We start from the raw sequence: 215,318 nt of genomic DNA on the forward strand, positions 1-215,318 counted from the left end.
AGGTATTTGGAAAGGTATCCAAACTGCAGTCTCTGTTATCACAACTGCGCTTAAAGTTATTTCTTGGTTCGCCGATGATGAAGATGGTTCTATTTATATAAATGGATACAAAGTTACCGATGTTACTGCTGGTGAAGATGGACGACCAAAGGAAATTACACTTAATAATGGTGTTAATAAGATTGTTATTCAAGCTGATATTAAAGAATTAGCCCATAAATTCTCATGGGGTAAATTCTGGGAAGGAATCAAAGAGCATATCAATTACATTTCTAAAATATTCCAAGCAAATGAACTCTCCCTTGATGGTCAAAAGATTTCATTTGGAGACTACACTATCACTGATGTTACAAATGATGATGGTTATGCTGAAGACATCACACTTGTTTCCCCAGAAGGAAACAAGTTCAAATTCCATCTTGATATTGAATTCTAACTCTGACATCAGAGTGGGTCAAAAGGTTCAATAAAAAGGAGCCTAATCGAATCGTTTTTTTCTTAAATGTTGAGAAGTCTTGTTATTTCATTTCATTTAAGTAATGTTATAATATTAATCAACCTCCCATTGCAAACATTTGAATAACTCGAGAGAACCTTTGAGAATAACTATCAATTCCATTTATTAGTTAGGAAAAATTGTGGTGAAAGAATTATTAAAATTGTAGGTAGTGACACTCACAAATAAATTGAAATATCTTGTCAAACATTAACATATAATAAATTATCGAAGGGATTTATCAATAAATTAAAGTTTGCAGGCATAAAAAAAAATTCAAATGTCCGATAATTTTTTCGATTTTCGAAAATCGACCAAATGACGATTGAATTTCAAATTTTAAGTAAATCAAAAATATCGAAAAATCGAGTTAATATAGATAAACACTCCATATATACTTTTCAATCAAAAGATGTATCAGATATTTTTTTTATATATTGAATCTATTCATTAAAAAAATAATGAGCCTAATAACTCTGCGTCATTATGTTTTTCTAAACAATTCAATTCGAGCAGGTAATATCATTCAAATTTTCTTAAGAAAATTTCTGTTAAAAAAAAAGAGTTTGATTTAGGACATTTGTAAATGCTTTTTCTCCTTATATTGATTACGAAGGGATCTACTCATAGGAACCCCGAAGGTACATGGATTAATGTTAAGCCACAACGTTTTGGAAATAAAAAAAATATTAATTCAATTAAAAAAAATATTGATTTTAATTCCGATGATACCATTAAACCATTATTTTCTGCAGGAACAAGGAAGCCCATAACTAGGGAATCAAGATTAATACCAACTTTTAATAATGAAAAACAATCTTTATTCAAAACAAAAAATCTTTTGGTGCACGAATCAATCCCTAAAATAGAAACAATAAAAGGAGGTGCTGACTCAAGCACCGTCTCAACTGATAACCCATGGGTAGTCCCAACTGGAGTTGATATCAAAGAAGAATTTGTGGAGGATAAATCTTTTGGGATATATAGAATTAATCCTTCAAAAAAAATGTTTTGAATTCGGAGGCGAAAAATACCGTCAATGCATATGGGATGAATTCACCTACTTCCCATGGATATTTACTTCAGAAACAAAAAAGCTTTGATGAGATAATGGAAGAGTTGAGTTCTCAGACAAAATGATTCAAACACTAAACTTTCATTTTAATTTAATTTCTATAACTTTTAATAATTTTGTTTTCTTCCAAATTTAGCTGAAGTAATTAATCATTACACAAAATGTTGGAAACTTTTTACTATATATATGTGTATAATTTTCAAATGATACGAATTGTTCTCATGAAATGTTGGAACATTTTTCATGAAAATTTCCCATTTGTGTATAAATTAATTTATTGGTGTTACTTTATCTTTATTCAGAAGTTATATTGAAAGTTAAACAATATATCATTTTATAAAACATCCAGGATGGCCCTTAGAGTTTACATGATGATTACTGAAATATAAAAGTGTCAAGTACCACGGATGTCAAACAAAGTTATTCAAATTTTTGGGGATGGACAAAAAAAAGAAGGATGTAATTGTTTTAAATAAAATTCTTGAATCTAATATATTAGCACAAGATGAACAGCATATGGTGCAAACATTGAAGCAACATTATTTAGAAAATCAAGAAATTTCACAGCAACTCGACAAAAATATCCAAGCTGTAACTAGAAACATTAAAAATGTTCAGTCTCTATGCAATGGCGATTCAACTTATGAACAACAACTTACTACAGAACTTACCCAAGCCACTGCAATTTTATCAGAAATTCGCTCTCGAGTTGCTCCTCTCGATGAGCTCAAATCCAAATATTCCAATCTCAACAAGGAATTTGACAAACTCACTCATAAAGATCAAGACGAAGAAATGGAACTACGCAAAATCATCAATCAAAATGATTCATTAAAAGAAGCCCTTCAAGAGCAGCATCAATCCATATACAAACTCAACGACACCACCAAGTTCAAAGGAACTCTTCGCAAGCATCTCAAACGGAATCTTGTTCTTCGCGAAGAAATGATTCAAAATCTTGAAACATCCTCATCTGACTTAAGTAAAAAGTTTACTTCCATAAATGAGAGCTTCAAAAAAGAACAACATCTTCGCGGCCAACATCTTAATGATTTACGTCGGACTGCATCTAATGTTGAGCAACAATATAACGCAGCTGTTCAACGTTATGACTCCGAAAAGTTTGTTTTCGATGGCCAACTTCAACATTGGCGTGAGCAAGCACGACTTACGATCCAGCATCTAAACGATATTCGCGAAACTCTTCAAAAAGGCGAATTAAAGTCGAAGCTTCTTCAAAGTCAACTTGAGCGCCATATTGGAAAACATAAACTTCTTCGGAAACGTTTCGAAGAAGCGCGTGACGAACTCGACAAGACGAACTCCGAGATTGAAGACACGCGAAACAAGATTGATGAGTTTGCGCTGATTCCGCAGTCGCATCTAAACATCGTCAACTCGCTGAAGGAAGAAAATTCGGAACTTGAAAAAGAAATCGAAAACTTGACAAAGTTAGAAGAAGAGTCACGTGAACAAGCGGCAAAGTTAACATTAGAAATAAAGGAATTGGAATGCGTGGATGAGCAAACAAGAAGAAAAAACATCGATAAAAGATTGGCTGCGTTAAGAACTGCGTTGATAACAATCGATTCCGCTGTGAAAGCATCGGAATCGTCGTATACTTGTTTCGAATGCTTAAAATGTGTGAGGCAACCAATGACTTTTGTTCCTTGCGGTCATTCGGTGTGTAGGAAACACGGGAAACACGCAACAGATGTGTTGGTGTGCCCCGAATGTAAGGCAAGTTGCGATATTGTGTTCGCTAACACAATAATACCAGAAATGTTGTCCAAGCTACAGTACTTACATTCAATTATTGCCGCGGCGCTTGAAAATTAAGTGTTTAATAGATAAAACATAAAAATCGCGAAATCACAATTAACGCAATAAATTTTTATAAAATAGAGTTTAGTAATTCGTTCATGGTGATCGATCACATAGACGATGAATAGAGAATGCTGTAAGATTTTTTACTTATGATGGTGTAATGATATCAGCAATTATTAAAATAACATAAATTGGAACCAAGCAGCAAATTTATTAATGTCAGAAATTTTACAAAATCTTGCGAACGTTAAAAAAACGTCGGATAAATGTAAAATGTAAAATATTCATTTTTGGCGGCGAAACCATTTGGATCGTTAATTTCCAAAAGAAATAATATGTCTTTCGAGGGTTATACTTTTACTCCAGAACAGCCACCAAAGGAACTAACACCAGAGGAAAAAAAGGAAAGAGCAGTGTCACGACTTGATCAGGATTTAGATGAAATAATTAGAGAGACAAGAGAAGAAGAAAAAAGGATAAGACAACAAAAAGGTGAAAAAGATGATCACTATAAAAGACGTAACCGCAGAGACCGTGGCAGAAAACCTAATGAACATGCAAAAATTATCAACTTGGATTTAACAGATCGCGAAATCCAACGTTATTTGCGTTTTTCAAATATCGACACAACAAGGTATAATGTGAAGCTAAGGCTTGTATTGAAGAAAAAGTAGTTTTTTTAATTAAAATATTAATGACTATGAATTTATTAAAAAATTAAAATAGATAAAGATTATGGGTGTTTCAATAAGCCATGCATTAATGTATGTACTGGTGATGGTATATTTGGAGGAATTCATCTTTTTTGGTTTTACAAAACACAAAAAGAACAGGTTTTAGTTTTAAAAATGATTTAGATATGATCTAATATTAGATAAATTTTATTGTAACCTATAAGATTAAAGAGACACCCATGAGAAAATAAATTATTTTTGTGAAACTTAGGTATCGCGATACCTAAATAACCTTCATAAAGTGCTTCTAAGAATTACTGGCTACGTACTGAAGGGCTGAGCACGAACGCCTGAGCTCACTAACGTTAGCCTTTTGCTTACACATGCAATATCAATTTACTTAATAAGAAAATGATATCATTTTACATTTCTAAAATTTGAATGACATATGAATGACACTTTTCGGTTTTATTAAAATGCAGGAGCTCATAGGGGAAAACCCACCAACACTTGAATCATTTTCTAAAATACGTGAAAGTTGGGATTCAACATCAGAATTAGAATATTCATGGAAAAATGTATGGGAACGACAAAACTACAACGAATTAACACCATCCTTCGAAATAATATCAGGAGGAGTAAATGGGAATTTAATTGCATACCACAGACCAGACTTTGTAAGGGAATCCAACAGAAAACGAGTAACAGTCCATGACTATAAAATGAATGAAATATATACGTATATAATTGCTTCCAAATGCGATGATATCTTCTTTTATATGTCACAAAGCGATCATCTTATAGTATTAACAAATCGCGGAGTGCTCTTGAAATTTTTCGGCGGAAGATTAATAAATCAATACCCATTAACATCAAGTATAATTCTAAAAGCCGACATCTGGGAGAACGGGCTTGTTTTTCTCACAGACCAAAAAGAATTATATTATGCACCATTTTATGATAATCCAACATTATTAAATTCCTTTACAGAAGAAGATGGGGTTAATGTCTTTAAAGTCATTCCAGCAGAGTACACAAGTGATGGTTTACCAATTGTTCTTTTAAATTTTTTTGAATCAACATACATTCTTGCAATCACATCTACAGTATGTTCTCCAATTGAAGTTAATGAAAAGGTTAAATCATTTGCTTTTAGTTCCGACTATTCGCTTGTCTCCATTCTTACTGAAGAAGGCACATTAATTATTGCTCCATCTTCATTTGAGAATGTTATTCTTCGAACATGTGTAGTTATTGGAGAATTTAATCAAATTGCTTGGCTCGGCAAACATGTTCCTGTTATTTCATATGATAATCGTGTTGGAATGGTTACAGCCACTGGTGATTTTATTGAGCTAGAGAAAGGAAATTATACTGGCACTCCAGTTTTACTTCCATCCGAGGAATATATGTTGGTTCTATCTAACGAATCCTTGTTCAAACTGAACATTGTTAGTTCACAGCTCCATGACACGGCGGTTCCGACGGTTGACACTCCATCGTCGCGGTTAATTGATGCGTTTGATAAACGGTCGACCGCTCTTGTGATGAAACTTAAAGATGAAAATTTACTTGAAGGCGCAGTCGAAGAATGCATTAATGCAGCATTAGAAGTAGACGAAGTTCAACATCAAACAATGTTAATGTTATCTGCTATATTCGGTCGATCATTTTTACATGAAATCGATACTTCAAAATTCCCAAACATATCCAAAACATTACGAATTTGTAATTCCTTTAAAGAAGAGCTTAACACATTTATAACACCCTTAGACATAACACAACATGTAAGTCAAAATGATTTACTAATGCGCATTTGTGGTCGTAATCGATTTACATTGGCAGTCAACATTGCTGATTACTTAGGCCTCGATAAGCAACCAATCCTTACACAATGGGCATGTGCGGTCGCCAACAAATTTGATGATGACGAAGCGTTTAACATAATCCAAAAGAAAATGGACGCGTCATTCGATTTTACGTCCATAGCCATTGGCTTACGGCTTGAAGGGCGCAAAGAATTGTCATTGAGAATTAGCAAACTCGAAAAGAACCACGCGCGTATAGTTCCGTTCTTGATTTCGTCCGGCCAATGGCAGAACGCAATCAACGCCGCAGTTCTCTCGTCTGATTCTTCGTTGTTCATCGATGTGATTAATCAAGCGATTAAGAATAACCAAGATGACAACTTAATTGGCTCGGCTATAGCATCAGACTTCGTTTCGTTTTCGACAATTGCGAAATTGGTTGGAAATCGTCGCGATACAAAAATATCTGAAATTTTAGTATCGACCCCATTGTCATCACAATCAGTCGAAACTGTTGTTTGTGGGCTTATAAAGAAGAAGCTATGTAAGAACCCATCATTGGGCTCGATCAATGAATTCATTGGTAATTTAGATGACATATCATACCAATTTAAGGATACAAAATGGATCGAAAATCAAAAGAACATCGCAAGTTATCAAAAGAATTTCATATTAAAACTGAATGAACAACGTCCAGAAGATTTGAAAATTTCATTAAATAGTCACCTAAGGAATTTAATACTGAAAAAAGACTTCCAAAAGGCCGAAGCGTTGGTGGATAAAACGAAAATGAAGAAAGAAAGATTCTATGTAATGATAGCTCAAACATTTGCATCTAATGATAGATGGGATGACTTCGTAGCTCTTAGTGACGAAAAGTTTAAGTCATGTTACCAATACTTTATTGCAATTTGTTCGGTGAAATGGGGCCAGGATAAGGCTATGGAGTTCGCAAGGAATTTGAGGGATCAAAAAGCCGCTAACGAATACACTCAAAAAGTGGAAAAGGACCCGCGGTTTTTGGCAAACGTTTTCGAAAGCGGCTCGATGCAACTTTTTAAGAGTAAACTTTTTTAAGTGAAAAATTTCTTGATCGAATTTAAAGATATGTATCTAAGATGTTTTTATCATCATAAAATTTATTGTTTTTTTATAGACATTGGAAATGAGGCTATTTCATGTTTTTAAGTTTATCATTTTTTCAATAAACATAACATAAGAAGTTCTTCATCTACTAATGCTTTTCAATGCATCTTGGAGCTAAATAAAAATAAGAATTGAAATCATTAAAAAATTTTGAATTCTTCGCTTTGCGCGTGCTAATAACATCAATTTCAAAATTCATTTTTCTCTTCAATAATAATGCTTGCTCTGCTTGTTCACATTTCTTCTTTAATGTTGTAATATTACGTAATACTTCTAATTGACGTTCGCTTTCTTACCTTGGTCAGACGTGCTCACGCTTCACCTAACATTTCTTTTTCATATTGATCTAATTCAATCGGAACTGAATCTGCTTTATGTGTTTCATATTTGGGAAGCATTACATGTGAAACTGCTGTGTCATTATCTTCATAATTTGGTGTAGAATTGGCTTTATCACTAATTCATGATACGCCTGGTCTTTAACATTAGTTTAAACCTCCTAGATTAAATATTTTCATCTTATTGTTTATACAAATATTTAATTTGATTTTTTTTTTTTTTGAAAATGTTTCATGTCACATGTCTATAAATAAAACATGTGAAGTAATTTAACGTCTTTGTAAAAAAAAATTCAAATTACAATGTTTAGGTTTTATGCTTCTTAACACTCATTTCTAAAATAGTTTTACAATAAATAAACATTTTTAAATTTATTTTCATTTTTATTTTGTAGTATTAATTTTTTGTTTATATTGAACTCATTAATTTTCTTCTTCATTTATGAATTGATTTGCATCTTGATTTATTACTTTCGCTTTACTTTTTAAATTTGAATATGTTATTTTACCATTGGCACTTAATTTTTTTATTGTTTAATAATTAGTTTCATGTTAATTAAGTGTAAGTGTGAAAGTTATAGTCTGTGATGTAAATAAGCCATATGTGCTTTGATATTTATACCTCATTATTCATCGTATTGAATGTATTAAAGATATTTGATCATATCCATTTAATATCATTATAAAAGTTTTAAAGTTATTTTTAAGACGATGTAATCCATTAATGTTATGTATCATCGAAATATTTTATTTCATAAGATTCATATAATATTTATAATTATCATTACAAAATTTACAAATATCTAATATTGAAAATTATATTTGTTCTATAAATTTTTCTTCTTGAAAATCTTCAGCAAATGGATCTTCTTCAATATTTATGTTACTTATTCCTGTTGTAAATGTATTCGTCGTTTCGTTTTCATTTTCTTCTGATTTATCATTTTCATAAATTTCTTCTTTTTTATTTCGAATATGTTTTAATAATATAATTAATAATATGATAATGACTATTACTATAACAATTACACAAACAGAAATGATGATAATCGTTGTTTTATTATCGTTATTTTGATTATCATTATTATTAGTGTAAAACATTGTAAAGAAATTGGAATAATAATTACAATAAGTCGAATAAATAACAATCGTATAATTGTAATAAATAAATTCTGTTTCAATATATGAAAATGTCCAATTATTTATATATAATGAATATGTTTTCGTTTTTGTTTCATAAATAGTTAATGAATGTGTAATTGATAATGTAATTGTTAATGTATATGAAAATGATAATGAAAATGAAATATCACTTTGAAGTGATGCAGTAAATGTTTTCGAATTAGAAAATGTATTCGATTGACTAAATGAATATAATGCTGATAATGATATTGAATCTGACCGTGCATATGTATTTGATTGACCAAATGAATGTGTTGAAAGTGGTTCGCATGTTCCTTCTGTGTTGTCTTTGGCAACATCTAAACTTCCAAATTTACTTCCTTTATATGTTGCATATGTGATAACACTTGTAAAAACATTATAAAATGCATTTTCACCAATATTTGGTTCTGAATCTCCATAATAATAAATGCATTGAAGATTATAACAATTACCAAATGCTGAACTTCCAATTTCTCTTATTCCATAGCCAAGTATTAATAAAGTTAAATTAGAACATGATGAAAATGCTGAATTTCCAATTGTTGTGACTGAATTTGGAATTGTAATGTTTTTGATTGATGAACACAATGAAAATGCTCCACCACCAATTTCTGTAACATTTTCTCCAATTATAATCGTAACTAATTTAGAACATGACAAAAACACATAACTTCCAATATTTGTGACTGAATTACCAAAATTAACTGAAACAACTGAAGGCCATCCTGAAAATGAATTACCTGGAATTGAATAAATATTTTCACTGATAATTATAAATTTCGTTATATTTTTGATATTGATCAACATCAATAAAATCATTTGAATTTGTGATTGTAAGTGTTAAATTATCATCATTATATATTTGATAAGAATTCATAAAGAATATAACGAAAACAAAAATAGAAACAAAAATATTTTCAATTTTTTTCTTATCTTTTACTTTCAATGTATATTTGGTCGTCAATATTTTCTGAACTGAAATTGTGTTTTTCTGACAAAATTTGATATAAATAACCGGAAATGTAATTGAAAAAATGATGGTTAAATGATGTAAAACATTCAAAATGTTTGGTCCTTCTTCGTTGTAGTTTCGCATCATAAAAAAATGTGAAAATTCACGTTTTATAGGATATACATCTTCATAAGATTTGTTATATGTTTTATCAAATTTACCATTTTTGACAAATATATCAATTTCAAAGTATTTTTCCAAAATGTTTGAAAAATATGTTCTTTGAATTTTTCGTTTGTGATTAAAATTCTGATGTACAACTATTGTAGATTCATTATATGGTATCAAATTTAAAAATAATTTGTTTATCAAAACTTTATAATTATTGTTAAATCTTTTAAATTTTTTGTTCACAATTTCATTAATTGATACATCCCCATCACATTTGTAAGTCATACTTTTCTTGTTTTCATGGGTTTGTATTTTTAATATTTCTTTTTGAATGATATAAGGTGTAATAAGCTTTGTATCGGTTATAAATCGTTTCATCATGATGAAAATGCTGAATAAAAGAAAGATTCTCATATTTCAGCTTGTAATATATCTATAGACCTTCACCAATTATACATCGGCTATCTCAAAAGTTTAAAATCTCACGGTTAAACTTTTAAAAACCTGTTGTTTTATTGTCGTTTTTCAAACCAATTTTGAAAGATTTCTATCGATCTTTTTAAAACGACAATCAAAGAAACAGCTTTATAACATTATAAATTCACTTTTAAATAACATAATGAATATATGTTGTAGAACGGAATTTATGCTTTAATTTGGTGTGCCGTTCATTTATCTAAGATGTTTCCATCATCATAAAATTAACACTTTTTTAAAGCATTGGCAATTCAGCTATTTCTTGTTTGCATATATATGATTTTATATAAAATAAATAAAATATAAGCAGCTCTTTATGTACAAAATCAATTACATTGTATCTTTAATTTATAAAATATTTTTTATTTTTGAGAATAATGAATTCAAGTGAAGTTTATCCCGTTCCATTCAAAAGCTTTTGAACATTTAATGTAAACACAATCAGAATTCAAAATTATTGATCGTTGTGCAACAATATTTACCTTATTATATTTAAAGTCAGTGATACTATTTAAACATCATAAAATTCAAAATTTCATATTTAAATAAACTAATTCAAAACATTTTAAAGTCAAAATGATATTTCGTTAACATGATTTCATTTTATTTTATATGACAACACATAATTTTTGTATATACATTAAATTAATAAATGTTTTTTATTACACATTTTATTCATAGCCAATTGACTTCATCTTCTTTCACAATATCTTCAACTAAACTATTTACTTCTTCAATTTGCTTTGTACTTGACGTTGTCGTGTCCTTAAATTGTAACTTTGAATTCGATTTTTCTTTCTTGTTATTACTTTTCACTAAAAATATAACAATTCCAACAATGATCAAAACAAATGCAAATGATCCGCAAATAATACCAATCAAAGCATTCGTCGTAATTCCATTTGGCGAATTTTCATTGGAAGTGTAAAACATTGTAAAGAAATTAGAATAATAATTACAATAAGTCGAATAAATAACAATCGTATAATTGTAATAAATAAATTCTGTTTCAATATATGAAAATGTCCAATTATTTATATATAATGAATATGTTTTCGTTTTTGTTTCATAAATAGTTAATGAATGTGTAATTGATAATGTAATTGTTAATGTATATGAAAATGATAATGAAAATGAAATATCACTTTGAAGTGATCTTGTAAATGTATTCGATTGACCAAATGAATGTGTTGAAAGTGGTTCGCATGTTCCTTCTGTGTTTTCTTTATCAACATCTAAATTTCCAAATTTACTTCCAATGTATGTTGGATATGCGATAACACTTGTAAAAACATTATAAAATGCATTTACTCCAATATTTGGTTCTGAATCTCCATAATAATAAATGCATTGAAGATTATAACAATTACCAAATGCTGAACTTCCAATTTCTCTTATTCCATATCCAAGTATTAATATGCTTAAATTAGAACATAATGAAAATGCATAATTTCCAATTGTTGTAACTGAATTTGGAATTATAATGTTTTTGATTGATGAACACAATGAAAATGTATGATAAATGATAAATATATAAATAAAGCTTTTTCTTTCAAAATACCACATGTGATCTACTGATTTGTTCAATTTATTTATAAAAGTAATGCTGCTAGAGCAGATGCATCTGTTACCGGTAATAGTTCCAGGCACTGTGAAGTTTAATTCTTTCTTTTTGTTCTTCTTCAAGTTCGATTCTTCTCCTTATGTCTTTTGATCTATTTTCCAATCATCATTTGATTAATGATCAAATAAAATCTTTTAAGTATCTTCATTTTTTCAAAACTTAATATTTCCTACACAGAATAAAATCAAATATTTGATTAGTACAAAGTATACTTCTATCATTCCTGAAAATTCTCTATTTCATTTTGATCAATTTACAAAAGTATTTTTTGTATAAAGTATACAATATAAACTTAATGTCAATATATGTAAACTATATAAAAAATTGTATGCAAAAATATCACACAAGTAAGGGGTAGCGTCAATAAATAATGGAACAAAACATGCTTAAAGGAAAACAAGATATTTCTCAATCAATATCTGATATAATATCTTCGTTAAATGATAAAAATATTGAAAAATGTATAGTTTCAACACTCAAGTTTTTTGATGAAAATTTTCCTTATTCATTTCATTTTCTTATTTATTCGCTCATATATTCTTATTGTATTCGACAGAACGGAGATTTGCGTTTATATTTCATATATTTAAAAAATCTAGAAATTAAAGAAGAAGAAATTTTCAAAAGAAATTATGAAATTATAAATGGATTTAAAAATTTTCTTCTTTCACTTTATTCGAATGATTCACATTATATATTATATAAGATGTATGAAGAAAAATTAATTGATTCAAACTTTCCGAAAAATACATTATACTTTGCACATATGATGACACCAGAAGAAATCAAAGAAAATCAATATTCAGACTTTGATTTCCCTCATGATAAATTTGATGAACTCAAAAAAGATGAATGGAAACTACATAAACAATTAATTGAAGAAGGACATAATCCAAATGAAATAGCAAAAGTAATTCGAAATGATGAAATTGAAAAACTTCAAAAAATATCATCACAAACAGATTTCAATTTTAATAAAGCAATTAGACCATCAATTTATGAAAGATATACATTTATTAATAATGAACATGATATTGTTTCTTTAATTGATTATGCAGCATTTTTCGGATCAATAAAATGTTTTAAATATTTACTTATGAATGATGCAAATGTAATTAACACAGGTAAATATGCAATTGCAGGTGGAAACATTGAAATCATTCTTTTATGTGAACAAAATCATTCAACATTTGAAAATGCATATGAAGCAGCAATTCAATTCCATCGAAATAATGTTTTCCTTTATTTGTATGAAAATAAAATTAATGAAATCAATAATTTAGAAGAATTAGGAAAGAAATGTGTTGAGTTTTTTGAATATGAAATTTTTTCATTTTTATTAAAAGAAGGAATGAAAATTAATGATGATATCATTAATGAAGCAGCAAAAGGCGGTAATTTGTTTCTTGTTAAGAATTTTGGAGAAAATAATCAAATTCCAAAAAATATTTTGGCTTATGCTTCGAGTTCAAATAATGTAGAACTTGTGGATTTTATTACTAAGCAAAATGGATTCGATATTAATGCAAAAGATGTACATTAAATTGTTTTGATGAATGTTTAAAATATTTGAGTCATAGTTTAAAATTTTGATATTATTTTTTAATAAGTTGGACAGCACTTATGTGTGCATCTTTCAATGGTCACACAGAAATAGTTAAATTACTTCTTGAACAAAAAGGAATTAACATTAATGCTCAAAACGTTTATTTGTTTAATTTAAAATTTGTTATAATAATTTTATATTTTAAAACAATATTTGGAAATTATTTAAATTATTTTGGACAACACTTATTGATGCATCTTACAATGGTAATACAGAAATAGTTGAATTACTTCTTGAACAAGAAGGAATTGATGTTAATGCTAAAGATATTTATTTATTTTGTTTAATATTTATTTTAATAATTTGAAATTTTAAAATAATATTTGGAAATTATTTAAGTTATTTTGGACAGCACTTATGAATGCATCTTACAATGGTAATACAGAAATAGTTGAATTACTTCTTGAACAAGAAGGAATTGATGTTAATGCTCAAGATTTTAATTTGTTTTATATGAAATTTATATAAATAATTTGAAATTTCAAAATAATATTTGGAAATTATTTAAATCATTTAATACAGCACTTATTAAAGTAATTGAAAATAATCACTTAGATATAGTTAAATTACTTCTTGAACAAGAAGGAATTGATGTTAATATTAAAAATTTTTAGTAATATTTTTTGATGTTTTTACTTAAAAATTAAAATTTCTTAAAAATTAATGGATTTTATATATAAAATTTGAAGCATCACTTTTAATTGGATGTGAAAAAGGTTATACAAATATTGTCCAAGCACTTCTTGTAAAAAGTAATATTGAACTTAATTTTACTAATATTTTATTTGAATAATTAGTATTTGTTTTTCTTATTTAATATATCAAAATAATTTTTGGAGTTTTCCTAATTTATTTGAAACAGCTCTTACAATTTCTTGCATAAACCATAATTATGATATCATAAAAATGCTACTACAAAAAGAAGGCATTGATATAAATAAAAAAAATATTAATTTAATATATTTAAAATTGTTTTCAATCGTATAAACTTTCAAATTTTTATTAGGAGTATATTTAATTTTCTTGAAACAGCACTTACAATTGCATGTTCAGATAATAGTTATGATATTGTAAAATCTTTACTTGGATATCTGAATATTGATGTAAATGTCAAAAATATTTTTATGTTTATTTCGATATAGATATCATTTTTTTTCATGTTTTTAAAAATAATATTTGATATTTAAATACATTTATTAAAAACACCACTAATGATTTCTTCTCAAAAAGGTTTTATTGATATTGTTGAATATCTTCTTAAAGATGAAAACATTGATATTAATATTCAAAATGTTTCAAACTTTTTCATAATTTTTATTTGAATATTTTTATGATCAAGTAAAATACTTGGTAAATATTTAAAATATTTTGGACAGCTTTAATGCTTGCTTCTCATCATAATCATATTAATATAGTAAAATTATTACTTGAACAAAAAGGAATCGACATCGATTTACAAACTGTTTTTTTAACATGTTTAAAGTTTATTTCAAATATATTCAGTATGTTATTCTCGTTTGGAATTTCTTACGAAAATTTAAAACAGCAATTATGCTTGCTTCTTCAAGAGGATATCAAGAAATTTATAATTTACTTGATGAACATGAAAAAAATAGGTTACCAAATGAAAAATTCTAGTAAAAGGAATTGTTAAAATTACATTATAATGGAAATGCAAAATAGTTATATAAAAATCATGTTTCACTAATAAAAATCATCATTAAAATTATATTTATAATCGAGATCATTAAAGCAGTATAACATTTGAAATTGTAATACTATAGTATACTGTTATAACAGATATGATATCCTAAATAAATTTTAACAGAGTTTATGATACATATGTAGGAGCTTTCTAAAAAGAGAAAATAAAGTGTTTCACTTGAGCAAACAATGATAATTTTATCATATCAAACCAATATAATCCATTGTTTAATTAATGTTATCATACTAATTCACAATTAATATGTAAAACTGAAAGTAAATAAACACAAACATTTACTGTTCATCACATATTTTCCACATTTTCCCTTGCTTTCCGTTTAGAGTAATTACAGAATTATTTCTTTCGACTTCGCGCGTCACTTTTTGCCAATAATTCTTTGATGCGTTTTTGTTATTCGCAAAATTTGATTCATAAACAAAGCTACCATCGTTTTCTGCAGCAAGCTGATTGATTATTCGATTTGCTTGGGTACGGATCATATTCTGAATTCGTTTTTTATGTTGAATTGAAATGATGAAAATTGTGATTAGTAATAAACAAATACACATCAATACAACAGACAATCTATTTGCTTCTGCAACACTCATGACCTTACATTTTAATGATTGTATCGGTTTATATGAGATGTAATATTTACCATTAAAATTAATGTCATATTTGCTTTGGGTTACAAATTGTAACGCGCTTTCAAAAAATTCTGATTTCCCAAATTCTTCATAAAGAGTCGGCGTATCAATTGGAATGGATTCTTGACAAGAATCACTTATCTGTGAAGCAATAAAATGTGATATTTTTTCTGTTAAATCTAATATTTTTTGTTGGCGGACACTGTCAGGTACACATTCATTATTTTTTACTTTATAACCAACTTTACATTTTAATTTTCCATCAGTACAAATTCCATTGAAAGGACATGGAATGCATTCTTTTTGAAAATTGTTTTCACAAAATTTTAGAGTATGGTTTTTTGAGAAAAAAACAAACCAAATTGAAACCATTAATAAAATTGATAATGATAAAGGTATAATTGTCCAAATATCAAAATATGATCTGCCATGTTTAACATGATCATGGGTTGAGTGCTTTCTGTCTTTTCTAGATGTATCTTGTCGATTTGTTTTTCTGTTTTGGTTTTGCATCGAGATGGATTAAAGAGCATTCAATTTTTGACGGGGCGCCCCATGAAAAAATAAACGGCCAGATTTTGAACGTTTAATATGTCACTTTTGATTCAATTCAACTCAAATTTTGAGTAATTTGATTATTAAGCGTACTTAAAGAAACTTAATTTACTTATTTAATGTTCTTATCATTGATCAATGTATTTTAGCTATATGCTTTGCTTGTGATGGTTTTACTATGTATGCAAAATTAATTTTGTATGTTGTGCGAAAAATTATTTATGTGTATAGAAGAAATCAGAGAAATGATTTGCGTGTTTGGTTTTCGAAATAAATTTATCTTTTACTATAATATGTTAATAAGGTTCTATTTTGAACATGTACTCATGAAATTTGTTATATCAAAGAAGCAAAACAATGTATAAAGATGAATAATCAATTTTGAAGCACTAATATTTTTGTTGAATACCTTTTCTCACTAATTTTAGAAATCTTGATAAATTATCTATAAAATTTGTATAAATATTTTATTATTGATGTTATATTAAAATAGTTTCTGAAAAATAATTTTAATGAGTAGAAAATTTAATGAGATATATAAAATTATTTTAAATTAATAACTTCTTTTTCTATATATTCCTTTTCATTTTCTTCATGCCGATACAAAAGTTTTAATGTAGATTCAAGAAACGTTAAATCTAATGACCTCTAGATTCACAACCTTTTTCAATTGAGTTCGTAGCTACTCAAAAATTACAAAAAAATATTCCGAATAAAACTTAATCCGTGGATGGCTATGAGAAATCTAAATGTCTTATGTTAAACAAATATAGTTTTTCGGAAGAGTTCAACCCAACTTCGAGAAGAAAAAATTCATGCATTCAATTTATAAATTGAGATAGCTTTTCTTCACTCCGTAAGCCAAACCTCCAAAACGATCTTTTAGTATAGAATTTTTGAATATGGGTCTATGAATTAAAAACACAACACCCTTTCAAAATAAATAAAGTGAAGCAAAGCTACTCTGTTTTTTAAAAGATGTTCCATATTTACATTGTCCGTGGTTCAAATTTACCTGCTGGTGATATCAATGGTAAGTCTGATCCATATTGTATCATCGAAGCTCGTTGTGGTGGAAAAGACATCAGAATTGCAAAAACAAAAATTATAAAGAAAACATTAAATCCTGTATGGGATCAAGAACTCAAAATTCCATATGCAGTCAACACAACATTTCTTAAATATATTAATATCAAAGTTTATGATTATGATATGATTGGATCTGATGATTATCTTGGAAATGTTAAACTTGATTTTTCAACAAACGAAATAGTTTTTGATCGTACCGTTAAGTATAAACTTGATACCAAACTTAAAACCAAAGGTGAACCCACGATTGAAGTTCAAATAAGGCGTATTCATATTACTAATCAACACGATCCATCATTATATGGCGACCGACTTGTTTTCTATCTTGAATTTAATCCACCATTAAATCCAGGTCGACGTAATACAAACATTTCATTTTTGACTTTAGATTTACGTAATGGGGGGTTGTTGTCGAGTTCAACCAGCACCGCTTGATGACAATGGAATCAAAGTTTACCATCACGCTACACAATTTTTCCCTACTGGTTGGACTCCATTAGCCTCAATCAACCGCTGGAAGATTAAAAAAGGTCCTACGCCTGATTTCTTAATATATGTTCCACTTATTGAAGTCACTGATAACTACCAAGGGGTTGTAATTTTGAATTGTATTGGGACATCACAAGATTTATCACTTGAACCAATTGTATATTTCCAAGATGCCATTTCTTTCCAAGGAAAAGACACAATAAGCGGGTCATATTTATTACACATTAGTGATAAAACGGAGCATCCACTTAACAAAGCACCTCCAGGCTGCTTAAACTATGTTAAACTCACCAATTCATATGCGTTATCACAATTCCAACTTCCGCAACAATTTTATTATGCGATTAAAGGAGACATTGTCACTCCACAGTCATGCATCAAAGCAACTCCTTTCGTACGATATTATTTAGAACAAGGAAAGCCAAGGACATTTCGTTATCTTTGCAATTTCTTTCAAATGCAACAAATGCCAAAGTCATTATTAGTTTATGGATATTATGACTTGCCTCCATTATCTATAAAAGATCTCGATATCGGAATTGGCGCTATCGATAGTAAATTTAACGTAATCGGATATGTTAACCATCAGAAGCCATCGGTATTTAATAATGCACTGCATTGGAATTTTAGAAATCAAACAAAGCATTGGGACTTCAGCCTCGGCACTATTATATCAAGAATTGATTTAAGTTCGTTGCCAAACGAAGTTAAATTTTTGAACATTTACGTGTCAGTAGCAGAAAGTGGTTACTTTGACTTCTCAAGAGGAGGATTCTTACAGATACATTGCGAAGAGGCAAAAAGAGAACTGTTTAGAATAGAAGCAAGACAAAAGGGATCAGGATCAGCTGTTAACTACTGTGTGCTGATGAGATTAGATGATGGAAATTGGGCTGCGTTGCCAATGGTGAAGGGTTACAAGGTACCTGGAAGCCAGCCAATGTACGCATCAATTTCAGCTGTGGCAAGAGATTTGCAAGATCAAAATTTCCTGAACCAACAGCTTAAAGGTTTGGAATAAATAATCCACTTTTTCATGCTAATAACCGTAAAAGTATGTTTTTTCAGTTCGTTTTAATCTTCAATAGCGGTTATATATTTTTCTTTGCTTTCTTTTGATATTTTTATGTTTGATAAAAAAAAACGAAGAACTTTCGAGTCTGTAGGAACCAGAGAATGTCTTAATGTGCCTTTGTTTTCATTTTGAAAAATTGAACAATTTATAAAATTATTGATAAGTTTATGTGAAAAGTGTCATTCTGAATTTGATATCAAATGAAACATTTTCGAAACAGAAGAAAAATTAAAGACAATAGTGTGAAAACCTAGATGTGTTACAGTCTATTGAACAAATTGTATTTGATTTAAATGAAAAAAATATTGATGAATCAGTATGTTCTTTCATGACTTATTTTTCCAAAGAATATTCATATAATTTAGCTTTATGCAGATTTATATATTCATATTTTGTATCAAATGACAATTACAAATTATGTTTTGAATATTTAAAAATGGTTCAAACAAAAGAAAGAGAAATTATGAATGATTCAAATAACAAATCAATGATTGATATCTTTATAGATCTTCTTCTTATTATAAAAACTCAAGGGTCAAGTTATCTTCTAGAAAAAATGCCTGAAAACGAAATGATTAGTTCGGACAAACTCAAATTCAAGAAATTACCATATTTTGTATATCTGATTGATGAAAATGATTTGTGTGATTCAGATTATTCTCTGATATCAGAAAATTATGAAGAACTATCAAAGAATGATTGGGAACTTCATAAGAAACTTATTTCAGAAGGAGTAAATCCAAATGAAATTGCAAAAATAATTCGAAATGATGAAATAGAAAAACTTCAAGAAATATCATCACAAAATGAATTCGATTTTAATCAATTCATTGAACCATCACTTTATGAGAGATGTGATTTTATTAATAAAGAAGATGTTTCATTACTGGATTATGCAGCATTTTTTGGATCAATTAAATGTTTTAGATATTTATTATTAAATTGTTATTGTAATCATGCAAAAACAGGTAAATATGCAGCTGCTGGTGGTAACTTAGAAATGATACATTTATGTGAACAAAATCATTTAAGTTTTGACGATTCATGTGATTTATTAATAATGCTTCATCGGAATGATGTATTTATTTATCTTTATGAAAATAAACTCATTTATATAAAAAATTTAACATTATTAGGTGATTTATGTATATCGCATAATAATTTTGAGATTTTCTCATTTTTAGAAAGTGAAGGAATGGAAATCAATAAATCAATGATTATCACGGCAATTCAAACAGGTAATTTATTACTTTTAAAACACTTACTTCAAAAGATGCCTGTTAAAACTTATGTTTACGAAATTTTAAAATTTTCAGGTAAAGAAGAACTTTTTAATTACCTTAGAATCAATAAATATATTAAGTTTAAGTATAAAGAAGGTTTATAACTTTTATTTATGATTGTGTATTTTCTTTGGAATTTCTTATTAATGCTAAAGATAAAATTTATTTTAATAATTTTTTATTTCAAAATAATATCAAAAATACAGTTTTGAAAAGTTTACTCATGAAACATTTATTACCTAAACTTATGATCATATTTATTTTAATAATATTTTATTTCAAAATAATGTTTGGAAATGATTTAAATTATTTAAAACAGCACTTATGTATGCATCTGAAAATGGTCATACAGAAACAGTAAAATTACTTCTTGAACAAGAAGGAATTGATATTAATGCTAAAGATATTTATTTGTTTAATTTGTGCTTTATTTTGATAATTTGATATTTTAAAATAATATTTGGAAATTATTTAAATTATTTACTACAGCACTTATATTTGCATCTTCAAATAATCACACAGAAATAGTTAAATTACTTCTTGAACAAAAAGATATTGATATTAATGCTAAAGATATGTATTTGTTTTATTTGAAATTCATTTTGATAGATTCAGATTCCAAAATAATATTTGGAAATTGCTTAGATCATTTAAAACAGCACTTATATATGCATCTAAATAAGGTTATACAGAAATAGTTAAATTACTTAAAACTATTTAAAATGATATTATTTAATTTACTAAACTAAAAAGTTCAAAATCTTTAAATGAGAATAATTCGAATTTTTCTAATAAACATTTTAGTTTTTGTGAAAATTTTATTCATATTCAGATAATCATTATACAATATTAGTTATTGTTTCTTCAAGCATTTACTCAATACTTAAATACGGCGCATTCTTAGAAACGAAACAATGCAATAACATTCAAATGTTTTATTTATACATTTTCTAAAAAAATATTCTCATTTGGCTCATCCAAAATCGCCTACCACAGCCGAAGTAAGTAAAATGTGTTCATCAATTTCTGCTCTAAGTAATCTGTTCTTTTGGTTCTTCTTATACAACAACACAGACACAACGACAATGATAACAATCAAAGCAACGCCGCCAATTGTAACGCCAACTATTATTCCTGTTAGATCTGTTTTTACGTCTTTTGTATATGTGCACACATTGTAATAGTCATCAGGCTCATCGGCGAGAATTTGGTTCCATTCTTTTGTCCCATTGACGTCGTAATCATCGTAATTCTTAACATATGGCAAACATAAAGTAATGTCATATACAAAATGTCCTTTCTTTTGGATTTTATTACGATTTGTGTTTGCAAATACTTGAGAATTGAAATCAGGTGGTTGATCAGGAAATGAGATAATTGATAATGATGAACAACCTTCAAAAATTTTCTTAGAATTTGGTGGTACTACACGTAACAAAGGCATGTGTATGAATGAAAGTGAAGAACACCCTTTAAAAATTTGATCTCCTTCGATGTATATTAAGTTTCCAAAAATCACTGTTTTGAGTGATTTACAATTTTCAAATGAATTGCTTTTGATCGTTTCCAAACTGCTCATTTCAATTGCTTCAAGTGAAACACAATTTGAAAATGTAAACATTTCAATTGTCAAAACATTTTCGAGTGAAACATTTCTTAAGTTAGAACAATTAGAAAAAGATTTAGAACCAATTTCATTTACCTTAGTTAAGTTTAATGTTAATAAATTTTGGCAATTTTCAAATGCAGAAACGCCAATTTTTACAACATTTGGAAATGAAATTTTTGTTAACGATATGCAATTTCTAAATGAACTTTCGTTAATTGCTTCCAAATTTGGAAAATTAACGTTTTGAAGGACATTACAATTTTCGAATGCCGAAACACCAATTTTTATTACATTTGGAAATGAAATATCATATAAAGATATACAATTTCTAAATGAATTTCCATTAATTATTTCCAAATTTGGAAAATTAATTTCATTTAATAAATTACAATTACAAAATGCACTTTCGCCAATTATTTGTAACTTTGGCAAGTTAACATTTTGTAAATTTATACATTTATCAAAAGTTTCTTTCTTTATTTCGTTTAAATTTGGCAATGAAATTGACGTAAGATTTACACATGACTGAAACACATTATCATTAACTGACTCCAAAATTTCGTTATTAAAATATTTTATGTTATTACAATATGCAAAACAATTTGATCCAATTATTTTTAACTTTGTAAAATTAATATCTTGAATTGCTGAATTCATAAAACATTCATTTCCAAGTTTTACAATGTTTGGAATATTTATCTCAGTTAAATTCGTTTGACCCTTAAAACATCCTTCACCAATTTCAAGTAAATTAATTGCACTAAAACATTGTAAATTAGTTCCGACGAAAACTTCTTTTCCGATGTATTTAAGTTTTGGCATATTCACATTCACAGTATTAAATTTTGAGTTTTTAAATGCATAATCACTACAATTAATTACGGAAGATAAATTAATACTAAAAATATCACTATACGAAAATGAATAAGTTCCAATGAATTCTAAACATAAGAAATCGGCATGTAAACCTTTTGTATTATAAAAACATTTTTCGCCAATTTTAACAGCGTTAAATTTATGAATATATCCGCCAAAGTATGAAATGAACCTTGCATTTTTGAAACATTCATTGCCGAATTCTTTACAGTTCGGTATCTCTATTTTATCGATATACTGATTAGCAAATAAGTAATCAGGCGCAATTTCTAAACTCGGCATATTGAAGTTATGTATTGAGCTTTGTCCTTGAAATAGATATTTATTACAATGTGATAACTTCATCGCTTGAAATGAAACAATTGATTCACATAAAGAAAATATATATTCACCAGCTTCAATAAGATTAGGAAATGTACAATTTTCCAAATAAATACATTTCTCAAATACGTAATTTCCGATCTTTTCGACGTTCTCGAAATAAATCGAAGAAAATGATAAACAATTCGAAAATGAATAATCATTTATTGTTATAACATTTGGGAAATTAACTTCTTTTAAATTAGTGCAAAATGAAAATGAATAATTTCCAATTGTTTTAATACTAATTAAATCAACTTCTTCTAAATATATACATTCGAAAAAACATTTGTTCGGACAATTTTCGATTTTTGGTAAAGAAGCATATTTAAGGTTTTTACAATGATAAAAACAATTTTCACCAATCGAAGTCAAACTTGGAAAAGAAATATTTTCCAATTTCAAACATGACGCAAAAGCGTTTTTACCAATTTCTTTTATATTTTCACCCAATAAAACTAAAGCCAAATTCGAACACAAATTAAATGCATATCCACCTAATGAAATAACCGAGTTAGAAATTGTAATATTTCGTAATGAATGACACATTTCAAATGCATTATCATCAAATGTTTTAACGCTTTCACCCATAATAACTAATTCTAAACTCGAACATAAACGAAACGATTGTATCCCAATAGAAGTAACCGAATTTGGAATTGTTATATTAATTAAAGATGTACAACCATAGAATAATAAATCACTAATTTTACTTAGCTGATTCGGAAGTATTATATTTTCTAATGATGCACAACTTTCAAAAGCTGAAACATCAATAGTTACAACAGAGTTTGGAATTGTTATACTTTTTAATGATTTACAATGCATAAATGAAAAGTTACAAATTGTTACAACTGAATTTGGTATTATAATGTTTACCAAAGATGAACACCCATCAAATGAATATTGTTTTATTGTTGTTATTGAATTTGGTATTGTAATATTTGTTAATGAATCACACTCACAAAACATATAACTTTCAATTGCATTTATAGTGTTTGGAATTGTGATATTATCTAATGAAAAACATATATAAAATAAATAATCGCCAATTGTCTCAATGTTTTCACTAAAAATAAATGTCCGTAAACCAGCGCATCTATAAAACGCAGCTTTACCAATTGTTGTGACTGTGTTCGGAAGTATAATATTTAATATTGTTGGACATTCCGAAAATGAATATTCTTCAATTGTCTTTAAATTTTCGCTAAATATAATGGTAGTTAATGAATCACATTTGCTGAATGAATGATTGCTTAGTAAAACAATTGAATTTGGGAGAGTGACATCAATTAACGATACACATTCAGAAAATACATAATTGTTAATTGACGTGATTGAGTTGGAAATGGTAACATCGGAGAGTAGGGCGCATTGATAAAATGCATATTCTGAAATTGATGTGACTGAATCTGGAATTTTAATGCTCCTTAATGAAATGCATAGGTGAAATGCATGGGATTGAATGGATTCTAAGCCTTCACTAAGTGTAACTGTTTTAAGCTTGGAACATGCACAAAAAACATAATGTTCAATCGTTTTAACAGAATTCCCAATATGTGCTGAAATAAGATTTTTCCATGAAATAAACTCATCCCTAGGAATTGCGCTAATTTCTCCACCAATGAAAACATGTTTTGTCAAGTTTTTATATTTTTGAGTGAAATCGTTTTTTGTATAAATAATTAATGTATTATTACTTTCAATAAAAGACATTTTACCATGAACTGCAAGTAAAGTACATATGAAACAGATCGAGTAAATCATGGGTTGTGTTATTTTTTTAAATTTTGGTGACTTGGGAAATAACTTTTTAAATACTTTACACGGAAAAGTTTTAACGTCAAAACAATTTTTTTTCGATGAGTTTTCGACAAAAACCATAAAAACAAAGAAACATCAGTTGCTGCTTTAAGCAGTTTTTGGATATTAAGATTATGAAAAATATTTTTTTTTTAAATTTGAATAAATAATATATATATAAAATATTTATAATATATATTTCAGCGTCAAGCTAAGGGAGAAGATACCTTCTTTGAAACCCTTCTCTTCTTTGGAAGTATAAGCTGAGGATTTAAATTTTCTTTTGAACTTTCATTTTCATTACTCTGTCTTTCATTTCTTTCAAGACGTCTTTCAAGATCCCTTATTGTTTGTTCATGCTTATTCACAAGAGAAAGGAGATATGGAACTTTATCGTCATTCATCATATCAGTATATCTTTCGTTTATCTCTTGCAGTTGATCCTCAAGGTCTTCCCTAATCTTTTTCTGTTCTTCAAGTTGTCTATGGAGTTCTTCTAATTTTGCTTCAGCACTTTCGTCAGTTCTTGTTTCCCAAAACGGTTGTGACGCGGCGGTTTGGACGGTTTCCAGCACTTTTGTGAGAGCATTCAAAATTTCGGTTTTGTTTGATTTGATGTTTGATGCGTTGAAGAGCAAATCAGAAAGATGACCGAAAACGGGATAAAGTGGTGACGAGCGACTGATAGAGATAAAATTGGGGTCAATGCGCTTTGACAATAGCGAAATAATGTTGAGACGAGTTCGAGATTCTTCTTTTGGTTGATTAATGCGAATTTCTTTGAGCTCATTGAAGAGCCTTTGATTAACTTCGTTTGTGCATTTGGTCTCTTGTTGTGCTTGCTTAAGTTCGATGTTGACCCGAGATAATTTTGATTCAAGTTGTTCCTTTTGCTCAAGAAGAGCTTCATATTTTGACTTCCATGAAAGGACTTCTTCATCTTGTTTGGAAATGTGGGATATTGCATCTGAGAGTCTTATTTTGAGAGATTCGAATTCATTTAAATTTGGTATATTTTCATCAGATCGGATCATCTCTTTACTTAACTGTACTGATGTTTCAAGAAATGACTTTTGAAGTGCTTGAATTTGATTTTCATAAGAAATCAATTTTTCTGAACATTTAAAAATTTCATCAAGTGATGTGCACTTAAAATTTTGGAAAAGCTGATGAATGAGATGCTGATATTTATGTTCGGCATCTGATTGTTGACGTTTTGCGATTAATGCAGATTCTTTCAACTTAGATTTTTCTTCTTCAATACTTTCTACATATTTGTTACGCTCTTCGAGTTCCTTCTGTATAGTTATAGCCTGGTTTTCCATTTCCATGAGTTTTCCTTCATATTCAGCTTTGAGTATTTCTTCTTTTTGTGAGTATATCAAACTTTGTTGGTTAATGTATTGCTTGAAAGCCTCAATCGAATCAATTGACACTTCATTGTCACTTTGAAGCTCAATAGAACTTCGGAAGTTGGGGTCTTCAAGCATGTAAAAAAATAAACGGCTTGGAATTGATAAACTATTCAAAAATTACATGTTTCCCCGCCATTGACCTAAAATAGAATTTGCTGAGTTTTTCTCCTATCTTTGAATTTTTTGTTGTTACTCAACTCGTTGTATATATTTAATTAGAGTTTAATAGTAGTTTAAACAAATTAAAATTCTTTAACTCAATAAATAAATAAAATTATTTTGTTAGAGGTCATAAAATCAATCATAACTTGATATCTAAGTCGTTTTGATATAGATAAGTTTCTTTTTGGGTAGTCTATTAAATGGATGTGCTTGATTGAAAAAAAATTTCATGCACATGTAATTTGAAAATTTAAAGAAAAATTAAGTTAAACATATCCATTACTATATGGCTATTCATAAGAAAGTTCAACAACATGTGATCCATGTGGCTTAGGGAAGTATACATTGAAGCAGGTCGTAAAAACAGATGCGAAAAGTGTCCAGTTCCATTATCATTAACAGGTGCAACCAAATGTATAATATGTCCAAAAGGAACAAATGCATATTCATTTGCACTGGAACAAATTCGAAAAGTGTTCTTCCAATTCTTATGCAGATCAAGAAAGATTAGGTGCATGTAAGGAATGTCCACTCGGCACTGATACACGGGCATTTACATCATGTAAGAAATATACAGGAACAGAAAGTCAATATGAATACGCACAAAGGTTACGACTCATCAAGAGAAGCTACATTCAAATGCCAAGAGTGTCCAAAAGGTTTATATTCACAAGAGGGTGCAACTAAATGCACATTATGTCCAAAGGGAACATATTCATCATCAACACGTGCGAAAGAAAACACAAAGTGCTCCGCTGGTTACTACTCAGATGAAGAAGGTGCTAAGACATGTAAGAAGTGTCCAGTATGTACATGTGGTATTCCAATACGTAGCTACGGCACTTAACCTTTGCTATAATTGCCCATGCGGAACAACATTGCTAGCAAATGTACTGAATGTTCACCTGGATACTTTCCGAACAGAGAGCTAGAGAATAAATCAGAGAGCTCTTCTTCTTGTGTGATATTTTTCCAATTTTTCATCATCGATGATTGTGCCGTCACTTTTTTCATTATCAACCTCAACCGTTATTTAACAATGGATTCCAGTGGGAATAACATATTATCAGACCATTTTTGAAAAAAACTCAATATTTTTTTTGTTTTTAGAGATATGAAGCCTAAATAAAAAATCTGTCCTGTGAGATTTTAGATAATCTTCGAAAACCTTTATGAAAACAAATCATAAAAACAGCTGTTTTTGAATGATTTACTCAAGTTGTTTGTTGATTTAGGGCACCCCATATTAATTCGTTGTCGAGATTTGATAACATTGCACTTTTTAATATCACCCAAATTCGACTCTTCCTTATTTCCTCCCTTCCTCGAATACAGTTATATTACAGTAGAAATCTGTTAGTCCGACTCTATGAGAATTTTAGAAACTTTCCGTTCAAATTTGTAAAATTTCGGAATTAATTTCTTAATTTATCATATTATAATATATTTAATAATATATATATTTTAAAGTAAACGCATTTTATCAATTTGCATATTTACATATACATTTCCATTTAGAAAGTAGAATTACAGTACAAGAGCGACGGTTGGCTCATCGGGTTAATTTATTGAATTGAAAACATCGACCAATAAACAAGATTTAAATTGAGAGCATAACCGTGCTCTTTGAACGTTGCGGTTAAGGATTGAATATGAACATTTAGCAAAATGTTGTCTTGCCTGTTTGCGCTTGGGCTTTCGACATCATTCTATGTCATGGCACCCCTTGATTTCCTCGACAACAACCAGAACTTCAAATACCAAAGCAAACTTGAAGGTTGGCTTGATAAGATGAAAGAAGCTAACGTCGATGGTATGATGGTTGATGTTTGGTGGGGCCTTGTCGAAACAAGCAAAAAGAGTTACAAATGGACAGGTTATGAAACATTCTTCAACATGTGCAAATCCAGGAATTTAAAGATCATCCCAGTTATGTCATTCCACAAGTGTGGTGGTAATGTTGGTGATACCTGCAATATCCCACTCCCAAGCTTTGTTGTCAATGCTAAACCATTCTTCAAAGATCAAAACGGATTTGTTGATGAAGAATACATCTCATTCGGTTACGATAACACAGTTATTGACGGCAGCAGAACACCAATTCAAATGTACAGCGACTTCATGAGCGCTTTCAAGAACAAATTCCAAAGCTATCTTAACGATGGAACAATTGTTGAAATCGAAGTCGGTGTTGGTCCATGCGGTGAAATGAGATACCCATCTTACCTTGCTGCTTCTGGCTGGAGCTATCCAGGCTGTGGTTTATTCCAAACATATGATGATAAAATGAAGGCACTTCTTGTTGCCGATGCTGCCGCTGCTGGCGTTCCAAGCTTTGGCCGTAACCCAACTAACACAGGTGGTACAAACACAAGACCAGGCGGTTCACAATTCTGGACAGATGGCCAAACCGACAGCTGGAACTCCGAATACGGACAATGGTTCATCAAATGGTACGCACAAAAGCTTATTGACCACGGATCTCTTGTTCTTAATGAAGCTCGTACCGTATTCCCATCAACCAAACTCTCATGCAAGATTGCTGGTATCCACTGGTGGTACATGTACTCATGCCACTGTGCTGAAGTTACCGCAGGATTCAATAACTTCCTCTTCTATGATGGCTATCGCGATATCTTATCAGCATTCAAGAGATACAATGTTGATTGCTGCTTCACATGCCTTGAAATGAGTGAAAATAGCCAATACGGATCAAATCCACCATATCTTGTCCAACAACTTCTTAATGATTCTGAATGGGCAGGAATCGATTTCGAAGGTGAAAACGCTCTCGAAGTTTATGACTGGGGATCATACGGAAGAATCACTGAATGGGCAAAGAAGGGACTTAAGGCATTCACTTTCCTCAGATTAAATGATAATTTGATCAACAACTACAATACCTTCAAGTCATTCGTCAACAACATGCACAACGCATGAAATGGTTAGTAAAACCCCTTTTAGAACATGAATTTATTTGCTGATAATAATGGAAATTTTGACATCAAATTTGATGCAGCAGTTATTTGAACGTGATTTACAATAAAATGATTTATTATACCGAATCTCAAACAGCCTTAAAACGGCTATTTCTGTTTGGAGATATTCGGATCAGAGCATAAAATGCAATTTTAAATGTTTTATAACGTTTCATAAGATTTCAGTCCAGGACAAAAAAAATACTCATTGGACATTTTAATTTGTTGCTAATTTTGTAGAACATTAAAATAATAATATAAAAAAATTGTAAAACTTCAAGTTTTTTTGGACAATTTCATTTGGTATTTGTTGAAATATTTCCGCTTTGAGAGAAGAATTGTTTGAGACATTTGTATGCATACAAGTATTGATTGTGCAGATTTGGTTGAACTTGCTGAATGTCACAATTAGTAAATAAGTTAAGAACGAATGTAATATCACAAACAGAAAATATTTTAATTTGAATTATTTTTGATTTTTTATTTATTTTTGTAAGCAATTGGCGTAAAGTCTAATTGCTACACAGGGCCATCTCAGGCTGCGCAAGCGTCCTTAATTTTCTGTTGGAGATCATTGAAATACGGATGGCTGAGCGCATCTTTCGCGGTGATTCTTTTCGATGGATCAATTTGCAGCATTTTTGATATCAGATCTAATATTTGCGCGTCTGCTCCATGTAAAATGTTTGCCAAATCTTGCGGCTTGTCCTTATATCTTGGCAATTGCTTGAACATGAGCATTGTTTCCTCATTAGGAGTTCCGATGATATCAAATATTTTGTGGAGTATTTCAGTGTCGTTATCTCCAATGAACAAAGGTTTTCTCAGGATCATTTCGGCAAGAACACAACCTGCGCTCCAAATGTCAACAGAGTTTGCGTACGATGTTGAGCCAAGAAATATTTCTGGTGGACGATAATATGCTGTCACTAAATCAGGCGTAGAAGCTTGTGGAGGAGAAAATTTGGCCAACGAGAAGCCGCCGATCTTAAGAAACCCATTTTCATCAAGAAGAACATTCGAGGGATTTATGTCACGATGAATTACTCCTTTGGAATGAAGATAATTAAGACCTGACAAGAGCTGATACGCATAAGACTTGAGTAGGTTGGGCTGGATTTGATGAGTCTTTATATAGCTTGCCAAGTCGATGGGGAAAAAGTCAAGAACTAACGCAAACTTTGTATCATCTTGTTCAACATCGTGAAGTTTTACAACATTTGGGTGATTCAGCTCCTTTAATATTGATACCTCGCGATTAATTGTTTCTAACTCATTTGGTAAAGTGTACTTTCGTATCTTCAAGGAAACAATAGAATCATCACGTAAATCCTTTGCCTTGTAGACAGAGCAATATGTGCCTTGACCAATCAAACAAATTTTTTCATATTTACTTTGTCCAATCATTTGGAAAAATGATCTTGTTGATCATTTTCGATAACTTTTCTCAATTTTTAAACGTCATTATCAGCTCATAGAAAATCATTTTAAAATTGAGGGACGATTTTGGTTCCAAGGTTGGGGTGGACCAAAAAACCTTTGAATTGTTTCACAAGTCCCTCAAAGAAAATAATATAAATTTACAATTTAATTAATGTATAAGTAAAAAAAAAAAATTAGACAATTTACAAGATTTTCAAATCACTTTTAGGTGAAGATCAAATTAATTCTTCACATTCAATTGAGCAAAAAAAAAAGATTTGAAGATCAGATCCAAATAAATTTAATGACGAAACTAAAACAATTGAAAATGAATTCATTCGTTCTTCAAATGTTAATGAATATATAAATTCTAATGAATAAATTTGAATATAAATGATTTAAACATTGATATAATGTTACCAAAGATGTGAATACTGAAAGCGATTTTAGTGAAGAAACAAAAAATTTAAACAATAAATTTAAGTCTTTTTCATGAAGAAGGAATTTTGAGCATTGACATTTTTATTTTATCACAAAAATAATGACAATTGCACTTAATTCACTTACTTTGTTTAATCTTACCAGATGAACCAAAGAGAAGTTGCACTCTTTTTACTTGATACGAATCCTATTGCATGGAAGAAACTTGAAGCTCAAGGAGAATTATCTTTTTCCATGTGTTTAGACCAATTATTTGCATATTTTAATCAAATGATTTTAACAGACATTTTTCAAATAGCTCCAGTTCTTGCATATAATCAAGCTGGCACAGAATGGGTAGCACCAGGTCCAGAAAGAACAGAAGCACTCATCAGAGGGGAACTTCAAGCCACAAATTCAGATGAAATTTTTCTTTATTGCAAAGAAATTGTCTCAAACATTTCAGGGTTTGCTAGGCAATGTGCGTTAAATCCACCAGAAGAGAATCATGGTGTCAGATTAGACATTGCATTATCACGAGCACTTTGTCTCCTCAATAAATTCCCTTCTGAGGTAAAAAAAAGAATCATAGTCATAACCCCATCGTGTGATTCTCAGTCACATTTTGAGTCCACAATCAATGCAATTTTCGCCGCGCATCGAATCGGCGTTGTGATCGATTCGTTAATCATCAAATCAAAAGAGTCACTATTTCTCAATCAAGCAGCGCTCATCACAAACGGCTTCTCGCTTGCGATTGAGTTCCGCACAAAACTTTTAACCCAATATCTTCTATCAATTCCACCTCTTCCTGTAAGAAATCTGATAATGCTAAAGAAAGTCCAAAATATAAATTATAAAACACCTGCTGAAAATACTGGCAATATGATCGACGTGGGTTTAATGTGCCCTGTTTGCCTCTCTGTTTTCGAAAAAACTGAAAATAAGCTGAGAACATGTCCTGTGTGTAAGTCAAGAAGTCTTGTATAAACATTTTGAAAATTAATATTTTCAATAAATTATGTGAAATAATGTTTTTGATTTTACTTTTTTCCACATATACAAAAGATCTGTACTTAAATATGGTAACAAATATAACAGTACAGAATAGGAATGTATATTGAAAGCAAAAGGAGTGATTAACTGGTTAATCAATGATTACGAATTTTTTCCAATTTCTTTGTATCTCCAAAGACAAAATCACAGCTTCAAGTAAAGTTGATTAAAAAGTGAAGTACTACTGTTTTGTATTTCAAAATTAACTATATCAAGTTAAAAACTCATAATTTTCATCATTATAATATTTTTTGGGAAGAATTTTATCTTTTTTATATGATCATTTATAGGCCTTGCTTTGAACATTTTAAGTAATTATTAAATTTATTTTTTGGGGTTTTTTAGTTTATCTTCTTGGTCTTAACGGTCACATTCAGATCTGAATAAACCATTCAATTCAGACAATGTCGACCGACAAACCTCTCCATATTCTCAGGCAATGGATCAAAGATGGAAGGCAAATTGACGAAAGTCAACCAGGTTTCCTCAAAGTTGACAATGTTAGTCTTGATCTTAATCTCCCCACAGAATACATTTCCAAAAGAGGTAAAGGTGAACCATATACACTTCTACAAGTCTGGTTTTTACTTCAAAATGAAAATATGAAGTATGCAGATTTTGTTACTGCCTCCAAACAGCAAGGAATCCAAAACGTTCTCTATCAAGATAAAACATACATTCTTGATTGGCTCAGAGGCAAGTTTGCCAAAGTCGATGGTATTATAGACGAAGAACCAGAACCAGAATCTCAGTCTAAACCACCCACCACCCAAGAAGAAACAGCTGCTATTCCTGCTGTTCAAGCACAAGAAACACAACATGAAGAGCAACCAGAGCCTGAGCAAAGTCAGATCGAAGTTGCAGTTGAGCAAGAAGTCGACATTATTGACAAAGGGCCAACTGTTGAATTTGATCGACTTCGACCAATTGATTCCTGCATTCTTTGTAACAAAGACTTTTCCTCCATGATTGAACAGACCAACATTTTTGATCGTGAAGACAAGATAAAGCCACAACAACAAATCTCAAATCCGATTTTTAATCCCAGGGACGATTCATGGATTAACCAACAGGGCGCCGTACCTGAAGGAAAGTTTAAGAACTACATAATCCTCGTAACTCGTAGTACTAAGTCAACCATCAACAACACAAACATTGTCACTTTTCTGACAAAGAACGTTTGGGAACCGCCAAAACTTAATGAGAATCTAACGCATCAGCGTTTATCGCATATGCACTCAGTCACGATGCAAAGGTATCAGTACGATATCGTTGCGGATGAAAGCTTGATGAAAGATGACGACTGGAACCGAGTTGTAGCCGTTTTCTTGTTGGGCAAAAAGTGGCAAATCAAAAACTTTAAGCCAAATGACCAACGACAATTGTTCGAGAAAGTGCTCGGAATTTATGTGGGATTCGACGACGCGCCGCTGCCAGAGGATATACAGAAGTGGGTGGTGAAGGACTTTAGGATTAACAAAACAAGAAGAACAAACGACGCACAAGTGGTGCAGAATATATGGCACGAAATAGAAGAAGCGACAGAAGCATTGAAGAAAAGAAGGAAAGAAAAATAAAAATAATTTTTTAATATATAAATTGGTAAATCATTTTTTGTTTATTTGTTTATGTGTAATTTCTAATCAAATTATATAAAACTTATGCACATTTTGTTGTTTAATAAATTTATTCAATGAACAAAAAATATTAATATAAATATTCTAGAATTATTAATAAGTTTTAACATAGTTGAATTCATGAACTACTTATGTCTCATTATGCTATTTATTTTATTATTTTTTCACAGACATAAAAATGACATAAACTGGTTGTAAAAAATAAGATGATCGGTCTCAATAGAATCACCTTCAAAAAGTGAAACCGATACTACCGATTTTTCACCAGTTTACACCATTACCACGAAAGAAATTTTTTTTTTTAAAATGTAGTAAATAAATAGAATTCATTTCAATTTTTGCTCAATGGTGTCGAAATAAAAAAATGAATAACAATACAATTTTTCATATTTGAAAACAAATTTTGTATACAGCATTTGTTACATCTGAAAAATTTCGTTCATAATTTGGAATTCGAAAGAAGTCTCACACATATACAAATAAAATATTTTATTTATTACAATTCATTTCTTGGAAATCGACTTACTTCGCTTCCTTCCGTTCATGTTAATCAGCTCCAGCAACTTTTCGCCTTCGCATTTATCGGGCAGCTTGAACGACAGTTTGTACATCGCCTTCGAGCAGCCATTCTCGTTGTTCCCGAACAGAATGATGACTCTGCTGCCGTACGACGACATCGTGAAGTCCCAAAGCGTCGAAAGTTGCCCCTTTTCTACCATTGGCGTTTCCCATGAAAAGTCGCGTAATGACAATAGAAATGGCGTCGGCTCTTCTTTGCCGCCGAAAACAAATAAGTAATCGTCGTTAATAAGTGACGTGTTATAGATACAAAGTGGCGATAAAAATGTGGTATCAATCGGTTCAAGAATTTCGTTGGAATATAACATAATGTCATTATTGTTGTGGTTTTCGAGATCAACTCCGCCAAGTATTAAAAAGGAGTCATCGTTTTTGGGGATAAATGAATGATGTCGAAGTGCTTTATATTTGGTTTGTAATGGCATCTTCGTCCATTCGTTTGCCGAAATAACATATTTGTATACTTCAAATTCAGTTTTGCCTCCACTTAAGAGAAAATAATCATTAACAAATGTAAGTTGAAGACCTGAACCAGAACCTGGGATGTTGCCTTCTTCGTTGTCAAGATTGATCCACTTTTTTTTGCGGACATCATAGCACCAAAAATCAGATAAATCTTGAGTTCCATCATTTCCGCCATAAACATAGACTTTATTTTTTGCAAACCCCATCGCAGAATCTCTTCTTGGACATGGCCATACTTCACCATTCTCAGTTTGTTGTAGGATTTTACATTTGTGATTTGAGATTTTAAGAATCGTTAAGTTGTTGACTAAACGGCCTCTCTCGTCAAAACCTCCAAATAGCCACAAAAAGTCGTCGCTGATCACCATTGAATGGTTTGACATGGCAAATTTGGAAAGTGTCATTTGAACGGTTATTTTGATGTCGCTTTTTGCTGAGTTCGAATAAATTGCTGTCTCACGGAATTGTTGTATAAACCCATCACGTGTTTTAATGTCTTGAAATGTAAATGTTTGGCTATAAGATTCAAACATACTAATAACAACTGATAAATCAGATGTTATTTGAATATTTGCTTCAGACCATTGTATTACTCTTTTTCTTTCAAGCTTATTTTCAGGAAGCTTTTTAGCAACCCAAAACTCATCTGAAAAAATGATTAATGTATATTCACAATTAGTTCCATTTGCTTGATAACATCCAATTAAACTACGTTGAGGCTTAATGATATTCAATGGCTCGAATCGTATGTTTAATTGTAGCATTTCTTGAGATTTCTTCACATTATTTGTTGCCCTGTCCACATCAAGCAGTATCGTCTTCAGTTTTTCAATAGCCTCAATCAAAAATTTGTGATCGGGGTGCACTTTTGGTGTTTTCTTTAAAACCGCTTCGAGTAACATTCGATATCGCATTGTCCTTTGGAATGGTATTGATAGTACGCTATCCAAACTTCTTCCACCAGCATAAATAGTCTTAGAAAACTCATCCAAAACGTTTTTATTTTTTGGGTTATTTTGAGATTTTGCAAGTTTTAATTGTAATGAATCATAAACCGAAATGTAATTTTTGTAAATTTTAAGATATGGAATAAACGCAGAGAAATGCTTCCCTATCATCGTCATGTAATCAAGTCTCATTTTTTCTAAATCAGAATATATTTCTTCTGTAATTTTGACGACTGGTCGCATTGCAGATAAAAGTGAACTTGACTCAGACTCTGATAAGAGACCAGACTTTAAAACTTTGCCGACGTTGAAGTCAAAGCCTTTGATGTCGTTTAGATATGTTTTTTCAGTAAGTTTAAATTCTTTGATTGGATTGACTCGATCATTAATAGATTTCATTTGGGCAGTGGAATCAAAGCATACGTAAAGACGCTGATAAAAAAGATCTCGAAGAAGCGATTTGTCAGATTGATATTCTTCATCATATAATGTCATGACTTTGAAAGAGGTGGGTGGTAAAGAATGGAGCTTATGTAAATGATCAAGAAGAGAATTAAGTTTGATAGTTTGAGGTGCACGAAAACGTAATGAATATAATAAATTACCACTATTAGATATTATTGGAATTTTAAAACAACAAGAAGTGAATCTATATATATCTACTACAAGATAGTATGTGATTTTTGATTTGATTTCTGAGATTGCTAGACCTTCAAAATCTTCTTGAATTCTAAAAAAGAATAAATATGGACAGAATGAAAAAGGATGTTGAAACTTTTCCAGGCAAACCTTGTTGCCAGTATTTGACTTAATAGAAACCATTAAATTGTCAGAAATAAAAAATGTTTTACGAAAATATTCGAGAAATTCACCAGCAGTCATATTTTTAACTTGAAACGCTGGTATAAAACGAAGTTCTTTATTTGGTTTGTAATAAACTAAAAGAGTTCCATTGAATATCTCCATTGGAACTCCCCAAAATTCAGCGCGTTGGATTTGAATTTAAAGGCACCCCAAATAACGGTAAGAAAACATGTGATGTGACGACGCGCAATTTGCATTCAAAAAGTTTCAAGTACGTTATTGTTGTAAACTGTGTGAAAAGGAATTTGTCGGACAACGAAGTTATTCCGTATAATATTTGTTATCTGCTCAATGATATGTGTTCAACATGTTCATGTAACATTACATTGAGAGCATTTGTTCAATTGCGCGTTCCATTGTTTCTGATGAGATTGAGATATTTCTTGCTGATTGAAGATGTTCATATATTTTCTCTTCGTGCGCAGATGCTTTCGTAATATCATTCAAAAGATTTTGCATTTGTCTTATCGCTTTTTTCTCTGCATCAATTTGCCTTTGAATTTCGTTTTTGCTGTTTGTTATTTGTGTTGCTTTTGATTCGACTGTTTGTAATTTGTTTAATTGTGATTGCAAATTATCTTCTTTCACTTTTTGTCTCTTGAGTTTAGCCTCAAGAATTGCTACCTGTTGCTTATTGTCTATTTGCTTTTGCGATTTCTCGATTCTTGTAAGTCTAGCTGAATTTATTTCGGATTTAATTTTTGTGATTTGCTGCCTTATTTCTTCAATTTGCTGTGTTATCTGACGAGATTCTTGTTGAGCCTTCTCATTGCTACTTTGGAGTCGCTTGGATTCATTTTGTAATTTTGAAATCACAACTTCACATCTAGATTTATTTGCTTCAATTTCAGATATCTGCTCATTAACTGATTTTATCTCTGTTGCAATTTTGTGAAATGCCTCGCGAAGATCTGGAAGCTGGTCAACTTTAGTTGGTATTGATGGAATGTTTGGAGGTATATCAACTTCAAAAAAATTATCATAAATGGAGTTTTGTTGTTCATTTTGCGATGTGTCGAATTTTGTTTTTAGTTGTTCTTCACTATCAAGAGTTGAATTCAATAAAGCTTTAACTCGATTTTCGAGTTTTTTATTTCTTTCCATTAATTGCCTTTCACGCTCGAGAAGCTCTGGAGGAAGAGAAATATCATCATCTGAAAGATCATCTGAAACATTCAAAGAATAAGACATTTTTAGGTAATTCGTTAATGGAAAGCGTACGTTTATTATTATTGTATCAGCAAAAATTAATAAACACAATAAGTAAATAATTAAGCTTATTAAATAAATTTACACACGAAAATAGAATTTAAATTTAGGAATACTTCAATATTTATTAATTAATATATAATTTCTACAAAAATGCTATATTTCGAGAAAAAGAAGAATGCTGCACTCTTCATACAACATCCTACACACAAAGTTTTAACAATTCTAAATTTAGAAAAAATTAAAATAAAGTTTATTAAAAATCATCATCATACGAATGTTTTGTAGAACAGTCAATGATCATAAGCTCTGAAGCAAATGGCTCAATGGCCTCCCAAAAAGTATCAACCCATTGGTATATTCCTTGAAATGTTTTAAATTGAATTGGATCAAAAGATGTGTTACTCAAATTTGCTAAAGCTTTTACTATTTCAGCAAGCTTGCTTATTTGCGGAAAGTTATCTGGTAGCAATTTAACTAAATAATCAAGTGCTTTTTGATTATTCATATATGTCTGCATTTCTTGAATTGCTTGCTCTCTTGGAGAAATAACATTTGTAGGTTGAATTTCAATGTGCGTTGGTGCAATTGCCTCTTTTTGATTTTTGAATGTTAATAAAAAATCACGAACTGCTTTAAGTTCGTCATTAATTTGTTTGCTATCTTCTTTGTTTGTTGAAATTATTTCCAATACTCGTGTTATGATCGGGAAAAATTGGTGGTTTTGGGGGTCCATTTTTTTTACTTACCGCCAAATTTAAAAGTCACTTTTTTCAATAAAATATTTTGAAGCAAACAATATTTCGAAATAGCTAATTTGTCACTGTACGACACCTAGAATTAATTTTAAAATAAATGAAATAAAAAAATTCTTGTCAAAAAATGATTCGAATAGATTAATCCATTTCAAAAAGGGAAATATTCCTAACTCAGCCATAAGAACTTCAACATTGTGATGCTTTAAAAAAAAAAAAATTTAATTTCATTGATGTTTAAGTTTTAATGCATTGCAATGCATTCAATTTCAACCTTATAGGCCTTTGGAAGTCTTCCTGCTTGGATGCAAGTCCTGCAGGGCTTGTGTTCGCCAAAGAATTCGGAATAAACTTGGTTAACACGATCAAAATCATTCATATCAAGAAGATAGACTGTTGTCTTGATAACGTCTTCCTTCTTGAATCCTGCAGCTTCAATAATTGCGTTCATATTTTGGAGGCATTGGCGAGCTTGATCAACAACATCATCAATAACCCTATCCTTATCATGTGGATCAATTGCAATGCATCCGGATGTGTAGAGAGTGTTTCCGAATACACGTCCTTGAACATATGGGCCAATTGCTCCTGGTGCGTCTGGTGTGTTGATGATTGTGCTCATCAAAAAATGGTCAAATTCATTCAAATCTTCATTTCACTTCACTTTAAGGTGTTTGTGTGAAACCCCGCCAATTTTTCACAAATCATTCAACTTTTTGAGTCAATCCAGCTCAAAAATTGACATTTTATCGTTTTACACTTCACTTATTCATCGTTTAATAAACTTTTCAAAAACCATTCAAATCCCCATGAAACCTTTGCCACATAAAAACAGGAATTTTATGCACTTCTTTATCAAGACATAAAAATTTATATGTATCAATCCAAAGTTTTTTGAATTAAATGGATTAACATAAGCAACTTTTGATTTAATATTAAATATTTTGCATAATATTTGATAAAATAAAACTTTTTTTAAAGATAGAGAGTTATTTAGTATGATAGCAATGGGTGGATGAAAGTGATGATGAAAACTTTTTTGAAATCAGATGTTCAGAAGAACATAATTCTGTTCTGCAAGATTAAGAACCGCTTTTGTCGATTAAAAATTATTGAAATGAATTTTTTAGCACACAAGAAATGGAAACAAACGTTTCTAATGAAATATATGACCCTTTATCTGATAAATGGCGCTTTGATGACGAAGGCGTAGTAACAATAACATCTGAAAAAGAAATTGAAACAGAAAATGCAATAATTGAATTTAAGCTAAAAGATCTCAAATTACTTCGGAAAAAACATATATTTTGGATAAGAACTATTTATAAAAATAAAGACCACACTGGGAGAAAACAGGAAACATTCGGTATATGGAATCCTACATATTTCATTTTTGTTCTTCGCTGTCTCAATCTTAGTAATAAAAACTTATTAGAGCACTACCTTCATCAGTGCCGAGATTATCTCAAGCGAAGGATTGCAAACGATGGTGGTTTTGCAGGATTCAAGTATGATAATTCACATCTTGTCACAAACTATGCAGCACTTACAGCAATTGCTCTTATTGGAAGAAAAGATGCATATCAGCTTGTCAACAGGCAAAAACTCTATAATCTTTTACTTAGTCTCAAATTGCCAAATGGTGCATTTCGTGTTTCTAAAGGTATGGAACACGATATTCGATCCACTTATTCTGCCATACTTATTGCATACATGTACAATATCCTTACGCCTGAACTCACACACAATGTTGAACAATTTGTTCTCAGTTGTCAGAATTATGATGGCGCATTTTCGCCTCTTCCAGGTTGTGAATCGCATGGTGGATATGTTAGTTGTGCTGTTGGCATTATGTCTATTCTTGGGAAGCTAGACTTAATCAATATGGCTGCGTTGATTCGATGGATCAGTGATCGTCAAATGGCATTCAGCGGCGGTTTTCAGGGGCGCCCCAATAAATTGGTCGATAGCTGCTATTCATGGTGGATTGGAAGCTCATGTAGAATCATCACAGAGCATTTAGGAATTAACCCTTTTTGGAATGAAACCGCAATGACAGATTATATTATTAAATCTGCACAATATCTAAAAGGCGGATTCCTTGACCATAGGCCAAGTTTACCAGACCCATATCATACAATGCTCGCCCTGGGAGGGTTATGTTTATGTGGCTTGAAGAAAATTCCTGAAGAAGATGAAAACGATCCTTTCGAATTTCCAGAATTAAGTCCACTCATATGCTGCCCGAAGTATCTTGTTAATAGGTTGTTCAATTATTTTCATGCACAGCCACCAATACAGTCAAACCTTTAAGTTAGTAAAATTGTATAAATGTTTCTCATTCATTTTTTTATCTTATTTTGTTAGCATTAATATCAATTGATATTTCCTTTTTGGTCAAGAAGTAATTTAGTTATTTCTACGTAATCTATTACAGATTCAGAAATAAGCACAGTATAAAATTCTTATTTCCAAGTATTTTAAAACATTAAATTGTAATAAACAATTGGGTGATATCACCTTTGCATTAACATCAATTCCTTCTTGCTTAACACTTATACTTTAATATCAATAATATCTGGATCTTTGAAAGAATTTATAATCATATGCTTTTTGGTGGGATAAGTATGTTTTATAGTTAATGTTTATTGAATGTATTTTGTAATGTATACAAAATTTTTAAAAATGTTTCTATTGTGTACAGAAGCGGAGTCAACATGCTTTGAAAGAACATAGTTTAAAATACTATTCAAAGCTAAATACTTTTCTTCCTTTTTAATCACTTTAATTATAATATTCATAAAATTTATATAATTTTGATGATGCAAGATATAACAATAGTAAATTGGTTATCATTCGAATAACATCGTGACATTGGCTGACTTCAATTATGATATTAATATATCGAAACACTTTTGAAAAAATTATTAAGTCAGTCCTTATGAAAAACCAGTAAATAATGTAGCAAATTAGGAAAAAGTTACAAATTTTATCCCCTATTCTAAATAAATATCAAATACAACAAATAAATATCTTTAGCATTAATATCAATTCCTTCTTGTTTAAGAAGTAATTTAACTATTTCTGTATGACCATTTTCAGATGCATACATAAGTGCTGTTTTAAATAATTTAAATAATTTTTAAATATTATTTTGAAATATAAAATCATTTAAATAAATCCAAAATAAAACATATAAATATCTTTAGCATTAATATCAATTCCTTCTTGTTCAAGAAGTAATTTAACTATTTCTGTATGACCTCTTCTCGATGCTAAAATAAGTGCTGTCCAAAATAATTTAAATAATTTCCAAATATTATTTTGAAATATAAAATCATTTAAATAAATCCAAAATAAAACAAAATAATACTTTTAATATTAATATCAATTCCTTCTTGTTCAAGAAGTAATTTAACTATTTCTGTATAACCATTATTGGATGCTCTAATAAGTGCTGTCCAAAATAATTTAAATAATTTCCAATTATTATTTTGAAATATTATATTATTAAAATAAATATTACCTTTAGCATTAATATCAATTTCTTTTTGTTCAAGAAGCAATTTAACTATTTCTGTATGACCATTTTCAGATGCATAAATAAGTGCTGTTTTAAATAATTTAAATAATTTTCAAATATTATTTTGAAATATTAAATTGTTAAAATAAATATTAAATAAAACATATAAATTTTCTCTTTAGCATTAACATCAACTTCTTCTTGTTCAAGAAGTAATTTAACTATTTCTGTATGACCATTTTCAGATGCATACATAAGTGCTGTTTTAAATAATTTAAATAATTTTCAAATATTATTTTGAAATTTTAAATTTTTAAAATAAATATTAAATAAAACAAATATATATTTTTAGCATTAATATCAATTCCTTCTTGTTTAAGAAGTAATTTAACTATTTCTGTATGACCATTTGAAGATGCAAACATAAGTGCTGTATTAAATAATTTAAATAATTTCCAAATATTATTTTGAAATATAAAATCATTTAAATAAATCCAAAATAAAACAAATAAATATTTTTAACATTAATATCAATTCCTTTTTGCTTTAAAATGTATGTAACAAGTTCAATATTTCCTGAAAATGAAGCAAAAACTAAAGTATTTTCTGGAAGTTGATTACTTTTAAGGAAATATTTTACAAGAAAAATGTTTCCAATTTTTGCCGCTTCATTAATGATATTTTCATTAATTTTCATTCCTTCTTTTTCTAAATATGTAAAAATTTCATAATTAAAATATGAAACGCATTTTTCTCCTAATTCTTTTAATTTGTTAATATCTTTAATTTTATTTTCATAAAGATATATAAAAATTTCATTTCGATGAAACTTAATTGCTGTTTCATCTGCTTTATCAAATGATGAATGATTTTGTTCACATAAATGAATAATTTCTTCATTTCCACCTGCAACTGCGTATTTACCTGTATCTTCAACGTTTGCACCATTCATAAGTAAATATTTAAAACATTTAACAGATGAAAAAAATGCTGCATAATCAATTAATGAAACATTTTCTTCATTTATAAATGAACATCTTTCATAAAGTGATTTTGGAATTATTTGATTAAAATCGAATTCATTTCGTGATGATATTTCTTGAAGTTTTTCGATTTCATCATTTCGAATTATTTTTGCAATTTCATTTGGATTAATTCCTTCTTCAATATATTGCTTATGAAGTGCAAAATCATTCTTTGAAAGTTCTTCATAAGAAATATTTTCTTGATCAAATAAATATTTATATTCATCTGATTTATCTTGATTAATATGAACAAAAAATGGTTCACATATATTTTGAATTATTTTTGATTCAAGTAAATTATACTTAATCATGTAATTAAGTAAATATAATGATTCATGTGTGTTTTTTTTAAGTAGAAATTGAGAAAATAAATTTATTATTTTTGAGTTGATTTTATTGTTTTCTCATATTTTTCAATTTCTTGTAATAATCTCAAATATATATCAAAATTATTACTATTAATCAGAAGAGATGTATATATCATTTGGCATATAATGATATCATAAGATATTGGATATTCTTTACAAAACTTGCTGATAATAAAATTTGATGATTGAGCAAAATTATCTATACTCAAACCAAAGATTATGTTTTTGAGCGTTGAAAATGTTTCCCATTTGTTTTGAGATTTCTGATTTGCTGTTTGATTTTGATTCATTTTAAAATAAACTGGTCAACTTGAAACAATCAATTATATGACCCACTTTTTGATAATTTTCCGAATTCGACTTTTGACCAGGAGATCAAAATCATTTCAAAAAGTAAATATTTGATTGGGTTTTACTCAAATTTCCTATCGTTCAAAAACCGCAAAATGGAGGGCGTTTTGCATCAGAGACGAAATTCAATTAATAAAAAAAATATTTTATGGTTTATTTCTCGATCTTGTAACACGTTCTGTTTGAATATCTTTATCAACTCTAAATGTTTCCGTTTGAGTCCATTGGAATCTTCTTGGTCGACTCATTATTAGATCAGTTTGATCAATAATTATTTTATGTCCATTTACCATTTCTTTCATCATATTTTTTATTGCACATTCCGAATTTTCTTTAATATCATTAATAAACTTCTTTATTAATGAAAGAATTTGATTATATTCAATAGGTTTTAAATTTCCGGCAATTACATCAATTGCTGACATTGCAATTACATTTGTAAGCGGAAATTTATCTAAAGATTTTTTACACATCTTTTTATCAATTTTATTTGTTTTAAGTTTTCGCCATTTTCTTTGGATAACACATGCAGCTGCATCATATTTCTTATAATTCTCGATAAATAAATTACAAATATTATCAATAGATTGAATATTATAACCAACAAGTGTTTGTTCAATTATAATTCTTGATAAACATCTTAATGATCGAATGTTATGATTGGCTTTCATTAACTTGTCACTTTTTTGTTGAATGTCACTTTTTAGTTGTGTCACTTTTGCTTCAAGAAGAATTTTTTGGTTTTGAAGAATTTGATTTTGTTGTTGATATTGATTCATTATTGACGTTTGCATTTCAATTGTTTTTTGCATATCTTCAATATTGTTATGATATTTGGATAAACGTCTATTAGCTTCACTAAGTTGAATTTTAAGTTTTTCGGAAATTTTTGGAATTTTTTCATCTGTTAAATTGTTTTGAAGAATTATTTGTTCTTGTGCAAACTCATAATCTTTCTTAAGTTCTAAAAGTTCTTGTTGTAATTTCATATATGAAGCTTCTAATTCATTATAATCAAATCTGTTTTCAATGGTGTCGTCACTTTCGAGATTTGAAATGTTTATATTTCCTGATGATTTGACCGTTAAAAGAGCTTTTCTGAGGTTTACACGAGTACCAATCAATTCGTTTTGAAGAGCAACAATTAAAAGATAAAGATACTGCCTATCACATGTTGAAAGTGGTCTTCGTTTTATAAGCTCATCTTCTGATATTTCTAATTCCCGAGTTTTGAGTCTTTTAATTTGATCAAGAGCATTATTGTATTTATCAATTAAATTTCGAATTGAACCAAATTCACGACAAACCCAAGGAAGAGCAGATAAAGCTTCTTGTTCTCGAACGAGCTGATTACGAAGCCCAAAGATTGTGTCTTCAAGACGACGGAATTTCAGATTGATTAGAGATTCAAGTTTATCATCACCTCCGTGATTAATAATTTCATCAAGAAGCCATGGCTCGCTAATGTTTATGTACTTTCTGGCATCTGTTTCGATTTCTTTGATTTCCTTTATTAGTTTTTGATCATCATGAAAACTTTTGAGATATTGAAGCTTTTTCATTCTTTGATGAATTTCACTTGTTTTTTCAAATTTGTCATGCTGAGATTGAACTTGTTTTTGAAGTTCTTCATATTGTTTGGTGATTTGAGAAAGATCACTTTTGTGCAAATTTGTCTGATCAATTTGTTGAATTAACATTTCTCCAAGGTGTGAAATGGCTTTATTTTTTTTTGCTGTATCTGTTGAATGAATTGCTTCAACCATATAATCACGAACTTGTTGAGTTGTTTCAAATATTAAATGAGAACTTTTTTGCCTTTTTTGTTGTCCAAAGTTGACAGTAATTGGTCTGGTTTTTCTTTGTGATAGTAAATTTGAATTATTACTTGGTTTAATTCTTGGTGTCCTTGCTGATAAAGGTTGTTTTTCTAGCTCCCTTTGACTTATAGTTACTAATTTACCATTGTTATCAATATACCTAAATTTATTTGAGGGAAATGGAGACAATTTTTGTTCCATTTAGAAAAACGTATTTCCACAACTGAACAAACATAGTCAATATAGTAAACGGTCATTATAATTGGAATTAAAATGGAAGAAAAAGATGTAGAAAAGAAAAAATTCAGATTTGATATAACAAAAAAAATATCACCAACAAGGCTCGATTGGATAAGGTCTTTAAAAATTCCAGATTTAAATTTAGAATCATCAAAAGAAAATTTCTCAATATTTCTTCTTATATTATGTAATTCTCTTTTCCCAGAATATGGTAAATATGTACCACATAGTATACCTGATGAAATTAAAACAACACAAAAAGAAATATATGAAAATTTTTATCGACTAAAATTTGTTTTTTCTTTACTTTATCACTATAATGTAATACAAGAATCCAATCAAAAAATAAAAAAAAGCTTAAATGTATTAGCTAAATTCGGATATGAAAATACAAATATTGACCCACTTCTTGCATTTTCAATATTTGACAAGCTACTCCAAGACATTTATGTTTATTTGAGTGTCGACCAAAACTTTTTACATTCTTTAACAACAAATCTTGAAGAAAGGTATCAAATGTGTGATGATCTTTCACATGAAATCGAAGATGTCGCAATCGAAAATCGATTTTATCAGCAGAAGCTGAAGAGAATCCGTGACCTTTTGGTAAACTCAAAAAGTGGTCTTGATCACAATGTGATAACAAAAATCATCGAAGATACCGAACGCACATTTTCTGTTAAGTTGTAAATAAACATTGTTACGAATTTAAAACACTATTTTGAATAAAAACTTGTAATATATTCTTAATACAAAAGTATACATTGAATGTTTATATTCCAAAAAATATAAGGAACAGAATATTAAATATTAAATTTTTTATATTTTTCTTTTAATAATTTCGAATTAGATCAACAAGGAAATTGAGTGAAAATTGAATTACTATTCCATTCATCTTTTAATTTAATACAGCATGAGGTTATACTAACTAAATTTGAGGTGAATAAATTTTTTATTGAAAACCTAAATTTAGGTTTTGTTTCATTAATGGATAAGAAGATTATTATTATGTTATTCATTATTAGATTTAAAAAATATTGTTAATGATTGCATAAGTAAATGATAATTCTCACTTGGAAAAATCAATCTTCCATAATCTCATGATATATCCCATAATTTAATCAAAATGATTTTAATTATATATGTTATTCAAACAAGAAATGAAATAAAAAATAAGACTTTATGAATGCTGTATTTACTTTATTGCATTACTGTTATTACTTCGAGCAATGAAATTACGTATAAGTAAAAATCCTTTGATTTATTTCGATATATCAAATCTATTTTTAATAAGAATAGAAAAATGATAAAATCTTCAAAATTCACTCATACAATCCAATCCACAGAAGTCCACATCAAAAAAGTTGTCTTCAAACGTATCAACAAACGATTCATCTTCAAATTTTGTTTTTTCATCTTTTTGATTTGTGTTTTCTGGTGTACTTTCTTGTGCTTTATATGAAATATTCATGGGATTTGGTGGCGATATCATTTGTATCTGTTTGGGATATGTTTGATAATAATTAACACTATAAAAAGGAAATTGATATGGAATATTCATAATATTATTAATTGTATAATAATTATTATATCTGCTTAAACAATTAAACCTGTTTCTGATGCTAATTGCTGTTCTTCCAGGGAAAAATTGTTCCATCATCTTCCATTTTGGACCAATTTGTTGATATTTGATCTTTAATAAGTTATCTTCTTCAAAAGTCCACTTCTCTTTTTTAACAGTATCTTTTAAATGATTTAGCCATCTTTCACGACATTGACGAATCGATCTGTTTGGCATTTCTGATGCAATAGACTCCCAATCATTTTCTCCATACTTTTGAATAAGATCTTTAAGTTTTTCATCCTCTCCTTGGCTGAAATGATATTTCTTGATATGGTATTTATTTGTAGATGTCATTTTGATAAAAATGAGATGAATTACTAAGAAAATATTTTGATAGAAATTCATAACATATTGAAATCCTCACAATAGAATAGCTGGACGACTTTTTGTATGCTATTCAACTTGGATTCACAGGCGTTTCTGGTGAAAACGAATAATTTTGGATCAGTTTTATCATCCTTATAAGATCATTAAATAATGAATTTCACTATAACTCAAAAATTTTTATTAAATATTATCAAATGGTAATTTTACCATTTTTTTTGTGTTCTTTTATAACGGGGAAAAACCTTTTTTATTCAATTTTGAGATAATACAAAAAGTCAACCAGCTATTCTTTTGTGAGGATTTCACTATGTTCTGAATTACTCTCAAAATATTGAAAGGGGAAGTTATGGATCACCTCATCAGATGAAAATGAATTGCAAAAATGAAAGACAAAGAGAACTTTTTACTTAAGAACATGAAATACTTAAACCATATGTAGAAAAATTTGGAAAATGTTGATGTAGAGTAATTGCCTCAAAAATGGAAAATAGATATGTTAGTTAATGTCGTGAAAGGTATCAAAATTTTACGAAAACAACTGGGAGCAAAAGAAGATGATATACTGAAGATAATAACTTATTGAAATATGTATATCAGAAGTATGAAAACAATTAGAATAATTTTTCGAACTTCTTCAAATATTCGCAATCGATTCAATTGTTTGGGTAGATGCGATGATCTATATGTTATATAAGCGATACTTGGCAATATTTATAATAATTTAAATCGAGCTCAATATAATTTAGTGTTTGCTGATAGTTTCGATAAAAACAATAATATAGAAATGTATTAATATGAATTATGCTTGAATTTTAAGAAGAAATAATATTTATTCAAAAATTATTTTAGATTAGATGTGTTATATATGTTATATACAAATATTCTCAAAATCATTATTATTAATTATATATTAAATTTTCCTGTTTCTACTTTTATCCGTTATATATTTATAGGTGATGTGTAATCACATATAAAGTTCTGCAGAATGCATTACATATTTCCATTCTTCAACACTCATTATTCACATGTTTTTTCTAGATATCTTCCAAAAGATGTTTACATATAAACTGTAATTCCCTGTTTTAGTATATCAACTTCTTGGAGGCTAAGCTTCATTTTCCCCTGTTTATACATTACCAGAGATTGATCCAGTCAATGAGAAATCAGTTGTGTACACAATCATTCAACATTGTTCAAGAAGCTTTAATATAAATAGACTTTTTCAACATCATCACGTCTTTTGACTTCAGCATATAATATTGAATCCAATGATTCACTTGGTTCAGTAATTTCCAAATTTGATAAAAAATTCACTTGCATCAAAAAGTTTGTAATCATATTAAATCATAACAAAATTCAATCTAACTTAAAATTATCTCTTAAGAATTAAATAGATGAATCATTTGACATCATAAAGTCAATAAAAATAACTTCAGTTTATGTTGATACAGTCTGCGGTGTTATAAAAAATTCACCAAAACAAATGAAATTGCTGAATTCTTCAGAGCATTATATCATTTGTTTATTTAGTCTTTTTTTTATATTTATCTGTGATATTATATATTTCTTCTTTTCTAAATCACTTCAACTTGATGAAAATTAATTTACTTTTAGTAAATCATATAAAGAAAAAATTTAAATTATATAAAGAAATAAATTTATTTTATTAAAGTTAACAATCATATAAAAATTCCAAACCAAAGTCCATATTTAAAAAGCCATCATCAAATTGCTCCGAAAACTCTGGTTGTTCTTCTATGCCATTATAATTTGTATAATTTTGTTTAAGAGCAGAGGAAACATCATCTCTTTGATTTTCCATAAAATTAAATGTATTCTGCGGGGAGGAAATCGGCGAGAGATTTACGGGAATTGGACTTTGGTTAATTTCTTTGTGTGCTTGATTATGTGTATAATTATTATTATTTTGGTTATATATTTCACTAAATCTTTTGAGGCAACTAAACCTGTTGCGGATGTTAATTGATGTTCGCCCAGGGAAAAATGGTTCCATTAATTTCCATTTTGGTCCAAGCTCAGAATATTTATATTTTAAGAGTTCATCTTCTTCATAAGTCCATTTTCTCTTTTGAACTGAAACACTTAAATGGTTTTGCCATCTTTCACGACATTGACGAACTGATCTATTCGGCATTTGAGATGATATCATTCCCCATTCAGATTCACCGTATTTTTGGACTAGCATTCGAAGTTTTTCGTCTTCTTCGAGTGTAAAGTGTACTCTTTTGATCTGTAACTTTGTTGAGTTGGCCATTTATTATGCAAAATGAGGTGAATTTTCAAACCGACACTATTTTTGTATGTGTTTCTGAACGCATTGAATTCCTCACAAATGATTAGCAGGGAAACTTTTTGTGCGCTATTCAAAAGTCGGATTCAATAGATGGGTAAAATTTACCCCAAAAAACAAAGATCTCGAAAAATCTAAAATTTCAACCTATATCAAGGAAAACATATCATTAATACCATCACTGACTATATTATATGAGCTGTCTCTATTTTCTTACATTGTCGCATCTAAAATGGATCATTTCTAGAAACAAAATCTCTGTAAAAAATAAAGTAAACAAAGTCCAGAATTTACGGTTATAAAAATTCATTTAAACTAACGTGTTAATGCATAGAATTATTGTTAATACATTCAAATTTCAAGGGATTGAATACTTATCGTAATTTCGTCACAACATTTGGATAATTCTGAGGGGAATGTTGGTCCAAGTACTCAAAAAGCTGCTCTGGCGTAAATAGGAAATCCAAGTAGATTTTACAAGAACTTTCTTCCAAAGTGTGTATGTTGGTTTCTTGTATGAAAAATAGTATAAATTTGGTGTGAGATCTTCAGACTTTAAAAATAATAATCAAGAAATTGAAACAGATTCATCAACATAAAAATCCGAACCAATGACAAAGTTACAATGTAATAAAACAGATAATAAGAGCAAACATGCAATGTCATCAAAGTTGGCGCATTCACCTGTATCTAAGCCAACTGTCACACCAATTTGGTTGAAGAAATCCAATGAATAAAGATAGAAACAGTTGTTTTAGATTTTTTGAAGAAATTTCCAAATATTTTCATTGACAATTGATCAATTGAATTGGAAACTATTTTGTTTCTAAAACAGATAATCTTCAGTTTAAATGAAGTAAATTTTACACCATCAGCGAATTCTATATTTAACATATTCGATGAAAATTATCCAATTTCTTTTAATTTAATTATAAACCAAATGATATACACACAGTTTGTACTGAAAAATAACAACCTAATATATATTTGAACTTTTTGAAAGAAATCAAAGCATTAGAAGAGAAAAATGGGAGCAAAATAAATATAATTGATGAATTTATAAATTACCTTTTGCCCAAACAAATACAAGAAGCAAATTATCTTCTTTATTATATGAACAAAAAAAAAACTTTTTGAACCAAATCTTGAAGAAAACAAATCGAATCCATAGTTTGCACATTACATATCAAAAAAAAGAAATTAAAGCATTAAAATTTAATAAATTTATGAAACAAATACTTAAAAATTATGATGAACTATCAAAGAATGATTTTGAGCTTCATAAACAATTAATTGAAGAAGGAGTTAATCCATAAAAAATTTCAAAAATAATTCGAAATGATGAAAACGAAAAACTACAAGAAATATCATCACAATCAAATTTTGATTTTAATCAACACATTAAACTATCTCCTTATGAAAGATGTTCTTTTGTTTGTTGGTATATAAAAGTTTCGTTAATTGATTATGCAGCATTTTTTGGATCAGTTAAATGTTTTAAATATTTACTTATGAATAATGCAAATGTAAATAACACAGGTAAATATGCAGTTGCAGGTGGAAATTTAGAAATTATTCATTTATGTGAGCAGAATCAATCATCATTTGAAGATGCATATGAAGCAGCAATAAAATTCCATCGAAATGATATCTTTAAATATCTTTATGAAAATAAATTCGAAAAAATCAAAAAATTAGAAAAACTAAGTGGAGTATGTATTTGTTATCATAATTATGAAAATTTTAATTTTCTACTTGAAGAAGGAATGAAAATAAACAACAAAATTATTAATAACGCAGCAAGATATGGCAACTTATATCTTGTTAAATATTTTCTTAAAGAAAATCAAATCCCTATAAATATTTTGGCTTTTTCTGCAAATTCAAATAATATTGAGCTTATTAAATATGTTTTAGAACATGAAGGAATTGATGTTAATGCTGAAGATATTTATTTATTTTATTTGATATTTATTTTAATAATTTAATATTTAGAAATAATATTTGGAAATTATTTAAATTATTTGAAACAGCACTTATAAGAGCATCTTGGAATGGTTATACAGAAATCGTTAAATTACTTCTTGAACAAAAAGGAATTGATGTAAATGCTAAAAATATTTATTTGTTTTATTTGATATTTATTTTCATAATTTTCGATTTCAAAATAATATTTGTAAATTATTTATATTATTTGATACAGCACTTGAAATGGCATCTCTAAATGAACATACAGAAATAGTTAATTTGCTTCTTGAGTAGAAAGGAAATTGAACATCTGGATAAACAATTTTTAAACATTGTTTGTAAATTTTTAAATCAACTTATAAGACAAAACTTTCATATCAGCTCAACTTATTGCATATGGTAAAACAGAAATTGTAAAATATGTAATGTCACTTCAAATACCGACACAACATATATTTTTTCAACAATTTTAGAAATTCCTGTTCATTAAGATTGAACATTATTCGTGAATATTTATTTTCCAAATAAATTGATTGAATCCTAACTAAATACAAATTTATCAATTCAATTGATTTTTTCTGATTTAAAGAAAAATGAGTTACTTTAATGTTCTTAACAGCAGATTTTATTATAACATTTCTGATTCATACTCATATTCAGATTGATTTTCAACTTCTTTTTTCTTCCTTTCTTTTGCAGCTCTTTTCCTTTCCCTAATTTTTCCCGCCGTCAAATCCTCCACAAACATTTTTCTAAGTATTTTCTTTTTCCTTTTTTCCTCCTTTAACGGTTTTTTCATTTCCACTTTTTCTGTTTCCTTTCTCAATTTTCTATCGATATCGATCACTTTCTTCACAATTTCCTTTTGAATAGCGTTTTCTGTCTCTTTTGCATAAAGTACTGAACTGAGTTCAGATGCAAGCCAAGGAAGAAACACTTGTTCCACTTCTTGCTCAACCTCATCCACAAAGTAACCGCGTTGCTCTAAAAGGTTAAACGCGTTTTGCATAACATCAGTTGCAAATTCTGATGAAAAGCCGCGTAATGAAAATTTTTTGTTCATTTCTTTGATTTCGCGTTGAACATTTTGACGTTGATCAATACGACGCTTTTGTTCATCGAGTTTTCGCTGTGATTTAGCTTCCAAACGTTGTAGCTCAGCTAAGATTGTGTTTCGTTCTACTTCAAACCTATCTCTGTGACTTGATATATTTTCGATTTCTGATTCTTCATGGACTTCTGCTAAAGCGCGAAGTAATGTGTTTTGTACAATAACTTTAACAATGGGACGGACCTCAGCATCAAAATTAAAGACATATTTTTCTTCAACTTGTGTTCCTACATCAACTCCTGGTTCGGATTCAATAAATTGTGGAGTTGGTGGCCGTTCAATATATGTTTCTTGAGCAGTAGCAAGATCATCTTCAATTGGACGATCGCTAATTTCAACTAATTCAGGAAGAATTTCTGATGAAAGAGATTCATTATCATCTGTGATTTCGTGTGTTTCCTTTGGCCGAGGAATAGGTTTTGGTTTATAACGAATTGGCTTTACAGCAGAAGTAGGTGGTTTATGATGAGAATAAACTGAACCTCTGGCAACTCTTGGATCTACTGATATGTGAACAGCTGTTCTTTCTTCTTCATTTTCTTCTTTATATTTATTCTGTGAAAATACTGGACGAGCACTTGCACGAAAAGCGTAAGTGTTCGTCATTGGATATAACGGATTTTATTTCAATACTTTACTCGGAAGACGTTTTTTTTTCACATCAAACTTTGATGTTTTAATTAAAAAATGCATAAGTTTACAAAAGAAAGTTTATTAGCTCTGAGTAATGAGACCTTTAAGCCGAATAGAGAAAATATTCAAGCTAAAAGAATGGTTATTATGGAAAGAGCTCAAATACGTGAAGATAATCAAACAACATTAACTTGGAATATTGAACAATCTTATGATATTATTGATCAAATATTTGATATATTACAACAAATTAAACATAGTAAAATTAAATATTCATTAATTAAAAATTTATTTCCATTACTTGATTCGATCACAGATTTTTTCGAAATTAGGTCAAATGGATTCATTAAAACTATTACATCCATTAATTATAATGAAGATGATCCACAAACCCTTTTAGAGTTTTCTAAAATATATTATCTTTTATCAAAAGAAAAAGAAAATATTCATCAATTCGATCCAAATTATATTATGATGTTACACAAAATGTTAGAAATCACTGATTATCAAACGAATGAATATGGAATCAAATTTCTTCTTCAATTAATTCATTATAAAATTGTTCCATTTCAAGAATTATCAACAAATGAGTTACAAAACATTGAACAATATTCGGATCAATTTTCTGATTGGAACACATTTATAATAATTTTAAAAGAATTTCCATCAAATATTCCAATGATATCAAGAAATAGTTTAATCGAAATCATTAAGAACGAAAACGATTTTACTTTTATACTTGACTCGATACATATTAACAATCATTTAGCATTTGACGAAGAATTATTACATTTAATAATAAGTTCAATTTCATTTGATCTTAACAGAGAACAAAAGAATTTACTTTTTGCTACAATTTGTAATGTCATAAAAATTAATTCCAATTTCATAAATGAGATTACTCAAAACTATGAATTTATGAATTGTATCAAAATGGAATTAAATGGAAATTCTTCAAATTACGTATCAATGATTTGGGCATTTATATTCATTAATGACAACAATAACTCATTAGTCGACAAGAAAATCATTATCGAAAATCTTCAAAATTGGCTTCCGAAAGTTAAAAACAACAGAGAACTAAAGAATTGCATAAGCAAATTAATTCACAAGCTAAACAACAAATTATAATACACAAATTTTATTTAACATCTGCCCTAAAAACACAATTTTACGTGGAAATCAACAAAATCACCGTGGAACAATAGGTTTAGTTCGTGAGGCTCATAACCTCAAGGTTGGAAGTTCGAGTCTTCCCGGTGGTCTTTTTTTGATTTTACCGAAATTTACTGTTTTTTTGGTTTTACCGAAATTTACTGTTTTTTTGCATACATACCATTGATATCAAAAAAGATATTTCGCATTCACAAAAAACATTAGAAACGAAATTGACAAAGAAAAAGGTCACTTTTGCATAAAGTATAGTTCCCACTCATCGTTGTATGCAATTAATTTCATTTCGCTGACGTTTGCACATAATTTGTTGTTTTTCATTTCCAATAAGAAATTTATTTGTAATTTCTTCATTATGTCAACGCAGTCGCCATTTGATTCTACTTTGTTTAGAATCGTCATTGCAGTTCTTACGTTTGCATTTCTTTTCCATGCACTTGTAAAGTTACTTAATATGATCTGTCTGCCAGCAAACAACGAAATTGGCGAAAGCACTTTTTGTTTAGCTAAGAAAACAGACTTTTGATGTGAAACCTTTTGAATTACGTCTGCAATTTCAATGTCACTTTTCCTGACTAATGTAATTGAATTGTTAAAAGTATTTAACATAACTAATGAACCACCGAATACATAAGTTATGTATATAAACAATGCAAAACATCGTAAGGCGCCAACAAGTGTTTTGTCATTAGATTTATAAGTGATGAATCTTCCAATGATTATAGTAAATATTAACAAAAGTTGTGGTAAGAAAACAGAAGAAATCGCAACGATGTTGTTGAAGTGGTCATTTCCATTTCTGATGAAGCACAAAAACAAAAAAGACGCAATGTTTGGTACGAAAAGCTTCAGCAGTGACTTGAACTTGTTTAACATTAATAGTATCACCAAAACAACAAATGGAATTCCAAAGAATATAACACATACAATGAATTGCGAACAATAGACACCGTTCATTTGCAGCTCTTTCCATAACGGATTTACACTTAAGTTGTTATCACTGATAAAGAATTTAAGTAAAATCATTGGAATGAACTTGATGTACAATTTCAATGACTTACTGTAACACGATGAAATCAAATATAAACATAAAGAACACATAAAATTCGGAGTAATAATACTTAAGAAAACAGTTAAATGTAGGTCACTTTTGCTTACATCCTTATTCTGAAGAAATGATAACGTGATAATACAAAACGGTATTGCAAATGAAGAAGTCTTAGAAAACGTTAAAAGATGTGCTGTCGTTTGATACCATTTGAATGAATCGAAGACATTCGTTACGTCACAATTACAAAGTTCTGAAAAAAATTGAATTCCGCCGTTAAATACAAAACAAATAACAAATAGAAAACGGTTTTGTGGCTTAGTGAATTGTGAAGAATAAAAAAACAAAAAAGAAGAAGTTGAAAGTAAATTCATAATGCATACAAAAAGTGACGATACGTTATAGGGACACCCCAAAACGGAGCACCCCGAAATGAAAAGTAATGGAAATGCTTCATCGGGATAAAATGAGCCAATACAATTTGGATCTTGAAAATGTAAGAAGTTATCCCTTAAAGAGTTGGCTCCGTGAAGGATTGATGAAACAAAAGATTGTTCGGATTCATAAATTGATATAAAAAATCCGGGAATTCGATATGGAAGATTCTGATACACATTGATTAGATATGGCAAGCAAAGAAGTAATGGAGTTATAAGAGAGAGATAAAACAAATAGGACTTTTCGAATTGAAGAACTTGCGTTATTTTGACTTTGTAAGAAATTTTAAATAGGATAATAACCGAAGTAATAACTTCGAATGCCGAAACGAGTAGCAAATGTGTGACTGTAATTCTGTGAAAGTATGTTGTGATAAAGAGAATAACACCTGAAATCTGTGGCCCGCATATCCACGCGAGAAAAAAGCGGTTGAAAAACTGTATCTGATCCGGCTTTAGGGCGGTGACCGCTGCGAATCCTATCGCAATCGATGAGAGAACAAAGAGAACGCACAAAAGCATTTCGGCGCACTGACCATATAAATACTGAAACAAAACGATGTAACGCACTTAAAAGGTGGTAATAAACGTTATTTACATAAACGGTTTTTGGGGCGGTCCAAAAGTTATCGTTCACGAACTCTTTTACAGTTTCGTTCGCAATTTATCATTTTTGAATTCAGCGCTGCTCATTCTTTTGCATTACCAAATTTAAGCTGTCTAATTAGACTTGATGACATTATTTCCCGAATGTTCGAAGTGTAAGTAATCAAAGATTGTTAACATTTTACTTATACATTTATACACTTCATTTATCTGTACTTTTCCTTCAGCTTCTTAGTCTGTTTCTTCTGGTATTCCTTGAAATCGATTACAGCCGATTTTCGCGCTTGTTCAACATCATATTTATATGCCTCCATTTCGCCTGGATCAATGTCCTTCTTTTGTAACTTCTTCTTTAAGAACTTCTCCAGCATCGCAAAATGTGGTAAATCGTTTATCGTGATCATTGTTATTGCAAATCCACATCTCGCAGCTCTACCAGCTCTACCCACTCTGTGCACGTACTCCTCGTCTTTGTCTGGTAGTTCATAATTTATTACTGTGTCAACTTGTGGAATATCCAAACCACGAGATGCAACATTTGTTGCCACTAGTACAGAATATTTCCCTTGTTTAAATTGTTGTAATGCCGCTTGCCTTTGTTTTTGTTGTAATTTCCCATGATATAACGCTGTACTAATATGTAATATGTTTAACATTTTCCATAATATATGCGCTGTTTTACAAGAGCCCGTGAAAACAATACACGGCTTCTTTTGAAGGTCTTTAATCAGTAGATATAACACAACCTCCTTCTGATTGTTCGGACAGACCGCAACGTACTCCTCTAAAGTCGAAGCCGTTTCATTGCGGAGGTTTAATTCAAAATTGACTGGATTAGTTAACGTGCTCTTCACTAAGTTTTCAATCTCTTCGGGCATCGTAGCGGAGAAGAGAAGAGACTGGTGATTGGGCCCAATGCGTTTAAGGATCTTTGCAACTTCATCTAGAAATGATGGACTAAGCATCTGATCTGCTTCATCAAATACAAGGATTTTGATCGTCTTGAAATTGATGTTTGGCTTTTCACGCATGATTTGATTAAGTCGACCTGTGGTGGCTACAATAATATGCGGCTGACGCTCAAGAATTTGTATTTGGGTTTTTTCTTCAACACCTCCAGTGATGGAACATACTTTAGCATTGAGTGGTTTCCCAAGACTACGAAAAACATCAGCAACTTGTAAAACAAGTTCTCGTGTAGGTTCAAGAATTAATGCAAACATGGGTGACTGATTTTCAAGAAGTTGATGATAGATAGGAAGTGCAAAAGCACCTGTTTTACCGGAACCTGTTTGGGCCATACCACAAACATCTTTTCCGCTTAATATTGAAGGTATTGTTTTCGCTTGAATTGCTGTTGGAATAGTCCACCCTTCAGCTTTGGCAGCGTCGATCATTTCTTGGCATAAACCAAGGTCATAAAATGTGATTGAATCGTCTGCTTCCATTTTCGATTTAGCATGTCACTTTTTTCTAAGGTCGAACGTTTTAAACGGTCGATACGGGGCACCCCGAACCTCAGTAAACAAAAATTCTTTCATGTTGTTTTACTTCAGTTGCTTTAACATTTCTTTTTGTGCACAATAAAATTGCTCTGTTTCTGTTTCTAAAAAAAATGATTCATCCAATGTATCAAATTTGAAAAAAATTATTCATTGACAAATTTACTATTTTGAAAATTGTATTATACCTTGATATCCCTAACTATTAGGAAATCAGTGTTTCCTGGGGATGCAATTGTGTTTTGTTTTTACGTTTATCATGACTATTGAAATTCTGTACAATTCAGAATATTTTGAATATTGATATTGTCGTTTTTGTCGTTTCCTATCAAAAATATGTTGTAAACTTTTCAAATGATTTTATATCTGGTATCAAAAAGTTTGCGAGAATCCGTTTTACGATGATTGAAAAATGCTTACGGTTTATGTTTGAAAAGTTTACAGATGTTCTGCACTGGCAAAAATCCCTTCACATTAAATTTGTATGATACTTTTTTTATATACGACTTTATCTTATGTTAAAAAATATCAAACGTCAGGAATCTCTGGTATATTCGATTTAACCTGGATGTTTCTTAACAATAGTCATCTCAAAGCGTCACAATTTGACTCAATGTTACTGAACTCAAATGTTTCAACAATACTTTCTTCATATAGTAATGATGAAAAACTTCTTATGTACAATAATGAATGGGAAACTTCAGACATATTAAAAGGAGCCATTATTGGTCCTGGTATATCGATTACTGGTTTTAATTATCAAATTGATCCATCAAATGGAATATTTTATCAAGATTTTATTCAAGGACAAATACAAATAATTACATCCTATTATAACCTTATGCTTTATTCTCCAATTCAATTAATTACAGATACAAGTAAACAAAATGGAACCATTACATCCAAAGAATTGGATTTTATTTATGTAAAATCAGATAACATTGAAACTAATTATGAAACAATAACATTAACACTTTCCCACAAAATGTCACTTTTATCATTAACAATTTACCTAGCGAATTTTACTGAGAATTTACTTTCTGAATGTTCTTTATATCTTAGTGGCATAAAGCATAATGGCACATATTATGATGATGGTAGTGCAGTCATTAATTCTGATTCAGTTCCAATTGACAATTGGGAAATTACAAATATTTGTAGTGTAAATATTAATTCCAAATCAATTGAATGTGAAATTAATTTATTTCCACAAACACTTGAAAAAGGAATTGAATTCACATTAATTCGAAATGAAGAACAATTAAATGAAACACTACAAATAGATACATTAGAATCAGGTTATACATATTCCTGTGACCTTCATTTTGAGCCAAGTACGCAAACATTTACAGCTTCTGTAAGAGATAATGAGCAATATACGCAATCTGTTGTTATAACATATTCTATAGCTATTGAAGAAACGTATACTTTAAGTAATATAATATATTCAAATACATATTTGTTATCATATTTTGATTCATCTTATATTAATACATATACGAATTATATTTTTTATCAATATACAGTTATCAGATATACGACATATTATTCGTTTTATTCCAATTTTTTTTATCTTGTAACAGTGGATTTTCCTTTGCAAAATGATAATACTAAAACTATTATTACGATTGTAGTTCCATGCGTAATTGTCGTTTTAGTAATAATTACGTTGGTCATTATATTTGTTATTCGTCATCAAAGAAATATAAAAAGTTATTCCGATTATTCAAAGACTGAAAGTTTCGATAAAAAGGATAATGTAGAAGTACAACATTCATATTTATCTATGAATACTGTGGATATTGAAGATGACCCATTTGCAAATGACTTTAAAGAAACAAATAATGCCTTTTAAAACGAAACAAAATCATTCAAGTTATTTGATTTTGTTCGGACGGATTTTTGCTGATATTTCACAAATCCTGAGACATCTGTATCGTGTGTAAAAGATTTCCAAGAATATCAGTACTTATAAATAAATGTTTAAATAAAAAATATTTTTTACTTTTAGTTAAATAAATTGTTTTTTCATATGAATTTTCACCTAAAAATTCATTGTTTTATCGAAAAATATAAAAATATAAATAGTTAAAAAACTTTTTAATTCATGATAAAATAAAACAATAGAAATAATAAATGTATCAAAAGCTTTGTTCGTTGTATATGATGAAATATTACTTTGATAAATTAAATATGATTATCTAAATTTATTGAAAAGCAAATTTACAAAAATTTGTACTATTCTTGTTTTATACATGTTACACTATAGACGTGTCAAGAGAATTACAAATCAGAATTTTGGAAAAATAAAAATTGAATAAACCCAATAATTCATTAGTTTGATTGGGTTGAATCTTACAATAGTTGTTGCAACAGTAGATTTACTTAAGATAATTTACTTTGTTTTATTTTTTGTATTTTTTGCTTCATATCCGTCAGAACAATATATCATAGTGTTTTAGTTAATTCGCCAAAAATTTCAAAATATTATGTTCAAGTGTTCACAGTGGCTTAAAGAGAATAGCGAATTGAAACATTTATTGGTTTTCACAAATTAAATCTATTTTATGTTTACTAACACTAAAAAGGCATTGCGTATAGTTGAAACATTGTTGACGATACCGATGCAACGTACAAATCAAATGACCGAACAATACCAATATCAAGTATTGGCGATGGATGTGCAAAGCTAACGAAGCTATTTTCGAGGTTTTGTGCCAAATTTGTTCCCAAATTCTTCGAATTATAGATTTCAAACGTGTGATCTTCCTCATTAGGAATTGCCAAAAATTGCGAATTTTGGTCATCGTATACAGTTGGCCTTGCTCTAGAGATGCTTTTCTTTATAGGAAATATTCTTTTATACGTTAATTTTTTGTTATCTGTCAATTTTCCAAATCGGCAATGAAACATATTTTCGGCGTTTCTCCCAATCTGGACGAAATGGTTCGACTTACAACATGAAGTAGCCTGTGACCCTTCGTAAATTTCGGGTAAATAATTCATCATACGAATATCAAATAATTTCGTACAGATTGGAGAAGAAACGAGAAGAAGATCAGACAAGGCGCATACAGAGAATACAGGGGGGCCTTTGGCGAGAACTGACTCGGAAATAATCTGACCTCGACCATCGACCAGAAAAAATTGGCCTTGTGTCCCTCCAACTGCTAGAGAATTAGAGTTTATCCATGCACATGACCATAGTGGAGCAGGGAGACTTGCTTGGAAGATTTTTTGTTCGCTTCTGATTGCAGTCATAATCAAATTTTTATCAGCTGAAACACTAGAAATCGTCTGTGGATCGTATGGCGAAACCTCAATGGCTTGGACTTGAGAATTATGAAGTGGGATATATGAAAATTTTGATAAATTAGACAATTCGAAATAAATTATCCCATGACTTTCTTTGTTACGAGCTGTTAGGAATAAATGTTTGGAAGTAACAGATAAGCGAAACCCGTTGTCGATTTTCTTTTCAAGAATTAATGATGGATGCATGACATTTTTGTATTTCTTTTCGACTTTGACTTTAGTTGAATTTTTATGTTCTGTCATTTGAAACATATACCTGCCTCTTGATCTGTGAATGTCTGTTTCTAATTGTCCGACTCGTTCTTTAAGTTTTTTGATTGTTTTTAAAGAATCACTGTGTTTTTGTTCTGCTAAATCAGATTGTTCATTATCAAGTGGAACGGACAAATCCCAATGTATTTTACGTATGTCTTCTATTGTTGCTCTGTTACGACATATTGGACAAAAATTTCCAATTTTGATGAAAGAATCTCGAAGACATGATTCACCGTGGATGTGACCACAAGGCAATGATACCATACAATGGGACCCATCTGTTGATAAGCTATCTAAACAAATAGGACAATCCGGCAGCGAGGCTTGTGATTCCATATTCCAGCATTTAACGGTCAACAAAGGATGGGGTTTAGCATCCAAATAAACGGTTTCTATAATTATGTATCGTCTGTGAAGAAAACAACAGTGTTGGTGATTAGGATTGACTACGTTTGCTTGATTATAAGTTCGCAACAAAACATTTTCATTCAACAGTTTGACATGATATACATAAAACTCCTTTTCATTGATCATGAAATGCATTTATTTTGCTTCTTTTGTTTTTCTTCCTTTTCCTCCCGTGTACATTATCGGCAAAAGTGCGTGTACACACAAAATCCGATCGATTTAGAATGTGATTTTAATTCAATATGAATTGATCGATTCGTTCAAATATTCAATAATTTACAATAAATCTTTTGATCGGGATCCCGAATGATCACATTAATTGTAAACGGTATTCATTCAATAATGTGGGTAGAATAGATTATCATATCACCATATTATTGTTATGAAAATATTATTTGAAGATTGTTGAGTTGGAACTTTTCATGAAAAAAAAAAAATTATTAGCCGTTCAAAAAGCTTTATCGCTGTGTATCGTATGCCATTTTTTTTTTTTTTTGTACTGACAATTGTATTTTCTCACAAATATTTCGGACAGAGTTTTGAAACATTGTTTTATTGATGGAACTTTCGAAATCATTAGAATCAATTGTCTTTAATCTTAACGAAAAAAATTTCGAAACATCAGTTCAAGCAACAATTAATTTGTTTGTAGATAGTCTGCCATATACATTTAACTATCTTGTTTCTAGACTTATTTATTCAGCTTTTGTTTCTCATTCAAATAATGAAAAAATATATATTAAATATTTATTAACTTTAAAAGAAAAAGAAGATGAAAAAATTAAAAACAAAAGTGGAACTGAAGCCAATCTTGTTCAAATCTTTTATGAATATTTACTGAGAATAGAAAAGCAAGAATCACATTTCCTTCTTGAAAAGATGATCGAAGAAGAAATACTTGAACCATCTTCAGTAAAGAACATGAACACATTTTATTTTTCTCAATATAAAACAAAAGAAGAAATAAATGAATTAAAGAACAAATATCCAAAACCGCAATTCTTTGAAGAATTTATTTCAGCACTTGATGAATTATCAAAATATGATTGGAAACTTCATATGCAATATGTAAACGAAGGAGTTAATCCATTAGAAATTGCGAAAGTACTTCGAAATGATGATTTAGAAAAGCTTCAAGAAATATCATCACATAATGAATTTGACTTTAATCAAATAATTAAACCATCACTTTATGAAAGATGTTCATTTGTTAATACTAAAAATGTTTCAATAATTGATTATTGCGCATTTTTTGGTTCGATTAAATGTTTTAAATATTTGTTATTAAATAATTCGAATATTAAAAATACATCTAAATATGCAATTGCAGGTGGAAACTTAGAAATTATTCATTTATGTGAACAAAATAATTCATCATTTGAAAACGCATATGAAACAGCAATAGAATTTCATCGAAATGAAATTTTTCATTATCTTTATGAAAATAAAATTGGAAAATTTTCATCTTCAAACTCTTCTTTTACAAAATCGAATTCCAATATCGAAAATCAAGATAATTGTAATTTAAGTGAAGAAAATTTAATATATCTTGGGAAAAAATGTATAGAATTTAATAATTATGAAATCTTCATGTTTTTAGCAAAAGAAGGAATGAAAATGAATAATGAAATTATAGAAGAAATAGCATCAAAAGGAAATACATTCATAATAGAAAGTGATATAGAAAGTCAACAAATTCCAAAAACAATTTTACCATATTCAGTTAAATCAGGAAATATAGAAATAGTAAAATTACTTTTAGATAAAGAAGGAATCGATGTTAATGCAAAAACTATTCATTTGAATATTTTAATATATGTTTTAATAATTTTATATATGTTTTAATAATTTTTAATATGTTTTAATTGTTTGAAACAGCACTTCATATAGCAGTTAGAAATAATAATATAGAAATAGTAAAATTACTTTTAGATAAAGAAGGAATTGATGTTAATGCAAAAAATATTCATTTGAATAATTTGGAATATGTTTTAATAATTTTATATATGTTTTAATAATTTTATATATGTTTTAATAATTTGTAATATGTTTTAATAATTTGGAATATGTTTTAATAATTTGGAATATGTTTTAATAATTTAAAACAGCACTTCATATAGCAGTTGAAAATAATAATATAGAAATAGTAAAATTACTTTTAGATAAAGGAATTGATGTTAATGCAAAAACTATTCATTTGAATAATTTGTAATATGTTTTAATAATTTGTAATATGTTTTAATAATTTGGAATATGTTTTAATAATTTTATATATGTTTTAATAATTTGGAATATGTTTTAATAATTTTATATATGTTTTAATAATTTAAAACAGCACTTCATATAGCAGTTGAAAATAATAATATCGAAATAGTAAAATTACTTTTAGATAAAGGAATTGATGTTAATGCAAAATATATTCATTTGAATAATTTAAAATATGTTTTAATAATTTAAAATATGTTTTAATAATTTTTTATATGTTTTAATAATTTGGAATATGTTTTAATAATTTGAAACAGCACTTCATATAGCAGTTAGAAATAATAATATAGAAATAGTAAAATTACTTTTAGATAAAGGAATTGATATTAATGCAAAAACTATTCATTTGAATAATTTTATATATGTTTTAATAATTTGGAATATGTTTTAATAATTTTATATATGTTTTAATAATTTAAAATATGTTTTAATGATTTAGGGTGTGTTTTAATAATTTGAAACAGCACTTCATATAGCAGTTAGAAATAATAATATAGAAATAGTAAAATTACTTTTAGATAAAGAAGGAATTGATGTTAATGCAAAAAATATTCATTTGAATAATTTTGGATATGTTTTAATAATTTAAAATATGTTTTAATAATTTGAAATATGTTTTAATAATTTTATATATGTTTTAATAATTTGGAATATGTTTTAATAATTTGAAACAGCACTTCATATATCAGTTGAAAATGATAATATAGAAATAGTAAAATTACTTTTAGATAAAGGAATTGATGTGAATGCAAAATATATTCATTTGAATAATTTAAAATATGTTTTAATAATTTGAAATATGTTTTAATAATTTAAAATATGTTTTAATGATTTAGGGTGTGTTTTAATAATTTGAAACAGCACTTCATATAGCAGTTGAAAATAATAATATAGAAATAGTAAAATTACTTTTAGATAAAGAGGGAATTGATGTTAATGCAAAAACTATTTATTTGAATAATTTAAAATATGTTTTAATAATTTGTAATATGTTTTAATAATTTGGAATATGTTTTAATAATTCGAAACAGCTATTGAATTAGCTAATCGGTTGGGTTTCAGAGAAATAAAACAATTATTTAGTGAAAAAGGTGCCATTTAATTTAGACTATGGTAAGTGTTCTGCTAATTTATTAATAAATCGAGAGAAAACATAATGTTTAATCTGAAGTTCTGATTCAGAACTGGTGACTAGTACGTTTATCTTCCTAAGATTTCAACAAAAACAACTCTTAATTGAAAGATGATGTTACACCAAAATAGGTATATAAGCTAATACTATAGACTGCCGTTACAAAAACATGTAGACCAACAACAAAGTTTTAGATAAATCATAAATTTTTATATATTTTGTTAGCAAATTGAAATTTTATCATATATTCAGTCCCAATAATATGAATTAATTAAAATATTTAAAAAAAAAATCGAGAAAAAAGATTTCTTCATGTTAACGTTCTCCTTAGTGAAGTGAGTGAAAATAGGAATATTGCGAAAACTACAAAATTAAATCATAAAAAATTTATTAAATGTATATTACTAAATATGTTCTCTATGAATAGTTCTCTATAAAAAATAATTATGTTGATATCACTAGAGATGTTTAATATTTTTATAATTATAAAATTATTGAAAGATTCAAAAATATTTGATATTTTTCCAAAAAATTTCGAACTCTTTTCAATTCATCTGTAAATGGTACCACAGAAATTGTTAAATTTCTTCTTGAACAAAAAGGAATTAAGATATTTATTTGTTTTATTTTGAAAATTATTTAAATTATTGAAAACAATATTTATGATAGCATCCTCAAAGACGGATATAACACAAAAACACTGCTGATTTATTACAACCAGTTTAAGGTTTGGTGTCAATAATCGTGTTGAACGTTAATATTTATACTTTTATAAACGGTCTTCTAAATGAAGAGCAACCATCCACCAAAAAGTGGATCTGAAAAAGACTCATTATATTGTCCTTTCTTCCAAAAAATTGGATCATGCATGCACGGGGAAACTTGTTCCCGAATGCATATTCGTCCACAAGCTTCAAAAACCCTTCTTTTATGTAATCTTTATCCAAATCCTATACGTTTTATATCATTACTCCCTAAAGGGGTTCTTGAAATCAGCAATTCAACGCTCGACAGAAATTTTGACGAATTTTACATTGATATTTATGAAGAGCTTCGCACGTTTGGTCCTATTGAAGATCTTCTTGTTGCATCTAATCTTTGTGATCATCTTGTTGGAAATGTTCTTGTCCGTTATGAAAATCTTGAAGATGCTGTATCAGCATTTTCAAATCTTCGTTGTCGTTACTATGCAGGCCGTCCAATTGATGCACAATACTCACCTGTTGATGTTTTTTCTGGTGCCATTTGTCGTCAATTTCATCTTGGAAAATGTCAGCATGGTGAGAATTGCAATTTCATACATCCAAAATATCCGTCTAGCGAAGTCCTTGAGCATTGTATTCTTACCAAAGATTCCAACAGTATTGAAAGCTCACGACAACGTAACTCTTATAGTAGTGATGATGATGAAAATTATCATCAACGACAAAGAGAAAAAAGCGACAGAAGTAGAACACCACATAGAGAATATGACAGAAGCTCGTCAAGAGAATACGAAAGATCTTCTTCAAGAAGAGATTATGAGAGAAAACATGAAAGATCTTTTAATGATCATGATAAAAGATCATCAAGAGACCGTGAAAGATCGAAGTCTAGAGACTACGAGAGATCTTCTGGAAGAGATTATGAGAGAGATTACGAAAAATCTTCTTCTAGAAATAGAAGAAGATCTCCAAGTCCAAGAGATTATGATAGGCCAAGTAGGCAAAGGGGTTATGAGCGAGAATCACGAGAATATGAGCGACAAAGAAGGTATTAAGTTTGTTTTTAAATTGTTTTTATTGCAAATCAATTTTTACTCAAAGTTTGGTTTGACAGCTTTATTGAAAAGTGACGTCATATTGAAAAAGTTTGTTCGTTTTTTGTCACATAAAATAAATTGGGATATCGACCACCAATTCTTGATATTTTTCAATTTCCGATTACGAGTGTAATAATTGTTTTAAATTGCATTATTTGTTATTTACTTAACAAACGTAATGTTCCTGTTGAAAATGTTGCATCAAATCCGGATAAAATTCTCAACCAAAAAGAGTTTTGGAGAATTATTACATCAACTTTCTCACATTATGACTTATTCCATATCGTTCTTAATTCTGCATCTGCATGGAATTGTAGATGGTTAGAATATGAAGGTCGTATTGATTATATTATTTATATCATAATATTACTTGTTTGCTCTCCACTTCTTGAGTCCATAGTTCTGCTTAAATTTTTCCCCAATCAAGCAACAAATTGGGCAGTGGGATATTCAGGTGTTTTATGTGGCTTACAGGCTGTTATGACATTACATTATTCAAATGCAACGATATTTGGACTTAAAATTCCATGGTCAATTATGCCATTTATTAATATCATTTTAATACAGATTTTGGTACCAAATGCTTCTTTCTTTGGCCATCTATCTGGTACACTAGTTGGCTTTGCTATTCGTTGGCATATGTTTGATTGGGTCACACACCAACTTTTTTGGAATGCATTTCCTTGGATTTCATTGATAATGTTTGCATCGTACGTAAAGTCGCACAGTGATCGAATTACTTGGTTTTCATATACTACACAAGCACCTGCGCCAGAAACAACAATTGTAAATGGTGTTTTAACACGTGTTTAATTAATAAAATATGTACAAAAATAAAATTTTATTTTAAATCATTTCATAGTTATTTACTAATCTAATCTTTTTTGATTTATTTTATTGTGATGTTAGTTAATACTTGATACTGCTGTTAGATAATAATAGAAATTAAAGAAGTAAAATTAATTTTGATCACTTACATCTCATTCTATATTTTGCTGTGAAAGTGAATCAGAACAAAATGAATTGGAAACTATGAATACAGGAATCAATAAAGCAAATATTTCAGAAGATCCTTTTGTAACTGATATCGAGTAAAATATTTTAATTGAACATATGTGATTCAAAATTATTATTTATTATTTAATAATTATTAAAAAGAAAAAAATTTTGCTACGACAATTGCTACTAAAAATGTCAACATGCATAAATCATTCTTTGTAATATAAAACATTCAATCAGAGTTTTGTTTTGTATAAAGGTGTTACTATTAAAATAATCATTTCTTTTAAGTTAAAATGGAATATGAAAGAAAATCATTTTAAAACGATACAATCATTTGTGCCATTTTTGAACGTTTTTCATTCAATTAGACGGTTTACTCAAGAACAAAAAAATAAAACCAAACAAACAATTTTATATAAAAAATGTTCCACTCAAAAAGATGTTGAAAGCGGTGGCGGACTTCTTGTTGTTATTATTTCCGGCTTTCTTGGTTTGAAGAAAAATGGGTCAAAAGATATTGTCTCCACGTTAATCGGCTGATTACAAATCGGACACCTCCATTCAGAGTCATTCGGTCCTTGCATTATGAGAAACTCGGGAATGTCAAAGCATTGCGAATGTTTGCAATGAAGACCTCTACCAGGACATGTAATTGGAACAAAACTAAATGGACAAACGTAAGAGATTGGATTTGGGTCATCAACCGGAGGAGAAAAAGCTCTGTTAGTAATAATGTTTTGGATAATTTCATTTATATCATAAATCGTACCATTGATTACAATAGATGGATAAACTTGATGGCTTAACTTTGCAGTAAATTCTGCTAGAGTAAAGACATATGGCTGAGGAGGAGGTTGAACTGGTTGTTCTACAAATTTTGGAGATGACATCGTTGTCTGTAATAATCCTTGATCTGAAAGAGGTAAGCTCGATCCTGCTAATAAAGGTGAGTTTGAAAAACATCGATTTTGTACTGGAATAAATGAACATGCAATCATATTATTAAGTTGTGGAGTTGAAACATGACTAAGAACATCACCAGAAGGGTTACATATTCTAGAAGCTCTGGAGATGTAATTTCTTCTCTGTGCTCCTAAAAAAGTGTTTCTCTCCATTAGAGTGAGCTTTTTGGCTTTCCGATAGATGCAAAAGTGACAATTTGGTCAATTGAAAAAGCTTTAGGAAGTTTAAACGTCTCCCTAATGAGTTTGAAGGAATCCAAAACCTGATTAAAGAACATTTTTTCTTCTTTCGTCAATTTATATTGGCTAAATTCATTTGGTTCTTTCATTTGCTTGATTTTAGAAAGTGTGTCGATTTTTGATTTTTTATCAATTCTTAGATTTCTGCAATATGATTTTAGATCATCGAGTTGATTTTGAAGTCTTAATGTGTTAACTTCCTCTTGGCTAATATTTGATTGAATTGATTGGATAACTTTCGTTTGTTCTAATGTTTTTTCCTTTAAGTTTTTAATGTTATTTAATAACTGTTCATTTTGCTTTTTTTGTTGGTGAAAATAATTAAATTGATTTATTTCTTCTGCTTCAGTTTCTTGTATTGATTGTGAAGATTCCTCTAATGATTTAATTTTATTCATTAAATATTGAATTTCGTTTATAATTTGTTTCTGCTCTTGTAAAAATGTGTTAAGTTTATGTTTAAGTTCACCAACTTCAACACGTATTGGATGAGGTAAATCAATTGTGCTTGATTTAGATTCTATAAGCGGATTTGTAAGAAAATCTATTTTTTGGTGTATGTTATCAAGTTCAGCTTCAATTGAAGTCTTATTATTTTTGATTTGTTTAATTTCATTTTCAAATTTATCAATCTCGAAAATAAGATTTTGTTTAAGTTCTTTGTGTTCAATGGCTTGAGAATTAGTGCTATTTTGAAGTTTATTAAGTTTGGAATCAATTTTTAGGAGAATCTTTTTGTAATTCAATTCACTACTATTTTCAAATTGAGTTCTTTGAGTTGCTAACATTGACGACTGTCTTTGAATATCTTCTAATTTTGACTTTAAAAAATATTTTTGTTTCTTTAATTTTTGAAGTTTTTGTTTTAGATGATTTGATTGATTTTCATATTTGGATTTAATTGTATTATAACTTTTTTCATTGCTACTCCGTGCTGCTATTTGCTTTTCAAGTAATTGTTTTTGTCTTATTAATTCTTTTTTGTTAGATTCTAATGAGTTATAAATTGAAGAATATATGGAGAATATTTCATCTAAAGTTGTAATACCAGGAAAGCATTTTCTAATTGAATTAAATAAGTTTGTTAAATCATTTTGATTTTGTTTTGAAATATAATAATATTTTTGGCTTGAAATAATTGTTTTACGTATTGTTAAATTCGCAGCTACTTCACTCTTGAAAAGGTCAAAAAGAATACATAATGTTTTAAAGCATGAATTATTTGAATACTTATTATTATTTTGCTTGATAAATTCTTCAATTTTGATACTTTGCTTGTAAATCATTTGTTGCTCATCTATATAATATTGGTGCAATTTAGTACCTGTCTTTTCAAATTCTGTTGAGGAATTGCTTGATCCAAGCAAATCCATTTCTTCTTAACGTACAACGGTTTCGATTTTCTCTGTAATCTTCACTTTAACAGACCAAAAGATCTTTACACTAAAGCTACTTGGCCTCAGGAACCTGGGCGTCTAAAAAACTTTTCAACAAAAATAATAATTTATTTATTCTTGAGTATGTTTTGATTTTATATATAAAATACTTAATCACTCATCAATATATGATGTTTCCCACTAACATTTTCCAGGAGGGTGGAAGCAGGTTCTGCCGAAAGTGATCCAATAGCCATTCTTTCTTTGAAGTCATTTGAACATTACACCACCATCAAGCGTTGAGATAAAAGCTGAAGCTGAATTTTACAAGACAAAGTCAACTAAAAATCACTTTTTACAACAATTGTTGCCTTTAGTTGTTTATTTGCAAATTAACATATTAAGAATAATTTGGTTACTGAAAAGATTAAAAAATAAAGTAATTTAGCTTCGCGTTGAAGAGGTAATTTTAGCTTCTTATGTTCTTAAGTCTTGCAAAATCTAATTCTACTGGAAATATTATTTTTAAATATATTTAAATATATTTAATAATTTTTTATTATTTTTAAATATACTTATAATTTAATAATTTTTTTAAAAAATTAAAATAAACCCAAAATAAAACAAATGAATATCTTCAGCATATATGTCACACAATTGTTTTTAAAGCTAATGGTGAAAATTATCAAATATGTTGATTGAAAGATATTTTCTTTATTATATGTTTTTATGCTCGAAAGCACTTCCGTTCATAATGAATTTTTTCTCCATTTTGTTCATCTTATTAAAAAATGACATTTATATAAATAATGATTTGTGTTTCGTTGATTAAATTGAGAAGTTCAGCTCAATGTTTCTTTGTGGAGATAGCCTTGAGTAACTTTATGGGTTTGTTGATATTTCCACAAAATGCTCTTTTCAAAATGTTTCACGGTGGAGCAATGTACGTGAACATTCGGATAACAGAGTTGTAATTATGCTTATTGGATCAAAATGTGATCTTGATGAGATTCGAGAAGTTTCAACAGAAGAAGGAATTGAATTCAGCAAAAATGAGAACCTTATTTTTTACGAAACGTCGTCTCGCGAAAATATTAATGTTCATGAAACATTCGCAACAATTTTTGATCAAAAAAATTTTTCCCAATTCTTAGCAATGATAACCAGCCAAAACAAGATGTTGAAAAAGAACCAAAATCAAACGAAAGGGAACATCAGTACATTTTTCTTGATTTATTGAACAACGAAAATATATACTCCAAATATATTATTTTTAAGGAATCTGATTTCTACTTCATATATGCCTACAAATGATGAATGGTTTCTCATTTCCATTACATATATATTAAATTATTTTTAAGTTTTATTAGCAATTTTAAATAAATGTGAGTATCCTTCATTTATGAAATGATCACAAAGTTGAAGTGTTCATTATATAATTAAATCAATGATTTAATCTATTAAATAATTCTTTAATGGGTTTAAATTTTTTTTTTACATTTATTAAACATTAGAGTAATGTGCAAGAAGATGACTTTTTTCCAGATTCAATTTCCTTTTTAGTTTTTTTGGGCAATTCCGCTAGTAACTCTTGCCTTGCTTGGTCTGGGTTTGAAATGCTTGGTTCAGCATCTGTATCTGTGAACTTTTGCCCAAATGGATCTCCATGTATGAAAGCATTATCTTCTGGCTGTTCTGGTGGAGCAATAATTTCATTGCTAAGATCAGCGCTGATCAACTTACTTACTTGAAGTGGCCTCTTTTCTCTCCTTTCAGAGTTTTGTTCGGATTCAACATCAGATGATGTAATTGAAACATCAGAAATGTCAGAATTACCTGAGATTTGCATGCTAGATGAGTCACTACTTTGGTCATCGTGTTTAGAATTTCGGTTCTTTTTTGAAGTATTAAATGAATTGTCATCAGAAGATGAAGTATTAATTTTATGTTTTGTATGATTTTTTAGGTCTTTATTAGATTCGCGAGAATATTTTCCACTTTGTGGTGAACCTGAATTCAATCTGCTTAAATCATTTTTTTCTTTTTTTATTTCCATTAAAATTATTAACGGACATTGACACTTTTCGAATACGAGTTGTAAAAAATTTAGGCAAATCATTCTTTTAAATGAATTTTATTGTCAATGCACCGTACAGTAACGCAAGGTTTTTATAATGCAACAAATTCCATAAGAAAAAAAAATTATTTTTAAGTATTAGATCAAAAAATTATATTTCAAATAAGTCATACAAAACTAGAAAACAAATAGAGTAAAATGAGGGTGTGAAAAATTCTAGTTTATAAAAGTTTCAAATGCCCTGTTACAAGATTAACTTCATCAACTGGTGCAGGACCGACAGCTATTGCAGCAACCTGACCCTTGTATTGAAGTATTTCATGTATTACATTGTTTTCTTCTGCCTTTTTAATGAGATCTTCCATCATTTGTGGATTTTGAACTTTTGTACAAACCTTTGCCTGACCTAAGTGATACCAAGTTCCAATGTAAGGTGAATTTTTGGTGATTGAATTAATAACAGATTTAATTACCACATCACTTAAACATGAAGCCATTTCAGGAAGTTTTAATCTCATATCAGTTCTTATTCCAACAACAATTTTCAGGTCTTTATGTAAATGCAAATTTGGTTCAGGAATAACGATTTTTGAAATTAAATTATTTTCGGGTTTAGTTTGTTCTTGGTCATTCCCATCAATTTGTTTTTCATCCTTCACCTCATTTCGTTTCTTGAAAAGGACACCATATAGTATACCTGTTAGTATACCTCCTGCGAGCGAAATAACAATTCCTTTGTCCATTATCGAGCCCGAACGTGCGACCGTTTGTATAAAAAACGGTTTGTTTTACCCTCAGAAAAAATTAAATTTATTTTAACGGTTTAATAACTTCGATCAAAGCAAAGTTTCATAATGAGTAATGTAAAAGGAGGTCGATATGACGACATTGAAATAATATACCGACATTGCGATGTCGTGATCTCCAAAATAGAAAACCTTAATATCTTGTTAGGACCAGATTCAATAATTGCAGCACAATTTCGGAGGAAAACAGGAAAGGCATTTATCAACTATATGAAACAATACTATGAAGCAAAGGAGCGTAAATCACATTCATTACCAAAAGCACCAACAGGAAATGGTCCAACTGATTTCCTCAAAAACATCATCCCCCATTTATTTGATCCTTACGCCATTATTCGTTATGCTTTTCAATGGTGTCAACTAGCACGATGGCAATTACTCTTTTTAGCTAATACAATGTCTGATTTTGATATTCGTTGGAATCAATTATTAACAACTCGATTTTGCCAAATATTCACAACTTATTGTCGTGTTGCAATTTCTTTCCATCATTTGCCACTTATTAAACCAGTTTCTGATCTCTGTCCATTAATTGAAATCCCTAATTTAGAACAATATTTATATGAATCTGATAAGATTTCCAAGTTTGTTGATGAATGTTATGCAGATCCATTTAAATGGATCAACAAAATTTTGAATTTAATTCGCGATAAATTAAATCGTCTAACAGTCACTCTATCAACATATGTTGCAAGCCTATTTGGACAGTTTCCATTAATTGATTGGAATGTCTTTTCTATCTTTTCTAAGCCGACTAGTCAACCCGAATCTACATTACCATCCGATGACTTTTATATTTTCGAAAACATTAATCTTTTAAAGTACACATTAATTTTCTTTGTCTGTATCTTCCCTGATATAACGAAAGAAAACGAATCATTTAATTTCATTATCGAAAATTTGTTATCAGAATCACCAGTGATACCTATAACGCCAACGATTCGACTAAAAATTGACGAATTTTTGCATTTTTCGAAAAGCGAAATATTTAGTGATGACACATTAAACTTTATACCGTTATTAGCAAAGCGTAAATTTAACACTGGGCATATAAAGCGCATCCAAAACATCAATGTGTTATTAGATGACATTATAAACATGTGTAAGTATGATGCATCGATAATTCCGCAAAAATTTTCTAATATAATATCATTATGTGGTTTAGGTTATTATGAACTTGATCAATACTTTACATATGATATTAATTCACCTGAAGCATTAGAACTGCTAACATCTATTTTAGAGATCATTAAATTGATCGAAACAAATGAAGAAGACATTAAACGGTTTTACATTTACAACCTTTCAACAATTGACTTGGAGTTCTTAAAAATTCAATTGAAACCGTTGGATGAAAGTTCCCCAATTTCAATGAAGTTATCGTTCTTCGTAAAGGCGTTGGAAATGATCAAAATCGAAGAATATGACGCCGATACGAAGTATTGCTTTGAAAGTTTCTTTATAACTTTTGGCAGAGTTTTATGCGACTTTAACCGCCTGAAGCAAAACTCGATTTCTTCTTATGCGGAACCAATATTTGAACATATGACAACAATTATTAACCACATTAACTATGCAACTAAGCCGTTAGAAACATTTTTCGAAATTTGTCCAATTCATTCATTATGGTATCACTCAAATCGATTTATTGACCATATAAATGATAAGAAATTAAAACTATCCAAGTGTTTGTCATTCTTAAATATCTTTAAATACTTTAATAGAAGTTCATCAATTTATATGTATCCAAAAGAAATTGTTCATTTAACCGATCAATTTACTAAAATCAAAAAGCAATTATATGAGCGACTTATTGATGACATTAAAAACAAAATTATGAATAATGAATTATTCATAAAATCGTCAAATCAAATGATTGATTTTACACCAAAAGAAATCGAATCCATTTTAGTGTACAACTCTAATTTAGGATATAACGCTGAAATGATAAATGAATTTGTAAATATAAATCAAGTCATTATAGAAGTCCAAAAATGTTTAATCGAGTTACCACTGGACGTAAGTGTCTTTGGTAAGAAGATACAAACCTTTGATATATTCGAAGAAGGAATTTTGAAATCATTAGATGACATTTTGTTTTCTGACAAAATCGAATTAAACACTAAAAACTTATACAATAACGTCAATGTGACGTTTCAAGTCTTATGGCCGATTTACGTATTAATTAACAAGCCGTTTCAGCGAGAAGTTTTCAGAAGTTTACTGAAAAGAGAAATGTTAATTGAAAACCAAACGTTTTTAGAAAAAGCAAATTTACTTAATAACAAAAATGAAATTACTAATAATGGTTTGACGAGTATATTATCGAAGAAACTTTTGGAGTATTTTGAAAATGGAGAATATTTGAAACATTTGTATTTCGAACCATTGAAAAGTTTTTATTCATTAATGAATATTGGCTATACATTGGAGTATTTCCAATATTTAATTACATATTTAGGCGTATATCCGAATTTATATCTGTTAAGTAATTTGTATCAAATTATTACAAATTCGATTTTAAATATTTTTAACAATTTCGAACTTTTGACCAATGAAATCCCAATATGGTATAATGAGTTTCAAAAATCGAATTTGATACCAATCGAAACTATTAATAATAAGACGATTGAAAATTCTGGCTTGAACTTGATAAAAGTCGGCGTTTCCATTGTCTTATGCTCCTTGATTAAGGAGTCAATACGGAACAAGTCTGAGGAAGCCATACCCGGCATCAAGAACATCATTGAAGCCGCTAAGAACCGCATGAACCTATCGTTGAATGAAAAAGAGTTTTTATTGTTAGAAATCACTTCAGATAATTCAATTGCCGATAATCATTTTCTGAAAAATCTGATCGTCGAGAAAGACATCAAAAAGCAGATTGATTTTGCGAAGTTTATGTTTTTCATCGGTCTTGTTTTCAATCATAACCGATGGAACAACATTCAATGCATTTCAATGTACGGTGCGATAACAGAAAATTTGAATTTAATTCCGATTTGCATCAATGAAATCATTGATTCGAAAGACACATTATTTGTTACACAAGATGACTTCTCGATCCAATTAGGCCTCAAGACGTTCCTCCGAACAATCCAACAAATCGTTAGCATTAAGCGGACGAAAGGTAACATCAGATATGTCAATGCGATCTATAAAATTATGGAAAACCTGCCGAAGCAAATCAGCTGCCTACAAGTCGGTCTGGTGGATGAACAGTTTCCGAACATATCGATCATTGATGAAGACGAACAACTCGGGAAGAAAAAGCGTAAATAAAACTGTTTATACTCAATTTAAACGAATATTTTTTGATCGTTCTTAATAGAAATGCGTTCAAAAAGTGGAATCGGTGAAAGTATAGTCAATTCTTATCGTTTCGAAACGACTTTTTCTATGCACGTTGTCGTATTTTTTGAAATTTTAACGTATCCGCTCAACATGAGTGAATTTCAATTGCGCAACCAATAATTGGATACAAAAAGTCCAATAATTCATGAGCTTTCTCACTAATGAGAAATACCAAAGTTCAAGTGAATCATCATCAAGTTCCCAGGACGTAGGCACTGACGGTCTTCCAGTTCAATCAGAATATGAATCAGAAAGTGAAGATAAAAATATCGGTTTGGACCAAGAAGAAGACCAAAGCGAAGTGAAACAAACTCAATCAGCTCCAGCAACTGTCATGAACATGTTAAACTCAATTTTGGGCTCTGGTATTCTCAGTATTGCAAATTGTTTTATTCCAACTGGATTCATAACATCCCTCATATTACTCATAGTTTTGGCTTTCTTGTCACTCGTAGCTACAATTATGGTACTGAGGCTATCAAGTGAAACCAATTCAATCGGATTTAACGAATTAACATTAAAAATTTCAGGAAAAGTCGGTACTATTATATTGTCAATCTTAAACTTATGCTTTTTGGTTTTGGGTTTGATTACATATTTCATCATTGCGACCGATAGTTTGGTATCTTGGTTCCAATTGGGTGGAATTGACTTATCTGACAAGTACAAACGCGCAGTTTGCACATTAATATATTCAATAATCCCAATCGCATTGACCATTCCTCGTAATATCAGCTTCTTACGATTTTGTAGTACGGCCACAGTTTTCCTTATTGCGTTTTATTCCGTTGTTATGATATATAAAATGAGCGCATATGTAAATGAACATCATCAGATCAATCCGACAGCTCATGTTGCATTATTAAGATTTGAGATATTTCAATCATTTTCAACATACGGTATCTCATTTGCATTACCAGCCGTTGTGATGCCCGCAATTCGATTATATAAGAAGAAATTGTCAGATCGAATCAAAGTTGCAATCGCTGCAGTCGTTGTTGCGTTTGTTTTTGTGATGATTTCAGGTTGTTGTGGATATATAATATTCGGCGACAGCTGTAATGGTAATGTTTTACTTAACTTCGAAAATAATGACATTATTATAATCATTGTTCGAGCCGGGTTTTTCGTTATCGTAACATGCGCATATCCAATGTTGGGACAAAGTGTTATGGGAAGTTGGGGACAATTGATATTCAAAGAAGATAATATCCCTGATATGAAAACATGTAAAAGAAGCATTGTATTATTGATTACGAATTTGATTCCATTAATCGTCGCAATGTTCTTACCAGATATTAAGCCAGTGTTAGCGATTTCTGGTGCTTTCGGTGGATGTTTGGTCGATTTTGTTTATCCAGCAGTGTTATGGATTATACATCATAGAAGTGTATATAAGACATTCGATTATAGAAATATATTGTGTGTTCTGTTCGCACTTTTTGGGTTGGCGACTGCAGCAATATCAACTTATCAATCAGTCATTTCGGCTATTGATGCTTTTAAGTGAGAATAAAATAATGTAGTAGATGATTTTAATTAATTTGATGCATGATTTGATGGAGACGATACAATTTTTTCATATCAAAAGTCATTTGTACTTTTGTATAAATATCTCAAATATAAAAACAATGAAATTAATCTATCAAAAAGTAGGTAACAAGTGAATTTATCGAACGTTAATGTTGAAACAAAAACACAATTGTGTGCAAAAAGTTTATTATAAAAGCCCGAAAACATTATATCTCTAAATTATTTTCATTTTTCTTGGCTTGATTAATCATTTAAAATAGATTATACATAAGTATAACACAATTTTTCTCTCTTGTTGTTATAAAATTAATTTTCTTGAATTACAATACAAATAGTTGTTTAATACAATCTAATTTAAAACATAAAATTTAAATACATCTAATTTATCTTTGAAGAGAGACAAGTTATTCGATTGTTATTTTTTGTTGTTTGACAAGATATAAAAACGAAAATCACATATTTATTTGGAAAATGCTTAACAATCACTTTTTGTATTAGTAAGTTCGTAAAGATTTGGGAAAATGGAAAAATTATTTCATATTAATTCCTTACTCAGAATAATTTCTTATTTACAACTCCAATAAATTCTAAAAAAATTTTATGCAAAAAATATGTATTTAATTATAATTTATTTCAAACAAAAAACATATGAACATTTCTTACTTATCTTTTTCTTTCATTTTCTTGCTCATTTCTATTGACATATATAAAAACACAGCATATCCTTCAAAAATCTTTGCATCTGCGTAAGTGAATTTTTGTGAATTCTTTTTCCACTTCATCACCACGCAGCCAACCAACTCTTCATTTGGTGCAAAGACCGGGGAAACCAACAAAGATTCTTCCGGTTCCTTTTCATTGTTATCGATTTCACATTTTTTAGTTTTGAGAACTTTATGTAAAAGTTTTCTTTTTCTTTTTTCTTGTTTCAATTCTTCTGATTCTTCTTCCAAATTTCCGGCCAATAATCTTTTTATGAAAGCCTTTTTTACTCCCAACACATCATCCACGTCATCTTTATTTTTATTTTTTGTTAAATTTTCACCTAATTTAGTATCAATATCTTCATCAACTACATATGGTTCATTTTCAATTAGGTTATTATTAATAATGAATAAATATGCATACATAGCTCCTATAACCTTCCTAATGTTTTTTAGAACTTCTTTTGAAATTCTTTTAATTTTGAACGGGTGTGTCAAAATATTTGAAATTTCAATGAAAGATTTTAACCGCAAAGAAAGTTCAATGGAAGTGTTATATAACCGCGCGTTTTCAATTGAAATCCCAGTGAAGACGTTAAACACTTTGATCATCTTTTCATCGTCAGCCGAAAAAGCCTTTTCATCCATTTTATTAATCATCTCAGTCACTCCAATAATTTTACCTCTTTCATCAAAGATAGGAACAGATAATATTGAAAGTGTTCGATATCCTGTTTCTAAATCAGTCGCTTTATTAAACCTTGAATCTTGATAAGCGTCTTCAATATTAATAATTTCTCCTGTTGTAGCTGTATAGCCAACAATACCTGATTCTATCGGCATTTCTATCGAATTTTCTAATCCTCCTTGAAATGAAGTAATTAATTTATCGCCAGCTTCATTAATCATAAACAATGAACATCTATCAGCTTTAACTAGTTCACAAGCCTTATTCATAATATTTGGAATTAACACATCCATTTTTAATTGTCCAGATAAACTTTCTGCAACTTCAAGTAAAGCCGCGAGTCTTTTTTGTTGCAAATGTGAGTTCTTTAACAACGAGTGACTTTCCTCTATCAAATTCGAGCTTTTTAATGTTGTTATAATATATGGCGATATTTTGACCAATAATTTTTCATCGTAATTTGTGAAGAAGTTTGGTGTTTTTTTACCACGTAATATAATTAAATAAACAATCTGTGAATCATACGATTTAATTGGCATCGAAAGTAATGAGATTTCGCTGTTTCCATCGATTTCGTTGTTGTAAGCAGAGTGAAATCCCTGTTTAACCAGAGACAAATTTATCATTTTACGCAACGAAAACCCCGCAATTCCGCTCGCCTTAATGCTTAGTGAGATTGGTTCGTTTTTATCGGGTAAATACTTTGTGATTTTTCCGGTTTTATTATTCATCGACCAAATTTCCGCAAATTTGCAGTTGAATAATTCGCACAATTTTGATGTGACCGTGGATATAAACGTCTTAATTCGTGAGGATTGAAGAAATGTGGATATGTAACTGTCGTTTACAATAGGCTGGAATAGCCAACGAGAATAAATTTTGCATTTGTTTTGAAAATACTCAACAAATTTTTCGTCGTTGGAATTAAATGAACACGATTTAGGACTACGGATAACAAGGACAACAGCAACAACAGTGGAACTAATGTCAAATAATGGAAATCCTAAGATTTGTGAATTGGGATCAAGTCCATTATAATCACTGGTTGTCGTTGAATATGCGATGTGTTGACTTAGGTTCGGAATATTTTCGACATTTCGCGTGTATTGTATATATCCAACAATGCCTGTTCCATGTGGATAACTTTGCATGGTAGATGGACAATATAAGGTTTTGATGGAGGAGATATCATGGAAATATAATACCCTTTCGGATAAAAAATATAATTGAAGTGTGGTTTCAACTAATTTAGATATTGGTGATGTTGATGAACCAGATACAATTTTATCAAACGCTGCTTCCATACGTATGTGATTTTCAAGAGAATTGTCTGTAAAAAGTGGATTAGTAACACCTGTTTCGAAATCAAACTTAGATTGTTGAGTACGACGAGGTGACTGAGAAGAATGTATGGCTCTACGAGATGAAGAAATAAAAAGTTGAGGGTCGCGGTTAGCTGAGTAACTCGTATTATTATTATTTTTGGAACGAATTCTTTCAATCTTTTCTTTTCGCTGAATAGAAATTTTTTTCGAAAGGTATGGCATGAATTGATCAATTGGCTGTGGTGGTGGATTTGTATCAATGTAAGGTACTTCTAATGGTTGTGAATCAGAAACTGAAACTTGAGCAACAGCACGTGGTGAAATAATATTTTTTATCATAGATTGGTGTTCTTTTTTTTGATGAAATTTTTGTGTTGTCTTGTTTGAAGCCATTGGAAGAATTCGTTGCTTCGTATTTCCATTGAAAATTATTTTGGACTTAATAATTTGAATCAATTTAAAAATGTCATAATCGTGTTTGTATAGTTTACAAATACATTCAAGTTAATAAAAATGTCTTCTGATTAAAATTTTTGTTTATTTCATGTTATTTAAAAATATTTGAACTTTTCTTCAATGTCCTTCAGATAGTTTCTTCATAATTGCTAATATAAATAACGCAAGTTACAAATCAAATTTCTTAATAATAACATTTCTTATTAAATCATTATTTATATTTTACCAAACTCAAAAAAGCCATAAAATCCCCCAGAATCATTTTTACAAGATAACGTTATTTTGCATGTTTTTTAATGTATTTTATAATTGGTTCCATTAAAGGTATTTGCGCGAACATTTTTTGGTACACAGTGTCCTTTGTGTTCTTTGCAGCTTTAATGAATTCATTTACTACTTTACTTTTCACAATGAATTCTTCAAGTGTTTTATCTTTATATTTCGCATTTTGCTTTTCTAAAATTGCGGTAAATAAATTTTCGACGTAATTCGCATCATTTAAATCGGCGTCGAGTTTATCAGCAGATATTATCAGCAATCCCAATATGAATTTCCACAAATGTGTCTGAACTGGATAACTTGGATAAAAACCTGAACTTTTATAGATTTCCAATTCTTCCGTCAAAAGTTGTTCCATTCTTCGCTCAAGAACTGAAAATTTTTGATTGATATGAACTGATGAATCATATGCTGTAACATTGAAAAAATCAATGTTTACAACTTGGACAGGTTTGTGTGTGACATTTTGATGGTCGAGAAGTGTTTTAAAGAGAACACCGACAATATATATTGGAGAATTGATATTGGCATATGTTGTGGAGTTAACAAAGGGGATAAAGAGATGAGGCCACTCTAATGGGTATATGAGGGATAGTAAACCAAAAGATGATATGGATAATTGAGAATTTGAAAATGATGTAATGACAGTCGGAACACCACAAATAAGATGGGCAACTAACTGAAGGATCTGTACCGGTTTAATTAAAGAAAACATATACATTTGAAGAGTGCCAAGTGGATTTTCGGAATCAAAATTTTTGAATTGAGGAGCTGGAGTAGCTGTGGTTACTGGATGTTGTTTGAGGTAATTGCCAATAATTGTTTCAATCGAAAAGTTACCTGAAATGGAAGAATTCATTATTTGCATTAGGATTTCTTTGAAACATTTCAGATAAAAATAATTCGATTCTATCATTAAAATAATGATGGTATTTCCCTTCGTCTCACATTTGAATCTACCACATGAAAATTTAATTTTATTTGGAGATTGAAAAATTAATGAATAACCAAAATCGACTGTTTTAAGTTTTGAAATAACAGAAACTTCAAATGAAGGTTCTTGAAGATTAGTAATACTATCTATTGGAGGGAATCCTTGTGTTTTTGGCGAAAAAATTTGTGCATATGTTGGGTATAACATTAATTTAACAGGTGCATTTCCAGGGCCAGTAGATTCCCATATGCTGAAGTTTGTCATTAACTTTGCTCCTGGAGTATAAAGCCCAAAAAATTTCTCGCCCATAATTCGAAAAAAAATTTCAAAACACAATCAATTCAATGAACACCGATCAAAGTTCATTCATTTCCGCTTCACATTTTTGCATAGAAATATTTCATGAATATTGGAATAATCGAATATATATCATATATTTTAAACATTCCGAAAAAACTTGATTCTATATAAATAAAGAATATCTAAAAAATATTTTTTTATTTCACTTGAAATTTTGGTAAATGTCGTATCTGTTAACAATGTATCCGTCGAATTCAATATTTTCTATGAGTTCAATAATTCAGAACAATTTTCAACTGCAGCGACCGTTAAAATAATCACAGCAAACAATCATGGAAAATACTTATTCCCCAACATTTCTTTCAACAGCAATGGAATTTGAACAACTATTACAAGAACTTGAACAACTTGCAAGTCAAGCAGCTGTTCATCGAAAGAAATTTGAGTTTGCTGTAAGTCAATTCCGAAAGTTTTTCATCGAATTTTCCAAAAAATCCGGTAATACTCCAATGACTCCAAAACAAATTCGAAGTCTTAAAGTATTTTGGGGTTATCTTCGAGAACTTCAACAATTAATTTGTCAACATCAACTTCATAATTGGGCTCACACAACACTTGAAAACAAATCAAACACAGTTGCAACTGCCCTTACCGAATTAGCAACTAATTTAAGGACTTCATCAGAAGCGATTGATCCTGATGCATCTGTTTTTTTTGACAACGAGCCAAATCAATGGCTTCAGTACCATCTCCTTGATCTCAAGGGAATATCAGCATCTTTTCATCAATATATTAAGAATGCTAGTCCTGGTAATCCTGTTATCCAATTAATGACAGAACGTCTCGAATCAGTCGATAATTTTATCAAAAATTATTCAAGTGAAACAATTGCTCCTGGCGTGAGAGTATTTTCTCCGATTCCAGTTCATTATCAATCATGGAGAATAAATTTCTCAGATCTAACACTTCTAGACGAAATCGGTCGTGGTGCCTCTGCTAATGTCTTTTATGGCATTGACAAGCGCAACCAACGACGCGTTGCTATTAAAAAACTCAAATACAAAAAATTGACAGGATCAAAACTTCACGCATTTCAACGCGAAGTTGAAGTCCTTGCGAGCGCAAACCATCCCTGTTTACTTGGGTTTTGTGGAGCCACTGATTCAGCGCCATTTTGTATTGTTACGGAATGGATGCCCAATGGAAATCTTTTCCAAGAAATCCACAAATACAAAAGATTTACGCCCACAATGCGTACCATCACTGCGTTTGATATTGCGCGTGGGATGAAATATCTTCATTCATTACATATTATACATCGTGACTTAAAGTCATTAAACATATTGTTCGACGAGAATTTCCATGCGAAAATTTGTGACTTTGGATTTTCTCGAGTTTCGACTGAAAATGTTGTAATGACGCAAAATATTGGAACTCCACATTGGATGGCTCCTGAAATGTTATCAGGGTCACGAAACTACACATCCAAAGTTGATGTATATGCATATGGTATCCTTCTATGGGAGATGGCTGCAAATGCTCTTCCATATAACGGATTAGATCAATCACAAATCATCACATTTGTGTTGATAAACAACCAAAGGCCCACAATACCCGAAGGAATCAACCCGCAGCTCCAGAAGCTGATCACTGACTGCTGGGATAGGGACCCCTCAAAAAGGCCGACATTTGACGAAATCGAAAAGCGGTTTATCCAAGAAAAAATCGTTTTCAATGGAACGGACGTTAACGAGTTCACAAAATACATTGAAAGTACTATCGGCCTCAACCCGAACAGCTCGAGCATACTTGAGACTAAACTTAACAGCCAAAACTTAACAATAGAAGAGCTATACGAGGCTATACAAAATGATGGTATACCTAACGATTTGGTGAACAAATGTTGGGATATCATTATCAACAATTCTCAAAATACTCCCCCAGAAATAGTTGCAAAGGCTACATTGCCATTCTTACATACGCCAATGATGTCTAACGCAGCTTCGTTGTTAAGGAAATTACCTTGTAATTCAATTGACAAATCAATAATTTCTAAAGAGATAGAAGCACTTCCAACAGGTAGAGAAGATTTTGACCTTGATTTGGTTGTAACAGCATGTAAAAATGGAGCTGCTGGTCTTGCTGCAATTTATAGCATAATTCCAGATCACCTTAAAATTGCGCTAGAAATCGTTGCTAACCATGGAGCTGATGTTGCCCTTCGTGCAGCTATTGGCGACAGATGTGTATTATGTCTTAAGTCCGATGATTCATCTCTCGTATGCACCGCTCTAAGGTGTCTTATGCGACTTGGGCAAACAAAACGCATTACCTCCAGCATAATGCAGCGTTTACTTGAGAAAAATGTTCAATCCATTTCTAATTGTGTTTTAGTGATTGCAACATCAGCGATTGTATCAAATACATTTTCTGAAATCCAGTTAGAAATGATCGAAAATGTGCTGAAAAGTGTTGACAACAATGAAATTGCAAGCGATTTCATAGTTGTTGCTTGTCGAATGCAAAATGTTGCTGAATTTGTGTTGAGAAAAATTGAGAGTTTTGAAGTTAAAGTTCCGGAAATATGTGCGCTGAAGGTGGTGATGACTACTGCAAGGCACAAAGAACTTCAGGAATTGGTAATGAGCGCAATCGAAAAAATTAATTTTGAGAAATATCGAAACGAAATCGAAAGCGTCAAATCTCTGATTGAAAATTGATGCGAAAAAACATGTATAAATAAAAACAAAATATGTATATAAATAGAATATCATTATATTGTTATTGATTTGAGTGTAAAAATTATTTTCATTTTTTTATAGCGATAAATGAAAAATCAGATTTTCGAAAACAATTAAAATTAGAAAAAAATAACATATTTAAAAATTTCCAGTATATTTGATTCATTATTTTATTAATAAATGAATCTTATGCATTATATACTTGTATTGATTTTAAACATTTACTTTTCCACAAATTTACACTAATATGAATAATCATAATTATTGAAAAAATTTTTACATATTTATTTATCAGAAAAAATGAAAACAAAATATTGCAAATTAATGCATTAATTTCATCGAACACTTAATTTTATTATAATTTAATTTCATATCACATGAATTACATAGTTAAATATATAGAAATTGTTTTACTATTCATAACTTCATCTTACAACAATATCTCTACAATTTATTATTTGTATCTGCCAGATGATTAAAAAACAAAAAACTGCATAAAATATTTATTTGTCATCGAAAAAAACAAGTTCATTTTTTTTACGTTTGATTACTTCACAATGTGTTAAACTAATTATATCGAACAATATATCACTTTCATTAATTTCTGGAAGTGTTATATTAATATTTGCCTTTGAAACAGTTGGCTGATATATTGGAATAGCCATTAACCTATAAAGATAACCAATGCCGGACCAAAACGCCATCATTGTCTTAGCGACGTGAGGATTTATGTAATTTGATTTTTCGCGTTGGATCAAGAAGATATAATCATGATAAGTCTCCATCGAATATCCACTATCATCTTCCCATTCAATTGTGTAACCATTTTGATCTGTTTCAGGTAAATGCTGTCGATATAATGAACTAAAGTTTTTAACATATTCAGTGACTTCTGGTGTATATGATGCATTTAATCGAACTTGGACCCATGCAAAGTCTCCAATTTCTTTCGGTATATAAAATGATGTCGTTGCGTTTGTCACATTAACAATAAATGGTTTCGGATGACAAACATAATATGTTGTACGCTTTCTTCCATTGTTGGAAAATCCAGTCCATGTAATTTGAAGATATGGTAATTCATTAATCATACGAGTGATATTGTCTTCATATGATGTATAATATTCTGTTCGTTGATATGAATAATTTATAATGGCGTTGACACTTATGTAAACAGCATTTGCAATATAAAAAGATAAGGCTGCAACACTGAAAAAAATTGGGATAAAAATCAATGGTGCATCAGTTAGAAACAGTGGAGCTGCCAAAAGGCACAACACAAATATACAGTACTCTGTCCAATATAATGCAACGGGCGTTGTTTCCATTTCGAAGAATTCAAGTTCTGGATTTTCTTCCTTTGCTTTGAGATATTCATTTCGAGGTATAAAATATGAACAAAAGAAAAGTATGGTGAAAAAAATTAAGAAAAAAACAATGAGAGCATAGAAAATAAGAACAGATTTTTTTTCTTTCGAAAATTCAAATAATTTTTTTGATGCCCCTTCTTCTGATGAACCATTTTTTGGAAGATCTTCATCTAGGTCAAAATCATAGTTTATTTGTTCGTTGCTGCTTTCTTCTTTCATTTAAAAAATTTCAAGGGACGTTTGCCTTGATTTTTGAATTCATTGAAAATTTCTTTCAAATAACCACTCAATAATTCAGAGCTGACTTTCGGTTTTTATAGTGAAAAAGTTTATCCGATACGTGCCAAAAAAAAATTAAAATTAAAAAACTTAAAATAAAATTTATTGTATTTTCTTTGCTGCACGAAAACAAATAATATGTTGTTGTGTTGGTGTTAACTTCTTTAAATATCGATCAAATTCTTTAGGTATTTTTCTTCGAAATACCACAAAGATTTGTTGCACTAATCTTCTAATATTCGTATCTTCATTTGATAAGAATTTAGAAAACTTATTATATATTATTTTAGCGAGTAAAGCTAAATGTTGCGGCGGGGCACCCCACAAATATTTGTAAACGGCTTCCATCAAAACCATCGTCTTTTCGGTTGATTTTTCAATCAAATTGATAGAAACCCCCATAACGTTCGGGTTGTTCATGCACTGACTGATGCAATCAATGATTAAATTGTCATCATCAACGCATTTTAGGATGGGTTCAACACATGAAGCAAACGAGATTTCTTTGCAGTTCTTATTTAGCTCCATTATGAATTTTATGATGTTAATTTTGTTTTCAGATTGTGTAATGATTTCAGGAAATGTTTCATCGATTGAACTCTGTATTAATCTAATGTTGTCTGTGGAATTGTCAATGTATTGAAGCAAGAGATCGAAATCTTCTTGCCATTGAAGACCATTTAATAATATATCTTCAAGTGTTAGAATTAGTTCATCTAATTCTAGTGGGCTATTTATTTGTTCGAGTTCATCTTCAAGGATGTAGCAGTCTTTGTTATGTTTGTTAGTTCGAATTAATGTTTCTAAAAGTGATTGAATTTCATGTGTAATTAAAATTGGATGCCTTCCCTGTGAAAAAAGAGACACAAAGAAGTTAAATGCGATTTCAACTTTTGGCTTTTTCATCTTTGCAAATGATTCTGCAATTTCTTGGATGTCATAATTCTCCGCAAGTAAATCAAACACTTGAGGATCGTATTCAAACTGTACTAAAATGTCAATTAGAAATGGCCTAAATTCGTTTGGATATTGTTTCATGAGTACATTTAAATCATTTTCCCATTCTTCGAAATTTGGATTTTTTTGAATAGCGATCAAAATCGATTGAATCAAAACGGTTTCGCGACCGTTTAATTTGTTGAATTGGGATTCGTTAACTATTGAATCAAGAAGATCTTTAAATATTTGCGCTTCTTGTTGTGAGCTTGGCGGCATATAGTTTTGAATAATCTGTTCTTTCCTGGGAGATTTCTTTGGAGATTTTTTTGGAAGTTTACTCTTTGTTGGAAATGAAATATATGGTAAACTAATCACATAAGGTGGTTTTGCTTTCTTTGGAATTTCACGATGTTCTACTGATAAAGCTGATGTAGCAATTTCATTAATTGATCTATATGGATCTTTTCGGAGATTTGTACAAATGTTATTAAGTCTGTGATTAAGTTGTTGGATGAGTTTATTGGGCCATATTTCACGAATTATATAACAGCATTCAATAGCTATCTGTCTATGTATTGGATTCGGTGAATTGGAATTTGATAGAAATAAATTTGCAGCTATTAATGAATGACAATTTTTAGAAATTTCATTTAGAACCATATGACAAATATGTGTACAAATGGAATTATCAGATGAAGTTCTTTTAAGGAGTATTGGAAATAGAATTTGTAAAGAAGGAACAAATGAATCTTCAAGAACTTGAGATTCAGCCGATATTAAAAGAGCTGCTGATTTAACTAAATTTAAACGTAGGTCATTTATTGCATCTCCTATATATTTTGCAAAAGAAATTAAATTTCCTCCTTTGTAATAATAAATTCCACCTTTTAAGAGTTCAATACAAGAATATAATGCATCAACCCTTTTTTCCCATTGCGAAGAATTAAATCCATCTTCAATTATTTTCAGTTCTTCTTGTGCTTCTTTTTCTGAAAGGACTTCACGTGCTTCAAAACCATCAAAAGGATATTCTATTTCTGACAAAAGTAAATCCAAATTTATTGATTCTTTTTTTATCATTTTGGGTTGTCACTTTTAAAGACGTTATTTTCTTTATTAAACGTCGGGCTGTGGGGCGCCCCAAAACAATAATTATTCCAACTCTGTCTTTAGACATTTCGACATTTAATATCATCTCAACATTCTGAATTGCAGCACAGTAATAACACATAAGCAGCTGAAGAAGAAAATCCTTTAATTTGTGCTGCTTCACCAGTGAAAATCATAACGATCATTTTGAATTTAAAAACTAATCAAAAAGTGAATGGCGGTTTAATTTCATGGTGCCATCTTAGAAAACGCCACCTCCGTAGCCTCCATTTCCGTAACCCCTGTTTTGGCTATTGTTTCCATAGCCTCCTTGTCCATAACCACCTTGGCCGTAGCCACCTTGTCCATATCCGCCACTTTGATTATTATTACTTCCATATCCACCTTGGCCATAACCACCACCTTGGTTACCGCCGTTGTTTCCATATCCACCTTGGCCATATCCGCCCTGACCATATCCACTTGGCTTATTATTATTTCCATATCCACCATTTCCATATCCGCCGCTTTGGTTGTTGCTACCATCGAAATCTGTCATTCCTCCTTGTGGTTGGCTTGGAGAAGCGATCTCTCCTGGCATTCCGCCCATTGGAGTTGCTGGTTCTGGAAGAGAATATGGTGTTGGTTGTGGAAGATTTGGCATTGATGTGATTGATTGTGTGATCATAAGCTCAGCTTCTTCTGGTGATGGTACATATTCGTTTTGAACAGCAAAATTCTCTTGTGACCATTCATCATTAAGTGGACGTGCTGCTGCGAGGAGTGCGTTAACAGCCTCGTTAAGTCTGGTGTTGTTCTTGTCGAGCTTAGAAACTTCAGTTAATTGGTTGATAGCAAATCTGACTAATGAGATAGCTTTACCAATGAAATCTTTGCTCTTGTTGAAATAGCCGAGATGAATTGCGGCGCATGCATAATAGAATTTCTTTGCTCCAACAATCCAATTAATGTATTGAGAATGAAGAACATCTTTTGGATTGACTGATTGTGCTGCTTCAAGTGCACTTGAATAAGTTGCGGAAACTGTGTAGCATAGTTTGGAAATACCACCAGAAGCAAGGCCATCTCTTTCTCCTTTAGATGCGATAAGAGCATAAACTTGAGCAAGACAAACAGACTTAAGAGAGTTCAAAACGCCAGGTTGGAACTCGTGTGGGATTTGTTCTGCTCCAATTACACGTCTATCTGATGCAAGGAAATGGAAAATTCCTGCTGCCTCCTTAAGGATGGTGACTGATTGCTCTGGACCACTTGCTGATGACTTTAAGAAAGCTTCGTTCATCATAAGAATTGCACGAAGAAGAACGATATGAAGAATTTCATTATTGAAGTATGTTGCTGGGAAGAAACGTTCTACATATTTGTGAGCAACAAATGGAGATTGATTCCAATGGATTCGAACGTCAGTTGGATGAATGGTAAGATCTGAATCTTTAGCTTGTTCGACAGCAAGCGCTGCACGAAGATATCTATCAAGTGCTTCAATTCTTGTAGCCATTGGATGCTCAGTTTTTAGAGTGCAAAGCAAATTGTCGTGAGCGTTATCTGCTTCTGTGAGAACATTAGCTTTTTCTGGAGGCCAGTTCTTAAAGAGCTTTCCAAAGTTGATCTTGTCTGGTGATGGATGTGCGAGTGTCAGTAGCGGTACCTTTTCGAGTACTTTTATTTTCGTGCTCATAGGAATGAATGGGCTTTGATCCGACGGTTGTATCGGTTATCCGATTTTTGAAGGAAAATTTGAAAGGGGAAATTTGTCACCGGTGATTTTGATCGTCGAGTGTTTATCAAAAACTGGAAAGTGGTTACTCCACTTCAGGTTTTTTAGTAAATGAAAAAACTGTTGAAGTTCTATTAAATAGAGCAAAAGTTTTGGAGTTGTGGTGCAAAATTCCTTTTAGGGAATATATCTTTTGTGAAGGAAATTATATTTGGAAAGAAATCAAATCAAAATTTAATTTTTTTTTTTTTATTAAAAAGAAACTCTTCAGTTATATCAGGATATAATTTTGAACGGATATTTGTACTAGTAATTTACAAAATCATATTGATTGTTATTTTTTTTTTTTATATAAAAAGATAAAATATTAAATGAGAAAATCTTAAATTTAATTTGCACCCAAAAAATATTTAAACATTTTTAAAGAAAAGACAAAACGAAAATATTTTTAACTATGTGATCATTTTGAGATGCACAAATAAGTGCTGCTTTATATAATTTAAATAATTTCCAAATATTATATTGTAATAGAAATTATTAAAATATATGTAAAATATAATGAATAAATATCTTTAACATTAACATCATTTTTTTCTTTTTCTATGTATCCATTTTCAGATGAAAGAGTTTATTATTCTGTTTTTATAAATATTTTTAATTTCTAAAAAACATTTGGAAATAACCCAAGTTATTCAACACAAACCCTTATAAAGGAAGTTCATCTTAGTGGAGTTGACTTAGTTAAATTCTTTTTTGATCAAAAAGATATTAATGCTAATTATATTAATTTAATTTTTTTCCAAATATCTAGATATTTCTAATTAATATTAGGAAATTGATTTTCGTGTTTAGTTCCGCACTCATATAGCATCTTTAAATAATAAAATAGAAATAATTATATCACTTCTTGAACAAATAGGAATTGATACCAACACAAAAAATATTAATTTGTATTATTTAATATTAGATCAATATTGATTTTAATATTAAAAATATTCGTTTCTTTATTTATGATATCCCAAATAATATTGGAATTTTTTTTAATAATAAATTGAAATTGAATTGAATAAAATGTTCCACACATAAATTATATAAATGTATTATATCTTTTGAAATTCACTCATTGAATCATATTGACATTTGTAATCGAAAGAAAACATTAGATGTTTTAGATGTATTTGATGTGACAGCATGAAACAATAAATTATAGAATAATTAGCCAAAAATGAATAACTAATAATTATAATAAATCATTTATAAAATCCTGTATAGAAGAACAATATTTAAAAAATTTAGACATTTTAAAGTTACGTTATTCCATAAAGCAATAAATATGCATTTTATTATGATGAAGCTAATTAATATACAATTCAGTATATAGAATTAATCAAGGTGAAATTATTACAGTATTGTATCATAATTTATTAATTGATTATTAGGTTATCATAATATAATGAATATATGAACATATTCAGAATATTCTAATGATGTTTTGGAAATTAATGTATGCTGTGTAAATTATGGAAATAATTTGAAAAATGTGAATGTTTATTAAATGCATCTGTAAACATTAAAAACTTGTATCTTGTTAAACTAATAGTGAATTTGTTCAATTTATTATTGGGAATAAAACTGACCTATCGGCGCCAGACTTTTTGTGAATAAATTCTTATGCCACAACCATTGACAGAAATAAGTTCACAAGACCAAAATAAATTTGAATGATTTACAAAATCCTAACAGATGTCTGGTCTTCATGAACAGATTCTCCAGGGTTTTACTGTTTTACAAACACTAGAACGAAAAGACGAGGAAGAACTTATACAAGAAGATCCAAATGTGACACTTATTTTTCAACTATGGGAACCTTTAAATTATACATCACCATTTCCAATTACAATTGAAATTCCACACCCTCTTCATATCAATTCTGTATTCCCAGTTAGAGTTATAACAAAAGATCCCCAAGAAGAATGGAAAGAAAAATTTAAAGAAGCACTTCCTCCTTTCCCATTAAAAGTTTATTCCATAACAAAATGGAAGAAGAGATTTAACAGTGCATATGAAAGAAGAAATGTAATAAAAGAAACTAGTGTTTTTGTTGCTGATCGAAAAATAGGATATATTATTGGTGATTCAATTGGAGCAGATTTCTTTGCAAAAAAGAAGCTCCCTGTTCTTGTTGATTTTCCAGAAGATGAAGATGTTCTCAAGCCGATCCAACATGTTTTAGAATGTACAACAGCAACTTTACCTAAAGGTTATAAGTTTGCTTCTGCTGTTGGCAGGCTTTCATGGGATGCAGGCGATATTGCAGACAACTCTGTTGCTGTTATAGATTCGATATTTGAAAAAGTCGGGAAAGAAAAAGTTGCTGCAATCTATATAAGGACACCTGGCAGTACTCTAATTCCTCTTTATACAGCAGATATAAAGGATATTATAACTTCAGATTAATAAAAAAAGAATAAATCTATAACGGTAACCGTTAAAAGTGATTAATGTCAGAATTCTGGTTGAACGAAAAAAAATGGTTCACTTTTTGAATGCTATTTCAGAGTTTAAAGCGATCAAAACCGCTGCTTATTTTTTTCGAATCTTTTTCTACTATTATTAATCGTTTTTGTGTAAATAACTGTTTATTCAAAATTGAATGCATTACATGGTCTTCCTTTTGAAAAAATACGTTATTTACAGTCGGCCCGAAATGAGCGAAAACAGCGGAGATGTCCAACTATCTGTTACTTCTTCATCTTCCTCCTCCCTCCATTCCAAGGAAGAGGAAAAAGAAAATTCTATTATTGTTACGAATAATGATTCCGAGCAAAAAGAAAATCATTCAGAAAATGAAAATGCTCATCACGAAAATCAACAGGAAGATAACAAAAAAGAAAGTGGTTCTCAAACAAACAAAGGAGACCAACAAAAGGCACAATCAAAATGCTGTGTTCTCCTTTAATTGGATTTCAACAACTTATGAATAAAAATTTTACTTTGCAAACATCTCTTTCACTATCTTCATTTAGTTAGATAAGGTAGTTTTTATCATTTGTGAATGAAGATTTGATAAATTTAAAAAAAAAAACAAATTGTATGTAAAATGTATATTAAACAGTTCATTTTCTTTGTTTGGCCATGATTAAGTAAAACCAATATGTTCTTGATAACAACTCAAGGAAAAATGATAAAATAAGTTGAATATTTTGACAGGTGAACGTTTATTATATTATTTAACCAAATTTCAAAATGGAAACCAAAAATCATGATTTAAAAACTCAACCTATTTGCTTGGAATTCTGTCTTAATTTAGAGCAAATGATTTTTAAATTAACTCAAGAAAATTTTGAATTAACAGTTGATCAAACAATGAAATTTTATGATTTGAATTTCCCGTATACATATGATTTACTATTGAGCAATTTAATTTATTCTGCAATTTATTCACAAAAATGTTTAAATGATATCTATTTTCGTTATTTAGAAAATATTCAAATGAAAGAAAAAGAAATTAATAAAAGTGATTTAAAAATTATTGAAATTTTTAGCAATTACTTAAGCAAAAGAAACACACAAGAATCATATTATATACTCGAGAATATGATTGAACGAAATCTAATTGACAAAGATATTGTGTGTGACATTATCAAAAACACAAAAACATTATTTTTTTCACATCACAATTCTCGACCACAATGCAATAATTTTTGTCTGGGTACTAAAGAATATAATTTTTTGGGGAAAATTAAAATTTTATCAATGAATGATTGGGAACTTCATAAGAAGTATATTCAAGAAGGAGCTAATCCAGATGAAATTGCGAAAATAATTCGAAATGATGAAGTCGAAAAACTTCAAGAAATATCATCACAAACAAATTTTGATTTTGATCAAAAAATTGAACCATCACTTTATGAAAAATATTCATTTGTTAATTATTACAATGTTTCATTAATTGATTATGCAGCATTTTTTTCTTCAGTTAAATGTTTTAAATATTTACTTATGAATGGTGCAAATGTTCAAAACGCGTTTTTAATGAATAATACATTAAAATATGCAATTGCAGGTGGAAATGAAGAAATCATTCATTTATGTGAACAAAATAATTCAACATTTGAAGGTGCATATGAAGCAGCAATTGAATTTCATCGAAATGATTTGTTTCATTATATTTATGAAAACAAATTAGAAAAATTAGATGATGGTAAGACAAACATTAATGGTTTGGGTTGTCGGTGTATTGAAAATGGAAATTATGAGATTTTCATATATTTAGAAAAAGAAGGAATGAAAATTGATGATGAAATCATTATACAAGCAGCAAAAATTGGTAATTTATATCTTATTAAATCTTTTCTTCAGAATACTCAAGTTCCAAACAATATTTTCGCTTATGCTGTAGAATCGGAAAACATTGAACTTATACATTATCTATTAGAGCAAGAAGGAATTGATATTAATGCTAAAGATATTTATTTGTTTTATTTAAAATCCGTTTTTCAAAATAATATTTGGAAATTATTTAAATTATTTGATACAGCACTTATTTATGCATCTGAAAATGTTAATGCAGAAATAGTTAAATTACTTCTTGAACAAAAAGGAATTGATATTAATGCTAAAAATTATATTTTTTTAGATAATTTTATATTTCAAAATAATATTCGGAAATTATTTAAATTATTTGAAACAGCATTTATGAAAGCATCAGAAAATGGTAATATTGAAATAGTAAAATTACTTCTTGAACAAGAAGGAATTGATATTAATGAGAAAGATATTTATATGTTTTATTTGAAATTTATTTCAATATTTTCTAATTTCAAAAATAATATTTGGAAATTATTTAAATTATTTAGAACAGCACTTATGAAAGCATCTGAAAAAGGTAATTTAGAAATAGTAAAATTACTTCTTGAACAAAAAGGAATTGAGATTAATGCGATAGATATTTATTGGTTTTATTTAAAATTTATTTTAATAATTTGATATTTCAAAATAATATTTGGAAATTATTTAAAATATTATGGACAGCACTTGTGCATGGAACTTTAAATGGTCATACAGAAATCGTTAAATTACTTCTTGAACAAGAAGGAATTGAACTTAATGCTAAAAATATTTATTTGTTTTATTTGATATTTATTTTAATAATTTTGGGTTTCAATATAATATTTGGAAATAATTTTCAATATTTTATACAGCACTTATAATAGCAGCTGAAAGAGGTAATGTAGAAATAGTAAAATTACTTCTTGAACAAAAAGGAATTGATATTAATGCCAAAAATATTTAATTATTTTATTTATTATTTATTCGAATAATTTGATATTATATTATAACATTTGAAATTTAATGACAATGTTTCAAACAGCACTTGGAAAAGCATCTGAAAGATATATTATAACAACTGCTGAGCAGAAAAGAAGTGATATTAATGCACAAAATATTTATATTAATAATACAATATCTCTATATAATATTTGAAAATCATTCGAAATATTTAAAACTGGACTTATTTCTGATTCTTCAAGAAATTATATTGAAATAGTTAAATTACTTCTTGAACAAGAAGGAATTGATATTAATAATAATGATATTTCTTTGTTTTATATGAAATTTGTTTTGATAATTTCTTATTTCAAAATCATTTTTGAAATTTCATAAAAACATTTCAAAAGGCAATTAAGTTATTATCTGATCATGGTCACATGAGCTTAGTTCAGGAACCTCAAGATAAGACCACATGAAAATTACATGGAATCCGGATTTGAAAGGAATTGAACGTATCGGATTTTGTAAATCATGTAAATAAAACATGCTTCAATGCCTATTCAATTATTTTCATGTTTGTGAGAAAATATTTGCTCATTCAATTGTGTTTCAATTAAAATAATTTCGCCTAAAATATTCTATGAAAATAAAAAATGACATCAAAAATAAAAACTACTTTTGATCGTTTTTTTACAGAAATACCATTCAAAAAGTTGGATCGGTGTGTGTCATTTGTTTGTGAGATGCACCTTACTTTCAAATTGATCACTCCCCATTGAATTTTGAATTCATTAGATTTTGTATTTGAAAGAGCATTTCATTTCACAAAGAATGAATCACCCAAGCAACAAGCCAAAGAAATCAAGTCAAAGGGATAAGAGAGAAAAAATGCTCTACAAGAAAGTTTTAGGTAACTTTGTTGTTATAGGAAGTAAAGGAGAAAAAATTGTGAATGATATCTTGAATCATGATGTCACACTTTGTAGAATGGTATCCCTCGCAACCGTAATTTCAGGAATGTCTGGTTTGCCTTTAATACGCCTTTACAAAAGGAGAAAACCATTAATGTTCAAGTGGTTCGACGAAAACTATCTCGTAGTTAACGAATGTAGAAATTGGATTAAACTTGTCTATCAGTAGGCACCAATTTCTGGCAAAAAAAAAATAAAAAAAAAAAAAAATAAATAAATAATAAATAAAAAGATTATATTTCTATAGAACCGTTCGACTGTTTGCCACAATTTTAAATTCAAAAAATGTTTCTTTCAATTTTCTTTCGTGAGCTCGTCATGACGAATTGTACGACATAGAATTCCTATTTATGAGTAGTACACATGAATTTTATTCATATGATATATCCCATTCATTCATTGCTCAAACAAATATATTATTTTCAAAAGCATATAAAATTTGTGAAAGCAGAAATTTCAACGATTAGAATAATTGTAACATAAATTTTGTTATATATTTTGGTTTATTTTATTATCTTTGCTTACCGGATATTTACTTGGGTTAGTCATCGATATTCTAACCGCCGATGAACGATATAAACATCGACATTATAACCGTAACGATATTGATGTATATTGATAGGATATCAGTATTTTTCACGAATATTTTTGAATTAACCAATAACAGAATAAAAGTATCAGCGAAATTGAAACAATGTTTTTTCACATAACATTTCATGATGAATGATCGTTATCTTCACAAAAAGTATTATCGGTCCAGATGAATTCAACGTTTTAATACGATTATTTTCGACTTAACGAACGACTTTTTCATAGAACGTTCTGTAAAAAACCGCTGACATTTTCAACCGTTTAATAAAAATTAACGTTCAACATAATTTTACTCAGGTATCGAAAACGCTTCGTAATGATATCTTAGGTCTCGATTTTTTGTTATACGCGCTTCGTAAGGATACCATTTATTCTCTAAAATTAATTTTTCTGCTTTTTTAATATGGTGATTTAATTGCAAAGATAACGTTTGACCAATTCCACAAAGATACATTATACTTCTCCAAAGGTATTCCTTTTCTTTTTCAAGTTCTTCTTTTTTCTTAATTAGCATTTCTTTTTCTTGATATAATTTGTTTACATCTTCAATTTCGTCCTCAAATTTCTCTTCCTTTAACTCAATGGAACTACAAACTTTCGTAAAGATTCTTGACAAGAGACTAATGTGCAAAAGCTTTTCATTATTTTCCTTGATTTGATCTTGCATCGTTTTAAATTCTTTCATAAAATCGTTGTTTTTCATTTGATATTGATTAGTTGGAGGTTTCTCGGCGAAAGGCAATGAATGCTTTTTTCTTGTTTCTTCATCATCGATAATATTTGTTCCAATCAGCATTAAAATTTTTTTATATTGAAGAATCGATGTTTTTTGTTGCAGCTCTAAGAAGAATAATTGCTCACTCAACTGAACATGCTCACTTTCTAGTTTCTTTAGCTCATTTAGAGCTTGCGCATTCCGAAGTTTCCATTCTTCAAAATTGTACATTAATCTTATCATCAAAGTTTGATGCGTGTTAACATATTGAAAAATTAACCGTTTCAACAAACAAAAAATTAATTTTTCGATATAATTATGCATGAAAAGTTAATGAAAATGAGCTAAATGTATCACTTTTAATGAGAATTATTCATATACATTTTTTTATATGGCGTGTTGACCATTATTTTTATTGTATTCTAGATTTCGATTTTGATGTATTTTTGTGCTTCATAAAGTGATGGTTGATTCATAAGTAAATATTTAAAACATTTAACCGAAGAAAAAAATGCTGCATAATCTATTAATGTAACATTTTCTGTATTAATAAATGAACATCTTTCATAAAGTGATCGTTCATTTGTTTGATTAAAATCGAATTCATTTTGTGATGATATTTCTTGAAGTTTTTCGATTTCATCATTTCGAATTATTTTTGCAATTTCATTTGGATTAATTCCTTCTTTAATCAATTGCTTATGAAGTGCAAAATCATTTTTTGAAAGTTCTTCATAAGAAATATTTTCTTGATCAAATAAATATTCATATTCATCTGATTTATCTTGATTAATATGAACAAAAAATGGTTTATGTATATTTTGAATGATTTTTGATTCAAGTAAATTATACTTAATCATGTAATTAAGTAAATATAATGATTCATGTGTGTTTTTTTTAAGTAGAAATTGAGAAAATAAATTTATTATTTTTGAGTTGATTTTATTGTTTTCTTCATATTTTTCAATTTCTTGTAATAATCTCAAATATATATCAAAATTATGACTATTAATCAGAATAGATGTATATATCATTCGGATTATCATGATATCATAAGATATTGGATATTCTTTACAAAACTGTATTTCCTTCGTATCGTTCGCCGATGGACTCATTCTGAAGTTTATCAAAAACACAATTTTGGATTTTCACGAAGCAATCTGAGCTATAAACAGAGATATCACTTGATGATTTGCCATTGGAACCTGAAAAGAAGCAATTTCCAACATGTGATCTATTCATCATTAAAAGAAAGTTATTACTGATCCTTCAGAGCCAGATGCATTATTATAAAATTGACAGTGATGATATTATACCAAGACAAATTTTTCAGATCAGTCCAAGTTGCACCAAAATTAGGAGCATAAGTATTTTTGATCATAACAAATTTCATTATTGGCATTGTGAACTCGAAACATACTGTAAGTTTTGGCTTCACAATAAGTTAAGTTTGTGTAAGAAATGCTTGAAGTGTATGATGTTTCTTTTAGTGATCCTGAAAATATTGCAAATCTTTCAGCAAAACTCCTAGTGATTAAGAGCACTAAGAGGAAAATGCCATGAAAACTTGCTATAAAGAGATCCGCCGTAGAGAGATGAACAGTTTTTGAAAATACAATTATTGATTGTTATGTTTGAATCAGAAGCTTTAACTGCTCCTCCATATTCACTTGATACGCATTTATTAAACACGCAGCTATCAATGTGAGCACAGACGTTATCATAAACCTGTTGGTTTCTTATTGATTTACATTTCAATCCAGCACTGAATTCTAAAACAGTGCTACTTATTTAGCTTCATGGGCAACATCAGTCACATCAGCAATGTCACTAGCATTATCAATTCATTGGAACCAACAATATTTACTCTCAGTTCAATTTCTTTTGGATTGTGATCCATTTTTTAATCCATCAATGGGTCGTCCACCCCTTAACTCTTATGAGCCTCTCTTCAAACCCATTGGACACAACCCACAACCCCACTTCGTCTTCCAAAAGGCAATCGATCTTATTGTAATTCCGAAACAGATTGTTATCCTGGGTGGCATAACTGCCAGCGCAAAAGTGTTTTAATGGGAAGTTGTAATCCTGGTGAAATGAGTGATAATTGTCCAATTTACTTCCTATATGATCCTAAAATTATTCAAAGTCATATCTACAATGTCGGACCTGTAACCTCTACCATTACCATTAGGCCTTCATTCTTTACATATAATGGAGGTATTTACTCATCGAATGAAAATGAATCAATTATTGGATCACTTGATGTAACAATAATTGGTTGGGGACAACAAAATTCAACCGACAACACTCCTAGTGGGTGGTGGTATGTAATTCCGCATCTTGGCCGTGATTTCGGCGCTTCTTGCTCAGAAGTGTTCGGCGACCGTTACAACGAAGTTAACGGCTGCGACTCAAATGACAAAGTTTCTGGAATTATGCTTATTAGAATGGGAGCGAATGATTCTGGTATTGAATCCAATGCTGTTGGCGCCATTCCATATAATATGGCAACAGAAGAATATGAGAATTCAAACTAATATATCTCATTAAATAATTTTCTTTATTATACTAAATCAAATAATTGTATTAATGAAAAGAAATTTACTTACTCTTGTTTTAAATCTGGGAATTGAGCATAAAATTCATCATAGGCCTCTTGATTTTGCTTAAGATATGGATATTTTTCATAAAATTCATCCAACCTTTTTTGAGGCACTTTTTTATGCAATACGAATCTTTCATAATCTGGTGGATTTTCAAATTGTTTGCCTGGGATACCATTAAATCCTCCATTATAGAAAAAGAATTTTGTCTTACAAATGTTACAAACAACATTGTTACAACCATCATCTTTATAATAAATTTCTCCGCATTTTGGACATGTTCTAAAACCTAATGGGCATTTGTTCTGTAATGACTTACTTAAAAGCATATCATATTCTTGTAATCTAAAATTATACTTAACATAATCCGGAATTTTATTTGTATTAAAACCTTTTAATAAGTGGTGAAAATGCCATTGAATTTTAAAATTATAAAAATAATCAACAACTCTTCTAATGTATTCATCTCTATTATCAGGATTTATGTTTAAAAATTCGGTATCATCAGGTTTCAAAAAGTCATATTGTTCATTTGATAAATTTACAACATTACCATTATCGTCAATAATATCAAATTGATTGTAGTCTGGGGATTCAATGCAATCCTGATATAAATCTTTAGCATCATGATGCTGATTTGGATATACTTCTTTTAAGTCATGGAATGAAATTGCTTTGCTTAAAAGCTTCTTATAAAAAACAAGTGGGAAATGTATTGATGTTTGCGTCTTATTCGTAACGTATGCTGATATTAAAAGCCCAAGGATTTCTAAGTTTTTAGCATTATCATCATTCTTTTCTATGTCTGTATTAAACCAATAAATGTTTTTACTGTTGGAGATACATTTCATACAATTTGTTTGTGCAATGAAAAACCAAATTAAATCCATTGAAATTGGTGCAAATTCGAGATTTACTTCGCGTGTAAGTTTAAGACTAATTTGTTCTCCTTCATCAATATGTGTCTGTAATTTCTTAATATCATTTAATTCTTGATCACCAATTCGTATTATGGCTTCTTTGCTTATATTTTGAATTACTTGTGCGTCATATTCTTTCTTTTTTGTTATGAAAGGAATCATAAGTTTATATTCTTGTTCTATAGTTTGTGTGGTGTTGTTTTCTTTATATTGTTCAAAAACCACTTCTGGAATAGGACATGCATCTTTATATTCTAATTGATGTTCAAGATTTTCGTTCGCTAATATAAGATAATATGGAACGCGAAATGTCTCACCATGCTTGAATTTATATGCTTCAAAGAAATGATGAAAAATATGAATTGCTGATGCCATTAAAATTCGTGATTTTTCAAGTTGTTGATAAAATTCACCAGTGAAAATTCTTGGTATATCAAATTCAGTTGCTTCAACATAATCACTTGTTTGACTAAATTTATCATATGTTAAGAAATCACCAACGATATTATATGCATGTTTTTTGCATATGTTTCGATAACCCAAGTAATACTAAAAAGGCTCTTTGCATGTTTTTTACATTATTGCTATTTAATATTCTTTCAACTGTTTGATAAATTTTGTCTTCATCAAGATGAATAGTATTAACATTTTCATCATTATTATAATATTTCAAAAGCTGCTTATTAAAATCAAAACTTCCGTCTTCATTTTCTGGTTCTTGAAAGAGATAAATAAATTCATTCTCATTGTAGATATTTTCTGGTACTGTTTCGCTCATCAACCAAAATGAACTAAAATTAGGCATTTTTTAAAAAAATTAGCCAACTTTACTTATCGTTACATTGAAAACACTGGAAAAATAAATTTATTTTCGGTTAAAATACATCAACATTAATTTTTGCCAATAATTACTTCATTGTTTTTTTTATGAACCGAAATTCTTCAATGTCTTCTCCTAAACGTGATTTAGAACCAAGCATTCAAAAACAAATTATTAAATTTAAAGAAACAGAAAAAATAAAGCCGAATGAAAAAGAGGATATTAAATCGTTTGATAATCTTATTTTTGTCTTGAATTTACTATCAGGTGGAAAATTCAAAGATGACTTACAGAAACTAAAACCTAGAGGTAAGATATTTTTCATTGTTAGGGATTCTTATCTAAAGTATGGAAAATTTATATTAGCTCATAAAGAATCCTTTGGATTCACAGAAGATGACCTAAATAAAATTAAAGATGATCTTGTCCCACTAAGTAAATCCACTGATGATAATGCATTTTGTACAACTTATTATTGGCTTTTTAATAAGTGTTCTAGAGAAGATATTTTGCCTGAATTTAAGAAAATAACAACTAATATCAAAAAGGTTAATACTGATTTTCTGACAAATGTAAAAGAAATTCCTAAAAAAACTGAAATCAAAAAGTATAGGAAAACTCAAAATTCCAGAAAATTATCTTAAGATTGGCCAAGTCAAAACGCCTATTTTAGGTAAAAATCAAATATCAGATACATTAACAGAATTACAAGAAAAACAAAACAAAATTAAAGTTGAATCGGTAAGAGTATTCCATAATATGATTATTCAAAAAGTAAGTAAAGAAAAAGAGGAAAACAAAAAAGAGAAAAGGAAGAAACGTATAGATGATTATCGTATGAAAAAAGAAAAATATTTAGCAAACTTTAGAGCAAATTTGCTAAATTCATCAATAAAAAGTCAACCTTGATATCATATAAATCTTGTCTCTTATTTGAAGTTTAACATTGTTTAATAAAAAATTTATTAGTATACACATAAATGTTAAAATTTAGTTTAAAAAACAAACAAAACAAAAAATGATTAAATTCTTCACTTGGGTTCAAGGTACGATTGAATCGCTTTTGATGTTGCCTTTTCCAAGTGCTCCATTTCTATGAGTTCATCACATATCAATCTCAAAGAGTTGAGATAATTGCAAAGATCTTCGTTGGTCCATTCTGTTTCAAAATCTTGGCCCATATGCTTGAGCAAGCGTTGTAGCTCGTGCTTACTACTTTCATTGTTTCCAACTGTTTTATCATCATTTTCAAATTGCTCAAAATGAGAATAAATTTGTGTGACCTTTTGAGAAATTTCGCGACCTAAAAGCTGCATCTGTGCATTAAACTTATGTCTTTCGCACCAAATTTATCATATTTTCCTTGCGTTTTAATAGCTAGTTTCACAATTTCTTCATTTTCTTGTTGTTGTTTTGCATTTTCAGCATTGTCCTTAAATTGGTCAACCATTACACCAACAAATATATTCGCAAAAACAAAAGCACCGACCCATAACCAAAGATCAGAGTTAACGGCCTCCCGACAACCGCCGAAACTTCACTGAAAATTGAGAGCCAACTGTCAAAAGTCATCAATTGGAAAACGGTTACCATCGATTTCCCAAATGAACGAAATTTGTATCTGCATTCGTAATCCTCGTTATCGCTAATTGTATATTCATAAAATAACCATTGCCCTATTATTGCAAAAATACACATAATAAGAACTATTAAGATGGAAACAAATAACATGGATTTGGATGCAGATGCAAGAGCTTCTGTTATTTTTTGAAGTGACGAAATTCTAGGAACAAGACGAAATATACGAGATGCATTAAGAATATAAATTATCTTAATTTTTTCACCAAGATGCATAATATCAAAATTCAATTGGGTACAAACTAAAATAACAAACCCAGGTGGACATATTGATATTACAAATAAAATGAAATCAAAAACATTCCAAACGTTTGTCCAAAAGTTTCGGCGATGTGCAAGAATTTTTAATGTAATCTCAACAAAATAAAACGCTGTTGCAACAAATTCATAGTTTCTAAAAATTTGAAAAAAGAAGTCTGTGTTCTTCTTCGTTAGCTGAGCAAAGGTAAACTGATGAAAATACATTGATAAACAATAAAACTGTGATAAAATAAGAAACAATTGGTGATTGAGTTATCTTAAAAGCTGTGTAAAAAAATGTTACTTTATATTTGTATCTGAGTCGATTTCTTTCTCGATAAATTTGATTAAATTCTGATTTTTCAATCCTCCTGAGTGGCTGAATTGCAACAGGTTGGTTGGGCGTTTGTTTCACAAGTTGGTCAGGTTCTTTTTCAAAATCATCTGATACAGAAGATGATATAGAAACTGCAAAAGGAGTTGATGACCCTTCCATTTTTCTGCTAATTCGCCAGTATCTTCTTCTTCTTCTTCTGCTAATTGATGGCGAAGAAGCATTGATCTTCGTGCAGTTGATTTGATTTTTTGAGGTTTCATTTATTCTATTCTCCTCATGTATTGTAAACTATTGAAACATGAATACGTTAAAAAGTGCATTTTTGCAAAAGGATATGATTTGGTAACAATTTTGGAAATAAAGAGTATTGAATTATATTTTTATAATATTTTTTAAATTTTGCATTGTTGAAACTAAATAAAATATATGTTTCGATTGTTTTGTTATTTGGAACAGAGGCGATTGAAATGCGTCTGACCTCAGAAACAGAAAACAAATAAATACTAAGGAATTGTTATATGAAAAATAATTATCTTGAATTAGTAACAACTAATAAGTTAATTCATAATTATCTTGATTCTTTGAAAAAATATTTAAAATATATTATGGTTAATGTTCAATCATAAAGAGTTCTCTTTTTCTGTTTCGAAATATTGGATCAAGTTAAAAATGACTTCTAAATTAACAATTTGTTGTAACAATTTGTGTGAACACTTAAAATATAAAATTTATCTGACCATATCCTCACGGAAGCATTTTACACTATAAATATGATTATCTCCGGTTTTATTTCCAGTTCTTTGATTGACTTTTTTGATACAAATGAAACAAACGATGTAAGACACTATTATCATTTCCCAATTATATGAGGTAATTTCTATATTATTTAGATACGAGTTATTGAAAACAATATCTGTAAAACAATAATTATAAAATAATATTCAATCTTTAATTAGAAATGATTTATTTCGCAAACAGCTTTAAGAGTTTTCTAATGTAAATCTCATTAGAGATTTCATCAATTATTATAACTGCATAAACATAATTCTAATTCTTAAATTAATTCAACCTGTTCAATTCTATTCTTTAACAAAATTATTAATTTATAAAAAAATTTAATAAATATCATTAACATCACTCAAAGAGCATAATTTTTGGTGACAGTTTGGTTGGTTGACTCCGTCTTGTTATCATTATTATTATAATTAAGATGAAATTTCATATCTGAAACCTATAAGAGTATAGCTTATTTTAAATATCAGAATATTTCAATTATGATTTAAAACATTTTGTGTTCACAAAATCGATTGTGTCATTTTATTCTCACATAAAATTTTTATGCCAGCGACAATACATGTGAGAAAAAAATATAAATATAGCTTGATAAATGAAATGTATAAATATTCTCATATAATTATTTATTTAACGCATTAAAAGAAGTCAAGTGTTTTTACGGAATGAAGTCATTGTTATCGGTTTCTTTTTTTAACGTAAATTTATTTTATCGTACACACAAATATTTAAATGAAGCATACCAAAAAGTCAGAATTGACAACGAGGTAAAATTTTCAATGGTTACACCCGTCTTGTAGCTTTTTGAAATGATACAAAATGAATAAAACGATTAATTAACACTCAAAAACTATCGTTTCAGCTTTTTCAGAGCACAGTTGCTAACAACAAAGTGGCCGTTTGTCATTTGTGATCAAACCATATGCCAGAACATTCAATTTTCAGAGGGCTTTAAAAATAAAATTTGTTAAATAATCATCAATGAACAAAAAAGATAAGCCACCAAAAATCAAGGACTGCTCACAACTGAACTTTAATACTTGGCTAGGACCAATACCTCAAGTAGATCCAGCAGATATTCCCGTTGATAATTCGCCATACCAATATCCTCCGAATTTTGCAAACGATTTTAACAAACATTCAGTCAACGCAGTTAAAAACGCAAAATCCATCGGGTATTCTCAGTACTTGACTTATGTTTATGATATAGCTCCTTATCTATTTTATTGCCCAGGAATTCATCCAAGAGCTCTAACCATGTATTTCTTTAGTATGCCATCACAAGCACCAGCTCTGTTTTACTTCTATTTTTCTTCGATATCTCTTGAGTATGTTCCTCTTGCAGTTGCAATTCGAACGCTATTATCTCGAATTTCTTTTCCAAAAAATATGGCGCAAGTTCTTGTCATCATTGATTCCTTTGCCGACGCATACCATACAGCCAATCCATTTTTGTACGAAAACAAAAGCGATATTGTCAAGATTGTAAATGCGTCCATTGTTTTAACTCTTAACCGAAGAGGCGAAGAATCAATGTCATGCACTTCCTTCCTTAGCATTCTTCAAAGCACTAAATCTCCAACAGAAGACAAAGAACGAGTTTATGAATATTTGAAATCAAATCCAATTCCATTGTTTTTCGGATTTGTGGAATTGACATCTGAACCGAACATGGCAATGTGTGGTGAGCTTACCAAGATTGGTAGCGGATCTCTTCTCAAACGGAAAAAGAAACGATTGTTCCAATTAACTGGGTATACAAACGTAATGCAATCTTTCAAAGGTAAAGAAAAGAACGAGCTCTCTCTGGAGATCCCTCTGACAAACATTAAGGTGAAATATATTCCGGCGAATCAAAAGGATCCATCTCATTTCATCCTTAAGAGTGGCGATGGGAATCCGTTCGGTAAGAAGTATGCCAATGGTAAGGTTAAGCCGAGTAAGAACAACTTCTACACATTTTATGCGAATAATGATAAGGATGTCAGGCATTGGGTGGATATGATTAACTTGGTTTCTTTCCATAAACTGATTAAGGAACTGGCGAAATAAACATTCGCATTAATTGTCTTTTTTGTGCCAATATTGATGTGAAGATTTGAAACCTCCAAAATACAGCGGTTTCATTGAAATAACGCCTTTTTGATAGATTTACTTCGTTATTAATTATTTTTTTTTTTGGAGAAAAAAAAGCACTTTTTTTGCTGACTTTCCACAAATTAATTCTTCTACAAATCATTCAACTTGTTTGTTGACATTAGGCGGCATTTTTATCTTCAATTTTTTGTCTTTTGTGGTATCTCACTAAATATAATTCTTGAATTTCTGTAACAAAAAAGGAATTAAACGGTCGACATTCAAATTTCAATGCTTTTGTGGGCAGTTCAACTTTATTTTGAATGCTTTACATACATGAACAACACTTTTCGACAATCATTCAATTCACAACTTCCAACAGAAATACTTGACAAACCCTCTTAATAAATAGGTATGAGATCTGATCTTGTTTTTTTCCTTCCATTACTAGCTGATAAAAAACTGTTAGAAGACAACTCAGCACAATATGCATTAGTTTCATATGATCGAGATGTAATAATTCCTGCAACAAAACATTTAATGCCTTACATCAAGGAAAACTTAAACAAAGTTTCATCATCAAAAAGAAAGATCAAATTTCTTACAGAGTTTCTTGCCGTTTCTCTTGCAATGCCAATTGAAGAATATAAAAATATCGAAATTTCTGTCGAAATTTATGAAAAATGGTTAAAAGACCCATCACTGCTTGGAGATACTATAAAGGTGCAAAACAAATATATACAAAAGATTGTTTTACAACTTTCTTCTCCATTTGGTTTTATTAACTCAGAAAATTCGAATCTTGAAGAATTTGAAACAAAATTTTATAAGATTTTAACGAGGATACTTTCCATATATCTAAATCTTGCTCGAGAACAAGGCAAGATTTTCACAAATGATACATGGGTTATTTTATTTAAAACATTAATTGGAGTATGTGACTCGATTTTTAGCTTCGATTTCAGTAGGCTACTCTCTTCAGGCAAAGATTCATTTATAAAGGACAAAGCAGTTGATACATTATTTTCCATTCTTTATGTAAGTGGTCTTAAATCCGATGATGTATGGAAGACCTTTCAACTTTACTTTCGTAGCTGGAGTAATGACATCAATTTCATCAAAAATTGGGGAAAAAATTTGAAAATATTATTTTTTGGATTAACATCATTTTTATTTTCACAGCCATTGGCACTTAATGAAGTCTTTGATGGTGGCATTTATTCAATAGAAGGGAATGAGCTTGACATCTCAACTCTTTTTTTCATATTCAATAACGTATACCTATCGGTAGGCATTGAAAAAATTGTCACTTCACCTGACATTTTTTCTGATGTCGCCGATTCAATTAACTTCATCGTCCAAACCGCTCGAACCGTTTCGGAAGAGAACTCTCAATTCTTTATTCAGAAGTTTCCAGCTCGAGAATTTCTTCGCTTATTTGGATCAATACTGACAAAATCACCAAGCGACCAAACAAGTGATTTTGATTTGGCACTGTCCAAAAATACTGATTCAATTCTTTTTATTATATCAAATTTCGATCTTAAAGGTACCGAGAAAATTTACCCACATCTCATTACTTTTGTACTGAATAGGGTTAATGGATTCCATCAACTTAATAATGCTGCTTTTATTCAAAGAGGAGCTGATTTAATTTCATCCAATATCCAAGGAACAGGTTATATATCTATTCAATCTCTTCGCCTCATGGAGTTTTTTGATATGTCTCAAGTTTCTAGTGTCTACAAGAAAGAATATTTATATCCATTTTTATGTCAATTATTTATTACTGCATCTGAGATATCATCATTAAATCCTGAAATTGTAGAAGTCATCAACAGTGTTAACAACAAGAATTACTTCGAGAAACCGTTCAAATGCGTTTTTTCACAAATTGATAATATTGATAATTTATTTTTCGTTATGGTAGCCACTTCATTTACTTTAAACATATCAATTCTCAGTGAGATAAAGCGTAAGTTAGTTCATTCAAAGAAAAGCGGCTTTAAGCAATCATCATTGATATCGTCAATTTTTTGTTTTTTAAGTGTTATCATAAAATACGACAAAGACATAGTTGAAGTAATGCATGACCAAGACTTTATACCATTAATTGTCTCAATTGTTCAAACTACAAAAGACGATGTCAACTTACTCATTTCATCGTTACAGTTATTCCTATCGTTGATTGAATGGGGCGACGATATCTTTCAAAAAGGGAATAACACGACCTCATTTTTAACGTACACCAAATACATCAAAATGATTTTGGCATCAAACGCAACCGACATTCATTCAAAAAGTTTAAACAAAATCGAGACATTATATGAAACCATCTTAAGCAAAGTTAATCTCCATAACCCTTGTTTTGATTATTATTCACGTCAATTAGACACACACATTCAGATCAATGAGGATTACATCATCAACTCCATGAAAATCACATCGCCAATCATTAATTATTATACAATTAATGATAATTTATTAGTATCATTCATCGAATATTCGAAAACTAACACACAATCACAAATAGTTATAGCACGTGGATCATTCGGTAAAAGTATTTGGACAATTAAAGACTTTTGTAAAGGCCATACTAAGGAGCCAATGCTTTCTAACATTATAAAACCTAAAGAAATCACAAAATTAAAAGAAATAGAATCAGTTCCATCGAAGAATTCTTCACCGAAATATTTACCACAAATCAAATTAACACAACTTAATCAAGACGACGAATTATTACGTGATAAATATATCGATGAATATTATCAATGGCTTAATTGGGACAAATATTCATTTTGTTTGCCATTAAATTATAATTCATTAACACAACGAACACAAATATCGAACTTCTTAGCGCGCATTGGTTTGTTGGGCAGTCATAACAAGTTTAATATCAAATTACAAAATGATAATATATCGAAAGTTAAAAATGTCATTAAAACTTTGGATGAAACTGAGAAATTGAACTTAATAATTGTTCCAATAATCCATGTGATAGAATCTGATGATTCATTGGAGTCAACAATTAAACATTTTCGTACGAAATCAGAAAAATTACAAATTTTCATGAGCCAAATCGCAGAGCCGATGATAATAACAAAGGAATCGTCAAAGTTACACAATTTGCCAAACTTTAACACTTCTGTACCCGTTCTCCCGATATCGAATGGAGCAATCGCATTTGTTTGCACATCAATGTTAGAAAACGAAGTTGATGCATTAAATCTGATAAATAATTCAAAGGATTCAATGATCAGAATTATATTCAATGAGACAAACTTTGACATAAAATTCAATAAATACATTAACGGTAATAACCGTAAACAGTTGCAGTTAATTGTGAAGCCGTTAATAAACGGCGCGTTCCAAATAACATCAAACCCATTGAACTTGGCAAACTATATAATCCCATTCTTGCAAAAGCAAACAATGAGAGCAAAGTCTTTCGCTTTTAACGTTGCGATTTGTATGGAAATATTTGCAGATGAAAGAGACGAAAATGAATTTGAAAATCTGTGTAAGAAAAGAGAAGAAATCATTAAAAAGGAATTATGTAATGATAAAAGTGTCGATAAGGAATTAGGAACTGAAATAGCATTCTTGTCAATAAATGAGTAAAAGTTTTGTAATTTTAAAGCACTTTTGTGTAAATCACTTAATTTGTGTCTCTGGTAACTCGGAGTTGTACTTAAAGCACAAGGAGCTTCACAACTTTATGTATCAAAAAATGATTTTTTTTGATCCATCAAAAGATTTTGTATGGAAAACAGAATCAGCAAAGAAATGCTGCGCGATTTTGTTATAGAACGGATATCATGAAATTGGACTTCTTTTACTAAGAAACATAAACAGGCGAAGAAATCTCTTTGCGTTATGCAGTTTCGAAGAAGGAAGAACATGAGTGAAAGTGAGGATATTTGCCACATACGATAGAGTTTTCAATGCGCCATTTTGTGAAATATGAAAATCAAAGGTTTACATAGCCGTCGGATAACATTCGGCCAAATAATGTCTTCGAGTTGGGTTCTTTATACTTTGTTGGTGATTCTCGTGCTATTTATTATGCTAACAGTTCACGTTTGGAAAAATAAGGAATATTACTTTGAAATGGTAGGAATGGAACTTCCACCCCAACTGCAAAATAGAATGAAAAGAAATGAAAAGAAAGTTAGAGCCCACCCAAACGCAAGAAAAACCGGCAAAGCAAAAAGACATGCTAAATAAATCATATGTTGATTTTATTTAAATCGCATTTTTGATATCAAAACAATCCTCATTGTTATTTGTGTTTTTTATTGGCGTTATAATTTAGTGTCACGTATTAATTAAAAATATCCATTATTTATTAAAAATATAAAATTATCAAAATCAGATTTTGCTTTAGAATTTCAATCTCCGAAAGTTTGAACTTAAATAAAAACAAAAAACATTTCCCTAAAAAAATTTTATTTTGACAATTCTATTATTTGTGTGTATTTGGACAAAAGAACATCATTTGCAGGTGATGCCTCGTATCCTAAGCACTCAGCGCACAGGTCTGCAATATATTTTTCTCTATACATTAAATCATTTGTGTTTATCATTTTTGGAATTTTCTTTGATTTTTTTTCTTTTGAATGTGTTCCATTTCGTTTTTTACCCCTCGAATCACTTCTAACGAGAGTCTTTTTCCTTGGCGAGTTTAAGAACGAACTTGTATTTGATGTTTGTTTACCAGCGAAATGATCAATAAATTCTTTTTTAACCTGAGCCATTAATTTCTTGATTTCTGCTAATTGTTCCTGTGGTGCTTTTGTTATGTAATGCTTTTCATCTTGTTCAGGCCAATTTGCTTTTTCTAATCCAGAGTTTGTCACTTTTTGGCAAAAGTTAACAAACGAATTAACGGATTTAACCGCCAGGCCATCGAACGATAACTGTTTGAGACCGTTATCGATGATTTGACTAAGTAATTCGACGCCTTTTTCTTTGATTTCTTGGCCGGTTACATCCAAATTTTCCAATTGAAAACTTTCGTTTCCTAATTCCTCCAGAATTGGATATAAATGTTCACCATAAACAGTGGGCTGTTCAGCTCTTAATATTAATGTGTTAAGTTTACATTTCTTGATATAATTCAAAAAGTATTGAATTGATTCATCAATACCATCCATTTTAAATGTGTTTGATAAGTTTAAATTTAAGAGACTTGTGTTATTAGATAAAAACCCAAAGAACTTTTTAGATGATTTGGAATCCATTTTGTTCTTTTTCCATGACAAATCTATAAGTTTAGGTAATTTAACAGTCAACAAATAATCATATTGTTCTTTGGAATCTAATCTTATTGCGTCAAATGCTAAATAACTTGGCGAATTTCTTGATGCTGATAAAGTGTTGAATAAAGACTTAAACGAATCCAAAGTAAACGTGCAACCAGAAAAGGAAACGGTTGTGAGTTCACCGAAGTCGTTTATTTGCCTCTTCAATGGGGACTTAAAGTCGTTTTGTGACAAGTCCAGATTAACTATTGAGTTCTTAGACGTCGTTACTTCGGGGAGAATTACTGAGACATCTAAGTTACAATCAATTAATGATAATTTCTTGATTCGTTCTTTAGCTTTGGAATTGGTGGAAAAGAACTCCTTGAGGCACTTTTGGAAGTTGTCTGACCGAACTGTTTCGAAATAAATAGAATTTAGATTATCAAAACAATTTGAATTGCAAAAGTAATTGAAGAGATTAACGATAGTGATATCTGAGAATCGACATTTGCAAAAAGAAACCGATTGAAGTTCACTTCCAATGGTTTGTAGATATCCTATGAAAGATAAAAATGAGCTTGTTGTTAACTCACAGCGAATGAAATTAAGTTCTTTAACAGGGAGCTTATTTTCAATTGATGTTTTTGTAATTGAGTCTATTGATTCAATAAATGTAATACATGTAAATGTAAGTTTTTTGATGTTAGGATTGTTCTTAATAATCGGAAGGAAATGTGGAAGAAAAGAACAAAAGTTGAGACCTTTAAATGTGATAGAATTAATGACATTATCGTGTGCAACTGAATCAACAATAGCACCAATATAACTGGAAGCTGCAATATCGCCAGTAAAATCGAAACTCTCTTTTGTAGACTTAAGAATTTCGATGGTTTCGGCAATTTGATCAACAGATGTTGATTTGGTTAAACGTTGATTTGCAAGAAGAAATGAAGTAAATCTATCTGCAAGGATAGATTCACTTGTATATTTGGTTTCACATTTAGCAAACTCTGGTTTGAGATCTGTGGCGCATTCAAATCTAAATTTATGATTAACTGATTCGCCAAATAAAGCTGTTATAGTCGAATATACAATGGCCGCGAGCTTTACTAGCTGTTCGGAACAAATTGTTATTGCGTTTTGTGGGTTACTTCCTGTAATGATCATACTATTTTGCCCGAGAAGAATCAGACTTATTTCTTCAAATGAAATTGTTTTGGAAAGAATGTATGATCTTGGGAAAGATTTTTTTTCAAGAATGAAAAATCCAGGTGTACAAACCAATAAATATCTGTTATGAAAACTTCCATGTTTGTTCATTAACTTAATTTTCCCAAACCAAAGTAACTTCGTGTTGCTTAAATGAAGCAAAGGATGAAGATTCGCATATTGCGATAGTTCTTGACTTGGGACAGATTTCATGGGAAATAAAATGGTTGTAAAATTCAGGGCACCATTCAATTATTAAGTAACTATAAACTTTATGCAGCAAGAAACAAAATCAAAAAGTTCGCATAACCTGACATTTATTCACAGAAAAACAAAATCAGAAATTTCTCAATAAAAAATTTGATTTTTAATTCGAAATTCGAAAGTTGTGATGTCGTTTTATAATTAATATTAAATATTTAATGAATAAAGAATTATCAAATTAAAATATAAAGATTTTCATATTTTTTAAAAATGTTAAACTTCAAAATTGAAATTGATTTATTTTTATATCTTGAAACTAATGTTACAAAATTTTTAGTTTTTTACAAATTATTGTTTGCATAAATAATAATATTTCGTTATATCATATAATTTTTATTTGTCGTTTCTAAAATTTCTGGGAAAAATTATTAGCGGTTTTTTTACATGCAAATAAAGGATATTGAAAAACTAAATTGAATATTTTATTCTATCAAAATAATGAATTGAATCCAATTCTGCGCAGAAAGCATTCAAAAAGAGTTCATTCAATTCAACGCGTTGAAACGTTCGCGGACAAAATGATCAATTAACATTGTCACTTTTCGATTATTTATTTGTAACGAAGACAGAAGAAATTTCAAATTCGGGTTCTTTACTTCCTCTTTTTATCCTTTTGTTGTAAGAGCTTATTTGTTTTGTATTTGATGACAGCATCTTTAGCTTCGGCGAAAATTGTATATTGAAGAGCTGCATATGGGATGATCTTAACCATGTTAACACTAAGTCCCTTGAAGAATCCTCCGACGCCTTCGTTCTTGTAGATGCTCTTAAATGTTCCAGCAACTGTTGTTTCAGTATTGCCCATTCTCTTGCCAGCAATCATCCTCTTACGAACGACATCGAATGGATAAGCAATTGTTTGCGAAATTGCTCCAGAAATTGCACCGATGACGCAATTTACAACTGGCTTGATTTCATTTGTCTTGCCAATCTTTGTCTTGTAAAATTGGCAAAGACCATCATAGCAATAGAATTGTGATCCTTCGAATGGAATGGCGCCCATGATTGTTGGTGCAAGGCCAGACCAAAATGCAGTGATTCCTTCTTCCTTAAGGATGGTAATGACTGAGTTGAAGATGCCGTTGTACTTAACTGGGTCAAGGAGAATACGTGTGTGAACAAAATCAAGTGGATAAATAACTGACTGACTAACAAGACCTGCACATGCACCCATCAAGGCACGCTTTCCACCTGTAAGATGGTCACCGAAAACTTTTCTTAATTCTTCAAGAACAAAGAACTTTAATGCTGATTGTGGACCTTGATTTAAGCATCCAGCAAAGTTACCACGCCAAAAGGCAGCAATTCCATCTTGTTGCCAAAGGCCTTTGATTGTATCTTTAACATTTCCTCCTTTGGAGTTAACCTGGAGTAAAATCTTAACAACATCAAATGGTGATGTAAGAGTACGTGTAACAACTCCAGTAACCATTCCGCATAACAAGTTCTCGTACTTGTTGATTTCTACCTTAGGAGCTGGTGACGTGGCAATGAGGATGGTGTCTGCCTCAGTCGACATGAATAAGTGGCCGGTGTTCATTAAAAAAGTTGCGTTTGTGAAGCATTGAAATTTTTGGAGTTAAAGCGAATTTGATCGTTATCATATCGGCCGTGAACATTAAGGGAAAGTAAAATTTTAAAAATATGTATCAATATTATTATGATACATAAGAACAAAACAGACTGCTGACACCTTAAAAGTGGCCATTTTTTCCCTATTTCATGTCAACCGAGATACAAGATATACTAACTTTGTCCAGAGCCTCCAATAATGAATAAATTGTTTCAAAAATTATCCGATTTATAGAACATATAAATTATAAGAAATTGCAAAGACAGATTTTTGAATTTTTGCTCTGATCTATAGATATTGAAAATCTTGTATAGCTTAAAAACAGAATGAAAACCATTGAAAAATTATATAAACTAATATTGACCATTATTAGTTCTATATATTTATTGAATTTGAACTTCTGTTTTTTATCCTAAAGCCCAAAAAAGCATTTTGAAATTTTGGAGATTGCTCATAAAAAAATAAGATAACGAAATTTGGTTAAGATAATTTTATTGAATAGAATGTGTATACTTATTTATTTATATTTTTTAAAATTTAGTACAGTGGAAAATGAAAAAAATTGGTTTTCTGATTTGAAACGACCGTTCATTTGGTTGGCAGCGTATTATTTAATACAACATACTATGTTATTATTTAAATTAAATAATATTTTCGTAATTATTGTTTTCTTGAAGTTAATACAAATTGTCATGTGAATTACATTATTAATTAATATCAAAAATAAATCAATTTATTTTCTCAATAATAATTTTGTGAAAAAAATAATAGTGGTGAGATATCGGAGACACTTTTTGAGCAAAGCTCAAAAAGTGGCATTACTTGTATTGTATAAAATGAAAAGTAGGCTTCCAAAAAAACATATATAGACAAAATTACAGTGATTACAGTATTAAAATAATTATTAATATGATGTGTACCTTTAATAAAAAATGATGTTTTTATAAATTATGATTTTTTTGTTTCAAAATTCACTTTTTATAAATTAGATATACCCTAAAAATCATACCTCTTTAACTTTATAAGATTATGAATCAAAAGTGTTCGAATTATTTTAAATTTATTTGTCTATATAATTCTTGAGAATATATATATTTTTATGCATTATTTATTATACTTCTCACAAAAATTAAACATATTATAATTAGTTATAATATTTATGTTATATAAGTCAATAATATTATTTTAATATTTAATGTTTTTTTCGTATTAATGATGATCAACATGTAAATTTTATCATTAATTAATATTAACAAAGTTAGTTATATGGTCTTAGATCTATAAAAATATAAATGCATTATTCTATATCCGAGAATGTCGTTAAAAAGGTCAAATTTTAGAAAAATCAAAAGGTTTTATCGATCGTTATTTCGACCAGTTTAATTTTTCAAATGAATCAAAATCAAACAGCAACAACAAATCAGAACTCTCAAAACGAATGGGAAACGTTTACAACGCTCAAAAACATAATCTTTGGTTTGAATATAGATAATTTTGCTCAATTGATATCAACTGAATGAGAAAAAAATCATAAAGTGTTGCCAAAAATTATTCCCAGTCCGTTTACTTTTTCTTATATGAAAAAACATCAGCAAAAGCGATATTTTATCCTGCAAAATATTCAACAAGGATATTCAAATATGGAAATAGAAAGAAAAACAGGAATAAATTATAAAACAGTTGCAAAGATCAGAATGATGATTGACAATGGTGAAAATATTTTTATAAATTTTGGAAAAATTTGGGCCCCAACAAAGCAAATCTCAGATATAGTCGAATATATTAAAACAATGACCGAAAAGAACCGTATAATGTCAAATGAAGAATTGGCCAATATATGCAATTCATCAAATCAATTTACCAATATCTCAAAATCAACGGTTCAAACAATTAGAAAAAAATTAGGATTCAAGTTACTACCACCTATTTATACATTCTATATCACTGAAGAACAAAAAACTGCAAGAGTCTTTTTTTGTCGCAAACACCTATTTGAAAAAACAAAATGGGATAATATGTTTCTTATGGATGAATTTTATTTTTGGCTTGGAGATGACCACCGTCCGTTATACAGAAGAAGAGGAAAAATTTGTGATGAGATTAAAATATGTGAAAAGAAATTTCCTGAAAAGGTATTAATCTTTGGTGGAATATCAAGGAAGGTCAAAACATCATTAATAATTGTGGAAAAACAGACTGTTGATGCGATCACATACATTGATGAATTAATGAATGGATCCGGTCTTATTCCAGTCATGAACCAAGCCTATGGAGTAGGAAAATGGATTTTAATGCAGGATGGAGCCACGGCTCACACATCCAAAATAACTATTGATAATTTGAAAAATTATGTAAATATTATAGAAAATTGGCCGGCGATGTCGCCTGACCTCAACCCTATCGAGAATCTATGGAGTATCGTTAAGGCGAAAGTATATGAATCAAATCCGCAAACAACAGAGGAACTAATTGAATATTATTGTTGTATGGAGTTCAATTTCTGAAGAAGTTATAAATCACCTTATTGACTCCATGGAAGAGCGTATGAAGGAAGTAATAAGGAATTTTGGTGGGCCAATAAGCTTCTGAATTTTCTGAATAAAAGTGAAACTTCTTTGACCAAATTTTATTCCCAAATGTAAAATATTTCCAATTTAAAACAATCGTAATTAAGTCAATTATTTTTGAATTATATCTATCGTTGGGAATAATTTTTGACAACACTTCATGTTTTTCATATAGGATTTATTTTTTGCCGAAAAATAAATTAAATTGAATTTTGTTGAGTTTTGTAAATTCTCATTATCCTGAAAAACAATATCATTCAATATGATGATTTAAAATTGAGAAAATATTTTCATAATAATACATAGGGAATTATCATTGTTGCATAAATATGTTTGACATTTTACTAATTCATTAGACATCGCTTTTCAGTTTCTATATCATTATTATATATATCAACGAATCAGGCGGTTGATACTTTAACCGTAATTTCCTCTCAAAAATTATCATTCAATTTCATCTATCGGAGCGGCTCCCAGTTTTTCCTAGAAAATTTCGGTTATTTTTTCGGATGTTTATTCTTTACGTGTATCGTCATTCAATAATGAAAAGTTTATTATTAGAAAAAGTTTCATTTTCGAATTAAATGATTTACTTACGCATTTTTTCCTTCTTATTTTTTGCGCTGACCATTTTTTCCCTATATCATATCAACCAGCAAGCTTCCATATCATGATTTGATTCATTTTTTATCAATTTTATTTCTTTTTTTCTTTTCTCTTAATTTTTTTCTTATCTTATTATTCTTCTTTTATAAGGATCCAGTATAAACTGCCCTACTGAAAATTTATTCTTTTCCAAGAAATCTCGGTGGTTGAATGTAATACTTACGATTAAAAACAAACAATATTTCTTCCATATGATGTACTATTTATTTATTGAAATATTAAGATTTTTGATAAAATATGACAGATAATTAAATTTTATATTAAAATAAAATGAAAAAAATCGTTCTATTACATTTTTACAAATCTAAATATATAAATAAATATTTAACTGTTTTTAATTTTTATTAGTTATCCATAAAGTTCTATTCATTTCAAATCCAAAAATTCGAATTCTTCGTTAATACAAAATTATAATTAATGGATTATCTTAGCTTTATACTTGGATTTATATTTTGTAATTATCTTTATATATTTAAGAAATGTTGTTTAGATTCTAAAAATACGATTATAATTCATCGAAAAAAGCATAAAAGTTAAAATAAGAAAATCGGTTTTGAAATATATTTATTTCGTAATTATATAGATTAAATCCAATTTATCATTAGTAAAATAAATTACATGGATGCGTAAATTATATAAACAGAGTATAATATTAATATTTATTGAAATTTGTTGGCAAACTTCATTTGAAATTTTTAACTTCAAATTTTCAATATCTGTCTATTGGTTGATTTCGATTTATTTTGTAATTATATATTTGATTTTATTTTGTTTTATCACTTATATTCATCCCTCTCTATTCATTTTAAAATTTATTTTTTTGAATTGAGTGCAATTTGATCGTTTTGAATTCAATTTTTTTGATGTATTTTTTAATGCATTCTGCGTTTTTTGTTTTTTCTCTCTTATTTTTCAGGATTCTAAATTAATTTCAGAAAATATGTTATCACATTATTAAATTTAATTTCTCATATTAATTTCAAAATTGAATTTTGCTTTCATGATGATTTATTCATCATTTTTCTTAATTTTCTTCCTTTTCTTCTTCTTTTTCAATTTCTTCTTTTTCAAAACCATATCTTCGGATAATTTATAAAATTGTTGTAATAGAACGATTTTTTTCATTTTATTTTAATATAAAATTTAATTATCAGTCATATTTTATCAATAATCTTAATATTTCAATAAATGAATAATACATCATTAGGTAGAAATATTGTTTATTTTTAATCGTAAGTATTACATTCTTCCACGAGATTTCTTGAAAAAAAATAAATTTCCGGGGAGACCGTTTATGAATTTATCGAATAATCGTTTTCTATTCAATATAGTGTACCCCACCTTAAAATAAGATTTTCTTTTCTTTGTTAAATTTGGTATATTTGAACATTATGTAATTTCCCTACAAATCAATTTTTTTATTATAATATAAATAATGGTTATTCTAAGTATAATAATTTAATAATTTCTTTCCTATTATATAGTGTGTATCAATCTAATATATCAATTATATAAATGTACAATGATTTTCCCGTTGATTGATGCATAATTTTTTTGATCTAATAATTGTATTAAACTTTAATTTTAATTACTATATATGGATTAACATTTCTTCTTACATTATTTATATTATCTCTCACAGAAACTCGACTTATTAAAAACACAGATCACGATCGAAAGGTGGTAATTAATGTTATGTTTCATATTAAGATTTGGAAATTATTCGAAACATTTAACACAGCACTTATGAAAGCATCTAATAATGGTAATCTAGAAATAGTTAAATTTCTTTTTGAACATTAAGGAGTTGATATTAAGGTTATGATCTATGTTTATTATAAAATGGGTTTAACCATTTTAAATAAAAAGTGATTGAACCTCAAAATAAAACAAAAATATTTTCTTTAATAAACAATATTTTTTAAAATTGCTAAATTAATTTATCATGATAATAACTATTTAATTATATTTTGTAATATTATATTCAGAATTTAAAGAGATTAAAAAAAATTAGTAAAATTGATTAATTCTAAACTAGAGCCTTTTCTTCTTGCTCATAGGATATTGATCTGAGTTATTTTTTAGATATTAACTTCAATCATTTCTATGATTTTGTTTTCATTATTTTTGATTTTGTGCGTAATCTGTAGTTGAAATATTAATGTTTTTTTAAATTAAATATAATATTTTCTTAATTATTGTATTCTCGAAGTTAATACAAATTGCCATGTAAATTACATTATTAATTAATATTAAAATTAAATCAATTTATTTTCTCAATAATAATTTTATAAAATATATTAGTTAGATGGCGTAGACACTTTTTGAGCAAAGCTCAAAAAGTGGCATTACTTGTATATTATTGCGAATGAATTGAAAAATATAAAAATACACAAGAAAATAATTTATTTTTACGATTTATATATCAGGAACATAACCTGAAAACTCAGCATTTTTTTCTTTTTCCCTTCTTACATAGATAATAACACCAATAGCAATAACAGGCGCAAATACTAAACATCCAATTACGATTCCAGCAATCGCTCCACCACCCAAAGACGATTTCTGTTCTTCAGCTGGATCGGATGTGCCCAAAGTATGAGATGTATCTTCTGATTGTCCAGGTGAAGAAGAAGAAGAATAAGAAGAAATAGATGATAAAGAAGTAGATGTCGAAGTTGAAGATGAAGGCATATTAAACATAGAAGAAAACGAAGGAATCTCTGGTGAATAACTCATATCCATTGGGATTGCATTTTGTGATGCACTTACCAATTCTCCAATCGCCTGTTTTATTAAGTCTAAATCCATAACCATTCTTCCTTGTGTATACTTTATATCCTTTATTTATCTTCTCTACACCAAAAACAGGATATACTCTTTTCGAAGAACGATACACTTTGACCATTGAAATTATCCATCGGCATTTCAGTTTCTATTTCAAAAGAGCTATCGTTATAGTCAAAAAAAATTAATTCACCATACTTTGTCAAAACAATTTCATATTTTGAAATTCCGACAAAAGCAATGATTCAAATGGAACTTTGTGAAAAAGGTGACATTTCAGATATTATTTTTGAGGAACCTGATATTTGGTATTTAATACATGATATTGGGATGGCATTACAGATTCTCCATTCACATGAATTGATGCATTTAGATGTATCTCCTGGTAACATATTAATGACAAATGATGGTCATTTCAAATTAGCAGATTTTGGTACACTTACTAAAATAAATCATTTCACGGAAGGAGATGAAGGTGCAGGACCATATGTATCACCAGAAGCTCTTGCATATCCTAATGGAATACATTTGGTAACAACAGCAACAGACATTTTTAGTTTTGGAGTCGTTTTAATGGAGGCTGTAACAGGAAAAAATGCACCAAGAGGCGGAAGCCAGGGCTACGCAAAACTTCGGAAAGGAGAAATTGGTGTTGGACATGGTATATACCAGACAAATTGCACTCCAGAATTACGCGATTTGATAAACTCAATGATGCGCCCGAATCCAAGTGAAAGGCCAAGCGCAGAGTGGATTGTTAATGTTTCTTGTTCTCATTGTAATTAAAATGGTTTTTTCAGGGTTAATTGATTTTTTTTGTGTTCCCTAATTAAATAATATACTGTTTCCCCAGTACGTTAAACTTAAATTCTCAAAAAATTAAAAATATTTTGATCACTAAATGCTATATTTAATGATAAAGAATCAGAATTTTATTTTTTCTTAGAGTTAATGATGAGGGGGAAAGGAGCATGATGATAGATCTTCATGAAAAATAATTTATCTATCGAATGGATAAAAAAACGTTTTAAATGTAGCAAATCGTTAAAACAAAGTGAAGATATCCAAGCTGTATAAAATTGTTGATAATAGGTGGTGTGTTTTATTTCATTCTACAAAAACAGTAAAAAGTTTTATCGGATTTAACCCCAAACAGTAACCCAAACCGTTGTCATAAAAACATGATATGCATTCATGTAATCATGATTGAAAGTAAACTGGTTATTTTGAAGTTGTTGTTTTGTAACGAGTTTTTCTTTGGACTGTTTATTGATTCAGCTGATTTGCTTTTTTACACGAACAAATAACGTCAATTAACTATAGTTATGCTCGAACAAAATGCAGATGGATTTTAAGTTGGCATTTTCGTGGCATTTTTCTTGACAGTTCTAGTACAGCTTTATCAAAAATAACTGTTAATTTTTTTTCTTAACCCATATAAAACTTATATTAATAATTTTTTAAAAGATTTAAGTAATACTTCCCTTTATTTATGTTTTAGAGAACTCTTCATTTTATTTGAAAGGTTGCATTACATCAATTTGATGATATATTTACTGTTGTTATCTATTTCTTCTTTGATATCTTAAAATATTATGAATGATTATTAAAATAAAATTAAGAATAATAAAGAAATAATACTTGCACCAAAAGCAAGTGTAACAGTTTTTGAAGTAGATCTTAATGAAAATGAATTTGATGTAATATTTGAGTTCGTGATTGAATTAGAATATATTTTAGAATTTGAATATGATACAGAAGATGCATTTGCTGTTGTAAATGCATTCGATTGTGTAAATGAGTTCGATTGTGTAAATGAGTTTGATTGTGTAAATGGATGTGTTGGCCATGGTTGACAATTTTCGATTGTTGTTCCTTTTGATACATCAAATTCACCAAATTTTGTTGAATTATATGAATCCAATGTCATTACACATTTGACAGGACAATTATCAAATGCATCATCACTAACATGAGGTTGTGAGTGGCCATAATAATAAACACAATTTAGAGATGTACATTTATAAAATGCTCGTGTCTCAATTGAAACCACATTTTCACCTATAATAACAACTGATAAAGTAGAACATTCGACAAAAACTTTTTCATTGATAGTAGTTAATGAATTTGGAATTTCGATACTTTTAAGAGAAGTACAATAGGCAAATGCACTATTCTCAATTGTAGTTATGTTATTTCCAAAAATAACATCTGATAATTTATGACATTCATAAAAAGCAAGCATTTTAATTGTAGAGAGTGAATTTGGTAATTTAATTCGTTCAAGTGAAGATTCAGCAAATGATTCCTCACCAATACTAATCAGATTTTCGTTAAAAATTACTTCTGTTAAGTTAAGGCAACGAGAAAATGCTTTATCTCCTATTATAGACAGTGATTTAGGTAAATTTAATTCTTGCAAGTAGAACGCATTCACAAAATGCGCTGAAATTGATTTTCATAAGCTTTTCTCCAAAATTAACTTCAGTTAATTTTCGACATCTGAAAAATGCATAATCTCCAATGGAAGAAAGTGAATTTGGTAATGAAATTTTACTAAATGCACATCCAAAAAATGAAAAATTGCTAATTGATGTTAGATTTTCTCCAAAAATTACTTTAGACAAATTTTTGCAATTATAAAATGTATTATTACCAATTAGAGAAACTGAATTTCCAATTTTAGCAGATGCAAGTTTCATCCACCCACTAAATACACCAGGCGGTATTGAAGTAATATTATCAGCAATAATCAAAAATAATGTGTCATTTTCATAGAGTGTTGTGTTTATAAAATCATCTGAAGTTTTTATTGTAAGTGTTTTTGTTGTATTATCAAATATTCCAAATGTGGGTATAATTAGAAAGCAAAATATCTGAACAATCATTCCTTTCCTATGAAAACAATAATGAAAATGGTTTCTGAGTTCATAAAATAAGACATAAAACTAAAATTATGATTCTAAAGTTTAAGACAAATGCTTTCTTTCATAAATTATATCAAAAAAAAAAAAAAAAAAAAGAAATTACTGGTAAAAGAAAATAAATATCTTCAAAATGAAAATAAATTTTAATATAAAATACATTTACTTTCAAGAAGTACCTTAACGCTTTCTGTGTGACCTTTTTTACATGCGAAAATTAGCGCTGTTTTAAATGATTCAAATAATTTCCAAATATTATTACCAAATTTTAAATAATTAAGATAATCTTTAACTAAAAAATTTAAATATTTTTAGAATTTACATTAATTCCTTTTTGTTTAAGAAGCAATTTAATGGCATCTACTTGACTTGTTCTAGCTGCAATCATAAGTGCTGAGTTAAATAATTTGTATAATTTCCAAATATTACTTTGAAATATAAAATCACATAAATAAACTTTAAACAGAATAAATCAATATCAACACTTTTTATATTAATATCTTTTCGTGAAAGAAGCATTTTAATTACACCAAGATGACCATTTTCAATTGCTTTTATAAGTGCTGTATGAAATAATATGATTAATTATTATATATTATTTTAAAACATAAAATTTTTGAAATCAACAACAAGCAAAGCAAATAAAAAATCTTTAGAATTGATATCAATTCCATCTTGATCAAGAAACAAATCGACTATTTCAACGTTTCCATATTCAGATGCAAAATGGAGTGGTGAAAGAAAAAATATAAAAAAAATTTAAATATTATATTGAAATATGAAATCAATAAATTAAATCCAAAATAGGATAAAGAAATATCTTTAACACTAGGATTAATTTCTTTTTGTTCAAGGAATAATTCAACCATTTCTAAATCATTTTTTTTAGTAGCTTTTATAAGTGCAGTTTCTAATAATCCGAACAAATTCCATATATTATTATTAAATATAAAGTTAATAAAAATAAATTCTAAATAAAACAAAATAAAAAATCTTCATCATTAACATTAATTCCTTTTTGTTTAAGAAGGAATTCAACCATTTCTAAATTGTCTTTATCTGCAGCTTTAATAAGTGCTGTTTGAAATAATTTTTCATAAGTTCCATATAATCAAGATAAAAATTAAAACAATAAAATAATTTTTAAAAAAAAAACAAATGAAAATCTTTTACATTTATATCAATTCCTTTTTTAATAAGTGATACAACTTTTTTTGTTTCACCTTTTTCAGATGCATTTATAAGTTCTTTAATTTCTTTTTCTTTCTTATTAAGTAAATCTACAACTTCAGTATAACCATTTTTATATGCTATTTCAAGTGGTGTTTTAAAAGTTTTAAATAATTTCCAAATATTATTTTGAAACATAAAATCATTATAATAAATTTTAAATAAAACAAATGAATATTTTCATTGATGTTAACTCCTTTTTGTTCTATAATAAATTTAATAAGTTCAATGTTTTTTTTTTCTAAAGATGTTAATAAAATACCTTTTGGTATTGGATTATTTTGTATAAAATACTTTACGAGATATAAGTTTCCATTTTTTGTTGCATTTAAAATACAATTTTCAATAACCAAAATTTGTCTTTTTTCTGTTAAATAATAAAGAATTTCATAATTTGCATTGTTAACACATATGCTTTCTAAATCAGCTGATTTCCATCCAAAACCTGCTATGTCTTTTTCATAAATATATTTAAAAATATCATTTTGATGAAATTTAATTGCTGTTTCATGTGCATTATTAAATGATGAGTTATTTTGTTCACATAAATGAATTATTTCTAAGTTTCCTCCTGCAATTGCATATTTACCCGTGTTATTTACATTTGCATTATTCATAAGTAAATATTTAAAACATTTAAATGAAGAAAAAAATGCTGCATAATCAATTAATGAAACATTGTTTTGATTAATAAATGAACATTTTTCATAAAGTGATGGTTCAATTGTTTGATTAAAATCAAAATTATTTTGTGATGATATTTCTTGTAATTTTTGTAATTCATCATTTCGAATTAGTTTTGCAATTTCATTTGAATTAACTCCTTCTTGAATTAATTTCTTATGAAGTTCCCAATTATTATTTGATAGTTCTTCATAATGATCTAAAAAAATCTTTATCTAATGAATTATAATACATGTTTGAAGCAGGATTGAGTTACACTCCTTGGGGATCGATGGGCAGCAATAAACCTTCCAATAGCAAAGGAACATGGGAAAACAGCGCACCTACAAGTCCAAGGGTTTCTTCAAGTAATAATTTTCAATCAACAAATGCTCACAATCCATTTAATTGTGGCAAACATAATGTAAAAGATAAAATAAAAGCTATTCCAGATCCTCCTGATAATTTATTTAAGTCTAATACGCGAAATGTAAAATCATCAACTCAAAATAAAGGAACTAAACCAACGACAGTAGCACCACCACCGTCAGTATCATTTGGACAAATAATAATGAAAATAAGCCAACTCCTTCACTAACAACACCAACTCCTTCACAAACACCAACTCCTTCACAAACACCAGCTCTGGGTATCTGAATTTAGATTCATTATTAAATAGTGATAAAAAGCCAGATATGAATATAATGAATTCCATTATATCTTGGCTCGAAGAAAATAATCCTTTATATGCTAAAATTCGTCCTATAACTATTGAATATCTTCAAGCTATAATAGATACGTCAGTTAATCCTGGAAATGATGTACCGGCTTTTGCTTATATTGATGAAAATATGAATGATGTTCGCTCAAATGAATATAATAAAATTCCAATTAATTTACCTGATGAAGCAGGTAATAAAGTTATTAAGTATTTGGAATTGAGAAAATTTCACCATTATGTTTTCCAATGTTATTTCCGTTTGGAAAACTTGTACCTATTTCAGGAAAAACAATTCGCGATAAAGCTAGATCTTTACTTTTGGCTCATCCATTTTATCGTTGCGGTAGACTTCAATGTTTTTTAATTCTATTTTTATACTATGCTATTGTGACTAGAAATGCAGCTTTTATTCAAAATAGATTATCTTTTCAATATATTAACATTCCAAATGGAGCATCACGTAATATTCCGAATTCTCTTCTCAAATTAAATGATCCTGCATTCCCAGAATATTGGTCTCAAAAACAATCACATGTTCGCGCCATGTGCTGTGAGTTTGGAGATCCTGACTTGATGCTTACATATACTTTTGTAAACTATTAGTCAGATGTTAAAATAATTGAAAATAATATTAAAAGAATAGGGTTTGAAACAAATAATTGTGATATAAGATTTTGTCCTAATGAAGAAATATCGATATGGCATTCACGATTTTCTGAAGTGTCCGAAAAAGGTTTTTCCCTATTAATTACACAAATGGGTTTTGGGAATGTTGCTCATTATTGTTGGAGACTTGAATTTCAAGCGCGTGGCGCACCCCATGTACATGCTTTAATTTGGCTTCAGGAACGTATTTCAGTTGAATCACTTCATGATAAATATTTTGCGCATGCACCAAATCCAGAGCTAAGAAAAATGTATCATCTAGTAAATTCTGCAATGATTCATTGAATTGATTAGATTATGATTCATATACAATTGTAGAGTTCAAAGGTGTCTAAAAGGTAATCCTGATGGAAATTGTAAATATGGTTTTCCAAAACTACCATGCCATGAAATGTTCATAAATGAAGATGGTGAAATTTTTCTTCCACGTGATGAAAATGAAACTAGAATCATTGAATATTCACCTATTTTTCTATATAAGTGGGGTGGTCACTGTCACATGCACATTTTAAGACATACAATGCATGAAAAATGCTCACCAAATGCAGTACATTATATCGTTAAATATAATTATAAACCCGAACCGAGTTTGAGATTACAAGTTTCTGATCAATCAAATAATTATAAAACAAGTTCTAATGCAAGAGTAGTTTCAGTTGAAGAAGCTTTAACTACTATGATATCTGGGGATGTGTCAAATGCAATAGAATGGGGACTTCGGAAAATTATGGGACAAATAGAATCAATTGATAGAGATAAATTATTTGGAGGGAAGAGTTTACTACTTCTTTTTGATGATTTAGCTCAGGTTCCGGCTGTGACAATTAATTCAGATGATTTAAATGAAGCTTTACATCAATTTCATGAAAGTATTTCATATAATGGGTTTATTAAATGGGAACTAAAACAATTAATAAGACAAAATCCTGATGAAAGACTTTTTATTGATTTACTAGATAATATTCGTAATCATGCTAACAATGAAGCTCTCAGCAATGATGTTTTAGTAAAATTGAAAAAAATTTTCATTCCTGGATTATTAGAAGATGTTGTAGATATTATAGATGATTTCATAAGACATGACAATCCTAATGGAATGATAATTACATTTACAAATTCTATGGCGCAAATCTTTAACCAATATATTATTAACAAAAGAATGAATGCAAATGGTTATACAAAAATTCGATTAAATGCTAAATTTCATATAAGAAATAAAACAAATTTTATTGCTAATCGATTCGATGATTATTCTACATCAATTAATAGACAAAATTCATTGACTGAGATGCAAATAGCTTCACAAGCTGATATTAAAATTTTATGTGCTGCAATGAACAAACATCATGTAAATTCAATAATACCTTTGTCTGTTTCGATTATTCCAGGAGCAAGGGTAATGCTTTTGCAAAATCTTGATGTTAACCTCGGGTTAATTAATGGTGCAAGAGGTGTGGTTGTAGATTATATTGAAAATATTGATTCGTTAGCTATCAAATTCGATTCCCAGAATGAAAATGAAGAACCAATATTGATACCTCGAAAAAAAACATTAGAATATCAAATCAATGATGGAAAACAGATATTTATGTATCAGTTTCCTATTAAGTTGGCTTGGGCAATCACAGCTCATAAAGCCCAAGGTCAAACATTAGAAAAAGTTGCCATACATATTGGAGAAAATGCATTTGCTCATGGAGCATTTTATGTTGCTTTCTCACGTGTAGAATCTTTATCCAATGTACGACTTTTTGGTCTCAAGGATTGGCCAGAAAATGGTCCTGCATTTCATGTAAATCCTTATATTCAATTCAAGCAAAATTCTCCAGCTGAAAATGAATTCATATAATAGCTCTGAAATGAGAAATTCATAATAAATCAAAAATTAATTATATTTTTATTTTTTGTTTCTCTTTTTAAAATTAATTTGGCGTTTGACACTTTTTGAGCTTCGCTCAAAAAGTGGCCTTTCTTGTTTGACTTCATTTTGAATGGATGAAACAAGCCATGATTCATCTGATGGTCAATTCGACAATCTCCAAATACCACATTCACTAGAACAAATTATATTTGATTTAAATGAAGAAAATCTCGAATTTGCGATTCAAAAAACGATAAATTTATTTGATACCAATTACAGTTATTCATTTAATTTAGTTATATGTTTTTTAGTTTATTCAGCATTTTCCTCTCAAATGAATGAAAGTAATTTATATTTTAAATACTTACGAAATATTGAAGAGAAAGAAAAAGAATTAAAATGTGATGATAAAATCATCGAAATCTTTGGTAATTATATATCTGTTATTAAAGAGAATGAAGCGTATTATTTAATTAACGAAATGATTGAACAAAATTTAATGAATCAAAATGTAATTAAGAATAATAATTCGAAATATTTCGCACATTATAAAACAGAAATAGAAAACAAAATGAGAAATAATGGTGAATCATATGAAAGGGCTTTTGTAAATAATTATGAAGAACTTTCAAAGAATGATTTTGAACTTCATAAGAAATATATTAAAGAAGGACATAATCCAAAAGAAATTGCAGAAATAATACGAAATGATGATATCGAAAGACTTAAAGAAATTATGTCACAATCTAATTTAAATTTTAATCAAAGAATTGAACCATCGCTTTATGAAAGATGTTCATATATTAATCAAGGAGATATTCGAATAGTTGATTATGCAGCATTTTTTGGATCAATTAAATGCTTTAAATACCTTAAGATGAATGGTTGTAATATAAATAATTCAACCACTTATGCAATTGCAGGTGGTAACATTGAAATCATTCATTTATGCGAACAAAATCATTCATCATTTAATGGAGCATTTGAAGCAGCAATTAAATTCCATAAAAATGATATTTTTCATTATATTTATGATAATAATTTAGAAACATTTGAAAATAATTATCGACGTAATTCATCAAATAATATCGATAGTTTAGCAATTTTATGTGTTAAACATGGAAACTATGAAATTCTTTCATTTCTTGAAAAACAAAAGTTCTCTGTTGGTAATAATATTATTAATGAAGCTGCAAGAACAGGTAATATATATCTTGTTAAGCATTTTCTTCAAAATAATGTAACACCTAATAACATATTAATATATGCAACTGAATTTGGGAACTTCGAACTTGTGAAATATCTTTTACACACTGATGGTGATGATCATGTTGATAAACCAAATATTTGTTTATCTTATTTGAAATTTTATTATAATATTTAAAATCGATCTAATCTTAAAAATGGAAAAATGTCAAAACGATTTAATAAATATGCTTCCTAAACAAGAAGGAAATAATAATAATAACGAATTTTATATGATTTTTATAATGATTATATAAAATATTTCAAGTTTTTAATAAGAATTTAAAATTTTTTCTTAATATTTATAACTGAAATTTTAATGAGAATGAAGAATGAACAAAAGGAACTTTTAAATCTTTTCAATGGAAAACAAGATATTAATGTAAATGCTACAGATGTTTCACAATTTTATTTGGCATTTGTTTTATTAAAATGATATATGATAATAATATTTGGAAATCTCTTAAAATATTTAACACAGCACTTATTAAAGCGGCATCAAAAGGTTATATTAAGATTGTGAAACTACTTCTTAATAATAAAATAGCAAATGTAAACATAAAAAATGTTTTTTTATTTGAGTTCAAAATAATTTTATTTATTTAATATATCAAGAAAATATTTAATGTATTATATAATTTTGTGAAACAGCTTTCATGTTATCTTTGAAGAACGATCACATTGAGATAGCTAAATTACTACAAGAAACAGAACAAAATGATATTAATGCTCAAGATATTCAATTGTTTTATTTCAAATTTGTTATAATCATATCAAGTTTCAATATAATATTTGGAAATTGTTCAAAACTTTTAAAACAGCACTTATTTATGCATCTTCAAAAGGTAATATAGAAATAGTGAAATTACTACTTGGAAAAGAAGGAATTAATATTAATGCTAAAGATATTTATATATTTTATTCAATGTTTGTGTGAATTATTCAATATTTCAGTATAAAATTTGGAATTTATTTTAGTTTTTTGATACAGCACTTATGCATGCATGTAAAAAAGGTTTTTCAGATATAGTTAAATTACTACTTGAACAAAATGGAATTGACATTAATGTTAAAGATATTTATTTGTTTTATTAAAAGTTTATCAAAATAATTTAGAGTTTCAAAATAATATTTGACAATTATTTAAAGCATTTAATACAGCACTTATAAATGCATCTTCAAATGGTAATATTGAAATTATTAAATTACTACTTGAAAAAGAAGGAATTGATATCAATGCCAAAGATATTTATTTGTTGTATTTGGAATTTATTTTAATAATTTTGGATTTCAAAATAATATTTGAAGATTGTTTAAAATATTTCGAACAGCGCTTTTTATGGCGATTTTTAAAGATAGCATAGAAGTTGTCAAATTACTTCTTGAACAAGAAGGAATTGACATCAATGCAAAGGATATTTATTAGATTCATTCAGATTTTCTTTTAATAATTTGGTGTTTTAAAATAATATTTGGAAATTAATGAAAATATTTAATACAGCATTTATAATTGCATCTTCAAATGGTAATATAGAAATCGTTAAATTACTTCTTGAACAAGAAGGGATTGATATTAATGCTAAAGATGTTTCTTCGTTTTTGCTTAATGCTTATTCCAATAATTTAAGATTTCAAACTAATATTTGGAAATTATTTGAAATATTCGAAACAGCTTTGATGAATGCATCTGAAAACAATCATATTGAAATTGTTAAATTACTTATTGAACTAGAAAATATTGATATAAATGCTAAAAATATTTGTTTCTATTATATATTGTTTATTATATTAATTTGATTTTCCTTGTTAATTTTTGGGATTTATTCAAATTGATTAAAACTGCATTGATGAATGCATCTGAAGACAATCATATTGAAATTACAACATTACTTCTTCATCATAAAGAAATAGACATCAATACTCAAGACATTTATTTAAACTATATAGATATTATTTATATCATATCATGTTTCATGATAATATTTGGAAATTATTTAAAGAATTTGAAACAGCTCTTATTTTCGCGTCTAAAAAAGGTTCTGTAGAAATTGTTAAATTACTTCTTGAACAAGAAGGAATAAATATTAATACTAAAGATATTTAATTGTTTTGTTTATGATTTATTTTTGTGATTTTGGCTCTCAAAACTTTATTTGGAAATTGATTAAATCATTTGAAACAGCATTAATTGGATCATTTCGAAGTGGTAGTATGGAAATATTCAAAATTCTTCTCGAGCAAAAAGGAATTGATATTAATGTTAAAAATATTTATAAGTTTTATTTAAAATTTGTTTTAATAATTTTTAAATTCAAAACAAAATATGGAAATTATTTACATCATTTTGGTCAGTTCTAATAATGGTATCAGCAAATGCAGACGTAGAAAAAGTTAAATTGCTTCTTGAACAAGATGGAATTGATATTAATGCTAAAGATATTAATATGTTTTGTTTAAAATTTAATTTATGTTTTCAAAATCTTAAAAAGACATTTGGAAATTACAAAAATTATTTGATACAGCTCTTATATATGCATCGAGAATGGGTCACACAGAAATAGTTAAATTACTTCTTCAACAAGAAGGAATTGATATAAATATCGAAAATATTTATTTTCTTTATTTGATATCCATTTTAATGATTTGAGATTCCAAAATAATATTTGGAGATTACTCAAAGTATTTTGGACTCCTATATTATGTGCATCTCAATATGGACATAGAGAAATAGTTAAATTACTACTTGAACAAGAAGGAATTAATATCAAATATCAAAATATTTATCATAATTTTATGTATTATTATAATATTTGGAGATTTTTTGAAGCATTTATAGCACCACTTTTGTGCGCAACATGGAATGGTCATATAGAAATTATAAAAATGCTTCTTGCGCAAAAAGAAACTGATGTAAATGTTACAGATATTTATTTTCTTTAATTTATTTTTGCTTTATTGATTTGATATATATAAATAACATTTGGGAAATATTCAAATTATTTCAAACATCACTTATGCTCGCATCTCAGAAAGGTTATTTGGAAATTTTCAAAGTACTTCTTGAAAGAGATGAAATTGATATCAATATCAAAGATATAAATTAATTTTACTTAAAGTATAACTTAATTTTTTAATATACCAAACTAATATTGGGAAATCATTATTATATTATCTTACAGCACTTATGTTCGCATCTGGAAATGATCGCACAGATATAGTTAAATTACTTCTTGAACAAGAAGGAATAGATATCAATGCACAAAATAATAAAGGGAACACAGCAGTTCTCATTGCAGCTGCTAAAAATAATAATGCAATTGTTCAGTTGTTTAATGAAAAAGGAGTTACATATGATATACAAAAATTGCTATCCAATAATAGTAGAGAAAACATTTTACGTGAAGTAAATTTACCTGGAGACCAACTACCTGATTCCCTAATTTCTCAAATTCCAAGGAATATGGGGCATTGTACCTTTGAAGTAACTGGATATAATCGTGCATTTCATGAAAAATATTACTTGTGCAATACATGTGGAGTATTTCCTCCATATGCTATATGTAAACAATGCGCAAAAATATGCCATATGGGACATAATTTGATAAAAGTTACTCCTAAAAATTCTGAAGGTATATATTGCGAGTGCGGAGCAGGTCATTGCCTTTTCCCATGTAAGATAATAGAGAAAAACGAAAGAAAAAACAAATCAACGTGTATTATTTCTTGAAAGAAACAAAAAAAATCTTATCTTAGAAACTTTTAAATGCTGTTTCATATTTATTTCCAATAATAAAAATAAAAATGTTTGATTTTATAGATATTTAATAATTATTAATTTATGATGAAATTTATTAGATTGAGCAAACATAAGTTAATACAAATATAGGTCAGCTACAATGTCCTCTCTACTTGCAAATTGAGGATACATATGTAAACATTCGAGTCCTCTTAAAATCACTGACACTTTTTTAACGTCCTCCTTTTCGAGTTCTTTTGGATGCAAAAACGAAACAAAAAAGACGCATCTGATGTCCGTCTTAGTGTTAACATAGCTCAAGAATAAGCTCATAATTTGTTTCTGCTCTGGGAGATCAGCATCAGGACACTGTGTGAAAATATCAACCATATCTTCAAAAGGAAGATCAGTGAAACTAATTTTGTGATGGCTTCCAGCGTTTTGGAAAGGAAACTCTACGAGTTTACGTAAGTTTTTGGAAAGTATAGGAATAAGGTGTTTGTGAAGATTTAAATCATTATTTACAAAAATGCGAAGAAGAAGTTGTAAATGCCCCCAATTATTAGCAGTATCAATAACTTTATAGATTTTTCCTGAATCATTGAGCTCGTTTAGCTTATATTTAAAATCGTCCGATTTTTTCTCTAAAGAATCATAGAGTGTGTCACATAATTCGAAAAAACAGAGAAGGTCATCTGCATTAGTGTGTTCTGGAGGGTAATAAAACGTGATTGGTGGTTTAAATAATTGTTTTTGAGGAAAGTATTGGTGAATATAAAAGCAATCTTCCCAAAACATTTGTATATGCGAATTTTGGTTGGGGTTGGAATTGTGATTAATGAAATCAAAAGGAACAGTTGCATTCGAAATCACGACAGAAAACCGACCTGATAAATAAATCGGGGACAGCTCAGTTCCTATTTGGTTGAGTAGCTCTTGCAGTTGTGGTCGCTTTTTAGAAGCAGCATGAATCAATGCATAAATTTCATTTGGCTTAAAAATATTTCTAATTTGTTCAGAAGCTAAATGCTCTTTCACCTGATTGAATGTTTCATTTGAAATTTGCAATAATTTCTCTAATATAATTTTTGCAAATTTTGATTTTTCTTCTTTCTGACTCATGTATTTGTCACTTTTCCGGGCCACTCCTGTTTCATTTTTTGAATTATTTACTTACGTAAGCAAAACTGTTTATTATGTTATATTCCAGGAATAATAATATATATATTGTTTTGATTAGGATTGAAAAAAGAAACAAATTTCATGTAAAAAATCTAGCAGTTCATTTAAAATATTTAGATATGAAAAAAAAAAATAATCACCTAAAAATTTAATTTTTTCTAATATTGCGATGTACATAAACAATAGAAGCAGGCATCTATTGTTTAAGTCTAAGGTTTAAGTTTCATCCTCAGAAGTATCTATCTCGACTTTCAACTTGTCCAAGTTAAAAATTGAAGAACGTTAAAATGCGATGCAAAATATGTAAACGGTCTTTATTCAAAATGAGGAAAATCCACATGCTGATTCTAGGGATCGAAACACCACTTGGACAAACATTACTCAAGGAAATGAAGGAAAATTTTGGGTTTCTTCAAGTAGCAGTGCCGTCTGGAATTTATCCAGATGATATTAATATTCCTTCAAATTTAATTAATGTCCCTCTTGACAACAGACAGGAATTAACAAAAGTATTTGAAAATTTCATTAGAGTTGTTGTTTCATGTTCTGAAAAATATTCAAATGAAACAATATTCAATGCAGCAAAAGATTCAAATACTAAATTTATTGATGCACAGTATTCCTATCCTCAAGCTGTTATTGAAGCTTCTTTATATAATTTGGCGTTCAATCCAACAAAAATGCATGCTTATCAATCAGCAAGCGGTATTGGTATTCGGGGGTTATGGATACTATCACATCAAAAACAATTTCCAAGTATTCCTCACGAAGAAAACAATGAATGGATCATCGAAAAAGATTCATATCATATCAATGACGTTGATATAAAGCACTATATATACTTTAGCAACAAAATTTTTGCAATGCTTTTTTACGTTGCAGCCATTCTTTTACGTATAATATTTCCATTTGGGTATTGCAAATCAACATATTCATCAATCTGCAATTGGAAATTTGAAGGCGAAACAATTGAACATAAGAAACGATATTCGTTCTCGTCAACAGCAGTATCTGTGGATGCAAATTACATTCGACCAGATCTGGTAATTCTTCATTTTCTAAAAGCGCTTGGTGTCAATGAAAATGAGTCTGCAGATTGGAGATGTTTCAAAAGATTCAAACTCCAACTAAAAGAGTATACACCTATAAATGAAAATAATGAATAAATTAATGTTGAACTGTTCTTAAAATAATGATGTTTTTGATTTCAAAAATCTTGGTTTTTTACTTCAACATATTTAGAGGAATTCATTCCTTTTTTTGGACAAATTACATCAACTCAATAAAGAAGACGTTAACATCAACTTCAGCTTAGCATTAAGAACGTGCACTAGTGAACATAGGAATAATGTTGCTTTTAACAAGATTTAAAAAATTCTAATTTTTATAATTTTTTCAATAAAATCCAATCTGTTTGTGGATCTTTTCCAAGAACAAATGTATGTTCTCCAATCCTTTCGAATCCATATTTCTTGTAGAACTTTTGTGCATCAAAGTTTTTCTCCCAAACTCCAAGCCAAATTCCTGTACATTTTTGTGTTTTTGCATGTTTAATTGCTTCATCCATCAGCATTGAACCAAGCCCAAGGCGTTTATAATCGGAGTCAATATATATCCTTTGGATTTCAGCATAATCTTTTCCTATATCTTCTGTTTGCGCATCACCATAATTTAATTTCAAGTATCCAGCAATATTACCATTTGTTTCAGCAAATAAATGAATCGACTTTGGGTTATTTATTTCAGAAAGTAAAATGTCTTCTGAATATGAATCTTTCAGATATTTTTCTAAATCTTCAGGCGTATTTTGTGCGGAAAACGTATCTGAAAAAGTTTTCACACATATTTTTTGTAGTAATTTCACATCCTTTGGATGAACAATCCTTATGCTTTTCATTTATATAACCTTTGGTCATCATCTGAAAAAGTGAATTTTGAAAGCAAAATAATCGTTTTATCAAAGACTTTACATAAAATAAAATTAATTTTACAATTTGTTTGATTTCAATTTATATTTCAATCATAAGTAAAAGGAATTTCAAATTACATTTTTTTATTCATTATAAAAATTTAAACCTTAACTTTTAATAACTGTATCAATTGCATAATTTCATTATTCCCTTTATATCTTTCACCAATTTCCTCAATAAACTTATTAATCGGGCAATTCATATTAATAGTTTTCCAGTCGTCGCCAGACGGCAACAACAAAAACGACTGAATAATAATCACAACGAGTCTCTCATTTGCGTTTTCACTCAGCGCGACTTCTATTTCCTTGGACACGGCCTCTTGCACAATCTCATTCATTCTCAAGTACGGCGCGACAGCCGCGAAAAACCTCACAGTGATATACAGAAACGGCGGCGGCGCGCAGTCGAAGAAGCGCGAAATCGCAGCGACGTTCATCGACACGGCCATTATCCGGGCCATCTCAGGCGTCTGCACCAAGACGACCGCCAAACTCAGTGCACGCGAAGCGACTAAAGTGTCATCTGATTGCAACATTTTCGACGTCGCATCAGGAACAATCGTTTTATCGATCCATTTCGAGTACAAAGCGAAAGGTAACAACGTCACTAATATACATGACGCGATTTGTTCTGATTCGAAATCGCTCAAATATTTAATTAACGTCGTCGTTTCGCTTAAGTTACGCTTTAACATTCCGCGTGGGAACTCGATCTTTAATGAAGCTTTAGCGGCGAGTTCGAATTCGGAAGAAGCGACTGCTAATGTAATTAATCGGATGATGTTATATTGAAGAAATGTTTCCTTCAAATTTTCATATTTTAATAGTTTTAATATTAATAATAATGAATTAATCGGATAACGATTTATAATTTGTGGTAATAAATATTCCGAAAACTTTTTCGCAAAGTTTGCGCTCTTACAATATGATAATACTGTCGACATATATCCTTCTTTAGCAAGTTTAATGAATATTAGACATTCAGGATCGAAGTCGACTTTTTTAGGGTCTAAACGTCGAATGATTGAATCGATTAAACTTAATGAATCAGAATTCGACTTTTCGATGAATAACAATAACAAATTACAATGTTTCTCTAATGTAATTGTATCGAATGATAACATTAAATTTAAAGCTTTCACATAATACACGTTATTTTTGGAGACATATTTGAAGATTAACATTCGAATTTGTGGTATTTTAATGATTGATTCTGCTGCATATGAAGAAATTTCATATGATTTATCAGAACAAAATTCTAAAATTCGTTTTGCGTCATTTAATGAATTAGAATGAATTGATAACAAAAATGAAATTGCCAATTTCGAATCAACTTGTTTTAATAATTCATTTGCGAATTCATTATATTCATTATCATTTAACGCGCGACATTTTTCTTGTATTTTCGGTTGGATCTTTGGTATATATTTTGATAAATTAATATATAATATTAAACTATATATCGAAAATTGTTTTGTTTTCTTTAATTCTTTTATCAAAAAATTCTTAGCAATAGTTTTAAGTTTCGGATTATCAGAATCAGTATATACATTCATTATAATCTCGAGTGAATTATCATCAATTATTTCTTTGGTAGTGATCTCAATTAATTGTTCTGTCGTCATATATAAAATCCCTTTTAATGCATTCGAATGATCTTTCGAAGTTAAGTTATAATAATTATTAAATTCTTCGATGTTTGTTCCTTTAAATATTAACTTCTCCGATTGTATAAGATTTATAATGTCATTAGAAGTCGGACGATTTTTAGGGTCACGTGACCAACCACAATTAAAGAAATTAATTAATGAAATGTCATATAACTTCGGCCGAATATCTTTCTCAAGAATTAAATGTTTTAAATAATTATTCGATAAGTTCGAAAATGGTTTTTCTTGCATTAATATCTCCCATACTAAAATAGTAAATGAATAAATATCAAGAGAATTATCATTATAAAGTGGATCGAGAATTACTTCAGGTGATATATACGTTGAAAAGTTTATCGATTTCAGAGGCTTATCGTTCTTATGAGTGGAATACCAAAAGCCGCCGATTTTAGCATTCAAGTTTTTGTCTAAATATATTACGTCTGAAGAAATGTTTCGATGAATGATTTTATGTAAATGCAAAAATTCAATTCCACGAATGATATCTAATACAATAATAGACTTTTGTGTGGTGGTCAATGGACTCTTTTGATCTTGAAGTTTGTCTTTTAATGTGCCGTTCTCACAATATTCATATAATAAACTTTGAAATGTAGTCGATGATGATTTCAAATGTAATATGTTTAAATGACCCGAATTATTAAGGATTTGGACATAGTTATTAAAGTAATTGATGTCATTGTCAGGATTAAATATTTCAAGTTGATAATATTTGTCATTTTTGGTCGCAAGAAAAATTGTAGAAAATTCGGATTTATAAAGTAATCGATTAGTATGAAGTGTGTTGGGCTCGAAAAGTTCAATATCTTTTTCATATTTGTTGATTTCGGCAATCTGATTGGCAAAATTTTGATTATTATACTTTTTGTGTATTAAGGAAAGATCACTTTGATGGGCTACAAATAATAAAGTAGGTGATAAAAATTCATCTGTTTTAAAATATTGTAAGATTTTCATGGAATTAAACCAAAAATTAAAAAATTTCTTGTATATGGTATCAAAATTGTTTTCTGATAAGACTTTGAGATGAAGCGATTCAGAACATGAATGACATAAAGATGCTAAATCTGTAATGTTTTGATTTAAATCTTCAATTAAATTTGAAAATTTATAATCAACTGATTTATTAAGCCTACCATCAAGGCATTTTTTAACAGTATCCATAAAGTTCGATGCTACTTTAAATTTATTTGAATGAATTATTGCAATTGAACATTGCGTTTGATAATATTTAATATTTTCATAAAGCTGATCGGTATAAGTATAAACTAACACTGAGCTTGATGATAATTTTAAAGAAGAAAGATTAGAAAGCAATTCTGAAACAGTAAGCATTTTATGGTGAGGGTGCTCCAAAAAATAAACTACACAAATATGTTTTCTTTTTTTTTGCTTAGAGCACTTTTCAATAATCACTTGAATTTCTACACGTCATATGATGATTGATATCAATCGAAAGCGGATTTCTTTTAAATTTAGGAATAAAGTTCTTATGAGGAAAATGTTTGACTTCAACTTTATGTTCAAAAAATTATTTTGTTGATAGAATCAATTTTGAAAATGAAAAATCTTTTACATAATAAGAGTTGTGCAAACAGAAGGTTTCACAATTAAAATTTTTATTAGCGTATAGGAATTTATTGAAAGATAGGTACGATTTATTCCACTGTGGAATTTTTAAAAATTTCTATTTTAGTTTTCATCAATATTAAATCAATTTTGATCGTAAATTCGACGATAGCATATTGAAATTTTTATGCATTTTGTAAATAACAAAAAAATTTTAAATTAGTTTTAAAATAAAAAATATACAAAATAAAGAAAATGCAAACTTTTATTCTTCTTCGTCATTGTGTTGATCTTCTGCAGATAAGAATACAACAATTACTGATATATTATCTTCCGAACTTAGCTCAAATGCGCGGTCTCTTATCTTTCTTGCTGCCTCCAGCGGGTCTATTTCGGATGCTATGAGGTCCACAGCTTCTTGGTCTGACATTACATCCCAAACTCCGTCGCATGCGATAATCACAAATGCATCTTCACTTGTAATCTGAACCTCCTTAATGTGTGGTGTTGGGTTCACGCAATCTCCGAGGAATCCATCACCGAGAGCTCTACTTACTGCCAACATTCCTCCAAGTCGACCTTCTTTTACAATACCTCCCTTACTTTGGATATATTCCATCTCTTCGGGCAAGTCAGGTTTATCATCTACGGTCAATCTCACGGCATTTCCATTATGCGACAATACGCAACGACTATCTCCAACATTCGCGACCGTTAACTTAGAACCGTCAACAACCGCAATTGCGGCGGTTGTGCCAACATAAACGCACCATGGCTTCATCTCGTTTTGGAGGACCTTGAACGAATCGGAGATTGCTGTGGTAAGAGGGGAGCCGCCATCGACTCTATTTTTGATGTAGTTGGGTAAATTTTGTGCTACGTATTCAGATGCATCACGACCTCCATGTCCATCAAAAAGACCAAAGAAAACAGACGTATCAGTAGGAATGTTAGGGACTACGCAAGACACATCTTCCATTTGTGGTCGACGACCAACAGTTTCAGCACTTCCATATCGAGAATGTTCTGTATCTTGTACAGTTTCATTCGATTCGATCGATTTCGCTTTGGATTCGTTCTCAACAAACGTCTCAAACAGTGCAGTGCCCTTCGCGCGCTCTTTCTGACGCGCTTTCCCGTCCAACATTTGACGTCCTTTGATTGATTTGAATACATCGAGTTTTGCTCGAAACTGCCTCTGGAACGGCGCACGCGCTATAGTGTCTGCGTACTCATAAACGACGGTGTTACGCGTTGTAGTTTCGGAACAAATGGCTTGAAGTTGTTGACCCAAATCGATATTCTTAATGTAAATATTTGTCGGAATAACTTTCTTCAATTCGTTGATGCAGCTGTTCGAGAGTTTGTTTGGCGATGCGCGGAATGTGCTCAAAATTCGAGAATATTGAAGTAAATCGATTATTGATTTGGATGCTGAATCATTGACATTACATGACTCCATTAATAAGGATGTAAGAGAAGGATGCCCAATCGCTGCTGAGATGATGACATCAGCGGATTCTTTGAAATCATTTTGACTGACATCTAACTCTTTGATCGTGTCTGAATTAATTAACAATTCTGCTATAGCTTTGGCATGACGTGATTTAAGGCCGCATTTACGGAATGAGATTTTTGTAAGATATTGTGGAATTGATAAATGTGGTAAAATGCTTTCAATAAAATTGGGTCCTATCTTTTCCCCAGTAATAATAAGTGGGATTTCGGCTGAGGACTCAGGAATTCTTTTAAGGGTTTCCCAGATGCTTTTTATGGTCTTGCCTAATTTTTTCTTGTTCTTTTGGATTTCGGGATTTGTGGTTTTAATGGATAACATGGCTTCGAAAAACATGCGTCCTTGCATGTTAACAATTGCAGATGATGGGCAGCTGGAGTCCTGTCCCATAAAACAAATTTTGTCAAAACCGCCAAAAATTTCAATAAGAAAATAACGGCTATGGCGGTTAATTTAACGTCTTAATTGGTCTGTTTTAATACTGTTTTCGTTACATAAAATCTTTTTCTCTTTTCATCAATGCTCTTAGTAATAAAATCATAAATGTTATTGACATTATTATTTGTGTTAATATGATGGTAAATTGAAACCATATAAATGATATTTTTTTGTAGTAAATCATTTAGTTTTCAAAACGTACATATTATATTTTTCTGTTACGTCAAAAATTTTCATTTACATAAATTATTAATTAAGTTTTTTATAGATATGATTATAAATAAATATGAACATTTAGATTTGTATGAAAATAATTAATTATCATACATAAAGCATACCAAAAATTAATTTCGTTCCAAAAAATAGGCGAAAATTTAAAGATTGTCTAGATAAATCGATAATTTATTATGAAATAGTATAAGTAATTTCCAAATATATAAATTTGAAATATAAAATTATTAAAACAAATACAAAATAAAACGTATAAATCTCTTTATCATTAATATTAATTCCTTCTTGAAGTAATTTAACTAATTTTCTGTCTCACCACTTTCAGGTGCAGAAATAAATGCAGTTACAAATATTGAAAAAAAATTCCAAATATTATTTTGAAATAAAAAGTTTTTAAAATAAACATTAAATAAAACCATTAAATATCTTTAGTATCAACATCATATCCTTCCTGTTTAAGAAGCATTTTCATGATTTTTTATAGAATATTTTTTAATACATACATAAGTGCTGAAATAAGCAATAGTCATAATTTCCAAACATTATTTTAAAATATGAAATGATAAAATTAGTCTCTAAATAAAATTAGAAAATAACTTTAATTATTATCAACATTGATCTTTTTTAATAAGACTTCTAATTAAATTTATATAGCTAAACTTATTTGCATTAAATAATTAACAAAAATTCCAATTAATGCTTAGGAACATTAAATTAACAAAACTAATATTAAATATAATAAATTTCTGTCTTTAGCATTAATATCAATGAAGAAATAATTGATCTTCTTTTTTTAAGAAATAATTCAACTATATAAGCTACCCGTAGCTAATATAACAGCATATATTGGAATGAATTGCACCTTAATTTAAAGAAAAAACTTTAAAGTTAATGATATTTTATTATTTTTATGACAAAAAACATGTGTTCTTCTTAATAATTGAATATTTTGCATTAAAAATTTGTATTTTCAAACACACTAATTCCAATTGAAGGAACTAAATTCGGAGTTACTATATTTAAATATTCTTGAATTGGTTATTTTTTCACGAAATTATTCGAAGTGGATGTAAAAAATTTCAAAAATGAAAAAATGCGAAACCGTTTATTCAAAAATAATGGACTTCAACACTTTCATTAACAACAACGTTATTTGTATAAAAAAACTTATTTCAAGGGCTCCTACAGTCAGGCATCGTGCAGTACATCCAAGCTTTCTCCAAATCCTTCTCAGAATTTGTTATGATAAAGATAAAAACTTATTAAGCGATCTAGGAAAACTCGAAGCATTTGACCACACATTTGGGTTTAACCTTAGTGAAACTTATTGCCTTATAATTCCATCAGAAATCGAAGTTGTTCAGAAAGCAATATCTTTATTCAAATCTTCAACAGCTAAACCCACAGTCGAAATATTTCTTTACCCTTATATGACGTCACCTGTTGCTGCTTATTTAAACGAAACAATGCCATGTTCTAAAGCATCTCTTGTTTTATTTGGTGAATCTAAGATTCCAGAAGACAAAGATCCCATTAAATTCACGGATCTTGGGGTTGATCTTCTTCCACTCGACAAAGATTTAGTCACAATGATCACACCGTCCTCCATGACTCGAATCTGGTCACTTAATGATCTTACAATTTTTTCCGAACTTCGGAATGCAATCAATCGAATATTTGCCAAATTCGGCAGCCCTTCCAGTGTTATTTCCGTTGGACCTTTTTCCAAGCAATTTGCTGAACAAATAGAAAATGTCAAAAGTGATGGTAATTTCCAACTTGTAATTGTTGATCGTATGGTTGATCCCATTACCCCATTATTATCCTCTCTTAATTATGAGAGTCAAATTGCCGAATATCTTGGAATTGAATATGGTCTAACATCTAACTTAGAATCCCATTCTCTTAACAAAAGTTATTATCTCCTATCAGCACAAGCAGACCACCTCATCGAAGATTTCCGTGTTCTCAACACGAGCGAGTTCAAGAGCGCCTTCAACAAAGTTAACGCTGAATTCAATGCGGCCCTTAACGGTCGCAGCGGCAACGACTTTGATTCGATTCGAACTGATGTCCGGGAAGCCAGTAACAGTAGCATTAAACACCAAAGTATTAGTGCCCATTACAAGTTAATCCATGCCATTGAGCATTTGAAGACTTGTGCCAAATGGCATGAAATTGAAGCAAATCAAATCAAAGTTTTACGGAAGGATTATACTGCTCTTAACTCCGTCTTACGCGATATGTTCGACCAATGCGCACCAATTGACCGAATTGTGAATGCGCTATCGTTATTATCAGTCATGAAAGGAGGCTTCGAAGAACTCGATGGTATCACAAAAGAGATGTACAGGAACTATGGAATCCAAGTTATACCATATCTTATCCGGTTATCACATTTAGGGTTAATCTTGCCAAAACATCAGCAAAGTTTTTCATGGGACAAATTGTTTGATGTAATGAATATGTTTAATCCAAACTGGAAGAACAAAGGCGACGACGCTGCCAGCGCGTTTGAAGAAGGCTTTGCGCCATTAATGGTCCGAATCATCGAACGAATTCTGAAAAATGAAATTAATTTGTTAACTAAAGCTTTGAACAACGCGAAGTATAAAGTGGAGGTACAAGTTATAGGTAACCCGACGCCGAAGAAGTACTTAATATGTTTCATCGGAGGAGTAACTTATACAGAAGTCAATTTGCTAAGAAGAATCGCAAAGAAAATTGGAGTGGAAATCAACTTCTTGACAACAGAAATTTATAATAGAAAACAATTCTTCGACTCGATCGCATATGGAATCCCTGGTTTAGGAAACGAATAATTAAATAAAAAAAGATGTGAAGTGATGTAAAATATTGAAATTTTCTTTTTGTGAAAATTTTCATCGGCTTTTTTTCAAATATTTCGCTGTCATAAAATTAATGAAAGCGTTTGACTTAAATTACTGCTATGTTAGTAATGAAGTTATTGAATGCTAATTTTCCATTTTCTTCTAAACTCATGATTTGCATCTCATGTTTCTCAAAAAAAGATTTTCAGCTTTATTTGGATTTCATGAAAAAAAAAATTGAAGAGAATGAGTTAAATAAAAGTAAATATAACATAATTAATATTTTCAGTAATTTCCTCCTTTGGGTTAATTCAAATGAATCACATTTCCTCCTTGCTAAGATGATAGAGTTTAAAATAAATCATTGTAAATTACAATGCAGATTTAAATTTATGTTCTGATTTTTCTCCTTTTATCAATAACTTATACTTAAATAATGCTTATATGAATATAAAATATCTTATCGTATAATTATTTCTAAATTTTGAATCTCTGATTTAGTAAGGAATTTGAAATTTCGCAAATAAACAGTTAAAATTTTGTTTAAAAATAATTGGTTTAATTGGAGGTGGAATTTTTATATATTTAGAATTGAATCAGTGAATTCTTGTGGTGTTTCACTTTTGGTATTCCATGATAAAGAATCAAAGCCAAATTTTTCCATTTAGGGATTTTATAAACGGCCAAGAATTAACCAAAAATGCATTTTTGATATCAATTTACTTGAGCAATGTAATGTTAATTAACATTTTTTTTGTTTATAAACTGCGTCACTTTTTTACGTAAATTTACATTTTGTTTATGGGTGATATTCTAAGTCAAAAAAATATTTATAAAGAAAATCTTCAAATGTTAAAGTCTCTTGAAAACATTATATTTAATTTAAATGATGACAATATCATTGAATCCGTTGAATCTTCATTACCTTATATTTCTATTACATTTTCATATTCATTTAATTTTATTGTTCGTAGAATTATTTATTTATATTTTTTAGCGAAAGGTTATTATTATCAAGTATGTTTTGAATACTTACAAAAATTAGATATGAAAGAAAATGAAAATTTATTGATACGTCACTTATTTCAGCATCTGAAAAAGGTCATACAGAAATAGTTAAATTACTTCTTGAGCAAAAAGAAATTGATATTAATGCTAAAGATAAATTTTGTTTTAATAATTTAATATTTTAAAATGATATAGGGTGTCCAACCCCAAGTGTAGCATTTCAGTGTATAAAAGAGATATAAAAAAATAAAAATAATTTTTGGATTGTTTATTAAATGTACTCTCCATTGGCATGTAATAGTAGTATACATATAGTATACATGTGTCAAATGATAATGATCTGTGCTTTTTGGAATGCCTGTGATGTTAGCTATATAGTGAATTGGTGCAAATGGTTCATCATCAAGTACATATAAAATTTTTCATTTATGATTTTAATGTTGTCGAAATCTATTGTGTCATTCAACTTCTTGAAGGTTTTTGATGTTCCATAATATCAAATATATTTTGTTATTGTTGAATATGAAATACAATTATCTTGCATAAGCAAGCTTCATTTCTGTTTATATAGATTTTTTATTTTTCCCCTGCAAGTGTCAGAAAATTGCAATTGATTTCTGGAATGTTAATGTAAGTTTAACAAATTCCTATATATTTTTATGAATTAAAATTGTTACTTTAATTTCAGGTGATGAAGAAAAATATGACAACAAAGCAAGGATTCGAATTTGTAATATGCTTTGAGTTTATTTATCTTCGTTATTATCATATCGATATATATTAAAAAATGTTTGAATGACATCAGTGATTGTCATGACCTAAATAATATAAAATGTTTTTGAACACATTATAATTATATTTATAATTTATTTTACTCAATCTTTCTTTTCTTGCTCTTCTTCAGGCTTGTACGTTTCCTTCCCATCCATAAATAAATCATAAACATATTGAAGAACTTTTTCTGCGTATAATTTGATCGTTGGTTGACTAAGGCTTGCCACAATTTCTTTAACATTTTGGTAGATGCCGCACCACAAGTGTTCGTGGCTCTTATTTGTAGCGAATCTGAAGAGGATATAGATCGTAAAGTATGTCATTGATCTGACAATGTAAACAAAAGGTTTTACTCTAACAAACGAAGGTGTAAAGATCGTCATGAGCTCAAATGCAAACAATAAGAAATCAAATGTGATCTTGAAAAATTTTGGTGTATTTGGATCTCGAATATCATGCATTTTTTCAAATATTCTAACAACTGTCTTTATCCACGGCATCGTATTTTGTGGATCTTCAACTTCACGAAGAAATTCTAAAAGTCGATATAATGATATGGTTCCAATTACTAAAGGCCATGTAAATGGAGTTTCAAAGTGATAAAACAAGAAATTAGTGAAAATTAAATGGGCAGAATAATTGCTGAGAAAATTTTTATAAGTGATAACTTTTTGTGGATTTTTCATCTTGATTGATATATAACTAAGATATAACATAAATGCATGGAGTAGTGTGGATGTGTAAATATATAAGTTGATGCCTCTTGGTCTTTTAATTGAAATATAAAATCCAAGAAGCACTGAAACAACTGTTAAGAAATGAAATACCAGTAACATCTGTTGTGCTGTGTTTTTTTGAAAAAATCTTTTAACGATTGGATTTTGTTCATGTTGCACTGCTGTGTTCGTTTTATTCATTGACAATTTCCAGTGAAAAAAATGCCAAAATAATTCGAACGATCAAAATCAATTGAAATCGAGCAAAAATCAAAAGACACTTCAACGAAATATCTTAAAAATGAATTTAATTTTATTTAATTGGAAGTGACTTTGCTGAGAAATTACTCAGAAATACTTTTTTCATTATGATCAGGTTGTAAATTTACCATCATCCTAATTGGATTAAATAGAAATATCATTGAAAGAGTTGCACCAAGTAAATCAGTATAAAAATAACAAAACATTATTCTACTTGGATTATCTTTTCCTGTATAATATAAAATTGTTGCAATTACAGGTAATCCTATAAATTGTGAAATAAAATTTAATAAAGAAGCTCTGCTTCCTAATTCCATAACTTGAAGGATTGAACACGCAATAGTTTGAAATGTTGCTAGTGGACATGTATATGTTGTTGGTGGAATCATATGTTCTAAGAAATCCAAAAAAGCTTCATCTTTAGTCCAAAACCGAGACATTACTCTTGGTATAAAAGAAAATAAAATACCTAAAAGAACAGTCCAAACTTCACTTATTAAAATAAAGTAAAGTGTAATTTTTTTCATTCTTTTCCCATTTTTACATCCAAAAGCAAATGAAGCTGTTGACATATAGCCATGAGAAATAGCATTTGGTAATGAAGAGATGATATGAAATACACGCATTGTAACATGAAATGCAGCCATGATTTCAACACGAATCCCTTGTGTTTTTGGACATAATGATAAATATTTTTGGATTAAAGCTGTCGGCAAAACATCTGATATTTGATTTATTAGAGAAGATATCCCAACAGAAAGTGCTGCTTTAGTTTCATCATTTAAAGATCCAAATAAATTTAAATAATTTAAATAAAGTAAATTTTCTTTATAAAGCTTTATACTTAATATAATGGCAATTATTCCTTCTGCCATGACAAATGATAAATTAATTCCCCACATTCCTGTTTTAAATAACATTAACATCAATGGTTCAATTACACATACAGCAAGAATACTTGATAAAAATCTTGATAATCCATACAATAAAGAATTACCTTTTCCTAAAAATATACTGCATGAAAGTACAAACAAAGAAGATGAAATAAATCCTAAACATTGTGGTAAAATATAAATAAATCCTGCTTCTTTAAGTTTTATATCCATACCAAAAAAACTCATGACAGGATGTACCAAAGGAAGGATGAAAATAGGAACCATAAATGATATTAAGATACAAATTGATACCAAATCCATTATAACCTTTGGAATAGATTTTGTTGATTTAATTCCATATAGATAAGGAACTCTTGAAGTAATAGAAGTTTGAATCATTGCTGTAAGTCCATAAATAATATTTTGAAGAACAAACACTGAGCCAACAACACTTAAGCCAAACTTTCCAAAAACATATCCTATTATTTTGGTATTAATTGCTCCGATACCAGCAGTTCCAGCTTTCGATAAGAGAGGACCTAAAGACATAAGAAAAATATTGATTAAAGGGGAATGACCTCCAAGGTGATGCTCTGTGACTTTGTTTTCTGTATGAAATGAATTTGGTGAGGAAATTATCTGTATAGAATCACTTGATTCTTCCATTTTAAATTTAATTACTTAAGAAAAATAAGATGAGAAAATCATATCAGAACAACTTTTCATAAACATTAATAATATAATCGGAATTAATACAATTTTATCAAAACATATATAAGACAAAATAAATTTTTTCGTCATAATTGTACAAGTTATACAAAACATTCTGAATGACAAATAATACAAGGAGAAGATCCTTCGTCATATGAAGCTAATAGTTCTTTAATATTTTCTGAAATAATAATAATTCATAATCTGAATGATTTAATTAATTTTAAATTAAATTCACTAATATTACAAACATCGATAATATAAAAAAAAATTTGTTGCTTGTTCAAACTAAAAATATGATAATATTTGAAGTTAATGACGAAGTAATATTACGAATAATATTATGTTTTCATATATTTTTAATGAAGAAAAGATTGTATGCTTATAAACTTACAAATAAAAATAATTAAATATATTTTAAGTGAAAATTTTAATTTTAATTTACAAAATCTAAAATTCAGGAAGTTCGGGTGAATTGCGCAAAATATCCTCAATTCGGTCGCATTCATCATATATTCTTTTTTTATCACCGCTGTCATTTTCCTTGGCGATTTCCTTTGCTTTTTCGATGAGAGTGTTTATCTCTTTTGAGTTTGCGCGAATCACAGGATATGTCTGTTCACATAATGTTCGCAAAGCTATCAAAAACTTCGCTGTATGGCTTATACTCTTTGAGAACATGAGTCTTTTGGTCATAATTCCGAGAAAAATTTTGATGTATCTTGAAGCACATAGACCAAGAAATGGAAGGATTTGTGAAATTTCAACAGAAAAAGAGTAACTAGCAACAGCTGTCGTTGACTCACGACTCCATGTCTCAAGAAAATGTGTGAAAAATTCATGAAATTCATTTGTTGATGCATTTTCATATATTAAAGGTACGGCTTTGGAAATAACAGGAAGAAGAGATGGCATAACTTCGGAATGTCCGACTTGTACCAATTTATCAAGACATTTTTTTAATTGTGGTGCAACTCTTTTGATTTGTGCAGGGGCTGCTTCCTGAACCAATACAAAAAGGCAATCACAACCATTCGCTTGAACAATGGGTCGATAGTGAGAAGCAATTTTGATGATGATTTCGTAAAATTTATCAAAATTGGGCTGAATAACATCATATTTAAATTCTACAAACCAATTTCGAAACTGAACAGCTGATTGTTCAAATGAATCAGCTTCTTTAATATCATCAGATTCAAATTTTGTGGAAAATTCATTAAGTTTTTCTTCCATCTTGTGGGTGATTATTCGAACAAACATAGTCAAAATTCAGTACGACCGTTAATACTAAACCAAAACAATTTCATATGATATTTGAATTGCCTTCTTTATCAAACCAAGGCAAAAAGCAAAAAAGCAGACAAAACATTCACTTAGTGATCACTTTCATATGTTTTTCTCATAAAGGATCGTTTTGTATTTGCCAATGTTTTTATTGATATTAGTAGATACCTCAAAAAATAATAATAATATTAAAATAATAATAATATTATTAAAATAATAATAATATTATTAAAATAATAATAATATTATTAAAATAATAATAATATTATTAAAATAATGATAACAACAATAATATTATTATTACATTATTTATTTCAAAAAATTTTTAATTTGTGCCTCCTCATTTTTTTTGATGAGTGGCGTCGCTAAAGCCAATTGGCATATCCTGTGTTAGATTTATCTTGATAATGCTTCCGCCAGTTTTGCTCAGGTGCAACGATTGACTCAATTATTGCAGGTCTTGCTGAAATGATTTCAAAGATTTGACTTTGCTTGCGCAGGTTTTATAGCATCTATTATACTATTAAATGATGTTATTATTAAAATTCCTCATTCTGTTGGCAATGCCTGCTGAGATTTGCTCACAGTAAAAAATTGCAGATAAGATATCTGTTTTTACGCTTTTGGAATGTCTTTATAAAACTCTTTGTAATTACAAAAAGGGAAACTCGTCTGTTACGCGCATAATTTCTTATAAATGAAACCAAAAATCGCAAAGAAAGATAAAAATTTAAAAGAATTTTATTGAATCAATTTACCGAACAAAAGCGCTATTTTCTCGTCGTGCGATCTCACTCTTATGAACCCATTAATTTTATTTGTTTCTTTGTTTAACTTTGCGCTTATGTTAATTCCAACTTCTTCACCGAACACAGATCTTGTGAACAAATTTACTGCGACGAAGCTTGCAGACTTGGCTGTAGTTTCCATCATCTTCATAGGCGTCAAAATCTTTAATTTGTTTTTCTTTGCGACTTCGTTCACAAATTCAATCAAATCGGTTTTTTCTGTGTGAATGTCCACTTTTCGCTCCCAAACGGACTCCGACCACTTTTCTCTGAAAACCGTCTGCGATACGAACGATGGCTCGAAACAGAAAAACGGATCAATTTCAATGGGCGCTAACGGCAGCAGCTGATGGTCGCTGCCGCCTGCGCCAGCAAAGTCAAACGAAACGGCGCCGAAGAGTGTGCCACAAGCTCCTGATGAGATCATTACAGGAACATCGAAAGAAGCATTTTGACCAGGCCCTAAAGCAATGCTATCATTTCGTCTCATAATTGAAACAGATCCAATTGCTGTAAACTCAAACAAAATGTTCGTCAAGGTCGATTTCGTTTGGTTGTATAACGTGAAATGATACACACGATCAAATTTTCTTAATGTACAATTGGCTTCAACATATAAAGAATCTGATAATCCTGTTAATTGGAGAATCGGAAGTTTAATTTCTTTCTTGTTCTTAACAGGTAATGGTTCCAAGACGTTGATTAACGAAGAAAATTGCATTCCGATATTTGCAGGAATAATTTCCATTTCATTTGGTTTCGTTGAATTCGTCTTTTTGTTTATAATCTGTTGCTGACTTTCTTTAAACGCAGATTCGCATGATTGGATCAATAACTTTGCCAGGCTCATATCGTTTGATGCCAATAACCACAGATTACATATGTCTTTCGAGTTCTTTTCGATTCCAGCGAAGTTGAATATTGTTTCGACGATTTTGGCTAAGTTTGGAATGTCAGCGCCTTTCATTTTCAATCTGACCAATGAAGATATAATTGATAATGACAAGTACGCGTTACCATTTTTCAACATTCCTTTCAATGTTTGATCATTATTACTATTAACAACCTTTGTGGAATAAGTTCCATCGGAATTAATTGTTGTTAATGTATTCGGATTACTTATATTAGTAAAATCTATCAGCGAAGTTAATATGTCCACAGCGGTGTCGAGGTCTTGTGCAAATTCGGCAACACTCCAAATGGCTCGCGTGAGGATTATCTGATCAGTACTTGTCTCCAAAACGTTCGAAAAGAACTGAAACGCTTCTTTCCGAGCTCCTGCGATGCCACAGTCCTTCAAAAGAAGCGAAGCTGGCTCTGATACTTTGGTGTCATTATCACTAATAAATAGTCCGATGTTTTCTGCAATGATTGTTGAGGTGGAAGGGAATCGTAACAACAGTGTGCGTAATACTTCGAGCGATTGGCGATCTTTTGATACTATTAGTGGTACAAGTGATGATGAATTTTCCTCTGTAACTAAATCTACAAGTTCTTCAAGTAGACGTGTCCGAATTGCTCCGGTTACTGTTGTACCTTGTGCCATTTCTAGTGTGAATGATTTCATTTCTTGGCGATGTGCTTCAATCATGTCAATTAACTCTTGGACAATAAAGGCACGAATGTTTTCATCTGTTAAATCTCGTAATAAGTTACAATATGTGGTGGCAGTGGTGTTGATTGCTGATGTGCTATTGGAGATTTGCCGTAAAACATACGCCGACTGAACGCGGACCGATACGGATTCGTCCTCACAAAAGTCGATAACGGTCTCCAAGAGCCGAACTCGGAATTGTGGAAACGCTAAATAGGTTTCTGGTACGACTTTAAGAAGCGATAGCTTCATGTCAGTGGTATAAAATTGCTTCATGTTAATGGTTAAGTTGGCGGCTTCATGTGGACTACACTTATATGATGAATATAACATGGTGGTTAGAACACGGGAATCAGATTCGGTGGTAAAGGCTTCAATGATGGAGTCGGCTAGTGTTGATGAAAAACAATCAAAATCTCGGGATAGTCTTCCAATTAATAAAGAAGCATGACGGCGAACATATTCTTCACGATGTGTTAAGTTGGTGATGATGGGTGTAAGCAATTGCGATAAAATTTCTATATCATTGATTTTGTATAAAAAACGAATGGCTGCTCCTCGGACATATTCATTAGGATGTAATAAAAGATTACGTATGGCATCAATAATTAAAATAAATTCTGGTCTCATTTTACCTGATGAGTCTCTTGTATCAACATTTTCAAGAAACATTAAAAGTAATTTAATAACTCTATGATTATGACTTGTTGCTGTGTATTGAACAACAGGCATTAATAAATGTTGTGGAATGGTTTCAGAATAACTTAATAATACTAATTGCTCTAATGCACGAGCTTGAATTTCTGGTGATTGTAAACTCTTTAAGTCTTTGCTAATTTCATTCCATTTAGGTTGTTTATCTGGTTGATAAGCAAGTGTAAACCATCCTCTGATCATTGTTTTAATTAACAAAGTCTGTTCGGATAAAATTAATTTTTTTCTTTTATATAAAATATAGTTAAAGATTACGTAATTTTATTTATAACTTGATTGATTGAATCCATCTTTCTACATCATTTCTTGTAAATCCTCTAACCCATACAGGATTACCAAATGCTCTCCCACCAACAATTTTTGCACCCGGTGCATATTTCTTAATATCACTAACAGTTGAAGCCATGCCACTTCCGCCATGTGTAATGAATGGAATAATAATCTTTCCATGAAAATCTGCTGAAGCTAAAAATGAAGAAACAGGACAAGAAAGCCTACTACTCCAACATGGCGAACCTAGGAATATTACATCATAATTTGAAACATTACCATTAGATACAATTTTTGGAAGAACTCCATGATCTAAGTCTTTCTTCGCACATTCACACAATGGATCATATTCTTTTGGATATGGAGGAATTGTTTCGATACTAAGTTCGTCTGCATGACAAATAAATTCCTTAATATAGCGTGCAACATTTCCAGTGGTACCAGAAGCTGTATAGTAAGCAATAAGTACTTTCTTACCTTCGAAGGCAGACATTATTACAAATGAATTATTAATAAAATTCATCGAACCATTCTTCGTACGATAAAAATTGAGTAAAAAATTGAATTGGGAGTTATGGAAAATCATTGAAAATTTTGAGTGATTTAGAAAGAATTTTTGTGGTAAACCACACACAAACAAGTTTTGTGGATCCCAACTATTTTAAAAATATATATATATTTAGTATTTTTAAATAACTTCTCTAAGTTTTGTCCATTATTACGAATGGCATTAATAAAAATGCTTTCTATTTCAAATGAATGAATGAAGCATCAAGCATTTCATGTTTGTGAAAATTATGATGCTTCTTTGTAGTTGATGTGAATTATAAAAGTTGATTATTTTATTTATAAATTATTTTTGTTATTAAAAAATATTATACTTTTAAATTAGGAAAAAATTATTCGGAAAATGTCAAATTCCTCACAAAAATGTCATTTCCCATTTTTGAAAAAATGGAGGAAAAAACACCAAATTATTGGACAACGCTAAATTCCATTAACCAAATCATATGTAACATGCAAGAGGAAAATATTGCTCAATCAGTTCTTTCAATCACTAAATTATTTGATTACAGTCATCCGTTTTCTTTCAACCTTGTTATTTGTCAAATGATATATAATTCATTTGTTATAAGAATTAAAAATGATAATAATATAGAAATATATATAAAATTCATAAATGAGATTAAAATATTCCAAAAAGAGAATAAAATTGAACCCAAAATATCTAAAGTTTTCATAATGCTTCTTCTAAAAAAAAATAATCAAGAATCATATTATATAATAGAGAAAATGATAAAACAAAATTTAATCAATGAAAATATTCAATGTTATATTTATTCAAAATATTTTGCACATTATAATACAAATAAAGAAAACAAGAAAAAATATAATGATGATGTAATAGAAGAAATTTTTTTTGAGAATTATGAAGAACTTTCAAAGAATGATTGGGAACTTCACAAGAAATATATTAAAGAAGGACATAATCCCAATTTAATTGCAAAAATAATTCGAAATGATGAAATAGAAAAACTTCAAGAAATATCATCACAAAGCGATTTTGATTTTAATCAAACAATTGTACCATCACTTTATGAAAGATGTTCATTTATAAATGAAGAAGATGTTTCAATAATTGATTATGCAGCATTTTTTGCTTCTGTTAAATGTTTTAAATATCTACTTATGAATGGTGCAAATGTTGAAGATACAGGTAAATATGCAGTTGCAGGTGGAAATGAAGAAATTATTCATTTATGCGAGCAAAATTATTCAACATTTGAAAATGCGATTGAAACAGCAATTAAATTCCATCGAAATGAAATCTTCAAATACATTTATGAGAACAAATTTGAAAAAATGAATGAAAATAATCAAAAGATTCCATATATTTTCGGAAATGAAAATCATTTACATTCTTCTAGTAGTAATGATGATTATAGTGAAAATAGTAATGAAATTGAGGAAGAAGATCTTTATGAAGGATATAAAATTGTAATAATGAAATATAGTTTAGAAGAATTAGGAAAGAAATGTATTTTATATAATAATTACGAAATATTTATATTTCTTGAAAAAGAAGGAATGAATATCAATGATATTGTTATTGATGAATCAGCAAAAATTGGTAATATATTCCTCACTAAATATTTTCTAGTTAATAATGAAATCCCTAAAGATATTTTAGTTTTTGCAGCAAGATCTGGAAACATAGAACTTGTAAAAGATATTTTAGAGAAAGGAGAAGTTGATATTAATGCAAAAGATATTTTTTTACTTTAACTAAAGTTTTTTTTGAAAATTTGATATTTTATAAAAGAATTCGAAAATTATTTAGAATATTTAAAACAGCACTTATAATAACATCTGCAAATGGTCATACAGAAATATTTAAATTACTTCTTGAGCAAAAAGGAATTGATATTAATATTAAAGATATTTTTTTTGTTTTACATGATATTCATTATTCTTATTATTCATTTCATATTAATATTTAATGATTACTTAATTTTTTTTCTACAGCTCTTATGTTTGCATCATATTATAATGATATCAAAATAGTTGAATTACTTCTTGAAATAAAAGGGATTGATATTAATGCTAAAGATATTTATTTGTTTTGAATGATTATTATTTTGTCAATTTAATATTAAAAAATAGTATTTGGAAATTATTTAAAATATTTGATACAGCACTTATAATTGCATCAAGAAAATGTAATTGTAATATAGTGGAATTGCTTCTTAAACATGAAGGAATTGATATTAATGCTAAAAATATCTCTTTATTCTATATGATATTTATTTTAATAATTCGATGATTCAAAATAATATTTGGAAATTATTTATATTATTTGAAACAGCACTTATGAAAGCATCTAAAAAATGTAGCTTAGAAATAGTTAAATTACTTCTTGAACAAAAAGAAATTGATATTAATGTTAAAAGCAATTGTTTGCATTATTTAATATTTATTTTGATAACAATATATTTCAAAATGTATTATAAAATTTTTTTAATATATTTTCGACAGCACTAATTTATGCATCTTTTTATGGTAACCCAAAAACAGTCAAATTACTTATTGAACAAGAGGGAATTGATATTAATGCCAAAAATTTTTACATGCATTATTTAATACTTATTTTAATGATTTTATATTTCAAAAAAATATTTGGAAATTATTTAAATCATTTTGGACAGCACTAAGCTTAGCATCTTCAGAAGGTCATTTGAAAGTAGTTAAATTACTTCTCAAGCAAGAAGGTATTGAAATCAATGCAAAAAATTTTTATATTTTTTATTTAATGATTATTTTAATTTTCTGATGTTTTAAAATACATTATGGAAACTGCCCAATTTATTTGAAACAGCACTTATGTTAGCATCTTCAGAAGGTCATACAGAAATCGTTAATTTACTTCTTGAACAAAAAGGAATTGATATTAATGCTAAAAATATATATTTGTTTTATATAATTTTTATTTTAAGAATTTGATATTTCACTATAATATATGGAAATTACTTAAATTATTTGAAACAGCACTTATGGAAGCATCTGAGAATACGAACATTGAAATTGTTAAATTACTTCTTGAACAAAAAGGAATTGATATTAATGCTAAAGATATTTATTTGTTTTATTTAAAATTTATTTTAATAATTTTATATTTCAAAATAATATTTGGAAATTATTTAAATTATTTGAAACAGCACTTATTAGAGCATCTGAAAAGGATAAGGCCGAAATTAGCGAGTTATTTAAACAAAGAGAAAATTCTGATATCAATGTTAAAACTGTATATTTGTATTATTTCGAATTTATTCTAACATATTGTTGTTTTATTATAATATTTAATTTAATTGTTTTAAGGCAAAATTCAAATATTTCTGCATCAAAACTTTGCTGCTCCTCTTACTTCTATATCTTGTGTATATGTATATATCAAAAAATAAAATATAGAATTATAATAAATTTTTTAAGTGAATTTTCTTGATTAATGTTAATGGATTTGAGTTTACTGATTGGAAATTTTAGAACAATTAATGGTTATATAATTAGTATTCAGCATAAAAAAAATATAAAATAATAGTCATGGCTAAGTGAAAAGCATTTAAATTTCGTTTTAACAATATTTGTTCGTTTTTGATGAAACTTTTTATCGAAACCGTTTACCTATCAGCTCAGAAAAGGTAAATGAAATGGAAAAAATAGTTGAAGCCCTTGCAAATTTGATTTCAAATGATCCACATCTTAATAGTTCTTCCAATGACTTGCTTATGGAAGCTATAAGTGACATAAACGCATTTCCAATTTTTTTGGAATTATTATTATCAGAAAATTATTTTTCTTCTCCATTCTACCAAGCTTTAATTGTCCTTCTGCAAAGGCTTATCCAAAATATTGATTTTATTTTCTTTCAACAATATTTTGATCGAATTAAAACAATTCCAATTTTGTTAACATTAAACTTTAATATTCAAACAAAATATTTAATTTCAGATCTTACTATCACGATCTACAATAAATCTGAGCATAATTGGCCTGATCTTCTCAATTTTATTCTTAATTTTTTTAATAGTCAAGAATATATTTCCATTGCATTTTACTTTTTTTCCAACTTTCTTCAATCCAATCCTATTGTTCTTTCACATCCTCTTTATAAACAACTTTTCCAACAATTTCTTCAAAATCTCAATTCCGATAACATTGAGATTATGAAACAATCCATTCATTTTTTTCATCTCTCTCTCATATACATTGATGACCCTTCTATCATTTCCGTTTCTACCCTTATACCATTATTAATTACAAATCTTGGTAATGTAATTAAGTCCAACATTCATCAATTCGAAATCATTGATGTCATTGTTTGTCTCTTTCAGCCAATGTTTACATTTTTTCATCCATATTCCGAACACTTTCTTCGGTATTCATTAGAATGTATTAACAATAAAAACATTTCACTCGATTCGCGTGTTGCAATTCATCAAATAATTGAAGCGTCACTTGAATACTTTGAAGAGTATTGGGACTTTTCCCAAGTAAATGTTTTGTTTTCATCTTTACTTTTGTCATTTGAAGTTTTCCAATTTGATCGAAGTTATGAAAATTCGTTTTACACATTTAACTCGAATTTTATTGAAGAATATTTAAGTCGAATGGATCCAAAAAACGCAATCGAATTCATTATAAATATATTTAATAAATTCCAAAGCGAATTTCCTCAGTTCGCATTATATGTTGTGCAAATTTTAATAAATTCCGTTTCTTATGTTTATTTGGAAGAAGAAAATGTACAAATGTTTTTGTTGAACATATTAATGAATGGAATCAAACGTAAAAATGATTACAATTTGTTTTTGCAAGCTAAAGAGTTATTCAATGATATGATTGAAACAAATTATGAATTGTTGTATTCGATTTTCGACGATTTATTAATTTTATGTTTGGAAAATTCCGAATTATTCGATTTATTTGATTTGCTGATATTAAAAATCAAAAAAATTCCAATCAATTTAAACGATGTTCTCCAATATTTATTGAACTTGTTTTATAATAATCAAAAATTTGCGGCATTAAAATGTGTTTCTTCTATTATTTCATTGTTTGATGGTGTTAATGAAAACTTATTTCATTTTATAATTCCAACAAATTTTCCTTTTGAAAAATTTCTGTATAATTTTGAATTTTTGGATTTGCTCTCAAATTTGACAAAAATTTGCCCTCAAACAATTTTGACTTATTCAATAAGCATAATTTCAATAATCGATTCAATTTTAAATGACGATAACTTGTTTGACTATTCAATTATTTCCTCAATTTGTGAACTAACAGTTTCTTTTGTTCAAAATTTCCCAGAAATTATTTTGAGTGCAACCGTCGTTCAAAAAATTTATAACCGTTTTAACGATCAAAGTGAATTCAAAGACAACGTTAATTTATTAGTTTTTTGGGTTTATAGAATGACGGGACAAATGAAAGAAATATTATTTAATATATTAAATGAAGAACTTCAAAACGAAAGTGATAATTTATCTGATTTATTTAAAATTATTTCACCTATTTTAGGAACTGATTTCGAAATATTTCTCCAAAATGAATTTATTGATATGAAATCAATTCGAATTCTTATTGAAGAATGTGGAATAGGGTCATCAATTGATTACATTATTGCAAAGATTATCGAGTGTATCAATGAAGACGAAGGTATAAAATGTTTAATTTCATTTATTTATATTTTAGGTACATCGAAAGTTAAATACAAAAACATTTTCATGAACAAAATCACTAAGAAACTTAACAAATGTAAAAGCAAAGAAAAATTTGTTAAATTTTCATTTGCGTTAATTTTGTTCAGCATAAACATTGACGAAATACTTTTTAACACATTAATTAAATCGATTTTTCCATTAATACATGAAACGAATTCGAGTTTACGAATTTATGTGTTTCGATGTTTGTATATTGCGATTATGAATAATTATGTGTTTAATGAGAATGAAATTAATGAAATTGTTGTGATGATAGATGAGATTATTAAAAATGAGCGAAAATATAAAAATGAATTAATAAATATAACAATTGCATTAAAAATGAAAATAGTTAAAAACGAAAATATTTTGTTCGATTTAGAAAAAATTAAAAATTGTAAATTGAATTTAGAAGAATGTTTAAGTTTTATTAGTTTTGTTATAAATGAAAATATACCGAAAAATGAATTTGTAATAAGAATTTGCGCATTTTGTTTATGTGTAAAAGAATTTGTTTGGAGATTAATTGATGAAAATGAGAAAAGAAATTTAATAAAAATTGTAATAGAAAATATGGAAATGGCTTTAAAATATATACCAAAACATATGTTAAATATTGTCGAAAAAAGAATTAAATAAAAAATTTATTTCTTATTATTTTATATGAAAAAATATTTAAAAAAAAAAATTAATTTTTAGTTACTAATTCGCGACCGAGTTGAAAAGCCTTCGCAAGATCCTTTGGAAATTCTTCTTTTCTCCTTCTTAATTTTTCTTTAACATCAAACACAGTAATTGCGTATTTAGAGTAATCATCAACTTGTTTGGTATTATACACACAAAATCTTTCGGATTTTCCACGAAATACGTATTCATTGTTTTGCTTGATTGCATCCATATACAGTAAATAATTATATTGTTTTGCCGCTTCAGGTGTGGCGTTCATTGTATAGATCATAAGTGTTTTAATTGGTTTTGGAAGAGAGGATGCTTCTGGCATATACCTCATGTTGGAGAACCATATTCTTTCGAGCGCAGTATGAAGATATGATGAAATATGGCTAAAATAGATCGGAGATCCAATAACAAGAGCATCAGCAGTTCTGATTTCTTGGAGAAGTGGTGTAAGATCATCCTTAATAATACATTTCCCAGCAGACTCTGGGGTCTTCTTACATGTTAAACAGCTTATGCATGGTTGAATCTTGAAATCAGAAATATGATAAAGCTTTGTGATAGCGCCTGCATCACGAGCACCTTCAAGAGCTTTCTCTACTATCATATGTGTATTCCATCCTTTTCTTGGGCTTCCGTTGATACCTATAACTTTTAACATGTTAATGGTCAATGAAACAAAAATCAATGCCCATTGAAATATTTCAGAAGTTCATGTATTGAAAAATTATGGGCGGACGATAAGTCACATCCCAGAATAATCATGATGAACACTAATAAGTAGTTTATATTTTGACATGTTTAAATATATATTTCTATTGATATCATTTAAAAATAATCAAACGCATGCACCATATTTAATTCGGGAACTATAAAATATTATTCCTGACAGTATAAAGAGATAATTTTAAAATTTTAAAAAAGATTCAGTGTTTTAATTCCCTTTACTTATGTTATAGAAATGATATTAATTACTGTTAATGTTATTAGAATTTAAAAACAAAAATGATGTTTAAAACAAAAACAATATTAGCAAAGAAAAAATACTAAGCGCTATTGTTTTTGAAGTAGATCTTGACGGAAATAAATCTGAAGTTATATTTGAATTTGTGATTGAATTAGAATATATGATAGAATTTGTATATGACACAGAAGATGCATTTGCTTTTGTAAATGCATTCGATTGTGTCAAAGAGTTTGCTTTTGTAAATGTATTCGACTGTGTAAATGGATGTGTTGGCCATGGATTACATTTTTCGATCGTTGTTCCTTTTGATACATTAAGTTTACCAAATTTTGTTGAATTATATGAATTTAATGTCATTACATATTTGACAGGAGAATCATTAAATGCATAATCACTAACATTAGGTTCTGAGATGCCATAATAATAAAGACAATTTAGAGATATACAATTGCAAAATGCATCTTTCTCAATTGAAGCTACATTTTCGCCTATAATAACAACTGATAAATTATCGCAACTTTCAAAAAGAGATGAACTGATAATTGTCAATGAACTTGGTAATTCGATATTTTTAAGAGAAAAACAAGAGCCAAATGTTTGACGACCAATTGTCTTTAATTTATTTCCAAAAATTACATTTGATAATTTAGCGCAATAAACGAAACAAAATTCTTTAATTATAAAAAGTGAATTTGGTAATTTAATTCTTTCAAGTGAAGAACATTGAAAAAACGAAAATTCTCTAATTTCTTTTAGATTTTCATTAAAAATAACTTTTGATAATTTGGTGCAACTATGAAATGCATTTCTTCAATTATGGTAACATTTTCACCAAAAGTAACATTTGATAAATTTTTACATCCAGAAAATGCGTGCTGATCAATCAAAGTTACTGAGTTACCAATTTTAACAGATGATAGATTACTCCAGCCTTGAAATGTTTTCTCTGGTATTTTCGTAATTTCACCCTTTATAATTAAAAATAATGTATCTTTTTCATAATTTTTTACATTTGCAAATTCTTCTTGTGTTTGTAATGTTAGTGTTTTTGTGTCATTATCAAATATCTCAAATGTTTGAATTGTAAAAAAATAAAACATAAACAAAATCATTAGTATGAAAATAAAATAACAATGTTACTTGTATCTGAAAAAAAAAGAGAAACAAAACTAAATGAAATATTACGAGACATGTCTAATACGATTGTCAGTTTTTGAATGCCTTGAGTATGAGAAGCTTGCAACTCACATGCGCTCTTTTGTAGACCGTTCTATACAAACAATCATAATCATTTCTTATAAGATTTCCAACAATTCTTTGATAGTTCTTCATAATTTTTAATAACCTTTTTCGTATAAAGTTATACCTGATGATAGTGATTTCAAGAATTTGCATCGTTTGTCTTTATCAAATGAGTTCAAAATCGAATGTTTGATTTCGTTTTTCTTTAATAAAATTCAAAAATTCACACATATTTAACATTATTTCCTTTAAAAAAGTTTTGATGTCTATCGTGATGCCATTTGAATGAAAAATAATCGTTTAATAAATAGAAACAATTTATTGATGAGGTTGGCCACGCATTTGTTGCATTACGTTGGGGTACATTTGCTGCTGCTGAACCATGTTTGGATAAATTTGCTGAGGCTGTGGTTGCATTGCCATATTTTGCTGATATTGTTGTGCATAAGCTTTGACCAATTGGTCATATTGTGTGTTCTTGTTGAAGAAAATACCAGAAATTGTTTGGTGTTCCTTAGATGGCCCCTGATAAATTTTGAATAGATAATTAAGTTCTTCTAGCAGACGATTCACTAAGGTTTGGTATGGCCTGCTTCTCATCTCTGGAGGGAAAATGTTTATATTACCTGAATAAATGCATTCGAATAACAAGTTAATTGAATCTTCGGCATTTTTGACTTGGATATTGTTTGGTTTTGGCTGTGAAATGGCTTCCAAAATAGGCTCAAAGATCCTCTTCGATGCGGTGTTCTGTAGTAACGAGTTTGAAAAAATAATTGAATCTGGACCAGTTAAAGCTGATAGACTCGTTATAGCAACTAAAGCCTCATTTGGAGATCCACGAGTAAAAACCCATCTTTGTTCGGAGTTACTTATCCTTAGAATAGGTGGAAGTTTGAAGATGAAGTCATCAATTTTAGATGGTTCATCAAATGCAAATTGATGTATAATTTCGTTGTCCAAAGAATTCGAAAGCTTTGAAAGTGAAAATTTTCCATTACTTTCTGAGAGCATCCAAGTATTATCAATAATTATTATCACTTCTGTTTTAAGTCCGGATACAAGTAAATTTAAGTTGTAATCGAAAGGGCTAGTAAACGTGCAATAATAAGAAGCATATACACGTGGAATTAATGAGCCTCTGATCTTAAAACTGTTTGGGTCGATTTTGTTGAACGTTAATTCTTGCTGCTCAAAAATGTTCAAAAAAAACAATTGGAAGTTTGGTAGAGTCATTTTTGATAGCCTAAGATGTTCAGCTGCAACAGTTTGAGCTGCTTGAATCGCATTTTTAGGATCTACAACCATTAAATGTATATCATTTTCAAAATATTTGTTGACGTTTTTGTCGGGATAAAAGAGGATAAAGTCTATTTTGATCAAGTCATGCAAGTATTGTTTCTGATTTGAAAATAAATCTTTGGCCATATCTTCTGCCCACTCAAAGAAACCATCATCACTTACTCCACTATGATCAATACCATATGGTAAACCACCAAAAACAATCATAAACCTACCAACTGCAAAATCTTGATTTGAAATGTTTTTTAATAAAGCTTCAAGAGCTTCAACCATCCCAAAGACAACCTCATTTTTGTCTAGTTGAGGTGAAATTATTTTGAGATTAGTAAGTTCATCCCCAGGAAAAAGACAATTTTCTTTTCCACATCGAACATTGATTTGATGACGATGACGAGGTAAAACATCTTCACAAATACGACAATATTCTCTTGTAAATTTAAAAGCAACTTGAGTGTTTTCAAATTGCGAAGGAGCAACATAAATTACTGTTTTGCTCATTGAAAAGACCGTTAAGAAAAGTCACTTTTCACGTTTTTGTTTATTTTGTACGTTAACCAGATGTCAAGTTGTTTCTTCCTTCCTGTTAGTACTGTTTGGACTGAAAATATATCATCCGATGTTGAACGCTATAACAGAAAAGAAAAGGACTTCGTGGAAAAGAAAAAAAATATTGAGAATTGGTCAATGATGAAAAATATGGATCTCAATTCATCAGCACATTTTAACATAAGAACACTTCGTTTCTCACCTATCTGATACAAAGAGTGATTGTTTTAAATAAAGCTAAACCTATTTTATAAATTAATAAATATTCAAAATCTGTTTTGTTAAACTTTATGTTGTTATCAATGCTAAAGTTTCAAGTGTGGTTTGATGAAGATTACGTATATATGGAAATTTCTTATTTAATTTTGTGAAAAAATATAATTTAATTTTATATTTAACATCATTTTTACACACTTAAAGTAATTCAACAAATAATATCAGATATTGATATTCATTGTTGGCTTAAGTCAAAAGATGTTATTACATTGAAACTTCGATATTTTTTTTCTAAATTAATGAACAACAAATCTGCGAAAATTTAAAATATAAAAACGAAATCACTCGTGATTTACCATAAATTAACCTCATAAAAGATTGATAAATATTATCATTTTGGAATTAATGACCAGATATGACTTTTCAATCGGTTTAAATAGAATTGCATTCAAAAAGTGGATACTATTTTCACAACACACACGACGAATTACTTGTAAGCAAATCATACCTCAAAAAGTGTCAAACACCTGTCACAGATTTTCTGCGTTTTCACATTCAAAAAGTTATTTTATGACGGTGTATACGTTGTAACCATTTTTGAATACACTTTATTCAAAAAATTGAAACAGGTGACAGAATTGCATACAAAAGTTACACTTTTGAAGGGATTATTCCCCAAAAAAAATTTTAAAATTTTATTCCTTGTCTTTTTATAACAAATCAAAAGGTTGTGGCTGCTCTTGTCCATTTGCATTGTTTTAAGTCTTTTTCTGATGAGCCTCTTGAAAATTTTCCATTTGCATGTGTAACAAATCTTACCACAGAAAGATCAGCAGGTCCCCAACCAAGTGCTCTTGAGAGGTTATCACTGTCTCTGAATGACAATTCGGTAAATCCATGTGAAGGGAAGTTTCCTTGTTGGTGGAATAAGCTTCCTTCGATTGTTTTGACTCCTAAAAGCCTTGCAAATGCTTCTCTGTGCACCCTAATGATCGTATCTGTTGCCCATTCGATTCCTACGTGTGGTATAAACTCGGGCATTTTTTCGCTGAGCTTTAAAGCGTTGTATAATTTGTAAGTAAATTTTGTCTGAGACGAATTTCTCTTTCGGAAAAACGATGAAACAACACTTCCGAATGACATGTATTCGTTTTCCCACATTGTTTTAGGTATAAACCCTAATTCTATTGGATTAATTGTTACCAAACCGTCATTCACCACTTCGTCGAATGATCTTTCAGCCATTGGCTTACAAATTTGGAATCTTGGGAGTGATGTTCCGACGCTATTTCTGACTCCACATAAAGCAACGAGTGAGATATTTGTTTCGTTTTCATTGTTATTTGTCAAGTTATTATTGATTTGTATTGGCTGGCTCAAGTCGAACACGGCAGAGCTTTGTGATATTGGGTAAGCGCTTACTAGCGGAAATAAAAAATTTCGTTTTTGGTTCGTCGGCGTGCACCTCACTATTCGATGCGTCCCCACCGCGGCCCTCCGCGGGTCGGCCGGGTCGTTGAGCAGGAAGTTTATGTCGTGCAGCGGCGGCGGCTCAATTCGCTCCTTCATGAAAACGTTTTGATGAAGCACAATTGAAAGGTCTCTCAAAACTTTGTATCGACACAAATTGACATAAAAGTGACGGTGGTTTACTCATTTGGAGCCTGCCATCATAGCCTCAATCTCATCGATTTCCTTTGGAATGTGTGAAAGGTTTTCGCAGCCATCCTTGGTGATTAATATGTCATCTTCGATCCTGATACCACCAACGGTGTCATGGAACCTCCTGCAGACGTCCTTGTCGATATATTTGGCGATCTTCGGATCTTCAAACGCTTTCTCATATAACGCTGGTACAAAGTAACAGCCCGGCTCAACAGTGACAACAATTCCTGGTGTTAAGACACGGCCCATACGAAGACACCTGACGTGGTTAACATCAGGACGCTCATGGCCTGGTTCCCATCCGGCGATTTCATGGCAGTCAAGGCCCATTCCATGGCCAAGACCATGCATGAAGAAGACTTGCATGGCGCCGGACTCAACAATTTCGTCTGGTGTGCCATTGACGAAGAGTCCAGCTTTGATTAATCCGGCTGCCATGACCTTGGCAGACATAACTGCAATGTCTGGCCATGGGATGCCTGGCTTGGCAGCAGCAATGACGGCCTTTTGGGCATCAAGGACTGCTTGGTAGACAAGACGTTGATCTTCACTGAATTTGCCATTGGCTGGGAAGGTACGGGTGTTATCTGAGGCATAGCAGTTGTAGTCACAGCCAGCATCAACAAGAACAAGATCACCATCTTGAAGCTTACGTGTGTTTTCATGATAATGAAGAATGGCACAAAGTGGACCAGTGCAAACAATAGTGGCAAATGCATTATCACGACAATAGGCATCGATGTAATGGTGTTGAAGAATGGCTTCGACTTGATATGCATACATTCCAACTTTTGTCTTGCGGAAAACATCATGGAAGGCATTGCAGTTAACATCACAGGCATAGCGAATAAGTGTAAGTTCATCTTCGCTCTTGATTTGACGCTCTTCACCGATGGCTTCAAGTGCAACCTTATAATCAAGTGGAATGGTGACATCCTTCATAATTTCTTTGTTGTATGTGGGTTCGAGTGTGTAAATTTTTGCTGGGTTCTTCTCTTTGACATATTCAGCAACTTTTGGTAATAAAAGAACTTCGTCAACTTGATATTTCTCCTTAAGATCAGCAAGTGTTGGAAGTGGTCCCATCCAAATGGCAAGATCAGCTGGAAGATCTGGGTAGAATAAAGTTGTATGACCTGTTGCAATATCAATGTAGTATGCACAATCTGCTTCGTTAACACCAGAAATCCAGTAGAAGCATGATTCTTGACGGAACCTTGGTTCAAAATCACTGAGTGGACGACCTGGTTCTGGGAGACCAAAAATAAGAACAGCACCTTGTGCACCAGCATCTTTCATCCTCTTCAAGGCACGTGTCCTGTTGTCAAGGAACATAGATGCCTTTGGTTGTGGGCGATTATCGAGATCAATCTTGATCGACATTCCAAGTGAACTGTTCCATTCGAATCTTTGTATTGATTTTTGGTTAGGTATTCATCGTTTCATTCAATTTTTTTTCGTCGTTCAATCCAAGCGGTTTACAAATATAAACCCGTTAAATATAACGGTTTCTTATTGTTTTTCTGCAAAAAATTGTCACTTGTCATAAAACAAGTGACAAAAATTTCTATGCTCAGAAAAAGTTTGTATTATTAGAAGAATGTTAGTCCAAAATAAATGAGTTTTTAATTTGACTATTATGAATCTGATTACATAAATATACAATGATATAAATCCATATGTATTAAAATTTGTGATAATTTTTTATTAGTGGAACCAAAAAACATTATCAGCACCTTTAGGACAGCATTTTCGACATATTGAACATTTTGTTTTAAATCATAATAAAATTCTTATCTAATAAAAATTGTATTTTCACTCCTTTTTTATTAAAAAAAAAAAAAACACCAAAACATATTTTGCTCATCATAATACTTTATCTTGATTATATGACTTTATTGCGAACTAAATAAATAAATTTCCTTGTCATTAATTATCTCAACACAGGGGCAATATTTTTATCATTATTCTCTTTGTTTGCTTACAGAAATAGAATATTTTTGAATATATTTTTTATAAATCATTTAAAAAAATCATTTCACAATTTATTAATTTAATTTTATATACGGAGACAAATGCAAACGAATATTTTCATATGCATAAATAATTTGAGACCAATCCAAGAATTGTAGGAGCGACAACACCATAATCATAGTCAAAACAAATCCGGTTGTTGTATCACTATATCTTCCATTCATGTTTATAGCAAGAGACACTATTCCTATTAATGATGTCACGTGCATTTCTGTGCTTTCTTCATAATGATAAAGGAGACCGTTAACTGTCATTGCAAAAATAAAAAAGAACGAAATCATCGTCTTCATGTCGAAAGTCTTCATCAAGAAGTAATGTGCCATCTGAATGTATGCGAGTGTAGCTGCTGCTGTCGCTTGGATTCGATTTATATAACAAACGGAATAACTTCCATTTCCTTTCCATAAAAGAATCCATTTGTCAAGCATCAATAAACTTCGAAATATTTTGGTGATGCGAAGTGATTTAATTGACTTAAAGATTACGTCTTTGAGCTGCTTAAATAGGAATTCAAGAACCATAATGATATGTTGAAGAGAAAGTGATCGATATGATGGAGTTGAAGAACTAACGAAATTTTGTGAAAACTGTTTAGAATAACTACTATTTATGGTCGGTAGGTATAAAAGGTGTACGGTGATAAAGAAAATAAAAATTGAAATAATTATAAACATATTGATAATCATTTGCTTCTTACAGCCAAAACGTAGATATGGCCACAAAATGGCAAAAACAACATAAGCAAGACAATGATAACTGGTAGAAAGCCCGAAAGATGCAAAAATTGCTTGAAAAATAACGGTCGCCTTCTGATGAATCGAATCAAATACAAAATGATGTGAAAGAGAAGCAAACAAAATGGATGCAATACCAAATAATTGCATAAGCCCTGAAACACTTATAAGTCTTCCGGTAGATATAAGAGATGGTTCAATAAGACATAAGAAAGATCCGAAAAATGAGATAAACCTCGTACAACCAAATAATCGAAGGGTAACAAAAAGAAGTGGTATAGTAACCATTGAGCAAAAAGCTGATATAGATCGTATTGAAACATATACTGTAGATGGAATAACAAATGGTTGAGGTGGATTTAAATTATATTGAAAGTTGTACTCCATCTTTTTGCTTTGGAAATAAATGATTAAACCTCCAAGTGGTGGTGATTCATCGAAAAAAAAATCTTTTGAATTATATTGATGAATTTTATAAAGTGTTTGATTTTCGAATAAACAAAAATCTCTTGGTTGATAAATCCTCCAAAATCGTGAAAATACACCAACAAATAATAGTAAAACAATAATAGCAATATCATAGCCATTAAACTTGAAAGGTATTAATAATGGATTTTTTTCCACTTTAGAAGTTTCGTTTTCTTGTTTTTCTTTTGTGCTTTGATCCTGCTCTAATATTTCATATTGCTCAAGGTTTCTTCTTTTCATATTGCTTGGTAATTTCAATACTTTACCACTTTCAATTCCTTTGCACAAAAACCTTGCTAAGGTAACCGTTAACCAAATGGGTTTGAAGAATCTTTCTTTTTCTTCATTCATTCTTTATGATCAACCAGTTGAAATAAAACTGAGTCCAAGGGCAATATGGTATATAATTTTTATCAATAGAATTAAAAACAATAATTCTTCAATTGATGAAATTAAACCAATTTCGTTAAATTATCAAATAAAAAATGCTCATGGATATAGTGAAGAAAAAGAAATATTATTTATGGATCAAGGTGAATGTTGTCCAGTAAAACTCAATTTCAAAATACCTGCATCACAAATACTCCTATCATTAACAGAAAAAAACGAAATGATTAGGATTGTACTTGCAAGTACTGGAAATGAAAAATTTTCTCTTTTAACTCCTTCAAGAAATATATCATCAAATACCTCAATAACTAAGCTATCAAATGAATTAACACGAATTCATTCATCCAAATTTCCAGTTCAAACCATGTCTGCTATTCTTAATATGATTTATCCAGATTCTTTTTTCTATGATAATTCCTACCAATTTCGTAAGATTCCACCAACTTTTTCTAATCTTATGAACATAGCATTTAAGAGGATTGGGAAAGAAGCTGTTCTTGATGAAATCATCCAATTAGTTAATTTCATTGATCTTAATATAACGAATACTTCAACACTTAGTTTAGGGTTTGGCCTCTTTTTGCTATATGTAATGAATACATATAGCGAAACGATTAGTTACATATTACCAGTTTCATTAGGGAAAACAAATTATTTATATTTTTTGGCACTTTTTACATTTTTGAACGATAGAAAACTCATCAAAAAAATATTTTCGATTCCACCTTCATATAAACCATATATAGACAATGAAATGCTTTCAGTTATTTTATCATATGTTATACGCAATCAAGAGACTATACATTTTGGTATATTAAATTTGTTTTCATATATTTCCCCTCAAGAAGAAATCGAATTAATATTCGATGACGAAATGATAATTGGTGTTAATAAAACAATGAAACTCGAAATAAGTGATTCAAGTGATGTAATATCTGTTAATGATAATACAAAAGAAGTTTCACTTGAAACACAAAAATGTTTCGACTTCCAAAAATCCGAAAAAGTAAAACTTTCGCTTACAAATCAAGTACAGGTCGACATACAAAGATTGCGGCCTTACGGCGATTTGGAGAAAGTGGAACTGGAGCCGGTGTTCATAAAATGGAAGAAAGAGAACCCGACTTTTGTATACACGCTGATGGGAGTGGTGCCGGTATTTCTCTCTGTTGTTTTGTATGTGCTTCTTCGAATAAATTAAATCTAAAATATCTTTTTGAAATGTGTTCATGAAATGTTTTGTTAACTTTTTTGTATGAGAAGAAATCAAATTTTATTTAATATGAATTATAAGTGCCAAAAATCCGGATCACTATCAGTATTATGTACATATATATGAATAATATGAAATTCTGTATCAATATATTGCATAAACTAAAACTTACCTTAATATATTGTAATAATTGAAAACCTTAGTGATCAAAATGTAAGTAAATTAAAATTATAATGAGAATTGATACGTAATATTATCATATATGAATACAAGAAAATAAAATATGTATATTTATGTCAAATGTTTCGCAATGGTATTTCCCTTAAAAAAATATATCAAACACATAAATTTATGCAAAAATTTTTCATTCTTCAAAGAGTAGTGTAAATTCCACAAAGTAAACTATTTCAGAAATTAGTTTGAGAATACAGGAGGAAAAAAGCATAAAGAAAATAATATTTTCATAGCTGTTTTGAAAATACATAAAGATAATAACTCAAGTGAAACATGTGTAGCATATATTATATAATTTATTTACATAATTTCTAAATATTTTAAGAAGAAAAAGACATGAAAAGACTTACATATAAATGAAAAATTTATTATATTTGATGATTTTGAAAAGCAAAATAACAAAACTTTAATTTGAATTTTTTTCTTCATTCTTCCAAGAAATAAGACTTTTTTTCATCATTTTTAATATCATAGATGATTCATCAAACTGGTCATCATCCAATTCGTCTAAAGCATTCATTGCATTATGGTACAAAGTCTCTGCGAGTTGTATCGCTTCTTGTTTATTTCCACAAACTTCATAAAGGAAAGTCGCTCTACTAAACCCAATTCCAAGATAATCTGGATGTGCATCTCCAAATGCTTTGATTGTCTCACTAAGTTGTTTGTTTGCTTCTTTATATTTTTGATTGTATTCTTCTTTGTCAAAATATTCTGTTAAATATCGATAAAAATCACATTTTAATTTGATATAAAATATCGTTGATTTATTATCACAGCAAGAACTTTCAAGGACCGAAACATTTTGTAAAAGATCAATACAATAATCTTCAAGTTCTTTCAGAATTTTCTGTTGATAATCTTGTAATTTTGATAAAAGATTTGGATCTCTTTGAGCAGAGTCACTTTGAAGAATGGCATTTACTGCGCGAAGTGCATTACGACATGAACTCACAAGGCTTTTGTAACCAATGTAAAAAAGATTTCTTTCTTCATTAGTTAAATTTGAATCAACTACTATAATTTTTTTAATATATTGAATCACATCTTGATAGCGCTCTGCTTTGTCACAAACAGATGCCATAAAAAAGTTCAAATCGCGTTCAGACATAAATTTCACTTTTTGAGATGATTGGCAAATTTCAAGCTGAAAAAATGTCAGTTTTGTACACAAAATTTATTTTATCTTACAAATCGCGAAAATATATTTTTCTATTTCTTTTTCTTCTTGAAGTCCAGTGCCTCTCTGTACACTTGGTTCCTATATTCCCTCACAGTATATCTTTGTGAGTCATCAAGTGACATTTTTATCTTTCTTGGACAACTAATTTCCCTTTCTACTTTGTGGAACCTCTCCAAATACGGATGCGCTAAACACTCCTCTGCATTGGGCCTTTTGTACTGGTTGAATTCCAGTAATTTCTTTATTAAATCAAGCGCCTCAGGACATGCATTTGGAAGCTTCTCCTCGAGAACAAGCTTCGGCCGTGAGTACATAAGGTTGGAGAGCATAGTTTGTGTGATTGGGCTTTGGATACTTTCAATATCGCTTTGTGATGGAGGACCAGTGTATGAGACAATGCGTTCAAGTTGATCCATGGTGGATGCGCCTGGGAAAAGAGGCCGTCCGCCAATGAGTTCCGCAAGAATGCAGCCCGCAGCCCACATATCGAGGCCGATGCCATATTTACCAGATCCTAAAAGAATTTCTGGAGATCGATACCAGCGAGTAGCTATGTAATCAGTGAGATTGTCGTTTTCAGTTGGGCTGTTGATAGCACGTGATAATCCAAAATCACATACTTTGATAGAAGCATCACTATTGATGAGCATATTGGATGGCTTAAGATCACGGTGAATAATGCCAGCAGAATGAATATATTTGAGAGCACAACATAGTTGCCAGAAGATATAACGTTGATGAATATCAAGAAGAATGTTGGCACGTATAACTGCGTGAACATCGGTCTCCATGCACTCGAAAGATAGGTATAAGTCACAGTCGTTTTCAGAACGATGAACTGCTAATAATCCGACAATAAAGGGATGGTCTCTAAGATGTCTGAGAAATGTAATTTCACGGTATGTTCTCTGTGCATCAGTAGTATTTTGAAAAGCACAAAAAACTTTTTTGAGTGCAACAATTTGATTTGTTTTTCGATCTAATGCACGCCATACAATACCATATGCGCCTTTCCCTATTTTCTTGATGATCTCATACCGGCGTAGAATTTGTTTGTCAAGATTGTCCATTCCATCGTCATCATCATCCATTTTTTTAATTAACGTATATATGCGACATGTTATGCGAAATATAATTTGATTAATTATAAAAATTGTTACGCAAAAAAAGAAAAGAAATGGTTATTAGAGACTCATGATGATGAAGAAATGCAAGAAAAACAAAGGGTTTCTTTTCTAATTTCTTCAATATTAAGCAAAAGTCCAATGGATATCAATGAATTCAACGAATTAACATTATCTTTAGAAAATAGTAATATTGATTTCGGTACAATGAATGGGTTTTACAATATTTTTGAAGTATTTTCACAATACAAATATCAATATCTAAATGAAGTTTTATTTTTTTGCTATATTATCATAAAAAAACAAAGTGAAGAAATAGCTTTAAGACTAATAGAAAAGGGATTTATAGAGTTTTTAATTGATGGATTTAAATATGATGGATTTAATATTAAAATTGCTTTTAAAGCACTATCACTATTAACAAACAAAAACATTGGCTTTCATAACCATGTGTTATTTTGCTTTCATTCACATAATAATGGTCAAATTGGAATTTTCAATTATCTGAATAGTTTTCCGAACATTCGTAATTCTATCACCAAACTAATTCGTTCTTTCCTTGTATATGAACTTTCTTCAGTCAACGACCTTATTGAGCTTATTGATTCCATTTCATTTTTAATCAATTTACCAGATCGAAACATCAAACTTAAACATACAATAAATTCAATCCGTCTTTTAATATATCAAAAGCAACTTCCATATGAATATTTTATTAGTTCCAATCTGATACAAAATGTACAAAATTTGTATTTTGATGATGAAGCATCGATTCATATTTGCGTTTGCATTGGTTCATTCATTGAAATGTTTCCATATAATTCGATTAACATTAATATATCGCAAATCTTCTCAAGTATAACCTCATCTAATGATAAATTAAGGACTTCTTCTTCATGGTGCATTGGAATGATTGCGCATAAGAGCAAAGAACTTCTTTTTGAGTTTGATGTTGTTTCATATTTGAAGCAATTGAATACTTTATTCGAAAATTCCACTTTTGAAGATAAAATTTCATATTATTTCCCGATTATTACGATTTCAAAGATTTGTAATATTGAGCAGTTAATTGAAGTGTGTAATTGCGGCTTGATAATGACATATGTTGAAATACTAAATACAAAATCAGTGTTATTACTTGATGAAACACTTCATTTGTTTTTGGTAATCATCGAAAACGGAATTCAATTTGACGAAAGTGTTTTAATAAATACATTAAACGATATAAGAAGTGCGGATGATTTTAACCATTTAGAAGGTACGAGAATTCATTCGTTAATGGATTTAATATTTCAACAGATATTGAATGAGGAATCCGAAAATATTTAAATAAAGTAAATATAAATATTTAATGTTTTGTTGTGTATCAATTTTTATACTCTAATATAAATTTAACCTTTTTTTGGAGTGCACTGTTATTTACATCAAAATAATTTCTTTTTTTTTATTTTTGCTGAAAATCGTAATTGTATTCAAGAGTAACACACAAAAACAAATTATTTTACTTCTATTAAAATTTGATATTAAACATTTCGAACTAATTTTTAATCAAATTCTTCAAATAGAGGAGGCTGAACATTGTAATCTTCATACGCGGCCTTTCCATCGTTTTGCACATATTCGTTTTTCTTTTCTTCTTTATCCTCATCTTCGACATATTTGTCACTTAATTCCTCTTCTTCCTGAGTCGTTTCCATTGCCATTGGTTTAGCAATTACAACAGGCGCAGGCGGAGCCACTTGTTCAGTCATTGCTTTCTCTATAGTTACTTCAATTGCTTTCGCAGTTTCTTCGCTTTGTAACTTAAGTGAGTAGATGAGATCGCGAAGCTCAACAAGTTTACGTATCTCATTTTGCATGGCATCTTTGAGCGCGTTGTTATACCGTGAAAATCCTTCTCTTGTTCTCCTGACTTTGAATTTGTTATATACATCTTTGGTATTCGCCATTTGAAGGGCTTTTCGCTTGCTGCGCCTTAGTGCATCTTCTTTGGCTTTTTTGGCATCGGCAAGTTGTTGCTCGAGCTTAACACGATATTTTTCGTAATTAGGTTTCTGTGATTCAACTTCTATCTTCTTATGTGAATCCTCAAGATTGTGGGTTGCTTCGACATATTGTTGCTTGCGTGTGATATACTCTTGATTTACACGGTAAACAACTGAAAACCTTTCGATAACATCTCGAAAATCTTCCGCTGCTCTTTCTTCTTCATTAGCTAATTTGTAGTGTATTTCGGAAATATCACTAAAAAGTTGTCTTACTTCTTCAAGTTTTTGCTTAAGCTCTGGAATTTGTGAAATCAACATTACACAGGAAGTTGACCCAATATCTGACCAAGATTTGGCATAAGCTCTCCTTCCTTCATAAGCCTGAACCAAGCCAGCATATACAACTGAAGCTTCTTGACATATTTGCTTCTTTTTATTAAAAGAGAATATATTCATATGGAAGAATTGTTTTTGTCGTTTAATGCGTAAATTCTCAATTTTTTGAATAAAATTCAATTATATTGAATTTTAAACGGAGTTGTGATCTCGCTAAACGCACCAGATTGCAAACCAAATTTTGGACCAAAAAAGCTAATACTGCTAAACTTTCAAATGGGACATTATTTTTAAACTTTTTATTTTCTCTATTTTTTACATATTTATGCATTTTCAATTTAACAAACTTGACAATTATATAACATGTTAACATTTTGTGAAAAAAATAAAAATAAAAAATAAGAAAAAACTTCATTGACGTCAATAAAGCAAATGTTTCCCTGGATTTAAAGCTTTTAATATCATCAGAAGCAAAAGACTAGTTTCGAAGAGCAAACAAAGCTTCTGAATTTTGAATTAAACCGCTTTGGCCATCCTTTCTAATGCCTTACACACAGTTCGTTGAATTTGGCCGTGTTGCACTTATTTCATACGGCCCACTTGCTGACAAGCTTGCTGTAATTGTTGATATTGTTGATGACAAGCGCGTTATGATCGATGTCATTGGATCCCAAGAATCACGTCAAATGATCCCAATCAAACGCCTTAAGCTTACAGAAATTGTTGTCAAGATCGAGCGTGCTGCCAAGAAGGATGTTGTTGCTGCTGCTGTTAAGGAAGCTGATGCAGTTGCAAAATTCGAAGCAACAAAATGGGGAAAGAATCTCAGAGCAGCAGAAGCAAAGTCTCAGATGAATGATTTCCAACGCTTCAAGCATGCTAAGCTTGCTGCAAAACGTGCCCAACTCGTTAAGGAACAACTTGCAAAGAACTAAATCGATTCAATTTTCTAAAATTTGCAAAGGCTTCATTTTCATTATTCTGGCTTTACATGGCGCAAATTAAACAAAGAACTTATTTTTTGAGTTTATTCAAAAATCGATATGATGATATAGGAAAGATTTTTTCATTTACTTAAAGGACATATTAGGGGAGGGGAGGTTCCTTTTAATTAAAGGAATGGGTTGGAATCCTGGTTCTGTATTTGAATTTTTGGGAGTTCTATATCTTAACACAGTATACCACCTGTTTTTAACAGAACATGATGTCCTGCCAGGAAGTGCCTGTGCAATTAAGCTCCAATGGTTACCAATCCTTTGGCGTTCTGATATTATTATGTCATCTTCCCATTTTTCAAATGGAGTTCTTCGAACCTCTGGGTTCAACTTAACAAGCCACCTTTCGTAGCATTGCTTTGGAGTATGAACCCGTACTTTTTGAGAAACGGATTTCCAATTTATTGGCTCTGTTTCTGCAATTGACATAAGTAATATTTCATCTTCTGCTTCTGTCCAACTCCCTTTTATTTGGGCGCTCTCTTTTTCGAGTGTAGAAAAAGAATTTTTTATTCTTTGGAATAATAAAGCATCTGTTTGAGGTAAAGGTAATTCTGTAATTGGAGGGATCTTATAACTTAGTTTCCCGGGAGAATTATGTGCAATTTGGATTGTGTTAACTATTGGTGGAAAAATAATATCTGCAGAGTTCATCATGAAAGTTTTGGTTTGTTGGGTGAAAAAAACAATTTCTATGCGGTTTATCAATTCACACAAAATTGAGATGGATGCGCATAATATCGTCGGATTTTGAACGACATAATTCAATTTTGATAAGTGGACTTTGTATGAAATTTGACACTGTGAAAGTACGCTAAAATTGTTGGGGAACCCATAAAAATAAAACTTTGAAAACTCTGAATTTTGATAGAACAAGACTTTCTCAGGATTTTTTGACACGAACGTTTCCTCAATTTTCGTTCGTTTTATGACGATTTACAACGTCGAATTTTGAATGTAGTGTGATTACTTTTGAGGATAAATCTATTGACAAAAACTGTTTTCCCCAATATTGCCAGATTGGGAGCAAAGCTTTCTTACTGATGTTTTCTCCAATCACTTGTTTTGGAGCTTTAAGGTTTGTTTTTTTCCTCTCATAATCTGATAGCATTTTTTCTTAAATTTTATAAAAACTCAACACTTTAAAGATTTCAAGAGATCTTTGGTAACAAAGATTTTCTTTGAGGAATCCTTTTTTTTGTGTTATTGGCCAAACTTTTACTTTCATTTGTTGTATGTGCAAAACAAGCGATAAAGAAAATAGGGGGGTCTGCTCCCCTATCGTTGTCATTGTTTGAGAGAAAATTTTCCTGTCAAATAACACGGTTTTGCCGTTTTAACTGTCAAGTCAATTGAATGTCAGTTTTCGGTTTTTGCTTGGCCACTTTGGAAAATGTCAAATCAGTTACCATTGGAACCAAAGACAATCTACATCACAAACATCAACTTCAGGACAGATGGCAATGCCCTTGCTCAATTCTTCGAGAAGTATGGTAAAGTTAAATCAGGTCGCATTCTTTCTGAATATTATCGTGGAAAGGCCATTTCAAGAGGTATTGGCTTCATAGAATTTGAAACTGTCGAAGGTTTCGATGCTGCCATGAAAGCTTACCAAGATGCACGCGAAAAGAAAGAATACATTCAACTTGATGGCCGTTCTCTTTTCATCAGGCAAGCCAGAGCACGTCAAGAACGCAAGAGGGATGCTGCTTTCATTGGTTCAATCCCAGAAGGAACAACAGTTGATGATCTCAAGAATGCTTTCAAGAATTACAATGCCGTCGATGCCAAGATCATCCGCACCAACACCGACAAAATCAAGGGATTCGCTTTTGTCAAGTTCGCAACATCTGAGGATCAAACAAAGGCTGTCAAGGAAAATAAGAAGATCGAACTCAAAGGAAAAGAATCAATCGTTCGTTTCGCCAGACGTGACTACGATGCCCCAAGGAAGCGCAGAATCATTCGCCGTCGTAGGGGTCCACGCCGTGCACCAAAGAGGGAACCAGAAACAGCTGAAGCTACAAAGCAATAAATCAGTAAACATCTGATTTCTTACATACATTGTATTCTTTTCTCTAAGGATAAATAAATTTATTGATTAATCAGTTGATTTGGTTTAAGATTTTCAACACGTTAACCATTTTCCTGATAGTAGAAATAGTTATACAGAATAGTTCCACACTTAATGCTTACAAAATGTAATACCTTCAATTTTGTTGAATTTTCACCTGCAGAATATAATGATTGTGTAGCAAAATGGTGAAGTTTTTACTCCATGTGCGAAAATGGTGCTTGGAAGATCAAAAAGTAAATGAACTAATACCAAAATCGTGATGATATTTGAAAGTTCAAATTTATAAATATTTTATATATTATTTTCATTTGCTTCACATTTGGTCATTAAGAATAAATAAAATTAAAAAAATACTGGTAAGCTTATATAAAAAGTCATTATTTAAAAATAGGCGAACTATACATGTTAAAACTTTCCGGGTATTAAACAAATGAAGATAAGAGAAGTGAGGCTAAAGAATGTATATAATTAATGTTCACATAAATAACCTCTTAAGACAAAACGCAGCTGTGTATCACTAACATAATTTTAAAATGTATAATTACACAAAGAAAATAATTTTAATTGGATGATAAAGAATAAATAAATAAAATTATATAATGCTCTGATCCCATCATACTTAAAAATTAAATAAGTTTATTTCATCAGTGATATATAACTACAATAAATGATCTTGGCCGGCAATCTCAACACCATGAAAAGCATAATTTCAAAGTTTTAAAAGCCATATGTATGACTGCTTATAATTTTGAGAAGTTTTCCTATCAAAAAGAAATAAATTGTATGCATAAACAGAAAGAATAAATTAATATTAAAACATGAAAATTGTTTGTGTTCATTTAAAGTTTTCCAATATTTCCACAATAAAATTATAAATCATACAGACAACGAAATATTGTTTTATTTTCGATTATGTTTCTTTTTAATAATGATTTCGAAATCAATTTAGATATTCTCCAAGTGGAAGTGTATCTGTTAAAACTTCAATAAGCTTGACTTCAATATCGTTGGAATTGGCATTTGACCTAAGTGAATCAACAACGAGTTTGACTTCAGTCGAAAAGTGAAGCATTTCGAAGATTGTTTTCAAAGCACCTAATAATGGAGTAAGATATACCAACCCATCATACTCCAATGGTATTGTAACATAACGTGTTATTGGATTCTCGGTTATTCGAAATGTAACACTATTTTCACTTTGATCTATTTGATGACAGGTAACACCTAAATACGTTTTAAACGATCCAGCAATTAAATCGCATGCCTGGCGAAATGTTTTAATATTGTATGAGTCTTGATGTACTACAAGATCATCTGTAATGCGATTTCCAATACTTGTTCCTATTTTAAATAACTTTGCATTTGCGTCTTCGATGTTGTTCGTTTCTTTTGCTATGGAACGCACCAACGATCCATAGGTTAAGGCAAAAAGCTCTACATTTACGTATTTATCTGACATATAATAGGAAATGTGATGTGAAATTTTGAATGAGCATTTTTAGATTTTGGTAAATTGTAAAATTAAAAAAAAAATATAGCTATACCTAGCAACTTTGGTTATCTTTTTTTCTATGTAGAGTTAAACGACAATTTTATTTAACATATAGATTTATAGGAAATTATTTTCAAACATTAAATCAAGGCTCAAGCTCATATATGAATGGATTTTTCAGTTTTATCTCGTCTGTGGTTTCTTCTGGTGTCTGGCTTTCCTCTGTTGATTCATTTTCTGATTCTTCATCATTTTCTATGAAAATAAGATACAATGTAACTGGATTGGCTTTGATGATTGGCTTAGATCTCAGCGTAAATGGGAGGTTAAGGTTGGCTTCGTATATTTGTCCATCTTTTGTATGAACAGAAATATGATTATTTTCAACTATAAGTGTTTCCTCTTGTGCTCGTGGCACATACAATGAGACAGTTATTACTTTTTCTTCTTGTGTTAAATTGAATTTAGCAATTTTTGGCTTCAATTCTTTAACATTATTTACAGTGCTTGGGCTGTCCTCGTTCATACGCACAGCTTCTTTGATAACAGATTGTGGTACTTCTTGTTCATCATCAGATGGTTCTTTATTTTCAATATGAAATGGTTTTCGTTCAATCTTCTCTGGTTTCACACGAACTTTTAATGTAAGTACCATTTGTGACCATGATGCACTATAATCTGTGTTAGTCATTACTTCATATGGAAGTGGGATTGAGAAATCATGAATAAAAACTGAAGAGTTCTCACTCTTTCTGCATTTAACTTTGACTTCCTTTTCAAATACCTGTATGTCGATTGTTCCTGGATCTAATACTCCAGGAAGAACCATTCGAATCGATAATTCTTTTGGCCTTTTGATTCTATCTCTGTGATATCCTTCAAGATAATCGCTATACTCAAAGTTTCCTATTTGCGTAATATCATATCCTGCTCCAGTTTCGGTGAGTGTTATTCCTGGATTTTTATTTTCCTTCATTGCTAACGATTATTTTTGAACGTTAAGATTTATCATCTTTATAAACTTTTTCTCTCCTTAAAATGTAATAAGTTTTAATATCAACATTGCAAAAAGGTGTATTAAAATAGTGAAATCCTTAAGAATTTTGTAAAAGTAAAATATTTTTAGTCATCAATTTATTTACAAAAGCCTTGATAAAAACAACGAGTAACCAAAAAAAAGCTAAGAAATAAAAGCAAATTAAAATATGTGCCGTTTATTTGAGACAAATATGAATTAATTCTTTGGAACATTTCCATGATGTTCTCGGCGGAACAATAAAATATTTGGTTCAGGAGGGTGTCTATGATAGTGTACCCATCCAACGCTCATTTGAATCCCAAGAGCTCTCCACTCATCTTCAGAAAGCAAATGATCCTTAGGGTCTTTACGGCTGATTTCTTTTGGTAATATAACATGTCTATATTCGTACACATCATCATAATATTTGTCTGAATAGTAAATCTCGCTCACTGACATCTGACTATTTTTTAAAAAAATGATTTTCACAATGTTTGTTTGAATATTTATGTATTTCACATAACATGTCATAAATATGATTTCCTATAAAAAAATTTCTTCAAAGCGGGCTCACCATTTTTTTGATTCTCTTCTCCCTGAAACGAGGGAAATTGAAGAAGGACCTGAAGCACTTGTGTTTACACCTTTAGTTGCCAACCAGTTTAATTCAAGAGTTCAAATAATAATCCAATCCTTGAATTCAGGTTCAATTGAACAAATTGAACAAAACATAAGAAGTCTGATTGAACTATCCAGGTTCAAGCCTAGGGATTCGGTTGTTTCCTTATTTCTTAAATATAACTTGATTGACATAGTAATGAATTTCAAAGAAACGCAATTCAAACCTTTATTATATGAGTTATTTGCAAATCTTTCAGCATCAAAAGCATTTACAATTCCACTTATTCAAAAAGGATTGTTAAATTTTTTTTTGAGGGATTTCTTTTCAATTGACGAAAGGTTCAACAACTATATCATTATAATTGTGTGTAACATTGTATCTAATAGCTTTTTTGCACGAGCTCTTTTATATTCAACAAATTTTTTTGAAAATGCATATGGAATTTTGGAAAGTGAACATCCCATATTTTATGACGAATGGACATCCAAACTTCTTTATGTTTACTGTAATCATGGTCCTACATATGGTCAAACGGATGTTGATGTTGATCCAAATGCATCAGAACAATTAAGTATTTTCCTTAACGAATATACCTTTGATGATAACTTTGACATTAATTTGTTCGCGGATTTTTGTACTTATGGTATTGTTTTGGACAAAGAAGGTCCTTTTTGGAATTTCATTATTTATTTCTTGAAATATTCAGAATCTGATGTAGCTTTTGTAAGTATAGTAAAATGTTTGCGAGTTCTTTTGGAACGTGATGTTAATATGCCTGAGCCCAAACTTTCATATGATTTATTAGAATCAAGAATTCCCTTTTTTGATTTTGTCCAAAGAGTCGTTGACAAAGGGAGTGTGCCGACTGAGGTTTTCAGTGGAATTCTCAAGATTTTCACGAGGATTTACTCGGTTGACATCAACCCAAACGACATTTCAATCAAAGAACGATCAAAAGAAGCGATAGAATTTATAATGACACTTTTTGATAGTGAAGATTCACCCTTCATCAAAGACATTGCGCATTCGTTAAGTAATATTATCTCTACATTTGGGGACTTGGCACAAATAGTTATTGATAAGTCAATCGGTTCGATCCGTTGGTTAATGGCGAATGCAAACTTTGCAACTAGATCAGCTATTACATGGTTGTTTCTCACACTAATGGCGAACGAACAAAGTTTTGTTTTAATTGATGATATTGAAATGGTTATCGCTATTGCTGAATCCCAAAGGCAAACAGATTTTGTGAAACATGTTATTAAATCTTTCGAATATGTATTTGATATACAAGAAAGGGATCCAAAGAGAGAAGGAAGATCAATCGAAAATTATTTCGAAGAATGTGACGGATATGATTTAATTGCAAGTTTCGAAGAAATAGATGACGAAGAAATTCAAAAAATGATCCAAAAGTTTGGTGATAAGTACAACGATACAAAATTAGAATTAGATCTTGTGCAAAGTACAGAAGAAGAGGAGATGCACATGTTTTAAATATAAATTTTTACATATAGAAAATACTATGCTCTAAATAAAGATTTATTAGAAAACGGAATTATGCTATATTGGTTATATTTGATGAAAGAGCTTTCTCTTTTGTTACGAACAGGACAAGCAAAGTGAAACAAAAACCAGAGTCTGGACAGAAAATCATTTGAAGTCTTGCTTTTTATTCTAAATTATTTTATGAGCATTTAGACAACTTTTTCTCAAAATTCAGCAGAAAAAACTTTTTAAAAATTAACACATACAGTGTATATTAAAAAAAATATAATTAAACGTATGTAAGAATCAATTGATAATTTTTTATTTCATGTTTTAAATTGGATGGAATTTGTTGTAAAAATAATAATTTTTTGTTTGAATAGTTTACTATATATAATTGCTAGGTTTATCTCCAAAAATTGCCAAGTATATTATTTATCATAAAACATCAATGCAGAGAACGTTAATCATATTTAATAACTTTACTTGATTCAATTTTCAATTCATATTTAGTCGGTATCAAACTCAAAACCTTCTTACGACATACAAAAAGTTGCTTAACCTTTGGTCGATCATCATATGTTTGAATGCCATTTTAGGCCAACATATTTTGATTGGATTTATAAATGTTCTGACAAAATAATGCCTGTTGAATATGTTTGTTCTTCCTGCGGAAAAACAATCCTTGTTTCAACAAAGGATGACGTTAAATGCGACCAATGCAAATGCATGATTTTATACAAGAAACGCAAACCAGGACTTGATTTTTTCAAAGCGAGATAAATTTTTCATTTAATAAAAGAATACTAGGTAAATATTGTCTATTCTTTCTATATTTTGTCCTATCCTTACATAAATGCAATTTTTTTGTCCACATTTAATTTATCACTAAATCAAATTCTAAACTTTTTTACCAGAATTAAAATTTTCATCTCAAACTATGTAACACGCTCATCTTAATTTCGATCAAAATATCGAATTATCGAAAAAAAATTTATTAACAAAACAAATCGTTACATTAATTCTTTCTAATTTTTGTGTGCAAATCCGTATTAAATATCTGTGCAACCGAAAGCGCTATTTTCATATCTGCCTTTGTTCTCATTCTGAGCGCGCTCTGTATTTCCCTCAAACATTTTTTATCGACGAATTCGAGTTTTCTTTCTTCGATCTTTTCGTTCACCTGCGCCAACAATGCCACAGCTTGTCCGACGACTGATGACATGAAGTTTTCGCAGAATGTGTTGTGCATAAATTTCGGCGCTTGACAGAGTGCATTAATGAACGAAGTCACATATTCCGAAGCGCCATTCATTTCTTTGATTTTCATTTCGGTTTTGAATTTCGTTATTTTCTTCTTGAGAACTGCGTCTTGATTATCAAACATTAGAAAATTCGCAATTTCATAATATGAATTCGAATTAGATATATTCGGTGTATACAAATATATTTTCTTTTCGTCGAATTTGACCCACGTAACAGGGCGAGAAAATAGAACCATATAATCCTTAGGTTTCATTTCTTGCTTTTTGACGCACTGAAGATATAAATCGGGTATAATTCGAGGAAGAAGTTCCATAGACGAAATGTCTCGTTGGAAAGGAAGTAAAAAATTCGAAAGAAAATTGATGCAGAACATCGCATCTGATACAGATGTGGCTTCTATGACAGTGGTCATCTGAGATCTTAGATGTGACGTCAAAAGAAGTGATAAAAATGAGATTTCGGCGGGAATAATTTCGAAATCAAGAAATAAATCTGGAATTGAAAAAGACGAAATGTCAAGACAGAGACTAACAATCCGTTCAATATGTGGAGTTAATGCTGAAAATGGTTCGTTTTTCGCTATAATGGATTTGAAAGAAATCGAAAGTATTCCAAGCCACGAAATAAAAAGTGAATGTAAATTTGGATTATCTTTAATTTCATCATTTTTAAAAATTATTCCAAGTGAGTAATATGAATTTCTTTGTTTTCCTTGGTATATAAATGTTGAATTAAACATAATCCATCCAAAACTTTGTACATCAATTATTGATGGAACACATTCCATAAAGATGGATTCACTTTGTCTATGCACATTGCTTAATGTAATTTTAAATATATCATCGATTTTTGATGCATTTCCTTCAATTTGTGGCCACCGAAATAAAACTTTTATCCCACTTACCATATCAAATGTAGATATCGCAAATGCGACAAAAGGACTTCCTTTTATATCTAATCTTTGTTTTGATATCATTTTTTCTTGGAACAGAGACCGTTAATAGAAACGTTTAAAAAAAAATTAAATTTACAAATTTATGCATTCTTTTAATGTTTACATATCAAATCATCTAACAACTGAAAATAAGAGCTCTATTACAACAACTGCATGGAATAGAATTAATGGTATTATTGCATCAGGTCAATCAAATGGAACAATTGTATTATCAAAAATTGAACCAAATCAAAATAACCCAGGATTTTTCTCTTATGAAACTGTGTCTACTCTTCTTGAACATAAGTTCGAAATTATTACATTATCATGGAATGAAAGATTTAATCGGTTAATAAGTATTGATTCCAAAGGTTTTTTATATATCTGGACAGAGAACTCTGAAAAGTGGAAATCACCCACAAGTCATATTCTCAATATACCCAATATTATTACAATATCAATATCATCAAATTGTGAGAAAATGATAATTTTACATGACATCAATAACATCACTTGTATGGATCTTTCATGTAATCAATTGTGGACAGATAAATGCGAAGGAACACCAACTATTGGCTGTTGGTCACCAAATAGCACCGATTTTTATATAGCAACAAAAGAAATTCAACTTTTTAAACTAACGAATGGTAATGACGCTGTTCCAATCAACATACCTAAAGCAATTTTGTCACAAGAAGATAATGCAATTATTTCCATTCGATGGAGTGAATCAACTCCGAATTTATTTTTAGTTTGTTTCCAAAATGGAAAAATATGTATTTATAACTCCGAAACTGATGAAAAGCCTCAAATTATATCTGTTGACTTTGATGTAAGTAGCGCATGTTGGTCACATTCTGGCGAACTATTTGTCGTTGCAGGTAATCGATCCGAACAATCACAAATAAGTTTCTATACCAAAACGTGTAAATTATTACGAAATCTCAACTTAAATGCGCATAATATTTCATCGATTTCATTTAATCATTCTGATACACAATTAGTAATTGGTGCAGAGAATTCTATGTTTATTGTACAAATAATTCCTATTAATCAATGGAGTTATATTGATGAAACACTTATATATAGTGTTAATGAATATAATTCGAATGTTTCGAATATTGTTTTCTTTAATATAGAAACTGCTGAAAAACATATAAAAGAAATCACTGATTTGATTGGTATTAATTCATCGAATGGAAAAATATGTTTGACAACTGTTAAACAAAACAAAGATGAAAAAGATACAATTTTAATCATATGCGATAAAATTGGAGTCCCAATTAAGTCACAATTCATAAAATTTCAAACAGAATTTTGCGCATTTTCAAGTAATTATGTTATAGTTTCATCATTTCATACTATTTGTATATGGAACATTGAAACAAATGAAATAAATTACATTCAAATTAGTAATAAAATAAGTGCAATATCATCAATGGATTCAACTTTATTTGTCGGATTTACTTCCGGTGAAATTATTATGTATTCATTACCTCAATGTATCGAAATAACGAAATTTAATACCGAAAATCAAATCGAATCAATTAATATCTCGAAAGATATAACACGTATATCATTTAGTACTATTGATGGTAATATGCATTTCATTGATGTGAATTCAGGTTCAATAGAACCACAAATACATAAAGAAACTTGGTGCATGAAATGGTCTGATGATTCTTCATCTTATTTTACTTCATTAGAAAGACAAAAAATTTTTGTTTATTATAACTTTAAACCAATTGAACCGATTTCATCATTAACATTTCCATGTTCTTTTAAAGATTTGATAATTACTGCAGTTGATTTCATGTCAATTAATCAAAACCCTTTAAATCCTGATTTAAAATGTATACATAAATATCCTACAAAACCTTTAAGAGATATAAATAACTTATTAAAGAGTGAAAATGTGTCTTTTGATGAGATTTTTTCGTATATTAATATGAGAAGTCATTCGATTCTATGGAAAACTATTGCTGAAGCAGCGCTTAATAAAATGGAACTAAAAATTGCTGAAAGATGTTATATGGAATGTAAAGATACATTAGGAATACAATTCTTAAAGAAAATATCAAATTTAAATGATAAAAATTTAAAGAGAGGTTATATCCTTTGGTTTTTAAAGCAATATGAAGAAGCAGAAAAATGTTTTGATAAAAATTTATCTATTAAAATGTATATAAGTATCGGAAATTGGGAAAAAGTTAAATTATTAATTAATGAAAATGATGAAATTGATTTAAGTATACATGAATACTTAGGTAACAAAGCTTATTTTGATGGAGATTGGAAATTAGCAGTAAAAGAATTCGAAAAATCGAAAAATTATGAAAAAATGTTAAATTCGCTTTTCCATTCGAATGATTTCCAAGGAATTTATGATTTAATGAATGCATTACCAAATGAATCACCTGTTTTAAAGCAAATTGGATTAAAACTTTTATCTATCGGATCATATAAACAAGCATCCGAAGCATTTATTAAGTTCGGCGACATCCAAATGGCTGTTGATTGTTGTGTACATTTAAACCAATGGAAAGAAGCGAATAAAATTGCTAAGAAACATCCTGAAATTGATAAAAAAGAATTAATGTTAAAATATTCGAAATATTTATATCAGAATTCACTTATATCTTCTTCGATTAATATTCTTTTGAAATATGACTTTAAAAAAGAAGCTGCGGATATATTAGAGAAAGAAGGAAACATCGCATTAAAAAGTAAAAATTATATATACGCAAAGAAATGTTTTGTTCATTATGCGGAACTAATCGAAAATGAAAATGATAAATGGCATAAAGCTGAAGCGATTCATTTTCTGTTACTTGCGCACAGACAAATTTATGTATCTAAATGGGAAGAAGCTTTGATTACTTCTGTGAGATTAATGAATTTATATTCCGATGTTATTAAAAAAGAAATTTGTTGTTCATTGGTTGCAATATCTGCAAGCGAATCAGGTTACTTAAGACAATGTTCAAACTCTTTTATACAATTAGAAAATTCGAAAATGATTTCAAAACAAATAAAAGAGAAAATAAAAAAATTGTCGTATTCCATTTTTGGTAAACAAGCGCCAAATGATCCAACAAATGCACAACAAATGAAATGTAATAAATGTAACAAAAAAATTATTTGTCCAAATTATATGTGCACTTGTGGAACAATTATGGAGCCAAGTGTAGTATCGGGAAAACCTTTGGATAAAAGTGATGCATGGCGCTGTAAAAACTGCGGACATTATGCACTGAATAATGAAATATCAGAACTTACAACATGTCCATTATGTCACACATCTTTATAAAAATTAATAAAAAATGTTTCTAATAAATATTATACAAATATTACATGTAACTTATTATATAAACATGTAATCTTTGTTCAGTGTATTTGATATGAACATAGAGCAAAACTTTACTACTACAAATATTTAAACATTGTTTAAATTATTTCAACGTTTTTATTTAATTTTTCTATTTCAACGTTAATAAAAATATTTCTAATGTTTTTAGTCAAACAGACTATCAGTAGGTATTTCTATAAATAATATGAAGAAATATTTTCAATGTTAAAATCAACCCCTTCATGTGCAGAAAGTAATTTAGCAATATTATAATACTTATATCTCTTAGCTAAAACAAGTGCTGTATCAAATTATATGTAATAATAATTTAAATTATTTCCAAAAATAATTAGTAAATTTCATATTAATAAAATTAATTTCGAATAAATCAAACATATATCTTTAGTAGAGATGTCAATGCCATCTCGTTTAATGAGTAATTTGACGATTTTTTTGTTACCACATTCTGATGCTTGCATAAGTGTTGATCGAAATATTTTAAATAATTCCCAAATATTATTTTCAAATATTGATATACATCAAATGTAATAAATAAATATCTTTTGCATTAACATCACTTGCTTTTTGTTCAAGAAGAAATTTTACAATATCCATGTTATCATATGTAGATGCTTCAATAAGCGCTGTTTCAATTAATTTAAAAGATTTCCATAAGATAATTTGTAACATAATATTAATAAAATAAATTTTTTTATAAAACAAATGAATCTTTTTAGAATTAATATCAATTCCTTCTTGTTCAAGAAGTAATTTAACGATTTCTATGTGACCATTTGAAGATGCATAAGTGCTGTTTTAAATAAGAGGATAAACTCTAGTAAATAGTGGAGGAACATTATATTGGGTTCCTTTAATTGTTGTACATTCCTTATCATATAAGAATAATGAATTAGTTAATAATTCAATATAATTTTAAATAAGAATCAAATTCATGGTCAAGTTTACTTTTTTAGATTTCCCAAATTTAAATGTGAATATTTTATGTTCAAATAGATGCGATTTCCATGAGATAAAGGTTAAAGAATAGATGAATTCAACAAAGTCATCACTTAATGGATTTAAGAGTTACATTAATTAATTTATCTCTTAAATCTTTATCAATGAAATTAAACATTTCGATAACAATTACATATTCCTTCAAATACAGGATAATAACTCATTGGAAATGCTTATAAGTTTGGGATTATACGAAGAAAATCACTATGTGTGCTTAAGTATCACTTGATCATTGCCTTTCAATATTTTTAAGAAACTACAAAATTAGAAAAATACATTACTCTTTGCACAAATAGAATTTGGCGCATAATAATAATAATAATAATAATAATAATAATAATAATAATAATAATAATAATAATAATAATAATAATAATAATAATAATAATAATAATAATAATAATAATAATAATAATAATAATAATAATAATAATAATAATAATAATAATAATAATAATAATAATAATAATAATAATAATAATAATAATAATAATAATAATAATAATAATAATAATAATAATAATAATAATAATAATAATAATAATAATATAATAATAATAATAATAATAATAATAATAATAATAATAATAATAATAATAATAATAATAATAATAATAATAATAATAATAATAATAATAATAATAATAATAATAATAATAATAATAATAATAATAATAATAATAATAATAATAATAATAATAATAATAATAATAATAATAATAATAATAATAATAATAATAATAATAATAATAATAATAATAATAATAATAATAATAATAATAATAATAATAATAATAATAATAATAATAATAATAATATATAATATATAATAATAATAATAATAATAATAATAATAATAATAATAATAATAATAATAATAATAATAATAATAATAATAATAATAATAATAATAATAATAATAATAATAATAATAATAATAATAATAATAATAATAATAATAATAATAATAATAATAATAATAATAATAATAATAATAATAATAATAATAATAATAATAATAATAATAATAATAATAATAATAATAATAATAATAATAATAATAATAATAATAATAATAATAATAATAATAATAATAATAATAATAATAATAATAATAATAATAATAATAATAATAATAATAATAATAATAATAATAATAATAATAATAATAATAATAATAATAATAATAATAATAATAATAATAATAATAATAATAATAATAATTTATTAATTTACCGAACTATAGTCTCTTTTATTATTAAAAAACTTTGAAAAATATTCACTTTGGGAAAAATTACCAACAATTTTTTAGACCATTCATATGCTTTGTCTGTAACATTGATTTCCAACTTAGCAAACTTGTTTTTTCTAATTGTAATTAAAATTGATGAAAATTGTTTTCTTTATTTGGACATAAGCTTGAGATAAGTCACTTTTTCATAAACCAGTGAAAATTCAATTCCTATTTGGCCAATAAATGTAAAAAATAAACTATTTAAAAACAATTTCGAATTTTGCTGTGTTCCTGCACATCAAAAATCATCAAAATTTTGGAATTTTATAAAATTGCATTTTTAAACTCAGTAACTAATGACATTCATATGTTTTTATGATCATTTTGCTTAATTTTCATTTTTTAATGAGATTTTCTAATTATTAATAATTAATTCTAATTTTTAAAATTAATCATAAAATCATGTTTAAAATCAAATTTTTAGTATTTTTTATTTAGATAATATTTGATGAAAAACATTTTAAAAATTGTTCTTTAATTAATAAAAAATATTTCATTAACGGTCATTTAGAATTAAAAAACGTTAATTTTTAGTAAGTTTATCTGACCAGATAATATATCAAATTATTTGTCACTTTTAATATTGATTATTTTGAATGCTTTACGAAAAGTATGAATGATTAAAAATTTAATTTTAAAATTATCTAAATTTTTGTCAATTTTTGCCTAAATTCAATCGTTATTTGGTCTGAAATACAAAATAAACTATTTAAAAAGTCTAATTTTTTACATTATTGGGGTACTAAACAGTAAAAAAATTATAAAATTTTCGAATTTTTTGAAATTGCATTTTTAAACTTAGATTTAATAATACTTCTCATGTTTTAGTGATCATTTTGCTTAATTTTTGATTTTGATTGAAATATTCTAATTATTAATAATTAATTTAAAAAATTAAAATTAACAATAAAATCATCATTAAAATCAAATTGTAAGTATTTTTTATTTAGATAAAATTACTCAATTATTCTTTTATGATTAGATTTAAAACATGATTAATATATTAACGGTCGATTTGATTAATATACGTTTAGATTTTTGTTAACGGTCGCCACAAATCAAAACACCCAAAAAAAAAAAATCAACTTAAATTTAAAAAATGGAATTAAAAAAAGAATCAAAAGGTTATAATACTTCTTAAAAACACAAAATTTTGACGTAGAAATCAATAATTTTAATTTATTCAACTAATTTCAAAGATCTTCAAAAATTACTTAAAATATCCTACTAAAAATAATTAACCTTGTAATATTGGATTAAATTATCCAAATTTTTTGGAAAAAATTAAGATTAAATTACAAATGAGATTTATTCAATTTGTCAGTTTTGGAAATTGTTTTAGAATTTTAATTTATAATCTTTGTATTTTTGTTAATAGATCATGATTTTAATGGTTAATAACTTAGTTTTACTTTAAATTTTCAAAATATTTACATCTTAAAAAATTTGGTAATATTTGGTTTAAAATGATTTAATAATGTTTGTAACATCTTAATATTGTGGATTTTATGTTTAATTTTTTGGATTTTTAGTTTTTAATGAATATTCAATTTTTTGTTAAGTTGAATTTCCTGATTTTATTGATATAAATATTATCTATGTATTGATTGTTTCTTTGTATTGACTTTAATTTCTTTTGTAATTCCAAATATTTTCTTTGATTTCTTTGAGTGAAAATATTCTTAAATTAACTTGAAGTTATGATATTTATAACATGTTGGCTTCATTATATCTTCGAATTGAAGCTTTAAAATTGTTATTTTATGGTTATTTTTCAAAAAAATAATCAAAAAAAAATGTGTCACTTTTGATCGGCATAATATAAAAAAAACGTTTATTCCATCTTTAGAACAAAGAAATTGTGAAAAAAAATTGATAATTTTGATTAAAATATCAATTAATAGTGTTAAATAACTATTTGGTTGATTATATTTCAATTTTTTTAATCTTAAAAAAATTCATACATTTTTGAATTTAATATTGGAATTAGGTTGTTTATAAAAAAGCTAAGTCATTTTAATAATTATTAACGTTGGTTAAATAAAAATTATGATGTTTCTTATAGTTAAAATTGAGATATTGATCATCGAAAATTTAGTCAATGATTTTGTAGAAAATTGTTATTATGAATCTACTTCTTGTATATTTAAATTGGTTTAGTAAAAATTTTTTTCAATTTCATTTATTCATGAAATTGTCTAGATTTAGTTATTATTTAATATAAAATTAGTATTTAAAGATTGAATTCTTTAATAATTAACCTTGTATTTGTTAATATAATTATTGATTTTATTTGTTTGTTTGTTGTTCAAAATTTGGAAATGTAAAGTTTTATAAATTTTAGTTTTGAACTAATATTTGTTAAATTATAACTTGTTTAAACTTAATTATATCATTTTAAAGTTAAAATTTAGTTTTAATTATTGATTTTATTAGGTAATATTGTTAAAAATTATTTCTTCTTTTGTCACTTTTTGACGTCCGAATGATACGTTAAGGAATACGTTAATGATTGTCAATTTTATGATAAACATCAGAAAAAATGTAAAGTATAGAATAGAAAATTATTTTTAAAATTAAATTATCTTCATTTTATAATTAAAATATTTAAATTTATTTAATAAATTTATTTAATAATATTTTTAAATTTTATTATATTATCAAAAAATTTAAAATTTATTCAATTTAAAAAAATTGATCTTAAATTTAAAAAATTTTAAAATTAATTAAATTGAATAATTTTTATTTTATATAATACTTTAAAAATATTCTTAAATTATTTTAAACTTAATTTTTCTTAATATTATTTATATAATCTAATAAATTCATTTTAATGTTGAAATTTTTCAAAGTTAAAAAAAATTAAAAAAATTTTTTTATAATTAATATTTTAATTAATAATATAGTTATTAATATATTAGAGCATTTAATTAATAATATTTATTATTAAATTAATTGATTTTAAATTATGAAATAAAAATTTTTTTAATAAGTGAAAATTTTAAGAGGTATTTTAAGTCTGAAAAAATCTACATTTCTTATATATATTTTTAAAAATAAATGAAAAAAATTTTTTTAAAGTTTTAAAAATAGAATTTTTTAATATAAAAATTATAGATTTATTAATAAAACATTTAAATTTAAAATATTTTTAAAATATTTTTATTAAAATTATTGATTTTTAACATTTTTCAATTTTTTCATAATTTTAATAGAAAACTATCAAATAGAATGATTTTTATTAAAATATAGTATATAAATATTTTATAATATATTAAAAATTATGATTATAATTTAATAATATTATTAATGAATTAATTATATATAAAAAATTATAATCAATTTTTTAAAATTCCTGCATGGCGACCGTTAAGAACAAAAATTAAAATAACTTTATAATTAAATAATATTTGATAATTTAATCAATAAATTTAATTTTAATGTTTTAATATTTAATTAATTATTTAATTAAAATTATAAAATATTTTAAATTAATAATTTTTTTTATTAAATTATTTCAAAATCCTTAACGGTCGCCACAATATTTTAATTTATTAAAAAAAATTCTGAATTCTTAAATTTTTTTAAAATTTAATACATTATTAAATTAAATTTAATTCATATTTATTATCTTTGTATTCAAAATTTTGATTTTTTAAAATTTTGAAATATCTAAATTTATTCATAAAAAAGTGAAAATTTTTTTATACTTTAAGTTAAAAAAGTTTTAATTTATTCCTAATGTTTAAAAATATTTAATCTTTTAATAAAAATATCTTAAAAAATTCAAAATTAATTTTTATTCATTTCATGAATTTTGATTTTTTTTAAATCGTTTTACATTATAATCGTAATCATTTTGAGACTATATTATAATTTTATTGTTAATATTAATAGATGTTGGATAGTTCGGTCTGCTATGGGGGTACCTAAAAAAAGATTGGAATGCCTTGAAATCAATAAACATTAATTTTTTTCGTAATAATGATATTATTATTTATTACTTGATTGTTTATGTGTATGTTAATTCATTTTGTGGAAATTATTATTATTTTACTATGTAAAAATCATTCATTTTAAATGTCGATTTTGACATTATTATTGCTGTTAAATTTTATCTATGTGTTAGTTATTTAAGGTTGTTGTTATTAATTTTTGTTTTAATCTTTAAATTATTTCAAATTTTTCATTTGAAATGATTAGTTGAGAAAAAATTGAAAATTTGATTGAATTCATTGTTTTAACAATGTTATAAACTAGTTGTGTCTTAAATTAATACTTTAAATTAACTTTATTTTGTCAATTTAGTTCGTTTGTAATCTATTTTTGTGTCACTTTTGACATTCAAATAAGACGTTAATAATGTCAGTTTTAAATATACCTCAGAAATAATGTTTTAAAATAAAAAAGAATGTTTTAAAATCAATTTTGTTTAAAATTCTAAGTAAAAAACTTTCACTAATGTTGTTGTATTACTCAAAAATATCAAAAAATCGATTTTTATTAAAATTGAAAATTATTCAATTTTGACAAATTTTAGATTTAATGGAAGAAAAAAAACTAGGATTTTGCAAGAATATTTTGTTTACTTCGAATTTTATTGTTAAAGCAACCTATATTTTAACTAATTTTGTCAAATATAGAAATGTCAAAAAAATATTGGAAATTATTAGTTTTAATACTTAAAAACATTGTTTAATTGACTCTGTAGATTTCATTTTTCAATTTATTAGTAAATTTTCAAATTTTTATTTGGATGGAAATTCGAAGATTTTGAACTCAATAAACATTAATTTTTTTCATAATACTGATAATATTATTTATTACTTACTTGGTTTTGTGTGTATTGATTCATTTTGTGGAAATTATTATTATTTTAGTACATAAAAATCATTCATTTTAAATGTTGATTTTGACATTAATATTGTCGTTAAATTTTATCTATGTGTTAGTTATTTAAGGTTGTCGTTATTAATTTTTGTTTTAATCCTTAAATTATTTCAAATTTTTCATTTGAAATGATTAGTTGAGAAAAAAATTGAAAATTTGATTGAATTCATTGTTTTAACAATGTTATAAACTAGTTGTGTCTTAAATTAATACTTTAAATTAACTTTCTTTTGTCAATTTAGTTCGTTTGTAATCTATTTTTGTGTCACTTTTTGACATTCAAATAAGACGTTAATAATGTCAGTTTTAAATATACCTCAGAAATAATGTTTTAAAATCAAATTAATGTTTTAAAAATCAATTTTGTTCAAAATTCTAAGAAAAAAATATTCACTAATGTTGTTGTATTACTCAAAAATATCAAAATCGATTTTTTATTAAAATCTACCGATCTTCAATTACGACAAATTTTGGATTTAATGAAAGAAAAAAAACTAGGACCTTGCAAGAATATTTTGTTTACTTCGAATTTTATTGTTAAAGCAACCTATATTTTAACTAATTTTGTCAAATATAGAAATGTCAAAAAAATATTGGAAATTATTAGTTTTAATACTTAAAAACATTGTTTAATTGACTCTGTAGATTTCATTTTTCAATTTATTAGTAAATTTTCAAATTTTTATTTGGATGGAAATTCGAAGATTTTGAACTCAATAAACATTAATTTTTTTCATAATACTGATATTATTATTTCTTACTTACTTGGTTTTGTGTGTATTGATTCATTTTGTGGAAATTATTATTATTTTAGTACATAAAAATCATTCATTTTAAATGTTGATTTTGACATTAATATTGTCGTTAAATTTTATCTATGTGTTAGTTATTTAATCTTGTTGTTATTAATTTTTGTTTTAATCCTTAAATTATTTCAAATTTTTCATTTGAAATGATTAGTTGAGAAAAAATTGAAAATTTGATTGAATTCATTGTTTTAACAATGTTATAAACTAGTTGTGTCTTAAATTAATACTTTAAATTAACTTTCTTTTGTCAATTTAGTTCGTTTGTAATCTATTTTTGTGTCACTTTTTGACATTCAAATAAGACGTTAATAATGTCAGTTTTAAATATACTTCAGAAATAATGTTTTAAAATCAAAAAGAATGTTTTAAAATCAATTTTGTTCAAAATTCTAAGTAAAAAATATTCACTAATGTTGTTGTATTACTCAAAAATATCAAAAAATCAAATTTTTTTGAAAATTGCAAATTATTCAATTTTGACAAATTTTTGATTTAATGCAAGAAAAATAATTAGGATTGAGCAGGTATATTTTATTTACATGAAATTTTTGAAATTCTTGAAATAACAAGAATCGTCGAAAAATCAAAAAAATAGGGATGCTTTATTTCGAACCAGTGGCGCTGGATGTTGGATGCGACAATCCCTTCCATTGAGCTATCGGAGGAGAAATTTCCCCGAAATTTTTTTAGGTATTTAATATATAAATCAAAAAAAATTTGAAAATAAAAAAAAATTCTCAAAATGAAATTTTTCGAAAAATTTTTAGTAAAAAAAATTTTGGAAATTTTCAGTTCTTTTCCAAAATTCCAAAAAATCAAAATTTTCGAAAATTTCAAAAATTGCAAATTTCTCAATTTTGACAAATTTTTGAATTAATGCAAGAATATCAAACTGGCATTCATCAAGAAAATTTTATTTACTTCGAAATTTTTGATTTAAAGTAATTTTTGGAAATGTTGAAATTTACAAGAATTTTGAAGAAAAAAGCAGAAAAACAAGTTTAAATGACTTGTTCATGACTAGAATATTAAAAATTTCATTTTTTTGAAATTAGTCAAAAAATTGAATAATTCAAAATTTCAAGAAAAATCAAAATTTTAATAGAAGAAAGTTCATTAAAATGATAATAGATGAAATTGTTCTATTAAAGATCTGTTTAATTTCGAAAATATTAAAAAGATTTCAAAAAAAAAAAAAAAAAAATATGCGGGTGACTTATTTCGAACCGGCGGCGCTGGATGTTGGATGCAGCAATCCCTACCATTGGGCTATCGTAGGAAAAATTTCCCCAAATTTTTTTTAGCTATTTAATATATAAATCAAAAAATTTTGAAAATGAAAAAAAAGTTTCAAAATGAATTTTTTCGAAAAATTTTTAGTAAAAAAAAATTTCAATTTTTTTAATATTTTTCAAAAATTCCAAAAAATCAAAATTTTCGAAAATTGCAAAATTTTCAATTTTGACAAATTTTTGATTTGATGCAAGAATATTAAACTAGAAGTTTTAAAGAATTTTTTATTTACTGAGAATTTTTTGATTTAAAGCAAAATTTTTGAAATTGTAGAAATTTACAAGAATTTTAAAAGTTAAAAACAGAAAAACAAGTTCAAATTCCTTAATTATGATTAGAATATAGAAAATTTAAATTTTTTGAAATTAGTCAAAAATTTGAATAATTCAAAATTTCAAGAAAAATCAAAATTATAATAGAAAAAAGTTCATTAAAATTATAATAGATGAAATTGTTCTATTAAATATCTGTTTAATTTTGAAAATATTAAAAAGATTTCAACAAAAACAATGAAAATTAACATAAATTAAGTCTAAAAATAACAATTTAAAGAGTAATTATGAAGAGATATATCAAAAAAAAAAAAAAAAAAAAAAATATGAAAATTGAAATTTTCAAAAATTTTGAAATTTAATATAATAAATAATAGTAATCAACAACAATAAATGATTGTTATATTTAATAATGAATAAATTTAATTTTAAATTAAAATTTTTATAATAATCAAATTTTTTGATTTCAAAATTTTGAAGTATAACAGCAATACTATAAGGTTAAATAAAGTGAAGAAGAATTTTAAATAAAAGGAAATTAAAGAATAAAATAACGAGCGACCGTTAAGAGAATTAAAAAATAATTAATAAATAAAAAAGTTTAAAAAATAAAAATTAAAAATAAAAATTGATAGTAAATAAAATGAATAAAATAAGATATAAAATATAAATTTAAACATTAAAAAAGAATTTAAATAATTTTTCAAGTAATTAGATATCGATGGAAAAAATTAGGAAAAGAGAGAAAAATCAGGAAAAAATAAGAAATTAGAAGAGAAGTACGATTTAAAGCAATTAATTAAAGATGTTATAATATATAAAACATTTAAAAATTTTACGGTTTTTTATGACGAAAAATTGAAATTTTCTCACCAAACTGAAGGAAGATAACAAACAAGAGTATTATTAAACAATGATCAATTAAAGAAGATAAATAATTAAAGAGAGAAAGCAAAATAAAAATTTTAAGAAATACTGACACTTTTCATGTAAACCATTCAAAAAAATTCTATACTTTACTTAAGTAGAGTTCCCAAAAACTTAATTGACAGGTTTATATTTCAAGCAAAAATTAGTGCTCTTGTCTATTAAAATTTTTACCTATGAAAATGAAGTCGTTTTGCCCCTTATGAGGATAACAAGTAAAAAAATTCAGAAAAAAAATAAACTTAAAATAATTAAATAAAAATTAAATAGGAGAAACTCTATATTAATTATTCTTTATTTTTTTTCGATTAAATAATGAAGCTTTATAATTTTAGAAGTAATTTAGGTTAATAAAATTAAAATTAAACAAAATTTAGAATTTTTTAATTATTTTTATTTATAATCAGTGGTAACAAATTAAAAAAAAATTAATAAATTTTCTTTTTTTATTATACTTGGTTGATCCTGCCAAGGAAGCACACTATGGTCATAGATTAAGCCATGCAAGTGTAAGTTCAGGTAACTAAACTGCGAACAGCTCATTAACACACTTATTATCTACTTGGAAAAGATTTTTTAAAGAAATCATAAATGGATAGCAGAAGTAATTCTTGTGCTAATACATGTTTTTAAAAATTTCTTAGGAAATTAAATACAATGATAAATTTTACCTTTATATTAAGGAAATCCAATCGAATGAGTGACCTATCAGGCCAGTACTTAGGATCTTTTCCTAATTAAGCTATTACGGGTAACGGGCGGTTACCGTCGTACTGCCGGAGAAGGCGCCTGAGAGATAGCGACTATATCCACGGGTAGCAGCAGGCGCGAAACTTACCCACTCGAAATTCTCGGAGGTGGTAATGACCAGTTATAATTTTTATTTTTAATAATAAAAATTATATAGGAATATAATTTTCCATTATATTTGAACCTAGCAAGGGGCCAGTCTGGTGCCAGCAGCTGCGGTAATTCCAGCTCTGCAAGTTTGCTCCCATATTGTTGCAGTTAAAACGCTCGTAGTCTGAATTAATATTAAGTAACTTTAAAGGTTACGTTCACTGTGAACAAATCAGGACGCTTAAAGTAAGGATAAATATACTTGAATGATTTTGCGCAGTATGAAATTTTTATTTAACTTTCAGTAAAGTTAAATAAGATCAAAAGAGATTCATCGGGGATAGATCTATTTCATGGCGAACGGCGAAATGTTTTGACCCATGAGAGAGAAACTAAGGCGAAAGCATCTATCAAGTGGACTTCTATCGATCAAGGGCGAGAGTAGGAGTATCCAACCGGATCAGAGACCCGGGTAGTTCCTACCTTAAACTATGCCGACGAGGGCTTATTTTTTATTTTAGAAGTAGGACCATTAGAGAAATCAATAGTTCATGGGCTCTGGGGGAACTACGACCGCAAGGCTGAAACTTGAAGGAATTGACGGAAGGGCACACCAGGGGTGGAGCTTGTGGCTTAATTTGAATCAACACGGGGAAACTTACAGAACCAGATATTTTTAATGACTGATCAGGATAAAGTTCTTTCAGGATATAATTTTTGGTGGTGCATGGCCGTTGGTGGTGCGTGGGTTGACCTGTCTAGCGTTGATTCAGATAACGAGCGAGATTATTACCAATTAAATAATTAATAATATTTTAAATATTAATATAATTTCTAATTGGGACTCCCTGCGTCTAAGCAGGAGGAAGAGGATAGCAATAACAGGTCCGTGATGTCCTTTAGATGCTCTGGGCTGCACGCGCGCTACAATGTTAAAAACAATAAGAATAATTTAAAGCTAATTTGAAAAGATCATTTTTTAAATAAAATGAAAAGCTACTCTTATAATTTTTAACGTAGTTGGGATTGATGATTGTAATCATTATCATGAACCAGGAATCCCTTGTAAAAGTGTGTCAACAACGCACGTTGAATACGTCCCTGCCCTTTGTACACACCGCCCGTCGCTCCTACCGATTGGATGACTCGGTGAAATCATTGGATTTTTTATATAAAAAAAGAAGGTGATTAAATCACGTTATCTAGAGGAAGGAGAAGTCGTAACAAGGTAACGGTAGGTGAACCTGCCGTTGGATCAGTTTAGTAAAAAAAATTAAAAAAAAAAAAAAAAAAATAAAAAAATAATATACAAAATTAATTTTCAATCATTAATTAAACCTTAAACAACGGATGTCTTGGCTCTTTACACGAAGAAGAACATTGCATAATGTGATAAGCGACTAGATTAGCTCAATTTGTGATAAGTTCGATCTTTGAATGCATATTGCGTATTTATTAATTTATTAATAAATACATATATAATTAGTAACAAATAATAATTAATTAATCATTTTAAATAAAAAATGAGAAACTATTTTAAGCTTTTTTTAATTGTTCTAAATTATATAGGAAAACCCGCTGAACTGAAGCATCTCAATAAGCGGAGGAAAATAAACTAACTAGGATACTCTTAGTAAGTGCGACCGAAGAGAGTAAAGCTCGATAATTTAAAATCTTTTTTTTTAGATTAATGTAATTTATTAAACTTATTAATTAAAATATTAAACTATTGATTAAATACATGGCTATAAAGAGTTTAAGCCTCGTTAACATTATTTTAATTAAGCATAGGTTTAAATAAAAGAGTCGGATAGCTTGAGAATGCTATCTTAAAATAGGTAGTACATCCTATCTAAAGCTAAATATTGTAAAGAGACCGATAGTATACAAGTAGTGTGAACGAAAGATGAAAAGAACTCCTAAACGGAGAGTTAATAGCGCCTGAACTTGTTTAGGGTAAGGTATTTCATTAATACACCCGTCTTGAAACACGGATTAGGGAGTTTGACTATAATACGAGTATTTAATTATTAAAATTTAAATGCGAAAAGAAATTAACTGCTCTTTTTTTTTGGAGATGGCTATAGAGTATTATTGTCAAAACCCGAATGGAGGTGAACTATGCCTGTACAGATTGAAGTCAGGGGAAACTCTGATGGAAGATCGTCTGCGTTATTGATGTGCAAATCATTTGCTTGATATGGGTATAGGTGCGAAAGACTCATCGAACCTCCTAATAGCTGGTTTCCTCCGAATTTTCCCTAAGGATAGCTGTAATATTTATTAATAGTTAAGGAGAGTAGAGAAATGGGTAGAGGTGTAGTGGAACTCCGGTTCTGCAACTTATTTCCAAACTTCGAACCTTCTTAAAATGAATAATTTTTCTAATAGAAAATAAATCATTAAAAGAATATATATTACAAGTGGGCTCTTACCGGTAGCGGTTATGGCGAAAAGGGATGAACCTAACGTATAGATAAAGTGCCTAAATTTGCTATTAATGAAACCATTAAGAGAGTCCATGTATTTAGACAGCGGGTCGGTGCCCCTAAAAGCAGGTATCCGTTAATGAGTGTGTTAAAACTCCCCCGCCGAATACTCTGGCCTCGAAAATGAATGGCGCATATAGTAATTACTGATACTATACAAATAATTTTTAAATAATTATTTAGTAGGGGATGTGAATAACTTTAAGAATTTTTAAATGTAAATTTAAATTAAAAGTTATTTATTACAAATCCTAATTGAAGTAGCGATTATCAAGGTTAAAATCCTGGGGGCTGATGAGGTGTAGGGTATCTGGGCAACTTAAATAGACCAAGAGTTAGTCGAACCTAATTTCAATAAAGAAAGAAAGGGAATGTGAATGATATTTCATAACTAAAAATTTTTTTAATAAATAGTGGTAACACAAATTTAAAAAATTATCAATATTAATTAAATACTGTAAATAATAGGGATTTCTTTCCTATATAACTTTAATTATTTCCTAAGAATCAAATCAATTGGAGAATAGTTGAAATAATTTAGTAAAACTTAAAATTCGTTTTAAGTTACGGCTATTTAATTAATCCTTGAAAAGATAATTTTAAACTAAAAAATTTTTACTCGTACCGATAACCGCATCAGGTCTTCAAGGTAAGTAGCTTCTGGCCATTAAGTTATAATAATTTAGGGAATTCGGCCAATTCGAGCTGTAACTTCGGGATAAAGCTTGGCTCTGATGGAAATCAGAACCGATAGTTACAAGGAGAGCCCAACTGTTTAATAAAAACTTAGTATTATGTAATTACTAATAAAAGTATTAAACATAATATGAATCCTGCTCAGTGCTGTGTTTGTTAACTTGGAAAAATTCAATTAAGCGCCGGTAAATAGCTGGGGTAACTATGACTCTTATCAAGGTAGGGAGATACCTCGTCACTTAATTAGTGACCTGCATGAACGGAGCTATGAGGTTCTCACTGTCCCAAAGTATTACTTAGCGAACCAACAGTTGTGGGAACGGGCACAAATTATCCAGCGGGGAAAGAAGACCCTGTAGAGCTTCACTTTGGTCTAATTTTGTATAGTTTCGTTAGGGGTGCAGACTAGGTGGGACATTTAATAAATGGATTATGAGAAACCACTACCCTTTCTGGAATTATACTTACTTTTTAATTAAAAGGATAGAATTAGATAGAAAGTTTGGCTGGGGCGGCACACCCCCTAATTAGTCTTAGGTATGTAAGACTGGGGGTGACAGACAAGTTACCTCCGGGACAACTGGCTTGTGGCTGCTAAGAGATCAAATCAACGCAGCTTTTTGATTCTTCGATGTCGGCTCTTCCTATCCTAGTGATGTATAAGTCACTAAGGGTTGGATTGTTCACCCGTATTAGGGATCGTGAGCTGGGTTTAGACCGTCGTGAGCCAGGTTTGTTTTATCCTACTGGATATTTATATTAAGTATCATGTTAGTAGTTTGATTTAGTACGAGAGGAACTGTTGATTATGGTCTCTGGTTAAGGAATTTTAGGAAACTAAATGTTCCCAAAGCTACGCCATCTGAGATAATGGCTGAAGGCCTCTTAAGCCAGAAACTCTTCTAAAAATTGATACTTTAAAACTATTTTAAAATTATGAGATAAAATTAATATATTTTTAAATAAAAATCTCTTTAGTTTTAATGACCAAATGTAGAAGACATTTTGTCAACTAGGGTCCTGTAAGTGTAAGAGTGGCATTTAGTCACGATTCACTGAGGGTCAGCCTAAGTTGTATGGTTATTATAATGTTTTAAAAAAAGAAAAAAAATTGAATTTTTTTTTTGCTTATTTTTGTCCGACCAAATAAAAATTCAAAATATTTTGTATACTTTATTATTATAATGAATTATTCTTAATATTATTTTTTCATCAATTTTGACAGAATTCAATTGTTATTTGGTCTGAAATACAAAATAAACTATTTAAAAAGTCTAATTTTTTACATTAATGGGGTGCTGCACAGCAAAAATCATCAAAAATTTCAAAATTTTTTAAATTGCATTTTTAAACTTATTAACTAATGACATTCATGCTTTCTTATGATCATTTTGCTTAATTTTCATTTTTTTTTGAAATATTCTAATTATTAATAATTAATTCTAATTTTTAAAATTAATCATAAATTTATCTTGAATTCATGATTTTAAGTATTTTTTATTAAGATGATTTTCATCAAAAATCATTTTAAAATATTCTTTATTAAAAAAAAATTTTTGTTTTTTCATCCGACCAGATAATATTTCACATCACATGTCTCCTAACACTTTTTGTAAACTAGTTAAAAGAAATTTGAAAAATTTTCATAAAAATTTCCAATTTTTCATCAATTTTGACAGAATTCAATTGTTATTTGGTCTGAAATATCAAATAAACTATTTAAAAAGTCTTATTTTTTACATTAATGGGGTGCTGCACAGCAAAAATCATCAAAAATTTCAAAATTTCAAAAATCTAATTTTTAAACTTAATATCAGTAGTACTTCTCATGTTTTAATGATCATTTTGCTTAATTTTCAATTTTTATCGAAATATTCTAATTATTAATAATTAATTCTAATTTTTAAAATTAATCATAAATTCATCTATAAAATATGATTTTGAACAATTTTTATTAAGATGATTTTCATCAAATATCATTTTGAAATATTCTTTTTTAATTAAATAAATATTTCTTATTTAACGGTCATTCAGAAGAAAAAATTAACGGTCAATTAGAAATCAAAATTAACGGTCAATTAAAATGAAAATTAACGGTCAATTAAAATAAGAATTAACGGTCAATCAAGAAGAAATTAACGGTCAATTAAAATAAGAATTAACGGTCAATCAAAAATGTAAATTAACGGTCACTTAAACATAAAATTAACGGTCACTTAAAATAGAAGTTAACGATCATTTTAATAAGAAATTATTTGACTAAGTCTGTTCGACCGAGTAATTTTTCACATCACATTTCAATGTGTCACTTTTCGATAAACCATTGAAAAAGTCGAATCTGACACTAATTTTTCCTTTATTGTTTCTGCCTTCCTTTATTCGCATTTTTAAACTTAGAATGTTCAGTATTTATGCTCTAATATCCTAATTTCCCTTAATTTTCTATTTCTTCCTATTTCATCTAAAAAATCAAAAATTAACGGTCACCCATTAACAAATTATTTTGTTTAGGTTTGTTCGACTAGATAATATTTCACATAATATGTCTGTTTAAAATCATATCGTACTTTTTGTAAATCAGTGAAAATCCCATCGGTATTTGTTTAATGAATGTAAAAAATAAACTATTTAAAAAACAATTTCGAATTTTGCTGTGCAGGAACACAGCAAAAATCATCAAAATTTTCAAAATTTCTAAAATTGCATTTTTAAACTTAATACCTAATGGCATTCATATGTTCTTATGATTATTTTGCTTAATTTTTGATTTTTTTTCGAGATTTCTAATTATTAATAATTAATTCAAAAATTCAAAATTAATCATAAAATCATGCTTAAAATCAAATTTTTAGTATTTTTTATTAAGATGATTTTCATCAAAAATCATTTTAAAAATTTGTTTTTAATTAAAAAAAAAATATTTTATTAACGGTCATTTATTAATGAATTAACGGTCAATCAAAACCAAAAATTAACGGTCATTTTAATAAGAAATTATTTTGTTTAAGTCTGTTCGACCAGATAATATTTCACATCACATGTCAGTATCTAAACTATGCCTCACTTTTTCATAAAGTTTTCAAAAATCAATTCCTATTTGGCCAATGGATGTAAAAAATAAACTATTTAAAAACACTTTCGAATTTTGCTGTGTTCCTGCACTGCAAAAATCATCAAAATTTCCAAAAATTCAAAAATTGCATTTTTAAACTCAGTAGCTAATGGCATTGACATATTTTTATGATCATTTTACTTAGTTTTCAATTTTTAATGAGATTTTCTAATTATTAATAATTAATTCTAATTTTTAAAATTAATCATAAAATCATGTTTAAAATCAAATTTTTAGTATTTTTTATTTAGATAATATTTGATGAAAAACATTTTAAAATATTGTTCTTTATTAATAAAAAATATTTCATTAACGGTCATTTAGAATTAAAAAACGTTAATTTTTAGTAAGTTTATCTGACCAGATAATATATCAAATTATTTGTCACTTTTAATCTTGATTATTTTGAATGCTTTACGAAAAGTATGAATGATTAAAAATTTAATTTTAAAATTATCTAAATTTTTGTCAATTTTTGCCTAAATTCAATCGTTATTTGGTCTGAAATACAAAATAAACTATTTAAAAAGTCTAATTTTTTACATTATTGGGGTACTAAACAGTAAAAAAATTATAAAATTTTCGAATTTTTTGAAATTGCATTTTTAAACTTAGATTTAAAAAAATACTTCTCATGTTTTAGTGATCATTTTGCTTAATTTTTGATTTTGATTGAGATTTTCTAATTATTAATAATTAATTAAAAAAATTAAAATTAACAATAAAATCATCATTAAAATCAAATTGTAAGTATTTTTTATTTAGATAAAATTACTCAATTATTCTTTTATGATTAGATTTAAAACATGATTAATATATTAACGGTCGATTTGATTAATATACGTTTAGATTTTTGTTAACGGTCGCCACAAATCAAAACACCCATCAACTTAAATTTAAAAAAATGGAATAAAAAAAAGAATCAAAAGGTTATAATACTTCTTAAAAACACAAAATTTTGACGTAGAAATCAATAATTTTAATTTATTCAACTAATTTCAAAGATCTTCAAAAATTACTTAAAATATCCTACTAAAAATAATTAACCTTGTAATATTGGATTAAATTATCCAAATTTTTTGTAAAAAATTAAGATTAAATTACAAATGAGATTTATTCAATTTGTCAGTTTTGGTAATTATCTTAGAATTTTAATTTATAATCTTTGTATTTTTGTTAATAGATCATGATTTTAATGGTTAATAAATTAGTTTTACTTTAAATTTTCAAAATATTTACATCTTAAAAAATTTGGTAATATTTGGTTTAAAATGATTTAATAATGTTTGTAACATCTTAATATTGTGGATTTTATGTTTAATTTTTTGGATTTTTAGTTTTTAACAAATATTCAATTTTTTGTTAAGTTGAATTTCCTGATTTTATTGATATAAATATTATCTATGTATTGATTGTTTCTTTGTATTGACTTTAATTTCTTTTGTAATTCCAAATATTTTCTTTGATTTCTTTGAGTGAAAATATTCTTAAATTAACTTGAAGTTATGATATTTATAACATTTTGGCTTCATTATATCTTCGAATTGAAGCTTTAAAATTGTTATTTTATGGTTATTTTTAAAAAAAATAATCTGCAAAAATGCTCGTCACTTTGTGAAATCGGCATATTACTCACGTTTTATTCCATCTTTAGAACAAAGAAATTGTGAAAAAAAATTGATAATTTTGATTAAAATATCAATTAATAGTGTTAAATAACTATTTGGTTGATTATATTTCAATTTTTTTAATCTTAAAAAAATTCATACATTTTTGAATTTAATATTGGAATTAGGTTGTTTATAAAAAAGCTAAGTCATTTTAATAATTATTAACGTTGGTTAAATAAAATTATGATGTTTCTTATAGTTAAAATTGAGATATTGATCATCGAAAATTTAGTCAATGATTTTGTAGAAAATTGTTATTATGAATCTACTTCTTGTATATTTAAATTGGTTTAGTAAAAATTTTTTTTTTTTTTTTTTATTCATGAAATTGTCTAGATTTAGTTATTATTTAATATAAAATTAGTATTTAAAGATTGAATTCTTTAATAATTAACCTTGTATTTGTTAATATAATGATTGATTTTATTTGTTTGTTTGTTGTTCAAAATTTGGGAATTGTAAAGTTTTATAAATTTTAGTTTTGAACTAATATTTGTTAAATTATAACTTGTTTAAACTTAATTATATCATACGTTAAGGAATACGTTAATGATTGTCAATTTTATGATAAACATCAGAAAAAATGTAAAGTATAGAAAAGAAATAATTTTTAAAATTAAATTAATTTCATTTTATAATTAAAATATTTAAATTTATTTAATAAATTTATTTAATAATATTTTTAAATTTTATTATATTATCAAAAAATTTAAAATTTATTCAATTTAAAAAAATTGATCTTAAATTTAAAAAATTTTAAAATTAATTAAATTGAATAATTTTTATTTTATATAATACTTTAAAAATATTCTTAAATTATTTTAAACTTAATTTTACTTAATATTATTTATATAATCTAATAAATTCATTTTAATGTTGAAATTTTTCAAAGTTTTTGTTTTATTAAAAAAGTTTTTTTATAATTAATATTTTAATTAATAATATAGTTATTAATATATTAGAGCATTTAATTAATAATATTTATTATTAAATTAATTGATTTTAAATTATGAAATAAAAATTTTTTTAATAAGTGAAAATTTTAAGAGGTATTTTTAAAAAAAAAAAAAATCTACATTTCTTATATATATTTTTTAAAAATAAATGAAAAAAATTTTTTTAAAGTTTTTAAAAATAGAATTTTTTAATATAAAAATTATAGATTTATTAATAAAACATTTAAATTTAAAATATTTTTAAAATATTTTTATTAAAATTATTGATTTTTAACATTTTTCAATTTTTTCATAATTTTAATAGAAAATTATCAAATAGAATGATTTTATTAAAATATAGTATATAAATATTTTATAATATATTAAAAATTATGATTATAATTTAATAATATTATTAATGAATTAATTATATATAAAAAATTATAATCAATTTTTTAAAATTCCTGCATGGCGACCGTTAAGAACAAAAAATTAAAATAACTTTATAATTAAATAATATTTGATAATTTAATCAATAAATTTAATTTTAATGTTTTAATATTTAATTAATTATTTAATTAAAATTATAAAATATTTTAAATTAATAATTTTTTTTATTAAATTATTTAAAAATCCTTAACGGTCGCCACAATATTTTAATTTATTAAAAAAAATTTTGAATTCTTAAAATTTTTTAAAATTTAATACATTATTAAATTAAATTTAATTCATATTTATTATCTTTATATTCAAAATTTTGATTTTTTAAAATTTTGAAATATCTAAATTTATTCATAAAAAAAGTGAAAATTTCATTATACTTTAAGTTAAAAAAGTTTTAATTTATTCCTAATGTTTAAAAATATTTAATCTTTTAATAAAAATATCTTAAAAAATTCAAAATTAATTTTTATTCATTTCATGAATTTTGATTTTTTTTAAATCGTTTTATATTATAATCGTAATCATTTTGGCACTAAATTATAATTTTATTGTTAATAATTTTAGATGTTGGATAGTTCGGTCTGCTATGGGGGTACCTAAAAAAAGATTGGAATGCCTTGAAATCAATAAACATTAATTTTTTTCGTAATAATGATATTATTATTTATTACTTGATTGTTTATGTGTATGTTAATTCATTTTGTGGAAATTATTATTATTTTAGTACGTAAAAATTATTCATTTTAAATGTTGATTTTTGCATTAATATTGTTGTTAAATTTTATCTATGTGTTAGTTATTTAAGGTTGTCGTTATTAATTTTTGTTTTAATCCTTAAATTATTTCAAATTTTTCATTTGAAATGATTAGTTGAGAAAAAATTGAAAATTTGATTGAATTCATTGTTTTAACAATGTTATAAACTAGTTGTGTCTTAAATTAATACTTTAAATTAACTTTCTTTTGTCAATTTAGTTCGTTTGTAATCTATTTTTGTGTCACTTTTTGACATTCAAATAAGACGTTAATAATGTCAGTTTTAAATATACCTCAGAAATAATGTTTTAAAATCAAATTAATGTTTTAAAATCAATTTTGTTTAAAAAAAAAAAAAAAAAATATTCACTAATGTTGTTGTATTACTCAAACAAAAATCAAATTTTTTGAAAAATCCACCAAATATTCAGATTACGACAAATGCGAATTTAATGGAAGAAAAAAAACTAGGATTTTGCAAGAATATTTTGTTTACTTCGAATTTTATTGTTAAAGCAACCTATATTTTAACTAATTTTGTCAAATATAGAAATGTCAGAAAAATATTGGAAATTATGAGTTTTAATACTTTAAAACATTGTTTAATTGACTCTGTAGATTTCATTTTTCAATTTATTAGTAAATTTTCAAATTTTTATTTGGATGGAAATTCGAAGATTTTGAACTCAATAAACATTAATTTTTTTCATAATACTGATAATATTATTTCTTACTTACTTGGTTTTGTGTGTATTGATTCATTTTGTGGAAATTATTATTATTTTAGTACATAAAAATCATTCATTTTAAATGTTGATTTTGACATTAATATTGTCAAAATTCTAAGTAAAAAATATTCACTAATGTTGTTGTATTACTCAAAAATATCAAAAAATCAAATTTTTATTAAAATTGCAAATTATTCAATTTTGACAAATTTTGGATTTAATGAAAGAAAAAAAACTAGGATTTTGCAAGAATATTTTGTTTACTTCGAATTTTATTGTTAAAGCAACCTATATTTTAACTAATTTTGTCAAATATAGAAATGTCAAAAAAATATTGGAAATTATTAGTTTTAATACTTAAAAAACATTGTTTAATTGACTCTGTAGATTTCATTT

General features: G+C 28.5%; 56 protein-coding genes across 56 annotated transcripts; 19 read left to right on the top strand and 37 right to left on the bottom strand.

Moving 5' to 3' along the window:
- Positions 1 to 2,009: 2,009 nt before the first annotated feature.
- Positions 2,010 to 3,410, top strand: GO595_004423 (uncharacterized protein; the record flags this gene model as incomplete). Its single annotated transcript, XM_067917553.1, has 1 exon — positions 2,010 to 3,410. One exon carries the CDS (start codon positions 2,010 to 2,012, stop codon positions 3,408 to 3,410), a length of 1,401 nt encoding a protein of 466 aa, XP_067775547.1.
- A 1,138-nt stretch (positions 3,411 to 4,548) lies between these two features.
- On the top strand, positions 4,549 to 6,957 carry GO595_004424 (protein VACUOLELESS1; the record flags this gene model as incomplete). Its single annotated transcript, XM_067917554.1, has 1 exon — positions 4,549 to 6,957. One exon carries the CDS (start codon positions 4,549 to 4,551, stop codon positions 6,955 to 6,957), a length of 2,409 nt encoding a protein of 802 aa, XP_067775548.1.
- Positions 6,958 to 17,751: 10,794 nt separating this feature from the next.
- GO595_004425 (uncharacterized protein) lies at positions 17,752 to 18,864 on the top strand (the record flags this gene model as incomplete). Its single annotated transcript, XM_067917555.1, has 1 exon — positions 17,752 to 18,864. The coding sequence occupies one exon, from the start codon at positions 17,752 to 17,754 to the stop codon at positions 18,862 to 18,864; it is 1,113 nt and encodes a 370-aa protein (XP_067775549.1).
- Positions 18,865 to 21,174: 2,310 nt separating this feature from the next.
- On the bottom strand, positions 21,175 to 21,645 carry GO595_004426 (uncharacterized protein; the record flags this gene model as incomplete). Its single annotated transcript, XM_067917557.1, has 1 exon — positions 21,175 to 21,645. One exon carries the CDS (start codon positions 21,643 to 21,645, stop codon positions 21,175 to 21,177), a length of 471 nt encoding a protein of 156 aa, XP_067775550.1.
- A 3,410-nt stretch (positions 21,646 to 25,055) lies between these two features.
- GO595_004427 (uncharacterized protein) lies at positions 25,056 to 26,339 on the bottom strand (the record flags this gene model as incomplete). The annotated part of the gene is made up of 1 exon (XM_067917558.1): positions 25,056 to 26,339. The coding sequence occupies one exon, from the start codon at positions 26,337 to 26,339 to the stop codon at positions 25,056 to 25,058; it is 1,284 nt and encodes a 427-aa protein (XP_067775551.1).
- Positions 26,340 to 27,018: 679 nt separating this feature from the next.
- Positions 27,019 to 27,273, top strand: GO595_004428 (putative protein serine/threonine kinase; the record flags this gene model as incomplete). The annotated part of the gene is made up of 1 exon (XM_067917559.1): positions 27,019 to 27,273. The coding sequence occupies one exon, from the start codon at positions 27,019 to 27,021 to the stop codon at positions 27,271 to 27,273; it is 255 nt and encodes an 84-aa protein (XP_067775552.1).
- Positions 27,274 to 28,094: 821 nt separating this feature from the next.
- On the top strand, positions 28,095 to 29,366 carry GO595_004429 (putative beta-amylase; the record flags this gene model as incomplete). Its single annotated transcript, XM_067917560.1, has 1 exon — positions 28,095 to 29,366. One exon carries the CDS (start codon positions 28,095 to 28,097, stop codon positions 29,364 to 29,366), a length of 1,272 nt encoding a protein of 423 aa, XP_067775553.1.
- Positions 29,367 to 29,938: 572 nt separating this feature from the next.
- Positions 29,939 to 30,811, bottom strand: GO595_004430 (CMGC family protein kinase; the record flags this gene model as incomplete). The annotated part of the gene is made up of 1 exon (XM_067917561.1): positions 29,939 to 30,811. The coding sequence occupies one exon, from the start codon at positions 30,809 to 30,811 to the stop codon at positions 29,939 to 29,941; it is 873 nt and encodes a 290-aa protein (XP_067775554.1).
- A 600-nt stretch (positions 30,812 to 31,411) lies between these two features.
- Positions 31,412 to 32,236, top strand: GO595_004431 (RNA polymerase II transcription factor B subunit 4; the record flags this gene model as incomplete). Its single annotated transcript, XM_067917562.1, has 1 exon — positions 31,412 to 32,236. One exon carries the CDS (start codon positions 31,412 to 31,414, stop codon positions 32,234 to 32,236), a length of 825 nt encoding a protein of 274 aa, XP_067775555.1.
- Positions 32,237 to 32,706: 470 nt separating this feature from the next.
- Positions 32,707 to 33,879, top strand: GO595_004432 (protein CDC73-like; the record flags this gene model as incomplete). Its single annotated transcript, XM_067917563.1, has 1 exon — positions 32,707 to 33,879. One exon carries the CDS (start codon positions 32,707 to 32,709, stop codon positions 33,877 to 33,879), a length of 1,173 nt encoding a protein of 390 aa, XP_067775556.1.
- Positions 33,880 to 34,442: 563 nt separating this feature from the next.
- GO595_004433 (Kelch motif family protein) lies at positions 34,443 to 36,329 on the bottom strand (the record flags this gene model as incomplete). Its single annotated transcript, XM_067917564.1, has 1 exon — positions 34,443 to 36,329. One exon carries the CDS (start codon positions 36,327 to 36,329, stop codon positions 34,443 to 34,445), a length of 1,887 nt encoding a protein of 628 aa, XP_067775557.1.
- A 786-nt stretch (positions 36,330 to 37,115) lies between these two features.
- Positions 37,116 to 37,985, bottom strand: GO595_004434 (uncharacterized protein; the record flags this gene model as incomplete). Its single annotated transcript, XM_067917565.1, has 1 exon — positions 37,116 to 37,985. The coding sequence occupies one exon, from the start codon at positions 37,983 to 37,985 to the stop codon at positions 37,116 to 37,118; it is 870 nt and encodes a 289-aa protein (XP_067775558.1).
- Positions 37,986 to 39,002: 1,017 nt separating this feature from the next.
- On the bottom strand, positions 39,003 to 39,380 carry GO595_004435 (endoribonuclease L-PSP; the record flags this gene model as incomplete). The annotated part of the gene is made up of 1 exon (XM_067917566.1): positions 39,003 to 39,380. The coding sequence occupies one exon, from the start codon at positions 39,378 to 39,380 to the stop codon at positions 39,003 to 39,005; it is 378 nt and encodes a 125-aa protein (XP_067775559.1).
- Positions 39,381 to 39,898: 518 nt separating this feature from the next.
- On the top strand, positions 39,899 to 41,071 carry GO595_004436 (Prenyltransferase and squalene oxidase repeat family protein; the record flags this gene model as incomplete). The annotated part of the gene is made up of 1 exon (XM_067917568.1): positions 39,899 to 41,071. The coding sequence occupies one exon, from the start codon at positions 39,899 to 39,901 to the stop codon at positions 41,069 to 41,071; it is 1,173 nt and encodes a 390-aa protein (XP_067775560.1).
- A 3,100-nt stretch (positions 41,072 to 44,171) lies between these two features.
- Positions 44,172 to 45,725, bottom strand: GO595_004437 (uncharacterized protein; the record flags this gene model as incomplete). The annotated part of the gene is made up of 1 exon (XM_067917569.1): positions 44,172 to 45,725. The coding sequence occupies one exon, from the start codon at positions 45,723 to 45,725 to the stop codon at positions 44,172 to 44,174; it is 1,554 nt and encodes a 517-aa protein (XP_067775561.1).
- A 7,218-nt stretch (positions 45,726 to 52,943) lies between these two features.
- On the bottom strand, positions 52,944 to 54,032 carry GO595_004438 (radial spoke head protein 3-like; the record flags this gene model as incomplete). Its single annotated transcript, XM_067917570.1, has 1 exon — positions 52,944 to 54,032. The coding sequence occupies one exon, from the start codon at positions 54,030 to 54,032 to the stop codon at positions 52,944 to 52,946; it is 1,089 nt and encodes a 362-aa protein (XP_067775562.1).
- A 3,497-nt stretch (positions 54,033 to 57,529) lies between these two features.
- Positions 57,530 to 58,771, bottom strand: GO595_004439 (DEAD/DEAH box helicase family protein; the record flags this gene model as incomplete). Its single annotated transcript, XM_067917571.1, has 1 exon — positions 57,530 to 58,771. One exon carries the CDS (start codon positions 58,769 to 58,771, stop codon positions 57,530 to 57,532), a length of 1,242 nt encoding a protein of 413 aa, XP_067775563.1.
- A 2,634-nt stretch (positions 58,772 to 61,405) lies between these two features.
- On the bottom strand, positions 61,406 to 62,731 carry GO595_004440 (E3 ubiquitin-protein ligase RFWD3; the record flags this gene model as incomplete). Its single annotated transcript, XM_067917572.1, has 1 exon — positions 61,406 to 62,731. One exon carries the CDS (start codon positions 62,729 to 62,731, stop codon positions 61,406 to 61,408), a length of 1,326 nt encoding a protein of 441 aa, XP_067775564.1.
- A 4,361-nt stretch (positions 62,732 to 67,092) lies between these two features.
- GO595_004441 (Splicing factor U2af small subunit B) lies at positions 67,093 to 67,959 on the top strand (the record flags this gene model as incomplete). Its single annotated transcript, XM_067917573.1, has 1 exon — positions 67,093 to 67,959. One exon carries the CDS (start codon positions 67,093 to 67,095, stop codon positions 67,957 to 67,959), a length of 867 nt encoding a protein of 288 aa, XP_067775565.1.
- Positions 67,960 to 69,434: 1,475 nt separating this feature from the next.
- GO595_004442 (MIZ zinc finger family protein) lies at positions 69,435 to 70,118 on the bottom strand (the record flags this gene model as incomplete). The annotated part of the gene is made up of 1 exon (XM_067917574.1): positions 69,435 to 70,118. The coding sequence occupies one exon, from the start codon at positions 70,116 to 70,118 to the stop codon at positions 69,435 to 69,437; it is 684 nt and encodes a 227-aa protein (XP_067775566.1).
- A 2,973-nt stretch (positions 70,119 to 73,091) lies between these two features.
- GO595_004443 (uncharacterized protein) lies at positions 73,092 to 73,430 on the bottom strand (the record flags this gene model as incomplete). The annotated part of the gene is made up of 1 exon (XM_067917575.1): positions 73,092 to 73,430. The coding sequence occupies one exon, from the start codon at positions 73,428 to 73,430 to the stop codon at positions 73,092 to 73,094; it is 339 nt and encodes a 112-aa protein (XP_067775567.1).
- Positions 73,431 to 73,879: 449 nt separating this feature from the next.
- GO595_004444 (peptidyl-tRNA hydrolase) lies at positions 73,880 to 74,401 on the bottom strand (the record flags this gene model as incomplete). Its single annotated transcript, XM_067917576.1, has 1 exon — positions 73,880 to 74,401. The coding sequence occupies one exon, from the start codon at positions 74,399 to 74,401 to the stop codon at positions 73,880 to 73,882; it is 522 nt and encodes a 173-aa protein (XP_067775568.1).
- Positions 74,402 to 77,963: 3,562 nt separating this feature from the next.
- On the top strand, positions 77,964 to 79,328 carry GO595_004445 (Transmembrane amino acid transporter protein; the record flags this gene model as incomplete). The annotated part of the gene is made up of 1 exon (XM_067917577.1): positions 77,964 to 79,328. The coding sequence occupies one exon, from the start codon at positions 77,964 to 77,966 to the stop codon at positions 79,326 to 79,328; it is 1,365 nt and encodes a 454-aa protein (XP_067775569.1).
- A 682-nt stretch (positions 79,329 to 80,010) lies between these two features.
- GO595_004446 (3'5'-cyclic nucleotide phosphodiesterase family protein) lies at positions 80,011 to 82,407 on the bottom strand (the record flags this gene model as incomplete). Its single annotated transcript, XM_067917579.1, has 1 exon — positions 80,011 to 82,407. One exon carries the CDS (start codon positions 82,405 to 82,407, stop codon positions 80,011 to 80,013), a length of 2,397 nt encoding a protein of 798 aa, XP_067775570.1.
- Positions 82,408 to 84,369: 1,962 nt separating this feature from the next.
- On the top strand, positions 84,370 to 86,757 carry GO595_004447 (TKL family protein kinase; the record flags this gene model as incomplete). The annotated part of the gene is made up of 1 exon (XM_067917580.1): positions 84,370 to 86,757. One exon carries the CDS (start codon positions 84,370 to 84,372, stop codon positions 86,755 to 86,757), a length of 2,388 nt encoding a protein of 795 aa, XP_067775571.1.
- A 524-nt stretch (positions 86,758 to 87,281) lies between these two features.
- Positions 87,282 to 88,367, bottom strand: GO595_004448 (uncharacterized protein; the record flags this gene model as incomplete). The annotated part of the gene is made up of 1 exon (XM_067917581.1): positions 87,282 to 88,367. One exon carries the CDS (start codon positions 88,365 to 88,367, stop codon positions 87,282 to 87,284), a length of 1,086 nt encoding a protein of 361 aa, XP_067775572.1.
- A 162-nt stretch (positions 88,368 to 88,529) lies between these two features.
- On the bottom strand, positions 88,530 to 89,642 carry GO595_004449 (uncharacterized protein; the record flags this gene model as incomplete). The annotated part of the gene is made up of 1 exon (XM_067917582.1): positions 88,530 to 89,642. One exon carries the CDS (start codon positions 89,640 to 89,642, stop codon positions 88,530 to 88,532), a length of 1,113 nt encoding a protein of 370 aa, XP_067775573.1.
- Positions 89,643 to 90,717: 1,075 nt separating this feature from the next.
- GO595_004450 (putative thiol protease C06G4.2 in chromosome III) lies at positions 90,718 to 92,154 on the bottom strand (the record flags this gene model as incomplete). Its single annotated transcript, XM_067917583.1, has 1 exon — positions 90,718 to 92,154. The coding sequence occupies one exon, from the start codon at positions 92,152 to 92,154 to the stop codon at positions 90,718 to 90,720; it is 1,437 nt and encodes a 478-aa protein (XP_067775574.1).
- A 1,782-nt stretch (positions 92,155 to 93,936) lies between these two features.
- On the top strand, positions 93,937 to 94,650 carry GO595_004451 (ribosomal protein L1; the record flags this gene model as incomplete). The annotated part of the gene is made up of 1 exon (XM_067917584.1): positions 93,937 to 94,650. The coding sequence occupies one exon, from the start codon at positions 93,937 to 93,939 to the stop codon at positions 94,648 to 94,650; it is 714 nt and encodes a 237-aa protein (XP_067775575.1).
- A 7,166-nt stretch (positions 94,651 to 101,816) lies between these two features.
- On the top strand, positions 101,817 to 102,284 carry GO595_004452 (cathepsin B-like; the record flags this gene model as incomplete). The annotated part of the gene is made up of 1 exon (XM_067917585.1): positions 101,817 to 102,284. The coding sequence occupies one exon, from the start codon at positions 101,817 to 101,819 to the stop codon at positions 102,282 to 102,284; it is 468 nt and encodes a 155-aa protein (XP_067775576.1).
- Positions 102,285 to 102,352: 68 nt separating this feature from the next.
- Positions 102,353 to 103,645, bottom strand: GO595_004453 (ubiquitin-protein ligase E3A; the record flags this gene model as incomplete). Its single annotated transcript, XM_067917586.1, has 1 exon — positions 102,353 to 103,645. The coding sequence occupies one exon, from the start codon at positions 103,643 to 103,645 to the stop codon at positions 102,353 to 102,355; it is 1,293 nt and encodes a 430-aa protein (XP_067775577.1).
- Positions 103,646 to 108,078: 4,433 nt separating this feature from the next.
- GO595_004454 (uncharacterized protein) lies at positions 108,079 to 109,149 on the top strand (the record flags this gene model as incomplete). The annotated part of the gene is made up of 1 exon (XM_067917587.1): positions 108,079 to 109,149. The coding sequence occupies one exon, from the start codon at positions 108,079 to 108,081 to the stop codon at positions 109,147 to 109,149; it is 1,071 nt and encodes a 356-aa protein (XP_067775578.1).
- A 4,472-nt stretch (positions 109,150 to 113,621) lies between these two features.
- On the bottom strand, positions 113,622 to 115,586 carry GO595_004455 (uncharacterized protein; the record flags this gene model as incomplete). The annotated part of the gene is made up of 1 exon (XM_067917588.1): positions 113,622 to 115,586. One exon carries the CDS (start codon positions 115,584 to 115,586, stop codon positions 113,622 to 113,624), a length of 1,965 nt encoding a protein of 654 aa, XP_067775579.1.
- Positions 115,587 to 116,484: 898 nt separating this feature from the next.
- GO595_004456 (hydrogenosomal membrane protein 31 precursor) lies at positions 116,485 to 117,411 on the bottom strand (the record flags this gene model as incomplete). Its single annotated transcript, XM_067917590.1, has 1 exon — positions 116,485 to 117,411. One exon carries the CDS (start codon positions 117,409 to 117,411, stop codon positions 116,485 to 116,487), a length of 927 nt encoding a protein of 308 aa, XP_067775580.1.
- A 5,705-nt stretch (positions 117,412 to 123,116) lies between these two features.
- On the bottom strand, positions 123,117 to 123,392 carry GO595_004457 (uncharacterized protein; the record flags this gene model as incomplete). The annotated part of the gene is made up of 1 exon (XM_067917591.1): positions 123,117 to 123,392. The coding sequence occupies one exon, from the start codon at positions 123,390 to 123,392 to the stop codon at positions 123,117 to 123,119; it is 276 nt and encodes a 91-aa protein (XP_067775581.1).
- A 423-nt stretch (positions 123,393 to 123,815) lies between these two features.
- On the top strand, positions 123,816 to 124,271 carry GO595_004458 (CAMK family protein kinase; the record flags this gene model as incomplete). Its single annotated transcript, XM_067917592.1, has 1 exon — positions 123,816 to 124,271. The coding sequence occupies one exon, from the start codon at positions 123,816 to 123,818 to the stop codon at positions 124,269 to 124,271; it is 456 nt and encodes a 151-aa protein (XP_067775582.1).
- Positions 124,272 to 136,666: 12,395 nt separating this feature from the next.
- Positions 136,667 to 137,329, bottom strand: GO595_004459 (uncharacterized protein; the record flags this gene model as incomplete). The annotated part of the gene is made up of 1 exon (XM_067917593.1): positions 136,667 to 137,329. The coding sequence occupies one exon, from the start codon at positions 137,327 to 137,329 to the stop codon at positions 136,667 to 136,669; it is 663 nt and encodes a 220-aa protein (XP_067775583.1).
- A 2,454-nt stretch (positions 137,330 to 139,783) lies between these two features.
- On the bottom strand, positions 139,784 to 140,809 carry GO595_004460 (uncharacterized protein; the record flags this gene model as incomplete). Its single annotated transcript, XM_067917594.1, has 1 exon — positions 139,784 to 140,809. The coding sequence occupies one exon, from the start codon at positions 140,807 to 140,809 to the stop codon at positions 139,784 to 139,786; it is 1,026 nt and encodes a 341-aa protein (XP_067775584.1).
- A 2,380-nt stretch (positions 140,810 to 143,189) lies between these two features.
- On the bottom strand, positions 143,190 to 144,830 carry GO595_004461 (protein phosphatase 2C; the record flags this gene model as incomplete). The annotated part of the gene is made up of 1 exon (XM_067917595.1): positions 143,190 to 144,830. One exon carries the CDS (start codon positions 144,828 to 144,830, stop codon positions 143,190 to 143,192), a length of 1,641 nt encoding a protein of 546 aa, XP_067775585.1.
- Positions 144,831 to 146,227: 1,397 nt separating this feature from the next.
- On the top strand, positions 146,228 to 147,931 carry GO595_004462 (Sec1 family protein; the record flags this gene model as incomplete). Its single annotated transcript, XM_067917596.1, has 1 exon — positions 146,228 to 147,931. One exon carries the CDS (start codon positions 146,228 to 146,230, stop codon positions 147,929 to 147,931), a length of 1,704 nt encoding a protein of 567 aa, XP_067775586.1.
- Positions 147,932 to 152,735: 4,804 nt separating this feature from the next.
- GO595_004463 (uncharacterized protein) lies at positions 152,736 to 153,200 on the bottom strand (the record flags this gene model as incomplete). The annotated part of the gene is made up of 1 exon (XM_067917597.1): positions 152,736 to 153,200. One exon carries the CDS (start codon positions 153,198 to 153,200, stop codon positions 152,736 to 152,738), a length of 465 nt encoding a protein of 154 aa, XP_067775587.1.
- A 1,110-nt stretch (positions 153,201 to 154,310) lies between these two features.
- On the bottom strand, positions 154,311 to 156,848 carry GO595_004464 (coatomer subunit beta-1-like; the record flags this gene model as incomplete). Its single annotated transcript, XM_067917598.1, has 1 exon — positions 154,311 to 156,848. One exon carries the CDS (start codon positions 156,846 to 156,848, stop codon positions 154,311 to 154,313), a length of 2,538 nt encoding a protein of 845 aa, XP_067775588.1.
- An 82-nt stretch (positions 156,849 to 156,930) lies between these two features.
- On the bottom strand, positions 156,931 to 157,428 carry GO595_004465 (flavodoxin; the record flags this gene model as incomplete). The annotated part of the gene is made up of 1 exon (XM_067917599.1): positions 156,931 to 157,428. The coding sequence occupies one exon, from the start codon at positions 157,426 to 157,428 to the stop codon at positions 156,931 to 156,933; it is 498 nt and encodes a 165-aa protein (XP_067775589.1).
- A 6,452-nt stretch (positions 157,429 to 163,880) lies between these two features.
- Positions 163,881 to 164,528, bottom strand: GO595_004466 (flavodoxin family protein; the record flags this gene model as incomplete). Its single annotated transcript, XM_067917601.1, has 1 exon — positions 163,881 to 164,528. One exon carries the CDS (start codon positions 164,526 to 164,528, stop codon positions 163,881 to 163,883), a length of 648 nt encoding a protein of 215 aa, XP_067775590.1.
- Positions 164,529 to 166,394: 1,866 nt separating this feature from the next.
- GO595_004467 (uncharacterized protein) lies at positions 166,395 to 167,651 on the bottom strand (the record flags this gene model as incomplete). The annotated part of the gene is made up of 1 exon (XM_067917602.1): positions 166,395 to 167,651. One exon carries the CDS (start codon positions 167,649 to 167,651, stop codon positions 166,395 to 166,397), a length of 1,257 nt encoding a protein of 418 aa, XP_067775591.1.
- Positions 167,652 to 168,860: 1,209 nt separating this feature from the next.
- On the bottom strand, positions 168,861 to 169,709 carry GO595_004468 (uncharacterized protein; the record flags this gene model as incomplete). The annotated part of the gene is made up of 1 exon (XM_067917603.1): positions 168,861 to 169,709. The coding sequence occupies one exon, from the start codon at positions 169,707 to 169,709 to the stop codon at positions 168,861 to 168,863; it is 849 nt and encodes a 282-aa protein (XP_067775592.1).
- An 84-nt stretch (positions 169,710 to 169,793) lies between these two features.
- GO595_004469 (Xaa-Pro dipeptidase) lies at positions 169,794 to 171,188 on the bottom strand (the record flags this gene model as incomplete). Its single annotated transcript, XM_067917604.1, has 1 exon — positions 169,794 to 171,188. The coding sequence occupies one exon, from the start codon at positions 171,186 to 171,188 to the stop codon at positions 169,794 to 169,796; it is 1,395 nt and encodes a 464-aa protein (XP_067775593.1).
- Positions 171,189 to 176,090: 4,902 nt separating this feature from the next.
- GO595_004470 (CMGC family protein kinase) lies at positions 176,091 to 177,152 on the bottom strand (the record flags this gene model as incomplete). The annotated part of the gene is made up of 1 exon (XM_067917605.1): positions 176,091 to 177,152. One exon carries the CDS (start codon positions 177,150 to 177,152, stop codon positions 176,091 to 176,093), a length of 1,062 nt encoding a protein of 353 aa, XP_067775594.1.
- A 1,577-nt stretch (positions 177,153 to 178,729) lies between these two features.
- On the bottom strand, positions 178,730 to 179,629 carry GO595_004471 (uncharacterized protein; the record flags this gene model as incomplete). Its single annotated transcript, XM_067917606.1, has 1 exon — positions 178,730 to 179,629. The coding sequence occupies one exon, from the start codon at positions 179,627 to 179,629 to the stop codon at positions 178,730 to 178,732; it is 900 nt and encodes a 299-aa protein (XP_067775595.1).
- A 422-nt stretch (positions 179,630 to 180,051) lies between these two features.
- On the top strand, positions 180,052 to 180,444 carry GO595_004472 (ribosomal protein L14; the record flags this gene model as incomplete). The annotated part of the gene is made up of 1 exon (XM_067917607.1): positions 180,052 to 180,444. The coding sequence occupies one exon, from the start codon at positions 180,052 to 180,054 to the stop codon at positions 180,442 to 180,444; it is 393 nt and encodes a 130-aa protein (XP_067775596.1).
- Positions 180,445 to 180,579: 135 nt separating this feature from the next.
- GO595_004473 (Myb-like DNA-binding domain containing protein) lies at positions 180,580 to 181,161 on the bottom strand (the record flags this gene model as incomplete). The annotated part of the gene is made up of 1 exon (XM_067917608.1): positions 180,580 to 181,161. One exon carries the CDS (start codon positions 181,159 to 181,161, stop codon positions 180,580 to 180,582), a length of 582 nt encoding a protein of 193 aa, XP_067775597.1.
- A 736-nt stretch (positions 181,162 to 181,897) lies between these two features.
- GO595_004474 (RNA-binding protein) lies at positions 181,898 to 182,539 on the top strand (the record flags this gene model as incomplete). Its single annotated transcript, XM_067917609.1, has 1 exon — positions 181,898 to 182,539. The coding sequence occupies one exon, from the start codon at positions 181,898 to 181,900 to the stop codon at positions 182,537 to 182,539; it is 642 nt and encodes a 213-aa protein (XP_067775598.1).
- Positions 182,540 to 183,521: 982 nt separating this feature from the next.
- Positions 183,522 to 184,040, bottom strand: GO595_004475 (Trafficking protein particle complex subunit 3; the record flags this gene model as incomplete). Its single annotated transcript, XM_067917610.1, has 1 exon — positions 183,522 to 184,040. The coding sequence occupies one exon, from the start codon at positions 184,038 to 184,040 to the stop codon at positions 183,522 to 183,524; it is 519 nt and encodes a 172-aa protein (XP_067775599.1).
- A 178-nt stretch (positions 184,041 to 184,218) lies between these two features.
- Positions 184,219 to 185,049, bottom strand: GO595_004476 (uncharacterized protein; the record flags this gene model as incomplete). The annotated part of the gene is made up of 1 exon (XM_067917612.1): positions 184,219 to 185,049. The coding sequence occupies one exon, from the start codon at positions 185,047 to 185,049 to the stop codon at positions 184,219 to 184,221; it is 831 nt and encodes a 276-aa protein (XP_067775600.1).
- Positions 185,050 to 186,484: 1,435 nt separating this feature from the next.
- Positions 186,485 to 187,210, top strand: GO595_004477 (uncharacterized protein; the record flags this gene model as incomplete). The annotated part of the gene is made up of 1 exon (XM_067917613.1): positions 186,485 to 187,210. One exon carries the CDS (start codon positions 186,485 to 186,487, stop codon positions 187,208 to 187,210), a length of 726 nt encoding a protein of 241 aa, XP_067775601.1.
- Positions 187,211 to 188,219: 1,009 nt separating this feature from the next.
- On the bottom strand, positions 188,220 to 188,780 carry GO595_004478 (uncharacterized protein; the record flags this gene model as incomplete). The annotated part of the gene is made up of 1 exon (XM_067917614.1): positions 188,220 to 188,780. The coding sequence occupies one exon, from the start codon at positions 188,778 to 188,780 to the stop codon at positions 188,220 to 188,222; it is 561 nt and encodes a 186-aa protein (XP_067775602.1).
- Between the last annotated feature and the right edge of the window lie 26,538 nt (positions 188,781 to 215,318).

Source organism: Histomonas meleagridis (assembly GCF_020186115.1).
Source record: "Histomonas meleagridis strain 2922-C6/04-10x chromosome Unknown contig_26, whole genome shotgun sequence".
NCBI classification, from domain to species: domain Eukaryota; phylum Parabasalia; order Tritrichomonadida; family Dientamoebidae; genus Histomonas; species Histomonas meleagridis.